The 245565-nt window shown below is 38.4% G+C and overlaps 22 protein-coding genes, 2 long non-coding RNA genes and 1 other non-coding gene across 33 annotated transcripts; 11 read left to right on the top strand and 14 right to left on the bottom strand.

Annotated features, from left to right (window-relative positions):
- Positions 1 to 2392: 2392 nt before the first annotated feature.
- Positions 2393 to 8077, top strand: LOC146452698 (uncharacterized). The gene is made up of 5 exons (XM_085097356.1): positions 2393 to 2720; positions 3588 to 3713; positions 4741 to 4923; positions 5716 to 5799; positions 7164 to 8077. The coding sequence occupies exons 1-5, from the start codon at positions 2703 to 2705 to the stop codon at positions 7371 to 7373; spliced, it is 621 nt and encodes a 206-aa protein (XP_084953482.1). The 5' UTR covers positions 2393 to 2702; the 3' UTR covers positions 7374 to 8077.
- Positions 8078 to 10773: 2696 nt separating this feature from the next.
- On the bottom strand, positions 10774 to 16993 carry LOC146452697 (flotillin-2a-like). Its single transcript, XM_085097355.1, has 10 exons — positions 16835 to 16993; positions 16419 to 16500; positions 15403 to 15647; positions 14579 to 14781; positions 14298 to 14450; positions 13996 to 14177; positions 13252 to 13297; positions 12991 to 13128; positions 12751 to 12900; positions 10774 to 12329 (listed from the first exon to the last, which is right to left on the bottom strand). Exons 1-10 carry the CDS (start codon positions 16881 to 16883, stop codon positions 12300 to 12302), a joined length of 1278 nt encoding a protein of 425 aa, XP_084953481.1. The 5' UTR covers positions 16884 to 16993; the 3' UTR covers positions 10774 to 12299.
- A 1802-nt stretch (positions 16994 to 18795) lies between these two features.
- Positions 18796 to 29320, top strand: LOC146452696 (serine/threonine-protein phosphatase 4 catalytic subunit). Its single transcript, XM_085097354.1, has 13 exons — positions 18796 to 19209; positions 19355 to 19426; positions 22178 to 22229; positions 22723 to 22773; positions 23009 to 23110; positions 23303 to 23365; positions 23845 to 23955; positions 24552 to 24602; positions 24730 to 24805; positions 25549 to 25616; positions 25994 to 26115; positions 26419 to 26497; positions 26710 to 29320. Exons 1-13 carry the CDS (start codon positions 19184 to 19186, stop codon positions 26764 to 26766), a joined length of 930 nt encoding a protein of 309 aa, XP_084953480.1. The 5' UTR covers positions 18796 to 19183; the 3' UTR covers positions 26767 to 29320.
- A 5115-nt stretch (positions 29321 to 34435) lies between these two features.
- On the bottom strand, positions 34436 to 37401 carry LOC146452695 (elongin-B-like). The gene is made up of 3 exons (XM_085097340.1): positions 37290 to 37401; positions 36907 to 37150; positions 34436 to 35253 (listed from the first exon to the last, which is right to left on the bottom strand). Exons 1-3 carry the CDS (start codon positions 37290 to 37292, stop codon positions 35150 to 35152), a joined length of 351 nt encoding a protein of 116 aa, XP_084953466.1. The 5' UTR covers positions 37293 to 37401; the 3' UTR covers positions 34436 to 35149.
- Positions 37389 to 44295, top strand: LOC146452694 (E3 ubiquitin-protein ligase RNF185-like). 2 transcript variants are annotated; one of them, XR_014859650.1, is made up of 8 exons: positions 37389 to 37583; positions 37710 to 37728; positions 38865 to 38977; positions 40091 to 40145; positions 40619 to 40702; positions 41427 to 41454; positions 41934 to 43450; positions 43495 to 44295. XR_014859650.1 is itself a non-coding variant. In XM_085097339.1 (7 exons), the coding sequence occupies exons 1-7, from the start codon at positions 37423 to 37425 to the stop codon at positions 42029 to 42031; spliced, it is 558 nt and encodes a 185-aa protein (XP_084953465.1). In that variant the 5' UTR covers positions 37389 to 37422; the 3' UTR covers positions 42032 to 44295. The 2 variants fall into 2 exon arrangements, 1 of the variants encoding a protein (XP_084953465.1); XM_085097339.1 differs by having other exon boundaries at positions 41934 to 44295.
- An 11090-nt stretch (positions 44296 to 55385) lies between these two features.
- On the bottom strand, positions 55386 to 95983 carry LOC146452692 (stalled ribosome sensor GCN1-like). Its single transcript, XM_085097610.1, has 59 exons — positions 95846 to 95983; positions 95232 to 95295; positions 94799 to 94857; positions 93814 to 93886; positions 93343 to 93550; positions 92924 to 92980; positions 92771 to 92848; positions 91655 to 91723; positions 91158 to 91266; positions 90612 to 90686; positions 90392 to 90520; positions 90187 to 90237; positions 89496 to 89597; positions 89005 to 89102; positions 88315 to 88390; positions 88143 to 88189; positions 87802 to 87907; positions 86948 to 87040; positions 86787 to 86862; positions 86320 to 86485; positions 85354 to 85555; positions 84844 to 84968; positions 84017 to 84195; positions 80701 to 80797; positions 79064 to 79189; positions 78596 to 78794; positions 77537 to 77895; positions 76851 to 76946; positions 76202 to 76473; positions 75923 to 76112; positions 75384 to 75509; positions 74889 to 74999; positions 74644 to 74784; positions 74495 to 74548; positions 74005 to 74094; positions 73067 to 73345; positions 72499 to 72613; positions 72207 to 72386; positions 71649 to 71869; positions 71101 to 71169; positions 70868 to 71006; positions 69918 to 70114; positions 68926 to 69183; positions 68090 to 68305; positions 67525 to 67689; positions 66573 to 66734; positions 66119 to 66211; positions 65660 to 65803; positions 63789 to 63902; positions 63172 to 63327; positions 62139 to 62252; positions 61291 to 61521; positions 60817 to 61010; positions 59897 to 60011; positions 59252 to 59348; positions 58351 to 58499; positions 57687 to 57791; positions 56217 to 56435; positions 55386 to 55759 (listed from the first exon to the last, which is right to left on the bottom strand). Exons 1-59 carry the CDS (start codon positions 95952 to 95954, stop codon positions 55622 to 55624), a joined length of 8082 nt encoding a protein of 2693 aa, XP_084953736.1. The 5' UTR covers positions 95955 to 95983; the 3' UTR covers positions 55386 to 55621.
- Positions 67891 to 67964, bottom strand: Trnad-auc (transfer RNA aspartic acid (anticodon AUC)). The gene has a single exon. It is a non-coding gene; the product is annotated as a tRNA-Asp (tRNA).
- A 165-nt stretch (positions 95984 to 96148) lies between the features above and the next one.
- LOC146452691 (nucleoporin 88-like) lies at positions 96149 to 106360 on the top strand. Its single transcript, XM_085097611.1, has 16 exons — positions 96149 to 96407; positions 97002 to 97171; positions 97345 to 97470; positions 98097 to 98390; positions 98807 to 98993; positions 99343 to 99529; positions 100023 to 100121; positions 100853 to 100928; positions 101551 to 101655; positions 102561 to 102623; positions 103028 to 103123; positions 104042 to 104167; positions 104730 to 104876; positions 105052 to 105178; positions 105289 to 105401; positions 105713 to 106360. The coding sequence occupies exons 1-16, from the start codon at positions 96162 to 96164 to the stop codon at positions 105774 to 105776; spliced, it is 2226 nt and encodes a 741-aa protein (XP_084953737.1). The 5' UTR covers positions 96149 to 96161; the 3' UTR covers positions 105777 to 106360.
- LOC146452690 (uncharacterized) lies at positions 106352 to 109385 on the bottom strand. The gene is made up of 3 exons (XM_085097619.1): positions 109163 to 109385; positions 108661 to 108820; positions 106352 to 106595 (listed from the first exon to the last, which is right to left on the bottom strand). Exons 1-3 carry the CDS (start codon positions 109342 to 109344, stop codon positions 106392 to 106394), a joined length of 546 nt encoding a protein of 181 aa, XP_084953745.1. The 5' UTR covers positions 109345 to 109385; the 3' UTR covers positions 106352 to 106391.
- Positions 109386 to 110393: 1008 nt separating this feature from the next.
- On the top strand, positions 110394 to 120053 carry LOC146452689 (phosphatidylserine decarboxylase proenzyme, mitochondrial-like). 3 transcript variants are annotated; one of them, XM_085097614.1, is made up of 6 exons: positions 110394 to 110760; positions 116087 to 116259; positions 116364 to 116600; positions 117011 to 117263; positions 117545 to 117705; positions 118183 to 120053. In XM_085097614.1, the coding sequence occupies exons 1-6, from the start codon at positions 110541 to 110543 to the stop codon at positions 118420 to 118422; spliced, it is 1284 nt and encodes a 427-aa protein (XP_084953740.1). In that variant the 5' UTR covers positions 110394 to 110540; the 3' UTR covers positions 118423 to 120053. The 3 variants fall into 3 exon arrangements, with proteins under 3 accessions (XP_084953740.1, XP_084953741.1, XP_084953742.1); XM_085097615.1 differs by lacking the exon at positions 110394 to 110760 and adding an exon at positions 113450 to 113899; XM_085097616.1 differs by lacking the exon at positions 110394 to 110760 and adding an exon at positions 115517 to 115817.
- On the bottom strand, positions 119367 to 139946 carry LOC146452687 (uncharacterized). Its single transcript, XM_085097612.1, has 15 exons — positions 139725 to 139946; positions 139303 to 139339; positions 138261 to 138419; positions 136370 to 136445; positions 135922 to 136003; positions 135332 to 135400; positions 134146 to 134294; positions 133253 to 133356; positions 132559 to 132593; positions 132178 to 132321; positions 124982 to 125112; positions 124409 to 124457; positions 123564 to 123618; positions 122286 to 122321; positions 119367 to 122086 (listed from the first exon to the last, which is right to left on the bottom strand). Exons 1-15 carry the CDS (start codon positions 139944 to 139946, stop codon positions 121902 to 121904), a joined length of 1533 nt encoding a protein of 510 aa, XP_084953738.1. The 3' UTR covers positions 119367 to 121901.
- On the bottom strand, positions 129914 to 131372 carry LOC146452688 (uncharacterized). The gene is made up of 2 exons (XM_085097621.1): positions 131036 to 131372; positions 129914 to 130520 (listed from the first exon to the last, which is right to left on the bottom strand). The coding sequence occupies exons 1-2, from the start codon at positions 131241 to 131243 to the stop codon at positions 130387 to 130389; spliced, it is 342 nt and encodes a 113-aa protein (XP_084953747.1). The 5' UTR covers positions 131244 to 131372; the 3' UTR covers positions 129914 to 130386.
- Positions 139947 to 140208: 262 nt separating the features above from the next.
- LOC146452686 (uncharacterized) lies at positions 140209 to 145529 on the top strand. Of its 2 annotated transcripts, none has more exons than XM_085097618.1 (7): positions 140209 to 140324; positions 140980 to 141075; positions 141873 to 141928; positions 142336 to 142392; positions 142853 to 142973; positions 144047 to 144213; positions 145101 to 145529. In XM_085097618.1, the coding sequence occupies exons 1-7, from the start codon at positions 140255 to 140257 to the stop codon at positions 145197 to 145199; spliced, it is 666 nt and encodes a 221-aa protein (XP_084953744.1). In that variant the 5' UTR covers positions 140209 to 140254; the 3' UTR covers positions 145200 to 145529. The 2 variants fall into 2 exon arrangements, with proteins under 2 accessions (XP_084953744.1, XP_084953743.1); XM_085097617.1 differs by having other exon boundaries at positions 140227 to 140332.
- A 102-nt stretch (positions 145530 to 145631) lies between these two features.
- LOC146452685 (uncharacterized) lies at positions 145632 to 149488 on the bottom strand. The gene is made up of 3 exons (XM_085097613.1): positions 148735 to 149488; positions 147010 to 147165; positions 145632 to 146250 (listed from the first exon to the last, which is right to left on the bottom strand). Exons 1-3 carry the CDS (start codon positions 149445 to 149447, stop codon positions 145791 to 145793), a joined length of 1329 nt encoding a protein of 442 aa, XP_084953739.1. The 5' UTR covers positions 149448 to 149488; the 3' UTR covers positions 145632 to 145790.
- A 5214-nt stretch (positions 149489 to 154702) lies between these two features.
- LOC146452684 (CDP-diacylglycerol--inositol 3-phosphatidyltransferase-like) lies at positions 154703 to 159054 on the bottom strand. Its single transcript, XM_085097459.1, has 7 exons — positions 158920 to 159054; positions 158574 to 158708; positions 157527 to 157566; positions 156902 to 157015; positions 156638 to 156719; positions 156060 to 156141; positions 154703 to 155524 (listed from the first exon to the last, which is right to left on the bottom strand). Exons 1-7 carry the CDS (start codon positions 158957 to 158959, stop codon positions 155364 to 155366), a joined length of 654 nt encoding a protein of 217 aa, XP_084953585.1. The 5' UTR covers positions 158960 to 159054; the 3' UTR covers positions 154703 to 155363.
- A 3253-nt stretch (positions 159055 to 162307) lies between these two features.
- LOC146452683 (protein dispatched homolog 1-like) lies at positions 162308 to 171407 on the bottom strand. The gene is made up of 4 exons (XM_085097255.1): positions 171278 to 171407; positions 168360 to 168492; positions 163983 to 166644; positions 162308 to 163200 (listed from the first exon to the last, which is right to left on the bottom strand). Exons 1-4 carry the CDS (start codon positions 171313 to 171315, stop codon positions 162860 to 162862), a joined length of 3174 nt encoding a protein of 1057 aa, XP_084953381.1. The 5' UTR covers positions 171316 to 171407; the 3' UTR covers positions 162308 to 162859.
- Positions 171408 to 173314: 1907 nt separating this feature from the next.
- On the bottom strand, positions 173315 to 183826 carry LOC146452682 (protein dispatched homolog 1-like). 2 transcript variants are annotated; one of them, XM_085097254.1, is made up of 4 exons: positions 183648 to 183826; positions 178262 to 178394; positions 174703 to 177370; positions 173315 to 173926 (listed from the first exon to the last, which is right to left on the bottom strand). In XM_085097254.1, the coding sequence occupies exons 1-4, from the start codon at positions 183692 to 183694 to the stop codon at positions 173577 to 173579; spliced, it is 3198 nt and encodes a 1065-aa protein (XP_084953380.1). In that variant the 5' UTR covers positions 183695 to 183826; the 3' UTR covers positions 173315 to 173576. The 2 variants fall into 2 exon arrangements, with proteins under 2 accessions (XP_084953380.1, XP_084953379.1); XM_085097253.1 differs by lacking the exon at positions 183648 to 183826 and adding an exon at positions 181314 to 181655.
- A 1058-nt stretch (positions 183827 to 184884) lies between these two features.
- LOC146452681 (ethanolamine-phosphate cytidylyltransferase-like) lies at positions 184885 to 189894 on the top strand. Its single transcript, XM_085097439.1, has 3 exons — positions 184885 to 185867; positions 187417 to 187571; positions 188433 to 189894. The coding sequence occupies exons 1-3, from the start codon at positions 184971 to 184973 to the stop codon at positions 188545 to 188547; spliced, it is 1167 nt and encodes a 388-aa protein (XP_084953565.1). The 5' UTR covers positions 184885 to 184970; the 3' UTR covers positions 188548 to 189894.
- A 227-nt stretch (positions 189895 to 190121) lies between these two features.
- On the bottom strand, positions 190122 to 199464 carry LOC146452680 (cytochrome P450 3A4-like). The gene is made up of 13 exons (XM_085097436.1): positions 199326 to 199464; positions 197511 to 197607; positions 197356 to 197414; positions 196981 to 197083; positions 196488 to 196604; positions 195283 to 195371; positions 194013 to 194152; positions 193247 to 193395; positions 192209 to 192436; positions 191507 to 191595; positions 191184 to 191321; positions 190944 to 191106; positions 190122 to 190555 (listed from the first exon to the last, which is right to left on the bottom strand). The coding sequence occupies exons 1-13, from the start codon at positions 199415 to 199417 to the stop codon at positions 190478 to 190480; spliced, it is 1542 nt and encodes a 513-aa protein (XP_084953562.1). The 5' UTR covers positions 199418 to 199464; the 3' UTR covers positions 190122 to 190477.
- A 286-nt stretch (positions 199465 to 199750) lies between these two features.
- Positions 199751 to 208641, top strand: LOC146452679 (uncharacterized). Its single transcript, XM_085097433.1, has 10 exons — positions 199751 to 202764; positions 203429 to 203601; positions 204382 to 204559; positions 204773 to 204886; positions 205286 to 205391; positions 205770 to 206055; positions 206366 to 206423; positions 206943 to 207067; positions 207244 to 207324; positions 207653 to 208641. Exons 1-10 carry the CDS (start codon positions 201628 to 201630, stop codon positions 207834 to 207836), a joined length of 2442 nt encoding a protein of 813 aa, XP_084953559.1. The 5' UTR covers positions 199751 to 201627; the 3' UTR covers positions 207837 to 208641.
- Positions 207036 to 208715, bottom strand: LOC146452678 (uncharacterized). Its single transcript, XR_014859665.1, has 3 exons — positions 208675 to 208715; positions 207666 to 207803; positions 207036 to 207164 (listed from the first exon to the last, which is right to left on the bottom strand). It is a non-coding gene; the product is annotated as an uncharacterized LOC146452678 (long non-coding RNA).
- Positions 208716 to 208811: 96 nt separating this feature from the next.
- On the top strand, positions 208812 to 220868 carry LOC146452677 (uncharacterized). Its single transcript, XM_085097432.1, has 17 exons — positions 208812 to 208949; positions 209477 to 209806; positions 211487 to 211603; positions 212147 to 212605; positions 213355 to 213423; positions 213674 to 213771; positions 214361 to 214541; positions 215392 to 215481; positions 215593 to 215690; positions 216193 to 216364; positions 216667 to 216807; positions 217217 to 217434; positions 217885 to 218119; positions 218427 to 218618; positions 218720 to 218806; positions 219508 to 219588; positions 220331 to 220868. The coding sequence occupies exons 1-17, from the start codon at positions 208905 to 208907 to the stop codon at positions 220415 to 220417; spliced, it is 2700 nt and encodes an 899-aa protein (XP_084953558.1). The 5' UTR covers positions 208812 to 208904; the 3' UTR covers positions 220418 to 220868.
- Positions 220869 to 224505: 3637 nt separating this feature from the next.
- Positions 224506 to 231077, top strand: LOC146452676 (serine/arginine-rich splicing factor 3-like). 4 transcript variants are annotated; one of them, XM_085097452.1, is made up of 5 exons: positions 224506 to 224641; positions 226217 to 226607; positions 228282 to 228317; positions 228536 to 228614; positions 230244 to 231077. In XM_085097452.1, the coding sequence occupies exons 2-4, from the start codon at positions 226222 to 226224 to the stop codon at positions 228582 to 228584; spliced, it is 471 nt and encodes a 156-aa protein (XP_084953578.1). In that variant the 5' UTR covers positions 224506 to 224641; positions 226217 to 226221; the 3' UTR covers positions 228585 to 228614; positions 230244 to 231077. The 4 variants fall into 4 exon arrangements, with proteins under 4 accessions (XP_084953578.1, XP_084953579.1, XP_084953577.1 ...); XM_085097454.1 differs by lacking the exon at positions 224506 to 224641 and having other exon boundaries at positions 226467 to 227716; XM_085097453.1 differs by lacking the exons at positions 228282 to 228317; positions 228536 to 228614; positions 230244 to 231077 and adding an exon at positions 227084 to 227559.
- Positions 231078 to 232952: 1875 nt separating this feature from the next.
- LOC146452675 (uncharacterized) lies at positions 232953 to 234735 on the bottom strand. The gene is made up of 2 exons (XR_014859692.1): positions 234352 to 234735; positions 232953 to 233225 (listed from the first exon to the last, which is right to left on the bottom strand). It is a non-coding gene; the product is annotated as an uncharacterized LOC146452675 (long non-coding RNA).
- A 1610-nt stretch (positions 234736 to 236345) lies between these two features.
- On the top strand, positions 236346 to 245239 carry LOC146452674 (uncharacterized). Its single transcript, XM_085097394.1, has 5 exons — positions 236346 to 236624; positions 238239 to 238295; positions 241417 to 241591; positions 243675 to 243808; positions 244852 to 245239. Exons 1-5 carry the CDS (start codon positions 236475 to 236477, stop codon positions 245089 to 245091), a joined length of 756 nt encoding a protein of 251 aa, XP_084953520.1. The 5' UTR covers positions 236346 to 236474; the 3' UTR covers positions 245092 to 245239.
- The last annotated feature ends 326 nt before the right edge of the window (positions 245240 to 245565 follow it).

Below are 245565 nucleotides of genomic sequence, written 5' to 3'. Positions count from 1 at the left end.
GCTCTACACCGTCTTTACCAATGAAATTTGAAGGCAAGTAGCGCGCCAGGAAATAACGCGCCTCCACTCACAGGCAACGCAAGCTCAAGCTGTGAGCGATGATCATCTTGCGTAATAGCGGTCACGGCACAAATGTAAGAGTTTGTATGAGAATATTTACGATCGGGTTTATGAGGTACAAGTACTGGAAAGTTCTTAATAAAAATGACATACCTTGCTTCTAAGGTGTATTGCCTATTGTCTGTTTGCTATTTTGTATTGATTTGAGGCCATTTTAGCGAGTTATCACTTCCTAGGAAACCTAGGAAGTGATTTTTATTTTTATTTTTATTTTTTTATTAATGGCAAAGAATTAAAGGTAAGTGATAAAAAGAAAGGCATTGCCATAAGGACGGTCTGTAAAATAGTCAAAGACCCCATACAAAAAATGTAAAAATGCATATGGAGATATGTGCAAACAAAAAAACAATCAACGATCATAACTCGCTTAATATCAAAATGGCTGAAAAAAAGAGAAAAATACAGCCGACAGCGGTACCTCTGGACACTTTGCCGGAGCGTTGTACCATGACGATGCACCACGAGATTTCGGCCCGCGGTTCGCTTATGCCAGCTGGAGATGGTTCTGCGATGCTTTCCGATACCTTGTCCCCGACAAGACAGTGAGGGAGAGAAAAGTCGGCCCCTAGACCATATGAGACAGATCCCTTTCGTAGGCACCTCAGTTCCACCTTACTGACTTAAGGCTGGTTTCCATATGATCGCAGATCGCAATAAGGTCTGCGATCGTCTGCGATCCTGCGATCGTGATCGCAAACGATCGCAGAAGATAGAACCATGTGCTATCTAAAGGCTGGTTTCCATATGATCGCGGATCGCAGATCGCAGATCGCAAAAAGGTCTGCGATCGTCTGCGATCTGCGATCTGCGATCATATGGAAACCAGCCTTTAAACTGAGATTCAGCCATGTATATATATGACAATGTAGTCATTTTGTTTTCCATGTGGTACGCTCTGTGGTACGTTTTGAGTTTGAGCATGCGCACGGGCTAAAATGATATAAGTCATATAATGACAGAAGGATGACTCGTGGTCAAACGACCTGTAGTCTTGGAGGTACCGCTAGTCTTAGACTCCTTTTACCTTATTTCATTCTTACATTTTTATTACCGTTTTCCCGAAAACGATTGCTCCTTCGATGGATTGTTGACATTGCATTTTGTTAAGGGAATCAGGCCGTCACTCGACGGGCTATGTGAAAAGCCGTTGCTATTTTTCTGTTTTGGGCTATTAAGTCAACACTTATTACCGTGCCGTGAAATGAAAATGTGCCACGTTTGTTACTACAACAACTCTGGTAAGATCAATTCCCTCGTGATGAATGCAGAAGCTTATAAAGTTATTACAAAGACAGCACAACAAACTGGCAATCCGTGTGTAACCTCCATCGTTTCCAGGAGATGGTGTACGCCGAAAAGTCTGACGTTATATGCGTCAATGAGACATTGTTGAACCAAAATATCAATAACTCTGAAATGTTGCCTTCTGTCTTTACAATATTTAGTAGAGATCGGTCTGATCGAGGTGGTGGTGGAGTTCTTATCGCAATGAAAACAGCCTCCTTCAAAGCTGTCAAAGAATTTAAACCTGAATATTGAAGCCGAGCTGCAACAGTTTGAGATCATTTTTGCCGAAATTACTACGCTTTCTGGTCAAAGAATGTTATTCTGTTTTTGCTATGGGCCACCCAATGAAGACCCAAGTTGGATGGATGTATTCGATAATTTTCTGCATGAAGTTTGTGGCCAGTTCGACAATATGGTAATTTCGGGTGACTTTAATTTGGCAGACATCCTCTGGGACTCCATTGACAGCGCATCAGGTGTTAACGAACTAGCTTTTATTGAAACCCTTCACGACCACCTCTTGACATACACAAATCAATAAAACCCACTCGTGGCAGCAACATACTTGACCTTGTAATCACGACCGTGCCGAACCGTGTCAATGTCAATGTTGGTATTTTTTCCCAGGAACGTTAAATAGTAACCAAGATTGACATGGGGACACTCAGCTAGTGTTTAGTGTAATATACGATTAATTTTCTCTGAAAGGGTCGTTGGGTACGCCTGTACAGAAGGTGTACATTCCGCGTCAAGATCCTACTGGGGATCAAAAAACTATTACTGCAGCTTCTTCCAGGCATTCAGATCTTTCATATTTTGATTATTCATTTTCAAATTAAAGTAAAATTACAAAAATTGAGGGGAAACGTTGCTTGTACTGCCGCAGGCCATTTCCCGCGTTTTATTTATTTCTCGCGGGAACGAGGCTCAAGTTATAAAGCTGAGGAAGAGCTGGGACCTGCAGTGCGTATTGAGTGTTTTGTTTAGTTCAAGTGGGATCGTTGTACGCGGAAAATACTTTTGTTTCAAGCTTCTTTACCCTATAGAATTCTCAACTGGTATACGCTTTACGTTCAATGGAAACTGGTGAACGTTAGTATATTTTCGTTCGAAAACGCTCGCATAAATATGCGGTTGTGAAACTGCAGATAGTTTTGTGGATTGTTTGAAAACATTTTGCAGAATTTGTGGACGAACACATATCAGCTTCATTCTACGTGCAATTCATGTCGGAAAATGACTCTTTGTATAAGTAAGCGGATTACTTAATTAAGGCTGAAAAACAAAGGTCTACGATGGCTCCAACAGTTCGCGTAAGTTAGCGTATCTTTACTCGTTTCTATAGTTTCAAGGTAACGGTTAAACAGAAGGTGATAATTTGACACTACCTGTTGTAAGACAACTAACTTGTCTTATTGGAAACTAGCCTGTAGTAATATTGGTAAGAATTTTTAAGGGGACAAAATCCTCTTTATAACATCAAAATAGTCTTTATACAAGAGAAGTTACGATATATCGAATATGTAACTTACATTTCAACGCTGAGAGACTTCATCCACTCTCCAACCCCCCCCCCCCCTCCGCCGCCTCCTCTCCCATACATGATTTAAAGGAGTACCATCCCCACTCCCGAAGAAAAAAGTGGTTTTAATAATTTGAGGACCAATGAGGCAGGGTTCCACTAGAATGGCACAAGTTTTGCATTGGCAAAATATGTTTTGTCTAAGTATAATTACCTGAAGTCAGTCTTTTTTTTTTTATCTCGGGGAAAATATTTGATCCCTTGTAGTGAGCGCGAGTTACATATTTTAAAGTCTTCCTCAAGACGGCGGAGTAATGTGGTGCCTGTAACAGTACAATATATAGCAAATCATATATAGAAAAACATATAAACTGGACTTTGCAAGTACTGGTGTGATTTGTATAACATCTGCAACCATTAGGTGCTGTCAAGGAAATCCTATTTTACACTCGTCTAAAACAGCTTATTTGAGAAGTTGACATGGTGGGGCTGTCGTATTACATTGACATTCTTAATTTTGCCACAGTAACAGTTACTTCAAGAAACTGGATAACTTAACTTATTGTTATATTGGATAACTTAGTTAATAAGTAACTTCAAGAACTTCCAGAAACTGGATAGTAACTTTAAATAACTTCAAGAAACTGTTACCTTACAGCCTACTCCAGCTCCCACCAACAGCAATGCAAATGATGGCTTGCCGATAGCTGCTATTGTGATGATAGGTGTTGGAGCATACCTGGTAGTGGTTGTCATTTTTCTTATTATCAGACAGTGCTTAAAGGTTAGTTCTGTCTTTCAGTTGCTTTATCACCAGGGCTGTTGTTAGGTTTTGAGCCAAAAATCTGTAGCAATCTTTTTGCTTTCTGAGTAAAATGAACCTGCAACCATCAAGATCACCCAGAAATCAAGGTTCTTTTGAAGGTATTCAGCCATAACATGTGCTGTAGGTTATGGCCCTTAATGACAGCTCTGATGACAATAATATTATGGCAGTGCAGGTACTACGAGGTCAAGAGTTCTCTACCATTTTGATGTTGATTATAGCAATATAAATTTCATTTTTGCATCATTAATTAATCCACTCTTCTTAAATGAAGAATGCAAAATTAAAAATTTACCCTATGGCCACATTTCCAAATTGGATTAATGCGTACAGCCTCAGGTGTCAAAGATGTATTAAGAATTTTGACAGGGTTCCTAATTTGCCTGATCCTTCATTCCAACAGTCATCTGACTGTTTTTTATTTTTCTTCTGTTTTCCCTTCATGAGTAAAGTGAGGCATATATTTTTAAAATTTTGTTAGGGCCTGAAGGATGCTGACTGGTTCAAAGAGTAGGACAAGAAAGATTAAAACAAAACAGATTTTTGTAATGATACTTGCTAACAATAAATTGGGAAATGTGTCAAATTCTTATGTATTGATGAAGCCTTGCATTACTGGTATTTTATCAAATCATTTCGAGTTTTCTTTTATACTTGATAGAAGACTAGACCTTGTTTGCACTTTCACTGGAACTAATATTATTCCTTCTGACTATTAGCCTTTTATTAAGCGAACGAAAGGTAATTTAATGAAGCACTATTTTGCTTTCTTGATGTTCATTTTCTCTTTCTTAAAAACAAAGTAACTGTAAATAATTTATACACACATGTTGCAAAAGAGTCACAAAATTGATTCAGACGTTCATGTTTCAGGGTTCATGAGTGAGCCCCGTCAGCATATAATCAACATAATTTTATGGGTCCAATAGCCAAACTTTATATGTTAGGATTGATGATCAATTTGTTGTTGACATTTTGTTTGCAGTCTCAAGGGGTAAGCATATGTCCAGCATGGGTATCAGAGCTGTGTTGTGGATCATGTTGTGGAAATGACGATGGAACACGGAGTTGTTTTCTCTGCGCTTGTTTTGTGCCAATGGCAGAAATGTGTGATTGTTCTAAACCAAATAAAAAGTCTTGTTTGGACTCTGTGTGTCCCACAAAACAGGTATCCTATTCTAAACAAATGCACTTTACTTATCACAGATGTGTTTGCTTGATATCTAGCTTTGTTTGAGGGTGCTTTGTTCTTGTAATAATAATGACAATGACAATAATGTAATATATAATAATAATAATAAGAAGAAGAAGAAGAAGAAGAAGAAGAAGAAGAAGAATAAGAAAAAAAATAATAATAATAATAATAATTATAATAATAAGAGATGTCAGGAAGGCACTTAAAGAGCTAGTGGGAGATAAAAGTGACACTGACAATAGCTCTGCAGATACAGAAGTCAGTCATCGCAAGCTCACTCAATATTGCGGGCGCTTTAAGCTTTTGAAATAATGGACATATTTAGGTGTTTTATTATACTTTTTTTTTAAGTGTTTCCATTGTGAGGAACAGAAGTTTTAGTATTTAGATTGAGGATTTTATGGATAGTAAATAGTTTTAGAATTTAATTACTAGGATCTTTATGATTAGGAGTTGGGATTTTAATTGTAAGGACTTTGGTCGTTGCATTGATTGGCTACGACTGGCCGCCCAATCATTGTTCAGGATATCTGGGCATCCAGAAGTTTTTACTGCCATTATAATAATAGTTTTAATAGTTTTAAGATGAAAATTAGCAATAAGAAAATCTGATGTTTTAACGATTCCATTTCTCCGAAACATCACATTTTCTTATTGCTAATTACACTTTTCCAAAAATGTTGAAGGCACTTTGTAATAATGTTGCATTGAAAGGAATAAACTAGTAATATACAAAAATTCAAACAAATCCTCTCTTTTTGCAAGTGGTGTGACGATACATTCTGTTGTTGTATGAATGCTGAGCCAGGCGGAGCCATGTGTCAGGATTGCAAAGGACCAGAATGTGCGGTAGGAAAAAAAATTATTGTCCTAAGGCTAAATTACCAGGAAGTTTGCCTCTGTTTTAAGGGCAGTGTCCACTAATACCAAAGTATTTTTGTGCGGTTCATGACTATGCGGGAAAAGCAGGTCTTAGCAAGGGCTACTGGAATCCAAAAAGAAGATTGGGGTTAACCACGCATAATTTTTTTAATATTAGATAATTAGGCAATAGTAATTCTAAAAAGCGTCAAAATACAAAACAATGTAATGGAATTTTTTCCCAAATTGAAGCTTAATTTATCTCCAAAATATGCCTCAGGCTACCCCCAATTTTCTTTTCAGATTCCAATAACCCTTGCAAAGATCTGCTCTTCCTGTGTAGTTAATATCTGTTTTAGCAGCCACCACCATTAAGAAAGCTGACTTTCTCGGACCATCACAAGATGCACAGAACGTATGCGCAGTAGCAAAAGTATGCACCGTCCTTAATGTAGTAGTAGTTTCATGTGATCAAATCCTTCCAAATTCAGCCTTTAGGCAAAAAGTAAATTTAAATGGATCCACAGTATACATAAAATAAACTGGGAAAATGTTTTCAAGATGTTTTGGCTAAAAAAGTGATATATACCTCTCTTGTGTAAAATCCTTCCAATGTCTCCTTGGAATGAGGCCACATCCAAATAATACTGTCTTCCTTTCTCTCTCCCCAGTCCCCCCTTGTTTTCATTCCTCTCGCCTGGAACAGGCTAGAAATATACTAAACACCTATAGATTGATGTATAAAAAGACAGATAAAGGATAAGAGCTGTGAGTGTACTCAGATCAAAGGTGAATATTTGTGACAGGCAAATCATAGCACCCCCACAGTCGTTTTGGTTACTCCCTTAAAAACAAATGCAGAGCAGGTGTTAGAAGCAAATTGTAGCTGATGAATTATGTTTTAGAGACTCAGGTCTACACACTGGACGGGGGGGGGGGGGGGGGGGTACTCAACAGATGCTTGGGTAGGGAGGTGGGGCCCAGGCATTTAAACCGTGACCCTGTTTAAGACACAATTCTCTGATTTCCCAATCCCGTTTAAGACAGAATTCAAAATTTTCAGACCCTATATAAGACATTTAACCCAAAATCATACCCTGTTTAACACTAGAATGAAATAAGAATGCACTAGTTTCTTGTTTTAGCCATTAGGTCATGTAGCGATACCCTGTTTAAGACAGAAAGTGGAGAAATAGATACCCCGTTCAAGACAAAACACCCTGAAAACCATACGCTATCGGGCTGCACGTCCCCGTTAAGGTTATGTAAGGGAGTACCCTCCCCCCCTCCCCCCCCCCCCCGAACACTGGAGTAATTATTATAAAATAAATAACTAAGTGTGTTTTTTTCAGCTGGGTGATTGCAACTGTGCTTGTAACTGTGCAGCTCCCGAGTGTGATTCTATCAACTGTATTTGCTTCACAATTGACCTGTCAGGAGGTCAGGCCGGACAGCGTCAACAACAACAACAACAAATGGAGCTTCAGCGTCAGATTCAACAACTGCAGCAGCTTCAAATGCAACAGCAACAATTTCAACGGCAAGTGTCCTACCCAAGATAACAGGATATCAAAATTTAATGTTCTGGACACTAATTGGCTGGATCCAATGGCCTTCCAGTGTCTACGGCACTCATACTGCTAGCAGTCCGCATGCAACACGAATCCTCATATAGCTCTTTGTTCTCGTAAGCACTATATACTCCAAAAGCTAGACAGGCTATGATTGTACATATAGTTACATTAGTTACTGCACCTAGGCTCAATCTTGTAAACAGAGTCCTCAGGCTCTTCGGCCAGGGATTGGTTGCCTGGAGAGAATCTGGGGAAATTAAAAAAAAAAGGGGGGTTGGCTGCCCTGCCAATGCTCTGCCATTTTTACTGAAGGATTTCTGTGGTGAAAAACTTCCAGTACCTTAGACTTACCACTGGCAAAAGAGCCTGGGGTCTCCAGGTTCAATATTGCTGCAGAGTAGGCATTTTTATTGCATATCAAATAAGCATAAATGAACTTTGAACATTTACACTGTATACTAGTAACTAGTATACATTAACTGTTAATGTAAGATAAATGAATATAATATTTTGTAATATCAGATTTGTGTGTTGTAAAATATTGTTGCACTTGAAGTTAATATTTTTAAGTTAGAATTTTTTATTGGAAACAAACTTTCAGCTTGTTTGCAGCCAATGCACGTACCTTGTGTAACGTTAAAAAATATTGTAGAAAAAGTACTTAAATACAATAAAAAAAAAAGTTAACAGTCAAATCAGTTTAAGAGTTTCTCCAAGTGTGATTTATCAATTGAAAGGTGTTTAGTAATCAAGTTTGTTACTACATTTTAATGTAGTAAAATTACTTTGAACTTAACTTAACTTATTAGCTCTTACCCCATAAGTAGACAAAAAGTTGCCAAAATAGTCGGTGATAACATTTGCTTGAAGAATAAATACTTTTAATCTTTTGATAAGTTAACATTTCACATAATGTGGGATTAGACTCTAGTTTGTTCCAGTTAATCTTGTCAAACATGAATTCGCAGCCAACTGTGAGCTCAGTGTATAATAATTGTGACTTTATTCCACGAGTATGTGTCGGATATGAGATGATAGATAGCCAAGGAGGCACGTAACCCTGAGTTAGGTATAATCATCTCATATCCAACAAGCGTGAGTGGAATAATTGTTTTATTAAAAACAATCAGAAATATTGCTGGATCTTGCTGATTTCACTTTGCAAAAACAACCAGAAGACAATTTAATGGTCGTTATTTCTCAGGCATGGTATAATGGCTCATATACCATGGTTGCTAAGCCAATAAATACCCTGGAATTGCATTGTACAATGACCCAGTTTTTAATAATGATTGTTATCCGCACATGTATTGTCATGATAATTTTACTACTTGACAGTAATCTGTTCAGTGGATGAAAAATGGGAAATTAATTTGATCGATGACCCAAGCACATCTGGGTTTATTACACCAACAATGAAAGTGTAATAACAAAACCTGGTACAAAGGACAATCTTCCAAACCCACAGTTAGCTAAACAGCTTTTTCTGGCAGGTACAGGAACAAACAGAAGGAAACTATTTGATGTTATTTCCACAGAACAACCAGTCAAGTATCAACTCAAATTATAATAGTTTAATTTTTTTCAAACTCATGCAAAAAATAGCACGTTTCTCAATGTTTCCATAATCAAGCAATGGTATATTTCTTGCCACTTTTCTATGCCCATTTGCTTTAACGTCAGAATGCCTTGCTTTTGTTCTGTTATTATCACAAGGTTAATAGCTGGCAAAGAGATAGGGGGAATATAAAATGCAGATGACTGTCCAGATTATGTGACTAACAGGAGATCTGCATGACTGGCAACAATGTGAGACAGTATCTGTGCAGCAGCTCCTGCACAACTGAGCTTCTAAAGGAGATGTCTGCTGCCTGTTGGAAGGCATCTGTTAAGGGTATGGACTCAACATGAATTATCCTGTCAGTTCCTTTGAAGCTCTTGAAAGTGTGTTGAAAGATTTATGTAATATTTAAAACATGAGCAACAGTATTGTATCGGGATTTAAAACCACGAGGCGCAACCAAGTGGTTTTAGACCCGATAAAACACATGCTGCGAGTCTTTTGAATGGCTTCAAAAACATTCCTGGAAAAGCGTGTGTCAAGAGAGTTCATAACAATGATGCTTCAGCATATGAGAAAAACATAAAACACTCATACTTATAAGGAGGAGGTTTATCAGGTTTTAAAACCACTGCATGTGACGTTTTATCGACCATTTGATAGGTCAGTGGGCTTGTGAATTATTAATGAGTTTTTGAATGGTGTATATAGCTGGTACCCTCTTAGAAATCAGTCTAACAGCCCTCACAAACATCCTGCGATGATTCCCAGAAATCCATAGCATCATTGTAAACCCATTTTCAGACTTTTAGACCAAATCGGCTCAAAAACCATATCCTAGGCTTGCACACACCTACATAGCTAAAATAGGGGAGAACCCCTCCCCTACCCCCTCCTGCACACACCTACATAGCTTATATAGGGGAGAACCCCTCCCCTACCCCCCCCCCCCCCCCACCGGCTCTACATGAAATCAAACCAGACAGATATAATATCGTGAATACATTTTAATTGACATCCAAAATACTTAGTTACAATAGCAAGGTTAAATAGTGTTGTCAATATTATTTATCACATGAACTGCCATACATTGAACCCTGGCTAAAAAGCAGTTTCTTCATCTAAACGAAGGAGTATTTCTTACAATGTTATCCCTAGCAAATTGAAGCAAATGACTCCTTAGATGTGTCTCTATTACCTGGAGCATTATAATAAGCTGCAGGTTACAACTACACTCAAAACTGGCAAACTGCGGTTGGCTAATAAGTACAAAATAAAACTTAAAAGAAAAACTAATACGTTCTTAAACCTGTGAAATGAAATTTTGCCAATTTGAATGATTAGGCATTAGCTTGCAATGTGTATGTTGGGAGAAAAAAAATTCAAACTGGTTTTAATTACTAAATTCAAAACCAAATTTAAACCACATGTACCTCATTTTAAATGAGAATGTCTACAACTAGTGAAAATGGTAACTGCAAAATCCTAGAACTGGGCATATGAAAATTGTCACTGAATGATACTACAAACATACCCTGCTAGCAGAGGTTTCTTTCTAGCAAGTCTTTTAGCATGTTCAAAGTCATTCGTGTCTCCAATATTTTTCCACGGCTTGTTTACTTCTCGGGGGAAGTAAACAAGCCGACTACGCGAAATACTAGAGACGCAAATGACTTCGTACCTGGTAAAAGATGTGCCAGAAAGAATCCTCTGCTAGCAGGGTACTACACACAAGCACAGATGATTTGGAGTCAAGTTATCCAATTTTGCTTCAAGGGCATCAGAGTTTGTATAAAATTCTGCCTCATTGGACCCAAGGGAACTGTGTTGTGACATAGATCCCCATCATGGAGATGTTCAATTGTGTAGTGACTTTTAATGACTGTGTACACGAAGTCTAGACTGTTCACGAGCCCCAATATTCCATGTAAGCACTGAGTTCTGGAAAGCTAAATCTTGGAAGAGCACAGGACAAGACTGTGTAGGGGCTAGTGGGGAAGAGTGCACACTCATTCCTGAACTGTAACTGCTGATCAAGCCTTGGGCTGGGTGAGGGTCAAGAGAAACCACAACTGAGGTATCCACCCCACCCCCCCCCCCCCTTCCTTCAGCAGTTTTGTACTCTCCAGATTTCACTCAAGGTATCATTCAAGATGGTGGCCAAACTCGATTACTTGGGGCGCTGTTCACAGCTTACACAAACACAATGACCAAATTGTATGTAAATGGTTATGCAATGGAGGAAGTTCCCTCCTGACTCCTAACATTAAAGAAACGTTGTTTATAACTACTTAGTACTTGAGGGACAAGGTGTGAACTAAAGTATTGCTTGCTTCTCTGACATTCCACTACAAGATACGAGTATCTTACTACAAGTTACATTTAATAAAGCCATACTTTGGTGTAGGAAAGGACATTGTTTGTGGTGAAATACATTACAAAACACATTCAATTTCCACTTTCTTTAAGCAGTGCGCACTGAATGCTTATTTGGAATTACATCTATACTGTAATTCTAAAAAACTGCAATCATAATGATTGCAAATTAAGAGAATGATATGAATATCCAGTTATTGCTTCTAAAGCCTATCAAAACAGCGACAAATGCTGATACAAAATTCAAATCTGATATAATAAAGTCCGGAACAAGAACACTGACTTTTGTCTGCGATCACAATGACAATTTTACTCTGCATGTAAGTGTTGTTGTCTTGGTAACAGGTTGATGTAACATTCTGCTCATTATTAATTTTGTAGAATCATAAAGTCTTGAAAGTGCTTCACCGTGCTTGTAAATAGCACAAGCCATTAAGTTCAAAATGTAGCTTCTAATGACTTCAGTACATTACGCTGTCTGTTCATATAACATGCTCTATTTCCCCTGAGCTAATCCAACAATTAGTTTTAACTTCTTGTTTGACTAGCTTCAAAAATCAGAGTTGAGAGTTGCTGCGTTATTAGGAGCAATAACGATTTAGCTAAAGCCAGTTCTTTTTCCCTGCCCCCAAACCTATGACAACTTGCTGGTTCTGGGTACATAAATTTCTCAGTTTACAACATCACGTTTTTTGAAAAGAGAATGAACAGTTAAACGAACATTACTATTATTTTATCAGCAAGATTTTGTAAGCTATCTTTGCAAATTATAATGATGACAAGGCAGACTCGTCTAAATTTTAGCAACCTGATATAGCACAGCAATTTCACGCCAAAGGCTGGCTTCTCAGAAATTGCCATTGAAAGGTCATAAAAAAAACACCTCATACAATCAGCCGAGAATACTTTACACGTACATGAACTTGATTAAGCTACATTCTAAAATAAGTGGGCAGAACGTTAATTAAGGAAATTGTTCATTTTGCACCAGGTATTTTGCCAATAACCTGCAAAACAAAAAGTAATACAATGTTACTCCAACTCATTTCAGAATGAAAATGTAATGACTTGTATCATTGAGTTTATCATTAGCAAAATTAATGGTTGTTCAAAAAACTTAAAATCCCTTAGCAGTATTAAAATCTAATGGCTTGATCCAAAATGCTTAAGGATTCTCATGCATCACTGATCAGCTTGCAACACGATGTAAATGGTTTGCTATGCAGCACTAGCCTGCGAATACAGCTGCCTCCGGGGCCAGAAGCGATGAGAGGTGGTCGTATTCACAGGCTAAGTAGGCACTGTCCTTAAGAAATCAGAGTTCGTCAGACCACCCTGAAATACGCAGTACACATGAGCAGTAGGAGGCACTGCCCTTGATAATAAATTTATGGTTATTTACAAACTGGCTTACACCAGAACACTTACCCCACTCAAATCAACTCCAGTAAGGGCCTGCACAGCAGGAGGAAGCTGGCTGACAAGTTTGGAAACTTCGCCAGTGACATTTGAGGATTGATCACCAACAATTACAATTTGATCTGTCTTGGCAAGAGGAGCGGCAACTTCTGCTGCTACCTGCAGATGAATAAAAAAGAAATCCCTTGTGACATCACTAAAAAAATTGCAGATTAAAATTACTTTGTGCTCTTCACAGACAAGTCATACCTTTGGCAATGCTTCCAGGACTAAAGCAGTCATGGCAGCATCTCCATACATCTTGTAAGCTGCAGCCTTCTGCCTCATGCGTTCAGCTTCAGCTTTGCCAATAGCTTCAATAGCAGTAGCTTCAGAGGAACCTGTCATCTGTTTAAAGGAATTTAAAAAATAATGACAAATATTATAAGTATTAAGCTATTTTTAAACAGGAACAAAAATTCAAACCAGTTATTTATCTTACTTTGGATTATGCTAAACAGACTTTCTCACCTTGATCTTCTCTGCATCTGCCTGAGCCTTGTAGACAGTCTGTGTTCTAAATAAAACAGTGAAAACAGGAATTTTAAACAATGCAAGTATGTTATCATTACTTACTTAGCACGATCTTGAGTAGTTCAGATACAGAACCGCTAAAGAGTAAGTTATCAGTTGCATCTAGTTTTGCACGTGACATGATTCGCCTAGCTCAGTTGCGTTAGTATTTTCATGTATTATTGTTGACCTTACCGTAGTTTCGCATGAGAATTTTACACCACAATATTCACAGTTTTTATTTCTTCATGAGCCACACGATTCTCATAGTATGTGTTGCGAATAATGGTCTCACGTGAGGATGGCAACTTACTTTTGAGCAGTACTGTATCTTCCTAGAATTGTGTATGTTAACAATGGTTCTTTCATCTGCTCAACTTGCAAAGATTACAAGTGGAAGAAAGAGAGGCCTAGAAACTGACTAACCTCATTTTCATGAATGTTTACTGAAACTAACAAGGGTATCCCATTTCTCCTTTTGACCTGAATTTAGACATTATTTCAGAATTGTTTTCAAATATAGCATGCATTTCAGAGCTTTTGTTGCGAGACAAAGAGAAAATGGTTAAAAAATCATGACACTTGTGAACACTGGTAGGTCTGTGGCTTAAACTTCTCAGTAATTCATTACCAAATGAGTTGTAATTTTTAATCCTTGTATTGTCAATTATGCCGTGCTCAAACAGTGATAAACAAACAAACCTTCTGCCTTGTGCAATAGTCTCCACCTTGTAGCTCTCTGCTTCAGCGGGTCTTCTAACTGTGGCTACCAACTCCTTGTCCTTCCTGGTGACTTCTTTCTCTTCGACTTCAATTTGCTTCTTTCTCTCCACAACTTCAATTTGGATTTCCTCCGCCCTGATCTTTTGCTTCTCTTTTGCAGCCTTAAAACACACAAATTATTGAATTACAGTTTTAAAAATTATAATCAGTGGTATAGACGAAAAAGTGCAAAGATGAATATGGTGCAAACAAAAGGAGAGGTGATATTACTGTAAATTCACCTGTAACTCATACGAAAGTTCAGATTCAGCTTTCCTGGCGTTAACTTCCTGGTCAAAGGAAGCCTTTTGCATCTGGTACTCTCTTGATGAATCTGCAATGTTAGTCTGCGCTTGGTAGGCAACATCCATTTTCTCCTTCTCGCACTCAGCTTCCTGGTTAACAGACACAAAAATTAAAGTTTTCCAGAGATTTCTATTACTTATAACATACTTAATGTAACTTTAACTGTGGAATAGTATTGCAGGCTTGGTTATCAAATAAACACTTGTTCGTTGCTCACCCTTATCCCAGCGTCTCTGTTGGATTCTGCTACTCCAATGTCTGCATCTCTCTTAACTTTGGCTGTCTGAGTTTTGCCAAGGGAGTCCAGGTAACTGACCTGGTCTTCAATGTCCTTAATAGTGAAGCTGAGGATTTCAATTCCCATCCTTCCCACATCAGGTGAAGCCACTTCACGAACCAGGGCAGCAAATGCTTCACGATCTTTCAAAAGAAAGTTAGCATGAAATCGAATCAAAATAGATAGATAACAAAAGCAGTCTATGTATCTCCAATCTTAAAGGAGGTAGGTCACGGTATTTTGGGTGATCGTGTGCATTTTTGTTAATTACAAGCTCTAAAGTAGGTGAAAATGGCCATGCCCTTGGGTTTTATTACAAGCCAGGACCCACATACTGGCACCTATTTTCTCTGAACATGATGTCTGCCTCCGGAGAGATTTAAAGCCAGCCAAAGCAATGCAAATTAATGAGTGTTGCCCGTCTATTCACCAGTAAAAACTCTCTTACCCCAAATATTATAATAATTATTAAAACACTGGATTTCAAATTCACTCATCGATGGAACCTTTCACACTTTCATAAAAATTGACATAAACATGAAAAACATTGACAGGATGCTGTTTTTCAAGTTTACCTACACACAATCGCTTTTATTCTTGTCTATGTTGCCCATCCACACTTCTTTTTAGCTTCCTTGTTTTTCTTTTATGTTTTTCTATGGTTATAAGTGGTTATTTTGATATTTCAATCAATTCTTTGACATGTTTTAATGTGTCAAAATTCCCCAAAATTGCATGTCCTACCCTGCCCTTTCAATACACACCTTTGTAAATCTCTTCCACAGACAAAGTACCCAGGATAGCTCTCAAATGTCCTTCAAGAGTCTGAAGAATGATGCTCTCGATTTGCCTGGTTGTTCTTCCGAGAAACTGCTCACAAGCAGTCTTAAGGAGTTCAGGTTCTGTCATTACTTTCACTTGCGCAACACCTGTTACTGTCACTGCTACACCCTGGGCAGTTTCTACCATTTCACATTTTGGGTTTAAAGTCATTACTTCCAATGTAAGCCTGTCAAAACAAAATTATTCCAATTAACACTGAATACTAATCACTAACTGATGATTGAAATAACCTTTATATGTCAAGTGGACATTGTAAATTCTCCCCACGACGAGTCATCATGTAACATGCAAGGCTTTTGATGGCTTTTTGCGGTTGCTAGAAAAAGTTGCACATAACTTTTGAATAAATGATTAAAGGAAATTATAGTTAATATGTTGAAAATTCTGCTTTCATCAAACACTATATTTTTGTATAGTAAAACAGATTTACACGAAGATAAAAGTTATTTTGATACTAGAACTTTTAATAATCCAACAGTTTTTGACACTGAATTATTAAATTGCTTTCATTAAGTTCATGCAATCTATTCACAGTGTCAATTGTCTTTAGCTGTACAAAGTGAAATTTTTTACAAACAGCAAACGGACAGAAAATCAAAAGTCGTCGAAGTATATCAAGAGCAAAATATCAACTACGTACACGTTTTGCATAATAACACAAAGGCCAGTATGCAAGCTTACAATATGATCGCAAGTATATTTACAATTTGTATAATTTCATCAGTTTATATATTGAAATATTGTGATCAAATTTCAAACCTATTGCTTGGTTTTCAAGAATTTGCAGGCAAAACAGGGTCATGCGTAAGTCATCAACGCTGAATCACTTGTCACCTGCATGTTTATATGATCAAGATACGACAACCACCACGACTGCAGATTTGCGAGCTTTCTAACATTCCTCGCGAAAAGTAAAAGTTAAGTCCTTTCTACTCACGATTGCACGTCTGTAACAAACGCCCAGGCCCATACCCATCCTCCTATAACGGTCTTCTTCGCATCGCTACCGCAACAGCCACCTAAAAATACGACATTATATGCTTATAACGTAGAGATTAGAATGCGGAACATACTAACATCGATCGAAATCCGCTTGTGCATGGAAAATGAACGCACCTATTTCGTACGGAAATTCAATTCCCAGGGACTTCAACCCGAGCCTGAGAAGCGTTAAATATCACCAACTTTACCCATTAAGCTTTAAAACATGATGCAATTCTTTGCGTTAAAGAAGTTGTTAAGAAAGACATATGGATTCCTTCCATTGCTTTGTGATCAAATGTTTGGGAATTACAACTCAAAGTCACGCATTGTTCTTCATGACAGTAGAAATCATACAAGACATTGACGTACCTGAACGAACTAAGGCTTCATTCGGTCCAACTGTGTGGCAATTTCCCATGACTGAGCTGAACTTTGCCGAATTTTTATTCGCAAATGTTAGCAAAACACAACCTGTTATGGAGGAGTAGGCAAACGCCCCTGTGGTCGCCCCAGTTCTCCACAAACAACGAAAGCAGCTGTCTTCTTGGTCACGTGACTCACGCCGTGATCGGATCGAAACTGATGCAAGGTTCAAAGTAAGGTTTTCCCCTCTCCTCAAAAACCAACACTTCTAAATTCCAATTCGATCTGGAAAGTGTCCCAATTAGTGCTCTGCGTTAAATACATTGACACTTAAATAAAGTGATTTATTTATTCATTTATTTATTTATTTATTTGTTATTTAGTCTTCAGTGCTTGAGAGTATAAAACAAGACTCTTTGTGAAAAACGATGTTTTCCAATTAGTAAGTGACTTTCTTTAGTTTTTTCTTCAAAAATGCTTCAAGTTGGGAAGAGCTTAGTATACCTTAGGAAGGGTATTCCGCAGAGTAGAGCGCATGTACTCTAATTAATAGAGTATCTGCCAATGGAACGTCAGGTAATAGAGTTGTTAACGTTGAAGTTTAAAGATCTTCTTAAGCTGTGGTGTACAGTGTTTCTGATAAACCGTGTCTCAAATCAGTGTTGGAGCTAGGTTCTGGTAGATTGAGTACATTAACGCAGCCAGTTTTCGTTACTAGCTAGTTAGTAAGGGTTGCCAGTACCCAGAATTTCCGCGCTGCCCAGGTTGTCTGGCAAGTTATATATATTTCTAGCCGCCCTTAGGTGAATCTTTTCAAAGTCCTGCAGTAAAGTAGAGGAGCATGTGCTTCAGACTGCCATGCAGTGAGTGGCACCGAATGCTTCTAACTGATATAGCCTCAAGGACTTTCTTTCAAAAGCTTTTATAAATATAATCGACTTGGGGTTGCCAAGACAATTCGGAATCTATAACAACACCCAAGCAGCAGATATGGGGTCAACTCATAGTCTGGCCATAGTTTTGATCACCACGTACTTAGCGTATACAACTGCTTCCCACATACAGTTCACCCTGATGAAGGTGTTATTCCCCGGGAACGTCTGAATAATAAACAAACATTACAAATCCACCACAGATAATCTTGACATAGTGCGCCCACCTTGGCAAAATCGAAGCTCCGCCCTGAGGTCCAAACTCTTCCCCTTTTATGTGCTATTTTTGACAGTAAAGGTACCTCTTTTATTTACCTTCCCCTTTCATATTCCTAAAGTAAAAAAATACATCTCCTTTAGCTTGGTCTGTTCGGAATATTCTGAAAGGTCCTTTTGAAACGGACAGTTTTCCCTACCCTTTTCAAAACTTCAGCTCATGAAATTCCCACCCTTTTATATACCTCCAACCTGAAAAAGTTCCCCTTTCAGAAAGAGCCTCCCTGTACAGTCCATTATAGGGACAACCCTCTTGGGGGTTAGCCTGTGTGTATCCCCCTTTTTAACTTCCTCATGAAATCATTCCTTCAGTCATAAACTCTTTAGTTGGTATTTTAAGTTTTTTAATCAGTTTTGCACCTTTAAAATTTGTCGCCGGACACACATTTTCTTAGTCTGCATCCTTGCCTCTGTTTATGTTCCTCTCTTGGCGTTCTCACCGCCTAGGAATGATTTACTATCACTGCAAACAATGTTTTTCACTGGTGAGTCAATGTAACACATAGCGGGTAATGTGACAGCGGGTGATGTGTACTTCACATTCATTTCAAAATTCATCCCCTTTGGACAACCAGCAAAAACAAATGAAAACGGATAATTATTTTAATTGTTTACGTGTGGACAGCGGAAACTAATAAGACAAAAAAAAAACTTTGTAGAAGTAAATACGTTTTTTCAAATGAAAAAGTAAATCACATTTTTGTAGGTGGATTTTTCGCGCCAAATAAAGCGTCATCCAGATGGCGCGTTTCGTAATACCCACGTGACTTATTGATTGCGCGGTAGGTTATGACATGGCGCCCATGAGGGCTGATTCATAGCAAATCCATGTATATTTGACAGCTTTTTGGCGTTCCAGATTGCTGAACTCATTGATTTCAGACGTAGGAACTACGTTGTACTTCTCATTGAGTAAGACGGCTTGTTTAGATTGACGAAAGCATTTGAAAATCGTCCAGTTGCCCGTTCTTCGATCGAGTCGCCGGCATCTTAATTCAAGCTTAATCTTCAGCTTCTTTCGTGAAATTTATAAGCTTAAAGCTTATATTGCTAGGAACAGAAATATTAATAAAATATAGGGAATTTGCTCTAAAATCGTAAGTCAAGCAGGTGAACTGATCTTAATCTACAACAGCATTGGATCAATATGGCAGACTGCAGCGATTTGGACCGGTAAGTAACACGTTGTTTACATTTTGTTGCATCATTATCGTCATCCTTCGGCCATAATTAACGTCGCTCTTCGCTCAACCACCTTTTGGTTTGCGAATTGTTGAATGCTCTTTGACATTGTTTGTAATGAAACTCTTTCCTTCAGGCAAATTGAAAAGCTGAGACGCTGTGAGCTTATTACTGAGAAGGAAGTGAAACAATTGTGTGCGAAAGCAAGGTGTGTAGTGGTTTATCAATTTCCATTTTAGGATACTCTTTTTACGATTGTCCTGTAATCGTGAACTGTGAATTAAGATAAACATCATTGTTATCTCATTTATTACTTACACTTAATTAAAATTGAAGATATTTATTTAAAGTTTATTGTACAGCTGTCAAATTAAAACTGACATAAAAGACAAAGATTCAACTTTGGGGGTGTTTACATGATACCGGCAAGACTTTCATTCTTTCTTGTGCTTCTGTATTTGTTTACATGAAACCAGCACAAAATCTCATCCCCGAGTGACTCATACCGGTGCTAGTTCACCCCAGTCACTGTGCCGGAGCAAGAAATTCATTCTGGTACGAAAACCCATATTTCTGATGTCATGTAAACAAGGTACAACTGTTCATTCAGGCATGAATTATGAGTGGTCTTCGACATCCAATCTAAGATGGTGTTACAGTCACGTCGGCTGCCATGACATGTAAATATGGTATGAAATCACAATGTCATACTGGTATGGAAGTTGCACTGGAGCAAGTTTTCACATGCAAACACCCCCTTGCAGAACGACCTCCAGTTGTCACACCACTGTGTGATGAGTTAGCCATCTACAGTTGTCACAGCACACTTTGTGTTGGATAAGACCAAATTCCAGTAACCAAGATATTTAAGAATTGGTTCATGCTTAGCGTGCGTATATTGAGTTATGGATGCACGCGGGAAGTTTGGAGAGCACGAGAGAAGCGTAAGAGTTGCTCGAGGCGTAGCCGAGAGCAACTCTAGCTTCTTGAGTGCTCTCCAAACTTTCCAAGTGCATCCATAACTCGATATACCCACAGCTAAAAGCATGAACCAATTCTTTTATAACATAGTGAAAATAAAGTAAATGATTCCTGGAAAACAGGTTTTGTTCCAGATTAATTACAAAATTCTCTGTACAAAAAAAAAGGCGAAAATGGTTTCTCATATCGGTTTAATCTTAACGTTTCATTAAGTTTCAAGCTGTCGTAAATATACATTTTTATGGTGTTGTCTCTCTATAAAAGTTTTTTTTAATAACACAGTGCACGCATGCTTCCCCCATCTGACTTGCACACGTCATCGAATGGACGCACGGCTGTGCGTATGTTGAGAAATGTACCATGATGACGCCAATAGGAATTAGATTAGGATGTACGTGCGCTATGTTATAAAACTTCCCAAAGTAGTGCATCAGTCAATTCCAGTAGCGTCCAACATACCCGGTCATTAGTGGACAGTTTTCTACTTTACCCATCCCAGTGGTTGGGCATTAGTCTACGCTGGGGCATTTGATGGTCTCATAATTTTTACCTGAGCACTGTTCAATCATTTTAATAATACATTCATCAACAAATAAAACTAAAATTAATTCATGATTGACTAACCCTAAGAAGGATGTAAGTGAGATGATAGATCCACAGAATGAACAGTTGCTTGAACAATAATGAGAAATGAGACTTACTGGCATCTGAGACTTAAGTTGGCCTATCATTAGTATGAAGGTACGCCGAGAAACAACAAAATCAACTTCTTGGGTATTTAAACAGCTCAGTTCTCCCCATCATGGGGTGTTTGCCAGTTTATTTTCAAAAAATGCTAATGCCCGTGTGTCAGCCCAGAGTGGGATGGGTATTGCTGGAAATGAATCATTCGTATAAGAATCAGTGTGGCAAAGTGGTTGGGCTGGTTAGGGCACTGGACTCGCAAAATTCATGTCCAGCACCCCATTCAGATTCAAGTCCCGTTCTGACCACTAGCTGGAGTTGTCTCATAATCCCAACTGCAACTTCTTGGTCCTACCTGTAGTATAACCAGCTCTTTGTGTCGTACTAGTTGGGAGTTTTTCACCTATTTTAACCATGTCACTTTCAATTTTGATAATTTGTTTGTAACATTTAATAATTTTTTATTTTTTTTCACCGTATCCTGTAATCACATACTGAGGGTAAATAAAGGGCATTTACAACCTGTTGAAAGTAGCACCCCCCCCCCCCCCAAAAAAAAAGAAAAGAAATAGCAAAATGTGATAGAAGTCAGTCCGCAACAAATGAAGAATAATCTTCAAAATGTACCGGCATCAACTGCAAGCTCAAAACAAGCAGTTTAAGGATGGTGCCTACTAATACCGACGTATTTTTGCGCAGCTTATGACTATGCAGAAGAAGCAGATCTTAGCAAGGTCTATGGAAATCCAAAAAGAAAATTGGGGGTAACCGCACATTTTTTAGAGATAATTTAGCAACAATTATTCTGAAAAGCAGTAAAAAAAAAAAAGCAATGTATGGCGTTTTTTTCCAAATTGAAGCTTTATTATCTCTGAAAAATGCATGGTTACCCCCCAATTTTTTTTTGAGATACCAAAAGCATTTGGTAAGTTCTGTTTTCCCCGTATAGTTTTAACCCGCGCAAAAATATTCCTGTATTAGTAGGCACCACCCATAGGAAACCCAATTATCTCGCAATGCGCAGAACGTATGCACAGTAACAATAGTAGGCACTTAGGTAACAATAGTAGGCATTGTTAGAGAAACCTCCAAATGGAATGATTCATACCATTTGATTGAAAAACCGGAATTTCCAGGTTTTCCATGTAAAAAAGTGATTACCCATTGTCTGTTATGTGTACAAATCCTTTTAATAAGGCCAGAAACATGACATTCCACAGACATTGTAAAACATGGTTTGTTGCATATGTGAGACTTTAATATGTGATTCTCTTAAATACACTTTTTCTCACAGGGAAATCCTTGTAGAAGAGTCAAATGTTCAAAAAGTTGATTCACCAGTTACTGTAAGTGTTTTCTTGTTAAAGTGTATATTTTGCATTTAGCTAATTACAAGCAATCTTGCTACATGTACCGGTAGGTTGATAATAATAAATGGGCATCAGAATCCACTGACTGCTCTGGTCCCTCCCTGGAGAAGGAGGTATCGATCTAGGCTGGGTGGGGAATACTCCTGGGAATTTAAAGTAGGGCTATCCCCAGTCCAATTTAGATCAAATATAATGTTTTGTTTTGGCGAGGTGTAACTCCCTAAACCTTTTCCCCCTTCCCTTTTTTCAGGTCAAAATAGCAACAACCTCAGTCTGTCTTTTTTGTTTTCTGACCAGAGTTGGCAAACATTCCCTCATGCCAGATCAAACATTTGGGTGAAAATCTTACCCAATTACCCTTTCTGCTTAACATGTACAAAAGGACATTTCCTGGGGATCCTAGCGAGGTCTGAGTATTCCCAGCTACATTTTGGTGGCATGTTAAGAGTATTGTACTTTCTTTTGGCAGGTATGCGGTGATATCCATGGACAGTTTTATGATTTAAAAGAACTTTTTAAGGTTTGTCATATGATTATTGTTTATAGTAGATTTTTTAGCCAAACAATACAAAAAGGGAAAGGAAAGTAAATAATCAAAAATTGGCAAGGTCACTCTATAGAAGATTAGAGGTATATACAATGTGGTAACCCCAATATTTAATAAAAAAAAGTAAGTAACTTACTTATCTTTAGTTCAAACTTGTGTTGGTAATACTATTAAAAGGTTGTAATATTCATGTTTTGTCTTTCTACAGGTTGGAGGTGATGTGCCAGACACTAACTACCTTTTTATGGGAGACTTTGTGGACAGAGGCTTTTACAGCGTAGAAACATTCCTGTTACTTTTAGCTTTAAAGGTTAGTAACGTTTTGCATGTTTCTTCTCTCTTACAATTCAGTATATTTACTGCTCAAGCTTTCTACATGTATAGAATGTCTTTTAACAGACAAGGGGACATAATCCTGTTTGCCTACTACTGCTGCACACTGCTACAAAACATTTTGAGAGAGATGTGTATAGACTAATAACAATATTTCTCTCAATTAAAGGTGCGATATCCTGACAGAATTACATTAATTAGGGGAAACCACGAGAGTAGACAGATAACACAGGTATGTCATGGAGGAGTTATTTACTGAATAATAACAAGTTTTGGGCATTGACTGAACTCTCCCAAGATCTAAAAAAGTTAACCATCTTTTAGGAAATACTTGTCAACCAAATAGTTTTTGAAACGACGGTCATTTTCCGCAGAAGCAGATAAATTCAAATTACTATTAAAACTAACCAAAGATAAATTAGTCTGATTTGTTCAGGGTTATCAGTAACTTTTGAAGTAGGTGATAAATACAAACACCATCCAATGTATAAAAACAAAATTTAAAAAAAATAGAACAGAAAAAAGATTTCCTTGAAGTAGTTGGGGAAATGGAAAAAATAAACAGGGATTTTTTTTTCTAATGTTGTGTAAATGCTTTTGATTTTTTGTCAAAGTATATACCTCTTCAGACACCTGTGACATTGCTTTGTTGTTTTCACTTTATGTGTGCTTGATGTGTTGTGTTTAAGATAAGTGTTTCTTTTGTTGCAGGTTTATGGATTTTATGATGAGTGTCTTAAGAAATATGGCTCCATAACAGTATGGAGATACTGTACAGAGATATTTGATTACCTTAGTTTGTCAGCCATTATTGATGATAGGGTAAGTCAGAGGAACAAATGTTCTACTTTGTGATAATCATACAGCTGTACCTATCATATCAATCAACCTCAGGCAACAAGCAATCTTGACCTACACCTCCATGTGTCAATGTTAATCTGTGATGGTAGGGGGACGGGGTGGGTGTCTGGGGGGAAGTTGCGTAGACATAGGGTATTCAATCCCATCCCAGTTATGTTTCTATCAGATTTACAGTCAGTAGTGACAGTATGTGTATTTGAAAGGGAATGAAATTAGGAGATTTGACCTGATTTGGCTGATGTTCTGATGTATAAACTTCACTTGACTATTCAATTGTACCTTCAATTTGCATGGTAGAGTTTAAAAAAAGCAAATCCAAGGTAATCACGCCTATTAGTAAAGTACAAAGGATCCCAATAACGCAATAAAACAATCCATACTCAAAGCAAATACCACCCAACCAGTGTCTGACACAGTTAAACATGTGCCAGCAATTCTGGTTAGTTGACAAAATGGTGCAAGTGTTAAAATATCATTTATTTAGTAATAAACTAGTCACAGATTGAAAGTGGAATAAAGTTCAATTTATTTTTGCATGTTGTGTTTTTACTTGGTAGATTTTTTGTGTTCATGGTGGCCTTTCTCCATCAATAAGTACATTAGATCAGGTGAGCATCAATGTATATTCTGTAAGAAAATTATATGCTTCCTTCAGTTGTTTTGTTATAGCTGTCAATCTTCACGTTTGGTTGGGTGATACCATGGGGTTCACTTGCAGTTTTTGTTCTTTCCTAGATCAGAGCAATTGATCGAAAACAAGAAGTGCCCCATGATGGACCCATGTGCGACTTGCTGTGGTCAGATCCAGAAGGTAACTACACTCTTACAGGGTTTCCACAAATGGGCAGAAATGATCAAATTTTGTTGAAAGCACTCATCAATTGTATTTTTAATGCATGTACTATATTAGTCTTTGTATTAGGTTTTTTTTTTTTTTTTAGTATTTACTAGCCATTTATGTCTGTTATTATATTATTATATTATCTCATTCCTTTTTCAGATTTATTCATATTGTAATGTGCATTTGATCAAATTATTTGTTAATCTGCGCAATAGAAGTATTAAATTAATAATTATCCATTTTATGATATGGGCCAGGCAATTACCCTGCCCTTAACTCTGTTCTAATAATAATAATAATAATAATAATAATAATGATGATGATGATGATGATGATGATGATGATGATGATGATGATGATGATGATAATAATAGTAATAATAATAATAATAATAATAACAATAATAATAATAATACCAGTTAGTACCAGTTTAAAGTAATTGAGTTATGTATTTATCTTTTGTACTTGTCTAAGGTACTTCTGTCAATTACTTGTGGTAGGGGTGTTCTAAGACATCATCAAAGTCCTTTATGGTAACAAAAATTTGGCGTTCATCACAAGTCAATCACGCTGTTTGTCTAAAGAAGTACTCTCTTATCTGTGGTATCATAGTTGGTGTATTCCCATTTTAAAAGCCATTAACTACGGAAATTAACTAATGCAATGCCATAATTTACGATTGATCGCTTCTTGGCCCATCTGTTTTTCTTTAGACACGCAAGGCTGGGGAGTGAGCCCCAGAGGAGCCGGCTATTTATTTGGCAGTGATGTGGTAACTCAGGTAAGTGTATATGTTACCATTATTGTTACCTGCCTCATCTGTTTTTCTACTCTGTTGTTGTGTGTCTAATCAAATTACTCAAATTTATTGAGATATACACTCCCTTCAAATCCATCTGAACCGTTGGAGAAGGGAGCGGCAGTTTTCCGTAATCAGATCCACTTGATAAATGGCTTATCCACATAGGTTTGCATGTGGTTGTTTAGCCCAGGGAATCACTGGAATCCCAGCTTTCAACCAGCAGTTAACCTGCATCAAGCCAACCCTTCCTGATGTGGGAAATCCCACGACGATCAGAATTTGTGAAGGTGTTAAGAGTAAGAATGTCAAACAAAGACATACATACCATGATGGTGTTGCTATCTTTTATTATTTAGTTTAATGCTGCAAACGACATTGACCTGATTTGCCGAGCTCATCAGTTGGTCATGGAAGGATACAAGTGGCATTTTAACGAGACGGTTCTCACTGTGTGGTCAGCACCTAACTATTGCTACAGGTACATAGATACAGTAATTACTGTGACTTGCAACCCTCAACAATAGAGTACGTTCACAACAGTCATGTTGGAGGAGCGAAACAATAGAATGATTTTCTTTTGGGACATGGCTGCCATGAAAACACTCTAGATATGTTTTGCTCCCCTTTCTGTTTTGAGGCTGTTGGTAACTGGAGGCTTGAAAAACTAGCTTCCTTATTGATGTCATCTCCAGTCAAAGTTGGAAGTTTTTACACCGCATTTTGTAAAATATCTGTAATGTTTACCACAACCATGCTGATTTTTTGTTTCACTGAATTGCAGATGTGGGAATGTTGCAGCTATATTAGAACTGGATGAGCATTTGAAAAGAGAATTCACAATATTTGAAGCAGCTCCACAGGTTAGATTTTTAGGGGTTTCTTCTTTTTACGAGCAATTTGAACTTTTCAATGACATCATTCTGTGATATCTTTTGAAAATATTGTCCCCAGTTATCCCAACAATTGACTTAAAAATCCACATAACTGTTTTCACACATTTTTTAGAATTCACCTTTATTTTTCTTAAATTAATAATTTTTGTTGTTGTTATCTATATGCACTTGTTTTACAGGAGGTGAGAGGAATGCCAACCATTGCCAAAAAGCCACAGCCAGATTATTTCCTCTGAAGACACATTTGTCTTCTGACCTCGCCTGCTCCACTCTTTGAGATTGCGTGGGAAGAGCCGACTATCAACTTCATCTTTTTGTGAAATCTGTCGGCAAATTGAAGAAACCATCTGTACAGTCAGATAATTACAAAGACAAATTTTCACTTCCATTCATGTCATCCATTTTGTGTGCAAGAAGACATAGGGAGAATAATGATTGTTTGAAGTAACTTTCAACTCCAGCTCAGCTTTATGACACAAACTGCTTTGGCCATTCTGGATACAGCGATTTACCACTCTGATGGCATGCTATAGACCTTAATCACTGTAATTTGAAATTTTAATGTAGGCCACCTTATGAAAAACTATTGACAGTCTGGAAAGAGCAGCTAAAATTTAGTAAAAATGCCAAGTTCAAGAGTCTTGTCTTAAAATAGGGAAGGTCTGTATAAATTCCGTAAAATTCAGGAATTTTTGCAGACGTTTGTATGAATAATATTATGAAGATGGGCAAAACTTGCCTGTTTCCGTACAAATGCCTAAAGTATAAAATTTTCAGTTTTACATCTTCACTATTTTAAGACAAAACTCTGAAACTTGGCTTTTTTTGCGAATTTGAAGGTGCTCTTTTAAGAAGTGTATTACTGGAACTGCATCAACATTTTAAATTACTGTGATAACCTGGTTCCTTGAACACACACATTAATACTGCCAGTAATAATAATAATTACCAAATTATTTGGTTCATGCAACATATGCACTAACGTGGAGTCCTCCACTTCAATCTCGAACACATATAAGGCTTTTTTCTGAAATCATACATGATTTTTATGTTGGGTATCATTCCATATAGTAAATCCGGCCAGCCACTAATTTTGCCAGCATGAATTTTTTTTAACCACATAGCCTTGCACTGATTTCAAACAAAATTCTTGTCCATAAACTTTGTACTTTGCAGTAACATCAAACACAAGGAAAATAATTTCATCCGATTTCCAAACCCTGATAAGTGGGTTGTAAAAGCGAGGCACAGCCAAGGAATTATTTTAAACCAATTTCGATGTGTTTAGAAATTGGATGAAACAGTCACTCCAGTGTTTGATATAGCTTCTCAAACCAGTAATAAGTCTTGGAGAAAATCAAAGCAAAGTATTCACCAAATTTTGTGATAAAATAAAGACTACATTTTCAAACCTCCTTCACAGTAATGATTTCCTGTGCTAAAGTTCCCTTCATAAATTTATTATTAATGAGGTTGAAAACGACACATCAAGTTTCAAGCTTCTACAAACTGGAAGTGGTGCTTTGTTTTTGCATTTGAAGGGGACCCTGGAAAAAAGCCCTAGGTGACTTCTGATGAATTGCTAGATTCTCCTTCCAAATTGCCTTGTATTTGTGAAAATAAAGGAGAATTTCACCATGCATCAAGTGCCATCTTATGGCCTTGCTCCACGCATCCCCTCATTTCTCACTGTGAAGGATTTTCAAAGAAATACTAACAGACCCTTTGTTATGCACTGATTTTTCTCCACTTTTGTACACCAAGTCTTTTTCCTTCTCCGTTGTATCCTGAAAGACAGAGATGGCTATCTCTAGCCATTGGCTAACATTGTATATACTAATATCATGGCAAAGCCTGTTGTACATGTGCACTTCAACTTCTAATCACATTAAAGTGAAAGCATTAATTTATTTGAATGTCAGATAACTGAATTACATTTTCTTCTCCAGCGATAGTTGTGTTCATTATAATGGCAATTAAAATAGTGTTTCTTTGTTGTTTAAGAAGTACATCATTACCAGCTAAGTATGTATTTTATGTGCGTGTGAGAATTGGCTCTTCTTAAGTGTAAGCATGTCCCCAGTAATACCAGTGTATGGCTTGTATGCAGTGACACAACCAATTTGGGCACTTGCTCGGAAGAGCCTGAGAGTTTTTTCAACTACATATTGCATCATTCCTAAAATTTGGAATTCATTTGGCTATTGGCAGCTGGTGTTTTAAACACTGAAAACAAATCTGATAACAGATTATATCAACTTGTTGTAGTGTGTAAAAGTTCATTTACACTCTTGTCTACTTTATTCAAATGTGTGGATAATTAGATCAAAACTCTGAAAATTACAAATTAACTTGAATGTATAATATCACTTACTTTGCAAAATACTGTATAGGTTGAAACTGTAAAAATTTTCCCCATGGTTAAACATCTTCCTCGGATTAAATTGAGAAACATTTGCCTCTCTGACTGTAAAACTCTTACAGCATGTAGCCCGTAGCCCTGGAATGCCAGATTATTAAATTTAAGTTAACTTTAGAACTTAATGTAATATAGTTTGTAATTTGGTCACACAAAATGTATTGTGTGACAGAGCCACTAACAGATCCATGTAATTTGTGGGATTTTTCTAAAAATGTCTGATGTGTTCATTAAAATCTGCATAGGAATTGTTCTTTAAAGAGGCTCATTTGTTTAGTATTTGCTTGTCATGTAAGGAGATACTATTGAAAAATTGTTAACACTAGTTGAGCTTGGAATATCTTTATGAAAACAAGATGGCCATTATGCTTCGTAATTTGATTCCTTTTGCTTCCCTTTACAGATAACAAGGAATCAGTCATGGTTCCCTTCACTAATTTAGTTTGTGGGAAAAGTTATGGGACAATTCTTTGAATTTTGCCCTCAAGATATAAAAAATACATAATAATTATTGTATTTGGGGCAATTTTCACTGGCATAGTTATTGACCAAACCCTTCCCTTATTGGACAAATTTACATGAGCAAACATATTTTGGACATTCATTACAGTAACTGTTCTTATTATTGCTCTGTTAGAGAGGTGATACAAAACTCAAGCTCAAACAAAATTGTGCTTCTGCCAAAATTTTGGGTGAATAATATTGTTCTGCTTATCAGATAGTATTTATGGTGTCAGCATTAACCTTTTGCCAAAATGGCTGCCAGTTTAACATTTCAATAATTATTAGCATACAGGCTGACCTCATGTTTGAGTTAATAATTCAAAAGAATTTTTGCTCTAAAATGAGGTTACTAGTAGCAAGGAAAGTAAGCATTTATATTGATCTTCCTGAGTTTATTTAGACATAAAATTTTGGCATTTGGTTATTTACAGATCTGATTCTATTGCATTGATGTAACGTTACTGTACAAGCCCTTCATAATTTGTGCCTTATAATTATAATTATTATTATTATTATTATTATTATTATTATTATTATTATTATTATTATTATTATTATTATTATTATTATTATTATTATTATTACAAGTACAACACACTTTGATTTGGATGTTAATCCAATTGGAGTCTTATAAAGAAGAGCAATTTACCCACGTAAGTTATTGGCAAGTTTTAGTATTCTTTACTTTGTAGTGCTGTTTATACTGTCTATTTAATCATGCTCCAAAAGTCCAATTTATTATTATTGTTGCTGTTGCGTAAAGAACAAAGCACAGTAGACCTAGTGTTAGATTATCAGTTACACCAGCTGGTGAAGGAACAAGCTTTAAAATAATGTAATGTATCATTTCTATTAAAATATGACAAAAATATTCCAGTTGATCTTTTATTAAAACTTATTTCAGTAATAAGTGGCTTTGTTGGTTATGACATATTTAGTCCACTTGCAGACTTACTAGATTGAGTTGTTCCTGCTACCCCCATTCTCCTCATCTTCTTTATGGATATGGTAGCACCTTTGTTAAATACGACCCCTCTCTCATGAACCTGCTCACAGGATATTCTATATTTTCAGGCTTCTTTCCTCTCAGTGTTAAAATGTCATTTTTAATAATAATAATAATAATAACCTTTATTTACCCTCGGCAATGGTTATAGCACAAGTGCTAGTGGGGCAGAACATTAAACTTCACAAAGAAATCATTTAAATTGAACATAACATGGTTAAGAATCCCAACTGACAGGAGGCAGACCAGCTGGCTATTTACAAGCGTGTCCAAGGAGTTGAACTTGGAGCTACCAAGAAACAACTCCAGCTAGCATTCAGAGTGGGACTTGTTACCCCAATCAATCTTTATTTGTACTCACTCTTGCTCAAAAATAAAATTACAACAAAGAAAATATTAAAAGCAATAATTGGCGTACTGGCTGCCTGGAATAACCATAGGGGCTAGCAGAGCCAGGCAGCCAGTTGCCATCAGTATTAAATAGAAATAAAATACAGGTCAGCAAGAAAGCTGAAGCACAAATACACATGCACATAAAGACCCCTGAGGACCTCTGGATTTCAAGTCCGGTCCCCCCCGGGCGGTACTCCCGAAAAATTTTCGATAGGGGTGTGCCGCGAAGGTTCTTGAACCATGATCCAATTTAAGGGTAAAGGAAGGGAAAATGGATACCCTTTTTAAGGATCGGACCCGAAAAATGACACCCTATTCAAGGGACCCAAACAACGGCTAATGTGCACGGATAAACACAAATCTCTATGAAAATTGTTTTTCTAATACTTCAGCGAACACTTCAGTTTTAAAAAGCCATTTCTTTTTCGTAAAAAGTGGCACTTACAAGCTTCAATTTAACTGATGCAATTTAGGTACCCTATCTAAGGACTAATCCAGGAACGCGTTGCTAAATGAGGAAAAAATGATTCCCTATTTAACGACTGAGAACCTCAAAAACCATACCTTATCTCGCAGCACGTACCTATACAGCCTGTATATGGGATTATTCCCCCCCCCCCCCCGGGTGGTGCCCTAACCACCCTACCTCCCTATTTTTGTTGCTTACTCCATCCAATCTTTATCCTTGCCCTCTTTAAGTGGTCAAAGAACAAACTTGACAATTTTTTCATAAAATTCCATTTGAAAAAAAAAATTTAGGGCAGCATCACTAGAATGTTTAACTTGTTAGTTTTCATCTGTATGGTTACATTTTGAGAGCTTTATCTGTTTAAAAACCTCACCAAGTTTTTCTTTGTTGGACTTGCTCATGTTGCATTTACTTGTTCTATGGCAAGTTTATATTATGTAGCACTCGCTAGTTTTTTACATTTTCCATAAAGGTCTGAGAATCGAAGCAGCAGACTTGTTAGCAATTTGATGAACAGTGTAACATTTTTTTAGTTTTAAAGACAAGTAATATTCAACTGAGGATGGCAGATGAAACTGCCAAAACATGCATGTCTTCAAAATTAAATAATGTTCTTTTCATCAAATTGACCGTAAAGTTTTACAGGTTTCAATCAAGTCAAGCCACTAAGTACAAGAGTAGACCATTAGAAAACACAGCAGGGTAAAAAGTTTTCAATGTGAATTTTTTCACCATGGTTTTTACTTGTCAGAACAACCAAGCTTGCTACTTTAAATGTAATCAATGAGCCACGGATAAATTATTTGCCTTGTTCTGCATAACCGACAAGTGGCAAGCAGGAGACCAATATATATGGCAGTTGTTACAAATTGCAGTGAGTTTTTTAGTGCATAGTATTGCTATAACAAGGTCTTTTACCATGCTGGCAAAGAGTGTCATTTTCATTTCCAAACTTGCAATCTCATTGGTAGATTTTAATGGTAATGTAATGTTGGCAAGGGAAAAGTGTTGCACCTGTATTTGTTCTAGAAAATTTCTGGTAGGTCTGCATGTGTCATTTGCATTTGAAAAAGTTGAACCAGAAATTTTGGCCTAATGGAAAGTGCACCTAGACTGAGTAACTAACTGATGGATAAAGGGTTAGTTTCTATGGAAACTATTGCCCGTTCCGGAGTTCAAAATTGATGGAGACTGGGGATACGTTTTAAACTTTCAGGCCCAGTTCAGACGCCGAACTTTTCATGAGCCGAACTTAATTATTAAGATCGGCCAAAATCACAAAAATCCCGCCTTTTGATTCAGACGCTGAACTTAATTTACTTAAAGCAAAACCAATCGAAATGTTAGCATTTTTTTTATTTGAAATACATTATAATAATCATTGTCTTGTACTTAGTTATGTAATGTTAAATTGACTCTGTAAAGCCCCGCGGGGACGAGCCAATAAAGTATATAGGTATGTATGTATTTATGCATTAGGTTTGGCTCATGAAAAGTTCAACGTCTGAATCAAAGCCGTTCCAAAGTCGAAATTCCCGACTGAGCCAGGCAGGAAGAACAGCTGAGCCATTCCAAATTGAAACAGCTGTTCTCAACTGATTCAGACCCAAATTTGTCAGGTACTTAATTCGGCGTATTAGGTTCGGCTGATGAAAAATTCGGCGACTGAACCGGGCCTCACTTAATCACAAACTTGAGTCCATCACAAGAAAGATTACATAAAAATTAGTCAGTTCACCAAGTTTGAGGTTCTGTCATTCAATAATTTGCAACCATGTAGAAGACTTTCAACAATCAGAAAATTTGGAGACTGTATTGATTTGGAGGATGCCATCTCAGGATTAGAGACATTTGTATGGAATTTGGACGAACTTTTACAGGTCTCAGCCTGGTTACTATAAAATGAAACAAGCAGACTTGATAAATTTGCTATATTTTATGTGAACTTTCTGGCAATGGGGTTCATTTCTTCATGATGCAATTTGAACAATTTGTGAACTAGGGCTCAGTCCCTTAATGAACTTGGGAACAGGCAATTGTGCTGCGTCAGTGGGGAGTTATATGAATGGTTTTATCAATAGTTGTTAAAGGTAATTTGGCCATTGTAAAGAGATTCAAGTACCAGGGTAATTTGGCCAAATTACCTCGTCAACTCTGTTTATAAAAGCAAACATGAGTAACTAACTTCTCATGTAGCAAATAATTAGGTGAAAGGTAAGGCACAGGTCACCCACAGAGCCACAGCCTAGCCAGTTTCTGTAGCATGAAGTAACTGGGAGGATTACTACTCCCCTTGACCCTGTTCAAAGAGGAGATAAGGGCCGAGTTGTTCAAAGCCCGATCAAGCTAATCCTGGCTTAACGTGAACTTTGATTTGAGTTTATTTACTAATCAATGAAGACTCTTCAAAAAGATTTCTGCTCCTCAGTTTTGACTTAGACTTTTCTTGTCCATTAACTTAATATAAACTTTTAAAAACATTTTCAATGAGTGAGATGAAAACCTTGGTTAATTCTTAATCGGGGATTAGAATTAATCGGCTTTCAAACACCGGCCCAAGATCTATATCCAGTGGATAAATCACAACTCAGCTGACAAAATGTACTACAACTAATAATTTTATTCATTGATAGTCACTTATTCACTGGATAAAGTTTTCCACTCATTGAAAATTTTGGGCCTGGATGACACGCTAGTCCATCACTGCGATTGCTAAAGCTGCACATCAGCTGGTATCAAGAAATATATTAATGTTTACCCCTGGATGAAAAACAACAACGTGAAGTAAAGTTTCTTGTGCAACATGACGGCAAAGGACAGGCCTGGAATCACAAATTAATGTTCAGATCTGACATCCATGGAGCTAACCACTATACCACCAAACCTCAACAAGAAAAACAACCTTAGGTAACTATAAAACCCTAGGAATATGCACTGTAAAATGCTTCCATCTCAACATATACCAGCAGCTGGCAATGATTTGCTACTTAGTTCACCCTCATTTTCCACAAGACCTCTTTAGCCTTAGCTCTTTTGGCCTTCTAATCCTGTTACGGTGCCTGGTGGTAGAAACCCTGATAAAGTAGACAATGAACCAATTATTCAAAACAGGACTGCATCAAAAGAAATTTGTTTATTTACAACAAAAACAGATTTGTTTTAGCAATACAAAAAATCCTGAAAATGAACCAATGACTTCTCTATGACTTGGAAAATAATGCAAAATAATCCAAACGCAGATAGAATATTGCACACAATACACAGAGGTGAACATGTCTTTTTGAAGTTCTCCAGTAACAAAAAGAAAACCCTCTAACATTCTACACATCTCAACTCTCTAACATTACAACTGACTACTTGCAGGTTACACGAAAAGTATAAACGGTCTTAGGGAAAAGACTTTTGATTTACTGAACAAGCACCTAGTTAGTTTCACAGTATTTTCTTTAAAGGATCATCACTATCAAGTTTACTCCAAACCAACTTTTAAGCTTTTTGTTTTTAACTTAAATTTAGATTTCAGTACTTTTCAGAGTAAAATGGTACATACGTCAGTTATGTGTTTTCTCTGGCACAGCCAGCAATGCAGCAAGCAAAATTATTCGTAAGTTTTGACCTTGGAATTGCTTAGGGTGCCAATAAACATTTTTCCAGACACTTAATCAATGTTACTATAAATTTTACTACAAAGATATTGATAAATAAGCGAGTAATTATTTGTTTAGTCACAAAAGTTGGTTCTGTTTTGTTCTTATCCTAGTTACATGTGGCGTCTCTATTAAGATACTCATTTGCTACAAAAAGGACACATCACAAGTATATTGAATTTTACGATCCATCGCTGTTGGAAACACTTTCCTGTGGCTTCATGACATCTGGCAGCTCTGGAGGGGTCGATAAGGGTGCAATAGACACAGGCTCAAACTCTCCATCTAAAATAAACATAGAAAACTATTTTAAAACTTCTAGCTTCTAAATACTGAATGTCTTCAACTGGCCGCTTGCTTAATGGAGTCATTAAACTGCAACTACTGCAATAGGCCTTATCACGGTTTTCGACGCCATTTTGACGGGTAGGCAAACAGGCTTGAAATAACAGTGTTTGTATGGAAATCCGTTGTCAAATAATTTTCATAAAACATCGCTTCTGAAAAATTCATGAATTGGAAACTTTCGGCACTAGGAAAAAGATTTTAAGGAAAAAATTGGAGGGATGTAGCTGTGACAGAAAGCATCCAGTCGTGTTTTGAACTTTCCATACATTTCCCTGTATTTTTTCCCGCGAACTACTTTTAGTAGCAGTTCTCGGCTGGTTCACTATACAGATAAATGTATGGAAAGTTCAAAACACGACTGGACGCTTTCTGTTACAGGTACATCCCTCCAATTTTGTTCTTAAAATCGTTTTCCTATTGCCAGAAGTTTCTTATTCATGAATTTCTCAGAAGCGATGTTTTATAAAAATTATTTGACATTGGATTTCCATACAAACACTGTTATTTCAAGCCTGTTTGCCTACCCGTCAAAATGACGTCGAAAACCGTGATAAGGCCTATTCCTTTTTTTTTCTTTATGAAATTTTGTAATACCAAACAGGGATAAAATAGCAATAGCTCTAATTTGGGTGAGAAAACAAAAACCCTTGGAAGGGAATCTGGTGGTTGTAGTGAATGATTCCATCATGAAAATGGACTAATGTGGTCTACAACATCCAAAATGATTGTGTAGTTCCAGAAAATACCCATCTCCCTCCCACAGAAGGGACTGGAAATTCCAGGGGGGGAGGGATGTTCAAAGGTCTCCAAGGATGAAGCTAAATTGGAATTTTCAGAGGGGTGGGGAGGGAAGGTATAGACATTTTCTGCAACAACATTAAATGGCCATGCTTTTTACAAGAAATCAGAGATGTAAAAACTGATATGATATCCTGTAGCATGTCTTTCTTAAGAAATTTAAAAAAATGTTTTGTAATCAATTCGGTTGTACCTGTGTAAGTAAGATGGCTAAAGAATGCAAAACTGTCAAAGCTTTTGAACTGCTTGAAGGTAAATAATTACATGAAAAGCTTTCCACTTGTTTCTTTGGTGAAAAAATACTAAGACATGATAAATGTTATTACATTTTAAGTTGAGAAGACAGGAACACCTTGAATTTTTTACTCAAAAATAGCAAACCCGATATGTAACGTGAGTGTTACTTTCATTATTTGAACACTTCCTTTTAAAGCACATGGCATCTTAGCTCATGTCTGTTCAACTACAAAAATCACGGAAATTATTTTTTAAAAAAATCAGAAGAATAACTTGTTTGTATGCTTTAGAAGTTCAACGGCAGGCATGATGCAATTCAGGAGAATACCGGCAAATGCACGGCTTATACGTAATTAAATCGATCGGTCGACATTTGATCATTTCTTTAAACAAAGACGAGAGCTTGTTTGCTACAGTCAAGAACTTCCGAATCGATCCATTAAGCAAAATACAGGGAAAATAAAACTACCGATACAGTACGCACTCATAAATCATTCAAATCGTCAATGAGTATTGGAGTAATTAAGCTTTGTATATAATCAACTGTAAACGCACCTTCTCCTCTGAACGACAAGCTAATCAAAGCCGGAGATTGGGCCTTGGCAGTCTGGGTTGTAAAGCCGCAATCTTCCAAGGTTTTTGCATCATCGAGTATTTGATCATCCTTGTACAATCTCTGATCATCAGGGGCCTTCTTTGTAATCCCTTCCACCATTTTCTTTAGTTCGTAGACAGTGGTGGCCTCCTTACAATCAAGGAAAATGGTTGTTTTTTCACGACGCACCATCACAAAAATCTCCTGCAATTCAAAGCGATTTACAAATCTGATTAGCAGTAGCAATTATCACATTCATTAGTTCGTCCCACAACGACCCCTTAATGATAAAATAGACTTCCAGAAACAAAAAATTCAAGCAAAACTATTTCCTTTTACTCACCATGATGGCGGTCGACTGAATGTCTAGCCCAGTTCTCTCTCAGCGCACTGTCGTAAGGCCGCCGCGCTAGTTTCCAGTTCTTCGTGACGTTTCGCTGAGAGCAACATGAATCAACATTGCAGCAGAACCAATCATGGCGACTTCGGGAGGCGATATTCCTTCAACAAACGATCCGTCGTCGGCCTCTGGAGCGTCAAATAGTGAACAACCAAACGCAAACGCTAATTTTGAATGTAATATCTGCCTTGATACAGCCAAAGATGCGGTTATCAGTTTCTGTGGCCACTTGTTTTGGTGAGAATTTTTGTGTCCTGTGTCAGCTTGATAAGACACGTATTCACAGCTGTTTCACTTGTGATGATGCGTTCGTTATACCTATGCATATGTAGATCCTAACTTATTTTTCTATCTCCTTTTTAGCTGGCCATGTCTTCACAAGGTTTGTCTGCTATTTTATAACTTTGTCTTGTTGTAATACCAAAAAGAGGGTGTTTTAAAAATATAACTAGCTTAATATACGGCGTTAAAAATGGAAGAAAGGTCTTTCCTTGTTAGAGGCAAACATTTCCTGTACAGGAAATCGTACTTTACAAACCTCTCATGACTACGAATGACTTATTAAGTGTCCATCCATTGCTGTGTACATAAAAGAAAAAACTGTGTTCAATTCCCTTGAGGATCTAGCAGTTTATTATCGTGAATCATATGGGCCCGGTAATTCGAAAGCCGATTAACGCTAATCCACGATTAAAGTTTAACCGAGGTTTTCATCTTGCTGGTTTAGACTGTTTTTAAAGTCTAATTTTAAGCTAATGGTAAAGAAAAGTTTAAAGCAAAAATGAGGGACGAAAATCTTTTGGAAGAATTCGCATGGGTTAGTAAATAAACTCGAATCAAAGTTCACGTTAACCCAGGATTAGCTTTATTGGGCTTTGAACAACTGGGCAGAGGACTCAATATCAAATTTGTCAGATCAGTAACCTTGCTTTGCCAGGCAGACTGGATATTCCTTACGCAGGGGGTGGGTTACTGTCTGGAATTTTTGTTGGAGGTGTACATACCCTATTTCAGACAAAAACACATAAATAGTCATACCCTTTGGCTCCGCACATACCTATATAGCTCATACAGGGAGTACCCTCCCCCCCCAGGATTCCTTATTATGTTCAGGTGGGTACAAAACTTGGACAGGATTGATTTGAATCACTGGTCTGGGTTGGATCAACTCAAATCAACTTGGTTCAACTCAGATGAACTGAAATGTCACTAAGGTAAAGAAAAAAGAGACCTTTACCCATTTACCGGTACAGTTTCAAGTTTTATTAACCTTGCTCTGCTTTACTATTTTATCAAGCCACCATTTGTCTTATTTAAGTTACACTCCATCCACAGGTCCCCCCCCCCCCCCCCCCATACCATTTTGTCAGCCTTTCATAATAGTCTCCTGGTGTTCATTCATACATCAGGCTAAATGGGGAGACTGTGTGGTGAAGAATTTCTTGTCTAGGGAAACTCTGCATATCTCACTGAGTTATGTTATTTTTCTCATCAATGCCGTTTTCTTTTACCGTTTAGTGGTTAGAGACTCGGCCCAACAAATCAGTGTGTCCAGTATGTAAAGCTGGTATTAGCAAAGATAAAGTAATCCCATTATATGGAAGAGGAAGCACCAATCAGGAGGATCCCAGGTAATATCCATGTTTTATAGCTGTTAACGCTGTACCCCACTCCCAAGAAGAATGGTGACTTCTAGTCTGGCAACCTTTTTATGGTTGCTTCTCTCTAGCTAGATAGCTACAATTGTGAACAAAACGTGTTAAGAAAACTGTGAGTTTTGCACATATATTTGACTCTACCTTTAGGAAAACACCACCTGGAGAGTGGCAAACCTTCACTTCACCCTTCCCCTCACTCAAGATTGCTTCGGAAGCCGGACGATGCCCCAGCCTTTTTTCAACAGGAGAGCAACATTGATGAGGGGGAGGGGGGCTCTGTTGTCGATGTATCATTGTAGTGTGTGAATTTTGAGATTGACTAAAAATTTCTGAACAGTTTTGTTAACAATAATATTTTTTATTGTAGACCTGGAATTCCATACCTTACGACCTTATCAGTTCGCCTAATGTTGTCACTTTCAAGCAATATCTCAAACAATATATCATTGTTCAACGAGTTGAATATTAAACTCACCCACTAAATTCATGTGCTTCTGTAGTTTCTTTAGGCTTCCTTGCCAATTTAACTGTAAGATCTATGTAGTTCTTATGTATTATTCTTCACTTTAACTTGTCCTTGGCATTAAAAAAAATGGAAAAATAACAATAAATGAATAATTTTATATCTGGTGACAATAGCTTGGGATTCGGACAGCACAACCCAGCCATTACAAAAATATACTTAAGACTTATTTCTTCATTCAACCTTGCCAGTTATTTGTTGTTAATCTGTTAGTGGACTGACAGTCAGTAATCAGTCGGCAAACAGTAGGCTGACAGTTCACCAACAGTCATGTGGCAGGTTTTTTAGCTGTTCTTTAATTTTACCTCTTAATCAGCATTTTTATACTTAGAGCTAATCTATGCTAAATGTAAACTGTTCTGCAAAACTTGGGCCTAAAATGTTTGAGCTTTTTGGACAAAAAGAAAAACAAAATACTGGTCAATGTGTTTCAAATCTCCAATCCCATATATTGTGGGTTCAATGTGAAAATTTGTAAACACTTGTTTGTATACCTAACAACTTAATTTGTTGTGATCTGAAACGAGAAATAATTTGTATTCATATTTATCTCCTTGTTTTAGAGAAAAAATGCCACCAAGACCTCAAGGAAGACGACCTGAACCTGAGAATAATGGAGTAAGGAGTTTAGCGATGTGTAACAGATAATAAAATTATTTTGTGGCCGTACGTCTCACTTGGGGCACTGAGGATGAGAGTTCAGCTGTAATATGAAGTAACGCAAACATAAACAGGAAATTCTGGTATAAAAGGGGTTTGACCTGGCCACTCTCACCTTCAGTTTCCAATCAACCATTAGAGCTTAGTAAACAACTGACAAGCAACATGCATCTTTTTCCACAGCCCTTACTGATAAAATCAGGTTTGTTTTCAGAATAAATCCTGAATTAGAAACTTATGCCTTGTACTGTTATGATGATATTATGAAATTTTGAGGCATCAACAACTTACCACCACTACCTGGCATCTACATTTGCATTTCATCCCCACAAAGGGGTGAATGGAAAGAGGGAGTTTCTCTTTTATAGCGGAACATCTTCTTTTAAACATACCATAAGCCATGTTTAGATGTATTGTTCTGTTATTTTTAGGCATTTCCTGGTTTTGGTGGATTTGGTGATGGATTTCAACTTTCTTTTGGCATTGGTGCCTTCCCATTTGCTTTCTTTTCTACGGTAAGTCATCAGTTCCTCTGACAAATTATAGTTTGCATGCAGGTTTTATGCATTACTCTTTGACTGTTTTCAAGGTCTTAACAACCCTTTTGTGAAAAGCAAAAATTTAAGAATTGGTTCATGCTTAGCATGCATATATCAAGTTATGGATTTACATGGGAAGTTTGGAGAGCATGAGAGAAGTATAAGAGTTGCTTGAGGCATAGCAGAGAGCAACTCTAGGTTCTTGAGTGCTCTCCAAACTTCCAAAGTGCATCCATAACTCGATATACGCACAGCTAAAATCATGAACCAATTCTTTTATAACTTAGTGACAACAAAGTATCAAAAAGTAGTACGCGGAAAACGGGTTTTAATTGTAGTTGATTACAAAATTCTCTTTAATGCGCTGTACCAAAAAGCAAAGGTTCTTATCAGCTGTTTACAAACATGCCACAATCGTATGGTCTGAACGAGAAAGTTTCATCTGAAATTCTCAATAAAAATTTGCTTCTTTGAATTAGTTTGTACAAACTAAAACTAAGCTACAGAGACCAGAGTCTGTCTCCAAGTTGCAAAGGTCATTTTATGGTCGCACGGCCGTGCGTGTGTTGAGAAATATACCATGATGATGCCAATAGGAATTAGATAGGGAAGCATGCGCACTATGTTATAAATGTGAATGTCCTTCTCCCTAGCTTAATGCCTAGCTGACAACTAATGAAAACGTCACTTTACATTGCAGACATTTGGAGGACAAGGACAAACAGCCGGTGAGTTTTTTCATTTCAAACATGCTGCCATTGTTACTTGTACTTTGACTCTGCTAATTGAAGGGATTAATATACAGGAGAGGCATGGCAAACAACTGATGATTCTGGTCCCTGTATAAAGAGAATCTCTTTGTGATGGCCAAATTACCTTACAACTCATGATAAACCAAACATAGGGAACAAAGAGCGTGCATGTGAAAATTGAGCAACAGTTTAAGCATTTTGTTGTATTTTTTTCCAAACTTAATTGACACATATGAAGGGGTGCCTGGAAAAAAACCCTAAGTGACTCATGATAAGCTGCTAGAATCTCCTTCCAAATTTTCTTGTTTTCGCTTGTGAAATAAAAGGAGAAATTATTTGACCTTACATCAAAAGTCACTTAGGGCATTATTCCACGCACCCCTTCATATACTTTTCTTGCACCCGTTCATGCTTTGTTTGTACCAGGAGTCTTGACATCCTCTCATCTCTTGCAGCACCTGCAGGCTCACCGCAAGCTGAAGACGAACAGTTTCTCTCCAAGCTCTTTCTTTGGGTTGCATTCCTATTTATGTTTTGGCTCCTGATTGCATAATATTTGGAAATGAATAATTCAAAACCTTAGCGCTTACAGTATGCCATAGATATAAACCATTGTGTTAGTCAATGCAGCATGCTTTTGCCAAATCTCACCTATGGTTTTCCAAATTTCTCAGCCAATGAAAGAGAAAATGATTGCATGAGAAGTTTACCAGCTTAGAAGCAGACTAGTACCCCCTCCCCTCCCCTCCCCTCCCCCCCTCCCTCAAAAAATGCTCTCATGGTTTTCAGTTGACTGGAAATGAGAAATACCATGATCAAAGCTTGACAAGTGAAACAGTTGCATGTAACACACTGCATCAACCAATGTTACTCTTTCGTGTAAAAGAGTTGCTTAGGATGCATCTATACTAAATCAAGTCATATTCCAAACACGAGATGCAATTGACTGTGAACAGTCTTGGTTTCCTTTAGCAGAAGTAAAACAGGACTGCACTCTTGTATCTCTATTCTTATTTACTTATTTACTCAACATTTACTCCACATGATCTTATTAGCATATCAGATTACAGTACAAAAGAAGTGGAGAAGGGCATAATATAGTTAGCTAATTGTGTGCCCTTTAAAATTACATCACAATATTTGGTAAGATAAAAAAAAAAGACGAAGAAGAAGAAGGAGAACTAAATAGAGGAGAAGAAAGACAGAAAACGTTTTACAAGGTCGTGTGACAGTGATTAATACTGAGCAAAATAATACTGGAAGAGAGCTCGTTTAAATAGTTGTTTTGTATGTTTTTGACGAATAGATATAGGAATATCATTCCAGTAATAGCATCCATTAATTGTTGGCCAAACTTTTCTAATATTTATTCTGAAAGGACCAGGATTCAGATGTTGTAGGGAAGCAATTCGAGTGGCGTAATTATGTTGCTCAGGTACTAGGGTAAGGGTGAAATTTGGAGGCTTTCCATCTACAATATAGTCATAAAAAAGTTGGCAGGTATAAAATTTAATGATGTCAGGAAGCTTGATAAGACCAAGATTTACATATTGAGGGGTGATGTGTCTCTATTGATCTGGTTGAGGCACAAAAAACATGGCATCTATCCTTGTTTTTCCTGATGATTTCCAATATTTAAAGGCACACTGTCACGACGATTTTGCTGTGTTTTGGTCAAAACCACTCAATTATTTTACAAAGAACCTGTTTTATAACATAAAATTGCTCTTACAACACCAGGAAGAAAATACTAAGGTTTTTCTCCTAGCGACTTCTCTAAAATACACTGGAAGAACTTGAAAAAGTTGGCCAATTTTTTCAAGTTGCAATCCACTTCCATCCTAGCCATCCACAGCCAAACATAATTAATAGTAGTTTCTGTGCACTATTAAGGTTATTGTTAGCAAAATCCAATCGAACTCAACCATTATTTTAAGGATTCCATTGAAGCAACGTTTTTTGGCTATTCATAGTGACACTAAAAATAGGTGACACTGGCCCTTTTAGCATTTGCAGTCATTCATAAGGTCTGAGGAGAAAGGATAACTGTTTGCAGTTTAGAGACAGGATAGTATGCTTCATTTGATACCTAGATGAGGTTGAGGTTCTTAGCAGAGCTTTTCCTTTGAGTGAGCTGTTTGATGTCTTGAAGAAACAGCTACTGACTCTCTCTCAAAAGTACTGACAAATTATATTAAAAAAAAAAAAGAAATAAAATCGCCGAAATTTGTTGAAATCAATACCACATAAACAACCTTGGTGATGCTCATAGTTTGACCTAGTTTCGATCTGACAAGTTCGTGAATTTGAGAAGAATATTCCAAGCGTGCACCGGTGGGTAGCTATTGAGTGGAATGAGAGGTTTTACCTCAATGTAAGAACCTATAAAACTTACAGTTGACGTAAAACAAAGGAGACAAAAAGTCAAAACAATACAAGGGAACAAAAATACAAAGAAAAACCTGTCAGATTCTAACACTGAGGTAAACCCAAATGAGGTGAATGCAGTTTTGAAGTAGGTTGATACAAGCTAGCCTATAACAACATTTTGAAGTTGTTATTTGTTTTCAGAGCTCATAATCTTGAGGAGACAATCTACTCCACCCTTCTTGAGTACATTTCTCCATGTCATTTCTTATGCATAACTCTAACCTCCACACAATCTGTTGTTATTAATTACGTTATGAGGGGAAAGGGAGTTTATTAATCTTTTCTCTTTTCATATAATTTGTATCGAAAAACATATAATGTAATAAGATACTTTAGGCAGACAAGAAGTTCTTTAGTTCCACTAAGAAATTAAACTTGGTTTTATGATCCTTGGATGTTTTGACTTGACTAGACTAATACCAACGGCGCCATAACTCCAAAAAAGCGACAAAAAGCCGAAAATTAAAGTGTATGTTGGTAGGATGAAAATTTGGCTAAATTAATGAACACCAACGCTCCTAAAAAGCGTCAAAAGGCCCAAAATTAAAGTGTATGGTGGTAGGATGAAAATTTGGCTAAATTAATGAACACCAACGCTCCTAAAAAGGGACAAAAAGCCCAAAATAAAAGTGTATACTATTAGGATGAAAATTTGGGTAAACTAATACCAACACCACCAACACTCCAAAAAAGTGACAAAAAGCCCAAAATTAAAGTGAATAGTATTAGTTTGCAAATTTGACTAAATTATTGGCAAAAACACCATCACTAAAAAAAAAAACAACAACAGCAAAAGCCGGAAAATTGAGTGTATAGTGTTTGGATGGAAATTATGCTGAATTGATGACAGCACAATTACTCCAAAAAAGCGACAAAAAGCTGGGAATTAGAGTGTATAGTATACGGAGAGAAATTTGTCTAAACTAATAGCAACACCACCAACATTAAAAAAAAGTCAAAAAAAGCCCAAAATAAGAGTGTACAGTATTTCGGTGAAAATTTTACTAAATTATTAGAAAAAACACCATCACTTACCAAAAAAAAAAAAGCCGAAAATTAGAGTATAATATTTGGATGAAAATTAGGCTAAATTGCAGGCAGCAATACCATCACTCTAAAAAGGCATCAAAAAGCCGAAAAAAAAATGTATAGTATTGGGATTACAGTTATGTTAAAATGATACCAACAGCACTATCCCTCCACAAAAGCGAGAAAACCCGAAAATTAAAGTATATAGTTTTAGGATGAAAATTAGGCTACAGCACCATTACTCCTGAAACTTAAAAGCCGAAAGTTATGTATAGTATAAAGATGAAAATTAGGCTACATTTACACTAAGAGAACCACGCTCTCAAACAGGGACAAAAGGCCGAAAAAAACGAGTGTATAGTATTAGCATCAAAATTACCTCAACACTAATCCCAACACAACCATCACTCCAAAAGAGCAGCAAAAAGCTGAGAATAAGAGTAAAGTGTTGGATAAAAATTTGCCCAAACTAATACTAATACGAACAACACTCCAAAAAAGTGCCAAATGCCCCAAAATTAAAGTCTAAGGTATTAGGATGAAAATTAGGCTAAATTAATAACAACAACACCATTACTCAAAAACCCAACAAAAAAGAATATTTGTATTTCCTCCAAAAATCGACTTTTTTTCCAAGCGTAAGTCCATGGTTTTTGAGCAAAAATGACCAAATTTTCAAGTCGGCATTTTCCGCTTGTTTATGTCCCTAGGGATCTCGGCGTGTCGTAAAACTCCCTTAGGAATCATTTTTAAGTGAAATTAACGCCCTAAAAAAGAAATTTCTGTTAAACTCTCACCCTTTACTTCATCTTTTGTGGGCTATTTCTTTGTCCCTGGTCCCTTGGGAGGCCTAAAAAGTTTCTCAGGAGACGTTTTCGGACACACTGATTCGATTGGAAGCGTTTAAGAGAATATTTGTATTTTGTCCAAAAATCAACTTATTTCTAAGGCGTTAGTCCAGGGGTTTGAGAATCATTATTAAGTGAAAATAACGCCCTGACAAAGAATTTTCTGTTTATCTCTCACCCTGACTTCATCTTTTGTGGGCTATTTCTTTCTCCCTGGTCCGTTGGGAGGCATAAAAAGTGTCTTAGGGGACGATTTCGGACAAACTGATTCGATTAGAATATTTGTATTTTGTCCAAGATCGACTTTTTTCTAAGGCGTTAGTCGAGGGGTTTTGCTCAAAAATGACCAAATTTTGAAGTCGACATTTTTCACTTGTTTATGTCCCTAGGGATCTAAGCGTATAGCAAAACGCTCTTGGGGATCATTTCTAAGTGGAAAAAAAATCCCAACAAAAAATTTTCTATTTATCTCTAACCCTTACTTCATCTTTTGGAGGCTATTTCTTTGTCCCTGGTCCCTTAGGAGGCCTAAAAAGTGTATCAGGGGATGATTTCGGACGCACTAATTCGATTGGAAGCTTTTAAAAGAATATTTGTATTTTGTCCAAAAATCGACTGTTTTTTAACTGGTTAGTCCAGGGTTTTTGGTCCAAAATGACCAAATTTTGAAGTCGACATTTTTCACTTGTTTATGTCCTTAGGAATCTCACCGTGTCACAAAACGCTCTTGGGAATAATTTTCAAGTGCAAATAACGCCCTGACAAAGAATTTTCTGTTTATCTCTCACCCTGACTTCATCTTTCGTAGGCTATTTCTTTGTCCCTGGTCCCTTGGGAGGCCTAAAATGTGTCTCAGGGGACCTTTTCCGACACACTGATTCGATTGGAAGCTTTTAAAAGAATATCTGTATTTTGTCCAATAATCGACTTTTTTCTAAAGGGTTAGTCCAGGGGTTTTGGTCCAAAATGACCAAATTCTGAAGTCAACATTTTTGGCTTGTTTATGTCCCTAGGGATTTTAGCGTGTCGCAAAACGCCCTTGGCAATCATTTCTAAGTGGAAATAACGCCCTGGCAAGCAATTTTCTGTTTATCTCTGACCCTGACTTCATCTTTCGTAAACTATTTCTTTGTCCCTGGTCCCTTGGGAGGCCTTCGAAGAGTCTTAGGGGACCTTTTCTGACACACTGATTCGATTGGAAGCTTTTAAAAGAATAATTGTATTGTTTCCGAAAATCGACTTTTTTCTAAGGGGTCAGTCCAGGGTTTTTGGTCAAAAATGACCAAATTTTAAAGTCGACATTTTTAACTTGTTTCTGTCCCTAGGGATCTCAGCCTGTTGAATAACGCCCTTGGGAATCCTTTTTAAGCGCAAATAACGCCCTGACAAAGAATTTTCTGTTTATCCCTCACCCTATATTCATCTTTTGTGGACTATTTCTTTGTCCGTGGTCCCTTGGGAGGCCTAAAAAGTGTCTCAGGGGACGTTTTCGGACACACTGATTCGATTGGAAGCTTTTAAGAGGATATTTGTATTTTGTCCAAAAATCGACTTTTTTCTAAGGGGTTAGTCCAGGGTTTTTGGTCCAGAATGACCAAATTTTAAAGTCGACATTTTTTACTTGTTTATGTCCCGAGGGATCTCAGCGTGTCGCAAAACGCAAATAACGCCCTGACAAAGAATTTTCTGTTTATCTCTCACCCTGACTTCATCTTTTGTGGGCTATTTCTTTATCCGTGGTCCCTTGGGATTGCTAAAAAGTGTCTCAGGAGACGTTTTGGGACACACTGATTCGATTGGAAGCTTTTAAGAAGATATTTGTATTTTGTCCAAAAATCGACTTTTTCCTAGGGGGTTAGTCCACTGGGTTTTTGGTCAAAAATGACCAAATTTTGAAGTCGACATTTTTTACTTGTTTATGTCCCTAGGGATCTCAGCCTATCGCAAAACGACTTTGGGAATCATTTTTAAGTGGAAATAACGCCCTCACAAAGACGTTTTTGTTTATCTCTGACCATGACTTCATCTTTTGTGGCCTATTTCTTTGTCCCTGGTCCCTTGGGAGGCCTAAAAAGTTTCTCAGGGGACGTTTTCGGACACACTTATTCGATTGGAAGCTTTTAAAAGAATATTTGTATTTTGTCCAAAAATCGACTTTTTTCTAAGGGGTTAGTCCATTGGGTTTTTGGTCAAAAATGACCAAATTTTGAAGTCGACATTTTTCATTTGTTTATGTCGCTACGGATCTAAGCTTTTGCGAAACGCTCTTGGGAATTATTATTAACTGGAAATAACTTCCTGACAAAGAATGTTCTCTTTATCTCTCACCCTGACTTCATCTTTTGGGGGCTATTTCTTTCTCCTTGGTCCGTTGGGAGGCCTAAAAAATGTCTTAAGGGACATTTTCGGACACACTGATTCGATTGGAAGCTTTTAAAAGAATATTTGTATTTTGTCCAAATTCGACTTTTTTCTAAGGGGTTAGTCCAGGGTTTTTGGTCAAAAATAACCAAAATTTGAGGTCGACATTTTTTACTTATTTATATCCCTAGGGATCTCAGCGTATCGCAAAACGCTTTTGGGAATCATTTTTAAGTAGAAATAAAACCTTAACAAAGAATTTTCTGTTTATTTCTCACCCTGACTTCATCTTTTGTGGGCTATTTCTTTATCCGTGGTCCCTTGGGATTGCTAAAAAGTGTCTCAGGAGACGTTTTGGCACACACTGATTCGATTGGAAGCTTTTAAGAAGATATTTGTATTTTGTCCAAAAATTGACTTTTTTTCTAAGGGGTTAGTCCACTGGGTTTTTGGTCAAAAATGACCAAATTTTGAAGTCGAAATTTTTCAATTGTTTATGTCCCTAGGGATCTCAGCCTGTCGCAAAACGCCCTTGAAAATTATTTTTAAGTTAAAATAACGCCCTGACAAAGATTATTCTTTTTATCTCTCACCCTGACTTTATTTTTTGTGGACTATTTGTTTGTCCCTGGTCCCTTGGGAGGCCTAAAAAGTGTATCAGCGGACGTTTTTTTGAACACACTGATTCGTTTACAAGCCTTTAAAAGAATATTTTTATTTTGTCCAAAAATCGACTTTTTTCTAAGGGGTTAGTCCAGGGTTTTTGGTCAAAAATGACCAAATTTTGAAGTCGACATTTTTCACTTGTTTAAGTCCTTAAGGATCTCAGCCTGTCGTAAAATGCCCTTGGGAATCATTTTTAAGTGGAAATAACGCCCTGACAAAGAATTTTCTTTTTATCTCTAAGCCTGACTTCATCTTTTGTGGGCCATTTCTTTGTCCCTGATCTCTTGGGAGGCCTAAAAAGTGTCTTAGAAGACGTTTTCGGACACACTGATTCGATTGGAAGCTTTTAAAAGAATATTTGTGTTTTGTCCAAAAATCGACTGTTTGCTAAGTGGTTAGTCCAGGGTTTTTGGTCCAAAATGACCAAATTTTGAAGTCGACATTTTTCACTTGTTTATGTCCTTACTGATCTCAGCGTGTCACAAAACGCCCTTGGGAATAATGTTCAAGTGCAAATAACGCCTTGAAAAAGAATTTTCTGTTTATCTCTCACCCTATATTCATCTTTCGTAGGCTATTTCTTTCTCCCTGGGAGGCCTAAAAATCTTTCGTGGGCTATTTCTTTGTCGCTGGTCTATTGGGAGACCTACAAAGTGTCTCAGAGGACGGTTTCGGACACACTGATTCGATTGGAAGCTTTTAAGAGAATATTTGTATTTTGTCTAAAAATTGACTCTTTTCTCAGGGTTAGTCCAGGGTTTTTGGTCAAAAATGACCAAATTTTTAAGTCGACATTTTTAACTTGTTAATGTCCCTAGGGATCTCAGCGTGTTGTAAAAAGCCCTTGGGAATCATTTTTAAGTGCAAATAACGGCCTGACAAAGAATTTTTGTTTATCTCTCACCCTGATCTAATCTTTTGAGGGCTATTTCTTTGACCCTGGTTTCCTTGGGAGGTTTAAAAAGTGTATCAGGGGACGTTTGCGGACACACTGATTCCATTGGAAGCTTTTAAGGGACTGGTCATAAAGTACAGGGGGGGGGTGGGCTGGAAAAAAAGGGGGGGTGGGTCACTGTTTTCATGCATGTAAAAAGGGGTGGGCTAGCAAAAACCATGCATCATTAAAGGGGTGGGGCACATAATATTTTTGCACATGTTTTGCATCAAATGGTGCCTTTTGCCAGTAAAACTGTGAAATGTATTAACAGTAAAAGCACAAATTATAATTGTGTAGTTTCAGAAAATATCCATCCCCCATCACAGAGGGAATTTATAAAAGGACGCCCTACCGCCAGGAACTTCCAAGTTTCTTTCATACAATCTCTGTAATTTTGTTCTTTCTCTTACCACCATCCCCTCCAGAATCTTGAATTCCCTCCATGGGTGGGGTAAGGATATTTTCTGGAACTACACATTCTATCAAGAAAAGGGCAAGTTCACTCGCATCCATTAAAATGAACAACTATGATTCCATGTGGTTATTAATGATACATATTAGATGCACATTATCTTCTCAAAATCATTTCAGGTATTTCAACAAAAATAGATCTCATGCAATGATAAACTTCAAAAACAAGACTTTGTGCATGTGTGCTCCTTCCTCTATCATACTTGTCCTCTAATTTGTCTAGTTTTATGTATAGTCTTACCTTTATTTACTAGGGGTGGGTCATTTCATTTTTTACCTGAAAAATATGGGTGGGCCATGCATTATTCTGCAAAAATATGAGGGTGGGTCACACAAAACTAGCCTTCGTAAAAATGAATTTTTCCAGCCCACCCCCCCCCCCCGGTACTTTATGACCAGTCCTTAAGTGAATATCTGTATTTTGTCCAAAAATCGACTTTTTTCTAGTCCAGGGTTTTTGGTCAAAAATGACCAAATTTTGAAGTTGACATTTTTTACTTGTTTATGTCTTTAGGGATCTCGGCGTGTCGCAAAACGCCCTTGGGAATCATTTTTAAGTGGAAATAACACCCTGACAAAGAACTTTCTGTTTATCTCTAACCCTGACTTCATCTTTTGTGGGCTATTTCTTTTTCCTGGTCCCTTGGGAGGCCCTAAAAAGTGTGTCAGGGGATGTTTTTGGACACACTGATTCCACTTTAAGCTTTTAAGAGAATATTTGTATTTGGTCCAAAAATCGACTTTTTTTTTCCAAGGTTTTTGGGCAAAAATCACCAAATTTTCTGTCGGCATTTTTCGCTTGTTTTTTTTCTCAGGGATCTCGGCGTGTCGTAAAACTCCATTGGGAATCATTTTTAAGTGCAAATAACGCCCTGACAAAGAATTGCCTTTTTAACTCTTACCCTTGAGTTCTTTTCCTATTTCTTTGTCCTTGGTTCCTTGGGAGGCCTAAAAGGTGTCTTGTAAGACGTTTTGGGACACACCGATTCGATTGAAAGCTTTTAAAAGAATATTTGTATTTTGTCCATAAATTGACTTTTTTCCAAGGGGTAAGTTTACGGTTTTTGGCCAAAAATGAGCTAATTTTTAAGTCGGGATTTTTTGCTTGTTTATGTCCGTTGTGATCTCGGTGTGTCTTAAAACTCTATTGGGAATTATTTTTAAGTGGAAATAACGCCCTGATGAAGAATTTTCTTCCTAACACTCTCCCTGACTTCATCTTCTGTGGGCTATTTCTTTGTCCCTGGTCCCTTGGGAGGCATAGAAAGTGTCTCAGGGGATGTTTTGGGACACACTGATTCGATTGGAAGCTTTTAAAAGAATATTTGTCTGGTGTGGAAAAATCGACTCTTTTGCATGGGGTAGGTCCAGGGTTTTGGGTTAATAGTGACCAAATTTTGAAGTTGATATTTTTCACTTGTTTATGTTATTATGTATCTTGCCGTGGCGTAAAACTCGCGTGGGATTCATGTGAAAGTAGAAATAACGCCGTGAGAAAGAATTTTCTGTTTAACACTCACCCTCACTTCATCTTTTGTGGGCTATTTCTTTGTCCCTGGTTCCTTAGGAGGTAGGGGACGTTTTTGGGACACACTGGCTGCGGTCACACCTACGATGTAGCTAAAGTTTAACTTAAGTTGGTGTCAAGTTAGGTGACGTCATACCTAAGTGTAGTTAGTGCTTTCGGTGGAGTTTGCGGTCACTCCACACAGTTAACTACTGTTAGTTCTAACTAGCCTATGGATGACGTCAGAATTAAAAGAGATTCGTTACGGCCCTTATTGTTGATCCGTGAAATTTTTACATATGGTGGACCGACGTAAAATTTGTCTAGTTTTTCTCCTTATTTATTTCTTCCGAGCGGCAAACTGTCGGAGAAAAATGCGAAGTAAGCTGAGGAAGGTCTGGAATTCATCGCAGCAAATAGAGGGACGGCTAAGGACAAGCACACAAAAGCTTGAAGGCTACACGTGTTGCTACCTTGTTGTATGTACATTTTTTGTTCGTTGTTGTTGGTTTTCCTCTCGCTTCACGCTTGGTTTTTATTTTGCATATTTATATATGCTCATCTCGCACGCGCGAAAAGAATTGTCACATTCTGATTGGTTGTTTGTTTGTTAACTTAAGACTAACCCATGAACCGTGCTTGGGTATAACTTTAGTTAGTCTGTATTGTTTTGGATCACCGAGGCGTAAATTTTCTAACTATAGTGAGAGGGAACAGAGAAGAGGTGACATTACCGAAATAGCTTAACTATAGTTATCCCCGTCTTAACTATAGTTAGTATCCCAGATGTGACTGCAGCCACTGATTCGATTGGAAGCGTTTAAAGGAATATTTGTCCTAGGTCCAAAAATCGACTTTTTTAGTATAAGGATGAAAATAACGTCAAAGTTCTTAGTCTATAGTGTAAGGATTAAAATTAGTTCAAAATTCATAGTCCATAGTATAAGGATGAAAATTAGGCCAAAATCCATAGCGTATAGTATCACAATGTTAAAATCCATAGTCTATAGTATAAGGATGAAAATTAGGTCAAAGTCTATAGTCTATAGTATAACGATAAAAAATTAGGTGAAAATTCAGTCTATAGTAGAAGGATGGAAATTAGGTGAAAATCCTTAGTCTATAGTATTCCTTCAAATTTAGGTCAAAATCCATAGTCTCACACTCATTAATAATTCATCAAGAGAAAACAAAGAAAATCATTACCGTGACCGTGGATCCTAATTACCATACAATTTTGCCAATTTTAGCCTTGAATTTCTCCAAGAATTATCGATCATCTGAGAAGCCATATCAAACACTCGAAAGTGTGTTTCATCAGATATCCAAACACCTCGAAGTCGTTTAAAAAAACTCGGCTGCGCCTCGTTTTTTCAACCTACTTCTCAGTGTTTGGATATCTGACGAAACACTCTTCCTCGTGTTTGATATATTACGTGAAGATTCATAGTATTAGGATGAAAATTAGGTGAAAATCTATAGTCTATAGTATTAGGATAGAAATTAGGTAAAAAAACCAAAGTGTATAGTATTAGGATGAAAATTAGGTGAAAAACCATAGTCTATAGTATCACGATTAAAATTAGGTCAAAAAAGAGATTCTATAGTATTCGGATGAAGATAAGAGCAAAAAAAAGTGTATAGTATTAAGATGAAAATTAGGCCAAAAATCAAAGTGTATAGCATTAGTATGAAATTAGGCCAAAATCATAGTCTGTGGGATTAGGATGAAAATAACGACAAAAACCATGGTCTATACTATTGGGATGAAAATTGGCCTGAATATCAAAATGTATAACATGAGGATGAAAATTAGGCTGAACTAATACAAACACCGCAATTACTCCAAAATGGTGACGAAAAGCCAGAAATTATTGGAAGAACACCACCATTGCTAAAAAGGGAGGAAAAGTCCAATTTAGATTGTATATTATTTGGATGAAACTTTGGCTAAACCATTACCAACACCACCATCACTCCCAACAAGCGAGAAACACTCGAAAATTATTAGGAGGAAAATTAGGCTAAATTTATACCAACAGAAGCACCATTCTAAAAAAGCAAGAAAAAAGAGTGCATAGTATTAGCTACAAAAGTACACAGTTATCCCAACACAACCATCACTTCAAAAGACTAACAAACTTCCCCGTAATCACCCCTGGTAATTACGGCTGGTTATAGTCCGTTTGTGACGCGGGCTTACCTTCCCTTTTCGTGTTCTTGACGTGTGCTACATCAGGGAAGTCCCACGGGTGAGTTTATTATTGAATCATTACTTTCTAAGTTAACTGAAGCTATTTGTTTGCACCGTGCTTGGCCGAGCCAAGTCGTTCTGAGAGTAGTGTTGTTACCACTTACTGAGGACAAAACAAGATAATTCAAATTGCCGACACATTCAAAGGTGAGCCAAGAATTATTTCCTTGAGCTTGTAATTCTAAATTTTTTTCTCTCGTTTCATGCGCAACTCGTTTCAAACACTGAATTGACACTTCGTCCTCTCGCTTAACACCGACACTTCGAGCTCAAAAGTAGAAGATAAAGTAGGTCGCGAGAATTTGTTCTTTTCTGGAACTGGCTCTCTGGTCACGTGTACTGTACGTATTTATCGCGTTATGGGAACAGGGGACCAGAACATCTTCTTCTTCCTGTTAATGTGCCTTCCCCATTCCTACCCCATCCCCGCTCCTTGGAATGGAATGTGTAAGGTGGGTACGAGTACGACTCGACTGAGTGAGGAGTTATTGTTTGAGAAGTCCTTTACCATAAATGTTACGAACGTAAGGAGGCTCGCAACAGTTTTTTTGGCATTGGGGTGGATCTTTTCAAATCAATATTTAGCGCGATGAATATTTATGTACACAACGCTTGTGTCCTCTACGGGTGTATCTTTCACTTCTTACAATAAAACATCTTTGGATTTCAACAACAATAATAGCAGTAGTAACAAAAGTCAACACACTGTTCTATTGATTGATGTCGATGTCAGTTACCTTTAAGTCCCGCTTGCACACGTCCTTGAACAGCAGCTACGGACGGCGTTGGTGGTAATTTGTCCTGATCCAAGCTCTCCTACGAGGAGGTACCTAGATTTGGCACTAAGCGTATCGGCGGCTTTCACCTTCAGTTTTGACCCTAAGGAGAGGGGGGGGGGGGGGGGGGTGTCCTGTTGTATGGGTAGACAGACGCTCTGGAAATGGAGGTACATTATTGCAAAACGTTTCTTTTCCTCTTTATCCTACATCCTCTTAACTTTAAGCCTAATTGTCTTTTGGGTTCCCACCCTCTCTGCGCCCCCCCACCCTCCCAAATGACACTGCAAAAGAAAACAAAATGTCCGTTTGCCCAGTTTGACACACTGTATCACCCAATCGCAGTTTCAAATATTCCTAAATTCTGTACCGGAAAAATATCTTCCAAAAACTTCATGAGTTAATGACTGAAAATGAAGAAGGCATTTTCACCGTGTCGAAGTAAGTCATCTATTGCATTGTGTTCTGTTCTGTTCTGCCCTGTTCTCTTCTCTTTTATTGCGTTCTATTAAGTGTGTAATGATCCCGGGAACGGCACCACCCTAAGAGCCTCCAACGGGCCGCCACGTCTCCTGTTACTGCAGATAAATATTATCCTACAAGCATACAAGAAATGGTACGCCAAAAACTAGATTAGAAACATTTATTTGCATTTCAAAAATGTCACTACATTTTGCAAATTTCATGAACATGGATGATCTGTTTAAGCGTGGCTCCAGTCGCTCTCTCTCAGAATCTTGGAGTAGGGCCTGGGGGTGAGTCCCTCTGGACTGTTCTCATTGGCTGTGGTGGCTATCTTGCTATAGCAACACACCACCCAGGGTAATGGTTGTGTTGCTATAGTAACAGGCCAATCAACCGGTGTCATCCTTGATCAACACACGTGAAACACGTCACCAACTCGTCATCGTCCTCCTCTTGAGTTGCTAAGCGACGCAATGATCGACGACAGAGATCCTGTATACTTTCTGCAGTACTGGCGTCAAAGATACGGCAACACGACTGAAACACAATACGGGAAAAACGTGTCGATAAATCCAAATATTACTTTCTACTCCCCTACGACACAGCAACACAGCTTCTTCACAAACTAACCCCCTTATTTTATACCATAAAACCTGGCTCTCGTGAAGGAGAATTCGCTCAAAAGATCTCAGAACTAAGAATGCTTCTTACAAGTGGACTGTTTCACAGAATAGTTCATGCATAGAATATAGGAACTCTCATTTCGGATAAAACAGATGAGGCAATTTTGTTCTTCTTTGTCGTTTTTTTCAGCTGGTTGAGTAAAATAGAAGGATATAACAATAAGGAAAACAGAATAATAAAACAGAAGATGCAAAATCCTTCTCCCTTTCCATTTGAAAAATGCAGAACCCGGACATAAAATCTAACACTATTAGAACAACGTGTACTCAAATCACAGCCAATTAATATGAGGAAACTTTATAAATGTTACCTGAAGCGTTGACTCGCCATCTCGTAGCCGCAGCACATACATGAGCGCAGACTCAGCTGCGGCTTTCACGGAGGTGTTCTTTTCCTTGGAAGACGTAATCAGCGCGGGGACTAGGACCTTCAGAAGCGTGTTATCCAATGGCGCCGAGCTGACGCGCGCAACGTGCTGTATAGATGCCGCCGCCAGGATTTTAATATCGTTTGAACCTTCTTGTAAAGCCTGCACGCAGAAGAATGAAATAATTTGTCTCACCGCTCGTAACAACCGCAAAAGTCATTCTGCTGTGACAATGTGTTTTCACAAAGAACATAAAGAGGCTGACTATAAACAAAGGCGACTGGGTAATCTTCAAAGTTTCAAGTGATTAAAAAAAACCCTAATCGCAATTTACACAACAACTATGACCGACTTAAGAATGAACCGTTCACCAGTGTAAAGCTAATGCTGGGAGTTCAAGGACGGTGAGTCGTAATACAGAGGTATTTTTGCGCAGTTTATAACTATGCGGGAAAAGCAGGGGGCCACTGGAATCCAAAAAGAAAAATTGGGGTAACCATGCATTTTCTTAGCGATATTAAGGACGGTGCCTACTATTGTTACTGCGCATACGTTCTGCGCATCACGAGATACTCGGGTTTCCTATGGGTGGTGCCTACTAATAAAGGAATATTTGTGCGCGGTTGAAAACTATACGGAGAAAGCAGAACTTATCAAATGCTTTTGGTATCTCAAAAGAAAATCGGGGGTAACCATGCATTTTTCAGAGATAATTAAGCTTCAATTTAGGAAAAAATCCCATACATTGCTTTATATTTTGGCGTTTTTTAGATATATCACTGCTTAATCATCTCTGAAAAATGCGTGGTTACCCCCAATTTTTTTTTTAGATTCCAATAAGCCTTGCTAAGATCTGTTTTTCCCACATAGTCATAAGCCGCACAAAAATATTTCGGTATTGGTAGGCACTGTCCTTAAAGCAACAACACTTCGAAAAAGCTGTAGAAACGTAACAATATGTGGCAGCTTTCTCGAAACTGGAGTTTAAATATCTCCGAAAGAAGCGTGGTTACCCCTAATTTTCGTTATGGATTCCAACCACCCTGCTAAGACCTACTTTTCCTGAATAGTCATAAATCGCGCAAAAATATAAGGCTCTGTCCTTAAGAAACCCGAGCAGCTCTCGGGCAATCCCGAGATGCGCAGAACGTATGCGCAGTAGCAAAAGAAGGCACGGTCCTTAATTACTAATACAAAACATTTTTACCCCTCAGTTTTGACCTCGACTTTTCATTACCATTAGATTGAATAAGCTTTTGAAAACATCTTTAAGGAGCGAGATGAAAACCTCGGTTAACTTTTAACCGTTAATCGCGGTAATCGACTTTCGGACAACCGGACCATGGGTGGGAAGGAAGAATGGTGAAGGAAAGAGTTTCCTAACACGTAAAGATTACTAAACAGTTTTGTTACCTTGAGAAGTGTTTGTAAAACTTGAGGTGCCGGAGAATCGCACTGAATCACTGAGTGCGCGAGGATAAAGGCCAGGGATCGCACCCCTGAACTACAGATTGGGATCTGAAAAAACAACAACAATACCAAATACTAAAGGTTAGTAAAATGCTTCTAAAACTCGAAACAGATCAAAAACAGGCTTGCATAGTCGGACCAGGCGAAACTTTGGTTGGTTCCCTGTTTGCTCCAAGGGGTTTATTCCCAGTTAACTGAGAAAACCCGGTTTCGTGTACTAACCGCAATTTTGTAAGCCAGTCAACGGTTTAGCAGCTGTTGTTATGAATTTTCAATGGATGAAACACCAACGCAGTTATACGCGCAGCTTAGATTTTGAGAAAAGACAGAAAGCCTGAAAGAAATTCACGCTTCAACGGGATTCGAGCCCATTGCCCTGGTGATACCGGTGCAGTTGCTCTACCAACTGAGCTTTCAAGCCATCTGGGAGCTGGTCATTTGTAAATTCGCAATGCACCCGTAGAAGATAAATAAACGTAAAGTTCACGAAAGTGAATTGTATGAAATATCACAAATACTTCGAATGAAAGATTTAACAGACGAAAGACCATAGCAGTGAATGCCCCCGCACCCTCCCCGCTCACTACACCACAGGGTAGACACTCACCCTGTCCGTGGTAGCATGTGTCACAGCCGCGTCAGTGACAACTTGATAAAGACCCTGGGACACAATCCTCTCTACAGCATCGTGTAACACCGCTGACAGAGCAATAGCGTGACCGTGTCTCACAGTCCAGTCTACAGTCGGGTCGTTAACTACAAACGAAAACAATCAAACAAACAAAAAAAAAAAAACAGAGTTTAGTGGTTCAAAAAAGCGACGCATGTCTCCAGTGTTCACAGTTCAACGTAACAACGGAAATCTCCTCGCAGGATATTTCAGAATTTGTTCTATAAATTGCCTTGAGTGCCCAGTAGATCCACCTTGCAGATTTTACTGAGTCTTTAGTCAAAACAGGGCACCCAAGGTATTTACACTTCTCATACACGACTTTAGATATCGCAATATATGGGTGGTGTAAAAATTAATATTATTTTAAGATATCGAACTTCTTATAAGTTCCTATAAAGTCTGACATACACCTAACTGACAAAACGTTGCTGTGGAAATACTGTCCTGCAAAGCTTTATAATACATGGGGATGGTATCTGGGAACCCACAAATGTAAACCACTGTCTCCACGTTCATAGTTTACTTCTTAACGATTTTCCATAACGTAGAATACAAGATTAAAGTGTAGTTCCTATTAACACAACACAAGGACACCGAACCCTAGACTCAAACGAGCTCATCTCTTCATGTCAAAACGATTGTCCAGACTCTACAAGTTTAGTGCGGACAACATAAAAATTCCCCTACAGAACCGAAATTGGTTAAACCTGGCGCACACTGGCAACATAATGACATAACGACAAACGTAAAACATCGGCATAAATTTTTATTTGCATCTGCGTGACTTCGCTCTTATGTCGTTATGTCGCTGGTGTGAACCAGGCTTTACATTTACCTATGAGATGGTCATTGACGATAGAGTTTAGTTCAGGATCGGGTACAATGATAGCTAATGAGCCAACACAGCCACCTGCCGCTACACGAATACTGTCCTGAAAAAGCAGTCACAGAAAACAAAACACATAAGCAACACATGATATATCTCTACCTTCATATCATTGCTAAGCGCTTAACCCTTTAATCCCTTATATCAAAGAACAAATTCTCCTATCTTGTCCCCATACTTTTCTATTAAAAGTACTGGGGAGAAGTTATTAAAATAACAAGAAAATTCAACTTGGGTGATCATATCCTTAATTCTTATGAGTATAGGGGTTGAATAAGCATTGATATTACAAGGCGAAATTTGATACTGATCACTGTTAGGGCTTAAAGGGTTACACAATCCAAGGAAAATTGAATCAAAAGTCAAATACGAATGCCCTATCTTTCGAAACCACTGGAAACTTTCCTACTCTGACTGACCAATAGGAAAAGAGCACGAGTCACGTTTGAAAATTGCCACGTCAGTTGACATTAGCATGAACACGTGCGTTGCTAGGTAACCTCTCTAACTTCAGTCTTCTGGAAAAATGGATTTTGTGACCAGGATTAATTTAACAGAAAAATCTATTTACTGTAGACTTCAATCATTTCTTACATCGCCATGTCCCAGCAAATCCAGAAGTGTGGCAGTGAGCGTCTTTCTGATTGGATCACCCATCTTCTGACCTGCGCCTGCGATGACACCTCTCAAGGCTTGCAGCAGTGTCTCCCTGCAAGAGTAAACCAAATCAGAAACTGCACCAAAGAGATGCCGGAGAGATAAAACTTGACAGGGCTAACCGTTTTACTTCGTTCGTTAACCCTTACGTCCCGACAAATGACGGACGTACGCCTGATGATTGGATGGATAGGACCAGCTAGGTGTTTGAATCTATAACGCCCCATTCACACCAAAGCTTAAACACGTTTAAAACCTGTTTAGTTAAAAACAGTTTAAAATTGTTTCCTTCATAAAAGCTGCCTTCGGATTTTTGTCGACTACAGATTGAGCACAAATGAAAGCGTAAGTTAAAGTTTTGTTGAATCCTATGTGAAAGCCAATGGTTCAGCTTTCTGTTACCAATTTTCCTTTTGTTAAACCCGGTTTAATTAAACATGTTATGATGGTGTGAATGGGGCTTAAAGGGAAGAAACTCCTTTCGCTCCCCTACTCTTATTTTCCCGCTTGTTCCCAAGCTTCCTGTCTCACGCACATTTCCCGCTTTATTTTAGAAGATAACAGGTATGGAGGACGGTGTAAAATAATAAAATTTCTTTTAAATGCGACTGGAGTCATTGTAGCAGTAGACGAAAACTGACGTAAAAATAATGCAGTTGGTGAGTGTCGTTAAAATGGCTGTCGGCCCCAAAAGACTAAAATTGTTGTTCCAGATTTTTCAGTTACATCTTCCGTAGAAGAATAGTCTTGAAAATGTCACTCGGATCGTATTAATCAGACACTATTTTCGTATAAACAAATCCACTTCACAGACCGTTTTACGTACAGCCCTGCTTACACTACTCTGAGTAATGCACCTTATAGTGTTATCCTCCGTGTTTTTTACTCCATTGTGCAGCTCAGTGAACAGTGGATCCACTCGAGTGTGAAGTTTAATTAGCTTCTGCAGAGCGTTGGCTGAGCACATGCGCACTGATCGGTTGGGATCGTTCAGTGCTTTGATGAAGGTGGTCTGGAGCTGAGGAAGGAAAGGCTTTAACATGGCGCCCACCTGTGAAGTGAAGAAACACATCCCGAATCGGGACAAAACGCAGTAAATCTTCAGGACTTTGGCAATGAGACGTTTCTAGCCAGCTCTTACAGTCCGTTTAGAGAGTTGCTCAAGTTAGAAACATGTGTCGTTCAAAGAAAGGTGTCCCTTTTGGAGTTGGAGTAAAGAAACAAAATACGACACGAAAAAGCGAGCAGACATTGACACAAAAGTCACTCGTATTCAACTGATAACAAAAGCTATGTTTCGGTCAACAGCCAATTTAATTCAATGTACAAACCTTGCCCAATAACAGGCCCAATGTTTGCAAAACGGCGACTTTTACATTCCAGGTAAACCGGTCTCCAAGGATACGAATTAGGGGCCCAGTGATGTTCACCACAAAAGGCCTGAGGGCCGCAGCGCTCGTGAGACTGATGACCTCTCCCAGGCCCTTGGCAGCTTGCTCCTTTAACTCGGGAGTGCCGTTCAGAATGCCTTCTCTGAATATTGGTAGGATTGGCGCGATACCCTGGCAACAGAAAAACCCTGGGATTAGTAAAACCTTGGATCTTCTACACTGCATACAATCTGTATTTTCTCTCATGTTTTTGTAAAGTGCTTGTTTTTTCTTTTGTATAAGAGTTTGACCTTGTAATAAAATTTATCACCCCCACTTTCCAAAAATGTGGAGACGCAGTCTTTTAGTAGTTAGTAAACAAGACTTCCAAACTTTCAATCCACAGTCATGTTTTCATTTCATAAGAAATATCTTTATCCATCGTCTCTCTCATCCAAGTGTAAAAATTCGAACCTGCTGGGGCAACCCTTCCATGGACTGGCATTCTATCCATGATTGGGGGGGGGGGGGGGGATGGGGGGACTCCTAATTGCTTCGTGCTACAGAAGCCAGTTTAAGCTCCCACCATGTGGGCCATCTGCGGTTCGTCTGCGTCTTAACCTCTCTTTACGTTCGCCAACATCAAGATGGTAATTCTCAAAACTAATTGCAACGGGTTTCTCTACACACGTATTGAGAATTTGGTGGCACATCGAGAAAGCATCCTGCTGTTGACATTTTTCTTAATGATCATCTCCTGTCTGCTTGTCACTGTATGTATAATGTCAGAGTAAGAGATACATTGATACCTTTTTAGGAAGACAGAATCCTGGTAGATCTCCATCCTTGACGTCATCAGTGACAAACTTGACTGCCTGACGCAAGTGACTGATGTATTGTAGCTGTTCACTGGGGTCCAAACGCTACAACAAACACAAATACAACTCTCAATGAAACAGATGATATATAAAGAAAGACATTTGATTGATTGATTGATTGATTGATTGATATGTCATAGTCATGTCATGTGGAGGTGAGGTGATGTCGTGTTCAACACGTTGACGACAGATTGGAAGATAAGTGGTTCGAGGTTTGGCTTCAGCGATCGTGTTGTTTCCTTAGACAAGAAAAATCACTCTACATTGTCTGTCTTCACCCAGGTGTATAAATGGGTACCGGCGACATACTGCTGGGGGTAACCCTGCGATGGGCTGGCATCTCATCCAGGGGGGAGTAGAAATACAAAACAATTCACCTTTCAAATCGGCACTCTTTATCCTCACGGAATCAACCAACGCTTTTCACTCAACTAATTATTTATTTGGGCCAATATTTCAACTTGTGCCAGAAGTCTTCTTTAGAAGACTAGTTGTACTAGTTGAAATATTGGCCCAAATAAATAAGCCCTCTACCATAGTGTCAGCCTTGCAATCAGTTTAGTTTTGTTGATATAACCAAACATTCGTTTCAACTCCCCACCGACGGCAGCACCACAGTTTCTCTAGAAACTAACCCCGTACCACTCATTAGATGCTTCATGCTCCAGAAACCAAATCTACCTCTGGCTGTGTGGGAAGCCTGTGGCTCGTGTGCAACAGTATACCTTTTACCTTCACTCATGCCATAAAAGGAAAAAAAATCAGGACAAGTAAGTCAACTGAAGTGGTGATGAATGAGATTCAAGGCACACAGCGGTCAAACGTCCGAGGCATGTGCATTTCTCCCTAGGTACGACGTACAGCCCTGACTCAGCACCTCCTTTCCATGGCCTCCCTTCTTACCCAGAAGAGAGGCCCTGGGTATACGTTTGGTGATTAGGACAAACTCATTTGATTTGGTTACCTTGGTTACTGCGTTCAGAGCATTCCAGCTCATTTCCACTACCAGGTCATCAGAGTCATTCATGAGATTAATAATTCCACGCAACAGCGCCGGGATGAACTGGGAATAGTCTGTTCGAGTCTTCTCGCAGAAAGTATGCAGCAGAGCGATCGAAGCCTGGAGTATAGAACACGATATTTACATTTTAATTCCAAGAATTTAAATACCCACATCCTTTCAACCTGATCTTTCACTCCATCTTCATTTATTTATTTTTTTGAGGGGGATGGGGGGGGGGGGGGGTGACGTGACGTGTTATGCTAGATTCGAATTTCAAGAACTGGCTGGAAATCTTAGTTGTTTTTGTTAATCCATATGCTTGAGCGGATCTCAAGGTGGCAGGTTTTGGTTTATGTTATCAAAGAACAAATTCTCCTATCTTGTCCCCATTCTTTTGTCACAAAAGTACTGGGGAAAGTTTATTCAAATAACAAGAAAATTCACGTTAGGTGATCATATTCTCACGACCTCAGGGGTTGAATAAGCATTGGTATTACATGAAGAAATTGATTTTGATGCTGACCACTGTTAGGGCTTGAAGGGTTAAGCATAAGTTCAACAGTGTGGTATTGCCTTACCCTTCTCATGCCGGGTGTGGGATCTTTGGAGGCTGCCATAAGCTCGTCTACAATGGTCCTGACTCCTACGTCATCCTCTACGGACAACACAAGACTGGAGGCTCCTTCAAGCTCCTGTGAAAAATTAGGAAGGTTAAAACTGATCTAAAAACGGAGATTTACACGCCTTTTAACCGACGTGTACAAAAAGCTAACAAGTACAAGAACAAAATCTCTCCAAAACAATACTTAAATTCGGAATGTTTACACAAGCCTTTTAAAGTGGCATAACATTACACAATTTGCCGGCTTCACCTGTTAAGGCTAAGATAGCGTGAATGCGCAGAAGGATTTTGCATTTGCTTTTTAACTCGTGAATGCGCGCAGCGCAATGAACGATTTATAGCGATAGCTGACTGTTGACTTGGTTGGTCGGTTCTGTCGTTAACTTTCGGGCGTGCGCAGTGAATGAGTTTTAAATTCAATTGGTGGAAAAAACCCGCGAACATTTATTGTTCACGGCGCATCAGGATTTTTTTATTCAATATGTAGAGAATAATTTGACGATCATTTAGTGCAAGAATGAAGATTTTTCGTTAAATCTGAGCAAAGTTACAAGTTTTTTCAGTTTTTCAGAAAGTCCGGGGTCGTAAACTCAATTAGTGAGAAAAAAAAAAAAAAAAAAAAAAAAAAAGTGAAAAATTTTTTCACGACGCATCAGAATTCTCTTATTCATTCACTAGAGAATAATTTGACAATCATTTTAGTGTAGGAATGGAGATTTTTCGTTGAATCTGAGCAAAGTTATAGGTTTTTTGGTTTTTTTCCACAAAGTGCGGTTTCTTTTACAAATTGAAAATAATTTAATTTATAAATAATTTAATTAAAAATAATTTAAAGGCCCGAGCGTAGAGAGCTTGTCATATTTCATTATTTTTACTTGAGGATTGCGTGGACTGAACTCCAAAGGAAAAATTTCACGCATTTATGTCGGGCATGAAATGTAATGCGATACTTTGTTGAAGAGATTTCCCTTCGTGAGATCGGCTTGCCCTACAGTAATTTTGTAATTTCAATTCCCAAAAAAACTTCACTTGCCCATCGGGCAAGTGATGGTCAGAATCCACTAGCCCGATCGCAAAATCCAGTAGCCCCGGACTATCGGACACGAATTTGCATGACGTAGCTCCACATGGCGTGCTTCTATGAACTTTGAATAAAAAAACACGTGATTTTTTTTTTAATCGGCGCATCAGAATAATCTTATTCAATTTGTTTGACAATCATTTTTATAGTACAAGAATGGTTATTTTTCGTTACATAATCGGGCAAAGATATAATTTCTTTTAGCTTTCAAGGAAGTTTCCGTAGCCGTCTAAATTTCAATTACTATTTGTCATTTGCATTCACGAGTTGGCTCACAGGAGCCTTTGATTCCTACTATGCAAGACCATGGAGCAGATTATTTTCGACTAAACAGGGGATATTGAGTGATCTACTTCGTTCATAACACATCTGTATCTTGGCATGCCCAGAAAAAATGCACAACCGTTGAAGATTCTCACATGCAGAAAACTCTCGCTGATTTTAACTGCCATAAAACGGGAGATAACTCCTAGAGTACTGAAGACGCATTTTCATAGATAGAAGGGTCTTCAATATGATCCTGGATTTTCGGTAAAATTTCGCGTTGCTCGTAAGTATTCGCTTGACTCTTAAACAGCCTAAGCTCCTCTGTTCTCTCAAGGAAGAAGAGAAAGTACGTGACTTCGCACCATCTTATCAAAAAATCCCCTTTTTCTTTATCTTGTCCCTCTACAACATTAGTGATTGGACGAGACTTGGAATGAGTGCAGTGTACTCTGATCATGCGCAAATCATTGGTAACTGACCTCTTTCTCGTGTTCAGTACCAAAGCAGTCCTGTATCGCCTTGAGCATGGCGGGAAGGATCTTACTCAGATGACGAGTAAGAGAATCACCTGCGACGGCAGACAGTATGGCCAGCGCACGTGTGTTCACTGGAGGAGTGATGAGCTGAAAGGTAAAAGGTTGTTTCACGGGAACAATGCTTCAATTTCTTTTAAAAGATGACAATTGAAAATGGCAGAAACAAAAAGACAAGAAAGAACTGTTTAGACTGTTTCTTGCGGTTATTTTGGAAACGCTCCATGGACGAATTTGGGAGGCAAAACAACTCCTCGATTACAACAAAAAAAAAATTCAAATCACAACGAAGATGAGTGATCCAATCTTTAAAGAAAACAACTTCCCATAGCTGAAAAAGTGTGGGTCTCTTTGTCAAGGATAGGGTTAAAGTTTGGAGTGGTTGTCCTGTGGTAAGGTACTAACCTGTGGTACCAGGAATGGGAGCACAACTCTGCTCTTGACAGCCATTACTTGTCTTAGGCCATCCAGCGCATACTCAGACAGGGACGGGTCATCCTGAAACAACACCAGACAGCCCCTTGAGTATGAGTTCCTAAGTGAGCCCTAGTGAACAGCATTAGTGACGGAAAACTGTTTTGCTTGAGATATGGAAAAATGACCGGAAATGAAAAAATTGTCTTCAGAGAATGAAGTGACCTGAACGCGGGCCCTAACAACAGTTTGTCCATATTTCAATCGACTTCCATTCGCGTCTAAGTCTAAAACGTTTCTCTCATCGGGTGAGTCGTGTTAGGTACAAATTGACAATCAACCATTTTTTGGTTTCTTTTGAGCTCTCTTTATTCTATTAAGTTAGTTACTCTTAGTTTGTTCATATTACACTTCGCTTTAATCGTTACATTACCACAACACTCACCATTTTCTTGAGCAAGTCAGGTAGAATATCGTCCAAAGCTTTACTGCCAATGGTGTTATGTAGTTGATCGAAAGTCCTTGCCGCCGCCACTCGGACCTCAGGCAGAGGATCGATCAGTGCGCGGCGGACAGTGGGAACTAAAGAATCCACATACTGTACAACCTACAGAGAAAGATATCAAACAGAACAGCTACAGTATTGAACAATTCAAATGAAAAATTAAGACCACCCCTTCCCCCAATTTTAATGATGGAAAAATAGCGCGTTTTGCTTTGCGCGCGAATTCATCATTGACTTTGGGGGGAGGGAGGGGGTTAATTTTTTTTTATTTTGTCCAAGATTGTAGCTGTTTTTCCTAGCAGTAGGTGCCTTACTCCTAATATTGAAAACGCTGACCAAAGAAAAAACCTCGGCGAAAGTTTAGGAGCAACAAGAAACTCAAGTAAGTCTTTTAACAGTGTTCTTGAAGCAGCATAGCAAAAACATGCGTTACGTATAAAAGATCGATTTTCTAGCTAAAACAGCGCTTTTCAATAAAACTATTTTAACAAACTTAACATTTCAAGAGCAGTCACGAAATTTGTTTTACGAAACATAAAGTACAACTACAAGAGTCAGGAATCTTGTTAATCGTGTTTTACCGGTTCTTTATTGATTGAGTCAGGAATCTTGTAAATCGTGTTTTAGCGGTTCTTTGTTGATTGAGTCAGGAATGTTGTAAAACGCGTTTTAGCAGTTCTTTGTTGATTGAGTCAGGAATCTTGTAAATCGTGTTTTAGCGGTTCTTTGTTGATTGAGTCAGGAATGTTGTAAAACGCGTTTTAGCAGTTCTTTGTTGATTGAGTCAGGAATCTTGTAAATCGTGTTTTAGCGGTTCTTTGTTGATTGAGTCAGGAATCTTTTCAATCGTATTTTACTGGTTGACTAAGGAATCTTGTAAATCGTGTTTTACCTGTTCTTTACTGGTTGACGCGACAATTTCACTGAGTCCAATACACACTCCCTGCCTCTCGTCATTCTTATCACTGTCCAGGCCCCGCTCCAGGATTGGAATGATCTCTGGCAGGACTCTCTCGCCCAGTTTACGTACAAGATCGCCCAGAGTACGAGCCGCTACCTGAAGAAGGGAAGGCACAGAGATTTGAAGCTGTCTGGACATTAATGCCGGGCTTTACAGTAATTAAAATGATGGATAAAAAAATTAACTCAACAGTGTATGCTAAAGTGCTCAATGAACTCTTGAATCTCCCACTGAGCGTTAGCCCTAGTGAGGAAATGGGAGATCACAGGACTCAAAAAAAAAAAAAAAAAAAATCTCCGACCTCGGCGGGAATCGAACCCACGACGTCCGGATTTGATCGTCCGTTGCTCTACCGATTGAGCTATGAGGCCAGACAGGGGCAAGTCGGGGGTGATTATAATGGTAATTGCGGCAATGTGAATGTGAAGGGTTTGTTCCCGTGTCGCTCAAGAAATGCACTGTTACCCTAAACTCCAAGTACAAAACATTATCTTACTTGTCTCTTGTCAAAGCTGGTACTGGCGAGACAGCCGAGTAGAAGAGAGAACAAAGTAGGCAGGATCTCTCTCAGGATGCGCGGTGTGTTAGGGACCACAACCTTCCACACGTGTAAGGCCGCCTGGCGCACCATCAGGGATACATCAGAGCGGCCCATGTACAGTCCGGCCAGAACACGATTACGGCGCTCAGAACCTAGTGATGCAATAATGGCCTGCAAATACGACAATGACATTGTTTTGTTACTGAGATGTGCGACAACAATTCTTCAGTTAGGAATAAGAGTCAAGAACGCTTAACAAATGGGCAAGTTGAAGCAGTCTTTAATATTTAGGGCGCTTTCCCTTGGTCAGAACCGGAAAGCCAGACCGGTCAGTTCGTGAACGGACTGTACCAATTTGAAGGATAAGTTTTATGCTAGTCCTTCGAATTTCTTCAAAATAGAGCGTACTATTTTCCGAGTGATTATTTTTCAACATTTTGTAGCACCATGCTTTCAAATTGACGCATTTAGAGACTGGCTGGTCAGGTCTGGCAAATGGAAAGCACTTTTGGTATCCGGTTGACGTCAAATACTGGTTAATCGGTTTGCAGTGTTACTGGACGTCAAGATTCAAAGGAGTGATTGGTCAGCTTATCAGTTTCGATCATTTATAACTTTGCTCGGACTGTTAAAGCGTTAAGCCATAAGTAATCAACGAGTCCTTTAAGGCCTTTCCTTAGCCAGACCATCACAATAAACAAACAACAGAGACCCATGTCACTCAAACAGTTTTCTATGAAACATATTGTGCAAATCACCCTTGTTAACACTGTGTCCTTTGAGTACATCACCTGGTTGGATTGACTCGTTCCAAAGTTGTCATCCTCTTTTCCTTCAGTAGACATCTTGCCCGTGACACCAGAGATCCTGTAAAGCAGATCACCCAGCAACTGAACTGAGCTGTGTCTTATTCTCCAGTTATCATCAAACAAGCCCGCCTCCAGCTGTGGAAGAAACAGCTCAATGGCGGTGTCTGCGTACAAATTCACGATCCGCTGACCGGCTTTCAGTGACGTGTCACGAACGTATTCTGACTCATCTGCGAGGCCCTTGGGACACAAGAAAACAAGATTTGTTAAATTCACTTCAAATCGCCGAGCGTATTCCTTACCACACCATAGGCTTTATTTTCACTCGGTGTTTAGAAAAGCTTAACTTATAAGGGTGTTTTACTCGGAAAGTGAATAAATTAGGCAAATAAATACGAGTCGATTACGATAACTCCAAATTTCAAGAAATCGTTTGACGTTGGCCATACTCTTTGAAGCGAAGTCAGCGGACACCTAGCCTATTTGAAGTCAAGTTTCTGTAGCGGAAACCAGAGAATGAATTGGTCAACAGGTACGCCGTTTTCTACCCTAAACATGGCAAACGTAAGCCCGGTCGCCCAAAGCTGATGTTTCATCAGCACACTGCCAGCGTAATCAGCCAGGCATACCCACCAACAGCAGAAGAAATTCGAAGCATGGTACAAGACCGGAAGGCGTGGAGAAAGCTCGAAAGTATATGAGAGCGTGCGCGGGCTAACAGACTGAACAAGCCAGGTGGTTCATTGCCGCCAGCGCTTCTAAAACGCCAACCCGGTTTCTGTAGCAAAGGAGTATTACTCCCTCCCCCCACCTTCTACAGAGCTTTGTTGCGTTCCATAACAATACACCAGTACCTAGTTTTCGACGCCGTAAAGAATCTTACCAAAGGCAAGCAAACAAAGGACGAAACCAGGTTTACAACAACCTGGAAACTAATAAGCTAGAATGAGTAACGTCGAGTTACAACATTTTACCTTCAGCACAGAGGGTATAACAGGTCCAACCCAAGGAATAAAGTCGTCTTTAAAGGCGGACGGAAGGTAGATGTACAACATCAGGTAACCTTCTCTCACGTGCGGCGCAAGCTCAGCTCGCTCTGTGGTGGAAATCACTTCCGGCATCAGCGTCTCTAGCTTGCTAGTGCCCAGGGCACACAGAACTTCACCCAGACCTGTTGGTAGAATGTATGACAGAGAGGTCAATCATGTCTCCAGGATATGGCATCACAACTGAAATCTCTGACAACTCCTGGAAATTTAAAATCTTTTTTATTAAAAACTGGACCATTCTATAATGCAATTCGAGCGATTTGATTGGCTTAGCGGCCATGGTATATGAGCCATTATACCATGCCCGAGAAATAGAGACTATTAAGTTGTCTTCTAATTGTACTTGCAAAGCGAAATCAGCAAAATCTAGCAATATTTCTTGATTGTTTATTAATAAAACAATTATTCCACTCACGCTCGTTGGATATGAGATGTTTATAGCCAACTCGGCGCTACGCGCCTCGTTGGCTATCTATCATCTCATATCCAACGCGCGCTCGTGGAATAATTGTTAGATATAACGTCCTCCCATCCCTAGCCAACGTTCCCAAAGTAATGACGTCGCGCCTCGCCCCACCCCCCTAAAGCTACGACTGGCTCAACAGCATGGGCATAAACGAATATCCCTTCTGTCAAATTTACAGGAAAAGTACCATATGAGCTTATGGGTACTCTTTGGTAAAATTGTATGTGTATTTTCGTATTTGTCCAATATTATTAATATAGAACAACCCACTAAAATTACACGTGAAAAAAAAAGAAAAAGAAAACGTATGTATGGCAATGATGATCATTGGAAAGCAACGAGAGTGAAAGGCTACTAAATCCCAACGTTACTTCGGAAGGTTTGCTTTAACAGTCATTTGTGAGCTTACCCTGAGCGGCGCCCGATCGATCAACGCTGCTGTTTTCTGACGTCAGTGTCTCCATCAACCATGGCAACAAGTCCTCAAAACTCTCCTCACCCATACCGCGGACCATAGCACCGAGGGCTCGGGAAGACACCGCGCGCACCTGGAAGAAAAATCCACCAAGAATTTTTACACGGTAAGAAAACAAAATCAAACAAACAAACAATCAAACAAAACAAAAATGAAAGTGGTTTTACCTCTGGTACAGGGTCCAGTAGCGCCTGTTTTAGTCCTGGTACGACTGATCCCAAATAAGGAGCAAGATCCTAAAACGCGAAAAAACAAATAGCATAAACTTGTATCACTGACAGAGACAACACAATGCTTTAAACGGTACTATGTCGTGAATATCCCTCATCAGGCTTGATTTTTAGTACAGTGAACGCCGTGTGGCACTTTTGGCGGGAAACAACGGAAAGCTGTGACGGACGTGCACGTTATGGCGGGAAATACCAGGGCATCCACAAAGTGTTTATGTATATGCATTAGTGGCCATCTGGCTTCTTGTAACGTCAATGACATGCGATGAAATAGCTTGACCTATTGCATTCAGAAGCTTAATTCTATGGATCTATACAACAAGTTAGTTTCTTCTTCCCCTGCCTCGATTAGCTAGCTACATGCAGGTGGAAGAATCATTGTATAAATTTGTCTGCTTATGTTCTAATAAAGTTTTGTTGTTGTTGTTGTTGTTGATGCTTCAATTGAGTTGTATCTGCGGTTCTTTCAATCAGGTTAGTCTTACCTTTTTGTCTGTCAGAGAATACATGTTGCCGATAATCTGAGCCGCCATTTTCTTAGTTTCCGTTGAACGCTCGCTGAGCGCACGCTGCAATACTGGCATGATCAAAGCGAGCGATGGAGCATCGATAAAGTGAACGAAAGAGGTCTGAAGCAGAACTTGCAAGCAAGGAGCTGTCTTGGTAGAGGGGTCCATGAGCGCTTCGAGAAGGACCGAAGAAATGGCTGAAAACAAAACAGAGTTATACACATGAATAGAGTACTAGAAAATAACGTTGTGTTTACTACAGTCCTCTAACGTGGGTAAGCCTAGAAGGGTTGTCTTCATATCATGTCGGGGATTAAAAATGCAATGATTGTGTTCCTTTGTCGCTCTATGATGGAGTGTCGCATAACAGAGATGTTTTCATCATATGATATTTAAACAAACTGTAATCTGAAATTAAAAAACAAATAGTAGAAAAAAAAAAAAAAAAAACGGAAGGTACATCTGTAGGTGAAAGCAAAAGGATTTTCCAAAACATCTCTGAGGCAGGCTTGTGTGGCACGAGAACCCGCTTACCTAAGATCTCTGGGTTCCTGATGACAGAGCCAATCTGTTTGAGGGCCTGGGCACCAGCCTTTTGTACTTTCATGTGTGAGTCGGTGAGCACGTCACACAAGCGAGGCACGATACTTGGAAGACACGAGGACAGTTGCTTTGGAGCACAGAATGCCATGGCACCAAGCAGCTCCACACTTCCTGAAAATAACAAAGTAAAAAATATTAAACGAAACTGCCGACCACACAGGTCAAAATAATGCTGACAGTGATTTTAATAAATGAATGAATTAATGTGGAAACTGTTCCGTACCAGTCTTTGTCCTCCAAGAATCTTCTTCCAGCGCGGCCAACAATGACGGCAAAACGAGTTTGACCCCGTGAGCACTGAGATTCTTCATCACGGCGCGTGCAGTGTCATCCGTGGCCTGTGAACAACCAAAGGCACAACTGTCAGTGATTCACCATCGCTTTTGGAGACTCACGTGTGCGCTCTCCCAGCTCTGGAAGGTACCGACTTTTATGACAAACATTTTCAATGCTTACCCACTCTTGATGATTTTAAATGTGTTCTCCTCGCTCTCCTAATGCCCTTACTTCTGTGATAACAATTGTCATTGTTTACCTATTCTCTCTCTTGATAATTTGAAATGTGCTCTCCTCAACTCTCCAACGCACTGATTTCTGTTACAATTGTCAATGTTTTATCTTGGACATTTAGAGTATGGTTTCTTCACCACTCTGAAGTTTGGATCTCTGTCACAATTGCCACTGTTTCACCCTGGGAATTTTAAGTGCGTTTTCCTAACCTCTCTAATGCACTTACTTTTGTTTAAATTGTCGATGTTTTATCTTCCAGATGTAAAGTATGCTTTCCTCACCTCTCTAACGTACTGATTTCCATCACCAAAACAGAGGAGCAAGTTGGGCAGCACATGTACTACATAAGGTTCAAACAGGCGGCCCAGCATGGAGCAGAGCATCTCATAAGCGAACAGAGCACCCTCCCTGTGACGGTAAATCTTTTTATCCTGTATAGCGTCTTGTAGTGTGGACATTATATTAAGCTGTTTGAGGTACAAGATGCCCAAACCCTTCACCAGTCCTGCCAGACCGTAAGCTGCTCCTTTCCTCTCACCATAAACAGTGGACTCAAGGAGCTGAAATGGATAAATCATAATAAATAGCGGTTAGATGGACGGATGATAGTTTACTACCTCGACCTTATTTTGGTCTTAAATACAAACCCATCTCTCGGGATTGCATTAGTTCTTGGTGCTAAAAGATTGCTGACCCGGGGCTACGAAAAAAGGAAAGAACTCGTGGGATTCTGAAAACCAAATTCTTCCCATGACAATGAAATAAAAGAGGAGTGCATGCAGGTTAGTCTGGGGTGAAAGGGTGATGTATTGGTGAACAGATTATGGATTGAAAAGGAAATGGATGGACCATGTAGCACGAACGACAGACAACAGATGGATAAGTACGAATGGCTCATCCACAGACTGGCAGAAAAGATAATAGCTTGCATAGCTGGTGGCACTGTTCACGCACATAACACATTTGTACGGACTGGGAGAATCCAATAGTGTGAGTCGCTGACAAAAACTTTGCCTTCCAGGGTACTACACCATCAGCTACGTACGATAACAAGAGAAGGGAAGCACCAAGAACAAGGTAGAGAGATAGATCGGAAGATTAGTCAGTCCGAAATGAACAAGATTAACCGGGGATAGGGCAGCGTGGTAAAACACGGTAGCGGACTTCAATCTCTGCTGGATGAATGATTCCTAACTAAACCAGTAAAAAACCTACGCACCTGGTTCAGGAGATTCTTTACCATTTCTGGTGCTTCTGACTTGATTGCGGGGACAAGGGGAGGAAGGCAGTTGGATACAGCTTCTTGAACCTAAAAAAAATAATAGAACGAACAAATAAAAACGCCTTAAGGACTTTTTGTTGGCTAGCTATTGTATGTTCGTGCAATCATCAGCATTGTTTTTCGAGAAAAGTCCTACCAACCTCGTTGTCAGAGTCCCTCGTCCTCCGGAGGGAAGGGAAGAGGAGAGACCCCGGGAACGAGGTTGATTTGGTACCATTTCTTTGAACTCTTCAGTTTGTACTTTATGTACACTTGAACCAATTAACTCATAGTAAGTAATCACAATCATGCCACTACATATTCCAGATGGGAATTCAACCGATATCTTGTCAGACGCCCCAAACACTGATCTATATGAAGAATCACAGGAAACGATTTTATCTACTGCAGTTATTGTGGACGGAAGTAGTACTTTGGTTAGACATACCTGTTGTGATGGCGTTGATAAAGCATTCAAGAGCTTTCCAACAATCGGCCTGACCTGTAAAAAGAGTTAATAAGAAAACAGTTTATAAGAAGATATCAAAGTAAAGGAAATTAAGAGATACATGAATGGTGACTATATGAAGTGCATACCTTGGGGTCATCTTTGTCCAAATGTCTCGCTAAACAGCCCATCAGGATGATGACTGACTGACGGATTGTGTCATGCGCAGATGTGTCTGGCGCCATGTCTAAGAACTGCTCGAATACTGGTAAAAGAAGCGATATGTTCGCCTGGAAGACAAAGTTTGATCAACACATTTACAACGTCAACTAGTCCCTTGTTTCTTAAGGATAGTAGAGTGAGGATCATAACACATGAAAAGTACAGTACAAACCTTTCCGTGGTCGTTCACGGCCTTCAGTGCAGCATTCAACATATGTTTTCTGACTTCTAGGTTGTGATCTCCCAGACCAGTTGGCACAAAAAAGACGAACAACGGCGGAACCTACACAGAGAAGAATGACGAATGTTGAACATTTGTTTTGGTCAAAGCAACTTGAAAACAGCGTCACCCAACACTTGTTAATTCTTAAACACTGTTTTTCTTGAAAGAAATGTCATGTTTTGTTGCAATCCTGGTAAACAAATAGATGTATTTTGTCAGTTGATAACATAGTTATACTCGTTGTAGCTCAGTGGAAGAGCATCCAGAACTGGTAATCCGAAGGTAATAGGTTCAACTCCTGTTTTACCGACTATGCCTGTGTCAATCGGAAGGTCATAACATCGTTGAGAGAACTCGGATGTCCTTTTTCCGAGTATGCCTGTGTCACTAAGTGAAAAATAGATCATTCTGCGCCTTGCACTGTTTTTGATTCTACTAAATTACCTCTTCCTCGGATAGCTTTGGTGACAATTCTCCTAGTGCCAGTGCTATCCCACACCGTGCGTCCGAAGGATCCATTGAATCACTGGGAACCACTCGTCCCAGGTTGTCCACTACTGGCGGAGGAACCTACAAACAAGACAGCTCCTGGTTGATATAAACGCATCTACTGTCAAGTGAACGTGTCTACAGTCGAACATAATTTGGCTGTGCTCTTCCGAGGCTACACTACGGACTCAAAATTCAGTTCAGTTGAAACAATCAACAGTTGACCAATCACAGAAACCATATTGGATTGTCAAAAAACCAGGCATAAAGCAGAACCATTCTTCATTTGGCTGACACGGCCTTTCCAACACTACACACCGCTTACACGTTGTAATAAAAGCTAGAATATTTGTGGCTCATAAAATTGGCTCATTGTGTTAATCGGATTTCAAAAGCTGGAGACCCGCTTAACCTAATGAAAAGCTTTCAACTTGGTTCCACGTTTGCGCAATCACTAAGAGAAACTAAGTTCAAAATAATGTACCTGAACATACCTTAAGTTTGACGTCATACAGATCTACCAGCTGCTGCAGAATGGACGGCGCAACATCCGGGTGTTCTGTGATCGCAGCAGCCAGTGCTGGGGCAGCGGCTTTCCTGATAACTTCAACGTCATGTACGACATCCTCCAAAAGTGCACTGCATAGTGGCTCAGGGACACTGAAGCCCACCTCCTGCCATAACCTAGAAAAGTTCAACAAACAGATAAACGTTTCACTCCCTGGCTAGAAGCGTCAGAATCTCCACTGTCTATCTTTTTTTTTTTTCCATACTTCTCTCCCACTTTGGCATTTTCCTCATCCACGTCAAACTTTGCCACCCAGAGGCGTCTAACAAGTTGGGCGGTCTGTGCTGTCCCATGATCCCCTGCGGACAGGATGTCTGTCAGGACCAGAAGCCCTTGTAAGGTCGCGAATCTCAGTGAAGCTGCGGGAGACTCCAGGGACTTTAACAAAACAGAGATCTCGGCTGGTGAGGCTGTGGCACAACCTTCACCGCCACTAGATGCCTTGCACAGTTCAACCAGGCTCAGAGATGCAAGTTGCTGGAAAGAGCATAAAACAAGAGGAAATTATCCACAAGATAATAAAATAAAGCTTAGAGTAAGACTACGAGCAGTCCTTATTTTTCTTAGGGATAGTAGCGCGAGCAAACCACGCGCGTTCGCGCGCGCGAAAATTGGTTCCCGCGAGGAGACGCGACGGGCGGAGGGAAGCCTCACTTTTGCCTCATTTACGTTGGCAAAAAACAAAAGGAAAAAAGATTACAACAATAACTGCGTTTGCTTTTTTTATGCTTCAGTTTTTCTCTCTTTTGACTAGACAGTCGATTTTTGGTTAAGACAAAAAAGATTGAGCAAATCTGATTCCCACATTCCGCGCAACAGACCATAGTGAACGTTTACTAACTGTTGATATTTACCTGTAATCTTGAACCTTTGATCGTATCTGGACTGGTGGAAATAATTTCAGCCAGGAGAGTAAACATCTCTTGTCTTGGCAGCAGAGCAGGATCACTCTGAAAAAAGAAAAAGAGTGATTTATAAAGACAGCTTAGCAGACTGTAAAATATTTGTTAGAACAGATAAAATATTCTGTATTTCAATCAGATAAGGATTTTGTATTTCATGTGAATTAATAAATCGAACGCTACAGAAACTGAAGATAGATAGATATAATGTAAAGAATGTATAATGTCACTATACTTTTAAATGCCACTTGGTTTACATGCTGCGTGTGCTGAGGAAAAATACTGGTGAATGTATTTTAAATCGTGAAAAAAACTCGAAGACTTCCCCATTCCTAGTCTCTATTTGATAAGCTCTCACAATCACTTGTAAGCAAAATATTAATCCTTGCGACTTGCTCCCGTCTGGCCTCAAATCCGGAGGCCGTCGGTTCGATTTCCGCTGAGATCAATTTTATTTTCTTTGTCTCGTACGATCTCCCATTTCCTCACTAGGGCTAATGCTCAGTAGGAATTTCATGGTTATCTTAGCACTTTAACATACAATACATAGTTAATTCTCTGATCCATCACTTAAATCCTTGCATGAGTTTGTCTGCACAACGTAAAACAAGATGTCCCTAAGGGAATTTCTCATTTACCTCATTTTCATCCTCTTCCTCCTCGTCATCATCCTCATCATAACTGGCTCGCAGTTTACAGTGTTCAGCTACAACCTGCAGAGCCTGGTGTCTAAGGTCTTCATCTCCCCCTAAAGCCTTTCCTCCTTCTCTTAATAAGCATCTTAGCAGAGGAAAACAGAAGGCAAACGCTGGTGCAGAGAGAAGCTCTGCTGGTGAGTTTGATGATGCAGCTCCCAGGACACTGGGGGGTACTGTGAGGGTGTGGAGAATGGACAGGACACGTTTGGTGGCAGATAAGAGGTTCTCCTCACACCAGGCTGGAGTTATACGGCACATGGGTTTAAGAAGTCTCAATGTCACATATCCAACAAGCTCAGCTGATAAAAAAGACAGAATACAAAACATATCAGTGATTAAGACACAGTGGAACCTCGATTTAACGACTTCGTTAAATAGTGGTTCCACTGTACAGACGTTTTGGTTCAAATTCTTCAAGGACTCATTTTCAACTCGTACCGAAAATCTCATAAAAACACATATCAAGGCTTATTTCATTAGGCTTCTAAAGTTTAACGGGATGATGACATGACTACACACACCTCACGAGTCAGCTTCATTTAAACGTGCCACAATGTGGTAACAAACAATAACCACAAATGACACTAAATTCTTCCGGTCATTTCATTGGTGCACCATAACACCACTTTCAGTTTTCCTTTTTCTTCTACATGAAATATTTGTTTAAAAATGTAGTAACTTAACCACAGAAGTTCACAACTCGTACACAAACTCAAAATGCAGATGATTAGAATTAAAGTGCTCAGAGCATAACCAACCTATGTCGCATTTTAGTTTGCCTTTTGTTGTTTTAGCTCAGATTCAATGGAGTTTTTGTATGTGGCCTTGAATTTCTTCAGAAAACGTTGGTCCAATCTTTTATCTGCTGCTTTACCCTTCGTTTGCAATTACAAAAAAAACCCTATGATTATGGGCAAGATTTCCGTTTTTATCACAAAACAGTTGGTTAAGTTCTGAGCCCTTCAATTACAGTTTTTAAGCTGTTACGACATCACTTACCAAGATATTTCTGTTCCTCGTCCAGTGCACTTTTGCCAAGCTTCAAAATCACAGGCATAACCACAGGGGCAGTCAAGGGGGACTGCAGTAATGGCAGCAGGGTGGGTAGGAGGGTGGGGATGTATTGACGTATGGCTTTCGGGTTTGCTGTTATAGCTATCTCCAGTAATGATCCCACCTGGGCAACTTCATGATGAAGCTGTAACAGGGAGAGGTATAGAGTATTAACTACCAATTAACCACCTCCCTCCCACCCCTCCCCCATGAAAATAAGTGCCACACACTTCTACATCTTCATAGGACCAGCTAAAACGTTTCTACCAAAAACTGCACAAGAAGTGTAAAGTGTTTCTTGAGACATCACATTTCTCTGTATCAAGATTTGTTTGCATCTGCCGAAAAATGCAAACACACAGACAAATAAAGGTGTAGAACTGTAATATTTCAACATGAAGAGCAATAACTTGCCTCTCTTAATCTGTCACGGATTTCTGCTTCCTTCATCAACTGAGCTTCGAAGATCTCTTTTTCCTTTTGGCTCATCTCATCTTTCTCTGACAGCTTTCCTTCAGCTTTCTTCTTCTTTTTTATTGACTGTAAAATTCAAAATATATCATTTTCAACAATACTCCTTTCACAATACGTGACTCGCGCGTAACTGGCTTATGTGTGAAGGCGTTACTTCTTTTAAGATTAGCCAGGGATTTGTAGCGTTCAAGATTTTATTTGCTCTAGATTTGCAGCTTTCTTCCTTCAACGGTCTGTTCGGGAAGCGTCAGCCATACAATCGTAATATACTGAAATTACCGTGAGAAAACAAGTTATTATTTACATCAGTTCGCTAATGTGACGGGATTCAAAACGGTTGAAATACTTACAATTTGTGTTCGTTATTTATTTATTTATTTATTTATTTATTTAATTCAATATTTATCCAGGGGCATCCAATTTAGCAGAGCTAGTTTAAATGGAGCCCTGACACAGCACAAGACAAAACACAAAACATTGAAACAAAAAAAAAAAACCAAACAAACAAAAAAAAAAAGCAAATAAAAAACTAGACAAATAATTAAGTTATAAATGCAGCATGTACCGCGGGCGTTACTGCTTAAGATGGCACTTTAGTTTGGTTTTAAATTTACTGAACGCCTCTACCTGTCTAATGGTTCTCGGGATGGCGTTAATCCTTGTTTGACGGCTGGCAATTCGCAAGAATCATCTTATTGGTGGAGGCGAATAAAATTTGGTAAATGGTAAATGATCCCTTGCGTTTCAAACTTCTCGCTTCGCGATTAAACCAAGAGTGATGCGCCGAAGGTCGTTGCAAGTCTAAATGTTATTTTAAATTCTTGTCACCTGACTTTCCCGCCTCGCGAATTCGAGGCGATACTGAATAACAAACAACAATATGTGCAAATTGACGAAATTTTTATCTGCACGAATCGAAGTGTAAATCAGTACGCTACATTCAACATAAAAGTGTTTTAACTTTCAATCAGCAAGTAATCTATCTCTTCTCTCTTACCATGTTGTATTTGAAAGGCTCAGCTCATAAACAACCATAAGTGCATTTCAGATAGCTTTTTTGTTTTAGCTCAGATTCACCGGAGTTTTTGCACGTGGCCTTGAATTCTTTCAGGAAACATTGCTCCAATGTTTTATCATATCTATCGGTTAGTACGCGCGGTGTGATTGGTCTATTTTGCGTGTCGTATTTCACTGTACGGCCCGCTAGTTTCCTTTCCCGCGCGCCCAATTAACCTCAGAGGGATAATAAATATCTTACTAACCTCGTTTTCTCGGTCCGTACTTTAAGTTACGTAACTTGAAGTACGGACCGAGAAAACGAAGTTAGTAAGAGGTATTTATTGGCTGCTTTGCGCTTCGTTTTGTGATAAACACGGAAACCTTGCCCATAATCAAAGCTTTTAATGCAACGAAGCGAAAAACAACAGATAAAACATTGGGGCAACCTTTGCTGAAGGAATTAAAGGCCACATTCAAAAACTGTGGTGAATCTAAGATAAAATAACAAACAAGCGATCTAAAATGCATTATAAGTTGATTATTCTGGGTGAAAATTTTGGAGTATGATGACAACACACCTCACGCAGTTCCATTTCCCAGATTTGGTCCTCATATGAATAAGCCTTTGATTCCTTCTTCATATTTTGACGTTTTGCAGCTTCTGCCGACTTGGCGCTGTGTGGGAAATCAAAAAAACAAAAAAACCATGAATACACTGGAACCTGGTAGAGAGTAAAGTCTTCATAACAAAATGAAAGTTCCATTTAAGGCGTCTTTCGATTGACCCCACTTCAGAATCAGGAGTACCCAACGATCCTTTAGAGAAAATTAATCGTATGTTGCACTAAACACTAGCTGAGGTGGTGCAATTACAGAGGCTGTTTCCTTAAGACGTTTCGCTGGGATTTTATCAGGTCCTGTGGCTTTCGTGACATCAAGGGCTTCGAGCACGGATTGGACTTCGCTAACAGTGGGCGTTAATTTCGACATATCAGGACAAGGCTGGTCCATTGGCAGCGCTTCCAGATGAAGGGGGGGGGGGGGGGGGAGGGGGTCTCATGGACGAAAACTGATGCTAAGTAAAAGTTAAAGAGATTGGCTATTTCCCGAGATTTTCAGCTGAAGATCTTAACGGCGTACGATTACCTGGGTTAGCGAATGCACTGGCTGATATTGGCGTCGAGACTCCATCAGGAATTGTATGCGATTTGGAATTCAGCTTCAAAATAGACAAAAAACGCTTAAGGTTTGTGTTGAGGTCGGACTCGACGGAACCAAGAAACTCACCAAAGCTGTTCCGCAGCATGCGCTTTTATACACTGTTTTGCGCAAGTTTTTTAACTTCTCCCTTAGGTGGCTCGAGGGAGATAATTTCAGCTTTTGACTTATAGATTCCCTTTTCCTGATCAAATTAAGTACGGCAGACATCCAAGGTATGGGATTCCGTCCCTTAAGTCTCTTGGTCTGTATATAGTCAGAGACCGCTGCAAGAGACGTGTCTTTCCATTGATGCCAGTCAGTATTTATATCGTCATTGGCTATGATCGAAGAGAGGTTAATTGCTGACAGCAGACCCTCAAAATCGCCTTTTGCATAATCGTAGACAAATCTCAGGGTTTTTGATAGGGCTTTTATAAAAGTGTTAAAGTGGAAAATAGTGATGCTGTGGTCTGTAAAAACCCCCGTATCTTTTGGAAACAATCAGTGTCGGTTACGTTAACACGGTTCGGCACGCTCGTGATTACAAGGTCAAGTATGCTGTTGCCACAAGTGCGTTTTTTGTTGAGTTGTGTCAAGAGATGGTCATGAAGGGTTTCAATAAAGGCTAGTTCGTTAACACCCGATGTACTGTCAATGGAGTCCCAGAGGATGTGTGGCAAATTAAAATCACCCGAAATTACCATATTGTCGAACTTGTCACAAACTTCATGCAGATAATTATCGAATATATTCCAACTTTAGTCTTCATTGGGTGACCCATAGCAAAAACAGATTAAAATTCTTTGACCAGTAAGCGTAGTAATTTTGGCAAAAACGATCTCAAGCTGTTGCAGCTCGGCCTCCGATTCAGGTTTAAATTCTTTGACGGCTTTGAAGAAGGCTGATTTGATTGCAATAAGAACTCCACCACTACCTCGATCAGACCGATCTCTCCTAAATATTGTAAAGCCAGAATGCAACATTTCAGAGTTGCTGATATTTTGGTTCAATCATGTCTCATTCACGCATATATAACGTTAGAGTTTTCGGCGTACACCAGGTCCTGGAAGCGAAGGAGGTTACGCACGGATTGCCAGTTTGTTGTGCTGTCTTTGTGATACTTTTGAACTTTTTAAGCTTCTGGCATTCATCACGATACAATTGATTTTACCAGCAGTTGAAGCAGAAACCGGTCCAGGGGACGTTAGGAGGCGAAAGGTAGCATCTGAATTGTTGTAGTAACAAACGTGGCACATTTTCATTACATGTCACAGTAATAAGTGTTGACTTAATAGCCAAAAACAGAAAAATAGCAACGGCTTTCACAGAGCTCTTCGAGTGACAACCTGATTCCCTTACTGACAATGTCAACAATCCATCGAAGGAGCAATCGTTTTCGGGAAAACGGCAATAAAAATTGTAAGAATGAAATAAGGTAAAACGAGTCCAAGACTACCGGTAACTCCAAGACTACAGGTCGTTTGACCATGCGTCATCCTTCTGTCATTATATCGTTTTGGCCCGTACGCATGCTCAAACCTCAAAACGTACCACATGGCAGACAAAATGACTACATTGACATATATATTCATGGGTGAATCTCAGTTTAAGTCAGTAAGGTGGAACTGAGGTGCCTACGAAAGGGATCTGTCTCATATGGTCTAGGGGCCGACTTTTCTCTCCCTCACTGTCTTGTCGGGGACAAGGTATCGGAAAGCATCGCGGAACCATCTCCAGCTGGCATAAGCGAACCGCGGGCCGAAATCTCGTGGTGCATCGTCATGGTACAACGCTCCGGCACAGTGTCCAGAGGTACCGCTGTCGGCTGTATTTTTCTCTCTTTTTCAGCCATTTTGATATTTAGACTGGCAAGTCGCCCGAAGACATCGTAGGGAAAGAAGCATTTCATTCATGTCCTTGTTAAATTGTCGACGAGCATTGTGTACAATACAATATTCATAGCCTTTAAGCCAATTCTGTACATTAAACACGTTCCCTTGAAAATATTACATCGATAAATACATTTACGCGCAGGGGGGATTGCAACCCTCATGTGTCCAAGATCAAGGGCCAGTTTTAGAGGAAATTCCTCCGCGATTCTGGAGAGATTTTCGAAAAATGTCAGGGAAACATGTAATAATTAAGGCAAAGCGGGATATTAAATCTCGGGAAATTCGAAATCTAACAGCCATTCCGCTTATTCTTATTCCGGAATGTGGTCAATCGAACGCAATCTTAATTACAGGATTACCAATAACATGCGACCTACCGCCTGCAAAAAAGTCAGTTTAAGTTGTGGATGTTAATCAAAGGGAAAAAACCGGTGAAATTAATTTGATTTCTGACAAGATTTCAAGGCAACAGAGCCAAGGAATTGACAATTTTGCTTATTAAGAGAAGCTAAAACTTTATTAATTTTGACTTCCGAGCCATGCCAGCTGCTTTTACAGTTTTTCCAATATGCTAAATTAGAAACATTGCTGATTTTTGAAATTATCACGTGTAGTTTCATGTAAAAGTTTTTTGTTGTTGTTGTTGTTGTTGTCGTAAAAGACGCTTTTTTGGGGTCTTTTAGTTTAAAATGGCTTGGGACCAACTTTGATAGAGTTTTGTTATCTGTAACTCGACCTTTATGAAGGTGGTAGGTCGTGTGTTATTGGTAATCATCGTAAACCCTTTAAGCAGCAGACCAACCTTTGCAGAACACTTGTGTTGTATATCTCACCCTCAGGAGTATTCATGATGGCAAACTCCTCCACAGTGACGGTACAAAAGGCTGGTTTAGTTAAACTCATCACACTGTGCTTCACAACCCGAGGAAAAATCACTTCGGGGGCAAGTTCTGCCATGGTTTGAAGAACATTCTGTGAAGTCTAACATATAGACATTGAGAGATGAGTTAGTAGCACAATGAGAAAAATCTTTGGGCTGATTATTAAAGTAGGTGTGCTAAAAAGGTTCCGTCGAGGCACAGTTATGTAGACTAGTGGTTAGCTGTTGGATATTTGATGGGATTTTCAATGGGAAGATCAGAGGGGTTAAAAAAACACGCGTTGATGCAACATACTGCATGACATAGAACCATAGGGTCAGTTATTAAAAGACAGTTTAGACGGTGTTTAACAAACCACGTTCTAAGCCATTTTCAATTTTGCCAACAATCATATCTAAACATTATCTACTGCCGACGGTAACAAGGCTTGCATCCCAGACTAGAAAACTATTTATCTACTTAAAATAAACCAGTTATAAACAGATTTGGAGACCCACTGATTGTTAAGCCGCGGCCTAAGTTAGACACTGTTTAAATAACTGGCCCATAGTGTTTTTTTTAACGTTTGTTGTAATTGAATGGATGAGAGCACAACTGTCTTATGTTACATTTTAGGTTGATTCACTCAAAAGTTGTCGGTTGCTCTGCTTCTGGTTCAACCAAAACTAGATACACAAAAATGACCAGGCTAAAACTCCTGAAAAGATTTCCTTACGATGTATACAGTAATATTTTTTAGAAACCTTACCTCCTGCAGTTTGCTGCCTGAGAAAATCATGGCAGCAATGGTGTCCACATGTCGATCCACAAAGCTCTCTGTCTCTATCTCCATTCCATGCATGATTCTGAGCCATAACTTCTCTTTACTGGAAACTACAGCAAAATAAGTAAAAAATCCAATCCAGTAACTCCAAGCATTTTATTCATCAGAGAGATATTTGGTGATTTCGTACTGCTGAAGAAATATAGTTTCACTTTAAAATGTTACGTTTTTTCTTGTCAAAAATTCTTTCTCCGTATAGACTCAATTATTAGTCACTGTTCAGGAAATGACCCTGCGCTTACCCCTGAGTGAGCAGTGGAAATCAACCCTACATTCTGTACCATTGCCGCTTAAACAAAATGTTTGTTTGTTTTGGCAACTTTTTGACATCTTTAGAAAAATCAATAAGAAAAAAGCTTGTGGCAAGAGTATAGTGCATATCATCATAAAATAATGCAAAGGTTGCAAGAAATTCTCACTAAGAAACAAACTTACAAATGGCAGGATGATGAGTGTCTGGAAGGACTTGCAGTGCAATCTTGTCTTTTGAGTCAGTTGATAGCTCTGAGTTAGTCTTCACAAGGGACTGGATCAGGCAATGAAGAGCAGACACAAGAACTCTGTGACTGATATCAGTTGACGCAGCATGTGGTACATCTCCATTTACTGCAGGGATTGGACTGTCTGGGATGGGATGCTGAAAGATACAAGGCTTATTATATGATCAATGGTAAAATGGTGATGTTAATTTCCATATGTGGTAACCAAGAACTGAAGGCCTTTGTGCTGTTGTATTGGAGAGTGGTAGGGGATAATGAGAGAGATGGTGTGATGGCATGAAGGAAGCAGGATCAGGGGGGTGGTGAAATGAGGAAGGTGGAATGGGGCTGGTAGTGTGGGGGGTGGGGGTGAGGAGTGATGGTGTGAGGGGTGGGTGGGTGGGGATAACACAACTACTGAGAGGAGAGGATGAAGATGAATATTTTGTACAGAAAGGTTATAACAGTTGTTGGATGGCCTGTGCTGGATTCTGGATGCCACAAATATGCCAAGGTTACATCACTGAATTTGCAAACCCATTATCATACAGCACAGTAGGGATGTATAAGAGAGGTAAGAGATGAGGGTGGGGTGGGAGGGGTGGTGGTATGAAAGAGGTGGGTGGGGATGAAACTACTGCAAGAGATTGTAAAGAGGAGGGTTAAGATGAATAAGATAAGCTTCTTCCAATTATTTGTATGTTTTTGTTCTTGATGGTATCACTTTATTCTACTTTACACTAAGACATTTCTACAGTAGCTTGATCAAAACACCCTAAAGCCAGAAATTGACCAGGCACCACGCAGGTAAATTATACCACAAAAATTTAAGTTAAGAGGTCATCCATAGCACAGCCTGATCATTGCTTGGTTTAAAAACTTGCTTACAATGTTCATTGTTTGATGTTGTTGTTTCACTCACCTTCTGCTTAGCTAAAAGCTTAGAAAACTCAGCCAGCAATGAAGATTGCATTTCAACAGCACTCTCTCCTGAGTTGCTAAACAGATGCTGTATGCAGGATTGTGTACTCTGTCTGATCTTCCAACTTGAGTGAGTCAGCAGAAAGATCAATGCTCTGTACCACGGCCTAACAACATAAAAAGAACTTTAATTATTACAACTACAATCACTTACAATATTCATCTAAAATGGAGGAGGAAATGCATGATCAGGATCTAAGAGGCAGACATTTAAAATCCAGCCAAAAACTTATGTGGCCTACACTCACAGAAATCCAGCCTAGCATCTATCCCTCCCTCCTCCAAACATGAACCTTGAACTTGAACTTTTATAAGAAATATATAAGTACTTTTATAAGAAAAGTATGGAACAAGATAGGATAACTTATTCATTGCTATCAGGGGTTAAAGGGTTAAGGTTACACTTACTGGCTGTTAGATTTGTTCAATCTTTGTCCATGGCTGATGACAAGTTTCTCAATAACACACACCAGAGACTGAAGAGCTGTTGAAATAGAAAAACATTTCTTAAAACCAACTTCTTTTTACAACTTGTACAAAATATAGTTCAAATTGTGTTTAGTATGTACCTTCTTCAGATGCCGAGTTCAAGAATTTCTCAGAAACAAATAATTGCTTCTTGGTATCAAGAAATGTTGTCCAAAATGAACCAAGCTTGGATTCTGAAAGGAAAACCAAATCAATTAAAATACATTCCAAATGGAAAAAAAATTGTTTTAAAACACTCCCTATGGAGAACTGATGAATAGTATGTCAGTTGCTTACATGTAATTATACAAACATATTATTTCTACCTGTGTCCATACACCTCTTTCCCCCAAACAGGAAAAATGAGACTACATATGCAACAGACTTAACCTTTTCACTCCCATGGGAAATGCCGTATTTTTGTAAAACCGCAACTGTGAACCCCTACACCAAGTGTAATACACCAATTAAAAGGTTTTATCTGGGGCATTGTATAAATCATTCCAGCTAAGACAAAGGAAGTAACAGAAGAGAATGAAAAGTGTTTAAAACAAGAAAATATAAACCTTAAAATACATCTCACTTCTCGTATACACTGGGTATAGTCCTAAACTATAGCTTAATTTGCAGATCTCAGCACATAGTTTCTTGTCAAATGGTGACTTGGTCTTAAAAGTGTAAGAGGAAAAAGTTACAAAAAATGGAGGGGTGGTTAATCATGTCTTATGTAGGAGGGAGTAAGATTTTATGCTTCTATTGTGCAGATCTCTCCAAGATCTGTTTGGTGTCCAAATTTGATACAAATTGACCCAATATTAGGCGTGTAATGACTTTTTGTGCCATATGGCACTCTTGGGAGTGAGAGGGTTAATAGAGTGACACACACCAGTCAACAGGTGCACATTGGGTGATACAAATTTATGAAAGCAGTTGAGTTTTGAAAGGAAGATGTTACCTGCTTGCACATCAGCAAGTGACAGTCGGATAAGAATGGAAGCTGCTAGCAGTCCTTCTGAAACAATCGCTACCTGGTTTGGTTGGCTACTGGCTTTCTCAACGGTCTAATAAAATAATACATATCAAGTATTGATCAGTGGTAGAGCATCCGAACTAGTAATCGGAAGGTTTTAGGTTCGACTCCTGATAGGAGCACTCAGAATTTCTTTTTCCGTACATCATTCTCATTTGTTCACCAGGCTTAAAATATTACATCACATTTCCTTTCAAGTATTTATCAGTTTTACAGTACAATTAGATTGAACAAAGTTACCACAACTGACTCAACAGTAGCCTTACTTGTAACAGCTGTGGTAAAATATCCATTCCTTGGAGAAGTGTGTTACCTACAGCATTCAGAACAAAGAACAAACTTACAAACTTAAGATATGCACCCAATTATAGTTCTTATTACTGGTACTTGTTAATTGCCAAAAGGTCTGGATAACAGCCAGCACAAAATAAGGAATACCTTGAAAGGCGGCAGTCATGCACTGTAAATATCCACTGCGTACTACTGTGGTAGCGTTCTTGTTGGTCATTCCTTTCTGTGATTAGTAAAAACATTTCAGGCTGTCAATTTTTTAAACCCTATTTAGATGAGGACAATAGTAACCTTTTTATCATGCAAACAAACACCACCAAATTTTGCAGCTTTTCTTTGGTATTGCTTGTGAAATTTTATGTTACCATAGCAACCAACTTTAGAGGGCAGATTTTTCAAAACCTTGAACTTTCCCATTCTTAACTTTCTTGCTGTAACTTTTACAATTTTAGGCTGCGTCATTTTTGGTCAATTCTGGTTGTTTTCTGACCTAGAAAAACAAAAAAGCCAATTGAAGGTGGACATCATTTGGAATTATTTTTGTTGTTGTTGTTGTTGTTTTTTAATTTGGAAAGATGATATAATTCCTATGTCGTGTGTTGCGATGATTACCAGCTAACATTGTGGGTCTCAAAGGTACTAAACACATTCTTAGTTTCATTGTCATATCTTTAAATTACACTCAGAGTTACAAGGGGACAGGGGAAACAACATTCCCACCGCAGTCAGATAAGACAAAAAAGCCTTCTGATGCAGGCAACAGAAATGTTGTCATAATTATAACGCATGTATAACTGACACTGCAGTTTAAATTTAAATTGATTTTTCCTGTCTCACCTTGAATGCATCGACAAGTGCCTTTGGTACCTGGGTTGAGAAATGTGAACACCACTGGCTCAAAACGGACAAACCAAAGACAAGGGCGCCTTCATGCACTGAAAAAAGAGGTTCATTGTGTTACTTTGTATAATCTTATGAAGGAAATAGTGAGGTTCTAAGAGGTTTTGCTAAATCATTGAGGGGCTACTGATTGAAAGCAAGAAGGGCTCCACACAAATTGATTGCTGGTTAGTATGTTAGGTTGGTTGGTTTTGGTGATTTATTGATTGATTGATTGATTGATTGATTGATTGATTGACTGACTGATAAGGCTAACATGCAAGCATCTATACTTAGACTGAGCAGGCAAGTAATCGCTTTTCATTACATTTCTTGTTTGATGACATTTCATGGAATTTTACATTATTATTTTCAAAGAACCGAAAACAAAACTGTAATTACACAAATGATATCATTAAAACATAACTTGATTATGGTTCATAACCAACCTTCTTGTTGCAAATATTTCACCAGCTTCTCTGTCACAAGCTGACTGAGTCCTTGAACAGAGGAGCTGCCGCTCACTGAGTGCTGCTCCAAGCTTTTCAACCCTTAAATGTTCAATATTTAACAAAAACAATAAATCAGTCTAATGTTCCTTTCACTTCTTTTTCAGTTTTATAAGTTTACTACCACAAAGTGAAATACTGTTGAGAATTAAATTTCTGAAAATTTCTTACAGTCAATCCACGTCACGCATGCCTGGTATTTTTGAAATTTAAACAGAGTTTTGAAATTTACATGTAAGCTTTGAAAATCTCCATCAAGATTTCAGAGTTCCTGTAGAAATTTCCCTAGTTTATAAACGGTGTAAAGTTATGAATTTTCCTTTACATTACAGCATTAAGTATTTCAAGAATAACAATTGTTTCCCAAGTATTTTGAATCTTTTTTTCAGTTAATCCGTCTTTTTCGGAAGGATTTCCAGAGAAATGTTTAACATTCCATTTACGTGTCGGACATTACAAAGAGAAATTTGTATGTTCAGTTCATTTCTTGGAAATACTGGCCACACGTGTTGTGGATTGACTGTAATTTCATGAAAACCTGAAACTCTCAAAAGCAATTTGAAAGTGAATACAGTATGTGCCAATCTGTAAAAAGAATCTGTAATTAAATTATTCCACTCTCAAAGCTTACCTTGAAGGACAGCAACTCTGTCATTCCACTGAGTCAGTTTACCTTCTGAACCTAACGAATAGGAAACAAATTGAAAATCAAAAGCCAAGAAATAAAAACAACCATTTCATCGCACAAAAAATAAACTTAATTAAAAGCACTTTAATCCATGTTTTATACGAGCAAAACTTCATCTGTTGGAAATCTACAGCCCTGCTTTCCTTACCATTAAGAACACCAAACACAAAGTTGATAAGTTCCTCCAATGCCCCAGGATCACTGCATTGATGTGCTAGATTCTTCAGGATTAAAGTAGCTTCCTGTCTGTGAAGTTCTTCTTTGGCACGTAACTGACCTATGCATTAGAAGTAAATTCAGAGAATGATGGACCACAACCATTATTGTTTACTTCAATTTACAGGTCTGTGAGGCTTGTTTTAACTTACCAACAGTATTTTTGCAGATTTCCAAAGCATATTTGGATAAATCAATTGACACTGAAGAAATTAAATAGGCAGTACCTGAAACAAAAGACACAGACATCAGTATCATCATCATTATCATCAATTCATCATCATTATCATTGTCATCACCAGCATCATTATCATCATCAACAACATGATCTTCATCATCGCATTATTGCCATCATCATCATCATCATCATCATCATCATCATCATCATCATCATCATCATTCTCATCACCATTATCGTCATCAACAACATTATCTTTAACAACATCATCATCATCATCATCATCATCATCATCATCATCACAATAACCATCACCAACACCACTGTATCCTGATCAGCATCATTTTCTTTCTGTGACAACTTTTGTGGCAATTACATTGTTCTCACACATTTAAACTTCCATGACAATTCTTGGCATCTTGTGATTCTTGCATGGTTTTCACAAGTTAAGGAAGACTTAAAATGTCCAGGTGATCAATCTTTTGCAGAGGCAGACCCAGATTAATATTCATCTACTCACTTCTAAGCACAACTTCAGGATTTCGGAGCAGAGCTTTCCGTACAGCAGGGAGAATTAAGCTGCTAAAGTCATCATGGGTCACATAACTCAGCAAAGAACCAATATGTACCTAAAAAGGTGACAGATCAGAACATGCATCAGACTTGCTGGTAGCTACAAGTACATGTAATTCCACTGATCATGGAATGCTATGAAGCAAAGTGGAGATTTTACAGTGCGAATACTATCACCGGGGTCACTTAAAACTGGCCAATCAGATCACATTATGATACGAACGGTGGATAATTAAAAAATTTGGGTTTTAACTGTTGTTTTCTGTCTACTCGTGATTGGTTCAATCGGCTTTGGTTGAAATTCATTGTTCTTGTCCTGCAATCTGATTGGCCAGTTTTGTTTAAGTGACCCCGGCAACAGTAGTCCCACTGTAACTGAGACGTCATCTTGTTTAATACTAAGCAGAGGACAAGTAACAAAATGTTTACAAAGATCTTTCTCACCAGAACATGGTTGACAGGTCTTGTCTTGCTACTGACGACAGCCTTCAAATACATCTCAAACAATGGTTTCTGAAGGACAGGATGAAGGATAAAGTTCAGTTGAGCCATTAATCCCCAATATCAATATGCAAATTCTCGTATCTGTTCTCTCCATATTTCTTTTGGTACTAGTTATGAGAATTTGTTTAAAAATCAAGACTGTTCATCTTTGGCGATCATTTCCTTTATTCTTATGACCTGTATGTTTGATGAAATTGTAATATATGAGAAATTGGATGTTGGTCACTATACTTGGTTAAAAGTAATAATTCAGTTCACTTGTGCTTCCTCATCTCGCAACTTGTATATGAATAAACTGAATAATCTAAGCTTCTGTACCGATAACCTTACGAGGAACTTGTCTGAACAATCTTTTAAAAATACTTTCAGCTGATCTTTACCGTACACTTGTAACAACAAAATATCATAATCTTCTTTTATTAGTTATTATAACTTGTTCCTTTAGTTCTTTTTATTTCAAATCTCTTCATTTTTGGTTCCTCACCTGTCATTCATTTCTAAACATCATTACGTAATATGGAGGCCAACTAGAAAATCGGATGGTTAACTTGGCCATCCTCAATCATTACCTCAAAATTATTCAAAATAAATTAAATTTTTTCTATACAAGAATGTACTTATAACAAGCTAATTACCATGAGGAAATAAAGGTTGTTGCTGTTGTTGTTGATCAGTTAAGCTGAGAGTGACAAGTTAGAACAATAATTTATTATTGAAGGGTTGGGAGCATAACCGACCTATCCTGCATTTAAGATTTTTGTTGTTTCAGCTCAGATTCACCAAAGTTTTTGCTTATGAGTGGCCTTGATTTCCTTCAGGAAACATTGCCACAATGTTTTATCCGCTGCTTTGCACTTTTTTTGCAACAACTAGCTATGATTATGGGCAAGATTTTTGTTTTCATAACAAAACAAAGTGCAAAGAAGTGGATAAAAGATTGGAGCAAAGTTTCCTGAAGGAATTCAAAAAAATTACCTCCAAAAACAAACCTTCTGAATGAAGATCTAAAGATAACTAAATAAAAATAATGCTATAAAATAATATTGACATACAAACCTTAAATTTAGTTATTGTTTCACTTTCTTTATTTTTTGTGCAGAAGTTGAAAAGAAATCCAGTCAAACAGCCATGTTCCTGAAATCAAAGATCATGAAATATTTAGTTCTCAAAGTGAAGACTTCATGGAAGACAAAGCGTGTGACTTCAAACCTGAGCTGCCTCCATATTGCTGATGGCTTCAGCGTACTTGTATGTTATGCCAGGAACCTGGAAATGTGGAAAGAAATGAGAAGAATTGACCTGACAGTTTTGACACAAGAGAAGCCAAAAAAGATGATTATAACAAATTTTGCAAAAAGTTTTATACACGGAGTCTCTGCCTCAAGGTCCAAACCATCTGTTCGAAATATTATTTTTGAAAGGCCCTTTTAAATACCTAAAGGAAAATTTTCCCTACCCTAAGCTATACTTCAGCTTGTGAAATCCCTACCCTTTCATATACCTCCAGCCTGAATAAGGTTTTCCATTTCGGGCAGAGCCTCACAATATAGTCCATTGTAGAGAGTATCCCCCCCCATGGAGATAGGCTGTACACCCTTCTGACTAAACCCTGTTTCTAGTTGATGTACCTCTCTCCAAACTCTGTGTAATTTCTTCCTGGCAGCTGCACAGACACAAGCTTTTCCAGCAGACAAGGCACCATATAGAGCCAAACACTGAACTGCAACAACTCTGTTCCACTGTGCATCACTACAAAGATCGACGCTGCTATATACATGTCGCACCAATTCACATGACCAGGACAGGAGCACCAAGTGTGACCCGCTGGTCACATAACTGCAAGGAAATGGACATCACATTACTAGTCCATCTATGAGAAAACACACTCCCCATCATTTTTCACTGGGTCATAATTATGTGAAATAATGATTTTAAAATATTAACTTTTCACCAACACAAACAAGTAATAATAATGACCATGATGATTGATGTTGATGATAATGATGATGATTCATTAAAATAATAAACTTATGTTTCCCTTTAATTTAAATTAATAACTTAAATGTTTAATAATTCGATGAATGTAATTGAGTCCTTACCTTTGGTGGGGAAAGGTGGTTTGGTTTTCAACATCACTAAATGCTAGACAAAAATATTTTACAGCACTTATACCTGTTCCAAAACCAGAAAAAAATAACACTGTTATTGGTAAAATCATGAATGAATGGTTATTAGATACATTCTCCAACATTCTCCAGTACCAAATGGTTTGTTTCACATCAAAGGGTGTTATTTATACCATACTTAACACCAGACATTGCAGTCTTCAACAGTCTGCTGGATTCCCTTATCAAAGCACAACATGAAATTCTACCACAGGCATATTAATTTTTGACAAAAAATTGAAAAATTGCAGACAACACATCCTTTGATCCAAAAAGGGTATTAGGTTAAGATCTTATCCAGTTTAATGCCACCTTCAGAGACCCAGGGGGCAGTTAGTTGGGAGGTGGGGGAGGGATGGCACTACCCCTGGGTCTCAGAGGACGATTTAAGATTGATTTATGTATTATCAATTTCAATATAGGCCTTATCACGGTTTTTGACGCCATTTTGACGAGTAGGCAAACACATCTGAAATAACACTGTTTGTAAGGAAATCCGATGTCAAATAATTTTTATAGAACATCACTTCTGAAAAATTCACGAATTGGAAACCTTTGGCACTAGGAAAAGGATTTTAAGAAAAAAATTGGAGGGATGTAGCTGTGCCAGAAAGCGTCCAGACGTGTTTTGAACTTTCCATACATTTCCCTGTATTTTTTCCCGCAAACTATTTTTAATAGCAGTTCACAGCTGGTTCGCTATACAGACAAATGTATGGAAAGTTTGAAACACAACTGGACGCTTTCTGGCACAGCTACATCCCTCCAATTTTTTTTCTTAATTCATGAATTTTTCAGAAGCAATGTTTCATGAAAATTATTTGACATCAGATTTCCATACAAACACTGTTATTTCAAGATTGTTTGCCTACTCGTCAAAATGGCATCAAAAACCGTGATAAGGCCTATTGCCTAGTACCTTGTTTCTCTGCAAGCACTCTGAGGACTTCTTCAACAGCTTTCCTTGATCTGTTATCTCTGTAAGGTTAAATAAAGCACCAAGATATGAGTCTTCTATTACAACCATCAATTTCAGTGTGGGAATTGTTCATGTTTAACGATGGGGGTGGGGTAGATCAGAAAGAAAGGGGGAGGGGTGGGAGAGGAAGGGATGATAATGGGCATTGCCAGATTTGACTAATGTATCTGTAACTTACAGATGAGTATGATTCAACTAAAGAATATTTAAAAGAATGGGCATTTCACTGGGCCCAACAGACTTTGTTCCTTAGGTAGGAAGGACACACAAATTACATCCCCTTTATCCCCACTGGAAAGACGTGGTAGATCCTTCACACAGACATGACAGATGAGGTGTTATGCAGAGCCTACAGTTAAAAGTGCATGATCACCTGTAACGATGCTGTGTCAGGTAGATCAATCTTATCACCGCTTTCACTCCAACTTCAGAAAAATCTAAAGAATTGAACAAAATAACAGCAAAGCTGAGACGGTGAGAAAAATAATTTATGATTCTCCCAAAACAAATTGACACCCACTGTCCAGATTGGGTATTCAGTAGGAATATTGGGGAGGGGGGAGGGCTTGCTTAATTAAGGTACGACTTAATCTCATATATTTACAGTCACAGAGAAATCTCATTGGCTGAGGAAGTAAAGATACTTCAAGAGAAACACAAAACAGACGTCCTGATGTCCTTGTTCCAGGAAATCAAAAGATAACACAGTAGAAGGGAGTACTGAATACAATTTTCGGATGATCGACGAACGGTTCACGGCAGTTTCTACATTTTGTTTCTGTATATGGTGCGGTGTGAGACATTCCTTCAGACCACGTGAACGATTGACCCAATACACGCGATACGTTGGCTCAATATTAATATGTGATCATGAAGAAGATCGCCATGATCAGACGACGAGTATTTGTCCAAAAACCTCAGCTTCTACTTTACAAGTCTTGAAGAAAGGAATATTAAAACAAACTATTTATTTTGTATAAAACTCACCTTCTCTTTTGATGCAAGACACGAGTTCAACGCAAATATGCTGTCTTTCTTTGGTGCTAGAAGTGGTTATCCTACCAGCACACTTCTTTAGTATTTCGATCACCTGCATCAATAATAAGAGAGCATTAAAATACCGAGATAAAGAATGAATTTAGTCCTGTTAACCGATTAAAAACAGCAACTCTCCAAAACATAGCTATCTTGGCCACGTACGTTTTGAGCCCGCCACCCAGCTGGTTTGAGGCAGTTTACAACGTCATGTAAGCTCACTTTGGCGGTCCTTCCCAATCCCCTCTCATTCACGTGGAAAAACGTAATGGCGGCAAAGGAAGGATTGAAATGGCAAGAACGTTTGCCAGAACACCCTTTATTTCAAGAACTTTCGCATTCAGATGACAGTACAAGCTCAAGAATAAACGAGTACTCTCAAGAAAGAGCAACAAAGAATATTTTGATTGAAAACGATGGTGAAATATTTGTGTGGAATTCCGGAGAGAAGAGCTTGCTGACAGCAAATCTAAAGAACTTGCATTTTGAAAATGAACGTTATGATGAATTCCAAGTAAGCGGGAAATTCAATATAATCATGACTAAATTGGTTGTTAGGTTGGTTAGATGTGATTGGTTGATGGTTCTGCCAACTAAAAAGGGTGCGTTTGGTTGACAGAGGGTTTTGGAGTTACCAGAATTATCGATGGATTGATTGATCGGTTGGCCAGTCGGTTGACTGACTGATCTGTCATGTGTAGAGTCGCTGAGTAATTTTATGCACCAGTCAATTCCAGCAGAGACCAACTCCCCCTTCCCCTCCCCCTGGCATTATCAGGCATTTCCCACATTGCCTGACTGGTGGAGGGGGGACGGGGGGTATTAGTCTACCTTGGGGCATTTTTGATGGCCTTGTGACTTGTAAACACCTCAAAGTATTGTCACTTTCTTTCAATGATAAGACAAAAATGAGATGATAGATCCCATACAATTTTACTAGAGCTATAATGAGATTATAATAAAACCGGAATTAACTCTCATTAGCGTAAAGGAAAGCATTTGAATGGCTTGTTTGTCCCCATTTTTTTGTCCCCCATTCCTGCCACTGAGAACTCAATAATTATTGCCTCAGTCAACCAACTGGTATATAATTTTTCATTCTATCCAGACCTTTGCTTGCACTGACATTCCCATGTTTGATGTGGATTCTATGCTGTTCAGCCCTTCGTCAAAGTATCTTGCGCTCGTAGGGGAAAGAGGAATATCAGTTCTTGAGATGCCAATGAGATGGGGCAAGTTTGCTGCGTATGATGGCGGAAGTGAAGATGTTATCTGCAGGTACACACGTACTTACAAAACATTTGAATTGACAAGAGTTCAACTTGATCAAAAACTGTTCAAAGTAACAAGAGCAAGTTGAATTCTTTTCATTGGCTCTTGTTCTATTTCTGTAAAGGTCAAGGGATACATTTGGTTTTTCAATCCACATAACTTTCCTTCTTTGATTTCAGGACAATTCCAGTTGATCCAAGATTCTTTGTTACTAACCACAAGATAAAGGTTCTTGATGCTAAGTGGCATCCAGGAAGTCAAGCAGACATCCATCTTATGGTTCTTACGTCAGATAACCATTTGAGGTAATTAAAGTAGCAGTGTCATTGGAATTATCATGATATTTTGGTAAAAAATGGTTTACTAAATTCATATTAAATTCCTTAATTAGCTCATACATGAATTACTTCAATATCACCATTGAGATAAAACAAGCAAATTTCCAAAGAAGGAATGGGCCACAATAAGTTATCAAAGTCCTAAGAGAAGAAGTCACAGTGGGAACATTAGCCTAACTTTTTCATTTTGGTACCCACTTCCATCTTGGCTATTGTATAACCAAATTTATAAATAGTTTCTGTGCTCTAGAATAGCTGTTTCATAGAGAAAATTTTGACCATCATTTTTCAGCAGCCATTGGCAGAAAAGCGCTTAGATTGACAGTGAAACCCCACAGGATGTATTGACATGATGACCACTTGGCAATAAAAACATGTTTGTATCAACAGGGATGTCAGAAAAACAGAGGTCTTAAGATTTGAAAAATAAAGTGTATGAGCAAGTTTTGTTTGGGCCAGTAAGCAGTGGTCATGTTGATGAGGTGGTAACTGTGGTGTGAGGTGGTCTAGTTTATCATTCAGATAAAAGATGTTGAGAATGTCTGACTTTCCAAAACATTTTTAATCCTTATCAGTCCTTTTGCTTTTGACAGACTTTACAATGTGCTTAAACCAACTTCTCCAGAAGAACCAATTCCATTGGGAGAGTCATCTTCAATGACTGCTGAATATAGCAGGAAGTCCATGTCTGTTGGATTAATGTCATCATTTGCAGCTGCCCTGGGAGAGAGAGCCATTGCATTTGATTTTGCTCCAGCTGTCGCTGATTTTAATGCAAGAAGGAGCTCAAGATCAAGTGATACAGATGCAGAAGTTGCTCATCCTGTGTTTATTTTGAGAGAAAACGGAGATGTGTATTACCTTCTTCATAGAATTGTTCAAACAAGGTATATGTTTTATGCTGTTTTTAAACAGCATACTGAAAAGTGTATGGGTCTTTTCAACAGATGTCATCTAAATGCTTTTCAATAACAATTTGCCAAGGCAAAGACAAGTAAAAGCTAACAACAACAATCTTACCAACATTTTCGGAGTCATCATGATGCCATTGTCATAAAGCTTAAAATAATCAACTTTATGACAATGGTGTCATGATGACTCCAAAAAAAGTGATTTTTGTCATTAGTTTTTACTTGTCTTTGCCTTTCGTCTAAATGGTTGCACTTTAGAATTTCATTCATTGACTCAAAATTAAAACCATTAGATGCAAAACATGATAAGCAGTGCCACAGCAAAGTAGTGTTAATAGCTTTCATTTTAAATCATCACACTTTAAAAGATGAAATACTCTTCTTTCTCTCAGGCATCAGGCACCACAGCTGAATGGCCCACTGACCATGTACCCTGCGGCAGATGACAACTATGGGCTAGACGCTTGCTCTTTGCTTTGTTTACATTCCCAGCCTCCTGTTATTGTCATGGCAACTGGAAGTGGGAAAATTTATCACTGTATTGCTTTGGAAACTGAAAAGCCTTATGATTCTGAGGAGGTATGTTGGTTACACTGAATATTGTATTCAATCTCTGGTGTAAGCTTGTTGTTCCAGAAAATTTCCATCCCCTTTCCCTGTAGAAGGTTGCTGTTATAATAATTTATGATTCCATCACTCCTCTGGAAATTCTAGTTTTACTTCATATTTGCCCTTGAAAATTTTGGCATTTCGGCCCCCTACCTGTTAAGAATCCTAAAGGTCATTGGGTGGGTATGGTGTTTTTCCTTACCCAGATCATGTGAATTTTCTCTGTCAGTGAATTAATAACTTTAAGATTGTTTCATCTAAAAGACAAGTTAATAATGCTACCTGGTTAAGTTCATGTATATATTTTATTGTTTTGCAGGAAGTATCATCCTGGAGCAGACATGGACGTGTTGACAGCCACCCAAATCTTTCTCTCTTTGTTCATGAATGTGTTGAGCTGCAGCTGTCTTTCTTACCGGAAACTACAGAATCACAATCTGACAGAAGTTCTACTGGAGATGACTTGGACGAAAATGAAAACCAGTCTGTTTTAAGGCTTCAGAAAGGTCCCATGAATAACAGTCATGATAATGATGATGATCATAATTATAATAGAGCTGACTAAGAGTTACTTAGTAACTAATTTCAACATAAAATAATAAATGAATGAAAATTAAAACTTGCAGAACACATTAAATAAATATGCAAGAGACAGTAGTGTTCATTGTATGTTAAAGTTTGTGATTTGATAATGCATACCTAGGGTTGTTAAATCGATCACCGTTATATTCTGGCACATACTTATCAGAACAAATTGGTACCCTTCATGGGTAAAAATTAATTCAACGCATATCCACAATAAGAAATTCTGATATCTTTTAGGGGTGTTTTTCAAAATTTCAGACCTCACCCCCCAGGTGAACCCTTGACTTTGGCCTGGTGCTTTGTTTCCTTAAACTTAATTCTCGCAAACTCCCTTTTGTGTGTAACAGTAAAGGCCTTAAGGTATAATAATCAAACATTCAGTAAGCTGATTATTGTTGTTTGTGTAATATGTAGATCCAGAATCCCCGTACCAGTATCACTGTTCACACGGCGCTGGAGTTCATAGCATTTCATTACCCTGGGTGAACAAATTACAAGGGTATTGTTTAGAAGGTAAAAGATAATTTCCATTCGTACCTCTTTTCCAGTTACTATTCATGTATCTTATGCATTTGTGTCTGTTATTACAGTGGATCCTTGATTTAACGAAGTCGCCGGGAATGGGCCAAATTTGTTCATTAAATCAAGGGTTCGTTATATCGAAAACCTCGATATAACGAACTTGAGGAGAAACGACCAAAATATTCGTTATATTGAGGTCATAGCTAATGATTGATTTGTAACACAGGTGACTTCTGTCACGCAATTCAATGCAATTTCCGTCACCCAGAAGTGCCGCGTTTTGAGATGCAATTCATTAAGCATGGTGGCTTTCAGTAGTGAAAATAATTATTTTCACTTTTGAACAGACGCACAACCTTTGTTTACAAAAAAACGACACTTTCAGAGTAGCCATTTAAAAATGTTGCAACATAGAGGTGATTTTCTCTCTTTAGCATTTATCTTCCGTCACATGTTGACATTGTAATTCATTATATCGAGGTAGATTTTTAACGTTTGGGCTTCCGGATTATGTTCGTTATATTGAGGTTCATTATATCGAGGTTCTATTCCATACACTTTACTGTAACTTTGGCCAGGAAATGGAATATCGTTCGTTATATCAAGGACTTCGTTAAATAGAGGTTCGTTAAATCAAGGTTCCACTGTAGTTCAGTTACCATTACCTCTACTTGCTTTATGCCGTTAATTTAGATTTGAACTTCCTTTGTTGTACATTTTAGATGATCAGGGTCATTTTGACCCAGATGAAGCAGCCATTGTGTATCATATGATCTGTACATCACCAACAGCTGTGAGGTACATAATTTAGTATAGTTTATTATGAAAAATATATTTAATTCTTTGTAATAATTTCCCTTGATTCCTTCTAAAAATTATTTCTTTGCATTCAAATTAAAACTACTAATCTCGTTCTTGAGTTCAAAACTCAAAAAAATATTTTATCTTGAACGAGGCTAGTAGGGCTTAATTAAATGCAGACAAAAGGTTTAAAATGTCAGTCAAACTACTAACCTCGTTCTTGAGTTCAAAACTCAAAAGAATATTTTATCTTGAACAAGGCTAGTAGGGCTTATTTGAATGCAGACAAAAGATTTAAAATGTCAGTCATTTTTTGCATAACGTCTATTTACCCAGACTTGTAAAGTTTGCCTGTGGAAGTTTTGGAAAGCTTTTTATTTTGAATTCCAAATACTTGCTCTATACACAACAGAAAATATAGTGTAAAAATAAAATAAAGGCTCAGTCAAAATTTGGTGGTGTGAAATAGATGTTTGAATTTGACAAAATAGGGTGGTGTGAGGAGGATGTTTGACTTAGCCATAAAGTATCCATTGCCATCGTTCATTCTTTGCTTTTATGCAGGAGAAGATCTCCAAATTTTGTTATGTTAACTTGTGTTTGATATGTACTGTTGCAGGTCATTATCTCCAGTCCTGGGTGTTTGTGTCATAAAAAGCAAAATTCTTGGTTCAGCAATGTTGTGTTTGACTTCAGACATGGAGTGTATTGTTAAACCTTTGAGGTGAGACTACTAAAGATTTCAATGAAAACAATACTGTTGGGAGACATAACATAACATAACATAAATAACATAAAAACTGTATTTATCCACGGTGGTAATTAAAGCTATAAAGCTTATGGGGCCGTGCCAAAAAGAAAAACAAAATACAAAACTAAAAGATTTTGAAATTTCAAAATTTCGTGTCCCTCGCTCTACAACTTGATCTATATCTCAGATGAATACAAAATCTAATCACAAGTATACAAAATCTGCGTCCCTATGTTGTATGGTGAAAGGCGACTTGGCTTAAAAGTTCAGTTCTCTAAGATCTGATGAATGCCAAGATGGGTAGTGAAGATGGGGAGAGGCATAAAAATGGTAAAAAATTATTGTTAGATGGCAGAAAGTTAGTAGGATAAATGGAAAAGACCAGAGTCAGCAAAGAATTGAAGGGGAACTGGGAGGAAAGCAGGGAGTTCAGAGCCCCCTAATCATGAAAACAGCAAATTACCAGTTGTTCAATGAGTGGAGAAATTTATCTGGTGGATAATTTACTATCCAGTAGATGAAATTTGGTCCAGCTTATTATAATAATAATAATAATAATAATAATAATAATAATAATAATAATAATAATAATAATAATCCCCTGGGTGGGAGGAGTGATTTATCCACTGGATAAAATTTTACACTCTTTGAACAAATTGGGAAAGATATGGGTGGTATGTTGTGAACAAACAAGTAAGTACAATCATAAATGTGAAAAAACAAGCGATGTAAGAGTGATTACACCAAGTGACTACTGTCTGTGACTGTTAGAAAACTGTGAGCATCTGTTGGACTTGTGTAATAATTACGGAGGTAAGTTTTAATGTAGAACTTCTATTAATTTTCATTTAATTTTTTTTCTGTGAATTCCTTCCTAGCCTTCTTTGCAGACCACCTTCTCCACCCACAACAGAAACAGATGACGAAACCACTAATGGAAGGTCAGTTTGATGTATTCTATCACAGACTCTAGACTAGGAAAGCTACAGAGCATTGTGAATCAAATGTAACCTGTTTTGTTAAAATAAAAGAAAATAAATTACTTTATTTAAGCGTTAAAGTATTTAGCACTGTAGCGCTAATTGGGGACATTATCAACCAGTGAAATAAATATTCAAACTGAAAAGAACATTGTTAAAAATCCCAACTGGTGGGAGGCAAATCAGTTGGCTATTTACAAAGCCTGGCCTTGGAACGGGACTAATGAACCTGGGCCCTCCAGATTACACGTCCGGTGCCCCTACCCACTACACCATGCCGCCTCCTCATTTTACATTCTTTGTCATTTGAATGTGATTCTTAGACAGTTCCTTCAGTGTTTTTTTTGGTTGATTTGTTTTTGTAGCCCTGTTGTTTCACCCATACGACATTTGAATGTAGGATTGTTCAGAAGTCAGATTGAGAAGATTTTAACAAGAAACACATCAACTCCTCTCTTAAGGTGAGCTGATGCAACTTTGAAGGTAGCATTGCTCTAAAATAAATCCTACAAGTGCTTGTTTTTGTTACTGATATTTATACAATAAAGAATTGAAAAATTGTCAAATACTTGTGAATTGTTCGTGGCTAGTCTGACGCGGCGTTTCGTCTCGGCCAAGAGACTCTTCAGAGACCTTTAGAATTTGTAGGCAAACTCGTTGAGCATCACGCTCAAAGTCCCATTCGCAAATTCAAGATGTTACTGAATAGAAGATAATCTCAAGGCAAACTGATTATACATAGCTCTCTGTCAATGATTTTTTTTCAATGTCATTTCTCCTAAATGGACTACTCCTGTTTTGAACATGCTGTTTAATGTTTTGCTGCCTGTGTGTGATTGTGTACTTGCTTTTTAACCTAAATTTGAATCCTGATTTGAAAGTTGTATGTTTTTTGAGCCTGTAGCTCATATAAGCCCCAATGGTTTCTCTATGGGCATCCTCGCCATATGTTTCTCTCTCTTTTTATCTTTATTTATCTTTTATATTTTAATTTATTTATCTTGTAACGATGTGCATGAATAATGACAAAAATAAACTGAAACTGATTTACCATTTTCTGTTTAATTTTGTTGCACAGTTTATCTACCTATACATTTGTAATTTTGTCTCATATAGCATGTGCTGGCACAATGGAGTGGTCTTGAAGTGCTGGAATAACTAGGCTTGAGCCAGTCATTACCATTCTGCAGGGGAAAAAAAATTTCTCCAAAAAGTGATATACGCCTTTTGTAGGAACCCCTTCAACTTTGACTCTGAGACAGTTTTGCACAAAATAATCAAAGCTTTAAGGCCTGTGTGTAATTTGATTAACATTTTGTGGAACCTGAACTTTTGGAGGGATTATTGACCACCACTGCATTTCTGCGCTTGTTTTGTAGAGCTGGTTACGCATCTGAGAAGCTTTCTCAGGATGACTGTTTTCAGCTTCTTAGTCAAGCGCAAGAGATCTTACGGAGAGAATACATTCAGAAACAGAACAAAGCCAGGGAAGAAATAGAAAAAAGGTAGAGACAAAGGGCTGTTTTAAGCCTTTAAGCCCTAACAGTGATTAGCTTCAAATTTCTCCTTGTAATATCAATGCTTATTCAACCCTTGAGGTCATGAGAATTAAGGATATGATCACCCAAGGTGAATTTTCTTGATATTTTAATAATACCTCCCCAGTACTTTTATAAGAAAAGTATGATGACAAGATAGGAGAATTTGTTCTTTGATACTAGGAATTAAAGGGTAAATGTATACTTGTCTTATGTCACTTGCACATATGACAAAATTGTAGCGCAAGACCTCAGCAACTGCAATAAATAAAAAAAATTATTATTCACAACTAACCTGTAGTTTTTTCAGTTACTTGTGAGGAACTTGAGATATTACAAGACAAAAAAGAACAACTTCTGGGTACTGTGGCTCCAACAGCTGTTCAATTCCTCCCTTTTGTGGAATTTTTTTAAATTTTCCATCAAACTTACTATTTTTGTTAAATTGCAGGTGGGGATCTGTTGAATGACATGACTTTTGTGTAAACTGTGTTTAGTAAGAGTTTGAAAGAGTAAGGTCTTGTTTCAGAATCTCCATACTTAAAGACCAAAAGGAAAAGCAGACCCAGCACCTAGAAAAGCTACACAGCCTCACGGAGGAGCTCACAGAAAAAGCAGAAATACTTGGAGAAAAGCTGGTGGATACTTCTGACAAGCATGAACGGCTCCTGCAAAGGTAACAAATTGGCTTTAACTAGTCTGGTGTGTGTAGCAAGCGTAATCAGGGAGGGGGAGGGGGTGAGAAAAAGATCCCCCTTCTCCCCCTCCCCAATTACACCTGTTATGTAGACTATGTATTCCATTGATACTTGTCTTTTCTCAGACCAAAAAAAAAAAATTGTACTTTGTAGGCTTGAAGGTCTCTACAAATATATCCACAATGGCATTCCAGTTTTATCCAATGCTGAGAGCAAAATGAAAAACGAGTTAGAAGAGATAGAAGAATACCTCAAATTCCACAGAGAATCACTTCAACAGGTACATAGTTCTCAGTTGATTTGTTGGTGGTGGTGGAGGGGGGGAGGGAGACAGGAGATTCGAATGTTACTTATTGGCATTTATAAATTTGTCTTTTTCTTTTGTTGCAGATTAAAGCTAAAAACTCATATACAAGAAAGAGCCCAAGAAGATCAACATCTGCGAAGTCGCCCGTTGTTAGTAATTCACAACAAAGGAACATTAGGAAAGTACTAACAGAGGAGTAAGTTTACTTTCAAATATATATTTTTATAAATAAAATTGTAGCTGTACACTATTTAATTATTCAGTTGGAGAACTAGAAGAGTGAGGAGGAACTTTTGAATACACATGGAGATCGCAACGCAACACTGAGTATAACTGTTTGCATCAGACATCAAAATTGTCAATTTGATTTGGCTGAACGTCAGATGTTAGAAGTTACGTGCAGTTTATCAACATCACCCAAGGATTTTTGGGAGGAGGATATTCAAATTTTTGTACCAGCTCTTGAAATGCACCTATCACTTTGTTCATGGATTTCTCTCCTTGCAGGAGTGAAATGATCACAGACCTGGTGAATCAAGTCAAAGAACTGAAACTGCAAGTTGGATTATAATCATTATAACAAACTGGATGTGTGGAAACATGTATGCAGAGACTAACAACAAACAGCAGTCCTGACACGTCCACTGGGGACTCAGAGTTTTCCATGTAAGCCGATGCTTTTGTACCTCATACACCAGATGTGTCCCTTGTGTGCTTTGTTAAAATGGTTATCAGCCAAAGACTAACAAACAAACAAACAAAGACTGTGCTTAGTCATGTGTATGAGAAACACCTCTGGCAATCAAGAAAAAGCTTATGACAACCTTCAGGAATACAGTTCATAGTCTTTGTAAAAATGTAGGGTAAAACTGTTGTGAACTGTTGCAATTCCTCCCAACCCTCTCTACCCACTTCTGTGCTACTACTGCTATGTAGGCCACTGTCTTGCACCGATGATAGTCTTTAGGCAATTGCTGTACCTTGTGTTGAACGTTGTACAGATAGCAAAGGCACATAACTATTTGGGTAGAATATTGGAGTTTGTAAATACAAATGTACTTTAAATTTATTAAAATGTCATTTTCTAACAAGGTTTTATTTTATTTATCATTTGAAGTAACTTGTTTTAGCCAGAAAAACGAGAGTAAACAGCTAAGTTTTTGCCAAAGAATGTATAGAGTCTGTGTCATGGAGACACACTTTTCCAAGGTACTTTGCCACCAATATTTAAATTTGGTGGTAAATTGTCCATATTGATTGATTTGAATGTTCTGGTATCCTTAGGCTTGGATGATGTGTAGAAATGAATAACATCTTGAACACTATTCACTTTGCTTAACTGGTAATTGGGTACCAACAGACCAAACTCTTCGTAACATCTCTTGAGAACCTGGATGAGAAAAGATGTGTCATTACTAAACAAAGTGCATATGAAGTGGAAAATAATTCATGCCCATTTGAAAGGTCTTTCAGAGAGAACAAGGATGGTATTTTCTTTTTTTTATTATTTTTTTGAATATCTTCTCTCGTTCCAGAGATATTCAAATTTTTGTTCAAAAATTGATGATGTTACAAATTGTCTTGGTACAAAGAAAAATCACAAAATCAAGAATATCTCGCGAAATGTTGAAGTGATGCTGCTCAAACTCGGACCAGATAAGGATTCTTGATTTTGTGATTTATCTTTGTACAGAGACGATTTCTGACATCATCAGATTTTTAACAAAAACTTGAATATCTCTGGAACAAGAAAAGATATTTCAGAAACAAAAATGCCATTATTCAACGCTTCGAAAGGCCTTCAAAGGCATTTTTTTAGTGAACACTTCCTTTACTCTCATGAAGTAAGTCACATCACAAGGAAAAATCAGATGCTGATCAATATTGCAGCCTAAGGTTACTGTATACCTTTAGAGGTGTCTCACGTCCAAGCGATGTAGCGCGTCTGGTTTAAACTGTAGATACCTGAACCCCTATATCAAATTAAAGCTAATAGAATTTTGAAATAAAATGAATCGCAAAATTCTTAGCACTGTTTTCTCAAATAAATTTTTTCACTTGAAGGAGACACTTTAAAAAGCTAAAACTCAAAAGGAATTTGTTTGTTTGCCTTCAAATTTAGACAGTAGCTAGTTCAACATATAAACAACAAAAATTTGTCTGCGAATTTTTTAGTTTGAAATCTTTTTTCTCCAGGAGCGATTTTATTACGATCACTCCACATTTTTTTGATCCTACAGTCGACTCCCGATAACTCGAACCCTCGATAACTCAAACCTCGCGCTAACTCGAACCAATTTTCCTTTCCTTTCGGGTCACTTTCTATTAATATAATTTTACCCTTGATAACTTGAACTCCTGATAACACAAAACTTTTTTTATTTCCCTTGAAGGTGCGAGTTATCGGGAGTCAACTGTATTTCGAAAATGTTCTGTAACTTTTCACTGCCATTGAATATGGCAAAACGCAGACAAGATTTTTTAGCGCTTTGGGTCCAGAAACTGAGGAGCAAATTAAATTAGCGAAAAACAAAATTTGCTTTGCAGGGGTTTCATTAGAAGCCGGCAACCGGCGAATTCTGTCGCCTACTTTCTATATCAGCGACATCTACTATTGCCATTCTATCTCCCAATTCCATCCTGTTTTTCCCTGAAATGGCAAGCAAAGTCAATTGCCAATAAACAGTTTGTCTCATTTTTATCTATTGAAAGATTGTACATAACACGCCAAGCATTTAAACAATGTTCAGATCAACGTGATTGACACTTACAATCAGGGCCCAGTTGCTCGAAGCATGGTTAGCGCTAACCCGGGTTATATGCCATGACAACCTATAGGTTTTAATACCTCCTAACCAATGGTTAGCGCTAACCATGCTTCGAGCAACTGGGCCCTTTGTGGTTATTTGCTGTTTGACACGTTAAATGAAGATCATGAACAAGTGATTTGTAAGAAATCTGTCTTATCTATTGCACTCAATTTGGTTCCCAGAATGCTAGAAATAGCATTTCCTGCTTCCAGATCACAAAATTTTCTGCACCCCACTAGACTGGAGACTCCTTGCAACCCCAATATTTTTGTCACAGCCAGCTACTCTACAATGACCATCCACCTACTTCAAATTTTATTGAAACCCCTGCTTTGACTTGCAGCTTTCAAAAGGTGATTTGGACGCTCGCATTTAGAGGTCGTGAAAAATTCGACAATTCATTTTATTTCAAAATTCTTGGTATAGTTTGATAGCAAGCTCTATAAGCTTTAATTTGCTATGGGGGTTTAGGTATCTACAGTTTAAACTGGACGCGCTACATTGCTTGGATGCGAGACACCTCTGAAGGTATACGGTAACCTTAAAACATTAATCAGAATGGTTCACTTGTATATTGACACTGTAACAAATTATTCAAGTTAAGGAGGAGAACTTTGCAATGAAAACTAAAAGAGGAACCCTTACCTTGTATTTGACCACAAGGTCACTGACGGACTGATTTTCCCATTTCCCCCTTGTCGCTTCAGGTACTGTCTCTGTGACAATGCTTTCTAGTTTATCCACAATTTCATGTGTTTCCATGCTGTATACTGATGGTTGCTCAGTCTTGACCAGATCATAATAGCTGCAACATTTTGAAGATTTTCATTATCCATACGTGCCCTCTTTCTCGCAAAAAACCCTCTGTAAAGATGTCATTGTTATCAAGTGCACGTACCGAGAGGGAGGAGGGGGGGGGGGGGTCTCTCCATACCCTTACGCTAAAAATGTTGCAACACAAAACAAATGTTCTGATTTACAATCAGTTCAATATTGTTGTTCTTTGATCAAAACGAACGTCACAGCCGAGTTAAAAACTATTCAGAAATGAAACAGCGACTTAGATACATCACAAGAAGTCAAGCAAGAAGGATGAAAATCAGGGGATTCAGATTGTATGTTATAAGCTTTGGTAGCCTAAACTAACCTGTCCAAATTTTCCTCGCTTTCCTCTGGCGGTGCTCCTTCCCCAAACACAAATTTTTTCACCCTGTCAACAAAACGTTCTCTTCTTGTTACATCAGTACTGAAATACAGTTTAGAAACCGACTGTGAAACTCCTTTAAGCTTTGCAAGTCTGCCGCAGTTTAGACAGGCTATGGACGCCATGTTGAATTACAGTACCCACAATGCTTTTCGCCTTCGAGTCAAGATGTTCGCGCGAGTGGGCAGTAAAGGCACACGTTTTGCGCGCTTGCACGCACACTAGTCAGCTGGAAAAACATCGAATGATGACGAAAAACATTATTATTGAAATAGGGAGAAAAGCTAATCATCACGGAGATGGAAATGATTATAGGAGCAAAGGGGTTGCTGTCAATTTTATCGCCGAAGAAAAGACTTCTATTGCAAAAAATTCTAGCTAATATTATTATAGGACAAAGATTCATCGCTGCTAAAAATAATTTTTCCAAGAAAAGCAGAAATTCTTCTTGTACGTCTTTCATATTTTATGAGTGTTAATTGTTATTAATAGCTGGCTCGGGTGTACTGTTGTTTCATGTTTATACGCTTTTTGTTACAAATTATTAACATTACAAAGGCATCCTGGAGAAACCGTTAAGTAATGTGTGTTTGTTGACGGAATTTGTGTTTTGATCAAAGAAAGCTGGCGGCTGTGCACCGACTACAATAAAGGAATCACCTAAGAGACAAGTCAAGTATCGATGGAATCCTAACAATCAGTAGGTTTTTTCTTCCTATCTGCAAACACAAGATGACCGTATTTTTTCTGTCTGATATTAAATTTTTCGGAAGGCATGTTGCTCTCCAGTAAACGCCTAATTCACGCGTATTTTTTACTCCTTCATATGGTGGTGAACTAAAAATTTGGGGAACACTGAAAAATGCTGAAAATATTCAACCCATTTAATTTTTTCAGAGCATCGAAAAATTATCAATTTTTCCGCTGTAATCAGGAGAAATTCTAACCATTTGTTAAATAAGAGTAACTTTTTCGTGACTCGACAGCCCGTTTTAGCGCAGGACATACACGTTTAACGAGTTTTGTTGTGGTTCAATTGTCACGTTGCGTGACAGTCTGGACAGAAGCCAATAGTATTTGTCAGATCAGGCGGATTTATCAGCCATTCACATGCTAATCATTTGGGATGTGTATATATTATTTCTCGAGACCCTGTACAGGTCTTCTCAACCAGTTCCGCGACGGGTGTACTTATATTAATTAAATTCAAAAATTTTTACCGTGCGAAATATCCTTAAAGGGGCTGAGAAAACGAAAATTAAGCCCAAAAATGGAACCTGTGCCACCCTTGAAATACACAAGTTGAAATCACAAATCTACCATGATATTTCATACGGACGATCGGATTGTTGTAGATGTACAGTTGCACTTGCGAGTTGATGAGGCAACAGATGCCGCCGGACAAGCATGGCTCTCGTTTCTCCTAAATATCCACACTCTGTTCAGTGTGCTAGTTATTATTGTAGTAGCAAAACTGAACGTTCTTCGATCTTGGAACATCAAAAGCGCAGAGGTCAGAATTCAAGTCGGCACGAAGCAAGGTAAGACGGAGTTTCAGTTTAAAACACGCGCGCGCTAAATCATATCAAGCTTGAATGCTCGGTTTGTTTTCAACTCTAGTAACTGAAATAATTAAGCGATCATTCCAAACATACGAAAGAATATCTTTTCTTGTGATCCAAGGAGTAAAGTATTTTATACAAACACTCAGCTCTGAAGTCAACCCGGATGCAATGCCAAGCCCTTTTTAGCGTCAAATTTATGCAAATTCAAGAATCATACGATGTCCATCCAGCCTCCCTATTGGTTGATTGCGTTAAGTTCTTTGTTACCGCCCAGAATAATAAATAAGGTAAAACATTGTTCTTGAATATCCAAAGTTCAAACATACAGCTTTACAACTATCGGTATTAAAATCTCTGTAGTATACAACTTTTAAAATGCGGCTATCTTTGATGTCTTCATCTTGGGGTATATTTGCGAGGAGATTGTGTTTACGATGTATAGAGAGTATATCGCACAGGTTAAGCATTTTTCCCCCCTTTGGAGTCTAACTCTGTCCAATTCTGTAGCCAAATTCATAACTTATTTAACAGCTGAGATGTTTCCAACTGTTGTAGCTAAGTAGATCGCTTGTTTCCTCAACCATACTTTTGTTTCTACTAAATTTAGTATTTTCCGTGATCTTTGCATATCAACTCCAGCTAGTTTGGCAAACATGTTTCATGCATGACAAGCGCAAACAAACCCATTTACTAGGTAGGGGGGTCGAAGTTCGATTCGGTTGATTTGGAGAGAAGCCCAACTGCTCCGCAAACTGATCACTCCGTAAGCATATGCTTGGCGTGAATTTTCCATTATCAAGGGAGGCCTGAATTAAACTAGTTAGAAAAGACGCAAAAATGAAGATGATGAATGATGATGAAAGATGCCGTCAAACTTTTCCACTTCAAAAAACAGCTATTACTACTCGTCTGAAACATTCCTGCAATATTTTTCTTGGAGAAACAAATAAACATTGTTTTTTTCAAATATGTATCAACGATATTTATGCATTGTCTGTGCGATGTGGAGGGGTGGCGAAATCGTGATTACGCTTGGCCGCACCTGTCAGGTTGAGCTCACGTTCTACACTCCAAACCTGATCTGTTCCTATTGTCCGATTATTTGCATACCATCGCGCAAGAGATCAAGATAAAAGAAAAACTGCTAATATCAGCATATTAAAAAGAAAAAGCCACTCTGCGCTTCCACTGCATTTTAAAAAAAAAGTGTCCTAAATTACTATCTTATTGCTAATGGTCATTGCTTGCATACAGAAATCGTAAGTCGCGAGATAAGGATCGAGAGTCGCTTTCCTCGCGTGATTGATTTTGAGTATTGCGCGCGTGGATCGCGCGGGAAAATTTACTGTAGCTGTTTTCGGGTATCTTTGGGGAATGTTGGACGGACAGTCTTTCATCTTCAAATGTAAACAGTTTTCTTTTAGTCACTCTCATTTCTAAGCTGTAAACTTCAACAAATAACATGTAAATTTTGTACAAATTCATTCCTTTCTTTTCGCTTGGGCTCCTGGACACAAGCTTCCTTTGTTTTCTGACACTTAACAATGTCTCAGATGCAGAAACTGAAAACCAAATTAACACATTTTGTAAAGGAGAAACGGTACGGAAAAATATGATGCATTAATCTAGTGCAACACATAAAGAGTTGATAAAAAAGTGGTAGATTTTTAATCTAGATAATTGCAACATTTCTTCCATAAATATTTGTCCTTGCACTGATGATCACTGATATTCAAACAAAAGACGAGAAAACAAACTGGTTAGCTAGCTGATTAAAATCTTCCCTCGCGGTGCCCTCGGGGTTGTGTTAGTGAAATAATATTGGCTTCAATTTCATGGCTCGTTTTGTCCTAACAAAACGTACTTACAATCATATACGTGCGGATTAGTATTATCAGATCAGCAGACTCAGCTGGAAGATGGGCTTTTTTGTCTTATTTACTAGACTAAACGCAGTTACTAGCCGTTATACCGTATTAGAAATTCTAGAAATCGCTTGTGTATCCTTTCCTGGTACAACTTTTTAGACGGAAAAAATAATTTAAGCTTATTACGATTTGTTTGAAAAGGAGTTTGTCAGAGCTAGAGATGCCAGCTACTTTGCATAGTTACGTAACAGTTAAAATGCACTGATGGGGCACTGAGCATTTTGCGCTGGAAAATTACTGAAGATTGCGAAATGCAGTACTCGTTTTAATTAACTTAATCTCGAGGAATAAAGTCGATCTTTTCAACACCGATATCCAGTTTAAAAAATAAACGAATAAACTTATGCAAATTATTTATTGAAACATGCCCTACGAATATAGCTATAGCTATTTTTTTACAACTTGCACTATTTTGACAAACATTTACTGATACGGTTTCAGCCTTGCGTGACAGATTTGGTTGCTATGGATTATGGAAGTTTGATTGTCACATAAGTAGAGGCGCGGAAAATCACTTTAGTGTACAAAGGAACACGGCAAAAGACATTAAAAAACGCCAGCAAGAGTTTCATCAGACTAACCAAGTTTTCAAGTAACTGTAATTTATTGCACAAAATTCTGAGATCGAGACACCATTTGGTTTCAATGACAAGAAAAAAAGTAATTTTCTTTGTTTCGTGACAAGCATAAATTGTCAGTTGCATCAGATTGCATAATTTCCCTGCGGTGCACGTGAAAAGCAACCAGTCATCGTCTATTAGCCAATCAAATCGCACGATTCGTGGCTGTTCGAAATACCCGTATGGTCAGGCCACCAGATAAATATGCAATGTTTCCGTGCTTTAGGTCTTTCGAGAAAGTACTGGTCGGAGAGGAATCCAATTGTCGTATCAAGCTATCCGAAAGCTTGAGAAATTTTGTGCTCAGGAAGGCATAGAAGAGTAAAAACGACATTAAAAGTCCTCGTCTGAACTTACTTTAAAAAATGCAAGTGCACGCTGGTGATGATCTTTCTTTTGCTGGCTATCGCCACGTTGATATCAGACATGACTCCGCTTGGATCATGTCGTGTGTTCTTTATGCCCAATCGACTATCTGTCTCGTCGTGATCATGGCCTTTACAAGCTATGGCCTTGTTGGGTCGGTAAAAGAAAGAGACACCCTGCTACACAAGACTACAAGGAAAGGTACGCTGAAACGAGCACCCAGCACGGTAATGTACAAATGTTCAAATTTGCATTTTGTCATCGACTTCGATCGTCCGCTCGACCGTCGCGGCCAAACCGGTTTCATCGGGTTTGTAACCAGTCGAAGCGGCACGTTTCCAGTCTTCTCCACCTTCAATGGAGTGAAACGTCTATTGCTGTTATAATCATGGACATTTTAGCTCGAAAGGAGTTATTACAAAGTCGATGAAGAAGATATAATTTACCATTCTGTAGTTCGATTGTGTTGTACTCATGTGTGCTGTAGATGCCAGCTGCAGGCGCTGAATTTACACAGGCATAAGGGGGGCGTTGTCAAAAGATTTTTTAAGGTTTTTAGATCAGGGTTTTCCTATGGATTACTAGTAAGAAAAAATCCAGTCTAAAAGGGGAATTAAGCTCAATTTAATCAATTTTTGGGCCATTGTTTTCTGTGAAATTTCTAGATCCTCGTATTAAAGCTTATAAATAACAAATTTTCCCAACTTTTCATAATGGCAATTCCAAGAACATGGCCTTATAACATGATAATTGTCGGTATCAAGTTAAGCTAAAACAAACGAGAAAGCTGGAATTAAGTAAACGCAGTTTTTTTGCAGTCCCCTATCGTAAAGAAACGTGAAAATAACTTGCCCAAGCTATCACAGGGCCCCATTTAAACCAGCCTTCTGAGCTGCAATGGGTTCACCCTGACAAATGCTTTAATAAAAAAAGTACTTCCGACAAGTTTTATTGTCTGATTTAATATATTATTAAGAGTAAGCTTAAGACAAGAAATATGGTTTCTGGTCGAAAGTGTGGTGGCCTGTTTATAGTCGAAAGAAATTAGGAAACTAAGATCTCGCGTCCTTATGAAAGAAACGCGTTTTTACTAAGTGAAATTCGTTTAGCCATGTTAGAAATTTTGGAAATAGGAAAATACATATTCAAGGAAATGGCTGTTGGACTCAAGTGGCTAAGAAAACCTGAGATCTTTCAAATAAACAATTTTTTTAGTTAAAAGGCGATTGTTAACGATGGAATCCCAGCGTAAAATAACAACTGAAATTTCGGAGGGAAAAAAGGAATTTTCCAAGGGCACGGAAAATTACTGGGGTGTGGCTAAGACAGACTGTCCAATAGGATCTGAATAGAATCATGTGAACGAAAAGTGATTGGGAAATGGTTGGATCAAAGCTCAACTGTTCGTTTTTGTGTTTGAGTTTCCATATTTTTCTCACTCATGGGCCCAAACAATCGCGGTAATTTTTTTTGACCAATTTCACTTTGAACGATGTTGAAAGTTGCCGTTGGCCGTTTGACCAGCTAGAACTCGCCTGCTTGACCGAAAAGATAACGCCCTTTTAGACTGTGTTTTGAAGACGAAAAAGAAAACCAGATGGGTAATTCTTGTTTTTCCCAATTTGAGGCAAGAAATTTAACTTTTTGGTCGAAAAAAGCGCTAAATTTTGAACTTAATAATCAGCGGAATTTTTATGCGCACTCGTACTCGGCCTCTTGCGCTCTGGTGACAGAAACAGTTTTGACAGACCCACTCTACCCTAGCGACAAAAAGTTCCTTCCCATGATCCAACACGGTAGTGTTAAAAGCATGTGCCGAGCGAGAATGTTTCGCAACTGGTTTATCTTGCATCATATTTTTGAACTTTTTACTGACTTGGTACTTTATGGGAGTCGGATGTCTTTAACTTGAATAGGTTCAGAAATAGGGAAACTTTAATAATGCATTGTATTTTACGTGGATCGGCAAGGGCAATCTTGTACAATTCGCACACGAGATCTTCGGTAATCGTGAGCATGAATGCTCGCTTTGTGGCAGATAGTTTTCCCATTCTTTACAGTAAATGTTCGCTACTTGGATTCGGTCCTTTACTTTGTCGTTTCTCTCATTCTGGCAAAGGTAAGATGATTATACCGAGGAAAGGACATTAAATCAATTGATAAGAAAAGAACATGCTCATCTTGCTAAGCGCATCATATAAGCTTAGTTTTTCTGAACTTTTGTCCACTCATTCTCGTTCGATCCAAAGCTTTCTTTCGCTTCTTTTTGTTTAATCAACTAAAACACTGTTAAAAAAAACTTGGTAACAATCTTTTGGTTTTAACTGGCTCCTATCCAGCTGTGTTGTTTATCAATATGTTTACGTATTGTACGCTTGTCTTCTCTAGGCGCTAAACGACTCGGCACGGCAGTAAGAAGCTATCTAGGAACTCTGCGATGGTTTAGCATCCCAGCAAGTGTTGGTTTCGCCTATGTGTGTTATCAGCAGTTCTGGCATATCAAGGAAAGAGAAGCGAGAAAACTCAAATCAGGAGAATCCTCCGAGCCGAGTCAATGGCAGGTGAGATTGCGTGATTTGTACGATGCGTCACGCAACATTCCGATTCCCTTATTTGACGTTTGTTTGCTTTGTTGGTTTCTGAAGGGAGGCATTTTTGCTTTCAGGTTGCCTTGTTCAAGAAGCTTCCAACAAGAGCATGTTCTCGTGCTTGGGGCAAGTTCTGCGATATGGATTTGCCACTGTGGCTACGTAAACCCGTCATTGGGACATTCTCCTGGTATTTCTCATGCAATGTTGCCGAAGCAATTGAAGAAGAAATTTTGAATTATCCAAGCGTTGGTGCTTTCTTTAGAAGACAACTTAAACCGGATGCTAGAAAGATCTGCGATGCCAGTTCAATTGTAAGTGCACAGTTTTCTCTGCTGCTAATTGATTGATCAATTAATAATAAATTATTATTAAACACGATCATCTCTTTTACCCCATAGTTATCTTGTAAAAAAAGTTCTATTGTTTTCAGGATCAGGGTGGTTGGTTTGCCTCCCACCCCCACCCCCCAAAAAGAAGTTATTTATATCACTCCTGTTAAGTTGCTCTTAAGTTGTTAAGAAGTTTTATTTTTGATTTTTGTTTGCGGCCCCCCTTGAAATTCAAGTTAAGCTTGGTTCTAAAATTTTGGTTTGTGGATCCTCTCTGCCTGGGAATTTCCAATAGCATTCCATGGGGTGGGTATCGATTTTTCTGAAACTGCACAATATCAGTAATAAATAAGAATAAATTAATTAATGATTATTTGATATGATCTTGATAGGTCAGTCCAGCTGATGGGCGTGTGCTTCATTTTGGCGTGGTGGAAAACGACATGGTGGAACAAGTCAAGGGAATAACTTATTCAATGAAAACCTTCCTTGGACCTGCTCAACCACCTGCTTCCACACTAAAGGAATTAGAGTCAAGTGACGATAAAAGGCTGTATCACTGTGTTATTTATCTGGGACCAGGTGACTACCACTCATTTCACTCGCCAAGTGAATGGAACGTCAAACTCAGGAGACATTTTCCAGGTTTGTTATTATTTATGTAATTTCAAGAGCTCAGTCTGCTTACATGACACTGTAATACTGGTCTGGACAGTGATTTGATGGGAAGTTGCTTCCTTGCGAAGAGTGAATAAAATAATCTTGGGAGGCTTGTAAATTCAAATGCTGGTTTCACATCTTATATTAGTAGTATCTCCCTGGTTTCCAGGGTTGTTATAATGTTTAAAAGTTTTGAAATTTTGAAATGTCTAGAAATGAACTAATGTCAAAAAACTTACTTCTGGTGCACTGATTGGTTTTTACAGGTGACCTGTTTTCAGTTCACCCAGGAATTGCGAGAATGATCACTGGTTTATTCAACCACAATGAACGTGTTGTCTTAAGTGGTACCTGGAAGCATGGCTTTTTCAGTTTCACTGCTGTGGGAGCTTACAATGTTGGATCTATCAACCTCAAGTTTGACGAGGTAAAGTAAATTATTGAGAATCTTTAAGGGCAGTTTCTGGAATGTCAAATGGGTAGGGTTTTTTCAATTCATTTCAAACTGGCAATCTCCTTGGTAGAGCAAAAAAAAAAAACACATGATGGCACAAGAAGACAATTCAGTATGATTTCAAATGGATATACAGGGTCGTTTATTATGTGGTGGAGAACTGAATAACAAAGTGGCAATTGATGACATTTTTCAATGACTTGTTCACAGTTTTTGTTTTAATTTTTTAGGTTAAAATTTGTCATCTTGTAAATTATAAATTCGGTGTATATTTTGACAGTTAAGTCTAGAGTGCAGTAACGTTTAAAAGTGACAAAAGCCACTTCTATGGTAGCATTTGGACAATTTCATGTAGAGCATGTCTGGTTAATAATATTATTAATAAAAACGTTATTTAATTAAGCAGTTGTTTGGGGGTTTCTAATGTAGCGTTTTTGTTGATTTTTACAGGATTTGAAAACCAATCGTGCAGAGAGTTATACCCCAGGTTCATTTGACGAGTTGGATTATGTTAACGACAAGAGTGAAGAAGTGTCCCTGACGAGAGGAGAAAGGATGGGCGCTTTTAACCTTGGTTCCACCATTGTGCTGATATTCGAGGCACCCAAAAACTTTGAATTTCATGTTCAACCAGGACAAAAACTAAATTATGGTGAAGCAGTGGGATCATCCAGAGAGGATGCAGAATAAATTTAATTTAGAGTAAATAGTTATAATAACAATTTTTTGTAGTGTAGCTATTGTGAGCAATGCATTCTGCTCTTAGGATGTCGCAATTTAAAACTTATTTCAAAGAGAGTTTTTTTCCATTTTTTTGGAAAGTAGTTCTTTGAACACAAGGATGTAAAACCAAGTTAGTTGTTAAGGTTATGTCTTGATTTGATATTGAAAAAATGTGTGAAAAATAGATTTTGGTTAGTGCTTCCATTAAAACCACTACGACTGCCACCAATGTCAAGTGTGCATTGGTTGGACATGTGCTTCTTCTTAGGGTCGGTCAGTTTTGGTTTGATTAGATCGTTACTGTTTTATTTCTCTCTTGAGAATTTAAGAAAAAAGTAATTTAGATGGTTTTCATGGGACTAATGATAAGCTAGCAAGGTTATCCTCACTAATTTTTGCAGGTGCTTCATTTCATGAAATTGGTGTAAGCAAATTTCTCAAGACTTTACTTTCACAATTCTAGATAGAGGGCTTCAGAAGTCTTAGATTTTTGGCCAAAAAAGGCTGTTATTGTTGCATTTTTTCCTGCATCATTGAAATTTAGCCCAGCAAAAATAAGTGACTACAAGGTGCCAGGGCTGTCTACTAACGATTATGGACAGCAAGTACTGTAAAGAAAACTAGCTTTTCAGCAGTTGAATCTTCAGGCAGAGGGAACGTTTTCTTTAGGTTATCACTGGCTTCTCTCCAGCTTAATGACAGCTCTGTTGTACTCAACAGCTTAATTGAATGTGGGGAAAAGGAGTGATTGTTAGTTTGTCGTTAATCAACTGACAAGTTACCAAAATAACATTTCTTGGTAAAGAGTACAATACAATATCAAGATTATCAAGGTGACCATTGGTCTGCAGTTGTCTCTGTTCGCATTTTGTTCCAAAACAAGAGCTCTTGATAACTTATTTGTTTTGAAACAAAATGAATGCCAAGTTACAGCAGAATTTACAAAAGAACCTCATGGCCAATGCAGACTGGTGATGGCCTTGTTTAATCTTAACAGAAAATTTGTGAAGTTTGTATAAAGAATATATGAAAAAATTATATTTATTGTATGTAATTCATTTAAAAGGGAAAAATTTATAAGTTTTATCTGTTGAGTACATGTTACATTCATAATGTTCACTTTATGAGAACATTTATTTTTTAAAAGAAAACAAAAAAAGAAAAAAAATTAAATGAGACATTTTCATCTCAAGATTGCCTTCAAAAGTGAATTTGCCATCCATGATAATCAGTTGTGGTGGGAAAAAATTGTCTCGCACTAAAGGAAATTCTTTAAAGTTGTATGAGGTCTCGAACAACAAAACATTGAAGTCTTGAAGAACTGTAATTATCATACTTTGACGCAACTCTACCAATAATCTTCATTCTGGGACCTGATTCAATATTCTGGTTTGTGCTCTGTTACCGTTGATAGTTTTTTGTTTCAGATTAATGCTGCAGTACCAAGTTGATAGTGTTGCAAAAGTGATTTTAAAACTCTTGTTATGCTATGTTGTGTGCATAGTTTAATGTTAGCTGTCTTTACTCTACTGAACTGTTACTGGAAAACTACTGCACAACACTGGACAGACATTCATTAAAAGATGTTGAATATTCTATCTTGTTGCTTCCTTTTTTTCATTTTTTTGTGAATAAGAAAATAAACACTGGCCATTCTTACCATTATTGTAACCCTTGCTTGTAACGACACCCAAGTCTATTCACAAAAGCACTCGTACTAACTAGAAGATGCAAAAGGACACCTTTCTCTCTCTACTTGCAGTCTTCATGAAAGTTACAGCGCGAAAAAAAAAGATAACAAGGGTATAATGCTTTGAAAATGGAAAGAAGACAATGAAAAATCCCTTGTGTGCTGATGTATGTCAGGACTGAACTGAATTTACAAGTACCAACTAACACTATTGTTTCTCGTGTCAGACTGGCAACAAAGTGCAAAAAATAGTGACTGGTTTTTTACCATCTTTAGCTTTATCCTAAAGTGAAACTTATTAAAATGGTTAATTTTGCGTTTCCTTGTCATTATAATGTAATTAAAAAATCAAAGAAGAAAAAAAACCTACAATTTCCTTTCAATATACACATAGCTCCAGCTTTGGTCATGACTGCATAAGTATTGCTGTAAAAATACAGGGAGCCACCTTAGAATATGACAAGAAAGCTTCCAAATTGTTTAGAACCTTCCATTAATATCTGTTTATTATCCCAACTAGTGTAAGTTAAAAGTCAATGAAAATGGAGCCAAGCAAACTATTAAAGTTCCTCACAAGCAGAGTACCACAACGAAAACATTCTGGGGTCAAGATCCATGAAGTCCTCTTGAGTTGAGATAAATCGTTCCTTTCCCACGGCCATAAACGGCGCAAAAATACCTTTGTATTAGCAGGCACCATACTAAAAACGTTTACTAACGGAAACTTGTGTGATATCAGAACCCGGTACTCTACATGGTCAATACGTATCAGCATACTATTCTCTTATCAAGCTCATTCAGCTTATCTGCAAAGCTTCAAGGATGTATATGGGTTTCAGTCAGCATTTAAGTTAAGTTGTTGAGAATACTGCTGACATCTGGAAAACCAACTGTATGATAAGAAAATTACGTAAACAGAGCTTGTGCTACAACTGTCGTGGGCTTCAATGGAAACAAACTTTCTTGAAAAACAATTTTTATTATAAGACACCTTAGTACAGGTGTACGTGGCATAATGGCTGTTTCCATTCTCCTTCATCACGGCAATTTTAAAATTTTGATGGAGGCCAGGTAAACAGACATTGACACTGCTGGAAATAAAACCTTAAAAATTACGAGTAAAAAAGCCAAATTTGAGAATCTTGTCTTGCAATGGTGTTTTTGACCTCTTTTCTTAGAAATGGTGAAATAAAACCTTAACTTAGCTACAAAATAATTCTGGAACAACGAGAGGAAAGAAATCAACTCAGTTCTTGAAAGGAACTTCTCGTGATCTGTTCTAGCACATTTTGGAAACAAAAATGCGAGAACTTGAAAAAAATTAGCCTTACATTTTTCAAGTTTCAATCCATTCCGACCTACACTGTCTCTGACTAGAGGCACTAATCGACAGTTTTGTTTCACTGGGATTATTTTCTTGTTTCTGTTGACAGACAAACGTTTTTGGGTTTTCAAATTACATCAAATTCTCGTGATACTTCCCTTTAAGTACTGAAAATAGAAGTTCGGGTGTTAATGGGAGAGTTCTTTCCGTCTTCATATGAACGTCAGTAAAAATTCATAAATTTACAGAACTATGATATCAGAATCTTCACTAATTATTTCAAAAGACAAGACTCTCAAATGTGGCCTTTTTACTCATTTCAAGGTGCTCTTTCCAGCAGAGTCAATGTTTTTTGTTATCTGGCCAAAACCACAATTTTAAAGGTCTATGGCAGGATACAATCAATCAATGTTCAAGATGCACTTGCACTGATTAAGATGATGGTTCCTTAATCTCTTCCTGTATATTGTGATGTTTGAGGACATCTTTGTAATGTGATGGATGCCGGTTGGCCTGAGCCTGATGCCAATCGGACCAAATATCAGATGATAGTTCTGCCAGACGTTTCCTGTTACTCATTTCTTTGTAACTCCTCTCCACGCGATCAGCTATCAATGCTGCAAGAAAAGTGAATGTTATGTCACAAGCAATGAATGTTTAAATTATGTCATTCTTTCTTTCTTTAAGTTTTCCTTTGTAAGATCTGAAAAAACCTCTCCATGAGTATCTAAAAAATTACTCCTCTACTGCACTATTCAACAAAGCACTATTAGTTTGTGTCATTACTTTCCCCACTGGAATTCCAATGTCACCTACCTTCTTTACAGTGAACAACAGTCAAGGTGACTTGACCTATAATTAGGAATTCAAAAACATCAGTCAAACTATGTATCCAACACAAGAGAGCATACTTCACAAAGATACACAACCGCTGAGATCTTTTGATAGTCTTAGCCTTATATTAATACACTTTGTTATTATTAACAACGATCATTTACATAAGGTCCATTTCCGCCTGCAAATAGCAGGTGCTAGTCGAGGCGGGCGGAGACAAGGGGTACAGCAGTCAGTGATAAATTACATAAATAAATAACATGAACAAACATAAATAAACAACATTTACAAAATCAACCACTTGTAACAAGTAAATTTAGCTGCAAAAATAAACTAAATAAGATTTTCAGTGTACTTTATAAATTAAACTGTGTGTCCATCCGATAGTTTGCTATTTTTTGAAACAGTATGAGTGATTCATCTTAATCGTCCTCGGCCTCTAATAACGAGAATAACATGTCACTGATATGTTTCTTGAAAGCTCTCTTGGGGAGTTGACAAAGTTTATCGCAAATGGTATTTTCAAATTAATATTAGCGATATTGTTATTTCGTCTTATGTGGTAACTTGTTTTGTGTTCCCACAGGATTAGTTTATCAAGTGAAATGGAAATAAACCTCATTCTAAAGTTAGTTTTTGGGAGCAAATTTGGACTACTGGATATCCTAATGAAACACAATGAAAGTATAGAAATCTAGGCTAATGAAGCTTAATCATGCTGGTAATTTTCTTTTCTTAAACTCAATGAATTCTTTAAGGGTTACACTGTCTAGCAGTCTTCTTCAGACAGCTCTTCCCTCTATTTTTCTTTCCCCCTGCTTCCTCACTGTATCAACACTACAAGCTATAAAATTATTGCGTTCAACGTAGGAAGAACGCTTCCTAATACGGATTTGAGTCGAGATTTTATGAGACTTGTCATGGATGGGTCGATGGATCTTGGGATGCACATCTGGCATCCCCCGCAGATTTTTTTGCAGGGGCAAATGACATCACAAAGGGAGAGAGAGCCTGGGATCAAGATTAGCAAAGGACAAAGAGCCTGGTGACATCAAACACACTCTTTAATCTACGATTATTACTATTTACAATTATTACTAGTCAGAGCATCAGTAATCGGAAGGTCTTAGGTTCAACTCCTGATATAGGAGCACTCAGATTTCCTTTTTCAAAGTATGCCTGTGTCATCACTGAATAATACATCATTGTCACAGGACAGATTCTTTTGTAGAGTTGAAATAATTAATCATCACTACTCACCATGAACTGATTTCAAGAGCTTTACTGCTCTCTGGTGATCAAGCCCCTCCAAACTCTAAAACACAATCAAGGAAAGAAGTCAGATGAAAGGAACCTTCTGTCCTCTCAGGGGAGGTGCTCCTTTGAATTTTTGGCAGGGATGTGCAGATCAGTTCTCTAAACCCTGACCTTATTTCAGACCAAAAATTAATATGTACCCTTTTTCAGATTTTGGTCTCCATGGCCATATGATATACAGCTGTTTCGACAAAGGTTGTCCAAAAGAGTGTAAAAGCGTATGTGAAAAAGCCAAAAGGTAGTCTGGTAAATACCCAATAAATTTCAATAAAAGCTCAGAATCCATAATGCCTCGTACAGCGAAGACTTGAGATGGCGGGCAATATGGATTCTGAGCATTTGTTGAAATTTATTGGGTATTTCCTAGACTGCCTTTCGGCATTGTCGCGTACACTTTTACGCTTTTTTTGGACAACCTTTGTCGAAACAGCTGTATAAAATCCATACCCATTTTTGTAAAATCCATACCCATTTTCAGACTTTCAGACCAAAATGGTTCAAAAAATCTTTACCCTATTTCAGTCCAAAATGGCTCAAAAACCATAGCCTTCGGTACCGCACATACCTATATAGCTCATATGAGGGAGTACTCCCACCCTCTCCCCCCCCCCCCCCCCCACCGAGCAAGTGACATTCTCCCACATTACGATAACTCGTTCATTGCGCATGTGCGCATTCATGAGTTAAAAAGGAAGGAATTTATAATAATTACATTATTTTGACCATACTTGGAAAAATGTTTGTGGAAAAGGTAACAAAACCGGTATGTAAACATATTTTGTACTTACTCTGTCATTCACTGCAAGAATCCTGTCGCCAACAGAAAGTCCTCCCTGCCTGCAAGATAAAAACTCACTTTCTCATATCTTCAAGTAACATGTCAAACACAAGGAAGAGTGTTTAATCAAATGATGATGTTTCATCCGATTTCTTAACACCAAGAAGTGGGTTGGTATTTAACAAGGTGCAGCTGAGTTTTTTTTAACCAACTTCAAAGTGTTTGGAAATCAGATTAAACATTTTCGAATGTTTGATACAGGTGTTCTCAAACCATTAATAATTCTTGGAGAAATTCAAAGCAAAAGTTCACCAAATTTTATGATAATTAAGATCATATTTCACTTGTTTATTTTTCACAGCTTAGAATGTGTAATAGACCCTTATCACTCGGCGGCCATGCTGAGTCTCAGGGGAATAAAAAGCTTAGTTTTTGCATGGAAGCCTCAGCCAGACAGGAATTCAGTGCAAGGCTTGCCATGCAAAAACAAAACTTTTTATTCTCCTGAAACTCAACATGGCCACCGGGTGAGAAGTGTCTATACCTTGTGACAGCTTCTCTTACAATTTTAATCCATACATACCTGTCTGCAACACCACCAGGTATAATGTGTGATATAAAGATGGGGGTGGTATAATGGAATACCATCCATTGTTCAGTCTTCTTTTTCTTCTTCTCTCCTCCTTTGATGTGAAAACCCAAGCTTTCTGATTCCTGTCCAAAACAACAACAACAACCTTGATGACCAAGAAGAAAGCAAGAGACTGTAAAACCAGTAGAGATCAAAAACATGTTTGACATAGGGTAACTGTCAAAAAAGCAGCATACTCTCCATTAAAGTGCTACTACGATCAAAACTTCATGTCACGTATGAAACAAACATACGTTCTTTACAGCTTATCCGATGTGGCTGTACCTGTCTTGGTCACTGAAATGAAGTTTGGGCCCCGCAAATTGAAAATATTGACCCTTGAAAAGTGGTGTTTTCGAGTCCGCCATTATAAATTTAAGTTCCAGTGAGCCCGCGGTATAAAAGTGATTGCAGTTGCGGTATTTTTATTCAAACCTATTGTGTTTTTGTCGTGACGTAATACTCTCAACTCGCTGATCGAGCGAGTACTGTAGTTCTCCTTCTGGCGACGAATTTCAGAGCTGTTTTGACCACAGAAAGCTCTCCTGGATCGTCTTTGCATGATATAGGCAATGGAAATGAAGAAGTCATTACTCTGTAGAGCTAGTTCCGTCTGAAGAAGGGGCAGCCGAATAAGTTCAGCAGCAAGCTCTTTTGCTACAAGAGGAGGAAGAGCAGACTTTGCTGAGTTGTTCATCTCTCGGGTAAGATATTAGAGATAGAGACTAATATTTAGATGTGTTATTTGCTTTATTAACAAAACAGGCAAGCTTTAAAAGTGTAGTGCCTGAGAATCCGCAACAATTTCAGTTGACTACTAGTCAGTTCATTCCCCGGAGGGAGGCTACCGGAGACTCAGTTGAATTGAAATCGAAGTCAAGTTTAGGTTTTTTAGCTTTACTTTCGAAAGTTTGCCTTGGTGTTAAATTAGAGTGCACAGTGAAGTTTCGGTTCGGAGCAAGCTTACTGTTTTTGCGCTTTCTTACCATGGAAAAAGAATATAAATTGTAGTGAAAAGCCCTGTACAATGGCTTGAATTTCAGCTGATCGTTCCCTTGTAATTGATGCTAAGTTTCCTCTTGGTTCAATATTTTCTCAGGTGCAAATGTTCAAATTGCTCCCTTGAGCGATTTACCAAGCCTGGAGAGTGCTGGTGCTGCATGGGCATCGTTGTATCCAGATTTGAATAAGCACAGTAATCAATAAACAAATAAATTTGCAAGGCAACAACAATTTGCAATGATTTGTTTTCTTCCCTTGCATCATCCTGAACAATGTAATAGTAACAGTCTTTTCTGTGTACATATATTTTTGTAAGGTGCCCTACATCAGGTTAAACACCACTGCACTAGATGCTTTAAACTACTGAAGAAATGACTAGCTTTATAAATGAAAATTTATTAACATGCTTTCTGGTAACAAATGAGGCAAATGAGGGGAGGAAAAGTAGGAATTTTGCAAATATACATTGAAAACAATATTCTTGGGAGTTAAAGTTTGTGATTCAGGTATTCATTGAAATTTTTTTGCTTATTCTAATGAAGGGTCAAATCAACCTAACAACAAACATCCTTTGTCCTACATGTCTAAGGGCAAACCCCCAAGCAAGTCTTGATGAGTTTCATACACTGTTGCTGTGGTAACAGTTCTTGATACTTTCACTTTTGGTGCAGTGAGAGTTGGGCAAATGCATGCTACCAAAAATGTAGTAAAGTTGAGACTGTTGTGAGCCACCTTTGATTTTTTTCTCAAATGTAGATTCAATTTCATTTGTACAACAACAAATTTATTGGTGAAACAAGATTCTGGCCCTCTTTTTCAAACGAACATAAAAATAAAATTATTAATGAGAATGATAATTATTCTAGAAAGTGACGCAGGCATACTCGGAAAAAGAGAAATCCGAGTGCTCCTATCAGGAGTCGAACCTAAGACCTTCCGATTACTAGTTCGGATGCTCTACCACTGAGCTTCAGGAGACTCGTGGGAGCTAAGGCCATTAAACTAGGTTCATGGGACAAACATCCTGCATACTGCTAGGATTTGAATGTCAAACGTGTGGTATATGAAAGAAATGTGATGGTATATTTCCAGCCTGGTGAATGAATGAGAATGATGATTATTCTAGAAAGTGACGCAGGCATACTCGGAAAAAGAGAAATCCGAGTGCTCCTATCAGGAGTCGAACCTAAGACCTTCCGCATGAACCTAGTTTAATGGCCTTAGCTCCCACGAGTCTCCTGTAGCTCAGTGGTAGAGCATCCGAACTAGTAATCGGAAGGTCTTAGGTTCGACTCCTGATAGGAGCACTCGGATTTCTCTTTTTCCGAGTATGCCTGCGTCACTTTCTAGAATAATCATCATTCTCATTCATTCACCAGGCTGGAAATATACCATCACATTTCTTTCATATACCACACGTTTGACATTCAAATCCTAGCAGTATGCAGGATGTTTGTCCCATGAACCTAGTTTAATGGCCTTAGCTCCCACGAGTCTCCTGTAGCTCAGTGGTAGAGCATCCGAACTGGTAATCGGAAGGTCTTAGGTTCGACTCCTGATAGGAGCACTCGGATTTCTCTTTTTCCAAGTATGCCTGCGTCACTTTCTAGAATAATCATCATTCTCATTCATTCACCAGGCTGGAAATATGTACCATCACATTTCTTTCATATACCACACGTTTGACATTCAAATCCTAGCAGTATGCAGGATGTTTGTCCCATGAACCTAGTTTAATGGCCTTAGCTCCCACGAGTCTCCTGTAGCTCAGTGGTAGAGCATCCGAACTAGTAATCGGAAGGTCTTAGGTTCGACTCCTGATAGGAGCACTCGGATTTCTCTTTTTCCGAGTATGCCTGCGTCACTTTCTAGAATAATCATCATTCTCATTCATTCACCAGGCTGGAAATATACCATCACATTTCTTTCATATACCACACGTTTGACATTCAAATCCTAGCAGTATGCAGGATGTTTGTCCCATGAACCTAGTTTAATGGCCTTAGCTCCCACGAGTCTCCTGTATCTCAGTGGTAGAGCATCCGAACTAGTAATCGGAAGGTCTTAGGTTCGACTCCTGATAGGAGCACTCGGATTTCTCTTTTTCCGAGTATGCCTGCGTCACTTTCTAGAATAATCATCATTCTCATTCATTCACCAGGCTGGAAATATACCATCACATTTCTTTCATATACCACACGTTTGACATTCAAATCCTAGCAGTATGCAGGATGTTTGTCTCATGAACCTAGTTTAATGGCCTTAGCTCCCACGAGTCTCCTGTAGCTCAGTGGTAGAGCATCCGAACTAGTAATCGGAAGGTCTTAGGTTCGACTCCTGATAGGAGCACTCGGATTTCTCTTTTTCCGAGTATGCCTGCGTCACTTTCTAGAATAATCATCATTCTCATTCATTCACCAGGCTGGAAATATACCATCACATTTCTTTCATATACCACACGTTTGACATTCAAATCCTAGCAGTATGCAGGATGTTTGTCCCATGAACCTAGTTTAATGGCCTTAGCTCCCACGAGTCTCCTGTAGCTCAGTGGTAGAGCATCCAAACTAGTAATCGGAAGGTCTTAGGTTCGACTCCTGATAGGAGCACTCGGATTTCTCTTTTTCCGAGTATGCCTGCGTCACTTTCTAGAATAATCATCATTCTCATTCATTCACCAGGCTGGAAATATACCATCACATTTCTTTCAAAATTATTAATGTACCGCAGACAATGAACCATAAACCTTATTCCAAAATAGCTACCATATTAATATTCTTTTCTTTATATTCAAATTAGTATTTCTTTAAAACCACACCAAAAGAGAAAACATTTGAATTCTGGTTGCTATACATGGCTCAGGAATGTCTGTGCTTCAGTTCCCTATTAGCAGGGAGCAGGGGGCGGGAGGGGGGGGGGGGAGGAGGTGGAGGGTCATGAAAAAATAAGCAGTGAAAAACAGAGGGTCACATAAATTTATGCTCTTGTGATCATAATTTATAGTATGACAGGAAGAGCGAGTCATATATAAAAGGCAAAATAAAATTTGTTAAAGTGCTACAATGATCAAAATTTTACCTCTTGAATTTTAAGGTTTATCACATAGCATTCTCGGAAAGATTAAAAACGCCGTTTACCGTTTCTAAATATCTGCATTGGTTCCGGAGATATTTAAGTTTGAAAAATGTGTAAAATATGTAAATGAGATGACTGATGACGTCATATTCTCAACTCAATATAACATCAAGTATATAAATAGAGCTATCTCAATCAATTTACAGCAGAGACCATTGAAACCTACCAGGCTAATAGTTCTAAAGGCAATACACCTACAGCTATAAAAAATTTGGTTCCCATGGCAACTCACTCTTTTCCAGTCCCCTCCAACCTGATTTCAATATTTTAGTGATTTTCAGCTTGAAAAATATTAACAAGCCCACGAACTCGACCTAACATATTTATACGCTTGCTGGATCATGCAGATGAGGCACCATTGGCAAATATCAAAATAGAACGCCAAAGGTGGCCAGCAAAGCTTTAAGTATCAGGGAGGACTGGAACCCAGTATGTTGCCATGGTAACAAAACTGATAGGCTCATATTGTGGAGCGCACCTAGAACAATGTAACTGCAAAGAATCAAGCATTTCTGATACAAATTGGCTGAGATATCTTTTTTCATAATACTTGATCAAAATTCGGTTGAGTTTATGACGTCATCACTTGGCTAATTTGCATATTTTAAAAACTTGAATATCTCCGGAACAAAAAGAGATATTTGAAAATAGTAAACAGCATTCTTCTTCACGTACAGACTACTTGTTTATGTTTTAAAATGACTCAGATTAGAATGACGTGAATTTCGTCATAGTAGCACTTTAATTTAAGTTATTATTTAACAAAAGCAAGACAAGTTTTAAGTATTAAAGTATTAATGTAAAGGAAATGTCTAGCATAATGGAGTTACATGATGTCAATGGGCTCTATAGATGATTTGAATTATGTTGGGGTAAAATGGTTCCAGTAAGTAACTTACAGTTTGCCTCCATTCTTGTTTTCTTTTTCTGGTATTTGAGCTACATTGTACTACCTGTTCAGGGGGAGGGTCATGAAATTTCATTTGCATCGCTATGGAGGGTCACATCATTTTCATTGCTCAATTTAAAATCTCCACCTCACTCCCTCCCTCCCCACTAATTTCTGACCAGTCCCTAAAACAGAAGCCTATGTAATGGAAAGAGTTACAAATTGGAGGCATGATGAATGGAGAGAAAAGAGTTTTTTTATTAATTCTATTTGTCAACTGCTGGTTGAGGACAAAAGATCAAGAAAAGCCCTTGAGGAAGGTCAGTGCTCTTCAACTGCTAGTTAAGGAGGAGCACTGTCCTTTTCTTGGCTGTCCATATTTTTCACATGTTGTGCTCTTCAAGGCTTGTTTTGGCCTGTATTTAATAGTAAGAGCTGGGTTTTGAAGTTGCTGCAACTCAGCGTCTGAAAAATAAATCAAAAATTTAAAATACATTACCAATTGAACCTAATTGATAAGAAACAACTGAATGTGAGGTTTTCTTAAAACCTTCCTTAAACCAAAAATTCAAATTATTTCTTCAAGAAAATACTTAAAAGAAAGAAGGAACCCTTTTGTAAACGCCAAAGACCACCTTATCCAAAGCTGAGTGAAAATGGATAATTAAACTTGTTTTCTTCGCGTTTGTTTGCACAGTTTTTGCCACAAGCTTTATTTGCACAAGCAAAGTAAACACAAGCTTATTCTTATCGCACTGAGATGTTTTGGAAATGCTTCGGACGGAAAAGCTAGTTCCGGGAGCTAGTTGCACTTACATTATTAACTCGTTCAATCAAAGTTTAGTACTTTAGAAACGCAATATAAAATGTGTATAAAAATTTGTGACTGCTATTTGTATGGGTGCTGAACAAGGTATCGAGGAATCACCAAAGATAAAAGCAATATTCACACATTTCGCCCACTCATGACATAAGCTTACCTTTTGCTGCTCCTTCTCCTTCAGAGATTTTTTTCAGGTTCACGACCTCCTGATCGCTTACCCTTTTCAAAAGATCCAGGTTTAATTTGTGTTCACTGACTTGGGTGGAATGCCCGAGTGTCCCTCGAACTAAACCGAGAAAATAGCAAAACGTGCAAGACAACAAACTGGATTCACACATCTCTCGTTCTGTCAGCCGGACTCGCATGCAGCGCAATTCCTGCCGCTCGATTAGAGCAGTTGCTATACCACTGAACAACACAGCGACTTCCCACCATTGAAAGAACGAAACATTTTTCGAAAAACGTGTTCGAAACCGTATGAGAATTTAGCCTCGTAGGGCTCGCCCGCGCCTTCGAGTTGAGAGTTTGACGTCACTTGTTTTTGCCGGGTGACCCGGCCTCTGTTGTCCTTGGACACGGTAAAGACTTGTTTCCATACCTCAAACTGCCCTTGGACATTGACACCATCTGCCTTTGGTAACCAGGCCGCAGGAACATGGCGGTTCAATGGCGGATGAAAATTCGTGGAGTTTGAGCGCCAAAAAATCGCACTTTCCTTCATCTTATGAGGATATAACTTGGAAACCATGTACTTTAGGACATAAACTACCAATCAACCTCAAATAAAAGGTATTCGACAATTTGATCGTAGTAGCACTTTAATGTGGGAATCAAAGAATTCACACAGTCAACAATCAGTTACTTTTTACTTGTCATAAAAGAAAGCCACCCATTTTGAGTGAGTCACAAAATTAATGTCAAACTTCATCCTGCCATTTTGTTTGGATAAAGTGTAAAGTTATGAGTCCTGCCACCATCCTTCAGCTGGTAACCTCAGTTCCTTAGGGTCCCAGGAGTTTTTTTTGTTTTGTTTTGTTTCGTTCTAATATTTTTCGTTGGAAAGGGGTGTGGGGGCAGATGAGGACACAACTTGGGACTTGGGACTTACTACTATTACAGTTGATCATCCTGAGTTCTAATTTACTTCCCAAGCCTAGTGGTTTTCTCAGTGACAATGAGATTTGCTATTTCCTGGGGAGCGACATACAACCCTCCCTCCCTCCAATACTAGACACACCCCTCCCCTAATATTTAACTAATAGCACAGTCCTGGATATGAGCGACAGGAGATCATCTTACCTTGTCCAGCTCCACTACCCTCTGTTCATTAACTACTAAACCAAGATCAATGTTTGCCTCCAGAGCAAATTCATCATCATCAACTGCCAGCTGGAAGTTGTTGAATGCATCAGCGTAATGAGTTATGAGAGCCTTCTGACAGGCCTGCGATGAAATTCAATAGAAAACAAACATTTAATATAAAATACACTATGTATTGGTATTTAGAGCACCTAAAGACCCAGAAGGTTAATTGGAGAAGTATGTGCAGCCTTAACCACATCACTAATACTTATTAATCTAATGACTCTTTAGTTCAATTGTAAGATTTTTATTCAGTGGTAAACAGTAGTATTAATTCAACTTGGAGTTAATTTTGTGATGATCAAAATGACAACATACCTTTTTCTCTGCCAAGGTTAAACTGTGAGAGACCTCTAAAGAATGCAAAATAGAGATAAATGTAAATATCAGTACATAGTTGCCCCACATTTGCCTTTAACTAATTGAAGAGAATGTTAAAACCTATGTAATGATTACATAGGAAATCCATCTTTTTTAAAATCCACAAATTCTTGTAATAAAATAACCCAAGCTTATTTATTAGAGGCTTGCAGAAACAAGGGGTTCAGTGGAAACTGGGCCTTCAAATCCAACATTCTCAGCAGTAGCTATGGCTGACAGCTGTTGTTTATTTGATTGAGATAAATTGGCTTTTAAGTTTGCCTATAAAGTAAAACCAACTCAAGCAAAGCATAAATGATTTAATTTGTTCTGTTTTCAACTGGAAATTCAGGAATCAGCCAAGTATCAAGAACTTTATTTCTTACACGATTTTCAAGTCTGGGCCCACTTGTTTTCGACAGCCGATTCACACTAATCCTTGATTAAAAGTTAACCAAGACTTTCACCTAACTCCTAAAATATGTTTCTAAAAGTGAATTTAAGTTAAAGAATAGTCTACATCAAAACTGAGGGACAAAACTCCTTAGGCAGAATCTTTATTGATTAGTAATAAAACTTGAATCAGAGTTCACATTAACCCAGGATTAGAACAACTCAGCTCAGATGGCAACCAAGGAGTAACAAACAATACCTTGAGCTAGAACTTGATTTTCCTCTCCGTGTAAAACACTAACAGAATAGATGAATGGATTATCCGTATGAAGATTTGATTTGCTCTTCCTTGAGTAATCAAGTCTAGGAACAAAAAAATCCTTTATTGACATATTTTCTTAGTTTTCACGTATCAAAATGGAATTAACTCTTTCACCCTCAGAGATGACCTAGTTCTAAGTTTTGAGTCTGTGGATAAAATCCTAAAGTGTGACCATTCAAATGAAAGCTACTAAGCAGTACTTTCCTGTGGAGCTGTTTATCATACTGCTTAAGGTAGTTCTACCTTTTGAGTCTGTAGATGAAATCATAAAGTGTGACCATTCAAATGAAAGATAGTTCAGTACCTTTCTGTGGTGCTGTTTATTAAGCAAGACCAGGTGGTTCTAAATTTTGAGGCTGAGGATGTACTCCCAATGCATAATTTTTCAATTAAAAGCTGATAAACAGCCCAAGCATGCGGCTGTGTCTATAAGTAGGACGGGACCCAAGGACAGGCACGCAATGTAGTTAAAACTAGATTTGAAAAGAAAATTCAATATGCACTGTTTTTGTATGGGTAAGTTTACACGTTGAAAACTAGGCTTAGGGATGAAAATAGCTAGTCTGACATAAACTTGCGAAATCTTGCGTCAGTGAATTCTTGAAGCAGTTAAATTGAAACAAATACCCATGTAAACACAGTGCAAATTAATATTTTTCCAAATTTGTCTTTAACTACATCGGTACATTTTCTTTACATCCCCAATTTCGCATCCCTGCATCCCACATCTCACCCAAAATCTTGCCTACATCCCCAAACTCGTCTCCCTGCATCCCCAACCCCAAGTCCCCATCCCACTTTTAGGCACAGCCCAAGCAAGCCACACAAACCTTGTCAAAACAAATAAATGTCCTAATTTATCTGATATTGACTGCAGGATGAACTTTGGATGTTGTAGCTTTACCAGCTCTTCAATCTCACTTTTTGTCAGGTCAGGTATAAGATGTGACTTTACAAATGCATCTGCTTTCTCGGGACCCTGATCAGCAACACCAAAAAAAATACATGTAAGAAGAAAATACATACACAAGAAATAAAAAGTCAATAGTAATATTCTTGGTTAGGATCGATTTCATTAATAATTTGTTTCAATAATCTGCTTTTCAAAAAAGAATGCAAAATTCATTTCATTTAAAGACAATCAACCTGAAGCCAAATTTTACATTCAAATTGGATTAATGCATTGGGTCAGGCATCAAACAGGAAAAATCTTGACAGGTTTCCTAATCTGCCTAATCACTTCAATCCAACAGTAATCTCAATTTTTTAATTTTCCTTTTTTTTAAGCTTTTTCCTTCACTTCCACTTTTTTCAAGCGCATAAGAAGACAAACATGCTAGGCAGAGTATTTTAGAATTCTGAAAGGGGTGAAAGTAGCTAGTTAGGCAGAGGAAGCATAAGAAAAATAATAATAAAAATAATAATAATAATAATAATAATAATAATAATAATTATAGTAATAATTTTTTGCATTGGGAGCCGAGGTCTAGATGGGTTTAAGTTTATTTCTTTTACAGTCAATCCGCGTCATGGATGACCAGTATTTCTGAGAATGAAATGAACATTTGGATTCCTCTTTGTAATGTCTGGCATTTGAATGGAATGTTTAACATTTCTCTGGAAATCTTTGGACCAAAAAAGACACATTAACTGAAAAAAAGATCCAAAATACTTGGGGAACATTGTTGTTATTCTTGTAATACTTAATTCTGTAATGGAAAGAAAAATTTATAGCTTTACACCATCAATAAACTAGGGAAATTACTATGGAAACTCAGAAATCTCATTGACGATGTTTATAACTGACACGTAAATTTCAAAACTCCGTTCAAATTTCAAAAGTACCAGTCATGCGTGACGTGGATTGACTGCAATACAATTCCATGGTGAACGCAGCAATTAATCTTAAGTTTTGAGAGGTCACTGTATCAGGCAAATAAAAAATTAAATTTCTTCAAATACTGTTATAAATTATTGATCCAAATGAAAGTATGTATAAATATGCAATCAACCAACCTCATGGGTGTAAACTGCTCCCACAAAAGCTAGGACAGCTTGGCGCAGCATTAGTTCCAGGGGTTGTCTCTAAAAGAAGTAGAGTAGACAGTTGAGGTCCAGAGACATGCATTTACACTGAACAATTACCTGTATAGTTGTTAATATTTCAGTGCAGATTCAAACCAACTTTGTACCTAACTCTGTACTTAATAGAGGTTTCTATTGAGATATGTCATTAAACAAGTTTGATTTTATCCAGATGGTTTGGAAACACCACTTAATTTGGACAATGTGTCACACTAAAGAAATTATGAGTGCAAAGTCAATTTAAGGAGTCAGCACTCTTTTACCACACAGCGCCTCCACACCATCCGTACTCGCAATAGTTTTATCTATCACTATGTCCATAAAGCAATGATGTGATATTGTTCTCTTAATTATATATTTTGTCCTTTTACATTTTAAATTCTTGATTTATAGTTTTTTAGCTTAGTATTGTGATTCATTCTTATATCTTTTATTGTAACTCAGACGTAATTCAGCCTGTGGCTGCAAGGTTTCTGATTAATAAACTATCTATCTAAAATGGCACTTTATAACTAACTCACTGAGAAGAGAGTTATTTCTTTTATTTTCCACTCCAGGGCTTTCACCAATACATGATCCTCTAACAGACCTGTCTGTACATCCCTGTAACAAATACAAGATAGCTTCAACAACGTGAACCATAGAGTTCTAAAGTGTGATGTCATAAATATTTGAATTTTTGAAAATATGGGATTTGTTAGTATATTCGGAAAGAGCATGATGAAAAATGCCTACTTGCCAAATATCAGCATCTTATTGCAATTTGGGAGCGAGATATTAGCTCTGTTATGCCGTGATAACTCCATACAAATCCTTCTAATTTTGTGTCAGTTCTTAATGTTTGGAACTTAATGCTCTAAGGGTGCTAGTAACATTACACACCATCAAAATAACAGATGAGCCAACAAATCTGGCACGTGTCACAAATGAATACATGGAAAATAAGGGCTGAAGATTGATTAGACTCACCAGATCTCTCTTGCCGTCAATTCAGGGAAATTGTGGTACAGATGTTCTGTAACACATTTTCTCATAGCTTGTGCACCTAAACAAATTGTCAAAAGACATCTTTTCAGACAATAGCTCACACTACCAGAAACAAGTATAATCCTGTATTTCTTAATCGGTTCAGAGTAAAGGTTGACTGTCGGACCAGGGACATGCTAAGATTTGACTAATAATTACATCAACAGGTAGGTAATCATTGTTTGTACAAGATATCTCCATCGGAAGGGGTACTCCTATAATGGACTATACAGGAAGGCTCTGCCCAAAGGGGTACCTTTTTCAGGCTGGAGGTATATAAAGGCTGATTTATCGCCATGCGATTTCTGGAGCACACGCTGCTCGCATCATGCAAAACTCTGCCCACAACTCTCGTCACTCAACATTGCCTAAACCTTCCTACGACATTTTTTGTGACGTACACAACAGTCGTAAGCAAGTTGTAGATTTGATTTACACAAAAAAATTCTTGTTGTAAGCCTGTCGTAAGCTTGATCCATGCAACAAAGTCATAGCGTGTAAATTGCCCTTAAAAAGGTAGGGATTTCAAAAGCTTTAGTATAGAAAAGGGCAGGAAAATTGTCATTTATGTATTTTAAGGAGCCTTCAAAATATCTCGAAAAAAAAATGTAGTTTTTCTACTGTGGGTATGTAAAAGGGGTACCATTTTCTATAGAAGGTAAATAAAAGGGTTACATTTTCTATATAAAGGGTGTGGGTTCGGACCTCGGGCAGAGCCTGCTTTTACCCTCCTCCACAAGGGACGGGGATATTTCCTAGAGATGGGATAATTACATTTGGGAATCATAATAATAAAAACAGTGACATGACTAGCACAAAAACACGTAACAAATTTGCAAACCCTTTATCTAAAATACTTGATATTGGTTAACTGAAAGAGAATACCAACCAATACCCTTGTGTACCTATAGGTCAGTTATTAAAAGACAGTTTAGACGGTGTTTAACAAAACCATGTTCTAAGTCATTTTCAATTTTTCCAACATATTGTCTGCTTCTGACAGTAGCAAGAAGGCTAAGTTACATCCCAGACTAAAAAACTATTTATTTACTTAAATAACCACGTATAAACAGATTTGGAGTCCCACTGATTGTATTAAGCCAGGACCTAAGTTAGACTCTGTTTAAAGTGCCCATAACTCCCAAAATTCTTTTCGCTTGAATAAATCTTTGCACCTGTTCGAAACGCATTGAGCCTTTTTGCGCCTTTTTTCTACTAAATCTTGACTTTTTATAAGCTGTAAAAGTTACAAAATCTAGCCATTATCTGTCCCATGACCGAGTTAGTAAGGAGCATGGGTCTATTCCTTACATGATGTCACAAACTGCTTTGCATGCATTTTCACAAAGACTTAATACAATGCAAATCAGTTTGTGACGTCAAGTAAGCAATAGACCCATGTCTCTTACTAGCTCGGTCATGCATGCTTTGCATGCATTTTCACAAAGACTTAATACAATGCAAATCAGTTTGTGATGTCAAGTAAGGAATAGAGCCATGCCCCTTACTAGCTCTGTCATGGGACAGATGATGGCTAGATTTCGTAACTTTTAAAGCCTATAAAAAGTCAAGATTTGGTTGAAAAAAGGCGCAAAAAGGCTCAATGCGTTTCAAACAGGTGAAAGATTTATTTAACCGAAAAAAATTTTTGGGGTTATGTGCACTTTAAATAACTGGCTCTATGTGTTTGAGTTCACAAAATCAATATGAAATTGCAATCCCAAATACTATGTTCAACCTTCATAACCCACCAAAACTGTGATATAATTTTGTCCTTTTTGCACAGAGCTCTCAATGTCCAAACTGATGAGCCAACAAAATTTAACAACTTTACCTAGAAATGCCAGCTTTTCATTGCATTCAAAGGATCCTGACAGGTTGCCTGTATTTGCTAAGAGGTAAGACTCGTGGATGAATGGAGCAAAGAGATGCTTTCTATCTTGTATATTGATATCCAGTTGGCTGCAAAATTTCTCAACATTTTTCCTGAAACCTGTTGAAATATAATTATAATAATGAAAAATACTTGACATGTGATAAACAGTAAAAATATGTTCTTATAGGCCTCTTGCATCTTCTAACAGTTCAATTTGTATTTTGTGCAGCAAAAGGCCTTATCATGGTTTTCGACGCCATTTTGACGGGTAGGCAAACAGGCTTGAAATAACAGTGTTTGTATGGAAATCCAATGTCAAATAATTTTCATAAAACATTGCTTCTGAAAAATTCATGAATTGGAAACTTTTGGCACTAGGAAAAGGATTTAAAGAACAAAATTGGAGGGATGTAGCTGTGACAGAAAGCGTCCAGTCGTGTTTTGAACTTTCCATACCTTTCCCTGTATTTTTTCCCGCAAACTGTTTTTAGTAGCAGCTCACAGCTGGTTCGCTATACAGACAATTGTATCGAAAGTTCAAAACACGACTGGACACTTTCTGTCACAGCTACATCCCTCCAATTTTGTTCTTAAAATCCTTTTCCTAGTGCCAAAAGTTTCCAGTTCATGAATTTTTCAGAAGCGGTGTTTTATGAAAATTATTTGACATCGGATTTCCATACAAACACTGTTATTTCAAGCCTATTTGCCTACCCGTCAAAATGGCGTCGAAAACCGTGATAAGGCCTATTCTCACCATTTCATGGAGAGAGGGGAGCTTACAGAGTAAATTAATAAAGTGGTTACCATAACTCAATCATGAGTATTCCAAACCGTACAGTATTATTTTCTTCACAATATTTTTTGTTTCTCCAAAGAATGGCATTTTTTTTTATCTAATTACTTTTGAGAATCTTTTCTGTCTCATGGTACTGCATTTTAACTTCCTGCATGGTATTCTTAGATTTCATTATAATTTTAAACCTTTCCTTTAACACACCTGGGTTGTCCAGAAGAGTTTTTTTATCTGGAATTTCCTAGCAAAAAGATAGAAGAAAAACAAATGTTATGTCCAAGAATGAAAATATTGCAATTCGTTATCAAAATTTGCATTAACTGTAATCAAGTGTAAACACAACAATGGGCCCTTTACAGCTAACGGTCACATGGTACAAAATCCACCATGCTGGAACATAAGTTATGCACTGGGACATCCAAAACAAAGAAAAATCAAATTTGACTAGATGAAGTCACTTTATTTTGGATGTCCCAGTCTGTAGGTTGCATTCCAGCATGGTGGATTTTGTACCATGTGACCGTTAGCTCGAGCTGCAAAGGGCTCATTGTGTTCACTCTAAGTGTCTTGATTACTTACTGGTTTGAGAGATTGATAAACAAACCCACAGGCTAGAATCCACCTACCAAATCTCTATTGCCCCGTGTGGAATACCATGATATTCCCGTTTTCGTTGCAGCCGCCGTTTCCTTGTATCTGTGAGTTCGTGTCTTTCCACAAGCAATACATGTTGAAGTTGATGAAAGACGTACAAGCGATTTACCAGCTAAGTCACTTGAAAGTCTCTCCAGAAAAGATCTCCTCAAAATTGGTACAAATGTTCTTGTTTGTAGTACTAAACGGCTCATTCTAAAAAACTAGAGGAACGCGTTCCGAAAATCTTTGGATTTGAGCTGTCAATGCTAGGCTCAAAATTTGGCAACAAAAAGCCCTTATTTTGACAGTTCAGTGTCTACATCCAGGCCTAAATCAAGGAAGAAAGATATTTTCAGCTAATTTCAAGAATTGAATACACTCAGAAGCCGTCAGAAGCAGGAAAATTTGTCGTGTTGCGCCGTACGTCGTTCACTTTCTTAGACGGCAGCCATATTGGATCGTACACGTGACTGCATTGGTGTGAGTGCCCAGTCTTCGCTCTGGTAAATGACAAAACAAGATGCAGTTGAGATCTATGGAGGAGAGACACGGAAGAGAAAATGTTCTTCTGTTTGTGCCAAACTTGATAGGTTAGAAGGTTTGCATAAAATATTCGTTCTCAATACATATTAGGTCACATATTTTGATTTTTTGGAAAGAATCCCTCGTTGTCTATAGCTGCGACAGCTGTTTAGAGGTTTCAACATTTATATATTGGCATGGCCTATTGGCATATTTTATAGCAAGACTAAAGAGATGCCGAATCGAATATGATTAAATGAGTTATATAAACCAGGAACACAAAGCATAGCAGAGATGGGCAATGAAAATATAAAATATTGTTGCTATATATATATTTCACAGGGCTAAGCTCACAATATGTGTAAATAGGCAACTTGATTTTTTAATGTAAAATAATATCTTAACTTTTAAATTGTGAATTGTAAATTTAATTATTAGCTTTAGGATTTTAATTGTCAGTGTTAATTTTTAGTTTTAGCAGTAGTGTTATCTTAAGGATTTTGATTGTAACTTTTTAATTTTTAGTTTGTTAGTTGTAATTGTGTCCCCAATCAGCACCCTGTCTTCACAAGGTGCTAGACCATCCAGACATGTTAATAAATTTTAATAGCTATCTGTCTATGTATTGCGCTGATGTAATACAGTACAATGAAATGCAACAGTAAAGAGAACAAGGGCACTCATTTTTTATTGCTATTTTTTTATTTTGTTGTGTTTCGATAGGGTATGTCCGTCTAATCCTTTTGTTAGCATCTTGGATATTCTTCACCAATCCTGTTTTGTTTCTGTCTTTCTACACGGCTTCAGTGTTACTGGATGGTAAGAATAACTGTAATTAATAACGTCAATGGACTCATTTAAGACACTGGGACCCATTTCTCAAAACCCCTGATAACCCACTAAGTCCGATAAGTATTTTATCCATAAATCTGTTTTTGTTTTTTATGTTTGTTTCTTTTTCGGTGTTTGGTGCTGATTTTTAGTACAAACTGGCCAATGTATGACATAAGTTATAGACTTTCAAAATCACTAAAAACTGAAATATCTCTACTTAGGAATGCCTTGCCATCTATGTCGTAGTTTCTCCTGTGATCTGTGCTTTGTTACTTGTCATTCTTCCTCCATCACTGACAATATTATTTTAAACGTGCAATGAGTAAAATTCACCACAGGTAGCCAATTTAGCATCACCAGAGAGCCTGTAAAACCCAAGTGTGTAGCCTTGACTCCATCTTGTGAAGGGAATAACTTACAGTGATTTCAAAGAATGCCCAAAATGGTGAAATAACCTCCAAATATATAAAAGTACACCAGAGGTGAATTGGTTTTATTCATTTTATTGAATGAAAGTTAAAATTTAGCATTATATGATTTAAAGTTTGAAATCAATCATATTTTATTCCCCATGCAAAGTCTTATAACATGTTTAACTCAATGGCCGCCTGTAACCCAATACCACTTTCACTCAAAGGTCATTGTCCCGATAGTAATTAATAATTAACTAGAGAGTGTGTAATAATAATATTATTATTACACACTCTATAGTGACGTGAGCTTGGGCTGCCTGTGCATACTTGAGTTCCAACTGTTCATACAACATTTTGTATTTTTTCCAGCTGTTGATGGAATTGTAGCACGTCAGCTGAATCAAACCTCTGCATTTGGAGCTTGGGTATTGAGTTCATACTGTATAACTATTATTGAAGGTCTGAGAGCGAATGCAAAACAGCAGTACTGGAACTTTAAACAATCTCAGGGTTTTGGGCTTTTGCTAGTGGTGCCTGGCATTTGTTTTGACAATGATGAGCACAGCTGGGAATACTTGGAGCTTTATTTAAGTCTCTTGTACATAATTAAAGAACCATAAAAAATGCCTGGATTGGTACGGTGGTCATCTAGGAGAAGTTTACACTTACAAGAGGTCTGAAAAATAATGACTATTTGTAATTAGCAATTACTTACGAAAGTTGATCACTCAAGGAGAATTTACTCTGAGACTAAATTTTCCCTTTGAAGTTCTAAAATACATATATATTAAACACATTGTTGGTTTACTTGTTTTCCTTGTTTGTTTTAAAGTTAGATGTTGTTTGTGACAATCTTGGCAGAGGGATGCTATGGACCTTACTTTACCCGGTAAATATTATCTTAAGAAAGTGATGACAATAAGAATACAAATTAATTGTGCCATACATGCATATCAAGGCCCCAAAGTAAGCTATACATAGCTAAGCACAGCCCCAGAGGGTTTGGTTTGGGCTGAAAATTGCTACAGATTTTAACCATTTTTTTCTGAAAATATGTTGAAAACAGGTGTGGATTTGGGTCACAAACCCTCAACAAAATTACCCCCCTCCCCTTTCCCAGCCAAGTTGGGGAGAGAGAGTCTTGTCCATGCTGGTTGGACTTTAGCTGTTTTGTGCTGGTTCTCTCAAGCTACAGTTTTCCAAACTTGAGGCCCTGGCTGAGTTCTAAACCACAGTAGTGAAAACCATCTTGACACAGGACCATTGCCTTAGTCAATATCACCTTCATTTTAGCTGTGGTGTCTTTTGCATTAACTGTGCACTTATGTCAGCTTGTTATTGTTTAACAGTGGGGCTATTTCATCAGTGCATTGGAGTGGCTGGTGTTTGTATGTACCCATAGACTAGGATCACAGTGGAAAAGCGCTAAGTCTAGCCCACCTTCTTGGGTGCAAACTGTTATGGCTAATGGTACAGTATGTTTCCTGCTATATGTTTTAATAATAATAATAATAATAATAATAATAATAAAACATATTAATGCAGGATGGCCATTTCAGTTATAAAAACTGCTATCAACATGGGTCCTGTCATAAAGTCATAAAGTCGTAAATGGGTCATAAAGTCACGCTAACCCTCTAATTCCTAATATCAACATCCATATAATATTTCTCCCTACTATTCTCTACATATTTCTTATGGGAATAGTTGAGAGAATTTGTTTATCAATCAATGCATGGTATTGTTAGTGATCATTTCCTTGATTCTCATGATCTGAATGTTTAATCATGCAGTGGTATCCTTAGGAGAAATTAGATGCTGATCACAATTGGGACTTAAAGGGAAGTCTTTCTCTGAGCAATACCAGGGGTGCTTTCCATTTAGCTGGAAAAAAACAGACTTTGGAAATTATGGAAACTGTCTGTCAAATATTTTTTTCATTCATTGCAAACTTGCGATCTCCTTGGAAGATCAAAATACTTAGGTGATGGTGTAAGAGGACAACAAAGTGGAAATGAAAACCTTGTGTAAATGGATGGTAATTTCCGTTCCAAAAAAGTGGAGTTAGCTGTACCTCCAAGTTCGTCCGTTTATTCTGGGACATTTCCATTTGATCCGTGTGTTCCATTTGCATTTAAACCAGTTGAACTGAAAATTTTAGCTGAATTGAAAGTTCCCCAGATCACCTGGCCATTACTTTGCGGCTGCTTCTATTGATAGTTTAAAGAAACTCTTCCAACTACCCCCTGGATGGGATGCTAGTCCAACACAGCCCCCCTCCCTTAGAAGTTGTTTTTAGAAAAATTGCTAGATAGAACAGTTGAAGCTGTTAACCTTTTATGGAAAAAATTATTCATCTTCAGAGACAAAACTTATCTTAGCAATCAAACAATGAACCAACTTGCTTAACTAGGCATCAACAATAATAATATTATTTTTAGTTGTTGCAGTTTATTTTATGTGTTGTTCAATAGTGCTTTCATTTTTTTTCATCACAGAATGTTGACCCTATGTGTTAAACTATGTTGTAATATTTATCTCAGGATTCAAGACCCCAGCAGGTGCGTTTGCTGTCTGTGGCCTGCATGGGCTCCCTGTGTGGTTGTATGGTCTCAAGACCCACCTGTGGTCACCTTTCATGTCACACCACTCACAGATGGCAGTTGTTGGAATCCTGGTGTCTGGCAGAGCTCTCTGCATGGCTGTTGAAGTAAGTGTTGTGTGCAGTAGCAATTCCTGGTCATGAAATTCACAGGCTTGCGAAAAACTACTTTTAAAACAAAGTTTTGAAGTCTACAACTTATGTACCCTTTTTATCCTTCCTAGGTCACTAGTTAAACACTCTAAATTAATTAAAGCACAGGGAAAAAAACTTGCAAATTGCAATGAATAAATATCATAAATTATTAAAAACTGGATCATTGTATAATGCAATTCTAGGGATTTGATTGGCTTAACAGCCATGGTATACTAGCCATTATACCATCCCCAAGAAATAAATATGACCACTAAATTGTCTTCTGGTTGTCCTTGCAAAGCAAAATCAGCAAGATTTAGCAATATTTCTTGATTATTGTTAATGTTTAGTGTTTCGGCACTGCGCGCCTCACAGCAAACAGGATTTTGAATGAAGTATATGAATATGTGAAACTGCGGGAGAAAGATTAACAAGATCTTTGCAGTTAGTACGCAACTAAGGCAGTTGCGAAAAGAAAGCCTGAAAAAAATTCAGGCTTGAACGGGATTCCATGACCTCTGTGATGCCGGTGCAGTGCTCTACCAACTGAGCTATCAAGCCAACTACACAGTTAGTATGCAGCTCTGCCAGAATTTTTTTATTATTATTATTATTGTCCTTGTGGGACTTCTTGCATGACGATGTAGGGACCATTAAGAGGATGACATTGCTCACTTGATCAGCAACTGCTTGCTAAGGTGTCCACTTTCCCTGGGGGGGGGGGGGGGGTAATGTGCACAGTTGGAGGTTTAATATTTGGTGTGTTTTCCAGCTCTAAAATGCTATATCATGTGACAAATAGAACAAAAGTGTTGAATTCTGGTTAGCCACGCTAACCAACTTGTTTGTATTTGTGGCAGATTTGGTTTATTATAAGCCACATACAAGATTTGCTGGCAGAACAGGAACAGAACAAAATGTCACCAACATCAGAACAGACAACAGAAGCTACCAGCTAGAAATTACAGTTTGCTAAAACTACTACCTGGGAGACCTTCCTCATAACCTGGGTTGTGTTGTGTACCCAGTCAACTACTTCATGCCAAGGCTACAAGATTCTATACTGAGCCTATTTGAGACCATTACACAATTAAAACCTGTACCCAATGTCAGATCAAAATTGCTCAAAATCACTCGCGTGTGAGCAGGACTTACCTAATTATATAACTGATGTAGGCCGGTTACTGCTCTAACATCAAGAACCTTGAGAGTAATACCCTTACAAATAATCAACCATGGTGAAGGAACAAAAGTAGAAATACTTGTAATAAAAGTGGTTTTTAGATTTATTTCAGGGTATGTTTTTTTTTTTTGTTTAAGGGATTCAGTCTCAACCTCATTCCCAGGGTCTCTCATCTTCCCAAAGAGGAGAGGCCCTGGGAATGAGGTTGATTCCATGTTCGTCTCCCAAGCCGCCTGGCCTTCTTAGCTGGCGGGGCGGCTAGGAGGGCCTGGAGGCTCTGGGGATGAGAATGAATGCGCATGCAAGAGATTGTTGTTTCTTATGAGGTGAACTATGTTGTTCTTAAGCTGAATCCATCCAGAGCTCTTTAACATCCCATGGGGTGTTTTTTAAACAGTTTGTGGTAAAGTTCGCTGTGTTTGCGCATGATCTCCTCACGGCTGTCAGCGGTAACATACGCCACACCACATTCCTTCCCACCATCCCCCACGGGCTGTATGTAATCGTCACGTGTTACGTACAATTCTACATTTTGCATGGCCTCGGCAACTGTAAAATCGATAATTTCATCCGCCTTGCCAGAAATTGTAATTCTGATCTCAACGAACGCGGAGTGTACGCCCGTGAATCTTGGTGCCTGCGGTTGTATTCCCAATGCCACGCTCAGTTGCGCCTGGATTGTGTCTCCGGGTGAGAGGCTGCTTTGGCACATTGGTACGCAGACGGTGGACATTCTACCGTTCACTTCAAGTAATCGCACGTCTCCATTTTTGCATAAGAAGAGTTGGATATTTATAAACTGGTTGTCAAAACCATTTTGAATAAGTCTGCAAATGAAAAGCATACAGGGCAAATTAGGGTTAGTTGTTTATGAGCTATAAGATGAGGCTAGAATATTGAGAATTTTCACACCATTTTTACTGTCAAATCCCTTTTTGGCCAATTGAAGATGACAAGAATGACCCGATTGCACGTTACGTCCTTCAGTAATACCACTTACTGCCTTCGTAAGTTAGAAATCTTACTATTTCAGTAAATCACCAAAAAAATCCCAAGTGTGTTTATTTGTTTGTTTCTCAGTTATCCGATTGGTTATAAGCCTTATTTTCGTGGAGAAGTTCAATCTACAGTCGAATCGGCTTTTATATCTCCTTTTTATGAGCATCATGCATTAATCAGTGAATAATGCAGGCATACCCGGGGCCGTACCTACGATTTTTTGTCTGGGGGGGGGGGGGGGGTGGCGCAAACTCCGCACACCCCTCCGGCAGGGGTCTTCCATATACAGACAGGGTTTCTAGTTGGAAGTTTTTGTTTCCACCCCTACACAGAAAGTTGCCTTTAAGACCATTAAAGAAAACAAAACACACTGAATTCACATTGAAGGGAGATTTTTTCAGCCAATTAGTCGATTTTCTTGTGATTCCGTACCAATAAGGCTACAAGAAATGGCTCAGCAAACGCAAACACCATGTTAGAAAAAAATTCATTTTTTCGGGCGGGGGCAACCGCAACACGCCATCACATTTATTCCAGCTACGTTTTAGTTCGCCCCTTAGTCTATTTGTCAAGGTCCCTAACCAAACCTGTTTGCCACCGCGTCGAACATGTCCCATAATTTTTCCTGCACGTGAATAGGACGCATGCAAGGGAGAAGCAGCATCTGAGTGGCGCTCGGGCTACACGGCCATGTTGTCATGTCATAAAGCGCCCAGTGGTAAGCTTTGCCGTTGAACGCATATCTGAAAAGAAAATTGAGAACAATAGTTTTGACGTGTTGGCCGTGTCTAAATAAAGTTATTCAATTCAATTTCAGTGAGTTGGTAAACGTAGTCAGAACATGATTAGAACAGTGAAAATGCTGTCGACTACAACCACCGATTGGTGGTTCTATCAATGGTTGATAGTAAAACTGAGAGAGCAAACAACAGAAACGCCCTAAAAATGGGGCATATCTTTCGGAGAATATCATCGGGTAGGTCCAACGGTTTAGTTGAGGCATACAGTCAACTCCCTTTATTGCGGACACCCTTGCGAACGCGAGTTAGTTTTATTAATAGCGAGAGTCCGTAATAGCGGAAATTCAGTTCAGTCAAATGTCTGTAATTTATTTTTGCCGCAGATTTAGCTGCTGTCCCATATTATCGGGGTTTCCGTGATAGCGAAGTGTCCGCGAAGGCGAGAATTGAATGTATTCATCAGTCGGTTTTGTACGGAGCCCGGAAAGTGCCCGACAAAAAACTCGACAAAAAGTTGACACAAAAGTCGACAAAAAACGAAAAATGTTGGCAGAAAAGTCGACAGAAAAGTCGGGTCGGCAAAAAAAGTCGTCAAAAGTAGGCCAAAAAAAAAAAAGAATGATGACCATGACACTTGCCGGGCTCCGTAGTTTTGGCTAAAACTGACATTGGAAACTTTTCGTAGGATTGAAGCAGCAAAGTGGTTAAATCTTATCGGTCGCCAGATCACGGAAATAATTAAAACGTTTTGTTTTCAAATCTCCCAGCTGGTTCAAAGAATTTATTTGTGTACTTTATACAAAGGCCTCAGCGACGACAAGTCAGTTGCCGAAGGAAAAGTCTGGACTTTAAGAGAATAAAAGAACTCTAGCAGAAAATTCAACAACCTTTACCATTTGCCACCTATAACGCTGATTTGAAAGCGTTTCAAGTAGAGTGCAGATAAGATTTGACTTGTCAAATTTCGATGAAAGAAAAAGTGAGCAAATGCAAAATCGACAAATCCCCGGCTGACAGGTGCCCAAAGTTAGATTAAATTTTTAATAAATGGCCCACTGTGCGGTTTGAAGTTTGTAAATATTTAATAACACCAGGATTGGCTATTCTGTAAACAGATTTACGCATTAGCACCGCGGTCTTGCTTGGTAGTGTCAAAAAAGAGCACTACAGAATAGTTCATTTTAATTTTGTTATTATACAGGTTGTAAAAAAAAGTGTTTGTAAGACGGAAATATAAGTTATTCTACTTTATTGTTTCAAGAGCAATTAGCATTATTCTATGTTTTCATGAAAAGTTGGTTTGGTTACATGTAAATTAAAAATGGATAAGGTGGTTAGTTTTTATAGAAACTGTGGTGCTGCCTCGGTGGGGAGTAGAAACGAATATTTGGTTTTATCAAAGAAATTGAATAACTGACGATGAATTGGCAACATATCTCTCAGTCGAATCTCGACTCTTTACGGTGCTAATTTACCTTTAGTTGTCAACTCTGTTGATAAACCAAACATACATGTAAATTAGATTAACAAACTTCAAAACAAATCGCTGGCACACCTTCCAGATGTACTTACCCATCCAGGTCGAAGATTTCGCCTTCCACAAATTTCTCTAAAATCATGCCATCTGTTAAAGCTAATGGGAATTTGATTGCATCTAAATAGTTAGTCACAAAAGGTGTGATGTTCTCCGCCATTGAATTGTAATGCACTCTTGAATACTGGATGGCTTCTGCTAACTCAGGCAGAGACCTCACAATCTGCACCAAAATTGCCGAAGTAGCAGTTTGTGGTTTTAAAATCGCAGGAAAACCAATCTCTTTCGCCATATTGTCAAGATCAGTAGCTTTTAAAGGGCGATTCAAATCTACATGGGCATACGGTATTGGATTAGGATCAAGAAACTTTCGGGTGTAAAATTTGTTGAACGTTAAAAAGAACGATTCAAATGTTGGACCACGAAAAGTTTTTTTGCCATACTTCTCCACTATCACAGGCAAAATTGGCGACGAGTCGTCGTCCAAAGCCATAAATGCATCTATTGAATACTCGTGTACAGCCTTTAAACAAACTTCTGTTGCTTTTAAGTAATCGAACCGCCCATCAATTCGGCAATCATCCAGTTGACTTGGAATTGAAATTACGCGGTGAAAATCAGAATGGAATATTGCACTTGAATGGATAATCTTGCTTCGTTCACTTGTGAATAAACACAACACATTTGGCTTTATTTGCGAGGCTGAACACACAGAAGCCATTACTACCGCAGAGTCAGTTGTGATATGCATATAGTTTGCGTGACCGTGTTTCAGGCTAATTACACGTTAGCGTTAACCCGTGCCGCGTGTACCCCCGAGAGAGCCAGAATCAATACGATCACGGTGGACCAAGTAGCTCTATTTATCTTGAACGTTAAAGTTAATTTTTTTTTTTCTTTTAAGATAAGCATTATTAATATGCAAAAACAAGGTGTCTTCAGCCGTGATGAGTCGGAAAGCTAAAAGAATATGAAATTAGGTGGTCCGATTTCTTTGTTCGAGCAAAAATTTAGAAAACCGACGATTTCTGTAAGGCTAAATTCCGATACAGCAATCCAAATCGCTAGTCTGGAAGCAACCAAGTTTATTCTAAGATTCTATCGAAACGGAGTTTAGTTTAAGGGTGAAAAGCAGTCGCCTTTGCCCATATCTTCATGGCTGAGGTTGAAACGGAGATTTTAAACCAAAGCGCATTAAAACCGCTCGTTTGGAAACGATATATAGAAGACATATTTTCCCTTGGATTTTAAACAGAGAAGGGATACTGCAGTTCATTGAGCAAGCAAACAAACACCACACCACAATTAAATTTACGGCTGAAGTTTTAGAAACAGAAACGACATTTCTAGATACAAACATTTATAAAGGTGAAAGATTCCGCAGGAGCAATTCAATTCTTGATGTGCGTGCGCACTTTAAACCTACTGAAACATTTCAATATACGCACTTCTCTTCGTGCCACCCACCAGGGGTAAAAATAAAAAAAGCTTCATCAAACGCGAGGCTCTGACACTTCTTAGAACAAACTCTCTTAAAAAAAATAATCGAAGAGTAAATAAAAATCTTAAATCACGCCTACGGGAAAGAGGTTATCCGAGAACCTTGTTCAAAGGACCGTCTCAGATAACTAAGAAGTGCAATTTGAAAACTGGAAACTGGCACTCCTTAAAAGGCCAAAGGAGAACAAACGAATCTTGCCTTTCGTTACACAATGCCACCCAGCAGTGCCAGACTTAAAGCAAATCTTCATGAAAGACTGGCACTTAATAGAGCAACAACCATTGCTCCAAGAAATCTACAAAGACCCGCCCCTTATATGTTACAAAAGAGGGCGGTCAATCAAAGATATACTGACTCGCGAGAGCCAAATAATAAAAAAGGCTAAAACACGCGCTAGGGAGTCGTGCTGGCCTGTCACTCTTTGACACTAAAAATTTAACTGGAAATGGTTGAGTTGGCAGCAATGAACCTAAGAGGTGTTAAAGTGTGCAAATCACTTCGGCTTCAAGGTGTGAGTGAGCGCGAGCGCAAACCGAAAACAAACCTTCATTAATTTAAAGATCTTTATCGTTTTCCAATTCTACAGCTGAAAACACCTTCTAAAGGAAGCAAGTTTTTTTTTTAGATAAGTTTCGGCTAGAGGCTTTGTTCTCTCTTGATTGAAAATTTAAATCGGAAAATGCTTACAACTCAGTTTCTATGAAGCAAAAATGGAATACAAGAAAGCGGATAAATATTTAGGCTTGCAGCGAGGAGTGAATATAATAGAGTAAAATAAAGTTAAATAGAACCAGTAAATCAGTTTAAACCTGGAGTTCGTCGAGTTCGGCTTCGCTTGAGTTGGGATCATTGATGTCTTAATTTAGTACTGATTTTTAGAGAGGTTCCACTTGCTTTCGTCGCTGTTTACATCGTTTCGACCTCAGCTCACGCGCCGATGGTATAGTTTAAATGTCTTTGTATTTCTATTTCTCGTGGTAACAAAACAAGATAGAGTGCGCAGATAGAATCAATGTCTTTTGACATTTCTCAAACAGGCACCATGTTTGAAACGCAGACAAAACAATTGGCCGTTGCAGAGCCCTGGGACTGCAAGGCTGTTCAACGGAGCGGACTCTACCCGAAAGATAAAATGTACACCAACCAACACATTTTATCTGCTGGATAAAGTTATCCGCTCTTTGAAAAATTGGAGCCTGACGCACGACAGCCTGTTGGCATGATTTACAGGCCATTGTCATGTTCACAGAGTCTCGCATAGTCCTTTCTCAGAACTCCCTCTTCTGTCTCTCTTCTCCCGCCACACGCTACGCAGTGCAGAGGAAGAGAGAGTTCTGAAACAGGTTGGCTAAGTCTCGCAGAACTGAGGGTTTGTAATGAAACTTTTGGGGTTCCGAGTAAAACGCAGATTGTAAATATTGGCTAAGTTTCGTTTAGTGAAACCGTCTTGGGAGTAATTTGTTCAAAGGTGTGTGTCAAAATAAGGTAAGGTAAAACTACTTTCAGATATTTAGGTTCGTTCCTTTTTAATAAATTACCAAAAACAATAAAAGAAGCGACATCGCTCTCTATGTCTAAGAACCTTCTTAAACTACAGTTTACTCAGATGAGTCCCCATTGTGTGTGTGTGTGCTTAGTTTTAATCGTTACTTCCTAGTTTTTAATTAAATAATATTTTAGTTATTATTTTGTAGTTGTCATAAATGACACAGGGCCTCTTTTGATACTAGCCTAGTGCTGAGAGCTACCCTGCCTAATTTAAGATGAATTGATTGCTTTATAGTCGTACTGCATTCTGGGATTGCAATATTGGATGGACACTTGGGTGTCACATACACTCCCGATTGAGTGGATCTAATATGGCGGAAAGATGACGGGACTTTTCACCGCGTCGCTAAAATTCCTCGTAGACTTTTTGGACAACTTTGGTCTCATTTACAAGAGGGATGTAGGACCTTTTCTGAGCTATAAGGTAGACAAAGGTCATAAAATAACCCTTCCACCGTCAAGACCACATGTTACGTTAAACCCATCGTTTGTGGAAGGAAAGAGAATTCTCTTCGTTGGAGATGTTCACGGTTGTTTGGACGAACTCAAAGAGTTGTACAGCATGTGTACATCACCTGACCAAGAAATCGTTGTAGTATTTGTGGGTGACCTTGTGTTCAAAGGGCCCAAGACTGTGGAAGTCATCCGCTTTGCAAGGGAGATCGGCGCGTTCTCGGTGCGAGGAAACCATGAACAGTCACTTTTAACGGAAATTCTTCACAAACGTAAAAACGAACCAGTACGAGAAAAACGCAAGTTTGTGTATGACTTAACTCAAGAAGATGAAGAATTCCTGGTAAATCTCCCTTTCTCGATTAGCATTCCTTCACTGAATGTCCTAGTGGTGCATGGGGGTCTCCTTCCGGGAGTACCATTGGAGAACCAAGACCCCCTGGGGATGATGTTTATCAGAAACTACAACCCAGAAAAATTTCAAGGAACTTCCAAAATAGAGGATGGTTTTCCCTGGGCAGCTATGTGGGAGGGGCCACAGCATGTTGTATTTGGACATGACGCTCGGCGAAGTCTGCAACAGTATGCGCATGCGTCGGGTATTGACTCTGGATGCGTATATGGGAATTATCTGACCGGCATACTGGTAGATGATGGGTTTTGGAAGAACAGGGAATTAATCCAGGTCAAAGCAAAGCAAAGATACACTCCAAAAGACAGTTGACAACAGCCGAATCGCTAGATCTTCATGAAGATTCTTCAATTTTATTCTTTGAGGGCATTTTGACCTAATATTGAAAAACAGTTTAAATTTGCCAAGTTTTGGAATGCACTTCAGATTGGATAATGCATGTATTTATAATTGAAATACCTGAAAGCCAATACGTCTTCCATGCCAAATTACATACACAAAACAAAAAAAATTGTACCTTTTTCTCATAACTCAGTGATGATTTCTAGTTTAATTACTGTACATATTTTCCACTTGATTTTGGTAGCTGTTTAACTTTTAGTTAATGTAGGCTTTATGTAACCCTTTAGTGAGGGACTTAGGTTCTGTTTAGGGTTTTCCTGTCAATACCTGTTCTTTGAATTGCCAAACTGTTCAAGTAAAGTAAAGTCCAAGACAGACGAATATCCAGCAAGATTTCTGCACATCCCCATTCTGCCTACTTTAAAATTAAAATTATGCATGTTCTTTGGGTCACACTTGCTGTTTTTGGAAGAGAGTTTAGTATGACAGAGTAGCATGTTTAATTATTGATGGCATATGCTTCCTAAGTTTGTAAGACCATTACCAACCCCTTTCAATTTATAACTGCCCTTGCCAATTCCCAACTTCTTACAAACCTACTCTTCATAAATAGTTGTAATGTAGTGTATAATGTATACACTCAATTGCAAAAACGTTGACCCCTAAAAAGCTTAAACCGTGAACGATGAGACCCAACAGATTTGTGGGTAGTGTTTAAACAATAACCTCATTTCCATAATCAATAATTTACCATTCTCGTTCTTTGCAATAAAAATGCAGTGCTGACTTAATACTTCCGAATAATTTTCTACCAAATACTGCTTAAGTTCATTGCCTGTTTTGAACTTAGGCAAATCGCAAATTGTATATCACTCAAATTGGCCCTTGTTGGCCAACTTGGACACTTTAAGTAAAGCTTGGACAGTTTCCATCATTCACCACGTGAACCTAATTTTGGTCATCAGCCGTTGCACGAGAATAGAATATTATGAAAATAAAATGTAGTACACTTATACCCATAAAGCCATTAGGTCTCATCGTTCACGGTTTATGCTTTTTAGGTGTCAACGTTTTTGCAATCGAGTGTATGTATACCATTTTCATTGTTAATATTAATGTGCAGACTCACCTCACCTGAAGCCTGTGAAGACTCACTTCTTTCAACTCTGTACGTATGAATGAAAACCTCCCATAATGGCCACCTTGCTGATCTTGTGGCCCCCTTGCTTGCTGCAGCAGCAATGAATAGTTGAGGAAGCCTAGTTACAGACAAGATCCTGGTAACTTAGCTGGAAATTTACCAATATGAAAACTTTGGTGTAGCAACTGGGATGAATTTCTTAAGACCCACACATGTTGCCGTGAAAGAGCAGGCAGTATTATCTGGTTACTTTGTATGATTTTTTAGGTCAGAATTACTCCTATTAGCTCAAAGCAACAACAAACAGTTTCTATATTTAGAGGCTGCAAAGCGCCACATTTCATCTCGGTAACCAGGCTGAGATTTTCCGTGGTCAAGTTAGTATATCTTATGAGCTTTGTTTTTTCTTCAAAAATAAAAATAAAAAAAAAAGATTTTGACAAGGATGAAATGATGCTTGCTGTGCTTTTTGCAAACTCTTTTTAAAATGCTGCAGACTGGAGCATATCAAAAAGAGTTTGCATTTATTGAGTGTGTGCACCCCTTTATCTTAGCTCGTGCTTCGTTGAAAAGAACACCATACATGGTCTGAGAAGAATTAACAAATAATCATTGCTTAATAATATACAGATTTAATTGAAACAATCATATATGTTTGTTTTGTACAGATCTTTTTTCTTTCTTTTTTTTAATTATTTTATTTTATTTTACACACTTTGTATTCGGAGATGCTAGCATTACCTTGCTACTCTACAATCTGAATAGAAATATATTTCCTACCTACCTAACTCTCACATTGTGTATTCAGCTTAGTGATCGAGTTGTTGAATATTTACAAACGTGATTTATTTGCTTTCATAACAATCATTCCTTTCAATAAAATAAACTAATCTTGGACTAGCAAATAAAAGTAAAACCAGACATCAGCCTCGCAAACCATACCCTTTTGTGCTTGTGCTTTTGTATCTAGAAAGCCCAGGCACTTGAAAAACCATTTGGACCTTAAAAAACCTATACACTTCCATTCCCAGTGAGTGTCCAACGTATACAACATGTACAGTTTTGAAGTCAAAACATTAGCATAACCTAAAGGCAGTTGGGAAATGATGATGATGATGATGATGACAATGATGGTGATGATAACTGTTATAATAATATTGGAAGTGAAATATATTAAAATTTAAATGAATCACAGATGAAAGAATCTGTTCATTCCTGAACTTGTTTAACTTGGCAGCATTTTCTGCTGTTCCTTGGAGTCCACTTCTAGTCACTTATTCACCCGCTCTCGTTCACTCTCATCCAAGGCTGCTGTGTTGATACAAGCAACAATCAATTGAATGATGCTGATTCCCTGCTTGAGAACACAGATGGGTAGGGTGAGCCATGCCAGACCCACCCACAAGCCAAATGACATACCACCAACAGATACTACAAGAAAGCGATCACATCATTCAGTAGGCAGCAGAGTACTCATCAGAGTGAACCTACAGCTGTAGTATGATATTGCAGATAGTAACCAATAATTTGTTGATGAACTGATGTGTTTGACGCATCCCACAAAACCCATGTAATGTGGTATTTCTTCTTGTGATGTTAAACAGGATTATGATTACAAAAATTATATATCTAATACTACCGGTAATTCTTACAATAAAGTTCACTTTTTCTTTTCGTTCCCACCATAGAACAAAAATTTAGGTCCTTTCTAACTACTTGAGCATAATTTTTCAAGGCAACAAACACAATATTAAAAGCAAGCTCAGTAACTAGGCATGGAGTTCAAAATTAACAGGAACTGGATTGGGCTCAACTCTTTCATATGAAAATTTTGCAGAACATGCCTTCCAGATGGCTGCAATATTTCTGGTTTGTTTTTGGTTAAACTTCAATTTCTGTTGTCATAGACACAATAACAACCACATTTGTGTCTCACACTGTCCATTTAAATACACAAAGAACTTACCAACAGGTCCAGATGTAAAATGCAGCAAGTACAACAAACAGAAAAACAGCTCATTGCCTGCACACATGATAAAAAGAACCACCTAGCATATGGAATAAAAAAATCCTGTCAGAGTAATAAAACTTTAACTCTGTTCAGGGATAGGAGCAGCAATGACATGGTGTTGGACTAGAGCCTCAATTCTCGGCATCAATTGTAGGTTGATGTCATTGCTGCTTCTCATCCTAAAGGTTTTTTTTTCCCTCTTACAATAATTATTACAATTTTCCTCTCTCCTCAAAATTAATGAGAACATTCCCATGTTGATCTGGATAGCATCATCAATAAGTAAAACCAAATAAATAATTAATAGAAATAACATAACATCTAGACAGGATAGCCTTGTTGGTGTAAAAAAACAACAACAAACTGACATCAAAGGGGGACCTGTAAAAATAAATGAATTAAATCATGATTTAGACATGAGATGCATTATCATGCATAAAAGTCCAAAAAATGCTTGAATAATTGTTAAAACTATTTATTATTAAATTATTAAAAAATATTATTATTAAATATTTATAATTAAGAATCATTACCCTGGAGTGGTAGTATATTCTGAGAAAGAAGTTGCCTGACAAATCAATTTTCTTGTGACTTGCTCCACCTTTTAATAGTGAGCTAAAGAAAAGGAAAAATAATCAAACCAATGTTGTCTCTATCTCACAACTATACAGTTCTTACCAATGTGTTACCATGACAAACACAATGATTCTAAAGAACAATCCATATGTTTTGCAAACATCCTGCAAAAACTTTGTGTGCAACTACTTCAAGATGCTGGAGAGTTTAGATTGAAATACCTTTGCACGTGGATCCAATGACTTGCAATATCCAGACAAATCAGCATTTGAAAAACAAAAATATACTTAGGATAAAAAAGAGCCAGCATCACAAGTAGAGCTGTGGTTACACATCTAAAAATCAAGAAAATAGTTGAATTAGTAAAAACAAAATACAGTGTGAAATGAGAGCAGAAGCTTTTTCCGAACAAACTTGCATTTGCATCAAGGGAAGTAAAATACTGTGCATAAGCATGAACACTAGTTTACAATTCACCATGGAAAATATGACTTGAATTTCACTGAATGTACTACATAATTTGTATTTCTGTATCAAAAAATTTGGTTATTGTGCACTGAAACAGAAAGTACACATTTGTGTAAGGGAAACTCTTAAATATTTTCCCTAAATAAAAGAAAAATTTTTTTTATTGACCAAACTTCTGCCTGATAATCTAGCACTAAGACCAGACCATTTCTGGCCGTGGGGGTGGTTGGGGGTGGGGTGGGGGCCAATGGGCTTGATACTCCTAGTGTTTCTCAAAATGGCTTAAGCTCTAGGCATGTGGAACACCTGCCATTTGTGTGTAACTTTCCCTTGGCTTTTACATTGTAGATGATAGATTTTTTATCTAATTGATCTTACCTGTCAGTAAGCATATCCAGCATTGAACCAAACATTGTACCTTCGGGGACAAGAATTAAAGTTATCACAAAAAAATGTCACAATAGTAGAATACTTTCTCAGACAAATTTACATATGGTTGTGTGAGGCATCAACAACAGAATCCTGAGGTAAGCCCAACATCATACAAGGCCTAGTCTGCAGAGCATGGTCCATGTACGTACAAGTAAATTTGTTTGCACAAGTTTTGTGTGCATGCCAAAAGTAGTCTACTGAATTACCTTGCTGAAAACAGCCTTAAAAAATGCTGTTCTCAGAATGTTTAGTTTCCACTCTGACTTAAGTGTGTATACTAAAAGATAAAAAGTGCAGTGTCCTACATTACTAAATGTTATAACTTGAAAAAAAAGTTCAAAATGGCAACAAATTATGGACAATACGGAAGAAGAAGGAGTGTGATTCAGAAGACATGCAGCAGGAGAAAAAGATTTGCAACCTCCAGGACTCGGACCATGAATCTCCCGGAGAGGTTTTATACTGAAGATTATATAATTGCACACGGTGGGTGCCAGTAAACTCGCCTTAGCGTGCTCGAGATCTCTTCAAATTCTGCTACACTCTGCAGCAGACTGGTGTGAGGCAACATTCCTTTTACCTCATCTCAACAAAATCATAACACAAGGAACATTGCCTGTAGTTGATTTGCCACAATCACTGTAGGAAATTAATCTTAGTTGCCTAGCTACAACCACCCCCAACCAACCCCCCCCCCTCCCCCCCTAACCTCCCCCACCTTTCTGGTTAACTCTCACATAGGATTAGCAAGGGTGTTCACCAAAAATTTTGCCGAAAAATCTGTACGTCGGGAACGTGAGGGTGAATATTCACATCCTATTCTCAACAAAATGAATATGTAAATATTATGTCATACATATAATATTCAGTTAACCATACAAAAGAACATCAAATGAAAATCATATATCATACTTCGTAATTTCTTGCGAAGAGTTTTCAAAAGAATCACAAATAAAAGCTAAAGGCACATGTAAGAATACACTTTAGTCTTACTTTGATTAAAATATCTAGCTGCATGTCCGTCAAATGCATCAAGTAAGCCACTCAGTAGGTACATGTTCGCAGCAACTATAGGATCGGTCGGCATAAAATAAAACGACAGGATGGCTAGCACGATTCTTGCATAACCTGTGAGAAGAGAATGATTTTTCTAATGATCTGTAGCTAAAATACGCGCAAAAAGGACCATAAACGCTATTATTTAGCAAAGCTTATCTTTAATGTTTTGAAACAGCGAAGGCTTCGATTAAACTGCAAACCTCTTAAATGGTAGAAAAATGCCGAAGTACACTAACCAAAAATAAACTCATCTGGATAGAACCAGCTAGAATTTACTTACCAATCAAGTTGGGGATAAAAAGAAACACGTTTTCCTTCATATTGCTAAAATTTTAAAATTCAGACCCAACTAAACAAGAATTCCCAGCATTCTTTCCGGGGTGGGATGGGGCAAGGTGTTGTCCACTGAGGTGTTCACGTGACTTGCAACAGAGGGATGAACTTATTTAATATTTTGCAAGAATTTTACGCTTACCTAACAATGTTAGTGTTTCTTAATTTATTTTGATCATTTTAATAACAGCTAAGGGGGTTTTTGCACACAAAATTTGTTAAATTTATTTTTAGAGAAATGTGACACACCCAATTTTTTCAAACTTTAATTTAAGGAGCTGTTACTATATTTTCCTTCAGTATAGCTCTGGCCCTGAGGAAGACTAATTCTATTAGTCGAAATATTGCCCACTAATAAATCTGCCCTTTTTCGTAGTGCCAGCCTTGCATTCAACTTTGTATTTCACATTCAAGAGACGCCTGACACAAGGTCTTTCACAAGTGAGATCCGGCAAAATTACCAGCAAATTTAATTCCTGCGTTGTGTGGACCTCTGCATTCAAAAGTTTTTCTACACCCAGTTGGGGACATGCTAATGTTGTGTGGGTGTGTGGGTGTGTGTGTGTGAGGGCGGGGGGGGGGGGGGGGGGGGAGGGGGTACTCCCCAAAAATTTGGGTGGGTGGGTGTGTGGCACACACTTCTTGAAACCCCTTACCCTATTTCAGACCAAAATAAGCGATTTTCTCCATTTTAGATCAAATCCTTAAATCAATATCCTATTTTAGACCAGGAAAATCCTCCAAATCATCAAATCTACAAGAAGCTAAATTGGTCAGAAGACTGAGATGAAAGTTACAAACATGTGAGTAGGAGTTGTATAGGTCTTCCAACCCTACTTTACTTGTGAACACTATACCCAATTTCAGACCAGCCTAAAATGATCAACTGATCTACAAGTAAACCAGCATGCTTACACATTCGCTTATAGGAAGAACTGAAGAAATCAAGAAATCCAAGATGGCTGCAGTTCAGAACTAATGACTTAACACCTCCATTGTATGGTGTCATCATCTTATTTTGTGTACTTCAAAGTTTGGAAAGTACTCTGAGCTTATATACCCTCCAAGTATCATCGTCATACTTAGATGCTCTAGAAGTTACCTTGGTTTTGGGAGGGGGCAGGGTGGCAACATAATCAGTGCCCCTAGACCCCATATATAACACACCCCCTTCCCTCAAGATTGTTTCTTATGATCATAATGAGAATAGTTCTGCAATACCATGAACCTTAAATAATTTGATGCACTGGGGGTGGTTTTGCCCCAGAGGGGTACCTTTTTCAGTCTAGAGGAATAATTATAAAAGAGTAGGGATTTCACAAGCTGAAGTATAGAAAAGAGTAGGGAAAACTGTTATATGAAATAAAGATATCTTGAACTGACTCACTGAAATGATTTGTAGAGTTTCTACCACAGGTACTGAAAGGGGTACCATTTTCTATGGAAGGTATATGACAATGCTATAACAGGGTAAGAGATTGGACTTTTGTTGAGTGCCCCTTCCTGGGGGGGGGGGGGGGAGGGTCATGCATAACTTCACGGCACACATTTGCTGTATTCGTTATGTGATGATGCTACAATCAAGGCAAAAGAAAATTTATTGGAGAAACTCAGAGTTCAAAATAGGCAGAAGCAAATTCTTTAAACAGTAATCTAAGGGTAATTAACTTCTTTTCAAGATAGTTGGTACTTGAGTTAGCAGGAGACTATTGTACAAAAGTCATTACGTTGCTCTATCAGTGATCACTAACGGCCGTTGTTCTGTGGCAAATTGTCCAAAGCAATGTCATTCAGTTTGTTAACCCAGGATTGTTATCAGTTTTAAAATTTAGAGCTGATGCTTCCTGAAAATTCTGTTTATCCTTTGGTTTCTCATTCGCAGGGCCATCTCTGCTTTCAAGATGGCGGTTGGACGAAATGCTGCCACTTTGAATTCTCTGGGGATCAGACAAGGTTGCTCCACACTAACTTAATGACAAAGTGAAACTGAGGAGAAACAATTTTGCTTTTCTAAAACATTTATTTCTACTCTTTACTTGGGTGACATACACTACCTTATTTTACAACAACTTTATTTACAGTGGGAGGCATAATGACCTATTACAGTTTTCTAACTAACGGTTCTCAAAATAAGAGGAATAAATTAATACATACAACATGCACAATAACGAGGTCAATATGACATATCTTCAATTGCAATTTTTACAGCTGATTGCCTTGTAGTAAGGGTCCAATCGGAGCACTATTTTGCTCATATCCAAGGGATTTAAAAAATAAAAAAGTATATGCAATAATTGTTATAATTATTATAACTGGTCAGTTCCGGCCAAGACCCAATTTCTGGGAGTAATATGGCCGGTCTGGTTTTCAACCTTTTCTCCCAGAATGTAACAGTATTGTAAGTCAATTTGCAGTCATAATTTATATTAATTTTTCTGTTATTTAATGCTACAATAATGCCAAGTGTTTGTCTCTGGTACTTTGAAAGGTTGACATTAATTTACTACATTAACTAAACACTTCTTTCTCTCCTTTTCTATAAAGACAAGTCATTCCATGGGGCAGAGCATTGAGTGATACAAAAACGGTCAGCACAAAGTAACATAGATACTCAAAAAGCCTGGAAATCTAGTTGTGTCTTCCTCTGAGGATCTTTCATCGCGTTTTCCACCTTTATTGCTTATACCGAAGCTAAGATAATCAATTTTGATCAGGGGGTCAACCAAAATTGTTATGGTTTTCCGCTCTAAACATGGGCGAGGATAAATTTTCCTCTTTTGTGCAACCCCGTTGTGAACTTTCAAGAACACATAGACCTGTTCGCAAGTTCCCCTACAAATAAAACATTTTTAGCAAGGCAATTTTACCTACTATCGATTGACATTATTAAATCACCCTTTCATTAGTATGCTTATTAGTTACATTTTTTTGTTAGATGCATGACAGTATGAGTGTCAATTGCTTTTATTAATTAATTTATTTTTCGGTATCCTAGTTGAATAATGGTACAGTGTTGTAGTGAACAGTATTATTGTGATTGAAGAACTCAATTGCGTGTTGGCTGCTTTGTATTTTTCATGCAGAAAAATTTGATAATTTTTTATGTCTGGACTCCACCCCCCACCAAGAGATTCTTTTGTTTTTTGCAGGGGCAGGAGTCATACATTCACCGAGGCTTTGACTCATGTTTTGAGTTTTATTATTATTCCAACAAATATACAAACTAAGACAATTTACACAACCCGCATACAGTCATGTCATGCTTGCACTGTGTCAACATATTGTATGTGTCATCAAATGCGCTCCCCTAATCTCAGATTACTACTCCAGGGGCATACGAATGGGCAAAACGTTAATTGAATTTCTGCACACAAACAATATAAGAGGTGATAAATACACAGCCTGTCCAAAGGTAAATATTAACATAATGGAACTAACAATTGCCACACAATAATTGTGTATCATCTAATACAACTACATCTATCACAAATTTATTAAAATAAGTGAACAACTCAGAGGAGTGAATATGCCTATGAAATAAAGTCAAAATATTTAAAAATAAATTAAAAGGTTCAATATATTAACTCAGACAATAACCATAATAAAAATAAGCTTCAAAACTAGAGCCTATTAAATGTTTCAAGCATGCATTACCCCAATAATTGAGATAATGCATGCAAACCAAATTATTTGGTTTGCTTTAAATCAACGGCATATTTACAGTCAACACGAACTTTCTAGTCTGCAGACAGATCAACCCTAGGAAATCGTGATATTTACAGTAGACCTTGTGAAATAAAACATGAATGTCCTTTTTCATTGCGCATAATCTCGTTTGGAAAGTATTTACACACAATCCATTTAGCATTGCAGTTATCATTTCACCTTTACAGCCTGGTGTTATTAGCTTGCTCTGGAGACATATGACTGACAGCATTTGGGTTAAAGGTAGCAACATTAGCTTGCTCTGAAGGCCGATCACTCACAGCACTTTGGTTTAAGATAACAAGCTCACTCTTGTCTGTCGTTTCCTCTCCAGCTTTGCCTCGGCAACACCGACGGAACAGATTAGAGACGCTCAGTTGTCCAAAATTGTCCTTTGGACCAATCACAGCACAGATGGATAAGAAAACGAAGGTGGAATAAAACCAACTGAAAACCATGACCAACATCAAGAATTGACCGAGCTGAAAGTACGCCAGAACTGTCGCAGGCATCATCATCAAGCCTGAAACAAAGGAAACAGACAATGCTTTAATTCTAGTCCAGGGGCATTCTGTCTTGCCTGACATTGCTCGTGCAACTGAAGACTTGGTGATGTCACTACACTGCGGAGAGCCTCTCTTTTGCTCAAACAAAATTCAAAATCGAAATTGGGTGTCCAAATACACTGTGTGGATTTGTGGTCCTACACTGTCAGGCCGACAAATCGTACCGTCTAAACCGGGCTTAAGAAGATGGTTGCAGTAAAGAATGTTAGGTTGCATTTGATTGACCACATTCCAGAAAAAGACTATAACTGAGTGGAATAGCTATTACAATAATTATTCTCTTTTCACATGAATTTGGGAAGATGTATCTCAAAAATTTGGCTGATACACTTGTAATAATTTAAGAGCCATTTTGAGTGATTTCTGGTAGCCATCGCATGTATTTCTATTCCGGAATAAATGTAGCCTTATTAGGGTCAATCGAATGCACCCTAATCTTGCTGTGTAACAAAATTTCAAATTTAGGTCAATGTTCACTTCTCTGTGACTAGCTGTATTGCACTGTTCTAAAAAATATCCATAACACTAAAATTTAAAACGTAGCTTCATAATTTCCATTGAAAACGTTAGTCCTTGTGGCCCCTCATCTCCTTTAATTTGTAATGACCTTCTATGGTAGGAGGGAGGATATTTTCTGGAACCACTTGATACTGAGTTATGCAATGCTGTATGACAATATTATTGTCAACAGCTTAAAAGTATAGAAAGCAACCAGAGAGAATATGAAAAAATTTGTCACCTGTGAGAAAGGTTGTCAGCGCTGCCATGGTGATTGCCGATCCAATGTGCACCAGTGAGTAGCGCACCCTGCTTTCTCTGTTGCTTTTATCAGGAGCCAACCTGTACGCTACGCCATAGTGCATGGTGAAGTCAATTGAAAGCCCCACAGCCACTGACATCACAATAGACTCTAAAATATTCAATTGCCACCCTGCCAACACCAGAGATCCAATAGTAATTACAATAACTCCAATAATGGTGATGATCGCATAGATGCTGATGAAGATGTTGAGTGTTGTAAGCAACATTACAACAAACGATACAGCTACTGATATGCCTAATGACGAAAAGGTGCCCTCTGAGAGGCCAATCTGTAGGCCATAAAACCCGAATCCCCAACTGCCCGCCCAAGCATTTTGCAATCCGGCTGGTGCTTTGGACATTTCAGTTTTAACCCAAGAATTTACCGTGTCATAGAAACCATCTATCACAGAAAAGGCTGTTGTAAATGGTTGGTTTGCAATTATCCCCATTCTAAAACCTTTCACTTTTCCACTATCAGTGTCAAACAGCAAGCCTGTTTCTTTTCCACTTGATGCGGCAAATCCTAGAAGACATTTCTCAGCAACACCAGCTGGAAAAGGAAAGCTAGCGTTCTCTCCACAACACGCGTTGGGGCCAGTGGTACACACTGTTATTAATGCTTCCATTGGACATCCCAAATCCCCAGAAAATGCAGCAAAGAATGACTGCTTCTCAGCGGATGAACATAGAGAACGAAGGAACTGTTGCCCCTCTGTGGAAAGGAGACCACCCAATGACCACAATTCATCAAATTCAAGGGTTCCTTTGTCATCTGGATTAAAGTGGTTACCATTATCAACAGGTTTGATCCCCCAGATCAGCTGTATCCCCATACTTCCACTTTGTTCAAACCGAAAGAATCTCTTGTAGTTTAAGTTGTAGTTTTCCAGTGTATGCGAATCAGAAAAAACTTGGAATTCATCACTCTCCGGCAGGCGAAGACCAGGTTTTACAAAGTTGACGCACAAAAAGCCAGCAGTGAGACATACCAGCAGGGCTATCCAAATCCAGTGAAACTTGATAACCACAAATGGCAACCACCGACCAAAGATCTTGGAGCCAAATCTTTGAACAGCACCCATTGCTGATACTGCAAGGGAGCATGGAAAATCAACAACCTGTAAAATACAGAAGCTTGTCTTCTCTTGAGTGTTATGGCTTTTGTTCGCTTCTCTGCCTTCTGACATGTCTTGTGCTTTTGGTGCTTCCACAGTTTCAGCAGTTCCAAAATCTGTTAGCTCACCTGAAGGCGAAACATCTGAGCTTTCACCATCACTGTATTTCATCACCCACTTCTCATGCAGAGCTACAACGGCTGGGAAATATGTTATCATCAGTAAGTAGTTTGTCAAGATGGATGTTCCTGCAAATATTCCAAAGCACTTGATGGCTGTAATGGTGGAAGATATACTAGCAAAAAATGCTGATGCTGTTGTCAAACTAGTAACCAGCATGGAAAGTGCAGAATATTGCAAAGTCTTTAATGTCAATTGCATGATGTTTGCATTAGGGTTTGCAGCCCGTGTCTGCCTCCATATGTCATAGTACACAAATGCATCATCTGCTCCAATACCAACCAAAAAGACAAATGTGAGGACATTAAGAAAGGGAAAAAAATCCATGCCGAAAACAATGTTATAAAGAAAATACGAAAGACCAATTGCATAAATTACACAAAAAAGGCCACAGAAAGTGAGAATAAAAGAACCAAGGAAAAACCACATGACACCAAACACAACAATCATTGCTAGAGCAGGGAAGATTATCTCAACAAAAAGCTCTTTCCTGAATTGGTCATACTTAAAGTTCCAAAATTTAAATGCCGCTATTTCAACCCCTTCTTTGACATTGGTGCTGCTTTTCAACTTGTTGTACAATTCTTCATAAAAGAACTCCACCTGGTAGTTGACAGGTGGCATGGATAAAGTGTATTTGAGGAAAAATTGATCCGGTGTACTCATGAACTCATTGTCTACGAGATACTGGAAAATGTTGTACACTGCAGCGTGTTTGATGCAGTGCGCTGGTACTGATGGGCAGTTTGAGCTGGCTGTTTCATTTGCCAACGGATATCGACAGTCTTTCTTAAGCGTCTGCTTGACAAAATGAGATGAACAATTCTGGAGCAGCGCTTTCACCTTTGACACATCATCATCAGTTATATCTTGACAAGTTCCACGGTTGTTGAGCAATGCAACATAATTTCCCAAAGACCAGCTTGAGTAACATTCTGTTTTAACTCCATCACTAAAATAAAAACAGTTTTGCTTAAAAGATGGATCCAAGCGCACAATGTTAGTGTCCATGGCACAAATGGTCTTAAGCTTGCTTGTCTCAAACAAGTTTTCATGTGGGTCTGAGGCTTTGTAGACAAACACCATGGACTCAATTACAGAACCTTCGTAGAGAGGAGGTTGAAGGGAACTTTGCACTGAGCGCCGTTTGCGCTTGCCTGAACCAAGACCATTATTTACTTTGACCTGGGAAGATACTTGTGCTCTAGGAGGATACCCTAAGAGTGTTTTTCCCATTGCTTGGTAAAAATTCTCAAACGTCACAATCTGGTTACTCAGTTCCGTGCCTCTTGGTTCAAATCCCTAGGAAATATTAAGCAACAGTGAATAAATCTCTCAAGGAGCTACAACTATCTTCCACAAAATCAGTTAATTCAAATCTCTGGCAAGGATCTTGTTAAATTCAACGGCTTTAGTTTGGGAAAATATATTAATTTGAAAACACTAAATCATGTCGGTTGGTTACAATGATACAAAAATATGTGTTGTAGGAAAATCAATGTATTGACATGGAACTAAAATAACGTAGGGGAACAATGCAAAAGAAAGTTACAATGTGTATTAAGGAGGGTGCCCTCTAATACAGAGGTATTTGTTTGCAGTTTACACTAGGCAGGAAAAAGAAGATCTTTGTAAGGGCTATTGAAATCCCAAAAGGAAATTGGGGGTCACCAGATATTTTTCAGAGATAGTATAGTGCTAAAAAGCTTTCAAATACTGTCATAGTTCATGTATGGATTTTTTTCTCAAATTGAAGCTTAAATCTCTCTGAAAAGTGCATGGTTACCCCCAAAAATTATTATTTTCTTTTTGGATTTCGATAGCCCTTACTAAGATCTTCTTTTCCTCCTAGTCATAAACTGCGTAAAAATACCTTTGAATTGCGAGGCTTTCATCCTTAAGGTTACCATATACCTTCAGAGGTGTCTCGCGTTTAAGCGATGTAGTGCATCCAGTTTAAACTGTAGATATCTAAACCCCTATATCAAATTAAAGCTTGTAGAGCAGGCTATCAAACTACAGTCAACTCCCAATAACTTGGTTATCGGGAGTCAACTGTATACCAAGAATTTTGGAATAAAATGAATTGTCGAATTTTTCACGACCTCTCAATACGAGCGTCTGAATCACCTTTTTAAAGCTACAAGTCAAAGCAAATTTTGTTTTCTGCTAGTTTAATTTGCTCCTCAGTTTCCAGACCCAAAGCGCTAAAAAAACGTGCTTGCGTTTTGCCATATTCAATCGCAATGAAAAGTTATAGAGCATTTTCGAAACAGGATGAAAAAAAAAAGGGGAGTGATCGTACAAAAATCGCTCTAGGAGAAAAAAATATTTCGAAAGGAAAAATTCGCAGACACAAACGTTTTTGTTGTTTATGTGTTGAACTAGCTACTGTTCGAATTTGAAGGCAAACGAACAAATTCCATTTGAGTTTTAGCTCTTGGAAGTGGCTCCTCCAAGTGAAAAAATTCATTCGAGAAAACAGCACTAAAAATTCGGCAATTCCTTTTATTTCAAAATTCTTGGTTTAGTTTGATAGCCAGCTCTATAAACTTTAATTTGATATAAGGGGTCAGGTATCTACAGTTTAAACCAGACGTGCTACATCACTTGGACACTAGACAGCTCTGAAGACACCTCTGAAGGTATAGGGTAACCTGAAGAAATCAGAGTTTCTTGGACCATCATGAGATGCGCAGAATACATGGACAGTAGCAAAAGGACGCACCGTCCTTAATAGCAACAATTTTAAAAATGAACTGAAAAATAAAAACTCAGAAAGTGAAATAAATAATTTTTATTATTCAATTATGAAATCAATATTTTAAAATGGAGTAACATTTGGCTATAAGATGAATTTTACTAAGAACAAAGAAATTCTGCAGACTTCAGAGAATATTTGACAAGAATTCATAATACTTCAATGATGCTCAGACCTAACAACCTTTTCCAGGGTCTCTCCTCTTCCTGGGAAAAAGGTTGCAGGTCTAGCTGCTAGTAACCTTAAACTGGCTTACTTTAGTAGGGTCCGCAAAGCTTGGTAGTGGTGGTGCTCCCAATGCCGGCAGAATTGCCACCATAGTCAGCACTATAGCAATCACTGGAATGAAGATGGCCAGCAAGAGTGCAAGCAAATCATACTTGGTAAACCTAAATAGGGAATAAAATTTTTCATTAACAGGGGCTGATTCCTCCTTAATTCCTTCTGACTTTTGGGGTCAAGTTCTGGATCATCTTTGTTTTTGTTAGACTAGACAACCTTTAATTGTAGGACTGACAACTTGACATCATTCATACCCTTCTGTCTATAATGTAGCTGAGTACCCCCCCCCCGGGACCCCCCCTCCCTCCCCACTCCTGGGTGTACAGAGTTAGGGTTAGGCCATAATCCAAACCCTATCACAGTAAGGTTTTTGTCATAAGACATTCAGATCACAGAAATAAAACATCACCTGTGATACAGACACCCACATTACCACAACAAAATGACAACATCATAACATCCCTGAAAAACTGAATGCAAATAAACATGACGCACATACAAAGGTCAAACAAGTTTGCTTGTACATGGAGTACAAGCCAAGTTTGAGCCTGACTCAAGTTCAAGTCAACCTCAAATATACCTCCAAATTTTAGTGCTTTCTTCCTGGTTTTTACATAAATTTGTGTTTGTAAAAGATGCCAGTGATGTATGGTACACAGTCCCTTGCAGGATTCAGTATCAGTACTGTTCTTGCTGTTTTCACCATTCGCTCATTTATAAACAAGTTAGAAATTACGGATGCTTGGCAAATAAGTGATGACCTGGGCTTGATCTTTTGGGTGGTTGCTTACAGCAGGTAAACCAGTTTGGTGGCACAATTTTGTAATTAACAAATAGAAAAGGTCTTAAAATGCTTTGTTCTGTTCTAAAGCATTCAAGGATGTAACTTCATGTCTTTGTAAATACATTACGGCACTTGTATTTATGTTACAGTAATGCGCATGACCAGAAAGAGAAGACTGGGATATTATATGACTATGAATTATTGCAAAGTGCCAGTTTGTCAAAAATAAAGAAGTAAAAAGGTGTTATCACAATCAAAGATTCCATGACCATAGTAACAAGAGCACAAAAGAAGTGTAAGGTGAATCTGAGCTGCAGGCATCAACAAAATTATTGTTTCTCCCTTTAACTGCTTAACATTTTGGTGTCATGGTGTCACAGATCACAACATGATTACAAATTCTTGTTGAAGGGCAGCTTAATAATTTCCTTCAATAAAATTGAAGTCTTCTCGAACAGTTTGCAGCAAATGGACATTTTGGCATCCTTAGGCCCAGTTCAGACATTGTACTTTACATGAGCAGAATCAAATTCAAATTTAGATCCACTTAAATTAATTAAACGTGGCTGAATTTATTCAGACGCCGCACTTAATTCACAGAAGCATACTACCGTATTTCCTCGAATAATAGGCATCCCTCTATTAATTGCCTCTCTCGAATAATCGCCCCCCCCCCCCCCTTTGACGAAAATGTTGAAAATAATCCCCCCCCCCCACAGTCTTTAACTGACATCGTCACAGCTCCTCGCACCAACCCATTTGCAGGGATCTGCATAGCGGTAAATCTGGATGATGAAGCTGAAATGGAGTCTGGTCCAGTAAAAGTGATCAGTGATGATTCAGGCTCTGATGCCGAAGACATTGACATTGAACACTGATTAATCAATGAAACTGAAACAGTTGAAAAGCCCATGTTCGGTTTATTTTTGAAGTGATTAGTTTTTTTTTATTTAACGGTATAATAAAACAAAATATTTAGGGCACGACTTCCTGTGAGAAATATTTGAAATAATCGCCTCCCTCGAATAATTGCCCCCTTTCGGTACTTCATATGAGCCGAATCGAATTAAGCTTCAATGAATTAAGTTCATTTGAAGTACGGCGTCTGAATCAATTCAGAACGGCCAATAAAGATCTGCTCAGCCGTTTTTCCGGCCTGGCTTAGCTGGAAATAACGGCTGTGGACCGGCTTTGATTTAGACGCTACACACATGAGCCCTATTTCCTCGAATGATAGCCGGGGGCGATTATTTTTTTTTCCCACGGCGTCCAAACCGGGACTTAAATGATCAGAAAGAGTTTTGAAAAATACGTTGCATTGAATATAGTATATTTTTAAGTCATTCTGCTATTTCTCGGATTCTTTTCAGGAAAGAATAATCATTCTTGTTGTTCACAAACGCCCAGCAACGGTTGCATAAATATTCTGTACTTAAAGGGGAAGTATCATGGGTTTTTTGATATATTTGGTAAAAAATGATGAAATAAGACCTTCAATCAGCTGACAAATAATTCTAGAATGACAAGAGGAAATAAATCAACTCAATTCTTGAAAGGAACAACTCGTGATCTGTTCTAGCGCATTTTGGAAACAAAAATGCGAGAACTTGAAAAACATAAGCCTGACATTTTTCAAGTTTCAATCCATACCGGCCTACTCTGTCTCTGGCCAGAGGCACTAATCGACAGTTTTATTGCACTGGGGTGATAATTTATAACAAACTTGACAATTATTTCGTTGTTTCTGCTGACAGACAAACATTTTTGGGTTTTGAAATGACAGCAAATTTGCGTGATACTTCCCCCTTTCAGCTTATTTCAATTTTTGTACCAAATCCCTGGGAGGCAAAACAATCGTATTGCAACTTGTAGACTTAAATTCGATCGACTTAACAGGGCGCAAGATATTTTCAAACGAAAGAACAAAATTTTACAGCACAATCTCTACCATATCCTACAATTTGCTGAAATCTTAGCAATACCATAGTGCATGAAAAGCGCTCTAGATCAATAACAACAGCTGAGTCAATACTTAAACTACAATTAACTGAAGTCTAGCTCAAGCAACGAATTTTCTGTCAAAACCTACCGAAAACCAAAGCTCTTACCTTAAATTAGGCGAGCAACCAACCCTTACTTTACCCATTTCTGTATGACAACCGCTTGGCTCACGAGCTTCAATCACAGATTTCAACTTCACCTTCTGCTTATAAGAGATGTGACGTCATGGGTGTTATTAACCCGGATTACCGGAAGTTTAATTATATGCACTTTTTTACGTTGTCTGACCTAGTAACCTTTGTAGTTATTCCAACCCGTTCAACTTGCACAATGTGGAATTACCGTTGAAGTAAAAGCTCGCGGTCAAGTACCACACGTTCTCGGCATTTCACGTTCATGACAGGTGAAAGACATTCAGCGCAAGTTGCTCTGCACGTAAGGTGAATCACAAGCTCACATTAAAGCTTTCGTGATTTACCGTTCTTGCTGAAAGCAGGACAAGGCACTGTCATATTTTCTTAGGTCAAACCTTTGTCAGGTGACGTGTACACAAGTCATTGAAACTTGGGTGATATACAATACAATTTATTTAAAGGGAGAGGCGTAATATTAAACCTATTATCATTTATGAGTCTATTACAGTTTTTTAACTTACGGCCCTCAAGATAAAAGGAATAAATTAATACATACAACATGCACAATATTGAAGTCAATTTGGCACATCTTCTGGTACAATATTAACAGCTGGTTGCCTTGTAGTAAGTCCAATCAGAGCACTATTTTGCCCGCATCCAAGTAGTCATAATCAACTTTGCCAAGTTGGTGATGATGTCATCCGCCCCCGCAAAAATCGGCGGGGGATATGGGGATACCACATCCATTCGTTGATGACATCGATCTACTATCCCATCATGACAATGCAATCTCGATTCCAAACTGCATAGGAGTGCGTTCTTTCTACCTCGAACGCAATAATAGTTTCATCTTAATTAACTACATTCACTAAACACTTCATACTCTTCTTTTCTGCGAAGGCAAACCATTGTATGAGGAGTGGTACAAAAAGGTTCTTCACAAAGTAGCCTAGTTCGTGTCTTCCTCTAAGGATTCCACCTTTACTGCTTATAATGAAGCTACGATAGTCAATTTTGATTTTAAGGCTCAAGGGTTGGCTAGAGCCTCTAGGCATTTTAAAACAAACGTGACGGACTAAAATCTGGTATACAATTTTTGTTTTTCTGTTTGCTTATCTAGCTACACCATACCACGTCATATCATAGTACTTCCGGTTATTATTTTACAACATATATATTCTATGAATTCGTGAGTTTTACTAATAAACCTGATGAAGACTGGTATTGGCCAGTCGAAATATCGTCCACTCTAGCCTTTCACGTTATTTGATCAGTCCTTGCAGTGGTCCTTTTGACTTTCATTTCTACTTGACCTATTTTTATCGATTTTTACTGATCACTATCCTGTTTGATCCAACGTAGAGCAAGATTGATCGATCACGGTTTTTGCAGTGGCATTTCAACCTTAATTTACATTTATATTAGAAATGATCAATACAAAGTGAACAACCCAGGAGAGTAAATTTGCCTATAAAATAAACTCAAAAAATTATATTTAAAAATGAATACAAAGGTTCAATATATTAACTTATGACAATAATAAAAATAAACTGCAAAACAAAACAGCACTGACAAAACTAGCGAGTATTAAACGTTCCCAGCACTAATGCGTTATCTCAGGGTGCGTTCCTTTGGGATGATCCAGATCAGGATCAGTGATCCAAGAACACTCGGATCATGGTGCATCAAAGGAACCGACGAATCCTTACACAGAGTGGATTCGTCGGTTCCCTTGATGCACCCTGATCCGAGTGATCTTGGATCATTGATCCTGATCAGGCCCCAGTTGTTCAAAGAGTGGATAACTTTATCCACTGGATAAGTCACTATCCAGCGGAGCAAATGTACTCCAACTAACGCCTTTGGCAAGTTTTCCACACAATCCCATACTTTAATTTCACATATGCTTCTAATCTATCCACAAATTATAGGGCTATTGGGAAAATCTTGCCCACATTTTATCTGCCGGATAGCGACCTATCCAGTGGACAAAACTATCCGCCTTTTGAACAACTGGGGCCTGGGTCATAAAGGAACGTACCCTCAGTTTGGCTTGCTATAAATCAACGGCCTATTTACAGTCAATAGGGGATTCTTAGCAATTGATCAGAGAAACAATTAACTTTCTCTGCAGATAGATCGAGACAAGGGAATTGTGATATTTACAGTAGCCCTCGTGAAGTAAAACAAGACTCCTTTTTCACGGTGTGGATAATCTCGGTTAGTAGTAGTTACACACATTCTATATAGTATCGCAGTTATCATTTAACCTTTACAGCATGCTGTCATAAGCTTTTCCTGGAGGCACATCACTGACAGCATTTGGGTTCAAGGTAGCAACGTTAACTTGTTCTGAAGCCCGATCACCGACAGCACTTTGGTTTAAGATAACATGCTCTTTCTTATCAGTAGCGGTTTCCTTCGAGACTTCATCTTTGCCTCGGCAACATCGACGAAACAGATTAGAGATGCTCAGTTGTCCAAAATTGTCCTTTGGACCAATCACAGCACAGATGGATAAGAAAATGAAGGTGGAATAAAACCAACTGAAAACCATGACCAACATCAAGAATTGACCAAGCTGAAAGTACGCCAGAACTGTCGCAGGCATCATCATCAAGCCTGAAACAAAGGAAACAGACAATTAATTCTAGTCCAGAGGCATTCTGTCTTGCCTGACATTGCTCATGCAACTGAAGACTTGGTGATGTCACTAGACTGTGGACAGCCTCTCTTTTGCTCAAACTTCAAAATTCAAAATCGAAATTGGGTGTCTAAATACACTGTACAATTTGTGCTCCAACACTGCCAGGACGACAAATCATACAGCATAATTAAACCTGGCTTAAGAAAGTCTGATGGTTGCAGAATATAATGTTGCGTTTGATTGACCATATTCCGGAAAAAGACTATAACTGAGCGGAATAGCTATTAGATTTCTCTTTTCACGTGAATTTGGGAAGATATATCTGAAAACTTTCGCTGATACACCGGCAATAATTTAAGAGCCATTTTGAGTGATTTTTGGTAGGCATCGTATCTATTTCTATCCCGAAATAATCTTATTAGGTTCAATCGAACGCACCCTTAGTCTTGCTATGAAAAAAAAAATTCAAATTTAGGTCAATGTACCCTGCTCTGTGACTAGCTGCAGTGCACTGTTCCAAAAAATATCCATTACACTGAAATTTACAACGTAGCTTCATACTTTCCTTTCGGAAAACGTTAGTCCTTGTGGCCCCTTATCTCCTTTAATTTGTAATGACCTTCTATGGTAGGAGGGAGGATATTTTCTGGAACCACATAATACTGAGTTATGCAATGTTGTATGGCAATATTATTGTCAACAGCTTAAAAGAATAGAAAGCAACGAGAGAGAATATGAAAAAATTTGTCACCTGTAAGAAGGGTTGTCAGCGCTGCCATGGTGATTGCCGATCCAATGTGCACTAGTGAGTAGCGCACCCTGCTTTCTTTATTGCTTTTATCAGGAGCCAACCTGTACGCTACGCCATAGTGCATGGTGAAGTCAATTGAAAGCCCCACAGCCACTGACATCACAATAGACTCTAAAATATTCAACTGCCAGCCTGCCAGCACCAGAGATCCAATAGTGATTGCAATAACTCCAATAATGGTGATGATCGCATAGATGCTGATGAAGATGTTGAGTGTTGTAAGCAACATTACAACAAACGATACAGCTACTGATATGCCTAATGACGAATAGGTGCCCTCCGAGAGGCCAATCTGTAGGCCATAAAACTTGAACCCCCAACTGCCTGCCCAAGCATTTTGCAATCCAGCTGGTGCTTTGGACATTTCAGTTTTAACCCAAGAATTTACTGTGTCATAGAAACCATCTATCACAGAAAAGGCTGTTGTAAATGATTGGTTTGCAATGATCCCCATTCTAAAACCTTTCACTTTTCCACTATTAGCGTCAAACAGCAACCCTGTTTCCTCTCCACTTAATGCAAATGCTAGAAGACATTTCTCAGCAACACCAGCCGGAAAAGGAAAGCTAGCATTCTTTCCACAACATGCATCGGGGCCAGTGGCACACGCTGTTATTAATGCTTCCATTGGACATCCCAAATCCCCAGAAAATGCAGCAAAGAATGACTGCTTCTCAGCGGATGAACATAGAGAGCGCAGGAACTGTTGCCCCTCTGTGGAAAGGAGACCACCCAACGACCACAATTCATCAAATTCAAGGGTTCCTTTGTCATCTGGATTAAAGTGGTTACCATTATCAACAGGTTTGATCCCCCAGATCAGCTGTATCTCCATACTTCCACTTTGCTCAAACCGAAAGAATCTCTTGTAGTTTAAGTTGTAGTTTTCCAGTGTATGCGAATCAGAAAATACTTGGAATTCATCACTCTCCGGCAGGTGAAGACCAGGTTTTACAAAGTTGACGCACAAAAAGCCAGCAGTAAGACAGATTAGCAGGGCTATCCAAATCCAGTGAAACTTGATAACCACGAACGGCAACCACCGACCAAAGATCTTGGAGCCAAATCTTTGCACAGCACCCATTGCTGATACCGCAAGGGAGCATGGAAAATCAGCAACCTGTAAAATACAGAAGCTTGTCTTCTCTTGAGTTTTATGGCTTTTGTTCGCTTCTCTGCCTTCTGACATGTCTTGTGCTTTTGGCGCTTCCACAGTTTCAGCAGTTCCAACATCTGTTAGCTCACCTGAAGGCGAAACATCTGAGCTTTCACCATCACTGTATTTCATCACCCACTTCTCATGCAGAGCTACAACGGCTGGGAAATATGTTATCATAAGCAAATAGTTTGTCAAGATGGATGTTCCTGCAAATATTCCAAAGCACTTGATGGCTGTAATGGTGGAAGATATACTAGCAAAAAATGCTGATGCTGTTGTCAAACTAGTAACCAGCATGGAAAGTGCAGAATATTGCAAAGTCTTCAATGTCAATTGCATGATGTTTGCATTAGGGTTTGCAGCCCGTGTCTGCCTCCATATGTCATAGTACACAAATGCATCATCTGCTCCAATGCCCACCAAAAAGACAAATGTGAGGACATTAAGAAAGGGAAAAAAATCCATGCCGAAAACAACGTTATAAAGAAAATACGAAAGACCAATTGCATAAATTACACAAAAAAGGCCACAGAAAGTGAGAATAAAAGAACCAAGGAAAAACCACATGACACCAAACACAACAATTATTGCAAGAGCAGGGAATATTATCTCAACAAAGAGCTCCTTTGCAAATTTGTCATACTTAAAATTCCAAAATCTAAATGCCGCTATTTCAACTCCCTCTTTGACATTGGTGCTGCCCTTCAACTTGCTGTACAACTCTTCATAAAAAAACTCCACCCCGTAGTAGACAGGTGGCATGGATAAAGTGTATTTGAGGAAAGATTGATCCGGTATAGTCATGAACTCGTTGTCTACAAGATACTGGAAAATGTTGTACACTGCATTGTGTTTGATGCAGTGCGCTGGTACTGATGGGCAGTTTGAGCTGGCTGTTTCATTTGCCAATGGATATCGGCAGTCTTCCTTGAGCGTCTGCTTGACAAAATAAGACGAACAATTCTGCAGCAGCGCTTTCACCTTTGACACATCATCATCAGTTATATCTTGACAAGTTCCACGGTTGTTGAGCAATGCGACATAATTTCCCAAAGACCAACTTGAGTAACATTCCCGGCTGTTAGATCCATTATTAAAAAAATAAAGACAGTTTTGCTTGAAAGATGGGTGGAAGCGTACAATGTTAGTGTCCATGGCGCAAATGGTCTTAAGCTTGCTTGCCTCAAACAAGTTTTTATGTGGGTCTGAGGATTTGTAGACAAACACCATGGACTCAATTACAGAACCTTCGTAGAGAGGAGGTTGAAGGGAACTTTGCACTGAGCGCCGTTTGCGCTTGCCTGAACCAAGACCATTATTTGCTTTGTCCTCAGATAATTCTTGTGCTCTAGGAGGTTTCCGTAAGAGGGTTTTTTTTCCCAGTGCTTTTCGAACATTCCCATCCGTCACAATCTGGTTACTCAGTTCCGTGCCTCTTGGTTCAAATCCCTGGGAAATATTAAGCAATGATGAATAAAGCTCTCAAGGAGCTACAACTATCTTCCACAAAATCAGTTAATTCAAACCTCTGGCAAGGAGCTGGTTGAATTACCAAAAAAAAAAAAATTTACGACAGTGCCTCCTAGGACAATAGTTTTTTTTCACGCTTTATGACTAGGCCGGTAAAGAAGATCTTAGTAAGAGCTACTTTAATCCTGAAAGAAAAGAGGGGGTTACCAAGCATTTTTCAGAGATAACATAATGCTAAAAAGCTTTCAAATACATAGTTCGTGTATGCATTTTTTCCCAAACTGTAGCTTAATTTTCTACTAAAAAATGTATGGTTACCCCCAATTATTTGCTTTTTGGATTTCAATAGCCCTTACTAAAATCTTCTTTTCCTGCATAGTCATAAACTGCGCAAAAATACCTTTGAATTGCGTGGCTTTCGTCCTTAAGAAATCAGAGTTTTTCAGACCATCATGAGATGCGCAGAATACATGCGCAGTAGCAAAAGGAGGTGCCGTCCTTAAGAGCGACAATTTTAGAAATGAAAACTGAATTAAATATATTAAACTGGAGTAGCATAGGCTATAAGATATTTAATTACTAAGAGCAATGCAATAGACCCATTCGGCTAACTCAATGTTGTACCCCAATTCAGATCCCCCGGGGTTAAGATTCTTTGTTTATTGCATCTGCATTATAATGTAGCATTCACATTTAAATGATATGGAAATACTTAGAACAAAACATTTTATCCCCAAAGGATTTGAATTGGGTACAACATTGCATTAGCCGAATAGGTCTATTCTGCAGACTTTAGGGAATACTTCATTACAATTTAAAATACTTTAATAATGCTCAGGCCTAGCTGCTAGTAACCTTAAACTGGCTTACTTTTGTAGGTTTCTCAAAGCTTGGTAGTGGTGGTGCTCCCAATGCCGGCAGAATTGCCACCATAGTCAGCACTATAGCAATCACTGGAATGAAGATGGCCAGCAAGAGTGCAAGCAAATCATACTTGGTAAACCTAAAAAGGAAATAAAATTTTTCATTAACCGAGTATCATCCTTGGTGCAGGATGGAAAGTAAACTAAGAAAGTGGCAGGGAATATCAGAGGTTGTTCTCATCAGAGGTCTTAAGGCTACGGAAATGATTCTATAGTAAACAGTACATTTGCTCCATATCCTCATAAAAGAAAGAGTGTTTCATACAATTTCCAAACACCCACAAGTTGGTTGAAAAAACATGGCGCAGCAGAGTTTTTTAACCGATCAAAAAATCTCCAAAGTAGACTTCTAGACAAGCTCCGTGAATAAAATATTATGACTGCTATTTTCATCAGCATGTTGAGGGGGTGAGGTTGGTAGCTCTGCAGTCAAAGCATATACAGTTGACACAGTAGAGCCATACCTGTACCACCAGGAAAAATAACCATGTCATTTTGGAAGACATTTTGTGTTTATACAGTCCCAGGTTTGGGGGGGGGGGGGGGGGGGAGTCCTCACGTAAATAAGCGATGACAGGAGCTGATTCCTTCTTAACTCCTTTTGGGGTTAATTTCTGAACCATATTTGCTTTTGTTGGTCTAACGAGTCTTTGATTATAGCCCTTTGTCAATAATGTACCTGAGTACCCCACTCCCTAGGTGTACAGAGTTAGGGTTAGGTCCTAACCCAAACCCTCTTATAGTAAAGTTTTTTTACATAACACATTCACATCACTGAAAAAAAGACATCCTCATCCGTGCTACTGACAGCCAAAACAAAAAAACCAGAATGAAGACCGCTAAATAAACACAAATCCGCCAGTCTGAAAATCGCATTACCGACTAGTAATAGAGAATTGCTAAAGTGTACTTTCTATGTAAGTAAACATCTTTTATATTTTATCAACCTTCCGCAAGAACCCGTTGAGTTAACGTTATGAAAAATAGATTGTAAGATACATTGTTACTACTGTAGTAAAAATGTGCATATTAGCGAAAATCTTAGCGGAAACTTTTCACTTTTTGAGCAACTTTTGAGCACTATTTAGACATTTTGGGCACGTTTTGGGGCATTTTTTTCGACCACTTCTTTAGGATTTTACCAACGCAGTCGGGAAAGGCCTAATGGACACTGCCTACAATGTACGAAAGCTTGACATGTCGCCAAATTCCCGCGCTTTTTCCCTATGCCTCCCTGCATACATTTAAACAAAATGGTGGGCGCTAAATTGACGAAAGAAGAAACGAATGCCTGACCAACCTCCTTTTTAGTGCCCTGGTATGGGTACCAGCCTGCCAAATTTTAAATTAGGTAATTTCTTTGGCTTTTGTCAAAAGAGTTGCTGAAGGACAAGTTCCAATAACCAGAAATTCGGTAAATTACCTTCTGTGTTCAGCTGGTTGGGCTTTCGCCATCAAATATTAACACAGTAGGTTAAACCGCGAGAGAAAAGCGTATTTTGAACAGAGTCGTTAATCCTTTGGGAAACTTGAAACTAATCGGTAATTATATTTCTTTCGCGTTGGCTGTTAATGGACAGTAATATTGTCCCATTAGTAAGAATCGAAAACCTTTCAAGAGAAAGAAGAAATGAGATGCAATTCTCGGGTTGACAACCAGTAGCACGGATCGTCATTTTAGTTTTTTCAGGTCGTATCAGCTGGAGGGTGCTTGAGCAAAGACGACGGCGAAGGCAGCGTAAACGTTACTATTAAAATGAATTCGCATTTTTTCAAACGTCGCCACCATTATTCCAACTCGCTGTCAATGTCAAATGCAGGTGAAATTTCCTGGAGCTGAATTTTTGGAGACTGCACCCAACTTTAGGAAGAGAAACAAAAATTCGTCGTGTGTTTACGTCCTGCAGAAAACGTCCCGTCAGAAAATTTCACGTCCTAGTCGTGCAGTGACGGCAGAGAAGTGTATCAAAAAGTGTAATGCACGTGCAGAGTTGTTGTTTTACTTATCAAACCTATTGCTTTTTTGACGTTCTCGTTTCCGTCGCCGTCGTTGCAAAAGCTCCCTAGTTTTTGACTAAGCACCGGCTGCAGCTAATGTTTCAGTTGTTTAAGCGCGAATTAATGGAACCATTATATTGCGGCCAAATGGACAAATCGATACGATTTAGCCTCACACCAGAATATTTGTCCTAGTTGAACAATTTCCTTTTTTGTAAGGATAATGGCATAGGCACTGAATTCAATAGTTCTGGGAACAAATAAATTGGACGTGATATATCCGTGGATACTTATCCGGGGCCCTTTAACCGATATACAATTCATGCCACAGACAAAAGCAGTAGATTGGTATCTGTACACTTATCATGAAAAGAAATTTCTCTTTCCTTGAAAACCCCTAAACCAAAAATTAAACGGATATGCCTTTCTCTAAAAAAAAGTTTTCTGGTATTGTTGACTTTTTAGCTAAAACAACGATAAGCCTCGAAATCAGTCTAATTTTAAAACTAATTTTAAAATGGATATTAGACCGTAGCTTGGTCTGTTTTGACTTACATTTTCAATCCAGAGCAAGCTGCGGCGTTTATTATGCAAAAACTCAAAAGGGAACAAAATGAAGCTTTCAGAATTTTTCCGACATTAATTGAAATAATGACAAACTTATGTACCTTTCTTAAACCTATTTACTGTAAAAGGCGCATCTTCTCGCTTAACCCCGATGAATCAGTAAAATTCAAATTACAGATACTGGAGAATTCACGCTCCTCTCTGTTCGACTCTTTGTCGGTTATTCACCTCCAAAAGTAAAGAGTACCGTGTTTTCTGCCATTTTCTGAGCGCTTCAGTGAAAAGCGACTGACAGTGAATAACATATAGGTTTCCCGCTGAAAACTCGGTGGAAAATCGCATGTTAATTCATATACCGCAAAATATCTCCCCGACTCGAATTTTTTTTTTTTTTGCTTAAGTTTATAAATAACCTAAAGCTACTTTCTTTTTACCTGACATCACGATCTCTCCTACAAGTAATGACAAACTTGGAAGTCATATTTTCGCCGCCTGTCTTGGAGGATGGTCCACTTACAACCGGTGATCTACCAATACCGTTTACATATTTCCAGTCTTACATTGGTCGAACAATTCCTCGTTAAATTCAATAAGCATCGAACCAATATGATTATATTTCTAAAGACGTAACCAAAATGGATTGTGGTGTTTAGTAGAAGCTTGGCTTTAAGCCGTAAAAATGACTGCGACTTCGCTCTGCGTGCAAATAGAATTGACAGGAATCAACACCTGCGCTGCTCTTCAAAGTGTTCTTTGAATGGGAACAATTTAATGTGTAATACGCTGCCATGGACTTCCGTCTTTCGTAATCCCTAAAATAATTTAAATAAGTATATTTTTTTCAAGAACATGCTGGTAAATATTGCATGCGAAATGAATTTAACATGAATATATTAACTTTTAATGAATCTTCCCGCTTTCAACTCTCCTCTTCCTTTTAGTTGTTTGAAAAACAAACAACTACAAATTACGCCTGACTGCAGGTAACTGGTGGCACTCCTTTTGTTCATACCATTAACTGTGCTCAAAGAGTTTGCAAAGCTTTCGGAGAAATTGTCTCCCTGTGACGTACGAGAGAGAGAGGAAGTCCATACCCTCTTGTGTAGTTGCCCAGGGCCAACCTTCCCCACCCCCCCCCCCCCTTTTCTTCTTTCCACCACCACCACGGGGCACTGCAGCTGAACACCACTGTACACAGATACATGACGTATTGGGCGGTTGACTTCAAGAGAAATTTTATGATGCAATGGCACAGTTTAAATTATACCTGTAAATAAGTTTCTGTGTTCAGCCCATTCAAACACAGAGGAAAACTGTGCGTTTTGAACAGAGTCAGTAATCTTTGTCAAACTCAAATTGAATCTGCAATATAAGAGCATCATTGTTTTAAATGAAAACCACAAAATAATCAGCGGTCCAGCTGCTGCCAAAAAAATTAAAGCTAAGATGAATCTTCAAGACATTAAATAATAGACTCAATACCCCCTGGACAAATTGTCAGGAATGATAGTCCCTAAGACCGACAACACCTGACTTTTACGCCGCGGACAAATAATTTAGCCTGCGTGCAATAAAGGGAACAGGAGACGTCTGCAGGAAGTCTAAGAAGATAATTTGAATTGGTCTGTGAAGGAATAAGTTACTTCTAGAAATACATAACCGACATTTCTATGACAATTACAATAGTTTTGTGAACGAAAAAGAAATTTCAATTTCAGTTTCAGTGACTTGCCAAGAAATAAATTTCATTTGTAAAAAAAAAACTAACTCTTTAAGAGGTCGTGGGCTCCTATAAATTTCAGTTATTTGGTAAGTAAACACTATTTATCATAACACGTAGGCGTTAAGGCTGACAAGCCCCTTTATTAGGTAGTTAAAATTTATGTTCAGTTAGCCTAAAATGGTAATTTTTAAACTTTTGTCCAAAATTTATTAAAATTTAAAAGAAAAACCGTCTGCTAGAGAAAATGAAGAACCCTGAACCAAACAATGAACGGATGTATACTTTTCTAAATAAATTACGAAGTAATTTTGGTGGTGTTTGGCTAATATTTCTCGAGGATCATTTAAACTTTTAAAAATGGTAACGTAATTCAGGCGGTTGCAGTTTTCGTTGCATTGTCAATTTTAGAGAAAAATGCGGCAGTTCTTATTCAATGAACAAGCGCTTATTTGTCGGGTTCGCACTTAGATTTTCCAACATTATCCCCTTAAAAATAAAAGAAAAAGGATGAGTACTACTTGGAGCTAATTTACAATTCAAGCAATAGATAACAATCAATCATTTCTATTTGTTTTTCTACTTTCACGCCCTTCAAGTCGCAAATACAGCCAACTTCCTTTATTGCGGACACCCTCGGGACCGAGAGTAAGTGTCCTTAATAGCGAGAGTCCGTGATAGCGGGAATTTATTTCAGCCAAACGTCTGTAGTATATTTTTGCCCGGGATTTAGCTGCTGTCCGTCTGATTATTGAGGTGTCCGTAATAGCGAGGTGTCCGCAAGGCGAGAGTTAACTGTAAACCGGCTGACTGCTCGCTGTATGTGTGATGGTGATTCGGCGGGTTGATGCACTGCGATTTTAACCGTTCTTTGTAAGCTTCGGTGTTAATTAAATATGGAGTAAGAAAATGGATCGTCGCAGGTTCCCAGCAGTAACTCAGATGAAGATAGATGATATGGTAACTCGTGTTTAGCTATAATTCTCCGTGAATCGAAAATTATTTCTCTTAGAAACGTTTATAGATAACTTTAAGCCGTTAATTTTACCTGACTTCATGATCTCTCCTGCAAGTAATGGTAAACTTGCAAGCCATTTCTTCGGTACCTCTCCGAAGATTTTTCGCCAGCAATATCTACAACCGTGTCCTTTGTTTTTATTAATTACTGAAAAACTTCGCCTCAAAATTCTATAATTGTTGAGCCACGATCGTAGTACTGAAGAATCCGAACCAGAATCTGGGACTGTGATCGGTTAAGGAGGCGTTGAACTTTATCAACTCAGTATGCTAAAAATGACAGGGGAAATAAAACGTAACTATTTATTTCCAAAACATCTGCTACCTTAAAGAGATCCTGTATCATGTCACTGGATATGACTTGTCCATAAATTACCGACATGAATTTTACACAAATAGTTAATGTGCAAATAAAACGTCTTGACATCACCCTTCGTTAATTCATAACCCCTGAAATAATTTAAATGAACATTTTTTCATGAACATTCTGGGCCATGTAACATAAGCATATTGACTAATGGACGTGAAGCCAACTGGTTAAGGAACTGCTTAAAAAGTAAAGGGAGGGGACGGTATATAAGGCGCGGAGTCATCTTGCTTCTAGGTGTCCTCTAGCCTTTCTAAAAGTCCTTTAAAATTCGCTCGCTTGGTCGCTGCACGACCTCGTTTTTCTCGCTCGCTTCGAAGAACTTTGTTGACTAATGAGGTCTCGCTCGCTTCGCTCGCTACGAAAATCTTTTTTATATGACTTAAGAGGTCGACTTGTAGCAAGTCTAGGTTTCCTCGTACTTTTCTTTTGCTACAGTGGAACCTCTCCTTACGGACACCTCTATAATACGGACACCTCTCTATTACGGACAGTTCACTTGATCCCTGGGAGACCGAAATCCATATAAAGCCTACCTCTCTAAAACTGACACCTCTATAATACGGACACTTATTCCTGTCCCCTTGGTGTCCGTAATAAAGAGGTTCCACTCAGTGCAGCCTCTTTATTTATACGTACACCGGGTTTGTGCAGTAGAAAACCAGTTTGGAGGCTATTCGTACATTAAAAAACCCGGTTTGCTAACATGCTAGCCTGCGAACGCAGACGTATTTCCCCTGTATATTTTCATTCACAACAGCACAATAGAGCACAAATCGTAAAAAATATACAGCGATACTCGACACCAAACTGTCTACTCAAGAAATTCTTGATTGAGGTGTTGCAGAGGGGGGCAGGGGTGGCGTCGATTTGGTCCAACCGGGAAGGAGTGGAACGAGCTTGTTTCAAACGAGAACGAGGTTACACGTAACGCCATTGGAATCTTTTACAATATTTTGACTCTGTGGGAGGGTTTTGGAAGAAAAAATGAGCGCCAATATGGACAGCAATGATGTGAATCACTGTGAAACAAAACGTCGGAAACAGATCCGTGTTTGGACGGACGGCTGTTTCGATATGGTCCACTTTGGGCACGCCAATGCTCTGAGACAAGCCAAATTAATGGGCGATGTTCTTGTTGTGGGCGTTCATTCAGACGAGGAAATCACTCTTCACAAAGGTCCACCGGTTTTTAACGAGCAAGAAAGGTATAAGATGTGTCGAGCGATCAAGTGGGTTGATGAAGTCGTCATGGGGGCTCCGTACGTGACGACACTCGACACGCTTAATAAGTACAATTGCGATTTCTGTGTACATGGAGATGATATTACACTTACGGCTGATGGCAATGATACGTACGCCGCCGTGAAGTCTGCTGGCCGCTATAAAGAATGTAAACGCACCGAAGGGGTTTCCACTACTAATCTGGTGGGAAGAATGCTTCTAATGACCAAGGAGCATTTTGACAGGGCACCTTCGCCCATAGGAAATCTGGACCCTCACCAGGTCAGCAGGGCCAGTTCTGATCCATCTGCTAAGAGCCCCTGGACATGTGTGTCCCATTTTCTTCCAACCTCTCAGAGGATCGTCCAGTTTTCAGATGGAAAGGAGCCCAAGCCTGGTGACAAGATTGTTTACACCCCTGGTGCATTTGATCTCTTCCATGTTGGTTTGCTCGATTTTCTTGAAGAAGCAAAGAAGCACGGGGACTATGTCATAGTGGGTCTCCATACAGACCAAGTTGTTAACCGTTATAAGGGTAGCAACTATCCAATCATGAGTTTGCATCAAAGAGTGCTCAGTGTACTGGCTTGCCGTTACGTCGATCAGGTCATTATTGGCGCTCCTTACACCGTGACCAATGAGCTTCTGGAGCAATTTAAGGTATGGCGATGTCTGCTCAAGTTTGTTTGTTAATGATAAAGCTGTACCAGAAATAATTTTTTCTATATCTTCTAAATCTTTAGTTTGATATGAAATTTGGCAAAATCATCCTGGGGACAGATTCATGAAGTCATATTAGAGCACTTTCTATTTGTCAGAACCGGCCATCCAGTTCAGTCATTTTGCAAATGGAATCAGTGCACCAATTTGAAGGACAGTTCATATGTCACTTTTTGGAATTGCTTCAAAATGGTGAGCACTAATCTCAGAATGTGCCATTTTGAAGAATCAGTCCTTGACATTGGTACTATCCATTTATGGACCAATCAGTCTCATCCGCCAGTTCTGACAAAAGGAAAGCTCCTTTAGTTTAAAGGGGAAGTATTACGGAAATTTGATGTCATTTCAAAACCCAAAAATGTTTGTCTGAAAACAGAAACAAAAAAAAAAAATTGTCAGTTTTGTTATAAATTATCACCTCAGTGCAATAAAACTGTCGATTATAGTGCCTCTGGACAGAGACAGAGAAGGTCGGAATGGATTGAAACTTGAAAAATATTAGGCTAATGCTTTTCAAGTTTGCGTATTTTTGTTTCCAAAATGCGCTAGAAGAGATCACGAGTTGTTCCTTTCAAGAATTGAGTTGATTTCTCTCCTGTCATTTTTTTTAGAATTATTTTGTAGCAAAGTGAAGGTCTCATTTTACCATTTTGAACAAGAGGTTAAAAAACCCATGATACTTCCCCTTTAAGATGTGTCCTAAGCATTGTTTGGATACAAAAGTTATTGTTTAGCAACAATATTTTGGATCCAACTTGATTTGGGAAGGCTTTGTGAATCTGGTGCCTGGATTCCATCGTTGAATGGTTTGAATTTTTCTCTTTCTGTTATGGATTGACAACAAAAAAGTTATCAGAGTGAAAACGAAAAAATCCTGAAATGGGGAATGTTGTCCTCATTTACCACACCACTCTCTGACTACAAAATCAGAAAGCTAACCTTACTAAAGCTAGATGCACAGAATTATTTTTTTACTTGAACAGATCACATGATATTTCATGTCACCTATATTTAGTGAATATTGCATGTAGATCCTGTCATCTACAACCATTGCCAAACTCTTAAGAAGATTACTAAGTTTTATCTTGCCTTCACTTTTCTCCTCTCCCCCTGTGTCAATGTTGAATTTTGACTGTGAATCTTTACACATCGTTCGTGGTGGGGAATCTAACATTGAACAGAGAGGTGGGGGAAACAACAAGCAAAGACATAAACAAATGAAGGGGTGCCTGTGTAAATGAATGTAAACCTGTTAGATTCTCCTTTCAAATTGCCTTGTATTCACTTATGAAACAAAAGGAGAATTTGACCTTACATCAAAAGTCACTTAGGGCCTTGTTCCACACACCCCTTCAAATGTGAGTAATAAAAATTGCTATACCAGGCTTGTTTTTAAACCTTCCCAACAGAAATTGGTGACGATTGTAGTCAACTCTTGAACTTGCTTCAAAAGCAAATTTGTCACCTTTTAATGTTATATCCTTTTTAGGTCGATATGGTGGTTCATGGCAAGACTCGTATTATGGCAGATGAGGATGGTGAAGATCCCTTTAAAATTCCAAAAGATAGAGGAATTTTCAAAGTCATTTCCAGTGGCAGCGAACTGACGACTCACGATATTGTTGAGAGAATCATTAAAAATAGGTATGTTTAGTATATAACAATAAAAATCTGTTCTCCATGGATCAGATGACATTGTGTAGTTCCAGGAAAAATCCATAACCACCCCATGGATGGTCATCGGAAATTCCTAAGGGGAGTGGGTTCTTAAAAGCCAAAATTTTAGAGGGAAAGTATGGAGCTTAACTGGATTTTCCCAGGGGAGGGGGGTGAAAAACAAGAAACGTTCCATTGGAGGAGTATGGATATTTTCTGGAACTGCACATTCTTATATCGGATATAAACAAAAGAAGAGAGGTCATGTAATTTTCAATCAGTAGTATTAAAATTTGACTTTTTGGTAAGACTGATGTAAAGCATAAAAAAACTTAAATCCCTCTGAACAACTTATGTCTCGTAAACAAGCAGTTCTTTAAGTGTCCAGGTGCTAGGTGGATAAACTTGATATCAGGCATACCTCAGGGGCCATAAACATACCCACTAACGCTGGACATCAAAATAGCGATTTTGATGGGACTGAATATCCGACACCACTAGTTATGTTTGATGTTTGCTTTCATGCAACTTGACAAAGTTTGTCCAAGCGGGTCGCCATGGTCAGAAAAAAAAAAGCCTCCTCTATTTTTTTTAAGGTCAGTGGAAAGTCTAGGCTGGAAAATGAGCCCACATTCACTCTTCTCAGGGAGGAAAGCTGGACTCGAGGGAGTGGCAGAAATCAAGTCAGCAAATTTTTTAATTGAAATCCAGTTATTGAAAAGTCAGGGGGTTTTATCGTCTAAGTGACCATTCAAAACATGGGAAAGAGTCTAGAGAGACAACACGAGAAAGCAATTATTATTAAAGCTTTTCTTTTTCTTGTAAATTTATTCATTTGTTATCTTTTAGAATGAAGTTTGAAGAAAGGAATGAGAAGAAGGAGAAGAAAGAAGCAGCCTGCTTTGCGGCTTTGAGGAAATCTCAAGACGATAGAAAAGTTCTTGAAGAAAAGGAAAACATTTAACTTTAGAAAATCCACTTTCATCGTCGGATAAGAATCTTTTTCCGAGGATCCTTTTTAAAAAATTTGCACGTCCTCACTTGCAGTAGTTACTGAGCATGAAAAACGTTACCCTTTTCCAAAGTGCACTTAAGTGAAATTTTTATCAGTTTAGAATTTTAACTAGTCTAGACGCAGTTTAAAGCTCATTAGGTGTTAAATGTCAATAATGCATTTTTAAGACAAAAAACAATATGTAGATACAATTGCTCATTGTTGTTGATGTGCAAGGTTAGTTATTGTGGGGGTATTGAAATCTTTAGTTCTAGGGAATCTCCATACTGTCCCCATGGAAGGTTGTTGGAAATTTCAGAAGTGGGGGAGGGGAGGGTGGAGGGTTGAGGATTGGGTAGTCTTAAAAGGAAAGCTTACGTGGAATTTGGGCATTGATTTCCAACCAAAATACTTTCCATGGGGACGTATGGAAATTTTCTGGGACAAAACAGTTGTTGGGAAATTATTATTTTCAAATGTCCAGAAATTAATGGTGGACAATTATGCAACACAATGTTATACATTTCGTACATACGTAATATTATGGAGTTCTTCTGTTATGGAACAACAAATTTGACATTCGAGTAAGTTGAAAGCTTTTGATTATTTTTTCACTTTGTTCTCACTTATTGACCTCTTAGCTTATTAGGTTAACATGTTGGTTGGGAAATCTATAAATAAACAGTGCCAACTCAACAACCTAGCAATGTGTTTTTGAGATTGATAATTATTTATAGACTAGTTCTCATTAAATGCTGTTGGGATGCTTGTGTTTCCATCCTCTAGACCTTTTTCATAAATGGCTCCCAATTTATTATTATTTTCAAAATATGTTAATTAGCCTAACTAACCACGTTTTAGAGTAAAAATTCTATGGAATTTTGCACATGCTAGCGAGGCTAGTAAGGCTAATTTTCATGAAAATAAAAGAATAATTTATCAGCTGCCATGTATGAAAAAGGTCTATATTAATGGTAAGAGTTCGGAGACGATCCAGGTGTATTACAGATATTTGGTCATGTACACAGTGACAGTACCACAGGACAGAAAAGATGATGACAGTGAATTGTTGTATTGATTTGTCATGTTGCAAGTCTCTCACTAATGTCATGTTGCAAGTCTCTCACATAATCTCAGGCAACCCGAGATCATGTTACATTGTACGAGAGCTGGATAGCAAGGAATAAGTAATTATTACTAAGTTGGAAGGTGACCCTTGAGTGTAAGCACAGTACTGAGTAACAGGCAGCTCGTTAAAAATTTGAATAAGTGAAAATAGCAGGTACTGGTCGTAAAATAAAGCTACATTTCAACGTTCATTTGAATACAACTAACTTGTCTCTGGCATATTTCTTATTTGGCTTGGGCTTATTCCACTGTCTAAAGCTTCCTTTGACACCAATGTTATTCCCCTCATCTAACAGTGGTATCAAAGGCAGTGTCTAAACCAGCCTGTAGGGATTCCTTTCAAGACTTCGGATGAGATGAGCACCCCTGCCCTTTTATACCCCCTTCAGCTAAGGATGAACACCACACACACACACTAACAGGAAAACCAGCTCCTTTATTATCAAGGTGAATGAAATAATATTGTAAATCAGTAGTGTGAATTGGCAACTAAGAAAATTCATTGCAGATGTTCTGGATATTTGGGTGGTGCAATTACTGTTGAATAGCTGAAAATTATGTGTAAATGTATATAAACCTGATTCAAGCATTCCTTAATTAAATACGTTCTCACTTGAAAGTAAGCACACCCTGCTTTCATTTATTTTTATGAGTGTAAGAAATCAAGTTTACGTGCTTTACATCAATCTTGATCAGTTTTCATTCTGCATACTCTTCTAAATTAAAATGAGTACATTTGTTGTTATTTGGTTTGACGCAGTCAATGTTTCCTTCATGCCCTCAGAATGGGTTTCACATAAATCCCATTCTTTGGGGCCATTGTTATTGATGCTTGAAGTTCGAGAGGAACCTGAAAAAAGATACAATCAGCTATTAAATAGACGAAGGACCCAGCTTAAATAAGCAAAAATCAGGCCAATTCTCAGAATTTGCGTCAAGACCAAAAAATAAACACAGGACTTTTTGTCATGTGGGGAGTCTGTTTGCCAAATAAGAGTTAATTTGAAGCAATTTGGATTTCACAGACAAATTTCCACGTAGTATTGGTTTTGAATGACCAGGTCCTTCAATTTGTCTTGAGCTTTTAAAGTCTCGAGCACTCTCACTTATTTTTAACCAGCTTATGCCTTAAGTTGAAAACAATTATTGGGAGGACTTTTTCAATTAGAATCTGCATTAGAGCACAAATTGAAAAACCTGCTTGTCAATGATGAGTTAAACTTCGAAGTAGACCTTACCTCAGTGTCTTCAGAGCGCTGGAATCTAAACCGCTTGAGCAAATGCACCAGTGCCATCTTTGCCTCCATCAATGCAAACCTCATTCCAATGCAAGTTCGCGGCCCAGTGCCAAATGGAAGATAACAATATGGGTTTCGTTGCTGTTTTGCCTCTTTTGTAAATCTGCAAAAAATCAGTCAGTGAGTCAATCGGTCATTCAATTATGCATTTCAATATTATATGCATTAAGTATTTTGTACCTGTCAGGGTCAAATTTCTCTGGATCAGGCCAATATTCTGGGTCACGGTGTAACCAGTACACAGGAACAATTAGCACCATGTCCTTCTTAAAGTGCACACCATTTAATGTACAGCTTTCATTGCAAACACGTCCGAACCTGGGTGAGCCAAAAAGGTAACAGATCAAATTTAAACAATGTAAAGAAAAATATGTCAAACTACTTTAATTATGGTGTAATAGAATGAAACAAACAAACAGTAACTTGGATCAAGTTATTTCATTCTGTCTATAAATAAAATCAGAGTTTGGGAAAGCAGAGCTGGGACAAGGGATGTCTCATACCTGAATGCAGGAGGGTACAGGCGCAATGCTTCACACAGCACCATGTCCAGATACTCCAAATTCTGAACTGTATCATAGTCTGGACTTTCCTGCAAGGTAGCATCAGAAAGTTCTAATTTTCTTGTCTTGGAAGGGAACATATTGAGAAGATCAAAGTTAAGACATTGCCCCCCCCTCCCCCCTCCCCGAGGGTCATAACAGAAAAAGTGAACTTAATTACCAGGCCGTCTTTGGTCAGCATCATCTTCATTAAACATATCACAAGAACTGTGGTACCATAGCACGCATATATCACATTGGATGGATTTGCATGAACAAAATCTGCCGTCATTGTGCTCTTCAGAGCACATTGCACAAGATGAATCCAGGAAACTTCAAGTGCAGTGATCTGCTTCCCCTTCACTTAGAACAACTAGAGCAAGGCCTCTTGTTTTACAAAGGCTGATATTTTCCCTGCAGGGTAAGACACAAGCCTCATTCCCCCCTCCATACTGGGCAATTTATCATTCAAATCTCCATAAAAAGGTCTTCTTTCCTAGGGGACCCCCCAGGAGATAACCAATCATTGATACATCATCACCACTATCATTAACATCATCATCCTCACTGTCAATGTTGCCCTTATCATCATCGTCATCATCATCATCATCATCATCATCATCATCATCATCATCATCACCACTTAGTTTGCAATGTACTTACACTATCCCCAACAGCATTGTCAATTTCGTCAATGAGTTTTTCTTGCACATCAGGGTTCATCGCCAGACAATACGTTGTGTAGGCCAAAGCGTTGCTTGTTGTCTCATAGCCAGCTAAGATAAATGTGAAGGACTGCGCCAGAACTTCTTCATCACTAAGCTTGCTAACTGGTCGCCCTTCGCTGTCAGTGACCTCCGCACGAAGCATTAGTTCTAACAGATCTTTCCTCTTCAAACAAGTAAAATGAAGAAAACTATTATCTCCACCTGACTTCAATATCACCCAATACAGAAGAACTACTCTCTTTTTTTCTGGAAATGGTTTGTTTAAAGTTAGATACATACATTGCCCATACTGGCCCTATTTTTAAGGAACTTAAACTCTTAAAATTTCACGATATCCATTCGTTTCAATTAGGTACTTTTATGTTTTCATTCAAGAACTCTACACTCCCTTCCAAATTCAATACCTTTTTTTTACTGAATAGTCAAATCCATAATTATAATACTAGGAATGCTCAGTCCTTCCGCTTGCCACTGTGCAGAACGAACACGAGGAAGTTTTCAATTTACTTTCAAGGTCCAAACTTTTATAATTCGCTAAATTCTGACATAACTAGTTCTCCCTCCACCGCTTCTTTTAAAAGAAAGCTTAAAGATTTTCTTCTCTCCAGGTATTAACTTCTGTAAGGCTGTATTTCTCAACTAACTTACTTAATATGTGTGTGCGTGTGTGTGCGTGTGTGTACGTGTGCGCGGTCAAAGTTAATTATCATAAGTCCATATTGTAATTCTAATATAAGATAGCTATTTTTTAAAAGTGAGGAAGCCTGACTTTATAAGCCTCGTGGTTTCTTTCAGGTTTCCTCGCCATTTATTTTCTTTCGTCAATTTTCATCATTTTTTTCCATCTGTAATTGTTGTTTGTGGCAAAAAAAAAAAAAAAAAAACACAAGAGACTCAAGACACTAACACAATGACAACCAAGAGTAATTAAGTTCAGGTAAATGAAGCGTCATCATTTATTTCCAATAGGTACCTGGGAAGCTCCAGTCTGCCTTCTCAGCTGAATCACCTCATTTGTTGTGTCCAACATGAACTGTAGAGATCTTGCTCGGTTGGTAGCACCAAGCTGAAGTAAGAAGGTGCTAAAAAACTGGAATATGGGCTTCATAAATGGTAACACCACTGCAAATAACAATGACAAAACTTGACAATAAACTTTTAAACTAAGAAAATGCTGTCTGCATTGGACTTGAGAATTATTTTCAGCCATTTTCAAACTACTTGCAGCTAAGTACTGTTGGCACAAAAATAATGTCATTAATTCTGGCACCAAAGAATTGTTTCGGTATTGTGGGATATTTAATGACAGTTTCTGAAAGATTAACAATGATTTTGAAACTGCATGTGTTGATCCAATAAAAAATTTGTGCGCTTGTTGAGAATTCTGGATTTTCTAATATCCTGATGCTTAAAGCACCACCCCTCCCCCCCTCACCCTATATAAGTCCCTCCGAAAAAAAATCCCCAAATTTGAAATCCAAAACGGCTCCTATAAAATAAGCCCCTGGGGCTTTCCCTTGTACATGGGAATTGCCCTCAGATACAATATAAGCTCCTACAAATGTCCTTTGAATTTTATGGTAGATAAATTAAAGTTAGGAAATCTGACATTGAATCTCTCTTTTGAACATGCTCATGTGTAATACTGCCACTTGCTTAGTAACTAGGAAGCACACTACAAACAGTCAAACATCTAATGCATTACTATCATTTAAATTTCCCAGAAAAGAACAACTTACTCAAACCAGCTGACAACGCTGGAGTTTTAAACAACTCTTCTGCGTTGGGAGTGTAAGGTTCGTTGACATTTGTCTGCACATCTGACTGGATGCCAAAGGCTGTCGCCAATATTACTTCCATTGTAAACTTTCCATAAAGCCTTATCAAAAAAAATATTAGTCAGGAAAACATACAAATGATTAACCCTTTAGCCCCCAAGAGTGCCAATTGGCACATAATTTCATAACTCTTTCAATATTTGACAGATTTCTATAAATTTTTGACACGGAGATGATCTTGTGAAGATCTACTCATTAAAAGGATAAAAACTTAACCCCCTCCCATATGTGATATGTTGACCACCCCCATAACTTTTCAACTTTTTTCCCCTAGACGTTGTGGGTCTTAAGACAGCTCTCACATTAATGAAGATGTTGAGAACTGCAAAATGAGCTATAGTTTGGAGGTATACCTAATATACACAAGGATTGGGACGTTTTTGAACTTTAAAATTTTTACGTTTTAAGGTCATTTATCTCAAAGCCATAACTTTTCACGTTCATAATTATATCAGTTATGAACTACACCCATGAGTAGCTTTAAAATGGTATATCATACATGCACATTGAGTCTGTAGTCTTGAATCTGGAGAAAAGTCGTTTTGCCTTGGGGGTTAAAGGGTTATATTCTGCACATCTCAAGATACTTGGGTTTACTAAGGGTAGTGCCTACTAATACAGGGATATTCTTGCGCTGTTTAAAACTATGCAGAGAAAGCAGAACTTAGCAAGCACTCTTGGTATTTAAAAAGAAAGTTGGGGGTAACCATGCATTTTTCAGAGATAATAAAACTTCAATTTCATAAAAAAACCATACATTGCTTTGTAATTAAGCCCTTTTTAGAATAATTATTTCTTAATTCATCTCTAAAAAATGCGTAGTTAACCCCCAATTTTCTTTTTGGATTCCAATAGCCATTGCTAAGATCTGCTTTTCCCGCATAGTAATAAATTGCGCAAAAATACCCCTGTAATAGTAGGCACCGTCCTCAATCGGTTAAAATACAAGATAATGGTAAACGCTCTGGCCCAATGCGGTAACCACTAACCTAAAGGGAGGAGACTTGAGGCAGGCAATGCACCGCCAGAATTAACAATGCCAAAAGTATCCTGTGTGGTAATACAGGGGAAAATAATAAATGTAGAACTCTGTGTGATATGCTTCGATCTTTTTCTTGAGTTTGGTTTTTGTGGATTAACTTGTCAGTCTAATAATGAATATTGTTCTCACCTCCACATATTCACCTTTTCTCCCGACTGAACAATTTTTTCAAGCTTTTTGCACAATGTATCACATGACTGGTGAACCAATGGTGTAACCTGGGATAACAATAACAATGGATTTTGCAAAGCTAGCACACAAATCTTTGGCCTAACGGCAAGAATCAAACCCATTAACTCCAAATTTGATCAACTGCTACTCTACCGATTAAGTTACAAGGCCAACAGGAGCAAGTCGTGGGTGATTATGGTGGTAATAGACCCTTCTCCAAAATGGTGACCGAAAATTCAAAATAGAAAGAGCACTTTTACTTTAGTAACCCTGCAAAGTTTCAGCATATCAGGTGTAATATCAGCTGAGAAAATGTAAGTTGAAAAATGAAAAATGTACACACGTTTGTATGACTGGGGGTATGACGAATACCCCCAGTCATACAAACGTCTGTAAATTTGTCAAATTTCATGTTACTTTTCCTAAGCTGATATAACACCTAATGTGCTGAAACTGTGCAAGGTTACTAAAGTAAATTGCTCTTTCCAGTACTGGTATCAGTTTTTCAGTCAGTTCAATTTTAACCCATTCAAATCTGTTGCTGCCATTTTGGAGAAGGGCCTATTGCAGCAGTGTGAATGTGAAGAGTGCAATGAATTCTATGCCGCTAGCAGTACTGATTCAAATGATACATGTAGATCTCAGAATTAACTCTGTACAGCTTAAATGAACCCATGAATTTTTCAACTCATGATGCAGTGCTTATTTAAGGGTGGTGCTTATTTGGAACTTCCTATTTGGAAATAAGACAGAACTTTTTCTAAATCAAACAAGTTAACTACTTGATCTGCAAAATAAAGTGAGTAAATATAGACATTTCAAACTGAAAAAGGTTGTTCTAAATTATGAGAATAAATTTCCGTGGTTGGTTTAAAACGAACTAATGTATGTTGCTCTTCACATTTTGTACCTTGATCAACACTCTCTGTACATGTATAAGCACCATTCTAGAGCTTAATGATATCATTGCTCCAAATAAGTGCCACATTGCTGTTGAGGAGTGTGGCACTTGATATTTTTGGTGACATGTGCGGCACTTTTTTGGGGGCAGTGATTTTGTGTCATTTATCTGAAGAAGTCTTGGTGTTCATCTGCTACACTGTACACAACTGAAATTCCTGTAAGTGGATGTTTAAATGTGGCTCAGTAAAGATGAAACCAACCTGCTTTAGCTTGAGAGCACTAAATGTTGGAGTAATTGTTACACGAATTCTCTTCCAGTCCTCGTCTCGGGCTTGTAACAGCCCTTTACTTGTAAAAACAGCTGAACCACCAATAGCCTAGCACATAAAACAGCAATCTTAAAAAGGACAGTTCAATTGATCAGGAATCACTCTTACGAATCACAGCCACAATGGTCAACACATATAAAGAAAAACAATCAAACAGACTAGGTCTGTATGCTGTCATTTAGAATGCTGAAGTGGACTTGCAAACACTGCAGCGATATAGCTAGGAAAAACCTCAGCAGGCTCATTAATAAACCCAGCTAGCTTGTTTAGACTGTGCACCTTTAAAATTAGCCTCAAGTATTTGTGCTCTGTATAAATTTCAGCCGGTGATAAGATCTCTTTCAGACCATGAAATTAGGCCATAGCTGGTTCTTAGCAACATCCCTGAACAAGGACGTAATAAATACCTTAAATGAATACTTACTGCAAGTGGTCTGTTGACAAATTTACCAAATTCTTTGACAAGAATCTGTTTAAGCAGGTCAGGATCACTAATACAGTACGTAGGGTTGCGTCCGAAATAAAACCTGTTGATGTACATGTAAAAGAGCAGATTACCATCAACATCCATTCGATAATAATTTGATACTAGAGCAAAACCAGGTGAACCAGTGTAATCTTGCTATATTTATATTATACATGATTTAACTTCCATGGCTACATTTAATATGATAAGAATGATACATATTTGGTTGGATCAATCAAAAGAATTGATCAATATAATGTTGCAAGATAGTGGAAGCACTTGTCACATAATTCAAACTGGTCAGTTGCATACATGTAAATTTATTTGACTTACCCACAAACTCTTCCATATTTTTCTACGAATTCCTTGTCTACCAAAAAGACCTGACCAGGCTGCAAAAGAGAAGAAGACATAACAGTCTAGAGTAGAATCTACAAGCAGCACTTATTCAAAGATATGAATTTATTATAATTAAGACAATGTATTACCTTCTTGTTGTAATCTGGAAGATTGCCAACAAATGGCCATGGGGCAGGACCTGGTATTCCAAGTTTCTTAAACTCAGAAAAGGGAGAATATCCATACCTAATGTTATAAAATCAAAAAAGCAACAATTTAGTGATGCAGTACTCTAGAATAGTTTGCCCTACGATTTATGGCAAGCAGAATCACTTGACGATTTCCTTTACAAACTTAATTATTGCACCCTTTTTTAATGATTCTGGGACACAGCACTCAAAATAAAGCAGTTCTTGTAGATAGAGATATATTTGTTATGTTGTAATAATTTATTCATACATTCTCAATACATAGACTTAGTACTTATTAAGCATAGGATTTTTGTAATTTATGGAAGAATTTTTACCGTGTATAAATACCTCTTACCAACCAAGTCTGTTATCCGTACCAAAAGTTATGGACCAAGTTTTTTCCCGTTGATTTACGGCCCAAGCGCGAAGCATGCGGGCCATAAATCAACGGGAAAAAACAGGGATCCGTAACTTACAGTATGGACTGAGAAAATGAGGTTAGTAAGATATTACATGTACATGTATATCTCTGAGGTTAATCGAGCATACAGGAAAGGAACAATTTTCAAATTTAGCAGGCTGTACAGTGAAATACAGCCTGCAAAATTGAGCAATCACACCAATGATGCTTACTAACTGACAGATATAATCAATCAATAATGATAATACAACTGCCTTAAGTCCAACTAATCCAAAAAAATCACTGAGGCAACCATCTGCACCAGCAGCCCAACTTGTTTATTCATGAATATAACTACTGCCTGAATTGACTGATTTAATTCTTCTTACATCTATTGAGGAGATACTATGACATGTGGTTACCCTCCCCTCCCCTCCCCTCCACCCATTGAGGAATTAGCAATGTCCTGTACACCTCCTTCCCCTCCCCCCCCCCAAAAAAAAAACTTTTATAAGGATCCCTTCCCCCTCCAATTCCCGTCCAGATTTCATCTCCTCGAGAGCCTTTTTGTCGAGCCAATCACTTGGAAAAGTGACATTTTCCCCCTTGAACTGTACCATGGATCAGGAACCACATGTATTCTGCCACACAAGAAGAAAGGAGCAAAGTTCACAGTCCTCACCCCAGGGCACGGAAAATGGTCAAATTCTCGGGTATGCCCCCTCCCCCCCATCAAATTCAAGATGTGATGAAGTGTTTTGCATAGCGAACTGAGGAGAACCAGGGGAGATCATTTCACAACTTTTAAGTAAAATACGCCAAATCTCAATAAAAACGTTAACAGAGGCTAAAATTAAGGGAACTTAAGCAACGACGACGGGGGACGGCAACGCCGCAAAACAAAAAGTTTAATGATCGAAGAAAAACAATCGCTGACCAGATTCAAGGTTTTGTGGAGAACGTGAGGTGAATCTAACTGGAACGCCACGCCTACCAATTTGGTTCTTGGGTAGTTCGCCGTTTCTGTACGAGTTAAAAAAATTGTTAAGTAGCACACATAGAACGAAGTTATATTTGTAAGTGACGTTTTCGTTGCAGTCGCCTTTGTGCGCCCTTTATAGACCTTTGTACTGGTGAGAGACGACTTCAGAACTTGACCTGGGAATTCGATCTGTTACTTGCATTGGGAGCCCTTGCATTGTAAGGTTTCCTACAACTTTTAACCCGATAGATCATGGAACGGAAAGACACAAGGTCAAAAACTCGACCAAACATCGCAAAAAGTAAACAATGAAATTGACCATGCGAAGCGACGCGAATACGAAGCCCCTGGACAATTTGCAAGATTACTCGAGCTAAGTGTTGCTACTTACCAAACAATTAGCAGGAGCGCACCAACGAGCAATGCAATCCACAGATTTTCAAACACTGCAAATTTTCTGATAATGTCCGTCGAAAACTCCATGATTTACCGAGGTGAAGACCCAGATTCAGCTCACTTGTGAACTCTTGACGTCACAGAATCTAAGTCCTCTGAGACTGGGAGGGGGCTTTTGGATAGTACAGTACCTCTTCCAGACCTCTATTTTCATTGGTCTCTTTATACAGTAGCTCCCATCGTTTTCTGTGCGGGATCAATTGTTCCCAACCAATGACCTATTGTTTCGTTCTCCAATCACAGACCTCGTCTGGATAGGGCTTTTGAGGCGGGGCAGGGGGCTTACCTCAAATTAGAAATTAGAAAGCAAGACTTAAAAGAGTGAGGAGGGTGGGAGGTGGGGTGGGGGGAGCTAAGACCGTGAGTGCCGCCACCAATGACCACGCGTGACTTTGAATGACCAAAAGTGAGGAAAAAGTCGGCAAAGGCGTCTGCTCTCGCAGGACGTGATTGTGTTATTGTGACGTCGTTTATGGACTAATTCAACCGAAAAAAGAGGTCACTATAGGGAACACTCCGAACATTTGCCAGTTCGTAAGAATACGTAGGGTTAGACCGTTTGCAAAAATTCGAAGGAAGTGGTAACGCGTTCTCCTGCAGTTTAGGTGATTTGTTTCTAACAGGGACTTGAGCCAGGCCAAACTTGTTAGGGTGTAATTGCGGTCTCCAGGGGTGAGTTGCATAAAATTTAACGTCGGACGTAACTGCTAACGCCAGACCTTCAGCCCAGTCACATTCAGTATTTTAACGTCTGACGATAGCATTTACGCCCGTCGTTAAGTTTTATGCAACTCACCCCACGTGATTTCGCCTATGGTATTGCACGAAAAAAATAAAAAAATAAAAATAAATAATGATGATGATGATGATAATAATCATAATAACGCAAGTACTAAATTTTGACCTTTATTATGTTGGTCATTTATCAGAGAAGTTGTTATTTTGTCCTTGGTATGGCTGGTTGATCAAATACGAACATCGTGGGTTCGATTCTCGCTTTTTTCTTTGCCTTGTGTATTCTCCCCTTTCCTTACCACGCCTAACGCTCATCGGTAAATTCAAGGTTTCACTTTAGCATTACATTGCAGAGTTAATTCTCTGATTTATCATTCACGACTGTCAATATCTCGACAGTATAAACTGTTTTATTTCCAGAATTTGGGCGTCGAACAAAAGCTTTGCTGTGAGAGAGTTTGGTTTGGGTGAAACCCAAAATATGAACAAAAAATATTTCCACAATCACGAGATGTCCTCGTGGCACGATTGTTTATGTCTATAAACGTCTCGTTCTTTCTTTGAAAATTCACGTAATTTCATCCTATAGTGATATAGAACCGATTCCTATAATTTAGCACATTTTTGGCCAAAAACAGGATAATTGCCATTTGTCAAAAACCACTCATAAATTTTAATTTCTAAAGAGCGAAACGTGGATAAAGTGTTTAGAGTGATTTTACTTAACCCGTGAAATAGGTAGTAGGATACTACGCGCCATTATGCACTAATTCCATTGTCTTCTTTAGTTTACTTGTAGCTATTTAATTTGGTACTAGTTGTTATTCTCTGTTTCACGGGTCAAGTAAAATCACTCTAACGACTTGAGAGCAAGGCGACTGGCTGGCATGATTTCTGACAGAAGTATTTTTTTCCGTATAGCTGATATATCAGTTTACTGGGATGGAGTTGTTTCGTATTTCTAACAACAACAGGTACTTTGGACCTTTTCCAGAAAACTGAAAAAAATTTAGAAACTAAGCTTGCCATTATGCAAAACAACAACGCAAAAACCGGGTCCACAAAGACGATTAGGTGAACGCTATTTTCCTAGAAGATAACATTAGCTCCTAGAATGTTTAATTGAGCTTAAAAAATGCCACACGAACTATGACATGAACGACTTATTTATTCGCGTTTGTTTCATTAATTTTTAAAAAGCCTCAGAGTTTAGAGCGTCTTGTTGCAGGTTTCTTAAATTCGGGTACTTGACAAAATGGAGCCCTCAACGCCAGAAGATGCAAAGACCTCAACATGTTGTATTGCAGTGTGTTTTGAGCGCATAATTCATAAATTGATTGAAATAACACCTAAGTACATGTACTTCATCTTGGCGGCTGACGGCTGAGTCTACCGTTGTTTTGCCCGCGGATTCCGGCAAAGTACACGTTGGCGGTTTTTCGGGTGTGAGCGAAGGCACTTCAAGGTTGTTTTCAATAACGCATTGCTGGTTAGTAGACAAGATGGCGTTACGATTGCACAATACAAGAATTCTCGAGGATAATATTGGTTGTTTCAGTTTCATCTTTGAAGACTTTCCCGAAATTGGTGCGAATGTGTACTCAAAGCCGTTCTTTTTCTCCGGGTGTAGATGGCGTCTCCAAGGCGCTGTCAAGGGAGGACAGTTTGGTGTGTTTTTAAGGTGGCTCGGAGGCGGACAGTTCACCGACAAAGTAAAATGCAAGATGAACTTTTCTGCCGAAGTTATCAACCACAGAGACCCGTCGAAGTCTGTGAGAGCTGGAAACTTAAGCGAAGACGACGAGTTCCCTAAAGTTGGATTCGGAATCGGCTGGAGTAAGTTAGTTCCAGTCGAAGAGATTCAGAAGCCCGACTCGGGCTTCTTGGATGAGAATAATTTGTTTGTTGAGATCAAATGCTCAATGGTGAATACTGTCTTTGAAGACAAATTGGTCATAAATTTGTCATCCCGTACTAGCCACGTCTCTAGCTCAAGGTTTTCCCTGTACGGCGAGCAATGGTACCTTGTACTCTACCCCAAAGGAGAGCCCAAGAACAACGCTGAACAACATCCTGAACATGCCGCGGTGTATTTGCACAGAGAAGAACCCTCCATGTTAAGATTTAAGGCGACTTATTCTCTCTTCGTACGCGACAGCCGTGAAGTACAGGTGAGTCATCATTTCTGCGACAGCAATTCCAGCTCAGCGTTTGGAATTGAGAAGTTTGTCCGCACCAAAGATCTCAAGGCCATCTCTAAAGGCGGTATGGTTTCCGTCGGCGTCAAGATCACCAGCATTGACCCTTACTATTACTTCGGATTTGACACAGCAAACTGGTCTCCTCCAAACAACATGGGAAATGAATGCCTTATAGAGGATGTGTCACCCTTAGCTCTCAAGCCTGGCTCCAATGACAAGAAAACGCTGGATTTCAGCTTGATATTTGATCCGAAGAGTAAACACACAGACTTGGAAGACAGCGCTTATTACATGAAGATTCTATGGAGTGTCCGTGTGTTTTGTTTCAAGGATGACAACAGAAGTGTGACAGTCAATTCGTGGGATGTTCCTGGTAGAAGTGCTTTTTGTTACAGTCAGGATGAGATGACCATGAACACAACTTTGGAATTAAACGAGGTACGTTATAATCGGAAAAAATCTGGTTGATTGCCCTTTTCAAACTTTGATTAGGATTGCCTTCCCAACATCTTCATCGGTGTCGTGGGGACCGTCAAAAACTCAAAACGTTTTCTATCAACAGAAACCAGAATAAAAATTATGAGATGGAAATGGAATGAAATTATTTTATTTAACCCTTTAACTATTAACATAAAAGAACAAATTCTCCTATCTTATCCTCATACTTTTCTTATAAAATTACTGGGAAGAAGTTATTAAAATAACAAGAAAATTCACCTTGGGTGATCATATCCTAAATTCTCATGACCTCAGGGGTTGTATAAGCATTGATGTTACCAGGCGAAATTTGATGCTGATCACTGTTAGACTTCTATCCTTATAGTTCCTCGGGCTTGGTAGCCCTGTGAAGGGATAAAACTGTAGACGGCTGTGTCTGGCCACAAATGGACTGGGTTGAAATCAGTAGATTGCAACTTGAAAAAAGATTGGCTAACTTCTTTCAAGTTCGCGCAATTTCGTTTCCAAAATGCTCTACACCAGATCACAAGTTGTTCTTTTCAAGAATTCCATTGACTTCTTTCTCTCGTTGTTTTTGAATTATTTTGCAACATGAAAGTGACTGAATAAAGTAACGGAATGCTACTTTGCATTGTATTGTTAGGTGTTGAATCCTTACAGCCCGTACTTGGATGATGACAAACACGCGTGTGTTAGGTTGGTCATCAAAAACACAAATGAAGTTTACGACCCTCTTCTCATCAACTCTGACAAACACAGCGTTGCTAAGTTGAGAGAGATGAACGCGCAAGCAAAAGCAGCACTTGAAAATTTCTGGTAAGATGACACGTTTTGATTGTGGAATGTTTTCAGTCAGGTATACTCGGAGAAAGGAAACGGGAGTTCTCCCAACAAAAGTCAAACCTGTGAACTTCCGATGAGTAGTTCGCATGCTTTACCACTTGGAAACGTTTTGTTCAGGTAAAAGGGGTAGAAAAGCATATCGATGTCATTCTAACAAATAGGGGATTTAATAGTTTCCAAAGTGTAAAATAGTTCAACAGTTGAGATCAAATTGGGGAGGCAGCATTATAAACAAACGAAAAGAAGGTCACCTCATGGAAAGCTGGGCTGTTGGTCTAAAAAGTGCGGGCAAGGATTTGAACATGCAACTGGAAGACCTTAACCCGGGAATCAGCGCCTCTAATCACTTCAGTGGTAAGGAACGGCTGCCAGCCTCATCATACAACTCGAACAATTCAAAACTGCAGCGCAAAATCATTATACTAAATAGACAGGGAATAATGCAGTGTACAGGTTTCAAAATCTATTCTCAAAATGATGACTTTTTCCCGAGAAAAAGAGTAAAGCTTGTCCGCGGTTAGTTTATAAACTACAACCCTATACACGGCTTCCGAGGACCCTTCAACAGTAAAGGCAGCTCTCCTTAAAGGAAGGGGGGGGGGGGGGGTACGTAACAATTTCGACATCAAACTAGTTTTTTCGTCTTTGTAAGGTTAGAAACTCTACGTCTTTGCCACAATTAGTTATCAAAGAAGAATCCTGTAGAATATCTTCCAAGGAATCTGATATGACGCAATTTTCATTGTTTGACAGGAAATTTCAACTGGAAGACGTGACTGCCGAGAAAGATCAATTACTGGCTGACAAAGATGAGGAGATAGCAGCCAGGCAGGAGGAACTGAAGCAGAAAGAACAAGCTATTCAACAGCTAGAGAATGAGATCAGTGAAAGCAATGAATACCTCGCGGAAATTGAGAGCACTGTTGACGAGGTTATTATCTTCTATCAGTTGCCTTCATAAAGTAAAGTCAAGTAGAGTGAAGTAAAGTAAAGTGAAGTGAAGTGAAGTGAAGTGAGAGAGAAATGTCCGATGTTATAACGCATAGTTTTTCGTTCAGCAGGCGTCACAATTTGGTCGCAATATACAGACAGGTTGTAAAAAGCATTTTCATGGTTAACGACTCGTCTTTTCGTTTCTGACTAGATTGATGGAAAGAAAGTAAGCAGTATAAAAGATCTCGTCCAAGACGCTCAGCCCGAGGAAGAACAACTTCAAAAACAACAAGACGTTGCAGAGAAATTGAAATCCTTCTTGATGGTAAGAGGGTGTAGATACTCTTGGCGAATACAAAGGCATATTAATGGTAAACCTTTCAGCAACAACGGTTTTCTCCTGGGGAAAGGGCTGGGTCAAGCGCATGGAAGTTCTGAAAACTGTCTGGACTTCTCCTAATTGCGACTAGTTCTTTGGTTTGGCCAGATTCAATCCACAGCAAAAATACTCTATAGGCACTTCTTCCTCACGAAAAGAGTGTATTAAGAGCCATAAGACTTCTACAGAAGAGGCAACAGAGCCCCTAAGGCCCGGAAGGCGGGCGTCATGGACGACTGAAACAGTTCATAGTTGGGTCCAACAGCCCCTAGGAATAACAGTAAGGGAAGGAGAACCTATAAACAGTTGATAGCGTTTTCAATTTGTCTTTTGTCCGTGCCACAGGAACAGTTACCATTTAGTATCAGTCGCATTTCAGTGGTTGGTGCAGCTGGGCAGGGAACAACCATCAAAGGATATCAGGAGCTAGACTTGGCAGTGTTTGTAAAAGGTATAATGCAGACATGTTTGGTATGACTTCATCCTTTTCGACACAGGAAAGATGGTGAAGGCAAGAGAAAGTTGAAACGGGCAAAAAAGCGAAGAAAAGTCAAGAAAAAAAAAACAATTGCTTTTCTTGGTAATTGCGACAATGTTGTGGGCTGAATTGCCGCCGAGGTCGAAGATATTTTTCTTTGCCTCGTGTGATCTTCCATTTTCCTTACTTGGGCTAACGCTCAGTGGGAAATCCAAGGTTCACTTCCCACTACAACACACATGTACACTGCCGAGTTAATTCTCTGATTCATCATTTGTGTTCTTAGTGCTAACGGCACAGCATTCATTGTACAAATAACTGCACTGACCGATAAACTATTTTATCCCTCAGACCTTCCCAGAACCGAACATAAGAGTTGGTTACCGGCCATAGTATTCACTATCAAAACGTTGCTGAAACAAGAAGGCTCCAAAACAGCCGACAGCGCAAATGATGACCAGCCTACAGCCAGCAAACTGCCGCCATGCTCAGACTTCATGACGACTCAAACAGCGGTTCTGTTCAAATGCGATAGTGTCAATGTGGTGGTTATGCCAGTCAATGACTGGGAACCATTGGGTGGCTTCAAAGGGTTATACAAACAGTGTTTGTCTCAGCCAGGGGATGCACAGATTTTGTGAGTATATTATAGTAGTGATGGATGGGACCCCATCCCACGTGGGCGGGTTTAGGGGAAGGGGTGGGAGGGTAGAAAGTTTTGTCTGTGACCACAACTTAATTTAAGTAACAAAAGGAACATGCACAACAAAAATATTTTGATTTCATGAGAACTGCTAATCACAGGAAACTTGGTACTCCACAAGAACCTTTCGACTTTATGTTGAAGTCCATTGTGATATTCAGAAAAATGAATATTGTCCATCACATTAAATTTCCTCCTTTAGTAAGAAAGTTTTGTATTAAGTTTTGTATTGTTTGTTCCTCAGCTACAACATTTCAGCCTGTGAGAGACAAACAGAGTTCATTTCTCTGCAGAATTCAAAGGTATTTTACTTACTATGTGATCCTTTAATTAATTTCTTCCTTCCTTGTGTTTTTTCTTGTAGAAAAATCGCCATCAAATGCCCCTTTCAAACAAAACTGTACTAGCTTTACTGTTTTCAACAAATATCCTATTTCCTCTGTTAAGGCCAAAATTGTCAGAGGATGAGAAAATAACCCCCACTGACCATCTACAGATGGGACAGACTTTGTCTCTCTTTTTTATGCCAACTTCTTTTAGAACAAGTCTGTCTTTTAACTTTAATTTTCGCATCAGCATTTTATCGCACATTTGATTATATCTATATAGATACTTGCACGTTATAAATTTTAAAATTATTGTTAAATTATTATCATTCCTTTTTACTCAAAGAAACTGAGTGATGTTGTAAAGTGAAGCAGTTCTTGAGCACAAGATAATCTGCATTATAAACCAATTAGCTATAATTGTCATTGATAACAATTAACTGACTAGCTATTGTTACTGATAAATAGGGATATTATTGCTTCTTTTCTTGCCAGTGCAAGGATCTGATCCGTATTGTAAAGGCGTGGAGTAACACAGTTGCCTGGCGGAATTCCTCATCCAAACCCAGTCAGTACCTGCTGTCACTGCTGGTCACAGCTGCTTGTCAAGTGGTTCATGAGTATGTATTTTGAACAAACTTGCGTTGTTGTTTTTCTAAACCTGACAATCATTACAGTTTGAAGGATTTTAGCACAGAGAGCTTCTGTGAACAGTTGCTTCTTTTGATTTTATCCTACAAAACCATCATAACAGGCAGTTCTATCATTATAATTAATTATCATTGTACTCTTGCAGGGGAGGTGACACTCAAGCCGTCAGAGCAGACAAGGATGTTTTCTTAGAACTAGCAGACATGGTTGGAGATGAATCACTTGAGTAAGTTTAACAAGTCACACTCTCAGAAGATTTTCTTTAACCCTCCTAGGACCCTTCTTAGATCTCCAAGAAAATCCACACTAAAACAAAAGAAATTAGCATATCCTCTGACAAATCAGTAAGTAATAAAAACGACACTGGGAATCCTGACCACTGAAAAAAATTCAGTGACTCAGGGTGGATTGGAAAATAATGGTTACTTAAGTCCACTGTTGTGGACTAGTAACCATTTTTTGATGTCGCAGTTCAAATCCCACCAAGGATTTTTAGATTTTATCATTAGTCTTACTTAATATATAACTTGAACATTGTTGTTGTCTCTTATCAGAGTTTTCTGGAACGAATATTACCTGGCAGATGACTATCCCCGTGAGAATTTTCCAGCTCTATTCACGTTGCCGATTGTTCAAGATCCTGCCATTCCAACGCACAATGTGGCATCTGCTGGACTAGAGGACTGGGCCCAGTTTAGAAGAGAGCTGTCAAAATGGGTTGCAAAATTGACACTTTAGCTATAGTCTCAGTTGTTATAAAACTGGTATTTGCATAACAAGAATCTATTTGTGATGTAACGTGTAAATCAAGAATTTATAACTATTTATAAGTTTCTTATAAGTAGTCTCCTCCCTAGTTTTTTTTTAAACTTGTTTGTTTATTTGACAGTTCAGCTACCATGACAAAAAGCTATACATGTATATTCAAAGGTAAAAATAAGCCAATAAGGAGGAACTGTTTTATTCTGTTAATTTATCATGTGTTCACAAAGATACTGGAGAAAAGATTTAATGGTTATACGTAGGTTAGAATGTCAATGTCAGCTCTGTTAAATGAAAAATGTCATTATATTTCCATATAGGGGAAGGTGGGACCTTGTTCAGGCTTACCCATCACTAAACAAATCTTGTGTTAATACCATTACTCATTGATACGTGAAATGGTGATGAAAACATTAATATGGAATTTAATTTATTTAAGCTTAATTACTTATGTAACTTAATATATACAACCGTGAAATCTTGTCAATAATATATTTACTTTGTATAAGAATTTATTGTTTAAGTGTACATTTATTAAGCTTTAGGCCATAAAATTCCTTCTGGCTCTTGATATTAGCTCAGCTATATATAAGCTTATCTAATTGTTTAATAGTTGTTTCATAGTTTAACTTTAAGCTTACTTAAAGTAGTAATTTAGTAAAATTGGTGGCCAATTTACTTAGCTGTGTAAAATTAAAAATAACAATTTTGTAAGGATGCTATTGACGGAAATAAAATTGTGATGAAATTACGTCTGTGTATTTTAATAAAATATATTGGTCATAAATCAATAGACGATTAAAAAGGTACTCACCTCCTGCAAAGCTCAGTGAGCTATTGTGAAGCCTTTTTTCGTGACATTTCATATGAAGTAGATCAGTGTCCGCTGGCATCATTTTCGGCGCACAAACTTTCCACCAATCAAATGCTTTGTTAGCAGACGCGTGCATTTCAAACTTCACTGCATGTTCGAAAACAGCTGAACTTTGTTGGACAATAGAGGATTGTAAATTTACGATGCAACACAACTTATACTAGTAAACAATGCTGAGGAGTCCGAACGAAGATCAGGAAAATCTACCCGTTGGGGTAATCTCTTATTCTTTGTATTTATTTTAAAAATGAGTAGTTTGACGGGTTCACATTGTCAAAGGTTTTGTTTTCTTTTGATGCAAAATCGCGAACGTGGTTAATTCAACTGTTTTTCATCTTTGAATCAACTTAAATGTTAAATTTTAATTAACAATGTATACTTCCCAATTATGATTTAATACCGCTTTTTTTCTTTTAACAATGGCACGCGACGTGCCCTCTTGATCAATTTCCCTTCCTTTGCGGTTCGTTGTCACCGCTTCGCGTGTCAATTCTGTTTGAGTAGAAAGCTAGAAGAAAGAAAATCTGATCTGGCTTCAGGATAGTTTATTAATAGTATTAACTAAACAACACAGTGATAGATGGAATACTTTCTGCAAAGAAAACTTAACTCGCCCTATAAATTGTGAATCATTTTGATGCTTCTGTCAAATTGAGGTGTGAATGATGAAACTGACCATCACAGCCAAATTTTGGCTGTGAAACTCAGTGACAAATGCTCATTAAAATTACATGATTGACAGGTGGCAGCACTGGTCACCCCTTCCAGACACCCACTCAAAAGTGTCTTGGACAGTCGTGTAAACAATGGTACTCCAAAAAGATCCAGACATTCCGACCTTTCAACAAGGACACTGCTTAAACGGAAACAAAGGTCAAAGAGGCGTAGTGCTCCCTTAAACAACTTGGACCAGCTGATGCCGAGTTTAGTCAAGTCACTGCAGATATCCTCCCCAATCCATAAAGACTCTCCTAAAGAGGATGATTTGCTTCCTACCAAACACAAAGAAGAAGTGTCCGTCGAAGACTTTGTGGAAAAGGTTGTTGGAAGAATTCTAAAAGAAGTGGAAAAGGTCGGAATTTGGCTGTATATGTATTAGCTAACAAGAAATACTGCAGTTAATAATAAATAAAAATAGTATAAGCACTCGAATAACTCAAATATTATGAAGCACTTCCTCCATCAAATAAGCACCAGCCCCCTCATATAAATGGCTATGCCCCTGACTCCCCCCTCCCCCCTCTGTTGGTATTGTTTATCACACATCAATACAGTCATCGGCAATTCTATTCGGTATCAAAGTTGAACTGCTTTTGACTCCATCATTACAATACAAACAACCAGTACAATTTCCAGGTCAATGTCATTTGTATTATGCATACAAAGTGTGCTTTTACTAGCCTAAGGATGATATGTACAGCTTTGTATATTAAATCTCAGGTTACCCTTCATCGCAAATGTTATTAACATTGCAAAAAAAGATGGCCATAATTTAAGAAAAAGTAAATAAGAAACCTTCTCCCCCTTCCTCCCAAAAAAATATAATATAAAAACTAGGAGCCTCCTGCCTTATACTAAACTTTAAATAAGTATCCCAGGTGCTTGTTCAAGGGTTCCCTGCTATTAATTCATTTACTTGTTTGGATAGGTCTGTTGTGTGACAAAGTTTAGGTTTTTGGTGGTGGCACACAAAAAAAGCAATGACATTCATCAAGGAAGAATTTGGAAACCAAAATAAGGTGTTTAATGTGTACGCCTCCCGTAAACGGACACCCTTGGGGCCAGAAAAAGTGTCTGCTTAAGAGAGGTGTGCGCTTAAAGGAGGTTAAAAGTGTAGTGTTTGTATGTAGCTGAGAACATGACCAAGTGTCCACTTATGAGAGGTGTCCGCCTACGGGAGGTGCCCATTAGCGGAGGTTCAACTGTACAAAGGGATGATATCAGGTGTTTACATTATTTTTGTGTAAGTTCCTTTTAAGAGTCCATATTGTGAGTTGATCTAGAAATGGTAACCTCATGTGGCTAATGACCATGTTTATGAGGTGGCTTTTTTCTTGAGAAAAATACCGAGCAATATTATTGTTTAATAATAATGGCCAGATAATGTGGTGCTCTTTTCACAAATTACATTAACGTGAATCCCAAAGACTGAAAAGAAAGCAGGAGTTGGAAATAGGCATAGATTGGAAATTACTGACTCAAGGATTGCAGGCTTCTTTGAGTGTCAGAAAATTAGAATTATGAAAATTGTATTTAAAATATTTATTTCTAACAATAGCATTCTGAATATTTTGTTGTAATATCATTCAAGATTTCTTCAATCTGTTTCATAATTATTCAGAAAAAGTGTTTGGCTGAGGTGATATTTTTTCTAACATATTAATTTTGTGGATTTCTGTCAAAGTTTTGATCTATTATTTTTAAATTTTAAAAATAAATTTCTGTACCCAACCTTTGGACTCCTATGAAATATGTGGAACTTTATGGAATGTGCATATATGAGATGGCAAAAATATTTTTTAGGTTTATTTTTTTTCTATGGAGAATTTCATTGACAATAAATTGATTAAATATTAATGTTACACTTGAAGTATGAAGAAAATCAGTTTTAAAAACACCTGCCCTTATCCCACAAATTTAAAAATTCAAAGCCAATTATTTTCAGATTAGCATAAAATATATATTGTTTTGTACGGAAGCATTTTGCCTGCAAAATATCTTTTTGAGACTGATTTATATTTTCTGTTATCAGAATGAATCAAAGGTGAAGACAGAACCTTCTCAAAGGACAATGGATCATGAATCAATCATTCTACAGATGAATAAAGAAAGATTGAGGCTTGAGAAGCAGTTATCACTGTTGATGAAGGCAAGTTTCCTGTAATGCCTTCACCAATAACATTTAATTTTTTTCTCTGAATTTTGTAGCTTGTTTGGGTGAATTTCCAAAGTTCTATCATCAAGAAGCTCTTACCAAAAAATAATTTCACACACTGTTAAAAACAGACTCGGTGAAAACCAAAAGTCATTGATCATAATTTCAATTTTAAGCATTCTGGACAATTTATATTGGCTGGTAATTAAAATTCTGGTGTGAACATAACCCACACTGATTTTCTTGCTAACTTTCAGTGCTCTGTTACAAGAAATAGCTGCAACATAAAATACAAAAAATCCCCAGTTACCCAACCTAAAGTTTGCAATGATAACAAATAAAGGACAGTAGGGTAGATGGTGATAGGGAAAAAAAATAAGGGGGAGGGGCACAGGCTTTGCCTCCCCCACCCTCTACCCCCTTATATTTTCAGTTCTATTTTTATATTTTCAGTGCTCTCATTTGGTTAAGACTGGGCAAAATATGTGTTCTAAGTCATGTAAATTAAAACTGTTTCAATTTGACTGTACCTTTTAGGAGCAAACAAGGAATAAAAGGCCACTTCATAACAGTGTTCCTTCAGCAGCTGCTATTCTTGAAAAGGAATTAGCATCCAAACAAAAGGAACTTAACGAGCTACAAGGGCAGTGTCATCAATTACAAGAGTTGTTGTTGGAACTTCCTGGCGTGAAGAAGGAATTACAAAAAAGCAAACAAGAAACGAAGGCTGTGAGCGAACTTCTGTTCCAAAGCCGGAGAAACAATGCTGAATTGAAAGATCACGTGGCTAAACTAAAAACGCAAATTAAAGACTTTGAAATGCTAACTGAGCAACACAAAGAACTTCAACAGAGAATAGAAAATATGACACAAGAAAGAGATAACAACATTTGTGAAGTTCACGGGCTCTGTAAACTTGTGCAGCAGAAGGAAGAGGAAGTTCAAAGAAGCAGAACTCATTGTGTAACATTAAAAGGATTGGTGGACAGGTTAGAGGTGAGTTGCAATGGCAGCTGATTACTGAAATTCTTAACTGATTGCCTGAATAGCAATCTATCTTTCAAACAATAGAAACCTTAATCTTGTCGTCTACTGAGTTGACTTATTTGCCACATACAAAAGAAAGAAAAAATATACATTAACGAAAGAGAAATTAAAAGATACAGGGGTAGAGGAAGGAACCACGAGGCTTATAATATTAGCCCCTCCCCCCACCCCACCCCCTCGTTATAATCAACTTACTAACATGATAATTGGAAAAACGGAAAATGTTTTTCATTTCTTAAAACTCTTAAACTGAGCCTAAAAATATGATTTAGCTTCTTAAGGTACGCAGCTATATTGTTACGAGGCAAGTTTATTTATTTTTTTATTTACAAAGCTTCCACCTTGTAGACGAAATTGCTTGTGTGGATAAACACCCCTCAAACCGTCTTTCTACGAAACATTTTGTTGCCGCAGCCAGTTTAGCTTGTCATGTGAGAGCAGACGCTTTTTCCCTTTTTTGTTTCGCTCGCCGCGCTGGAAAAGGCGCCTGATACCGCAGGCTACGGACGACAGTTTCATCAAATGTAGACTATGTCTTGTACCGTTTCGCTACGTTGCGAGTTACATCGTCTGCATTGTACCTCGTTTACTGCAAGTTGCAACGGAAATGTTCTCCTCGGTATTGTGTTGCAAGTCGCGTCGCTTACTGAACAACACAGTTTAAACAATAGTCGTCCTTCTTTATCTTTCCATGACAGAAAGCTGCTTTTGAAGCAGAGAAATACGTGGCCTCGAGCAGGGAAAACGAAACGGTTCTTCAGTACCAGGTAAGATGTTGTCTTTTATGTAAATAAAAATATTGTAACTGCCCGATTCCGGCTAGGGAAATTATCGTGGATTTGGGACAAGAAATGGGCCCTCGGGCTTGTAGTGAAAACAGGATGGGTTAACCTTTTACTTTCGCGCACCACGCGATCCTGTTAACCCTATGCCGCTTCTCATAATTTCTTTATCGATGTGTTCAGTTTATTCAGTGGATCACCAGCATAACATTTGTTATTTATATATCATCTTCAGATAGATGAACTTGGTTTGTCTTTGGAGACAAACTCGCAACTTTTAGAAGACAGCCAAAAACACGTTGTGGATGTGGAAGATCAACTCAAGAAATCAAAGTAGGTAGCGCGCGAGTTATGTTGTAGAGCTCTCTGGTCCCAGTTGTTCAAAGAGCGGATAACTTTATCCACTGGATAAGTCACCATCCAGCGGAGCAAATGTTCTCCAACCAACACTTTTGGCAAGTTTTCCACACAATCCCATTCTTAAATTTGACATATGCTTCTACTCTATTCACAAATTATAGGACTAGCGTGAAAATCTTGCACACATTTTATCTGCCGGATCAGAGCAAACTATCCAGCGGATTAAATTATCCGCCCTTTGAACAACTGGGGGCTGTGGTTGATTGGAACTTGTGAATTGATAAAATCCGATATCTAGTAGAGTTGTTGTTATTTTGTAAAAAAAAGTGGTTGTTTGTTTGTTTTGTGTTGTGTTGTTTTTAAAGTCTTTAAAGTCCTCGCTAATGTCGAGACTCAACACCGATAACAAATATGCTGACAGCAGAGGCGCTCGAAGATTTCTGTCGCGTACAAATACATTGATCTTTGGGACGAAAAATTTAAACTCTTCGGGAAAAGCTGAGCTGAGCTGCGTTAACTTGCCGGTAGTAAAGAGATAAATTTGTTTTAATTTTGTTTCTAGAGATAACGAAAAGGAGGCAAAAGAACAGTGTGAGAAACTAGTTGGACAAAATGAGTTTTTAGCATCAGAACTGGACATCCATAAAATGGAAATCTCAAGGCAAGAGGATTTGATCAACAGACAGCAACGAGAAATGGCTGATTTAAAGATGAATCTTGAAAACGCCTTGGGTCAGATGGAGGTATGAGGAAACGGCTGTTACTATAAACATGTTTGTTTTTGTTCTAAAGGGATCCCCCACCAACACGGTAGCATTTAGAAGGCTCAGTTTGCGTGTTACAAGCTTGTGTTTTCACTGAAAACGCAACCAAAGTTTTTGGTCCACCTGACCGTTTTAACTTTTGGACAAGCAAACTATCAGACCTTCAACCCTTAAACCCGTCGCGTTTACGTGAAACGGCAAACGTGACCTTGCCGTTTCTCGTTTCACGTAAAATAGCGTGAAGCTTTGGACTTTAGCTTTGTGTGTGCTTATATGTATAAGAAAAAAGGAAGAAATAATTACGTAGTTCTCACGTAGACGGCAAACGCGAAATAACCTGTTTTCACGTAGAAACGGCAAACGCGAAAAAAGGCGGGAAAATCGTGGTCACGTGGTCATTTTTGCCGTTTTCGTTTCACAAGCTAGACGTCTTCAAACGTTTTCGTACACGCAAAGAACGGTGTCCCACGCGCGCTCGCGCCACATAACTCATAAGCACTCCTCATTGTAATCTAGCTGGTCTTACACGTTTAGCGGGTACTTACAGAAATATAAAGGAAGCTGCGCTGTAGATTAGTCAACTTGACTGCTTTCTTCCCAAAGCAGACTTTAAGAATGGCTAGTCGCGTCCGAGCTCTTGCTACAAGACCTATTGTTTTTAGTTGAACTGAAACAAAATTCTGCCATTTTCGGGCCAACAAAGGATATTGGAAAACAATTGGCTTCGCCTTGACCCTGATCCAAAAATACGGTTGACAATTTTTAGAAAAAAAAAGTTTAATATAAAAAGCTTATTTTTCAACTCTGTTTTTTATCGTTTCCTTTGTAGTACATACAGTTACAACAGCAAGAAGTGAACGAATTCACTGAAGAAGAACGAAGAAACCTTGAAATCACGCTGAGCGAAATGGAGAGCCAGGTACGGGGACTCTAAGGTCCCAAAACACGCCGGATCAAGCCATTTTCAACATCTTTAGCTTTACAACGTCCGCAAATCTGTCATGATTACTATATGATTTTGATATTTCAGTTAAAACAGAGTAATCTGGAGAGGACAGAATTGGATGCATCGTTGAAGAACAAGTCCGCGAAATATGAAGAACTTGTAGAGGAAATGATGCACTCAAGGTAGCTATATATAGTTAGACAGTCATGTAACTGTATTGTAGAGCCGTGAATCTGGTTGCTTTTTATTAGAATGAGGGGTGGGCGGACTTTTTTGGATCGATGACCAACATTTTTTTTTCTTATAACGAGCAACTGAGAATGATTTCTCAAGCCTTGAGTGATTATCCCGTATTTTTGCTTCAAGGTAGATAGTTTGTAGTAAACGCAGAAATCCGACTTTAATATTATAAACTTCTAGGAAATTGAACAGATTCGGCACTGTCGTTTTATACAACTCGTTATGAAGCGAAACCATGACAAATGCTTTTTTGCTACTCTTTGAACTGATACTAGTGTCACGCAAAGAGGCCTGTACGGAAAATCTTTTATTTAGAGCGTTAAACAGGTGATATCTTATTCATTATTGACAGCTGCTGCTGTTTATCAAAATGACATTGGGCTCTATCGCATAGCGCGGATTTTCCTCTCCACCCCCCTCAGTAGTGGTAAATTTGTTTTTCAGGGGCCTTCTGCAAGATAAACAGGAGGAACTGGACGCTACTCAGTCCCAGGCCCACTGGATTGTTTTGCAGCAGGAGGCAGTTATAGCAGAGACCTCAAAAGAGCTGAGTGAGATCTCGGATCTAGTCAACGACTGGATTTGCAAACTTGGCAACCAGCCTTGTCTTCAGGAGGTAAAGACGTAAAGATAACTCACGGCTTTGGTGACTAATGTGCTATCCTTGGTAAACTGCGAAACGTCACTCACAGTGAACTTCCGATGGGGGAGGGGGGGAGCAGAAGGGCTGCATCCCTTCCGACTTACAACCTTACATGAGGGGGTTCCCGTACCAATAATGTATTAAGGTTTCGTCCCTAATGTATCCCTACTTCGCATTTACTCTGCAGTCGGCTATGTAAAGACAATGTTTCTCGTCGACTAAATTGCTTACTGTTTGAGAAATTATTATTTAAACTACTTTTATTTTGATTTTAGGGTAATGAGGAGAAAGTGGAAACGGTGGTATCGGAAATGGAAAGTCCCCCCAGCGATGGAAACTTTGCGCCTCCCAAGTCACTGGTGCAAAGTGTTTTGGAAGCGACAGCAATGAGAGACAACGAGCAAGAGTTACGAACCGTAAGTGATACGATGACTTGTTTGAAATTTTCTCTGCTACGGAATAATCCAGATGGTAATTGCAGCAGGCGAAACTCATAAGAGACCAGAAAACAGGCTGTTGTTGGGTATTTTCCCCTTAACTTTTGAATCAACAGTTATCATTATATAACTTCACGAAATGGCTAAACTTTGTCTTTGAATAAAGACTTTACCAGAAGTTCAATTCGTCTGCCACATATTCCACAGCATTCTACTCACACTGAAAATAAAATCTTGGTCCTTTCTATCGAGTGTTTTGTGCTTTGAATTTCTGAAAACTTTATCAAAATGAGTCATTAATAATACAATAACTATGTCCTGCGCGCTGTTTGCTTTGACAAGATGTACACAGGCGCGGCGACATTACACTTGTTTGTTCATTTCTCAGGTGGACAATCTTTGCGTGAAATTAAGTCCCATCTTTGAAGAACACGAAAGTGAGCTGGAATGTTCTCGACTGACTTCCGAAACTGATGAGAAACCACCGTCTTTGACCGAGCAGGCACTGGGACTTAAAGAAGCTTTAAAACAATTGGCAGAACTGGTTAGTAGCCAGGCCCCCTCGGTCCAGGCAGAGGATACCGTCCGAAGACTGCAAGAAGAAAGGTGTGGTAATGATTCGACGCTTTATCACGCAGGGGCTGGTTGTTCAAAGTACGATTGCGCTAGACTGGGATGAGTGTCAACTTTGAACCCAGGCTTTAACTTTAACTTTTTCTCTCCATCAGTTTTGAATTGCAAACTTTAAGTTTTAATATGTGAAAGCATGAGAAAAGAAGGTACTACTCGGTTTTCAAACAACCAGGCCTTGGGTGTGTGAATGGCTCAAGGAAACTCTTGGGGAAACCTTCTAAATTAGTAAGAAGGTAATTCTGTATTAGCGTAGCATCCGATCCAGGGGGGAGTAGTAGCTCTCCTAGTCGCTTCACATTACATAAATAGGAAAAATATTCTGGTTTAAAGAGCCGCTGGGAAGGGAAACGGACGTTCAGACATAGATGCACTATTTTCTTCGTAGCTGACAAGTGAAGGCTTTTATCTTTTCTTTTTGCTCAGAGTCGTATTGGAGGAAGAGCACAAGTCGGCCCTGACAAAAGTCATAGCAGAGCTTGAAGAATCCAGAAGTTCTGAGACTAAGCTGCGCCGAGAAATGGCAAGAAAGTCAAGTGAGATAACTGCACTAAAACAACAATTAGAGGAGAGTAAGGAAAATCTACAATATTCCTGGACAAAACTTGAATCTCTGGGAGAACAGTATGAGAAAACGGTCGAACAGCAGGAGAGAATAACAGTACGTTCAGTTATTTATTATTAACGTTTTATTTTCTTTTTTACTCCGTTGTTTAACAATTATCCTGCGAAATATCGCCCCATACTTAACCGACGAGGCTGTCCGCCGAGGGCATATTCCGTAAGATTGAGCAGGATAATTGGTTTATTATTCAACGCATTGATAACAAACCACAGTTCCATTGCAGAAAAGCTGTAGACGATGTTTATTTTGCCATTTTTCTCTCCGGCACACGAAATTGCGTATACAAGGATATCTGTTGACAACGGACGGCTAATATTCATCTTTATGTATCTTCTCTTACTAGGAACTAACAGAAAATGTTAAGCGCTTATCTGATGAGATCAAAGCATTGGAAGGAGAAAAAGAAAGTTTGTCACAACAACTTAAAGAAAGTCTAGCCAAGCTGGACGAACTGTCGCAAGCCCAACCGGATCTTAACACAACACAAGAGGTTCTTGGCAAAGTACTGGCAGAAAAATTCAACTTGGAGAAGAAGGTGATGAAAAAATGAGTTACTGGTATTTTCCCTGCCTATCTTGACAATAAACGGAGCAAAGTTTGAAACGTTTTGTGGTTTGATTTTGTTTTTGTCTGTAGGTACAAACGTTAAAAGAAAAGTCCGTAGCATATCGAATGGAGACACAGGACTACATGACAGAATACAAGTACAGAACTGATGCTAAGGTAAAATATCCTTCCTCCCCCCCCCCCCCCCCCCTCCCTTGCTCTTATTTTCTCCTGCAAAAGAATTCTCTCCTATCTCCCTGGTCCCACTGCGATGAATCAGTCCTCAATTCAGGGGAGGGGTGGGGAAAAGAAGAAAAACTCCAGAGACCTAGTCGCTTCAAGGTGAGAAATTGGAGTAAATTCATTAGCTGTATGGCCGATATTGAAGTACATAAAAAGCAATCCTAGACGTTAGACTTTATCTATTCTAAAAGTAGTATTTAAACCGTTTGTTAAAAATTGTTTCTTCGTTGGGTGCCTTTTAGACAGCGATTGATAAGGTTTCAATTTAATGATTACGTCTCGTGACTTCTGCTGTCAGTTAAAGAGAATCGAACTCGACCATTTGAAGCTCCTTTCCCTTTGTGTTATTCTGGGCCCAGCTGTTCAAAGCCCGATTAAGCTAATCCGGGATTAACGGGAACTTTGATTCAAGCTTAATTACTCAGTAATCAATAAGGATTCTTCCAAAATATCACTGTTCCCCAGTCTTGACTTAGAATTTACTTTATCATCAGCTTATATAATTAGCTTTTGAGATTCATTTAGGAGCGAGATGAAAACCTTAGTTAAGCTTTTTATCGTAGATTAGTTTTAATCGGTTTTCCAACACCCGGGTTCTCGAGTCATGTAACCGTATTTATCGTATTTTGAATCAGATTCGAGTCCTTGAGGGGAATATTCAGAAAGCTGAGGCCGAAATCTGCCGTCTAGATGCATTGGTGGAAAAGATTAGACTTGTGAGTAGCAATCTGTGTTTTGTACTGCGTGTTAGCGGGCCTTTTAAAATGCCTTCGGGTCCTGTATTACTCCGGAAGTCTGTTCATATAAGCTTACAGCTTCATATGGCTTCCTTGTCACATTTACTGATATGAAATTAGCAACGATTTCTTTTCAACTTGTTTTATATGCTCTGTTTATGTGGGTGACGAAATACAATAAAAAAAAAATGAAACGTCCAATATCAAATTTCCAGGAAAAACGTCCCAAGTGACATTGGTGCCAAACAGGGAAAACGCACGGCACCGGCGATTGCTTCCGTCTGCGGTGCAAGCTATGTTGCGCGCAATGCGGGTAACGCGTGTTGCGGGTAACGTTGCGAAAGTGTTGCAAGCAATTCAGCAAATTGTAATTATGAGAAAGTATGAAGCTTGGTAAGAGGAAGCCACATTGTGATGAAGAGAAAGTTGGTTGATGTAAAGATTCATTATAAGAAAAGTATAATACATCAAACACGAGGAATATTGTTTCATCCTATTTGCAAACATCGAGAGGTTTTTTAAACCAAGTTCAAAGTGTTTGAAAATCGGACGAAGCACTCTTCTGAGTGTTTGATATATCTTCTTAAACCAATAATAATTATTGGAGAAATTCAAGGCAAAATTTCGAGGTTTTGATTTCCTTTGTTTAATTTTCATGAACTAATAATGAGTTTGAGAAGTCAAGGTTCCAAGGGTAGCTATTTCTTATTTATGTCCGCAGGTCTTACACAAGTATCCCGATATGATATCAAGCTGCCCAGATCTGAACAAGTTACTTTCGTTTCTTGATGGACAGGACATTCAATAATCCGCCCACTCCTCATTAGCTTTCTGTATCTCATCTATTAACCGCTCATGTAGCTAGCATTTTCAATAAAACTTTTCACGAATTTTGAAACCATTTTTGTCGGGAAGAAAATAACTGGGAAATTGAAGTGCTGCACGCTAATCTGTTTTAGTTTGAAAACGCATACCTTTTATGCCTTTATGCCAACACTAGTGAAAGCAAAACATTTGAAAACCGTTTTTCTCGAACTCTTTTTTTCCTTCAAAAACGAATGAACTAACACGTCCAATAATCATCCCTTCAATCAGAATTATAGTGGATTTTTTTTTCAAAGTTAGCCAGTAACAGAGTGAGTTTTTGCGGATTTTTAACTTTTATGTTTTATTATGAATAGTAAGTTCACTCTGTGGATTGCAATAGCTTGGCTTTTTCTTCGAGCTTTGTGTTCTAAATAAAGCCCGTATTTATAAAACGCGTTTTTGTTTTGTATTCTTCTTCGTATACACTCTATTGAAAAAACGTTGTCACGTGCAAAGTGTGACCAATGCGACCTGATGGAATTTTGGGTTGATCAACTTAGCATGTGCCTATTCCTGTTTTGGTTTCGTTGTCCACGAGAAATATGAAAATGTTTAACCTTAAAAACCACACCTGCTTTTATTTTCTAGCTTTGATCCCCCATGCGCGCGGTAAATCTATTTTTCGATGTTATATTTTCAAGGGCTATGAATAGTACACAATCGGCCCGTCGACAATTTTACAGTGAAACGCTTTTTTTCCCTACGATGTCTTCAGGCGACTTGCAAGCCTTAATATCAAAATGGATGAAAAAGAGAGCAAATACAGCCGACAGCGGTACCTCTGGACACTTTGCCGGAGCGTTGTACCATGACGATGCACCAGGAGATTTCGGCCCGCAGTTCGCTTATGCCAGCTGGAGATGGTTCCGCGATGCTTTCCGATACCTTGTCCCCGACAAGACAGTGAGGGAGAGAAAAGTCGGCCCCTAGACCATATGAGACAGATCCCTTTCGTTGGCACCTCAGTTCCACCTTACTGACTTAAACTGAGATTCAGTCATGTATATATATGACAATGTAGTCATTTTGTCTCCCATGTGGTACGTTTTGAGGTTTGAGCATGCGTACGGGCTAAAACGATATCATGACAGAAGGATGACTCGTGGTCAAACGACCTGTAGTCTTGGAGGTACCGCTAGTCTTGGACTCGTTTTACCTTATTTCATTCTCACAATTTTTATTGCCGTTTTCCCGAGAACGATTGCTCCTTCGATGGATTGTTGACATTGTTAAGGGAATCAGGTCGTCAATCGAAGAACTCTGTGAAAGCCGTTGCTATTTTCAACACTTGTTACTGTGCCATGTAATGAAACTGTGCCACGTTTGTTATAACAACAACTCAGATGCTAAATTTCGCCTTTTGATGTCTGGTAAAATCAATCCTAACCCTGGACCGGTTTCTCCTTCGACTGCTGATAAGATCAATTGCCTCGTGATGAATGCCAGAAGCTTAAAAAGTTATCACAAAGACAGCACAACAAACTGGCAATCCGTGTGTAACCTCACTTCGCTTTCAGGACCTGGCGTACGCCGAAAACTCTGACGTTCTATGTGTCAATGAGACACGGTTGAACCAAAATATCAGCAACTCTGAAATAATGCATTTTGGCTTTACAATTTTTAGGAGAGATCGGTCTGATCGAGGTGGTGGTGGAGTTCTTATCGCAATCAAAACAGTCTCCTTAAAAGCTGTCAAAGGATTTAAACCTGAATCGGAAGCTGAGCTGTAACATTGGCAAAATCACCACGCTTACTGGTTAAATAATTTTATTCTGTTTTTTTTTTCTATAGGCCACCCAATGAAGGCCCAAGTTGGATGGATGTATTCGATAATTTTCTGCGTGAAGTTTGTAACCAGTTCGACAATATGTTAATTTCGGGTGACTTTAATTTGCCAGACATCCTCCGGGACTCCATTGACAGCGCATCGGGTGTTAACGAACTAGCCTTTATTGAAACCCTTCACGCCCACCTCTTGACACAACTCAATAAAAAAACACTCGTGGGTGGGTCATACTTGACCTTGTAATCACGAGCGTGCCGAACCGTTTCAATGTAACCGATATATTGTCTCCAAAAGATACGGGGGTTTTTACATATCATAGCGTCATTATTTTCCAGTTTAACGCTTTTATAAAAGCTCCACCAAATACCCTGAGATTTGTCTGCGATTATGCAAAAGGCGACTTTGAGGGTCTGTGTACGGCTCTGTCAGCAATTAACCTCTCTTTGATCATAGCCAATGACGATATAAATAGACTGGCATCAATGGAAAGACACGTTTCTTGTAGCGGTCTCTGACTATATACAGACCAACAGGCTTAAGGGACGGAATCCCATACCTTGGATGTCTGGTGCCATACTTAATTTGATCAAGAAAAACGAATCTATGAGACAAAAGCTGAAACTATCTCCCTCGAGCCACCTAAGGGAGAAGTTAAAAAACTTGCTAAAACAAGTACATGCTGTGGAACACTGCCGTGATGAGTTTCTTGGTTCCGTCGAGTCCGAACTCAACATAAACCCAAAGCGTTTTTTGTCGATATTGAAGCTGAATTCCAAATCGCATACTATTCCTGATCGAGTCTCGACGCCAATATCAGCCAATGCATCCACTGACCCAGGTAGTCGTACGCCGTTAAGATCTTCAGCTGAAAATCCTCGGGAAATAGCCAATCTGTTTAACTCCTACTTCGCATCAGTTTTCGGCCATGACACCCCCTCCTCCCCCTCCCTTTCATCTGGAAGCGCTGCCAATGCACCAGCTTCTTCCTGTTTTTAAAAAGGGTGAGGCCGAGTGCACAGAGAATTACAGGCCCGTCTCCTTACTGCCACTGGTATCCAAAGTCTTGTAGCGATGTGTATTTAAATACTGTACGAGGTGGTAAGAGCCCGGGGGGGGGGGGGGTACTCCCCTATATGGGCTATATGGGGACGTGCCGCTGGATAGGGTATGGTTTTTGGCCCCTCTGTCCTGAACAGGGTATATAATTTCAAGCGAGTCTGTCCCGGACCCGTCCTAGACAGGGTATGGTTGCAAGACTGTCGTCGAGTATTTGGCAATCCGAAATCAGAGACGTTAGTCTGCATTTATTTTACTGAGCAATGCTTCACGTCAATTGAGTTTCCACTTAAGGTTCACCGCTGTTAATGCGAAATTTTGGGACTTTTCCGCCATCACTTCTAGGAAGTGTATTATTTTATCGGTTGTAATTGGTATTCGCGTTTCAATGCGTGGAAAATCACGTCCGGTAAGTGACAGTGGCCCTTTAAATGTTATTACTATTGCCAATAAACACTTGTGTAACACAAGAGCTAGATGTTGTCCTCTGTCCTAAATAGGGTCTTAAAATTGAGGACATTGTCCTACACAGGGTAGGGATTTAAGGTTATTTTCGTCCTAAACAGGGTCAGGGTTTCAAACCCCCAGCGGCACCCCTGCACCTAAACATGGGTCAAGTGCCCCCCCCCCCCGGGGGGGGGGGGGTAAGAGATTGTCAACATGGATTTATTTGAGGGAAACCATGCATCTCCAACCTTTTAGAAGTTTTGGACCACGTGGGCTCCTTACTAGACGATGGAAAACAGGTGGACATGATCTGTATCAGTGTCTGTATGGATATGTCTAAGGCCTTCGATAAGGTGAACCACGGCTGCCTGCTGCAAACGTTTCACGAGTTCGGATTTGTAGGCAGCCTCTTGCAGTGGTTTAGCTCTTACCTGATGGATCGCTACCAACGTGTAACAGTGCTGGATGAAACCTCTGATACTCTGCCTGTTGGCTCAAGAATACCTCAGGGCTCCATTTTAGGCCCAATGTTATTTCTCTTCTATGTAAATAACTTTTTTTCCCAGGAACGTTAAATAGTAACCGAGATTGACGTAGGGACACTCAGCTAGTGTTTAGTGCAATATACGATTAATTTTCTCTAAAAGGGTCGTTGGGTACTTCTGATTGAAGCAATGCAATTTAATATTCACGACTTGTGTGAACGCATAACAGGTACCAGCTGATCCACTCACGTGACTAAAACTTTGACGTCACACTCTCCACTTCCCGTTTGTAGTGAAGGGTGCTACAAAGTACAAACATACGAAGAAGTAATCAGTGTAAACCTTCAATATTTTCAAGATTTAAACTATTATTTACAGTTCTCAAAGGCAGGTGGGTTGGATTATTTGCTATCTTGCTAAAAATTTTGCTGTTTGAGGTTGAACTCCTGAAAATTTCAACCGTCTATGAATTCTCGTTTGGTTTTGAAAGTGAAACTTGTAAACTTGTAAGTTTAAAGACAAGTAAGCCTTATGATATTTATTATGGTCAGGAACTACTAAACCCCTTTCGCTTTTATGATGTAAACATTATAGTTGATGGATTTAACAATATAATATTGCTGTTGTTTTTTTCAACAAAGGGAAATATGAGCTTTATAATGAAATTTCTTGCTTCCTGAATTTTTAATACTTTCAACTTTCAACATTATTATTTTATGGTGGATTGGCGTTAACAACTGGCTAATTAAGTTAACAAGGCTGACTGCATAGAAATAGTAGTTCTGTCACTTGATTATTAATTTTTATTTCATTCCTGTGAGGTAATTTATTCTTCCAAACTGTCTTTAAAGCTTGGGGTACTCCCTAAGATAAGCTAAAAACAGTCCACTCTCACTGTAGCAGACAATCTGGGGACCATCTTTTGGTGGCCGTAATAGTGAAAGTGCACAACAGTTGGGTACGGTGAAATTGACCAGATTTCACACTGTAAGTTGTCACTATATATTGTTACAATCTAAAGAAGAAGGAACATCAACTGCACTAAGGCACAAGTCTGGCAGTCACATTAAAAATGACAAAATCAACTAAAATGCCATGAAAGCAATTTAAATATAGTGCAGCGGAAGTGCTTTGAAGATCAGAATGGACAATTTGGACATTAGCCTCCCTTGCAGACGCTGTTTCTTAGCTCGCCTGCGAGGGAGGCTACTTGGATGCCATTGAATGATGTATTATTTTCTTCTGTTTGTCATCATTTCAGTTGACAATAATGATAAAAGAGAAGTTAGAATATGGTATTCAATATGTCCAAGATGTCCATTGGAACAAGAGCAAAACAATAAAAAATGTTAGTTTGGGACCAGGTGAAGTGACCGTAGCCTGTGAACAGGCTCTCAAGTGGGGTTTTAGGGCGAAGACAAAAATCAAGCTCGGAGAGGAGGAGCTTTCTTTTTTTCTCACCCCCATACTGCGCGCCGCTCGCCCGGCTCGCTGATTTTTCTTTTCGCCGTATACCCCACCTGGGAGCCTGTTCACAGGCTAAAGTGTCCCCAATTCCATAATGGTGGGAGTCTGTAATAGTAGGAGTTACTTCCACACATTTATTTATTTGTGAGGCGAGACTTGACTGTGTTAAGTAGTGCTACACCAAAGCGTATAGTTTTTGAGCCATTTTGGTGTGAAATAGGGTATAGATTTTAACAATTTTGGTCTGAAAGTCTGAAAACAGGTACGTATTTTACAGAAACAGGTATGGACTCTAGAAACCGGGTCTGAAAATGGGTATGAATTTTAGGGGCCAGGTCTGAAAAAGGATACCGGAAAATAACATATTGTGGGCTGAAGGAGGCTCAGGGTTTGGAGAACCAAGCTGCATACCCCCAACAAAAATTCTGAAGAGTATACCCCCTCCCCCACCTTTGATACCATTTTTTCAAACCGGTTTGAATCAACCATTTCTTTGTAGTTGACATGTCAACAAAGGTTTATGTGGGAGGTCTTGGAAACACTGGTGACAAACAGGAACTATGGAGAACTTTCTCCAAATATGGCACTCTGTGTGAGGTATGGGTGGCGCGTAATCCACCTGGATTTGCCTTTGTTGAGTTTGAAGATTCCCGTGATGCTAATGAAGCTGTCAGAGCAATGGATGGAAGGCGACTTGGCGATAGAAAATTGAGAGTGGAGATTTCAAAGACTAGGAACCGTGGGGGAGATAGAGGGGGCAGGCGTGGTGGTCGTGAAGGTGGTTACCGTGACAGCAGCAGAAGATATGATAAGCGAGATGATTTTAGGCACGAGGGCTATGGAGGTCGAAGTTCTGGAGATCCACGATTCTCACGTCAACCACGTCAAAGGTATTTCAGTTGTTCAATCCTGAATTATGGGCTTTGTAAGCAGATTCATATTATTGAGTTCCAGAAAATATCCCACCCATCACCCTCACAGAAGGTCAATAGCAATTCTGAGGGAGAGGGGTGGGTTGCAAAAGTCAAAGTTTGTAAAGGAAAAGTATGTGAAGCAAATTTGGAATTTTCAGGGGGGTGGGGGAAGTTCAGACCAAAGACCCTTCCATGGGAGGGATAGAGATATTTTCTGGAACAATGTATCCAATATTATTTATATTCATAACAGTCAACTGAATTTAATGATGATTTGTTGCTTAACATGCCACGTTAAATGCACTTTTCTGTTGACTAAGTACAGTTTTATTGTTTCTTTTTTGATGATGTAATAATGTGGTGCATACTGTTTACCAAAAATCAATTTTCCTTTGTGTTAGTTTTGTTCTGCAGACAGCTTTTACTAACCTAGTTGATTACCATTTTTGTAGGTGATTCACTTAAGGTTTGTAGTCGTTACAAACCTTTTCATCATCTCAGCTCGCAGAAGAATTTTATGCTCTCGCCATCTGGGACTTCCTCATACTTCACTCCCTTCGACATCTCTTAAGCAAATACTACAGCTCATCTTACAACCTTCTTAATCAACGCCAGCAGCATATGTTTTCTCACCCGACCTTCTGTTCCCTTCAGCATTAAGCTGTGTTCGTCAAAACCTGAGCTGCTTTCCCAGGTTGTTTTAGCAGATGCGAGACAACAGGCAAAAAAGTGGTTGTTGTTGCTGGCCTCCCCCAAATTGAGCTTCTGCATTCCTCTGTTTTGGGTTGATGTGTCGGCAGGTGTATCTGCACTTAAATTTGTCCACAAGCTTGTGTCAGAGAAGGTTACTTAACCAGCGGCAATACCTTGTGGGAATGAAACGTATCAGTCCAGTCAACAACAAATAGTTTGATATCAGGAATCTACAATGCCTGCCACTCGAAGATGGCAGCGTCACACACCCCAGGACAGCTTAGGTCACCTGACCCATCCTTTGACACCAACGAGGCAAACTTACATACATTCTGAAGCTGAAGCATCAAAAAATTTGATCACCATCTTATTCAGATGTATTTGGCACAAGGGTAATGTGTGAAACGTCTCTGTGTTCAGCATTGTTGTCAGTTTATATTGCATTTATAAATTTATTTGTTTAAAATTTACTTATATTAAGTAGTTTAAATGGCATTCTGTGTTGGTCTAATTTGCAAAGAAGCTCCACAATGTGCAGTTCCAGAAAATATCCATACTCCTCCCATGGAAGGTTTTTTGTTTTGTACCCCCCCTCCCCCAGGAAATTCCAGTTTAGCTTCATACTTTGCTTCTAAACTTTTGGCTTCTAAGACGCCCCTCCCCTAGAAATTTCCAACGACCTTTCATGGGGTGGGTATGGATTTTTTCTGGAACTGCACAATAAAGATTACATAAAGAGAGAGCATTTCAAAATAGATTCAGATAAAAGAAAACCCAACAATAATAATAGTCTAGATTCACCAGATTTGGTAACGTAAATTTGGACCAACTTGAAAACATAACACTCATGTTATTTTCTGATGTTTTTTTGCTTGGTTTTGATGACACTGTTACAACAAAGTTGATAAGTCAAGATAGTTTTTTGCTCTATGTTTTTTTTTTCCTTTTAATCCACAGATCTCTGTCACCAAAATCCCAGGATTATTCTTCACAGTGAGTTTCTCCTTTAATCAGTTCTTGTTGTTGTCGACAAATAGCATATGATCACACGATGTGCACTGTGGTGTAGATAGTATTTTTTGTGTCTTCCTTCCCAACCTGCCCTTTGGCAGCCAGTTATGTCCCAAATGAGATTATGTTATTATTAAAGCTGCTTGATTTATGGTCCAAAACCACAGCTCATTTAATGTGTTTGTGAATATTAATTTCAGGGGGAGATATAGTCGTAGAAGAAGTCGATCCCGCAGCCCAGTACAGTGAAGCATTGGTATTAGATTCCAACTACGGCAGGTAGACCTGTATTTAAGCATATTTTCTTGTAACTAGTAAAGATTGCTATGCAGGTGTACTGTCCTGTAGAAGTTTGGTAATTCCTTGCGATGCGAGGTTAATAAATTTGTTGGGCCGAAGGCCCGAGCGGAGCTAAGCCGCGCAAATTCGAACAAAAAATATATTTATATATATCGTTGAAGATGTCCATGCTGTTGCCTGGCAACAGTGCAAACAAAGTTTGAATGACGTCAGGCAAAGGGAAGGTTGCTAGGCAGCAACAGGTTGGAAGACAGGCTGGCGTCAGACGCAACTTATGTTTATTCATTGAGGGCTGAACGTGTTTATTCAAAACTCAGCATGAGCAGTGAAGAAGAAGGAGACATCAGGAAACCACAGAGCAAAGACAAAAGACAACATCACTTCGAATCATCTGCCCACCCAGCCCTAGCTTTGCAAGGTTTTGCGAGTCACATATTTCTAGTAGCAGCAGTTTAATAAAATGAAGTAGCTTTTTATGTTTCCTTGCTATATTCCATCATGACCAGGGAAACATTGGGGGGGGGGGGGGGGGGTGTACTGTAAGTGCCTGTGCCTGAGTTAACATGTACAATGTAAAAGCAAGATGTAACATATTATTTGAAAATGTGGTTAAGCAGTGAGGACTCTAACCCCAGTCAAGCCTGCATTCAAGGCAGACGTGATAACCTCTGCACTACAGGCGAACCCACAGTGACAGGGGCCAAGACCCTGGGGCCAAGATAGCATAGCTTATTCTTATTTACATATATATTTGTCTCCTATGTGAAAATATGGCTGATTCACTCAGTATGAATATTCCCTGCTATCTGTTTCACGTTAAAATCCATACCCTATTTCAAACCAAAATGGCCCAACCCCCCCCCCCAACTTTCCCCTTGGGGGGTGGGTAGGGTCACACTTAGACTCCAAAAATTAAGGTGATTCCGCTGAAAAAGAAGGAGTATTTAAAATTGTCTAAGACTTGGTCCAGTTCATGACTATGTTATGAGCATTACAAAAATGCAATAAAAAATGGGGGTCACCGTGCTCGTTTTTGTGCAACCTGGATGGCTATTATAGTAAATAGATGACCCACTAGGGTTATATTAGGAACGTTAGTAATCAGAAAAGGGAACTATCATTTCTAGAAAAATTAATTCCTTGCAGTAAAATATCGAAACAGTTCAACAAAATTTACTTTAATCTTACACAACAAACTATTTTCATTGAACTGGAATTAAGATTATGAAAGAAATTAAAGATTTTGCTGCGTGTGCACGTAACCAGCACTACCTAAATACGTGCTTTTAAAGCATTCAAATTAAAATATCTCAAAGTAGAGTATTAAACTTTTCTTAAAATCGCGATATATAGTGGTCAACCGTATGACATTTAAATTGATGCATTAAAAAATGGGGGTCACCGTGCTCGTTTAGAAGAAAAGGACCATTTATTTTCCCGCCGAGCTTAACCTCAAGGAAATCCCGTAATGTTGTGCGCGCGCCAAATGACGCGAAAAATTATGCTCACCAAGGATGCGCAATGCAATTCGATGGAATCACCTTAAGGCATCCTAACAGTTAAACAGTTTAATATATCATATTTTAAAAACTTTTTTTTTTCTTTCAGGAATAAGAGTGTGAGAAAAACAGCAACATAGAAAAGAATATATATTAAGTTAAGAAGCCATTGCACTTCAAGTTTTTCAGTTTATTACTATTTTTCCTCACATTAGTGGAAAGTTCATCATAGTTATTAATTCCACATAGCTTTAGAAGCATGTGGGTTATAGATTTAAATATTATAAACTCAAGGCAAAAACTTTTTATAGATACTAATAATGAAATAAAGCAGTATCACATAAAACTACTGCTCAGTATCTTTCATTTGAATGGTCACACTTTTGGATTTCATCCACAGACTCAAAAGAGGGAACCACATTGTACAGCATAATAAACGGTACCAAAGGAAAGTACTGCTCAGTAGCTATTTGCCATTTAGTGGGCTGCAGTTTAGGAGTTTTGTATATAGACTCAAAAGTTAACTCAAAACTACATGAGCTGAGTGTGGTCCAGAAAGTGAAAAGAATTTTAAAATTGGTTTTTGTCAACCGGAGCAAATAAATTATATGGTTGGGACTAATTTTTTCGAGGTTTGACCTTGTGACCGAAACTCACTTGAGGCAGTTCAAATTACTCAATGCTATTCAACAATATTATTGTTTACTCCAAGGTATCCTTTTTTCTTTCATAATTCAAATAATGAGTAGGTTTTTCTTACAGAGTAATTTACAGGAGAAATTTTATTTAAATGAGCAGGAGTTTCAACTGAACTCTTTTTGTCAAAATGTCTCTGATTGGTGTAAATAATTGATTATGTATCCTTATTCTATAGTGGAATAGTATATTTGAGTGTAACTCACTTCCAAGGTTAATAGGAAATAAAAAATAAATGAAACCTTTACTTGATAATAACAACTTGCCATTTGTCAGCATAGACAATCTGTGATATTTTTACCCAACTAACAAAATCCTCTGTTGGACTAGCATCCTCCCCCCCCCCCCCCCCCCCACCTCCTGCATCTGTAAAGATTTGGAGAATTTACTGTTGAAACGTCACCTCGCATTTTTTTTCCATTGAAAACAGCAATTATGCGGTGCAACTCTTTCATACTGTTGCGACTGCAGGATCCGAAACCCTACTCTGCAATGAGACCAAATTTTAGCAGCGTTCTTATTTGGTCGATCGCTCGCTCGTTCATGTTTCGCGCTTTCCGCCGAGAGATCAAACTCACGTCATGATTTTGCACCCGTTGCGTGCCAATGTTATTTGATTGGTCCAAACCTTGTTTCATAAAATGGACTACAATTTTGTTGGGTGAACGTTCTTATTATTGTTGGCAATTTCACCCTGAAAAGTTCTTAAGATGTTCTTAGTTACCTGTTATAGTATTTCAAAAAATCTATGCGGACGTGACCAAGACACCTGTTATTTGGGTTAATTGGACAATATAGACTGAATTTTTACCTGTATTATTTTATCCCTATTAATTAAACTGTTCATTTTAACAACATTTCGTCGAAATAAATATGTTCTTAACTGACTCTCAGACTGCGTAATGTTCTTAGTATGTTCTTAAATTTTTAGTTAATCTCAGCCTCAACATTCTTTTAAGAAAAGTTCTTATTAAAAAAGAGTGTACTAAATGATAAGGACTTAAAGATTTAGCATTCAAGTCAATAAATAATGAATGTTTTTTTTAGGGACACTACGCACGAAAAAAAGTTTCCCTGCTCTGCTGGTCTTACATTGGGAGTTTTATGGATTTACCCATGGACTCCTGTTTCATCCTAGTGTACCGGGCCCAATAATAGCTCAAGTTAACGTTATTTAGACGTCCCATCGTTCGTGCAAATAGTACATTAATATTCATAACTGACTTCAAACGTTTTGCTGGTTTCCCCATCCTTAACGCTAGAAAAATTGGCTCATCCTCAGTGTAAAAACTTGCAGAACTCACAAGTGACGTAAAACAAAGCGAACAAAAGATACAAACTCGTGTGCACGGCAACAAAAGATAAAAAAAAAAAAGGGAAAACATCACTGCATGTATTTTCACCGAGTATCGTCCAAAAAATCAAGATTTTTTTTGTTTTGTAAATCATTGGTGTTAATAAATGAATATGAATATATGAAACATAAATTTAAACTGCGGGTGACAAATTAAATAGAAGAAAGATCCTCGCAGTTATTTACGCAACTTAAGCAGTTGTGTTGTACTATTATTTCTACGTGTTATCAAGCTTCAATAAGTACAACCACGTCTTCAAGTCCTTGATATTATTTGTTGATCACACTAATGAACTTCTTCTGACAAGATCAAGATGTAAAGGCCAAGAACAGATTAATCTCATTGCTTTTATATCGTCCAAGCGGGATTTGGCGGGAACTGTCGATCAGCTGTCAAAATCTCACCAATCATAAATTTAGGCTAACGTAATGCCTTGCGCAGTAGTTCTTAAGCGGAAGTACGCTTGCGCACTAAAACAATTTACACATTTTCCTTCGAGTAACTTTCAGTGACCGAAATGACTTTCTTCTTCAACTTTCAATGACATCGCCAAACGATCTGGACAAAACAAAGCGAAGAGATCAATATAAAAATTACAAGGAACATTTTCATCTTTTTACAAATGAACATTCTTGGCTAAATACAAGAGAAATCAAACATTAAATGAAATTACATAACAATACTTTACAACGGAAGCTTAAAATAGAACACAACCTTCTTGTCCGAATCTTGGTTCCGCCTTTTTCATAAATTAACTTGCCACGCGCTTACAACCTCGTATAGCTTTAATTAAAAGTACAGTACGTGTTGGTACAACAGATCTGGTGCAATAGGTATTTCCTTAGTAACTACTTAAGGATTAAAAGTCATTAAGGGTAAAAGTTAACTGGTACAAATTCAACCCGAAACACGGCGGAATTACGCCAAAAACTACCAAAAACGAATAAGCAAGTTATTTCCAGTCATGTTCTGGCAGCAAGATAACTAAAGGTAAAAACTTAGAAAACGTGTGTTGACAAGGCATAAACAACCTATTGTTACTTTTGTTAAAAGAACCTTTGGGGAATTAGCTGGGTTCACTTCAACAAAGATCCAGCAGCTTTTTCAGTTGCTCTTCTTTATTACTCTGGCAAGAGTTCAGCTTACTCTGCTCAACAATCACTTCTCTGCTAAAACTAGATAGCACTCATTTTTATACTGACTCGACAACCACCTGCTCAACACAAATTAAATCTTACGCAAGCCTACTGTGATTGGCTGCAAGGAACTTATTTGCATCCGTGCCTTCGATCTGTTAGCTGAGTTAAAGACATTTTTCCAGTAAGATATCACCATGAATCTCGAGTTGTCCACTCAATACAAAACAGGGAAAGCAATATAAAAATTACAAGGTTCAGGCTTATACAGTAGGTTTCACAAAGGTGATCTGAAAAACACTAAAAGTTGTTGTTTAAGAATTGTACAAGAAGTTGATTCGTTAAAGGTGTTAGCCTTCTTCATCGAAAGTGATTGGTTAACCGTTTCCATAAATTAAATGAGTACGTGGTAAACAAAACCTAGAGCTCAAATTACATATTCAGTACGTGGTTGATAGCTGGATTACAACAATAAATATTTATCTTCATAATCGCCTTAGGATTAACTTAGGATTACTTTCAAAAACACCTCAAAATTACAGATATTGTTATTTAGATATCTTCATCTTTAAAATGAACATCAACTACCATGAATTCGGTAAAGAACCCAAGGAAATCTACTAAACATGACTAAAAATAAGCAGTAACAATTTCCTGGAATAAACCGTTGAAAGATCAAGTTGAGGAAAAACTTATAAAAAGTAAGCTAAACAAGGTGTTATCATTTGTAGAAACTTAATTAAACATATCTTTACTATTGCAAGTGTTTCTGCGGAAACGACAGCTTCTAATACCGAATTCATGACAGGAGAATTTATACGTTAATCACAAATTAAAGAACAACTAAGTCGAACTACAAGGTATTATCTCTCGAAGGAAATGAGTCAACTGGTCTTTTTCTGTGAAATTCCCCAAACCGAAATATAATTTGTAATAAGTCCAAACACCAAATAAAATTCCTTTAACTATTTTATCCCCAAATAATTGTGTTATTAATATTTTTCAACATTATCAATTTTTATCATCTAACACTTTTTAAAAACCAATTTGGGCGTAACTATTCATTGGTACGGTTTCCGAGGAAACACTTCAAAACAAGACTTCAAAACTAACTTTTGCTTCACATTGAATTGGTACCAGGAGAAAACAACTTTTGACAGGCATAACTAAAATTATGTCTACAACAAACTATTGCGTTGAAAGATATGACTAACACGGTTTCAACTGTGTCACTTATAAGCATATTTAAGGATAATCTGAACAGTTCCAAGAAGTCCAGCTAAGAAGGCAAAATGTCTCTTGTTGGTGACTTTCATTACACGATTCACCTTAATTCTCTTAATTAAACACAGGTAAATGGAATAACAACACACTAAAATTATTGTTATTCAAACCGCAATATTTGAGAGTAATTATCAGCAATGAAATACCGTTTTAAAAGAAATGATTTAGAAATACATGAAACAAGAAATATGAGTGATAGGAACCGCACGCTTCAATGTAATCAAGAAATGCATGAACAAATTTGACTGCCTTGTAAATGAAATGCTGTATATTCAAGAGCTTAAACCAACATTGAATGTGCAGTCCGATTCTCTTCGTGCTAAAGTATTTAAGTAATTAGCTTGCCGCTATGTTATGCAAATTCGCTTCAACTTAGCCTTTTTACAAACCGCTTTTTATCGTTAATTATGTAACCTTGATAATGACGCAAGATGCACCGAAGCGTCGGTTCCTATCACTCATATTTCTTGTTTCATGAAATACCGTTTAATGATTAAAGTATCCGAATAGGGACCAAATTTAATAAAAACAACTTTGAAACTTTTACTTTGAAAAGAGTCTATTTTTATTGTATAACAGTTGTGAACAGTAAACCTGCAAAAAAAAAAACAAACAAAACAAAAACAGGCTTAAACGGATTCAAAACCATGACCTCTGCGATGCGCAACGGCTTAAGTTGCATGAATAACTGCGAGGGCCTTACTTCTATTTAATTGGTGTTTTTGCACAGTTAAGAGATGCAAATAACCCTTGCTACGTTATCCAAATTTTACTACTTCTCAGGATTTGACGTCGCTCCAAATTCACTGATTCTGTTGCACAAAACGCAAATTACAAGCTGGTAACTTGGCGTGGGATATAGCTAGCACTTTGCGATTGCAATTTTGTGGTAAAATATTTATCGAAGTTAGCGGTTTTATGTAAAACGTTGAAGTTCTGGGATAATAATGAATATGCTTGAAAAATCATTTTGAAATACACTAAAGTCGCTGATATAAAAGTTTGTTCTGAGCCGGAAAAATGATCCTTGACGAAATCTAAGGGCGCGTTTTTTTATTCACAATTCTGGAATGTGAATGGACAGAATGTAAAATGCGCGCGTTTTTCTATTCCGCATTCTTATTCCGGAATGGACAGAATGCCATTCCATCCATTCTGCTCCCAGAGGCAGAATGAACAGAATGTTGTGAATGAAATCTAAGATGGCGGACGGCGAGATGAGCGCTGCGGATTCAAATACGTCTCTACAAGGGAAAAAATCAGGTTACACTTTTGGACAAAATTAAATATTGCTTCTAATTTCATTGTACCAAAAGTACAAGGAAAATTGCTGCGATAACGGCTGCAATGGCAGCGTCTTCATTGGCCGCCATATTTGTTACGCAATGTTTACTCGGCCAGGACCGATTGGGGTTTTTTTAAGCAGACAATCCGAATTATTCCTAGCATTCCGTACCAACCATTCTTATTCCAGAATTTGTGGATAAAAAACGCGCCCCAAAGTTGCATAAGTGACTTGTGCATTGTGCCTTGCCCTAGTGTCGCCCTTTAAATCTGAACAATAGCTTATTTAAATTACATAGTGTATTTTTATTTTATATTTTTATATTTACGAAAAATTGATGGTTACGTCTGCTGACAGGGTAGTTATTTGAACAGAGTCCAAAGTTTCATTAAAACTCTTTATGGAGCCGGCAAAAAAAAAAAAAAACCCAGCTCAATTGAGTGACATGAAGTATTTGCTGTCTAGTCATTTGCATATATATCCCATATGACAGGTGACAATTTTGAATTATAAGTAAGCGAATGGAAACAGCTTTTTTGAGCTGATAAGGTTGACTCCGTGGCAGACCTAAAGAAGAAAAAGATATGTCGAATTTAGTCGAAGCTGGCTTGGCGAAAGCTGCTGCAATTGTTGGCATTGGAGCTGGTCTATGTGGGTTTGGCAATGTCATCTGTGGATTCATTTGGTTGGGACACAATGGCTATGGAGGGCACGGGCTGTGGTCGGGATTTGGAGTGAGTTTACTTTTTCATTTGTGCTTCCTTAAAACCCCAAGCCTTGAGTGTGTTCTCAATGTTAGCTGCTAACAGCGAATTAAAATTGAAGCAAGGTCCCTTGGATGGCGTACGGCGGTAGCCAGCACAGAGTAGAAACTGATATCGTTTCCCGAACGCGGAAAATAATCCTAAAGTGAATTTCATCGCGAAACTGAAAAGAAGAAACTCGTGCAGCAAAAACGAGTTTGCCTTTTGGTCGAGGGTCGAGGGTCGAGGGTAACTAGTTGAGGGTCGAGGGTAAATGGTCGAGGGTCGAAAAAGAGTTTGCCTTTTGGTCGAGGGTCGAGGGTAACTAGTCGAGGGTCGAGGGTTAATGGTCGAGGGTCGAAAAATGATTCAAAATTATTTTCAAACTATTTCTGAACTTCGTCAACTCAAAGTTCACAGGCTCGTGTTTACTCGAGTTTCCGGTGCCTGTTTTGCCGCATTTGGGTCATATTTTTGTCCCTTACGGTTAAATTATTTTTTTCCGGACCGCGAATTCGAATTATAGCAGACGATAACGCGAACGCTGAAGAATTGGAGCTGAACTTTGGTACGAAAAAAACAGTCGACAAGTGTCAGCGTAAGATAAAATACCTGCTGGATAAGTAGAAGGATGCTAAACAGTGGAATCGAAACCAAAGTGGTGGTCATATTAGAAAATCGGTCTTCTACGACAAAATCGATCGAGTCCTCGACGTCTCTGTTGTCTACAGTGTTTACTCGCAAGCAAGGTCACTTGATTTCGAAGAATTAGACGTCTCAATGTTAAGCACAACATAAGCAGTATTTCTGCCTCAATTTGAGCTTGATTTAAAAGCAAAATACAAGCAATAACGATCAGGATTTGAACGTGTTCCATTATTGTTTTGGCGCAGAACAGAATAAATTAGAACGAAATATAATATACATCACCGCTATTTACAGTTGTTGACATATCTGACAGATTGTAGACTACAAATAGTGTTCAGTGCGGATAAAAACTTTCAGACATAAAATTGTCACGACAAAATTTTTTGTTCAGATTGTTCGAAGACAAATCCGAATTTGTCTGCTAGTGCGGATAGGCCCTATTAAATCTTTTCATAAGCGAGGCACCCAACGAATCGTTTCGGTAAATTATCTGTTCGGAAGGCCCTTAATCCCCTACAATTTTCTAAAGGGAATTTTCACTTCGAACTTTCGTGATATGGAAAACTTTAGGCCTAGTGTTTTCGGATTGCATGATAAAAATATCGTTTCGAAGGCCGAAAAAAGGTCAGCTAAGATTTTCGGAAAGGAAATAAGGCCTTAGGTTTTCGGGAAATGAACAAAGATTCCCTAGCAATTTCGAAAAGACTCAAGTTGCCATAGAATGACCGAACAGTTAAAAATATTTTAGCGCGGCTTGATAGCGTTTCAAAGGATCTGAGAGAAAACTGTCGTTGGGTGCCCCTGATTTTCTCTCCCTGAGCTTGGGAGCGAGAAACAAAACTCTCTTAAGGGTTGGTAATGACAAAAGCCGAGTTTGTAAGTTACTCTGGCCTTTGCCAAAAAGAGTTTCACCGCAATCAACTTTAACTTTACAGACGTTACATATTTCTTTTGCAGCTCATCTTTGCAGCTATTTTGGGCTTCATAATATGGCGAAAGAAAAGCAAAACCCTGGTAAGTGGATTAAACGCCGTTTTACGACAGCAAAAACATAGCACGCACGGACCGGTTTATAATGGATTTGCCACCTTTTCACGGGTCCTTGCCGTTTTGCTGTCGTGTAAACGGACTTTAAAAAAATATGCTCATTGTTCTGTGATCTTGCCAGGCCATTTTTAACTCGTGAATGCGCGTAGCGCAATGAACGAGTTATAGCGATAGCTGGCTTTTGACTTGGTTGGTTGGTTGGTTGGTTGGTCGGTCGGTTTTGTCGTTAACTTTCGGGCGTGCGCAGTGAATGAGTTTTAAATTCAATTAGTGGAAAAAAACACGCGAACATTTATTGTTCACGGCGCATCAGGAAATTCTTATTCAATATGTAGAGAATAATTTGACGGTCATTTAGTGCAAGAATGGAGATTTTTCGTTCAATCTGAGCAAAGTTACAAGTTTTTTCAGTTTTTCAGAAAGTCCGGGGTCGTAAACTCAATTAGTGAAAAAAAAAAAAGGTGAAAATTTTTTTTCACGACGGGTCAGCATTCTCTCATTCATTCTGTAGAGAATAATTTGACAATCATTTTAGTGTAAGAATGGAGATTTTTCGTTGAATCTGAGCAAAGTTATGGGTTTTTTCGTTTTTTTCTACAAAGTGCGGTTTCTTTTAAGAATTAAAAATAATTTAATTTAGAAATAATTTAATTAAAAAATAATTTAATTTGTCAGTTTTCACGCGAAAGTGGAACGTGCCATGTCACGCTAATCATCATTGACGTCGTAAACAAAATTATGCGAATACGGTTGGGGGATAAAGCCAGTTGATTCTTCTTGGCGCCGTTTCTCTGTGCACGACTTTTTCGAATTATAATTCCAGGCTTTTTTTAATAGTATTTTTCCATCCGTGTGTGACCGAGTCACCATGCAGTTCCGAAAGGGCAATTGCTCAATTATTTCTAAGATCGTTTTAGAATATTTTCGTGTCACGTTTAGTAGTCTAGAGTGTTTATTTTTATCATTGACCTATCGCAGTCGGTTTACATTCACAGTCTGGAGAGTTCTATTGTCACATATCACTGGAGTTTAGTTTGGTTTAATTTAGTTTGGTTTAGTTTATCATGTATTGTAAAAAAAACCGTTCATCGATTGCTATCGATTGGCTCAGCAACCTTGAACAGACGTCACGCACGCTACCTGTCTGATCATCCGCCATTTTTTGGGAAGCCTTGGGGTCGAAATTGGTAAAACAAATTCCGACATCAAAACTAAAATGGCCCATCGCTTACTACTATGATGAAAAAAAAAAAAGGAACGTCTTTCTTATCTTTTGCTGCATACTTTATTTCTTTTAGACACAATTGGCGCCTTCGCAGATTTTTTAGTTTGTATGTGTGTGATCTTTGTTTTAAGCACGATTAGCTATAGGTCCGTTATTATAAGGCTAAGTATTGCTGCTTTATTCATTATTTTGCAACAACTCATGCAGCTGTTGTTGGCAATTTCATTGTTTGCAAAAGTACAACTTCTGTTACCAGAATTTTTCTGTGAAGGCACGATCCAACCGCTTTCCGTTTTTTGAAGTCTATAGATTGGCCCATGGAACAAACTTTTAATTTGTCAAAAAAACCGGGTTCCTTTGGACGGGGAATTAACGTGTAAGAGAAAGAAGAGAGTTTTGTTTTCCTGTTCATTAAAATGAAATGTGTTTATAATTACTGCGTACAAAGTTGTGTTTTTTATGCGTCGATCCCGGTTCCGTCAACTTGCAACCAATCGATACCAATCAATATCAATTTATCTATCGATTGGTATTGATAGTCGATACCAATCGATAACCACACGAATCTTTGCCATCGATTGGTCATCGATTATCAATATCAATCGATTAATTGATATCAATTGGTATCGATTGATATCGATTAATATCGATTATCGATTCCATCGATTGGATACCCCGGGTATGTGGGATTACAAGTCAGTTTTCTGTTTCTTGTAGCAACACTGCATGATATCATTAGTAGGTCATTAGGGCGTTGTTATTTTAATATTATTATCAAGTACATATGTGATGAAAGTACCTAGTTATTATGTAATCTTTCTGTTTGTTTTGTAACACGTGTTTTACTCCGGTATAAATTCAAGTTGTTTAGCTCAGTTTATTTGAGTGGACTGAGAGTGTTGCTCGAGTAAGCTGTGTAGCTCGCTCCCCAGAGGCAGCTATGCTCTGGTTAGTGGAGTTTGTGCCGTTGTAAGTATATACATAACTCATTCCGCTTTTTATAATCCCGTTTTTGTAATAGTCCGTTTTATACGTTCTCGTGTTTTTATAACATTCCTTTTTATTTAGTATTAGTTCGTTTTGTTTCTTTTCATTTTGTTGTATAATTAGCTTAGGGTTTCGCTGTAATAAATGTTCTTTTAAGCCTACTCCTTGCATCCACGAATTCATGTCTGTTGTGCCATTGCTCGGGCACTCCGGCCGCTGGCGGCGCTAGACCGCACGCGCTGCCATCAGTTACACCTACACCTCGCCTCAAAAATAAAATGAACCGTCCTTTAGTACATCGGTACATAGCCAGAGAATTTTATTGTGAAGTTCAAAGATTCGGTGCCTTTGCTGAGTGAAAAAAAAGTGCTGTCCAAGATGCTATGGAACTTATGAATTGCCCCGAATAGTGCAGCTTTTTAGGTGCTTAATTCTGAAGTCTATGAAAAAACCTAGTTTTTGGAATGCGTAAGGTACAAAGTTTCCAGTTCTAACCCTACACACCACGCCCTACTCACAACTTAATCTCCAGGAAGAAGATTTGACGGTCCCGCAACACGGTTATACTGGAACGAATACACCACTCGTAAAATTCCTACAACGCTACATCTGGAACCCGAATCACTCGTCGGGATATTGATGACGTCATTTTCCGTTTTGTTTAGCGTCGACAGTCAGTGAAAAATGGCGAGAAATAGATTTGTCTATATAACAAAAGCAAAATAACATCATGGCTTGAAGATATGAATTTTATTTTCTCGTGTTAAAAACAATATTTTACTCACTTGCTGTGCTCATTGTCTTTACCACTCGAAAATAAAATAAATAACTCATAACACCGCGCCGTCGAGTAATATCCTCTATTTTTTTCCTTAGATGATATTTTTCCTCGTCACATGTATTATACTTGTGATTGTTGTCATCGTTCAAGCCGCCATTGCTGCTCTGGCGTACATCTTCTGGAGTTTGTTCCAAGCCGCTGCAAACTGCCATGCTCGTTATGGAGTTTGCCAGTGCACAAACAGCAATGGTGAATCTATTCCCATTGAACGTAAGTCAGGCTGTGTTGTTAGATTAGAGGTTAGCCAAGAGAGTAGAAGACGTAATCGCCGCCGGCGAAAACTGAAACAAAGCCAGGTTTATGCGGCCTGGCTTTGTTTCAGCCGCCACTCCAATGCCGTAGTCACTGAGTCCGAAAATACTTGGAAGAGAGCACTTGGAATCTCGAAGCCGCGCGTCTCATTCCTCGTTCATTCAGTATCGTCTTTGCTGTGTTTATTCCACTTTCATCCTCTCCTGTATAATCTTGCTATGAAAGGCTATCAGGCTAATTGCAAGTGATTCGCTCTGATGAAGGGTAAACGGTTGAACGTCAGAACTCGAATCTCTTTACGGGGGCCAAATTACCTTATCTCTGACTAAAAATATTAGATCCGCACAAAAATACTACATCCGCAAAAACTTTGAACAACTTTAAAATCGCTATAAGAAAGTTTGACGTCAGCTCTCTGTTGGACGACGGATGTATGCGTTGTTCTTGCTGTTCATCTATCTAGTTAATTGTCAAATTAATAATTTTTAGGTGTTAATTAATGATAATTAATTATTAGGTTTTCTTAACTTTACTTCATCTTAGTTGAATAGATTTTACTTTATATTTTTTAGTCTCCCCTATTAGTAGGGCACTTGTGCTCGGCTATCAAGATTTGAGGCTAAATAAAGTAAAATAAAGTTGTCATCATCAACTCGGTTGATAAAACCAAACATTCGTTTCCACTCTCCTAACGACACAGCATCACAGTTTCTTTAGAAAATGATCCCCTTATCTAATTGTAATGCCAGGAGTGTCGCCGACAAACTGTTATGAACAGTTTTGTGCATCCAATCGACTAGACCCGATCCAAGGGATAGCGCTCGAAACGATAGTTTTTGCATGTCGTTCCTTTATCCACCTAGTAGATAAAACCACATATTTGTGATGCGGTGTGTACTTGCAGAATTGTTGTTCACGGTTGCTTGCTACCATTCGTATCACAATGAACGGTATTCCCTGAACCATCAATAAATAAAAATCGTCCTAAAAGTAAGTGCCGCTTTAAAGTGGACTATGTCAGCTGGGGCACATGCGCAGTAGAGTCCGGTTGAAGGCTTACATGTATACAACTCGTCGTGGGATTTTTGCTTTTCCTCCATTGCAAAAGCTTTCAAAAATATCGCAACAAACAGCTTCTGTAATTACTCTGAAAGAACGTTTACAAATGCAAAATTCAGCCAACTTTCCGAAGATGAACGCAATTCAAACAAATGAAAACTGCTTCCTGAACTCTCCGACGGTATTTGAAAAAGTTGGGCCAACAATTTCAAAGTGCTTCTTATCAACGCGCGCATGCGCCTGGGGTAACATAGTCCATTTAAAGTGATTCCGCTGAATTGCATTGCGCATCCTTGCTGCGCATAATTTTTCGCGTCATTTAGCGCGCGCACGAGCGCGCGCACGCACAACATTACGGGATTTCCTTAAGGTTAAGCTGTCGGCAGGAAAATAAATGGTCCTTTTCTTCTAAACGAGCACAGTGACCCCCATTTTTTAATGCATCAATTTAAATGTCATACGGTTGACTACTATATATCGCAATTTAAGGAAAAGTTTAATACTCTACTTTGAGATATTTTTATTTGAATGCTTTAAAAAGCACGTATTTAGGTAGTGCTGCTTACGTGCACACGCAGCAAATTCTTTAATTTCTTTCATAATCTTAATTCCAGTTCAATGAAAATAGTTTGTTGTGTAAGATTAAAGTAAATTTTGTTGAACTGCTTCGATATTTTAATGCAAGAAATTAATTTTTCTAGAAATGATAGTTCCCTTTTCTGATTACTAGCGGTCCTAATATATAACTCGTGGGTCATCTATTTACTATAATAGCCATCCAGGTTGCACAAAAACGAGCACGGTGACCCCCATTTTTTATTGCATTTTTGTAATGCTCATAACAAAGTCATAAACTGGACCAAGTTTTAGACAATTTTAAATACTCCTTCTTTTTCAGCGGAATCACCTTAAGAGGAGTGCTTCTGTTTTAGGATACCTATTTCATACATAACTGTTTTCAACTTGTCAATTTTCTCGCCAGTGGAGACATGCGATCTTATTAACCTGATTGACGGTTTGTTCCTGGCCATGACCATATTTTCTTCCATCGGAACCATAATGGCTCTGGCTGGCTCAGTGATTGGGTGTGTGGGGACCTGCTGTGCTAGGAATCAGGTAACCATTTGCTACAGCCTTCCTTTCCACTGCATAAATAACACTAGCTAGTCAGGGTGGCTAGGACAGTTGTCAATAGTTGTTGAGCATCGAAAGTAATTCGTATTTACTTGAGTCAGTCAGTTTCCACGTTTTGTGATTGGTTAAAAACGAAACCTTTCCCTTCTTAGTCGTGCAGTTTCAATTAAGACTAGGCCAATCGCACGAGTTTTCTTACACTTGCATGTGCTGCGGATCCTGATTGGTTTACAAACCTCGTTTCCAGGGTCTCTCTTCTTCACTTCCCAGAGGTCGTTGGGAGGTGAGGAAGAGAGACCCTGGGATCGAGTTTGATTGGTTCACTATGCCGTCACCAATCACGTTTGCCTAATCTCAGGAAACGAAAGTAACACAATGAAACAAACAGAACTGGTAACAAAACATGCAGCTGATGACAAAGACGGAACAACGCACGTATGGCCAACACATGATTGGTTTTGGATGGTAATTGAACTGAGTGGAGTGCAATTTGGTCTGAAATCATATGCGTGATTTTAAAATCGAATGAGCGCGCAGCGCGAGTCCGATTTGAAATCACAAGTATGATTTCAGACCAAAATTGCACGACACAAAGTTCAATTACCACTTTATTACACCTATTTTGAAATCACAGAGTTTTATTGTCAATATTACATTCTATTTTTGTTACTTCATTTCCATTTTGATGGGCTAAAGAAAGGATGCGATTTAGAGCAAAAAATGGTGCAATTTAGGAATAAATCGCACTGTTGAGAGCCATCAGATTGCAAGGATCACCAGTGACTTCAAAATGGGTGTAATAATAGTTTTAATTTGCTCCTGTTTAGATAAAAAGCAGCGTGTTTATTGTCACTCATTATAGCTACAGCGTACGATTTCTCAGAGCGGTGTAAAATCAAAAGAAAATTAAACAAATCATACGAACACGAATTGTAGAGATATCGTTTGGTTCGGAGTTCTCGAACACAGCGTTTTCCAGGCCACTGTAATGTGATTTATTAATTCAGTTGTATTTCTTCCCTAAGGGGGCACCGGGAATGGTGATGGTCCAGCAGCCCCCAGGGGCCCAGCCCACCACAATTTACACCACCACCCAGCAGTACCCCCCTGGACAATATCCTGCTCAACAGTATGCCCAGTACCCCGGCCAGTATCCTCCGCCTCAGTACCCCGCGGTCGCAGCTGGCCAGTATCCGCCTCAGTACCCCGCGGCCACAGGCCAAGTGGACAACCCCACAGCTGAAGCAATTCCACCTAAAGCATAGAGAACCAAACCTGCCAATCAGTACCTTATTTGGGACAGAACACGCATTTGCTAGACAAAGAGTTTTAGTTGATAGCGAGGTATACATGACCCTGTCAAGTGTTGAGTAGAAAAGTAACCAATTTTAAACATAAATAAATGTCGAAAAACCAAGACTTCTTCATTTCGCCTTGTCAGTCGAGGGAACCAGTAAAGGAAATATGTACTGAGTCCACGATTCTTAGTACACGATTTTCAGCAGCCCGGGGTTTGCTTAGTTACACACACACACTATAAGATCACACGCAATGATCACGTGATCGAGTTCTCTTCTCGCACTGCCATGTTGAAATTTAGAGAAAACTTCGGTAAGTGTTCGTCCTACTCTCTGATTGGACAATATGGATTAGCGGCTCTTCCGGCGCTTAAACGACAACTTACAAAACTCAGTACTTAATACGAATGGCTCAAATGCTCGTGATTACAAGGTCAAGTA

This window comes from Pavona decussata, unplaced genomic scaffold (assembly GCF_977016875.1).
Source record: "Pavona decussata unplaced genomic scaffold, jaPavDecu1.1 SCAFFOLD_366, whole genome shotgun sequence".
Lineage (NCBI taxonomy): Eukaryota > Metazoa > Cnidaria > Anthozoa > Scleractinia > Agariciidae > Pavona > Pavona decussata.
The sequence above is the reverse complement of the archived record's forward strand: the minus strand, read 5'-3'. Positions and strand labels throughout refer to the sequence as shown.

What these genes read in the sequence shown, in the direction of transcription:
- LOC146452698 (XM_085097356.1), top strand. An exon ending in TTATCAGACAGTGCTTAAAG is followed by an intron (nt 3,714 to 4,740) that starts GTTAGTTCTGTC and finishes TTTTGTTTGCAG; the next exon opens with TCTCAAGGGGTAAGCATATG. An exon ending in CTGTGTGTCCCACAAAACAG is followed by an intron (nt 4,924 to 5,715) that starts GTATCCTATTCT and finishes TCTTTTTGCAAG; the next exon opens with TGGTGTGACGATACATTCTG.
- LOC146452697 (XM_085097355.1), bottom strand. Translation starts at nt 16,883, where the DNA reads ATGGGAAATTGCCACACAGTTGGACCGAATGAAGCCTTAGTTCGTTCA. An exon ending in ACAGAGACGCTGGGATAAGG is followed by an intron (nt 14,451 to 14,578) that starts GTGAGCAACGAA and finishes TCTGTTAACCAG; the next exon opens with GAAGCTGAGTGCGAGAAGGA. An exon ending in ACTATTGCACAAGGCAGAAG is followed by an intron (nt 13,298 to 13,995) that starts GTTTGTTTGTTT and finishes TGTTTTATTTAG; the next exon opens with AACACAGACTGTCTACAAGG.
- LOC146452696 (XM_085097354.1), top strand. Translation starts at nt 19,184, where the DNA reads ATGGCAGACTGCAGCGATTTGGACCG. An exon ending in CAGCCATTATTGATGATAGG is followed by an intron (nt 23,956 to 24,551) that starts GTAAGTCAGAGG and finishes TTTACTTGGTAG; the next exon opens with ATTTTTTGTGTTCATGGTGG. An exon ending in GCACCTAACTATTGCTACAG is followed by an intron (nt 26,116 to 26,418) that starts GTACATAGATAC and finishes ACTGAATTGCAG; the next exon opens with ATGTGGGAATGTTGCAGCTA.
- LOC146452695 (XM_085097340.1), bottom strand. An exon ending in CTTGTCGTTCAGAGGAGAAG is followed by an intron (nt 35,254 to 36,906) that starts GTGCGTTTACAG and finishes TGTTTATTTTAG; the next exon opens with ATGGAGAGTTTGAGCCTGTG.
- LOC146452694 (XM_085097339.1), top strand. Translation starts at nt 37,423, where the DNA reads ATGGCGACTTCGGGAGGCGATATTCCTTCAACAAACGATCCGTCGTCG. An exon ending in ACCAATCAGGAGGATCCCAG is followed by an intron (nt 38,978 to 40,090) that starts GTAATATCCATG and finishes TCCTTGTTTTAG; the next exon opens with AGAAAAAATGCCACCAAGAC. An exon ending in CTGAACCTGAGAATAATGGA is followed by an intron (nt 40,146 to 40,618) that starts GTAAGGAGTTTA and finishes TGTTATTTTTAG; the next exon opens with GCATTTCCTGGTTTTGGTGG.
- LOC146452692 (XM_085097610.1), bottom strand. Translation starts at nt 95,954, where the DNA reads ATGCAGGTGATCGAAATACTAAAGAAGTGTGCTGGTAGGATAACCACT. An exon ending in CACTTGTCGATGCATTCAAG is followed by an intron (nt 88,391 to 89,004) that starts GTGAGACAGGAA and finishes TACTAATCACAG; the next exon opens with AAAGGAATGACCAACAAGAA. An exon ending in GAAATCAGTACGTTAGAGAG is followed by an intron (nt 72,614 to 73,066) that starts GTGAGGAAAGCA and finishes GGTTGTTCACAG; the next exon opens with GCCACGGATGACACTGCACG.
- LOC146452691 (XM_085097611.1), top strand. Translation starts at nt 96,162, where the DNA reads ATGGCGGCAAAGGAAGGATTGAAATGGCAAGAACGTTTGCCAGAACAC. An exon ending in CATAGAATTGTTCAAACAAG is followed by an intron (nt 98,391 to 98,806) that starts GTATATGTTTTA and finishes TCTTTCTCTCAG; the next exon opens with GCATCAGGCACCACAGCTGA. An exon ending in ACAGAGAATCACTTCAACAG is followed by an intron (nt 105,179 to 105,288) that starts GTACATAGTTCT and finishes CTTTTGTTGCAG; the next exon opens with ATTAAAGCTAAAAACTCATA.
- LOC146452690 (XM_085097619.1), bottom strand. Translation starts at nt 109,344, where the DNA reads ATGGCGTCCATAGCCTGTCTAAACTGCGGCAGACTTGCAAAGCTTAAA. An exon ending in AGCGAGGAAAATTTGGACAG is followed by an intron (nt 108,821 to 109,162) that starts GTTAGTTTAGGC and finishes AAAATGTTGCAG; the next exon opens with CTATTATGATCTGGTCAAGA. An exon ending in ACCTTGTGGTCAAATACAAG is followed by an intron (nt 106,596 to 108,660) that starts GTAAGGGTTCCT and finishes TTTCTCATCCAG; the next exon opens with GTTCTCAAGAGATGTTACGA.
- LOC146452689 (XM_085097614.1), top strand. Translation starts at nt 110,541, where the DNA reads ATGATATTTCATACGGACGATCGGATTGTTGTAGATGTACAGTTGCAC. An exon ending in TCTGCGATGCCAGTTCAATT is followed by an intron (nt 116,601 to 117,010) that starts GTAAGTGCACAG and finishes TGATCTTGATAG; the next exon opens with GTCAGTCCAGCTGATGGGCG. An exon ending in TCAACCTCAAGTTTGACGAG is followed by an intron (nt 117,706 to 118,182) that starts GTAAAGTAAATT and finishes TGATTTTTACAG; the next exon opens with GATTTGAAAACCAATCGTGC.
- LOC146452688 (XM_085097621.1), bottom strand. Translation starts at nt 131,243, where the DNA reads ATGCGAGTCCGGCTGACAGAACGAGAGATGTGTGAATCCAGTTTGTTG. An exon ending in AGGAGAAGGAGCAGCAAAAG is followed by an intron (nt 130,521 to 131,035) that starts GTAAGCTTATGT and finishes TTTATTTTTCAG; the next exon opens with ACGCTGAGTTGCAGCAACTT.
- LOC146452687 (XM_085097612.1), bottom strand. Translation starts at nt 139,946, where the DNA reads ATGAGCCGTTTAGTACTACAAACAAGAACATTTGTACCAATTTTGAGG. An exon ending in TGAAAAGCTGGCATTTCTAG is followed by an intron (nt 136,446 to 138,260) that starts GTAAAGTTGTTA and finishes CAATTTGTTTAG; the next exon opens with GTGCACAAGCTATGAGAAAA. An exon ending in TTGACGGCAAGAGAGATCTG is followed by an intron (nt 136,004 to 136,369) that starts GTGAGTCTAATC and finishes TATTTGTTACAG; the next exon opens with GGATGTACAGACAGGTCTGT.
- LOC146452686 (XM_085097617.1), top strand. Translation starts at nt 140,242, where the DNA reads ATGACAAAACAAGATGCAGTTGAGATCTATGGAGGAGAGACACGGAAG. An exon ending in TATGGACCTTACTTTACCCG is followed by an intron (nt 142,393 to 142,852) that starts GTAAATATTATC and finishes ATTGTTTAACAG; the next exon opens with TGGGGCTATTTCATCAGTGC. An exon ending in GCAAACTGTTATGGCTAATG is followed by an intron (nt 142,974 to 144,046) that starts GTACAGTATGTT and finishes TATTTATCTCAG; the next exon opens with GATTCAAGACCCCAGCAGGT.
- LOC146452685 (XM_085097613.1), bottom strand. Translation starts at nt 149,447, where the DNA reads ATGCATATCACAACTGACTCTGCGGTAGTAATGGCTTCTGTGTGTTCA. An exon ending in GAAATCTTCGACCTGGATGG is followed by an intron (nt 147,166 to 148,734) that starts GTAAGTACATCT and finishes TTTTCTTTTCAG; the next exon opens with ATATGCGTTCAACGGCAAAG. An exon ending in TTCGACGCGGTGGCAAACAG is followed by an intron (nt 146,251 to 147,009) that starts GTTTGGTTAGGG and finishes TTTCATTTGCAG; the next exon opens with ACTTATTCAAAATGGTTTTG.
- LOC146452684 (XM_085097459.1), bottom strand. Translation starts at nt 158,959, where the DNA reads ATGAAGGAAAACGTGTTTCTTTTTATCCCCAACTTGATTG. An exon ending in CATTGGATCCACGTGCAAAG is followed by an intron (nt 156,720 to 156,901) that starts GTATTTCAATCT and finishes CCTTTTCTTTAG; the next exon opens with CTCACTATTAAAAGGTGGAG. An exon ending in TTTTACATCTGGACCTGTTG is followed by an intron (nt 155,525 to 156,059) that starts GTAAGTTCTTTG and finishes GCTTTCTTGTAG; the next exon opens with TATCTGTTGGTGGTATGTCA.
- LOC146452683 (XM_085097255.1), bottom strand. Translation starts at nt 171,315, where the DNA reads ATGGGTAAAGTAAGGGTTGGTTGCTCGCCTAATTTAAG. An exon ending in GCTTTGCGGACCCTACTAAA is followed by an intron (nt 166,645 to 168,359) that starts GTAAGCCAGTTT and finishes AATATTTCCTAG; the next exon opens with GGATTTGAACCAAGAGGCAC. An exon ending in GCTGACAACCTTTCTCACAG is followed by an intron (nt 163,201 to 163,982) that starts GTGACAAATTTT and finishes CCTTTGTTTCAG; the next exon opens with GCTTGATGATGATGCCTGCG.
- LOC146452682 (XM_085097254.1), bottom strand. Translation starts at nt 183,694, where the DNA reads ATGGCTTGCAAGTTTACCATTACTTGCAGGAGAGATCATGAAGTCAG. An exon ending in GCTTTGAGAAACCTACAAAA is followed by an intron (nt 177,371 to 178,261) that starts GTAAGCCAGTTT and finishes AATATTTCCCAG; the next exon opens with GGATTTGAACCAAGAGGCAC. An exon ending in GCTGACAACCCTTCTTACAG is followed by an intron (nt 173,927 to 174,702) that starts GTGACAAATTTT and finishes CCTTTGTTTCAG; the next exon opens with GCTTGATGATGATGCCTGCG.
- LOC146452681 (XM_085097439.1), top strand. Translation starts at nt 184,971, where the DNA reads ATGAGCGCCAATATGGACAGCAATGATGTGAATCACTGTGAAACAAAA. An exon ending in AGCTTCTGGAGCAATTTAAG is followed by an intron (nt 185,868 to 187,416) that starts GTATGGCGATGT and finishes TATCCTTTTTAG; the next exon opens with GTCGATATGGTGGTTCATGG. An exon ending in GAGAGAATCATTAAAAATAG is followed by an intron (nt 187,572 to 188,432) that starts GTATGTTTAGTA and finishes GTTATCTTTTAG; the next exon opens with AATGAAGTTTGAAGAAAGGA.
- LOC146452680 (XM_085097436.1), bottom strand. Translation starts at nt 199,417, where the DNA reads ATGGAGTTTTCGACGGACATTATCAGAAAATTTGCAGTGTTTGAAAAT. An exon ending in GCGCTCCTGCTAATTGTTTG is followed by an intron (nt 197,608 to 199,325) that starts GTAAGTAGCAAC and finishes TTATAACATTAG; the next exon opens with GTATGGATATTCTCCCTTTT. An exon ending in GGCAGACTGGAGCTTCCCAG is followed by an intron (nt 192,437 to 193,246) that starts GTACCTATTGGA and finishes ACTTGTTTGAAG; the next exon opens with AGGAAAGATCTGTTAGAACT.
- LOC146452679 (XM_085097433.1), top strand. Translation starts at nt 201,628, where the DNA reads ATGGCGTTACGATTGCACAATACAAGAATTCTCGAGGATAATATTGGT. An exon ending in CCAGGGGATGCACAGATTTT is followed by an intron (nt 206,056 to 206,365) that starts GTGAGTATATTA and finishes TTTGTTCCTCAG; the next exon opens with CTACAACATTTCAGCCTGTG. An exon ending in GCTTGTCAAGTGGTTCATGA is followed by an intron (nt 207,068 to 207,243) that starts GTATGTATTTTG and finishes GTACTCTTGCAG; the next exon opens with GGGAGGTGACACTCAAGCCG.
- LOC146452677 (XM_085097432.1), top strand. Translation starts at nt 208,905, where the DNA reads ATGCTGAGGAGTCCGAACGAAGATCAGGAAAATCTACCCGTTGGG. An exon ending in CGAAGACTGCAAGAAGAAAG is followed by an intron (nt 217,435 to 217,884) that starts GTGTGGTAATGA and finishes CTTTTTGCTCAG; the next exon opens with AGTCGTATTGGAGGAAGAGC. An exon ending in AATTCAACTTGGAGAAGAAG is followed by an intron (nt 218,619 to 218,719) that starts GTGATGAAAAAA and finishes TTTTGTCTGTAG; the next exon opens with GTACAAACGTTAAAAGAAAA.
- LOC146452676 (XM_085097451.1), top strand. Translation starts at nt 226,222, where the DNA reads ATGTCAACAAAGGTTTATGTGGGAGGTCTTGGAAACACTGGTGACAAA.
- LOC146452674 (XM_085097394.1), top strand. Translation starts at nt 236,475, where the DNA reads ATGTCGAATTTAGTCGAAGCTGGCTTGGCGAAAGCTGCTGCAATTGTT. An exon ending in GGCTGTGGTCGGGATTTGGA is followed by an intron (nt 236,625 to 238,238) that starts GTGAGTTTACTT and finishes TTTCTTTTGCAG; the next exon opens with CTCATCTTTGCAGCTATTTT. An exon ending in CCTGCTGTGCTAGGAATCAG is followed by an intron (nt 243,809 to 244,851) that starts GTAACCATTTGC and finishes TTCTTCCCTAAG; the next exon opens with GGGGCACCGGGAATGGTGAT.